The sequence below is a fragment of the Aphelocoma coerulescens genome, chromosome 13 (genome assembly GCF_041296385.1).
Source record: "Aphelocoma coerulescens isolate FSJ_1873_10779 chromosome 13, UR_Acoe_1.0, whole genome shotgun sequence".
NCBI lineage: Eukaryota > Metazoa > Chordata > Aves > Passeriformes > Corvidae > Aphelocoma > Aphelocoma coerulescens.
In genome coordinates this window covers 16,222,669-16,505,642 of record NC_091027.1, presented here as the reverse complement: position 1 = coordinate 16,505,642, position 282,974 = coordinate 16,222,669, and the positions used below count along the sequence as shown (strand labels likewise).

Here is a 282,974-nt window from a genome sequence, read left to right as displayed (position 1 = left end):
ATAGTGGTTTGGTAAAGCCCATTGCAAAAGCCTTGTGAAACACCCCACTGTCTTTGCAAGAGGGTTCTGTGAGAGTACAGGTTGCAGGCAGGGCCAGCTTTGTTGGTGATTGATTTTGGTGGAGGTGTCTACAGGGCAGAAGGGACCAGGGAGGAGATGTCCTTGTCCTTGTCTCTGTGACAGTGCCGGCTGAAGAGATCCTGCTCCATCCCCAGACTCCCACCAGCCTGTGCCTTCCTTCCTACTACATGCCAGTGCCTCCACAAAAATACCATTTAGGACCTTGTGAGCAGATCCAGGATCAATGTAACACCTCAAAAGGAAAATGCTGCCCAGGAGGATAAAGTGCCTCTCTGTGCTGAAATCCCAAGCCCTGCCTGGGACAAAGGTCTTTCTTACCCATCACCTTCAATATTGGGAAGTTCTCCTGACTTGCTTGGTCAAAATTCGTGGCTTGAAAGTTCAGATCTGCAGTTGCTGTCAGTGACACATGTGGTTTTGGAAGCAGGTGTTGGTCTGCCCTGCAAGGAGCTGTGCCTGGGGGTCTGATCCAACTTGAATGAGTGCTGCTGGATCTGGGAGCCGATGGGGCTGGTGCTCCTGCTGGCAAACCATGGTCTGTGAGCCGCGAAGCAGGAGCAAGCCCAGGCTGCAGAACCCATGTGTGAACGGGTCACTGCTGTCCTGGCTGGTCCAGCCCCAGTCACAGCCTCCAGGCATGGAGTTGTTGAACACATTCAGTGTCCCTTCACATCTGTCCAGCCTCATCTGGGTGAACCTATGTGGATACAAATATTGCCGCTAGCAAGAGTTTCTCTTGCTTCTTTCCAGTCCCGTGAGATATTTTTCTCTCTCACGGAAGACATTAGCAGAGTTCTATAAGCCATGAACACCTGCGACCTTGCAAAGCCTTGTTTATGGTACAGTAGAAAAATATTTTGACAATGGATGTTTTAGGATTTTAGCTAATCACCCCAAGGGGTGGCTGATCCTTTGACCAATTAGACTATGAAGAAAAAAGTCGATAAAAGAGTTGTAAAATAATTAAATAAATGAATCTTGCTACACAATTCCTGCCTGCTGGATCTCTCTTCTCCTCCGTACCACTGTGGGACACCGTGATAAACCTAAGCCCTGCATTCTGAAAACTGGCTCTGTCAGGGAGGTTGTTCTTCTGTCCTCACTCAGGATGGGTTCTGGTGTGCCTCCCACGGACTCACAAAACCCTCCAAGTGCTCCTGGTCTCAGCTGTCCTGTCTGTGGGTGAAATGGAGTGTTGCTGGCAGCATCTCCCTCTCTGCCCTCCCCTCTTCACATGGCCCGCTGTGCCCCAGCCCTGTGCAGGATGGTTCTGAAGCTGCTCTGCTCTTCTGCTCAAAGGTCCCAGAGCTTTGGTGCTGGGTCATGCTGAAGGCTTGGGTTTCTGCTCTCCATAACACTCGGTGTCCTTTGATCTCTGCCTGCTTCATCCTTATCGCTCACTCCCACTTAGTAAAGTAAGATTTATGCTGGTAGATAAGATAGGAAGGCAGTTACATTTGGGTATGGGAAAACAAAACATCATCAAGAGCCAGGCTGACCATGAATGGAAAGAGAACAGATCACCTGGCAAGGTCCAAGGCTCAAGGACCCCCTTAGGAAGGTGCCTCCTACAGGAGAAGCTGGAGCCATAGCTCTCCTCCTGCTATACCAGGCTAAGAGAGGCTTGGGATGTGTCTCAAATCCACGGATACTCCCTGCACTCCAGTGTGGCTGGCAGAACTGGGATGTGCTCTATTGAATTTATAGCTGTTGGTGCTGTTTAGCTGGTACTGAGCAGGCTCCTGTGCTTGCCATGGGGATCACTTTCCTGACTGTATATTACAGTCTAGCGCTCATTAGTGGCTGATTTTTGCTTTCTCTGCTGCTGTAGTGCTTATCACCTCCCTGGATCGTGCCTGGAAACACTTTGATAACAGCCATGGCGATGGGCCTGGGCTGGCATGTGGCCAGGGCAGTGCTGCTGTGTCTGTGCTGGACAGGCTGGAACTCCAGTCTGAGCCTGAGCTGAAGAGACTGAGATGTGTGAATGAGTCCACAGTGGAGCACAGATCCACCTGCAGGCCGTGGAGGAGCCCACACCAGAGCAGGGGGATGCCTGAAGGGGCCTGTGCTGGAGCAGGTTTGCTGCAGGTCCTGTGACCCCGTGGGAGATCCAAGCTGGAGCAGCTGGTGAAGAACTGCAGCCCGTGGGAAGGACCCACGAGGGGAATTGGAGGAATTCAGGGTGGGGCTGTCTGCTGTGGGTCAGACCCCAGGCTGGAGCAGGGGCAGCAAAGATTCCCTGCAGCCCGTGGGGCAGCCCATGGTGGGGCAGCTGTGTCCTGCAGCCCGGGGAGGACAAGGATGTGACCCCACACTAATGGGGAGTCTGGCAGGAGCCCCTTGGTGCAGCCAGGCTGCGGACAAAGGCAGGAGTTCAGTGCAATGTTAAATCAGGTAACCTGGCCCAAAAGGACCGGGGATGGAGATTGCGATGGATCTGTAAATTGTTGTAAGCCACAATTTGAGTTGTTTCAGGAATTTGTGTTTCAGGAATTACTATGACAGGCACCATTCGACCCAGTGCAGGAGGAGCCTCCCAAGAAGCAGTTGCAAGGCAGCAGTGACCTGACCTGAGCTGCCTTTGGTGCCCAATAACTCCCTCCACACAGCCCCTCTGCTGTCCTGAGTGACCACCAGAACAGATGGAGCTCAAGGTCATGGACTAGATGAATTCAACAGACATTTTGTTGCTGCTTTATAAACATTTTCTGGAGTGGTCCACAGACTAAGGGAATGATATCTGTGTGTTATATCAAAGAATGGGAAGGGGGGTGGTGGGTATTGAAGTTGTATTGAATAGTGTGGGACCTGGACTGGTGTAAATGGTATGGAATATGAGGTGGAATCTGCTGGGTTTGGCTGGGGTAGAGTTACTTTTCTTCCCAGTGGCTGCTCTGTGCTGCATTTTGGATTTGTGCTGAACACGGGGTTGATAATATAGAGATACTTTTGTTACTGCTGAGCAGAGCTGGCACAGAGCCAAGGCCTTTTCTGCTCCTCACACTGCCATGCTGCCAAGGAAGTTGGGTGTGTGGTGGTGGTGGGGAGGAGACACAGCCAGGATAGGTGATCCTAACTGACCAAAGGGATATTCCATAGCATCAGTGCTTGGGGTAGCTTGGGGTGGCCTGGGGGACCCCTGCAGAGGGGGATGTGCATGGAGGATGTGTCCATGTGGATGCAGTGCTCCTCAGGCAGCTCTGGGGAGGGGAGGTGGTGCAGGATGAGGCTGAGCACAGGAGGCTTCAGCAGGGGTTTCACCAGGGTCCTGCATGATGGCTGGAAAGGGGAACAGATGAGGTTGCACAGAGGGAATTATGTCTTAGTGTTTTCAGCTTCCTGCTGCCAGTAGGAAAACCACCACCCTGACAGGAACTTAGAGGAGAGATGGGGCAAGACTATTTACAAGAGCATGTAGTGACAAGACAAGGAGGAATGGGTTAAGATTCAAAGAGATTAGGTTTAGATTAGGTATTAGGACAATATTTTTCCCTGTGAGGGTGGGGAGGCCCTGGCACAGGGTGCCCAGAGCAGCTGTGGCTGCCCCTGGATCCCTGGAAGTGTCCAAGGCCAGGCTGGACGGGGCCTGGAGCAGCCTGGGACAGTGGAAGGTGTCCCTGCCCATGGCAGGGGGGGTTGGAACTGGCTGATCTTCAAGGACCCCCTCCAGCCCAAACCACTCTGATTCTGTGACCCTTCAGAGCAGACAGCTGCAGGTGTCCTGTGGTACCCAGGAGCCCCTGGCTCCTGCAAAGCAGATGGAAGAGCGCTAGAGAGAAGGCTGAAATCACTCTAGGATGTAGCTTAAGTAGCAGCTGAGCTTTGCATCTGCGGCTCCAGTCCTGTGGCTCCAGAGCCAGGTGGGCTCTGGAGTTTAGACTTCCCAAGAAGGAATTTGGATGTGCAGTCCTGACAGCATCCCACAGCTGCAGGACCCCTGTGCCCGTGTGGGGACAGGTGAGGGGACAGTTGTGTTCGGCAGCAATGCACTGGCACCCTCTAATGACACAGCCATGAATATTCGGGGGGGCCTGGGTCGCTCCTGCAGCCCGTCCTGCCGGGCTGCTGCTGCCTGCTGCTCTGCTCACAGCTATTCTGGAGCCTTCAGTGGGGCTGGGCTCCCGAGCTGGGCTCCCCCTTCTCCACCTGCTCTGCTCCAAATCCACACCTCTGCTGCCCCTTGGTGCTGCAGTTTCCCGGGGTGCAAACATCAGGGAGACAGCAGGGAGGGTTTGTGGCTGTGCATTGCTCTGCCAGGTGAGCTGCCAGCGAGCACTCTGTTCCCATCCCTCAGCCCCAGGAGCAGAGCCAGTTGTGGTTGCCCCTACATCACTGCAATGGGAGGGCTGGTGAGTCTATGGCTGGGTCTTGTAACCTCAGTTTTGGCCACACTGCCCAGGCTGGCTCAGAAGCCCCTTTCCTCCCATTTGTCCTGCATCAGAACACTGGCACAGTTTGCCAGCTTGGTTACATGGGCTCCAATCTTTCCCTTCCAGCCCACTCTGTGGCAAAGCCGGAGAATGTGTCACTGAATTGGGATCACAGAATTGTGGAATGGTTTGGATTGAAAGTAGCATTAAAGCTCATCTCGTTCCACCCTCCTGCCACGGCAGGAACACCTTCCACTAGACCAGGTTGCTCCAAGCCCTGTCCTATGTGATCTTGAACACTTCCAGGGAGGGGGCAGCCACAGCTTCTCTGGGCCTGACCACCCTTACAGGGGAGAATTTTTCCCAATATCTAACCTAAATCACTCCTCTCTTAGTTTTAAAACCATTCCCCCATGTCCTATCACTCTGTTCCTGTGAAAAAGGTCACTCTCCTTCTTCTTTATAATCCCCTTTAAGTACTGGAAGGTGACAACGAGGCCTCAGCTCGCTCAGCTTCATCCCAAATGATGCTGAACCTGATGAGAACTTGAGCTGCACAGTTGTCTTCTTGGTAACACTGTGCCATGGCCAACAGTCTGGGTGCCCAGAGTGGGCTTCAGATATGCACAGCAGGGCACTGTGTCCTGTATGGAAGCTCAAGGGAGGGGAGGCTCCTCTCCAGCTGCCCTAGCCCCACTGAGACCCCTCTGTCTGACTCTGGGAGCCCAATGGGGCTCAATTTGCTCAGCAAGGATGGTTTGGCCATGCTCAACCATCTGGCAGGACCTGATGGCAGAGCCTGCCACGATGGCAGGCAGCAGCTCTCTTGGTACGGAGTGGGCAAACACAGTCAGCTCTTCCCTGGATGTTGTGTTGGTTGACAAAAGGCTTTGGTGCCCTGGAACTGAGTTTGGCCACCGGGGGTAGCAGGGCAGTGCCAGTGCTGTCCTGCCAAACTCATGGCCAAAGTCAGCATTTCCTACCCCAAAGGGAAAAAAGCTGGGGAACAGCCCTAGAAGAACCAGGATTGTGGATCCTTGTGCAAACAGGCCAACATGACCTTGAGCAGTGAATCAACAGCCTGAGCAGGCCAGGGCCAAGAGCTCCCAGGGAAGCCTTTGTCTCCTCTGACAGACATGAGGCCTGAGCTCTGGTCCATGTCCCAGGGCATCCCTCCCCTCCTGTGGGAGCTGCCCAGCACTATCAGCCCCCCAGGAGATGTGTGCAGAAACCTCTCCCCTCGAGAGTGGGTGGCTGTGGGGGGGCTGGGCAGGGCTTTGGGGACTCTGTACAAACAGGAGCAGAGGGGTAGGATGGGATGGGAATGGGGATGAGATAGGAACAGAATGGGTGTGGGATGGGGTTAGGGATAGGGATAAGGAGGAGGATGTGAAGAGTGGAGTGGGATGGGAATGGGGATAAAAGGGATGGAATGGGGATTGAGGTGGGGTTAGATGGGGTAGGGAAAGGGACGAGATAAAGCTGGGGAGCGGGATCAGGATGGGGAGGAAAGGGGGAGGGGGAGGGATAGAGGTGGGGAGGGGAAGGAATAGGGCTGAGATAGAGCCTATAGGTAGGGCTGAGGAATGGGGCTGTGAAAGAGCTGGGGAGAAGAAGGGGATGGAAAAGGGGAAAGGAGAGAATCAGCTCTTGTTCAGAGAGCACACGTTCAGGCAGCAGCTCGCACTAGCTCAGCCACATTGGCTACAGCAGCTCTGGAGAGCACTGAATGCCTTTCTCTTCTGCTGCTGTCCCAAGGGGCTGTGCTGCTCTGCCAGCCAACTGTACCAGCAGGTTTTTATTTTACATTTATTTTCCTAATGGCTTGGGTGGCCTGAAAACTTGAGCAGTGAATTGTGACTGCTCAAGAGTGGGTAAAAATCCACACAATGGCTGTGCACTGCAGTGTGGCATCAGGGATGAGTCACTGAAATTGCAATTAGGAAAGAAAATAACAGTGGGTTTACAAGCTCCTTTCCAGGAGCATTGCGCTTCTCTGGAATTACAATGGCTCTTCAGAGTGGCTTGTGAGACATTGCTCCGTGTCAAAAAATACATGGAACTGGAAGAAGTGGTAGCTGATGTAAAACAATTTAGCAATGAAGGGAGGAAGGAGAACCAGCATTGATTTTTACAGTGACAGCATAGGTGCTTTGGGAGGGGCATGTGGGGTGAGCAGAGGAAACCACAGCAAACCCCAGGGATGTGGGACAGTGGAGCTGTGCCCTGACATGGAGCCCAAGGCAATGCAGGTACTCTGGGAAGAAAGGGTATGCAGGGAAGGAGGCCCTGGGAGGGACAGGGAGCCCACGAGTGTCCCCTCCTCAGCTTGCAGCACCTTGCTGGAGACAACCTCAGCAGAGCGCAGCAAACAAGGAAGATGCATCACCCTTGGATTGCTGGAGGCCTGGAAAGCAGAAGTCAATGTTTTTTTGTCTCCCAACAGCTTTATTTCATCTTTCCAGGAGGGTACAGACTGCTCTGCAGTGAGCAGGAGTGTAAAGCACCGAGCAGAGAAGCTCCATTGGGAACGGGCACAGGTATCATCTTTGTGGCCTTGTACCAGCATCAGGTGTCAGCGAGTCCTGTGGAGAGGCTGACCACAGCCCTCAGGCCATACGGTGCCAGCCACACTTCTGACTTCTGTCTCCTCTTTTTGCAGCCGCCCCAGCTCCAGGAGGAAAGGCCAGCAGCTCCCAGGGGCTCGGCAGGGCTTGGGCAAGGGGACTTGGTGTGCATCCATTGGGCTTGGCTTCACTCCGAGGTCAGCAACTGCACAAGAATCTCTGCAAAACCAGGGCCTTGGGGATCCCAATCATCACCTCCACCCCAGTGCAGAAACACAGCTGTGCCACCTACCCTGGGACCAGGGCAGAGGAGAGCTGCTCCTCACCCTCTCCAGGCTGGCAGCGGGCATCAGCCAGCTCTTGCCTGTGGGCTCTGAACAGCCCTCATCTGCTTGGATTGCGATGTTTTTAATTATTTTAATTAAACACAGAGATGTTCTGAGGTGGAGACCAGACAGACACTGCTGCTGCTGTTGGGAAGCAGAACCCTGCCTGCTCGCTGTGGCCACTCTCCTGCACTGTCACCATTCCCAAAGCGACAGGACACAACACTAAGAGGGAGCCAGCAGCCCACGTGCCATTTTCCTGTGCCCTGGTGCTCCTGAGCAGCCATCAGGCACAGCTTCAGTGTTGTCAGCCCAAGATATTATTGGTCTTTTCTCTCTCAGGACTCCCAGCAGTGCCAGACTTGATCCCTTGTTGCAGCCTGGCTTCTTTGGGAGCAAGGCAAAGATGCTTGGTCTCTTCAGCTTCATTGACACAAGGCAAGACTCAGTCCTGGTCAGCACGGGCTGAGATTCTGGAAACAGCTGCCATTTGGCTCCAGGAGGTGAAAACATGGAGGGTCTACAGCTGGTTAGACAGGTTTGGGCTAAAAATCACCCTGTCTGGCTGCTGAGTGCTGGTGGAGACTGGAGGGTCAGGTGCCTCATCCTGAAGGTCATGAGCGAGGCAGGGACTGTAGACTTCAGAATTCTGAAGGGAAGGAGGGTGAAAAGCGAGAGCACAACCCTGGACTTCGTGAGAGCAGACTTTGGCCTCTTCACAGGTCTGCTTGTAAGAGTCCTATTGGACAAGGTAGAGAAGTACCCAAAGCCTGCAGGAAAGCAAATGTCACTCCTGTCTTTAAGAAGGGCACGAGGGAGGATTTGGGGAACTACAGGCTGGCCTGCCTCACCTCCATCCCTGGAACGGGAACAGTTAATCCTGGATATCATTTCCAGGCACATGGAGAACAAGAAAATCATCACTGATTCCCCATATGGAAGGCCACACCTGGAGTATCGTGTCCAGTGCTGCTCTTCCCAGCACAAAGAGAGGCTGGAGAAACTGGAGACAGCCCAGTGGAGAGCCACAGAGTTGGCGAAGGGACTGCAGCATGTCTCATGAGAGAGCTGGGACTCCATCACCTGGCTGACTCCTGGCCAGTGAGCACCAGGACTGAGCCCAGCTAGGGAAGGGCAAGGTAAGCACAGCACAGTTTGCAGAACAAGCTGATTTATTGTATGGGTCAGAAGAAATGATAAATACTTAAATAACTGCTTTAGCCTATATTTAAGCAGCTACACAGCTCCTTTGAATTTTCAGAGCTGCTGTGAGCTGAGCTGCTCCTGTGGGACACAGAGTTTGTTGAGCTGGCTGAAAGACAAATTAGAGGTCAGCTCTGGGCAACTTTATTTCACAGTCCTGGGCTGGTACTTTACACACACGCACACATTTCATGTGAGCATCTCATCTGAGTGCCAGGAGCAGCGCACACAGAAATGAAGCATTGTCAGCCTTGCCCCTAATTTATGAGGCTTTCAGGCAGCCAATTCCTTCCTGCAGAATGAAAGCTCCTGGCAGAGCAAAGGCAGACAGCAAGGGTCACTCCTCCTTTTGCTGTCAAACCAGCCCACAGTAATGTGTGACCCACAGGTGACGACAGCTCTGCACCTTCCTGAGTGGAGGCTTGGGTGGCCACTGCCACCTAGGGGGCTGAGCTGGGGACGGTGAGAACATTTCCCGTAGGGATCGGTGTGAGAGACGAGGGATGTGCCCAGGGGCTTGGATTGTGCAGTTCAAACGTGTGCAGCCCACACGTGGGGGCGAGTGAAGAGGCTGGTGGCTCACCGTGCCTGGCTGCAGCCCCTCTGTGCCCCTCTGCCCTGGGGCAGGAGGCAGCCCCCGGGATGCTCCATCCCACCAGCACACCTCCAACCTCTGCCCAGGGTCTGCAGGACCCCGGACCGGGGAGGATATTCCCCCTTAGCCTCACTTTTGCTTTGCATTTCCTCCTTGTGGAGCAGAGCAGGAAGAGTCAGTGTAGATGTGCCAGGGGAGGTGGGTGGCACAACCTCGTAGTTGAAAATGCCTATTTCACGCTTAAGGAAATGTCCAGACTGGATTTTGATCCAGCTGTGGACATGGCACATATTTTCTGTCATATCCCCCTTCTCCCTGCCAGCATTTGAAGCTCCTGTGCAGCTTTTTTCTAAGGAAAACATAACGGCACTGTAAGGTATTTCACAGCAATTAAATAGAGCAGTGAGTTGCAGAAGGAGTTTCAGGAAAAGCAGTGTTATAAAACCGGTTTTCTGTGGCTCCTCTGGGGGCTCGTACCTCGGCTGAACTGCCACTGCAGCCTTTCCATGCTGGGGGAGCAGCTTTAGGGGTCGTTTTCCTCCTGGCCACCCCTGTTCGTGCAGCACAGGGGAACGGAATCACCCTGATATCTCACACATACAAATGTTTACTCAAACTGGCCGAAATCCCAGCGCTGGTGGGGAAGGACAGGGGCTGTGACGGTGCCCGAGCATCCTCAGCCGAGGCAGTTCTGCTGCCGGATGGGGCCGGGCAGGACGGATGAGCTGACACGTGGGCAGCAATCTAGGCCAAGTGCTCAGCTCCAGGGCTGTCCTGGCCTGCAGCAGGGATGGAATCAGGGACACGCTGAGGATGCTGCTGCGGAGCCTGGCAGTGAAGCGGGGTGGGAAACGCCAGCGAGTGAGCGGGGGCTGGCAGAGCAGGGACTGTCCTGCCACCGGCACAGATGCCCCAGGGAAGATCCCAGGGGGATCTTGGGCAGAAGGGAGAGGAGGAAACCCCAACAACGGCACAGGGAGTTACCACCAGAGGGCACTTAGATATTGCTCTTGCTGAACAAATGGTGTTTCCTAGCGAGACGCCAGCTCCGGATTGCCTGACAATGCACATCTAAGCCTGAGTCATTGCTGGCACAGAAAGCAAAGGAAAGCACTCAAAAGGCATTTGAGAAGTCATGCATGAATGGGAGTTTACTAGCAGGACACAGAGGACTGAACTTTTCTTTCAGACCCTTTCAGAGGGGTCTGCCAAGGGCTCTCCACCCCGCCTAGTCCAGCGAGGTGAGCAGTGCATCACCAGACCCTGACCCGTGTGGTACCCACAGGGCCTGGCACAGGGCAAAGAACACTGTTCACACGCCATCCTGCTCGCTGCAGATCTGTCCTGTCTGCTCCTCACTGCAAGTGCTGAGACAAGAGTTACAGCCCTGGCAGGGATCCTGGCTCAGCACCTGCTGTGGTGCTCACCTGGCGCATCTGTGCCCTGCTTTGTACTCCAGAGCTGGGCAGAGATAGAAATATTATGTATATTCTGGGAAAATTTGCAGGGAATGGGTAAGGAAGGAACTGTACAGGATTTGGGTGGGTGCCAAATAAAGCCTGCAGGAGTAAAGACAGCCATGGACTGCAGGTGTGGGGACAGCCAGGTAATGAGGATGGAGAACCACTTCACGAGGATGGAGGAGAACAACTTTCATCCTGGTGCTGAGAGCAAGCCACAGCACCCTGTGCACGACCCAGGATGTCTCAGAGAGGCACCCTGGGGCTCAGGGTAGGATGTGGGAGGTGGGGGCTTATCCAGGGTGATGGTGCAGCTGCAGGTCTTGGTGCCATGCTTGGAGATCTGCTCTGAGCACAAAGAGCACAAAGAGCTTCATGAGGATCCCGGGGCCAAAGCAGCGAGAGCTGGGAGTGCTGCAGGTGTAGGTGGTGGAGAACTGAAGGAGGGTGGCCTCTAGAGAGGAAAAGCAGGCAACAGAAAGCTGGTGCTGTGTTGGTAATGTTAGTGACTCCTGCAAATATCGAGAGAAAATTGGTTTAACCCTGCAGGGGGAAAAGGGCCCTCAAGGCCTCACAGGAGAATCCTCCCAGCATCCTGTGCCCTGAGAATCTCACCTGGGTGGGCCCAGGGTGCTGGGAGGACAGGAACAAGGCTTGCTTTATGATGTGGCATCTCTCAGCATGTCCTGGGACCATCTTCCCCGTGATTCTCCTGCCTTTGGAGTAGGCAGAGGCCCATCCTGGGCATTGCAGGAGGATTTCCCAAGATGAGTAATATGAACCCTCTATCCTTGGGAATTGCTTCCAGCGGACATAGGAGAGCAGTGTGAGGAGCCCTGTGTGCTGCAGCACGTGGGCACTTCTGACTGGGTGGGATATGGGGAGTGATGGTGTGGGGAGGCGATGGGGTCCCCATCTCTGGGGTTCTCCCATCACGACCTGCCTGGCACGTGCCCTCCTCACTCCAGCCAGGACTGTTGCCTGTGCCAGGACTGGGTTCCCTCACGCTCTTAGGTTTGGCTGATTATTTGCAATTAGCACTAATTAGTGTCTCTTTTGACAGTGCCTTTTCTCTGCTTCCCCATGCCTTGTCCTTGCCCCATCACGCTGCGTGCTGGGCCCATTTCCTCCTGAGGCAGCTCCACCCATCTGGGCAGCAAAGTCAGAGGGTGAATCTGGGGCTCCAACCCGTTGTCCTGGAGGACCTGCCCCTAGGGGCTTCAATTTAGGGGGCTTCAGGTGCATCTTAGCTTTCCTGGGGGCTCCTTGGTTTGCTCCAGGTGTGCTGCCCAAGCAGCTGTGGTTGTTCCCCAGAACCAGATATTGAGAGTGATATTATGGGGTCTCTGACCACTGCTGGCAGAATGGGACTATGGGGGCACTGCTGGACAGCCCTGCCCTTTCCCAGCCCTCCGGAGCCATCCCAAGCCCTGTCAGGGGGCTGAAGCCATAAGGCTGGTGGGCACAGGGTGGCTGGCACTGCCTGCCCCTGCTCCTGGCTCTGCAGGTCCTCAGGATGGTAAAACCCACTGGGAATTGGTGCAAGAGAGGTCTCAGCAGACAGACACACTTGTTAAAGCTGTCCTACCCTCTGGAAGAGTGAGCTGGGGTGGCAGTGAGAGGGACAGGATGCTCCTGGGAGAGATGCCCTGCTTCCCTGGAAGCAAGCCCAGGAGAGACAGAGAGGAACCCTCAGCCAGGAAGGATGTAAAAAACCATTGTGAAAATAATACATCATAGAATCATAGAATCACAGAACATGCTGAGTTGGAAAGGACCCACAAGAATCATCAAATCCAACTCCTGGCCTTGCATGGACACACCAAAAATGCCACCCTGTGCCTGAGAGCGCTGTCCCAGAGCTCCTCGAGCTCTGTCAAGTTTGGAGTCATTCCCTGGGGAGCCTGTTCAGTGTCCCACCACCCCCTGGGAGAAGAACCTGGTATTTGTGAATGCCACTGCAACCCCTAGAGAATTGTCCACTAAACCCACAGTATTTTATAGCTGATAAATCTAATAGGCTACACAGGAAGGTATTATCACCTCCCCAGGCTTGGAGCCTGATTGCATCAAACATAAATCTTGTAAATGGATTTGTACTTTTCTCTTGGCTTTATTTTAGAAAATGAGCATTTTATTTAATCTCACAACCATTCCATGTGTCAGGGAGAGGTGGAAGCTCTGGGTGGAATTAAAGTGCATCGCATTTGGGCTGGGGTCACTTTGATGGGCTGAAGCCTTTGCAGCACGCGTGGTCTTCATGCACCGATGAGAAACCTCTGTGCCAGCCAAAATCAGGTGGGAAACAAAAAGAAGGCCCCGTTCCTGTCAGGAGGTGTTGGGAAAGCAGGTGCAGGGAAGGCGTGGTGGTGGTTTCATTTGGATGTTGTTGGGTTTGGAGACAACTTTGGTGGATCTTTGAGCTCGTGGTTTTGTATGTCTGGCTGGAGGAAGAGCTCAGGACTGCCCAGGAACTGCTGAAATCCCCACATCCTTTGTGCTTGGCTGCATTAGAGACCTGAAAAGCTCTGATATGTATTTTTTCAATACTCACAACAGTGTGGTTTGGTGCTTAGTAAATAGCTGTTTGACAGCAGAACTCACAGCAGCTGGCTTCACTCATCCTTTAGAGATGCTGAAATTGGAGAAAAAGATTTAAAAGGCAGAAAAAATAAAAGGATTAAAGAAAAGCTGAGAGGAGGCAGAGTCAGAAAAGACATGGGCACCTTAGGAGAGCCAAATCCGGCTGCCAAAGGTCAGGAGGTGAGGGCAGGGAACCCTGCAGGTTGTCAGGGGTTGGAGGGCAGGACCTGCTGGTCATCTCTTCCCTTCTCCGATGTTTGGGAGAACCAAAGCCACGGCTTGCCTCCATCTCCTCTTATCCCAACCCAGACCTTTCCTTTCCTCTCCACATCTTCCTGGGGCACCCTGTGCTGAGGTGAGGAGTGCTGGGTTTGCACATGGCTTGCTCAGGATTGCCTACTAAAGCGAGGGGAAAACCAGCTTTTTGCCTCATCTCAAAGCTGTTTAAGCCAAATGCTCCTGTGGGGACATTAGGTGAGAATCACCACATTGTTTTGAGCAGGAAAGTTTGAGCTTTTGTAGAAGACACAGAGAAGCATTTTGTAGCCAGCTGCTTGGTGAGATGTTGGGACATGGCTCTACCCTGGGAAAATGGGCTTCCTGCAGCCTCGTGGAGGGATAGTCCCTGAGTCCCAGGACAGCCCTGGAGACCTCTTAGGTGAAGCAAATGTGCTGAGAAAAGGCTTGGCTGGTGAAATATAGGTGTGGAGGGACAGGGCAGAGGCAGAGCCTGCTGCCCTGGGCTGACACCAGTGGGTGTCCCCTCCTGGCACTGGCTGCTGTCAGAGGGGCTGTAAATAATTACTATTAATATTCTACTTCAGCTCAAAGCCCATGTGCTGGGCGTGCACAGGAAGCAATTATTATTATTGTTGTTATTATATGAGTTATTCCTTTCAAAATAGCAATGTCATTGAAAAAAAATGCAGCTAACTCTGCTTTTCCCCAAGGAGCAGGTCTGCTGAGGGCTCACATGTGGGACGTGGTCTCTGCCGTGATGTTGCTCCGCAGATGGTTTGTATTTTTCTGAATCACTGATTCCCATTTTGTGTCAAGGATCTGTCTGGGCAGAAAGACCTCAGGGGGAACAATTGGAAGGTGAAAAAGGCAAAAAGCCAGTTCTGCTCTGACTGAAGTGGGGCCCCAACCCAGCTCTACACCAAAGGGGCCCAGCATTGCACTGCCTTCCTCATCCTCCTCTTCCTCAGGCACCACTTTCTGAAGAGGCTGAGAGGTGCATCCAGCTTCACCCAGCAATGGTCCCCTCACTGAGGTCCAGCATTCCCAGTTCCCAGGCAGTGTCTGTGTGTGTCTGCCCATTGCCAGGGCTTGGGCTGCACCTTTTCCAACCACCTGCATGGGAGTTTGGGAGCCACCCACTCTGCTCATTTGGCAAGGACCTGACCTGCACGTGTTCCTGGCAGGACTGGGCTGAGGCTTAGAGGTGAGCTGGGGTGCTGGCCCAGGAGTCCACGAGAAGCCTCACTGGGCACATTTGTGGTATGAAGTGAAAAAGAGCACTAGAAATTTCTCCTTCATCTGGCTTCCTGACCCTGAGATTTCCCTTTCAGTAGGGGCTGAACAACTGGGAGATACATAGGTCACCAGTTCCCCAGTGCAAGGCTCATCTCCTCCTCCCCAGAGGGCCTCGGGTAGCAGGTGAGATCTCCTAAGAAACTCATCAGGCATCCCACTACCCACCATGGCCAAAACCAGGGCAGAAGCCCATGTTGTAGGGAGCGAGTCTGCGTGAAGGCCAGCAGAGCTCAGGACACCCTGCCCAGCACGTTCCCAGTTCCGTGGCACTGGGAGCTGGTGGTCTGGAAGCAGACCAAGAGACCATGGGAGTTGGGAAGGTCTTTTTCCTGCCTGTTCCTCGTGGCATCTCCTGCTGGGGCCAAGGGTAGTGCCAGCTTTGTGCCAACGCACAGGCAGTAAGGTTTGGCGGCCGTAAGACTGACAAATGGGGCAGTGGTGGTGGCCACCATTAGTTCCATACCTAATGGCCATGTGCCCACAGCTCTTTTGGGGGACGGACTGGGTAATCCCTCCCACTTCCCAAAAAGCCATGGACGGGTGGCTCTTGCAGCCAGGGGCTGCACAGGCTATGCCAGGGATCCTTGTGTCCTAGCACTTGGGTAGGGACACCAGGGCCCATGGAGGCACACGGGCAGTCCCCCGGCTGTGACACCAGCAGGGCTCCAGGGTGCGTGTCCTGGCTGCAAACAGGATCCTTCATGCCCTGAGACACTTCTTGGGGCTGCTCCCTCCTTGATCACCTTTCCCAGGTGTTTTGTTATTGTCCAAGTGTTGGTGCTTCAGGAGCTTCTTTAGATCATGAATGTTTAGCCCTTAGTAGAGCCACGGATTTTTAGAATCAAAAGGTCATTTCTAGGTCACTGAATAATTACTATTGCTGTCCCCACTGTCACTAATTCCATGACAGAGAAGCAGCAGCCTGCTGAGCAATCCTCGAGCTGCAGGCTGAAAATGAAGGGAAATTCAGCACAGAAAATGCAAGATTAGGGGCACTTAGTGCCATGGGCTATTGGGAGGAGAGGCAGGGCCAGGGGACACCAAAGCTGGGCACAGGGACTCCGTACATCCCTGCTGCTCCCCACGTGGGGCTCAGCTCATCCTGCACATGATGTTACTGTCAGAGTGCTTAGCACAGTGAGGAGGTGCCTGCAGCCCCTTCGTGCTGCCCCTCCACCACAGGTCTGGGCTGTGGGGTTTTGGGCACACACTCCTTTCTTGCAGCCTGTGGTCAAAGCGCCGTGTCGGTCATGAAGTCTGTGGGGACATCAGCGTTTGCTGTGAGCCAGGGCAAACCCTCACAGGGCAGGGGGGAGCCACCAGCTGGAGGGAAAGCTGTTGTTATTCATGTATTCATGGAATGGTTTGGGTTTGGAAGGGACCTTCAACTTATCTTGCTCCACCTCCCTGCCATGGGCAGGGACATCTTCCTCCAGACCAGATTGCTCCAAGCCCCTTGGACCTGGCCTGGAACACTCCCAGGGATGGAGCAGCCACAGCTCCTCTATTGCTGCTAGAGGGGATTTTTTTTGAGGAGCAACAGGATCTTTCAGCTGCCTGGGATTATCTTGGGATAGATTCACTGCCTGGCAAAGTGAGGGGGAGCATCACCAGCTAGTGGGGGCACATCTGACCTCCCTCACTCGTAAAAACTTTAGGGACCCTCTAAGAGCAGGAATTGCTTGCTCTGGGGTGAAGCAGCTCCTCCTGTGCTTATGGGAGCCCGGCAGCTACACTGGGCCACCGACTGCCCTTGTGCTGGCCAGGATGTCATTCCACCCCTCAGCCAGGGCAGCATGCAAAGCATGGCAAGGTGCTTTTCCATCACCATTCCTGGGAGATACACTGCAGGGTCATTCCATGACCAAGATGTACAGCCTCAACTGGGAGTCCTTGAGGGCAGTGAGCTGTGCTGGACATTACAGCCATTGTTACTGTCCATCTCACAGGCAGGGCAGGGAGAGGCACTTTGGGCATCTCCTGCTCCCAGTTTTAGTGCAGTTCAGTCCTTCTGGTCAGTTCTGGAAGTGTTTGCTCAGACTGTGATGGATGCAGGCTGGCTCAGGGAGACATCTCTGGGAGGAAGAGCGAAGGGACGCACAGGGAAGCAAGCATCTGTTGTAGGGTCAGTAGGGCTGAGCTGGGCTCTGCTGTTCAAAACCAGCCCCCTCATCTTTCCCACTGTGTTTACGGCTCTCCCAGGGCACTGTCAGGGTCAGGCTCTTCCAGGCATCCCTTGGCACTGAGCTTTGGCTGCCTCATGGAGACAGTTTCCCCGGCAGTCCCTGCCTGACGGCAGCCCGGGGACAGCAGCTGCCTCCGAAGGCTCTGGAGCAGCCGGACACGTCTGTGTCCCAGCTTGCCCAGGGGATGCAGAGCAATGGCTCCCCAAGAGTCATGCTGCCTTCCTCCTTGCCTGGCAGCAGGAATCACCCTCTGTCCTTGCCACGGCTTTTGATTCCCAGGCCAACTTGAGTGTTGGGTATGTTGTAAAATTCCCACTTTCAGCATCTCCATATTTTAGACTTGGAGAAACAAAGCCAGGACAAAATAATTCAAGTATTCCTTTTGCAGTTCCCATGCTCTGCTGGGTTGAAAGGGAAGCTCTTAGGAGATGGATCAAGGTCATGTCTATGTGTCTTCATTGCAAATATGCATTCCTGGAAATCCAGAGCAGCCTCTATTCCCATCACCCACATGGCAGGACTGGGAAGGATTGGGCAGCTACCAGTTGGCTTTTGAATCACTTCTCCATGTGAGCAGCAGTGGTGGAAGCAGCAAAAATACCTTCTCTGTTTCCCTAGGTCAGGAATGCCACCCTGGGGCATTTCTTTTTATCTTGAATAACCTACTTCAGCCAATTCCCAGAAAAGTCACAGGTTCTCTGCAATGCCAAGCAAACCAGCATGGAAGGAATTGCTTTGGTTTGGAGCCATCCTGTGAGGCAAGGCCAGCTCAGGATGCTCCATATCTGAGTTACTGGAGCATTGCCCCATCCATTACAAACAAATCTGAGCAATTACTAACCCCAAAACTTTGTGACCAGTGTTTTTGTCTGACGCTTCAGTTTGGTTTTTGCTTTAAGCATTAAAATGAGCAGTGGAGACATGGGAGGCAGCGGGATCAATGCTGAGGGTCGTTCCCATGTGCTATAAAGAGAGTGTTGGGCTTGGAGTGGGAAGTTAGGCTAAAGAAGAAGTAATTTCTTCCAAAATAAGGGCCTTTCATGGCTTGGCAAGGTGTAGAGCGGCTGTTTCCTGCTTCTTCTCAAGCACCAGCCATTGGCCAGGGGGTATTAGCTTGGAGAAGCATCTGGCCCACATAAGTTTCCTGATGTTACTCACACAAATGGAGCCATTTCATCAGTATGCTCAATTCCTTCCAAACCAGAAAGTGAATTTCTAGGAATATACTGCTCATAACCATGGGCTAGCTCACAAAGGACATAGAGATGTGTGTAAATATGCTATTCAGGGGAATAAGTGAGAGCAGAATAATTTCCAGTGGAAACAGAGTGGTCTAAAGGGTGAGCTGCTGGGGTGAAAGGCTCAGGGAGAGCTGGGGTGGTGCTGCAGGGCCCAGGGGTGGATATCTCAAACCTTTCCAGACCAGTGAGGGTGAGAGGGCAGCGGCAGGCTGGGGGAGACGCCGTCCATGTACCTGGAGCAGGGTGCGGGCTCAGCCCTCCCCAGCCAGCGGAGCCAGCGTGGGGTGGGACGGGAATCCTGCCCTGAACATGAAGCGTGAAATCCATGTCCAACAAAAATTTCAGCTAGCGCATAATGTAAGCCCTGGATGGGTTTGCAGCCAGGGCTCTGGCGCTGAGAGCATTGAATTAAACATGGGGTGACTCAGCGCTCGGCCGCGCCAGCCTGGGAGCGGGGAATGCGGGGACAGGTGCATTATTGATAGCTTCATTTTCCCCAGGTTTGAGCGCCCGGCAGAGAAGCAGCGTCTGCGGCGCTTAGAGGGGGACACGGTGTGGCCAGACTCGGCATTTGCAACGCCTGCCTGCTCTTCCTGCTGCTCCTTCCCGGTACAGGCATTCCTGCATCCAGCCTCTCTCCATCTGCAGCCCCTCCACCCTGGGCAGGAGCTCCAAGGCAGGGATCTGCCCCATCCTCCACCCCCGGCGCTCCAGGGAGCTGTGGGGGCTGCACAGCCGGGTCCCCCACGCCACAGAGCGGCCCTTGGGGCTTGGAAGGCGTGGGAGCCTCTGAATTTGCCTTTGGCCTTGCTGATGAGCCAAAGCCCTCCTCTGCTTCAGCCTCTGGCGACTGCCCGCGGACCCAGAGGCTCCGAGCAGGGGCACAGGGTGTTCCAGCAGCCTTGGAACAGCAGGAAGCAGGACCAAGCCTCGCTGGAACTGAGTTTGACAACTCATTACCTCACAGGATGATGTTTTACTTCCATCCCAATGCTTTCTGCTAAAACCCCATATCCTGTCTCTGCAGGCTCCAGGCCTCAGCCCGGTGAGAACCGCAGGGCTTTGGGCACAGAGCATCCTGCTCCGTCTCAGCTCTTTGGGATGCGAAGGGACGGCCTCATGGAAGGGCTTGGAAAACGTGAGCTAGCACTCCTGTCAGGCCTCGCAGGGAGAGGCATGCTCTGCCTCTTCCTCAGAACCTAATTCGAACCACAAGGATGCAGTGAAAAAAAAAACCTGCTTTGGAAGATTTTAAAGAACAGCACGAACTAAAAAAGCAGCTGCCAAAGCGAATTTCCATTATTAAAAATCAGCACTGATAAGAGCCATCTTAGATCAAATAATTTATTTAGTAATTCCATGTAAACACTTCAGATTTACTAGCAAATACAATGCTTGCTGTTCTTTTAAATAGATCATTCAAAAAATAAGAATCTATTATTAATGGCAGGTTGACTAGAGATCTCCATACTACTGTACAATAAGGAATTGGTTTTCTAATGGATTTAACATCTCGATTTTTCTTGTTCTGCATTTGCTTTACACAAAGCCCAAAGGACACAGGTTTGAACTGCTCCCTGACGATGCCACTGCGGCCCGGGGTGTTTTGGGGAAGGTACGCAGGCAACTCCTCCCATCCTGGCATTGGTGTGAGCTGATGTGAGGGTGGGATGGCAGAGCTCGCGTGAACACTGTTCACAAACACACGCCTTTTCGGTCAGAAAACAGACAGTGAACGGTGGAGAACTTCTCTTTGGGATGTATAAAAGCAACGAACTCCATCGTTGGCATTTACTTATCAACACAGCAGTACACATACACGTATCCACAGTCTGGAAAAGCATCCTATGAGCTGGAGAAAGCAGTGGTTCTGAGGCTTGGTACACCAGTGCACTAAAACCAAAAGAATGATACCTTCTTACATAGTCAAATGAAAAATAAATATCTTTATTTTCTGCCTACTTTATTTCAGTTTTCAAATAAATTTTAAATAAATCTGTACAAAGTATACTGTTACAGTATATATTTGTAAGTGAACTGAAATGCCTAAGTGTAACAACACTACAGGAAAGCAGTAAAGATTGGCACATCTCTAATCAAGATTAACTTTTACACTCAAAAAATACCAACGCCTGTGAAAACCCTCAAGATATTTTTGGTATTTTTATGCAAGTTGCGTTGCAAACACATGACAGACCAATTCTCCCCTGCCTTGAAAAGAAAAATCACTTCTCATGGTTTTCAGAGAACATGAACATCTTTATGATGCTAAAGGGACACCATCAGGTGAAAAGAGAGAGAGAGATTTCAGTTTTTAAAAAGCAAACACTTTGGTCAAAAATTGGTCAAGTTTTAGACTTTGTGCACTTTTGCCCATCTCCCCGAGCTCCGACTGCAGCCGGGGCCGGGGCCGGGGCCGGCAGGACTGCGGGAGCACCGCCACTGCGCAGCCCCTGGGAGCGCCGCCCCGCCTGGCTGCAGGGATGGAGCGGCTCTGCCGGGGACCCAAACCCTCGGGAGAGGAGCTGTTCCCCCTGCGATCCAAAAGGAATTAACACACATGCCGCAGGGCTGCGTTTTGCGGCTTTTTTTTTCCCCCCAAAAGCAAGAAACTAAAATTGATCTGACAGTGTCCCTTTGCTCAAAATAAAGACTTCTGTGCTGGAGAGGTCAGGTACTGAAACAAACTTGTTCACAGGGTCAAAGAGACAGGTACATCTCAAAATTCACATTTTCAAATCCAACTGCAGTTATTAGATTCATGAGCTCTCAAAACCTCCTAATATTTCGTTAAATACTTCCCAACTGGGAATTGGGGATAAATACTACAGATTAAGAGCGAGAGTTTTCTCTCTTAATCTTTCCAAAGATATATTCACTCAAAGTTTACATGCTGAAAGTTAATCTTACATTAGAATGTAATTGGCTGCAACATAAACCTATAAATAAATCAACTACCATAGATTAAACTCTGTTAAATATTTCTAAGTTAATAAAATATTGACAGTATTATAAAATTACAGTATTTACAATAAGAAAAATCTAGACTAATATATACCTTTAACAGATCTCTTCTCCAATTTGGGATTGCAACGGAATTATGAATATATGAACAATTTATTAGAAAGTTGCATTGCAATTATCATGTTTTCCATTAGAGCTAGAGAGGGTGAGCTATCACTGCCTTTGGAAAAGACAAAAAGTGACTTCTGATGGTGGGGTGTAGCTTTTGAGTACCAAACTGGTAACAGGAGTCCTCCGCAAGACGTCTGAAGATAAGGTAGGACCAGCCTCAACTGCTCAGATTAAGGTTGTATTACAGAACTGCCAGCAATCAGAACCACCCAGGCTGCAAAAGGGGAGGAAAGGTAGTTTTCAGCTCAAAGTGCACAGCTGGAAGGGCTCCCCTCATTCTGGACTCCAACTAAGGCTGCAGGAGCTTCGATCTGCTCTCAGGAACGGCAAAACCCTCGGCTCGGGATTCGTGAGGAGGAAACGAGCCCCGGTGCTCCTTAAAGGGACATAGTTGGGCTGCAGCTATGCCAAAAACACCCCTGTCAACCACGTACAACAAAACCAGACTGGGCATTTGAGATCCTCTTTGACCTGCTTTTTTAGGAGGTTATGTTTTTTGGGGGGTCAGGGATGGGTTTTGGTTTGGGGATTTTTTTTGCATTTTGTTTGCTTGGGAGGAGAAAATTGGCTGGGACCGTGCTGTCAACTCATTTTCTATCCCTCATCAGGTTCTCTGCTTCTGGGGTATTAACAAAACATGCAGTGTTTGGGTGGCACATACTTGTGGGGAAAAAGGAGGCTTCAACACTCCCAAGTCAATTTGTCTTGGGATAAACCAAAAGCAATTTGAGTCCTTAAAAATCGCCAGCTGCCTTTGGGGTCTCAGACACCCAGTGATGTCCTTTTAAGGATCAGATCTTTCACTTGCCCTTTTCCCCAGCTTCGGAGGAAGAGTTTACAGTGAGTTTAGGAAGGGCCATGTTCACATCCTCTCCCTCCTCCCCATGTCACATTTGCTTTCTAGAAAAAAATGGGAGGAAGAGTAAGTTTCAAACTCCTTTCCCGCCCTTCCCTCCCCCAGTCCTGCTCTCTGTAAACCAGAAATGGCAGTTTTTAGTGTACATTTTGGGATAAATTATTTTCTCAGCCCCAAGCCTGAAGATGCTAGTGAGAGACCTACCCGCAGGCTTCGGAGAGGAGGAGCAATTTAGGGGTTTCTACCGGTTCCCGTGGTGGGCAGGTGGGAACACCTCTGTCCTTAAAAGCAGGATTTAAAATGGTAAAAGAATAATTTGTAAACTCAGATCTACGTTACCAACAGAAGGCTCTAGGTCCTGCAGGCTCCAGTTCCCAGAGATGCAGAGCAGGAAAACTAGAAAGAGAACTCGGTACCTTTCAACCACCTGCTGGGTTGTACTGGGGGGGAGTGGGGAATGAGAGAGACAAAATGCCAACTGACCTTATAAACAAAGGTATGTTTAGGGCTTCTGGTTTCAGGAATAAACCGATATTTACTGGTAAAAGTCTGCCAAAAAACAAAAACAGAAACACAGGATTACTGGTAAATATTGGTTTATATGGAGAATTAAAAAAAAAATTAAAAAAAAAAAGAAAAAAAAAAAGATGTCATCGTGCTCCTGATCTCCACGTGCTCCCAGGCAGGACCCATGGCATCCCTGCACCCGGCCGTGTCTCTGGCACCCGGACACCTCAAACCAGAAGCCTTGTGTTGAGAGGAAAGTCGTGTTTCTTTCCTTTACTCCCCTTAAACTACGTGTTTCTGGATTCCCCCCTCCCTCCTCCGCAAGGCTGGTCCTACGGGGGTTTGGCTCAGGACATGGGAAGTCTGCTTCCAAAAGCACTTGGAAGTGAATTTGTACATAATATGGTATCTCAGCACAAGGCTGCTGGGGCCTGAGCCTCGGCTGCTCCCTGAGATACCATAAAATATACAAGACTGAGTGTATATTTTAAATAAAGCATTTTCTTGTAAGTGGCATAAACCCATTCATTTTATTTACATGCTTATTTATTTCCAAAAATAGAGTTGGTCCACATTGGACAAGAGAAATCAAGAAGCCATACAGTAGAAGAGTTAAAAGTCCAACATTTAACCAAAGTACAATGAAATTCCAGAAGTCTGTGGCTGACTTGAACCACAGAAACATACACATGAGCCACACAGACATTTGTACATAGAGCATTATATTACCAATAATATTTGCAAACATGAGGTCAAGATGGCTAAAAACCCAGCAGGACTGACCCGGGGGTCCTGGCTGAACAGAAGTGGGTGCTGAGGGGCTGTCACTGCTGTGGGGAAACACAACTCTCCAGAGATTTTGCTTCACTTTCGGTTTTTTCTTTAACTGAGAAAGTCCTAATTTTTCTGCCCTGGGGATCCAAATCGAGGACATGGTGAAAGCCAACCCCATGGAGCTCCCTAAATGCCGGGGTGCCGGGGGCTCAGACCTGCGGGACAGCGCGGATGCCACACAGCACCAGAACCCCGCTGGAGGGCAAAACCCTGCCCTCTGCTACTTGGCCTTAAAGATCACCTGGAAAAGAAAAAGTTGGGATTTATACCCTTGTGGTGTGCTGTGGGGTGTTTGAAAAAAAGTCTGGATGGGGTTTGTCTTGAAAACAAAGGTTTCCCTCCCTTGCCATGGGCAATTTTTTGGCATTAGTTATTCCAGTCCTGTCTACCTTTCCTGGAAGACCACAAATATCCTAGAGGATGTTGCACTGACAGATGAGGGAATAACTTTTTTACATTAAAAAAAAAAAAGAAAAAAAGCTTGGAGGATGGACAGCAGAATTAAAAAAAAAAAAAAAAAACAAATGGAAAAGATGCCTTATCTCTGTGTGAGGGCCCAGCTTGTCTGGGTATTTCCATGGACCTCACCATGATAACATCTCAGTGTCTCCAAAGGATGGAAAAACAGACTTAAATCTGTATGTTCTCCTGCAGAGAATTGCAGCAAGTAAAACGGGGAAGACCATTGTAGCACTTCTGGTACTTCTACAAACCCCCACGACACGGGGTAGAACCACACGAAAAGGGTATAAATTAATTTTCCTTTTTCAAGTCATCTTTGCCACTCACGCTATTAAGCCTAGTCCAATGTGAATGCTAGTACAGAGCTAATGTACAGAATACCAGTGATAATTATCGGTACCTAACAGGATTTAAAGGCAAGTATACTCAGTACATTTATTAAAAAACACTATTACCAGAACGCCAGAGCTCTGACAGCAGTTACACAAAGCAGCCGTGCAGGTCTCTACGAGGACGGAGCCTTGAGCACAAGTCGCTATGATCATCTGAGCCTGTGACAGACAACTCGATCTCCTAATTTGTTTCCTAGAACATTTCTAAACGCTGATGTGAAATACATTTTAAAACAGAGATGGGCCTGATCCTGTGCAGTTGGGTAAGCACAACACACCTCAGTGAAACTCAAAGCCCAAATTCCTAAAGAGAGAGCACAAGAAATTGTTTCTTACATCAAATAACTATCATGCAAGCATACCACGATGGTTTTATATTGAGTACTTCAAAGTCAGCTGGTATAATTCAACTAGAAGTGAGCAATCTAATGGATATCCAGGGGTAGGCACAAAGGTTGTGCCCGTGACAACCACCCGATTACCAGGGAGAGCAGCACAGGGACACCGTGGGGGTCTAATGAGCTGTGGTACAGAGGAGCTCCTGCTCAGCAGCCTCACAGACCTGCACCTACATCTGGAATGTGCAGGGTTCCTGTGGCAGGCTACACACCTTCACTTCATTTGCTCTGCTGCCAGAATCTGTGCTCTTCTTCCTGAATGAGCAATTCACTTACAGCCTGGCATACTGACGGAGCATTACAAATTGCTTTTTTCCCCCACTGCCTGTTGCCTCACATGTCCCCATGCTCACAGAACCAGACCTTATCGTGCTCTTCTCAATTTTCCAGCCATAGCCAGGCTGGGGTCACTTCTCCAGTATAATCCAAGCACTCTGCTCCTTGTCTTTAAACATAAACTCTGACTGAAAGCCTCGCAGTGCCTGCAGTTATCCTGCCTCTATTGCAAACTCCAACAACTTATCAGAGCACTCACTCTTCGGTACCATGATCTGCTGGACACAGGGAAGATGGGAGAAGTCAGGGTATTTGCCATGACTCCTAGACTTTTAAGAAGCCTAAAACTAAGCCAGAGCAGCCAAAGGTTGCTATGGCTGACACCAGTTACCTGTGGGTCCTCCTGAGTGTCTTGGGAAGAGAGATAACACAGGTCTGCACGTGCACACACACCAACAACCCTCCCTCAAGGACAGACCTAGACCAGAGCTGGAAGGTGCTGCCCAGACCTCTGTCCCTACTCCTTCCCTTTCTGGCCATTTTCAAAAGCAAGAGTTTTTTTCTCAGTAAAGATAAAAGAAAACAGAACGTACCCACGCTATCTGGCAGACCTGCAAGTCCAGCTCAAGGCAGGAACTGGGGGTGTTGCTTTACAGGAGAAATTTAGATACCATATTACCCAGTACTCTGGGCTTGTTTCTCCCCTCAGATCAGACTTTGCAACTTGGACCTAGTGGTGTCCACCAGAAAAGTTCCATGAAAATCAACCCTTCTCTACCCAGCAACTTTGGCTTTAATGAAACCATTGAATGGAACTCATTTGCTCAAAGGCTGAAGATGCAGACTTGGAAGCCTTTAATCACCTTCTCTAACTAGACTTTAGTCTGCCTTTTGCTCCCCAAGTGAACAATAGAACTGCAACCAAGAAAGGACTCCATGATATTTCTCTTCTCATTATAAGCCTATTTTTTATCCTGCTGTGTTCAGACATTCTGGCAGGTGCCCCAGCAAACCCAACTGATCATAGAATCAAAGAATGGATCGGGTTGGAAGGGATCACCTGGTCCAACCCCCTTTCTTTGCAGAAAGTGTGCTACTTTCCACCTCTCACACACTGAAGAGCTACAGCACTTCAGCTTCTCTTTCTCAAACTGGAGTTCAGGGTTGCTGCTCTTCAATACCCAGTGCCTCGATTACTACTTTAATTAAAAAAAAATAATAACCTGACATTAGGATGTTATCTAGTCATGGAGAATACTAAGCTGTTTTTTGACAGCCCTGGTTTTGCTAGTACCTTTAGTGTTTCAGAGCCAAGCTTTTTAGAACCCCCTTGATACACCTGTTGCTCCTCTACTTGAATTTCCTACTTTGCTCCAGCATCTCTGCCTCACTTGAGTTTCAGAGGGAGGCTCCTTACTTCACCCAAAAGGATGAGGTGATGGACAGCAGGCTCTCAAACATGCCCTGTGCTCCAGAATGACATGGAGGAGTCACTTCAGTGGCATGAAGTAGTGCAGGCAATGAAACCCAGATTTTCTCCCCAGCCCTGTCTCTGATGTCCCTCAGACACCATTGGCTCCCCAAGGCCCCCAGCTCTGCAAAGCCCTGCCTAAACTGCTTCATTTTCTGCCCTACCATGTGGCTCTTCCAGTCTGCTCCTCAAGAGTTGGACTTCTGTCTTTTGACGGAATCTTCCTGAACTCCAGAAGTCCCTTCCTTTATAACTATTTTTAACAACAGTTGTAGGGTTCTTTGCTCTTTCATGACAGACTTCTGCCTCATCTGGATGCCTGTAACCTTCCCACGTATCTATGGTAAATCTAAGGACTTCATTTTTCTGATCTTCTCCCCTGCAATATTTTGTAACACAAGACTCACTTTTAGTCCAGCACCCCTGAGAATACTGAACCTGCAATTCAGTGACCCCCAGCTGGTAACTGCCACTTACCAACTCAACAATAATTGTATCTTGAATCAGTTCTTACATTTTAGTCCTAAACAAAGGCTAACTCTAGACCAGGCTGTTACAAGAAATGATCCTTTAAGTAAATCAAGCTGTTGAGCACCGAAATGTTAGCCAGTTCATTCCCAAACAATCCAGCTAGATAGCATGGTCATAATGGAACTTACTTTTTCTAACAGATTTATGAAGATGCATGAGCCTGTTTTTTTCCCAAGGCTCAAGAAACCCACAACTTTCCTCTTGTCTGGAATAGAAAACTTCCTAATACCTCCATGTCATTAAAATACAGAATTTATATCCAACATAAATGCAGCTGTTTGGTCGTCAGGACTCCAATTTCCTCAGATTTTACAGCAACCTTTTAGATGCAGTGTTCCTCCTTTATGACCTAACATACCTGCTCAGTAGAGTGCAGTGGCAGGTAACGCAGTATCTTATTGATTTCATCACCCCCACCATGTTTCAATCAGACCAGCTGTGCCAAGGTCTTTTTTCACCACCGAGCAGTCTACAACAACTATTTTTGTCTCCTGTTTCCCCCCTGTTGTACAGGTGTGCCCATTCCTCACTCCAGCCCACAGCCCACAGCTGGCTGTCCCTCCTGTGCACACAGCTCTGCTCCCAACCTCTGCACACCCCGAGCCCCGACAGCCTCAGCCTTCCCCCAGCTGTGCTCAGTCCTCCCCAAACCCTGCCCACTTCCCGTGCCACCAGTCTGGGCTGAAGTGGAAATGCTGTGGAGTCACGGCTACTCACTTCACCTCCCTGTCACAGCCTTTCCCCAGGCACACACCAAGACTTTAGGAAGAGGTGCTGCCACATCCTAAATTCTATCTCCTTCCTGGACACCCGAATTTAGCTTCCCGGGTATCTCAGCTTCAAGAATGGCAGCTTCAGGCTTGCCCCAAGCACTCTGATACCCTTCAAGGTCTATGTGTCCAATCAACAGGCAAATAGTTCTGACCTGATGGATCTCCTAATCACTGGGAGCTTGTATTTCCCATCACCAAATCCTCTGCCATTCAAACCTCCCACAGCTGCTTCTCCAGCTCCTGGTGGCACCTCCAGAACACAAATCAACTCCTCAACCAAGGCTTTGGTTATAAATCACCCCTTTAATCCTGTCCAGTTTCAAGCCTCCACAAACACAAAGCAAGGCAGCCGGTGCTGTGGTGGGAATGAACCCTGACCATCTGCAGAGGATTTGATGCCATCTCTCCTCCACCAGCTCAGCAGTTCTGGCCTCAGGATGCTTTCTAGAGCCTGGAGTTCCCCCACTTGTTGCTCCATACAGTATTTTATCAGCAGATAATCACTTGTAAAGCGTGTCCTCTCTGCACTCTTGTGTGCAGTTCTTTGTGCAATTAAGCCAATGTACTTTGATTCCCATAATTAAGCTAGGAATTTTACTTTATGACCATATAAAGTCCATCTTTAAACTAAAAATAGACTGACTGTTAACAGATTCTTTTTTTAAAATGACTTTAAACTGCCAATTAGAGACTTGCATTGGACAAGATAAGTTACATATGGCCTTGCAGAAGCCTGCAAGGACTCATTTTCCAAGACTTTTATTGACAGGTGAAGCTCAGAAGCCAACTTTTTTTTTCCAAGATAGAATGAGACTCTGAACACAGCAGACCTATCCACAAACCAAACTGTTCGCATGCACGAAAGCAGAGATGGCTTTTACATGAATTTGCAGTGCTTAGTTCAGAGTTATTAATGACAGAAAATAATTCAAAGCCTTTAGTCCCTACTTTGCTCAGACCTGCCTGGTTGCCCTTCAGCAGCCCCTGGCAACGGTGAACCTACTGTCATTTATTATTTAAATAAAACAATCTTTTTAATAAAAAGAAATTCTGACCCCATTTAAACTCTGTACCTGACAAGACACCGGCTTCTTTCCTTCACCTCTGGTACTGCTCACACAACATTTTTTTTTAAGCTGACCTGCCCACACAGCTCCTGATAAGCCAATGCTACATTGCCAGCTCTCCTCAGCATCACTCGAGTGGGAGGTTTAAATACCAGATTTCACAAAATCCTTTCTCCATGATTCCTAGCCCTGGCATTTCGTGAAGTATTGACAGATCGGCAAGCCTTCCCAGCTTGCCCAAAAGTGAGCCAGCTGGACCTGCTTCTGCTGGACTGAGGCAGAGAGAAGAGCTGGTCCCTGAAATCCCAGCACTCACCTCTCGACCCCCAGGTGAGTTCTGAGGAGCCTGGACCGGCTGACACTGATGTGCCGATGCAGACTCACTCCCCAGGAGCTGCTGGTCTGAGCTCCCCTGCCCATATGAGATGCCTGGGCAAAAGGTGAGCCCAGGCAAGTTCCAAACCTCAGGAGACTGCGGCCTACATCATGCTCACTATTGTGCAACCAGGATGGAGCACGGAGAAATAAAATGCATTCCCTAGGGAGACAGTAGAGCAAGCCCAGGCTGGGGAACAGAGACACCCAAACCAAGGTGGCTGCCTTTCAAACGACACTGCTGCTCCCAGACATCCCAACAGACAGGTCCTGCCCGATGCACAACCACTGTCCTGCCCTCTGACAGCTGCCTTTCTACCCAGAGTGAGAACAAAACCCCCCAAACCTCTAATGTCCCAACCTCAATGCCAGTTTGAGTCCGAGTCACACATGAAGACATTCACCAGTAACACAAGAAACGACCACTGCTCATTTACTGACCCTCAGCTCTCAGCAACAGAAACTACCCAGGCATGTATGATACGGACACAGCCTCCTCCAGCCTCATCTCAGCACCAGCCACATCAGCACAGCTGGTGACACAGAGGAGCTCAAACCATGCTGGGGGGGTCATCCCCGCAGCAGAGCCCCCACAGCCCCCCCGAAACACCCCGTGCCAGTGCTGGCCCATGCATCAATCCAGAGCATGATGATGATGATGATGATGATGTCTGAGAGCCCAGGCTCAGTTCCCAGACCTTCCTGCAAGCATGACAGCAACACCTCGCAGCCCAAAGCGCTGACTCGTGTCAGTAGGACACGATCTCTTGCACCAAGGCATTCACCCACGGGGCTGCTGCACGGTCTCTGCACCATGCTCAGTAACACAGCCAAACCCACTGGGGTCAGCGTGGTCACTGGCCTTCAGATGCAGCTTGCAAGCCACTTTCACAAAGCAATTCTCCACTGAAATCAACATCGTGACTGGGATGACATTTCAACACAAGGAGGTTTTTCCCAAAAAGCTGTCTAAATCTCTCCAAGTCATGCACTTGCCGTCCCAGAGGCACGCACTGGATCAGCTCCCACAACAGCCACCTCCCTCCAAGGTCTTCCCAGCCAGGAGGGGCACATCCTTCCTTGCTGCAGATATAAATCCACACCTCTCACCTCTCCAATCTCAAACAGAAAGAATGAAGCTGGCTTTTTGCTTCCTGCCTATTTCAAGATAGTGTTTCAAGAAAAAAATGCTTCAATGCCACAGCCAGGGAGACTCAGCAGAAACTCCCACTGCCATTGTTGCAGCCAGTCCTCTTTGCACTTCAGTCTGCTATGAGGCCTAAGACTCAGAAAGGGTTAAGGTGTGTATTTTTGCAAAGCTGATGTCAGGACGGACAGCAAACCAACTGATCACCAGCAAAGCCAAGGAATTGTCTGAGTTAAGATTGAGTTCGTGCTGGGGAGATCCAGCAGATTCCCACTCAAACCAAGCACCCTCCCAGCTGATGGCAGATCCAGAAAGGAGCAGAGGTTCACCACATGTCATGAACTTAAGCCTCAAGACCAGGTGTGGAAATGGCCAGAGTCATCAGCACAGCCAGAGCCAAGTTCAACAGCAAAGTAGTCCCTGCTCAGGACCTGACAGCTACATTATCTGTGTTTTGAATATTTCACTCTCCTGTGAGCTCTAGCTTGGTCTGATAAACCTAATGCCCACTGGTTGGTAGAACTTGTCTTAGCTAAACCCAAACTGTATCAGGTCTTGCACTCTGAGACTGCTCCAAGATACATTATACAGGGACAGCAGAATTTCCCTACCGAACCGCATAGCCAATTCGAGCTGCAGAGATACTGCCACAGCTCAGGTGATGTCTGGTCACCCAAAATGAGACAACACCCACATGCAGGCAAAATCTACGGCCAGCCTGAGCAGGCTCCATCTTAGCTGGCCATGGTGCCTTCCAGAGCAAAAAGCTCAGGACCAGATCCCCTCTCTGGGTAAAGGAGCGCCAGCAGTATCGATCTGCAGAGGGACAGTGAAGCATTGTTTGGGGATATCCAGCCTTTCGCTCTGTCTTGTTTTAATCAGTCAACATTCAAAAGACAGATAGTGGGGCCAAAAGTCCTCTATCTTTATCTTTTTTCACTTAATCTCCAGCTGACATTTTTCCGTGAAAACACGCCTCGTTTCTTGCTGTATGACTTCAACTCTCCCTCTTCGGTGATATTTTGCCTCAAACAGGCTACACAACCGGTTACTGCTTTTATAGAGGTGGGAGTGACATGCTTTGACTCTTCTGAAACACAAAATGCTCATCGGGCTTCAGCCACCAAACTGCAACGATGGGACTAGCAGAGCTACCCCAGCCGGGGAGCTCAGCCCCTGCAGCTCCACAATCCCCCGGGACCAGCTGCCTGACACCCCTCAGCTGCTTGTGACAAAGAGCCACTGCCATCAGGCTCCCATGGGCTTCTCTAAGTGCCATCCCCCATAATACCTGTGCTGATGCTGAAGCACTTGCAAGGCAGCCCAGGTATACCCCGGCCATCCATCTCTGCCACATCCAATCTCCCACCTTGCTCTGAAAGCCTTTTCCCACCCTGCAGACAGACAACACCTTTGCTGTGACTGCGGGGAGCTCCTCCCCTGGGACAAACTCTTTTCACCCAGCCTGAGTCTGCCGCCTCAGGAAATGCCTTCGTTAATGACAGCACCACACCTGCCCAAACACCAACCCGCTCATCCTTTCCCTTCCAATGCGCTCCTCCAGCAGCAACTTCTATGCCATCCAAATTGCAGTAAAATATGCAGAATGCCATTGGAGAAGTAACATTGTGAACCCCTGCAAATGGATGATTTGGCCTTTACTTCTCTCTGGTATCTGCAGCTGTTCGGCACTAACAACAAGCAACACCAGCCCAGTAAAGCCTCGTGGCCCACTTGTAATTCACAAGAAGTGGGATTGTTGCACGCCCTTATGTGAGCTGCCTTTCTCCCAGACTGCAGCGCTGCTAACACACAGCCCCATCAGGAACTGAAATGCTTTGGAAAGATAACGAGAAGGATAGGCAGGCTACGAGAAACTCCCAGAGCGGACCCAGGACCATCTGGCACGAATGGGAGCGGGAAGGCAGCCTCTGCTGGGAGCAGAGCAGGCAGCCCCGCTCCAGCTGCGGAGCTTCCGGAGAGCTGCCACACGAGAGGCGCATCCTTCCTGCGCCATCACCCTCGGCCATCCCAACACAACACACACCACTTCGGAGAAAAAAAAAATAAAAGCCATGAACTTCAGGCCCAAAGATTAGGCTCTGGGTAATACAAGCTTTTAAAAAAGGTTATAATTTTGGGAGTCCATTTAAATTAACCTTAACTAGCTTTAAACTCTATATACGTATCTCCTTGCCACGCTCACAACCCACGCACATTTTGCCGTGCCAGCGAGCTAAATCATGTGCAAGTGAGCAGAGTAAAAGGAACCACAAAAAAAAGCTCTGGGCAGAAACTCTCTTTCATTGTTGCAAGCGGCACAGGAGATGGCAACAGCAGAAGGAATCAGGAATAAAAATGGAACTCGCTTGTTTACCTCATCGGTTTTGTCAAAACATTGTGACAACACTTTGCGTGCAGCCCGTTTCTCTGTTCTGCCACCAAAAATTCAGAGCCCTTCACCTATCTTCACACATTACAGGAGAAAGCCAAGAAGAGCAAAACTTTTAGGGAGAGAAATGAGTGTGCAAAAGATATAAAAAAGCCCAGCTTGAGAATTTCAAACTACTGGGCTTCTCTTCCAGATAGTCCAAACACCACCAGGAACAGTGACCCTCCAGCTGCACAAGCTGAGTTAACAAGGAGCAGGCAGCCAACAAAAGAGGAGAGTAAGACAATAAAGGGAAAGTTTGGGTAAGCCTGACAAAAAGCAAAAGAAAAAAAAGAAAAGAAGAAAAAAAAAAAGGCAAGGAAAAAAAAAAGCTGCAAACTGGGTTTCTAAAAATGAAAAATTCTTGACAGTGTCTTTTTAAAAGAGAAACTCCCAGCACTTCAGGCAGAGCCCTACCTCTCCAAAAGCCACCCAATACAGTAGGAAGCAGCAGGTTTTTGAAGGAGCAAATGGCACAGTTGTGGAGGAATTTGACTTCACTGCCTTCTTTCCAACTCACCTAAGAGAGACTCACTTTGTACCTGGAGAACTAGCAAAACTGAGGAAACTGGAAATTGGTTGGTTCTAGTTACACTTTTGAGTTTTCCTGCTTGACGAGAGTGCCTAAAATGTAAACCTGTTTTAGCATTCTTGTACATTAATGTCGTCATTCTCCCTGCTGACTCCCACAACTTCTGCCACAGACAAGTCAATCAGATTTGGTATATGCCCTGGGACAGGGAAGGGGAGGGCTGGGTTTAAAGCAAACAAGCAACCAAAAAATAATTATGTCAGTGCTCTGCAAGGTGTTGGATCCAAGCTCGGTGGATCTGCTGAAGTCTTCGATCCAAAAGACTTGGCAATTTTACTTAAAAAAAACGAAACAAAAAAAAAGTTGACCTCTTGAACTTAGAGAAAAGCAAGTGGCAGACCTTGGAGGAAGGGAGACAGCGTGTGAGGGTGCAAAAACATCATGTGCTGTAGTTCACCACTTTAGAAGAAATCAGAGTTTTGCTTTGGTTGGTTTTGCTTTTTCTGAAGTGCCAGGGAAAGGCGCTTCCCAAAGGGCGACTTTAGAGTTTACGGGCGCCAAGGTGGAAGCGTGAAGTGAAGACATGCCAAAAACATCAGGTTTGCATAAACCCTTCTGGAAAAAGTGCACTGTGTTTTAGGAAAAATGCATATCTACCAAATCTCCACTGACCAGGGGCCACTTGCACACGCAAAGTTGCATCAATTGGCAGCATCAATGCTGACATTTTTGCCTTCTCCTTCCACCCCCCTCCCCAATTTTTTTTTCCTTGGGAGACATACAGCGCCACTGCATTAGAACGTACAAGAAATGAAAACAGTGAGTACGACTGATATAGATCCATTGACTTTTTATTACAAATGTACTTGATCACTTGGCTTCAAAAAAGTTTAAATCAACCCCTATTTTCTGTACGCCAGTACAAAGTAAAATCTATTTTACAAATTAAATACCTAAAAATTTGACAAAAATATTAAAGTTTGATGGAAAAAACAGTTATAAAAATCTTAAATCCCCTTTTAAGAAGATAAGAGATAACATTCCCTCCCAACCCCCACAGTCCTGTTATACAATATTAATAGTCATTTTTTAGAATAGGTAGGTATGTTATATCTTGCTGTTAGCATACAAGTCACTCTAATAGCTTTATCTGTATATACTCCAGTTAGTGCATGAATGTCAACTGATTGAATATAATCAACTATCTTTAACTGATCCCTAATTTACATTTCATAGCTTGCATAGTTTGAAGGGACAAAGGTTACACTACAGCTAATCATAAAAAAAGGTGGTTACAGTGCTATTTTTAAAGGCAACAAAGTAATTGCTCCCAAAAAAAAAAAAAACCAAACCAAAACCTAAAACAAAAAAAAAAACCAAACCCGAAACAAAACAAAACAAAACAAAAAAGAAGTTACCGGTCGGCTCTGAGCAGGGGTTAAATCCCCGGCAGCAGCTCTGCCTGGCTCGCAGGGTGGGCTCTGCGCCCGCCCGCTGCCCCTGGGGCAGCCCCTCTGCGCTTCCCACAGTCCCGGGACAGGTTGGGAACCGCTCTCCCGGCAGCGCTACCCCCAGCACATTTCAACCCCTGCGAGGGATACGCACGAAGTGACACTGTCAAGTATTTCTTTCCTTTTTTTTTTTTTTTTTTTCTGTCCTTCCCAATTGAATTTTCAAAAAACGAAAAAGCTCTCCGCCTACGGGCGCGCCTGGCTGCGAGCTCGGCGCGCTCCCGGCACCCGCGGCCGGGCTCCTGCTCGCCCGTGGATCCCGCCCGGCCCGACCCGGGGGCTCCCGGCACCGGGGGAACCCCGCGGGGGTCCGGCCAAGCCCCCCCGGCTCCCGGGGAGCTGCGGGCTGCCCCCCCCGCAGCAGCGTAAGCGGGACCGCAAAAAAGAGGCAGGAATCAACAGCGGCTAGTGCTGTTTCTTTCTTTCTTTCTTTCTTTCTTTCTTTCTTTTTAAATTTAAATTCTCAAAGAGCAATTTCACTTTTTTTTTTTGTTTTTCCTTTTAACAAAAAAAAAATACAATTTGAATTTGGAGGACATTTCCCCGTTAGCATAAAACCACTTAAAAGGTGGTTGTATTTCAATGGTAAGTTACTTGACAGTGTCCCTTTAACTTAAAAATAAAATAATGTCAGTATTGCAATGAATTTCAAGTTTTCTTGCACGTAGTCATTATAAAGTAGCTTTTATCATGCTCTTGGACCTATTCTACAAGACATTTAAAAGCATATCATCAAGGAAAATATAAGGCATACTTCTCAGGAATTAGGTATCTTGGCACATTTGAGCATACTGTCTTTTTTTAAAACAACACATATGGTCAAATATACCTTTCTTCTTCTAACATTAAACAGGGTTTTCTGCTCTGATTTGTTTTAAATACTGAGATATTAGAGCCTTGGTAAAGTACCGAGCACCTCCGGGAAAACAAAAATTAAAACAAAAAAAGCAGAAAAAGAAATCAAAAGAAAACTAAAACAACCAGGAGCAAAATCCCACGAATCTTTACAGTCATTTTAGTCTTTCGTTATCATCATTCATCAAGTCCTTGAACATACAGAACGTGCGTTAAAAGGAGAAAAAAAACCAAACCAAAACAAAAAACCAAGGAAACACGCAGAAGAAACCCAAAACGAGACAAAAACTGACCACAAGTTCTCGGCCACTGTTCACAGAACTGCCCGCGGGCTGTTCCAGGCTGTACTGGTTTGACTGGAACCGCGCGGCCCGTGCGCTTCTCGAGTCAGCCGGATCCTGGGCAGGATCCGGGCGGCGCGGGCGAGGAAGACCACGGGAGCAGCCTGCCTCGTCAGCGATGCTCCCAGGAGCCGGGAGGGACGGAAGGACACTCTGCCGTGCTCTCCTCGCCTCCCGCTACTTATTGCTGGGAGCGCACCGCGGCGGCGTGGAACTACGGGCGCCGGAGCGCGTCCGTCGGCAGCGCGACAACTTTGGGGAGGGCAGTGAACAGCAGGACCGAGACAATCAATCAAGTAGCAAAACCAAAGCAATTAAATTCCTAACTACGTCTAGCAGCATGGAGAGTGCAGTCCCGACACATCACAGTTGAAGTACAATAATCGCTGGAACTGCCCATCCAGAGCCTCCGATTCAGAAGCAGGTTATCAGACACGTTTACATGCAATTGAGAACCATTTCAAATGTCACATTACGCACTCTGAAAAGCTTATTCCACTACTGGGAAATAGGAAAAGTGCACATTAAAGCAATTTTAAACATTTCCAGTGATTGTTTAAAAAGAAACAGAAACACCTCGCTACCAGCGTCTTGTGTTTAACTTTCTGTGAACACTAACAGCAAACTTCTTTCAAGGGCAATAATGCATGGTACAATGGAAACAGCTTGTTTTGACACTTACAGTACATCTCAAAAAAAGAAAAAAAAAAACCAACCAAAAACAAAACCCAAGAAGAAAAAGGGAATCATAATTTCAACTGGGAATAAAACGACAGCAGGAAATCAAATTCTTTAAAACAAGCTTTTTTTTTGTTTTCTCCCCACCCTTCCAAAACTCCATCCTTGCCCCTCGGTAAAGAAGTGCTGGCAGCTCCTGCTCACACAGGAGCAGCTCAGGTCTACCTGACCCCTAACTCAGCCAAGACCATTCAGCAAAATGATTGCATTCCCAAAAAACTTCCGAGTGGAACAAGATTCTAGTTTCTCTGAAACGCTCTCTACTGAATTCCAGCCAAGAAAAGAAAAGAAAAGAAAAAACAAAAAATAAAGTTTTGTTTTCACTGTTTAAGGCATCTTTTTTTTATAACATTTTCTCTTCACTCGCAATGATGATAGTCATGCAGCAGTTTAATGATAAAAATATATTAATATTTTACTATACAGCAGCAAGAAGTTAGTCAATTAAAAGCACACCAACTTTTTTAAAAGAAAAAAAAACAAAAACAAAAAACCAACATAACCGAAAACAACAAAGACAACCTGTAAAAGTCTATTATTATTCTTATTATTATTACAAACAATTTCAATTTGGAGAACACACCTGGACAGATTAGTGTTCTGACAAATCTGTGTTTCCCTAGCCTAGGCTTTGAGCAGAGCCCGCGCGCGGCGGGAGCTGGGACGGGGAGGGCAGGGCACGGCCAGGCTCGCCAGGTATGTAGCCAGTAATAATAACTAGCACCACAGCTACATGGAAAGAATCTATTACGGACACACACCGGCTTGGCTTTCACTGTCCAACCAAACTCCGACCCCCATGGCTCAGTGGGATCACGCTGCCCTCGTGCTGCACTGGTTCCTAACAGGCCTACGGAAGTTAACAGGGATCAAAGCATCGGTCCGGACCTCTCAGAGTTCAGGAGATAGTGCTAGTGCCAGTGGCGACACGGAAAGACTCGCTACCTGCTGTCCAAAAACAGGTGCACTGGAAACCGCTGCACGTCAGGTTAAGTACTTTAAGTACACAGAATAAAAAAAATATATTATGAACAATACAAGTACATCTCATATACACAATAATGACAATACGCCTACTCAGTTGTAAACCAAACAGGTGCAGAAAAAAAATATTATGGGAGGAAATTCTTTACTTTTCGTTTTTTTTTTCTCTCTCTCTCTCTTTTTTTTTTTTCTTTTCCTCTTTCCTTTTTTTTTTTTTTTTTTTTACTATTTGAAGAACTTTGGTTCAAACGTAAAAATCACAAGTTAGCAAATTTCATTTAAATGCCTTTTTTAATAATTTTTCTTCATGTTCACAGAAGTTTCACTGACCATTTTTATATGTTTAAGGTCCAGATGCAATGCATATTGTATAAAAGAGAGCACTTATTGTTTACCTTGCATGAATTAAACCTACGTACCTTTTAACTCTACAAACTTCTGCATAACATTTAGACAAAGCTCAGACACACAGCATGCCTAGCCCTCATATATATATACACATCTCTAATCACAGGTATATAGGGTGTCAAATATACTATAGTAACCTCCATGTAAGGTTCGAAATTTGGTAACAAAATGAGAAGAAAAAACTAAAAATATTATTTTACGTGTTCTAAAATATCTCTTTTTTTTTTTTTGTGCTAAAGTCAAATGTTAGCTCAACATGAAAAGGACTTTTTTTTTTATATAATTCAGCAATATTATAATCTTGACCATTTTTGCAAACACTTTTAATAATAATAGCTTAAACGTGTACAAAAGTTCTCGGTTAATTAGGGAAATAAACACTCAGTTCTTTATATTTTTAATCAAGTAGGAAACACAGTTCATATATAATGTTATTACTTTTTTTTTTTTTTTGACTCTTTTTTTTTTTTGTGTGTTTTGTTTTTTTTTGTTTTGTTTTGTTTTAGCAGCTGCTTACTGTTTGATACGGTGGGTAAAGTGGAGGAACATCCAGCGATGGGTGGCGGGTCTGAGGCGCTGCTGCTGCCGGGCGGCGGGGGGGGCGCCGGGCGGGCGGCGCGGCCGGGGGGGCTCCGGGCGGAGGGGGGGCTCCGGGCCGCCGCCCCCGCGCCCCGCCGCCCGCCCGCCCTCCCGCCGGCGGCGGGGCCAGTCCGCGTCCCGGGGGGCGGGCGGTCAGTCCTCCTCGGGCTCCTCGGCCTGCAGCAGCGCGCCGGGCGGCCCGGCAGCGGCCGCCTCGGCCTCGGGGGGCGGCTCGGCGCCCACGGCGGGGGCGGCGGCGGCGGCGGCGCGCTTGTCCCGCTGCTTCTCCTGGATCTTCTTCATCTCGTCCGAGTACTTGCAGAAGGTGTGGCCGAACTTGGCCCAGACCTTGTAGGGGACGGTGATGGAGTTGCGGTAGGTGGGCTTCACCTCGCTCACCCGCATGAACACGCCGTACTTGTTGGAACCCACGTCGAAGAAGAAACGCTTGTTGTCCACAGTCAAGGAGGTGCCCTCGGGCAGCTCGGCCGGCTCCTCCTCCACGCCGTAGTCGTCGATGAGCTTGGCCAGGGCGTCGCGGAACTCGATGAGGCCCTGTGCGGGCAGCGCGATGGTCTGGCCCTGCGTGGAGCCCAGCCCCGGGCCGCGGTTCACGGTCTGGCGGACGCGCAGGAAGCGCCCGCGCTGGTTCTCCTTCAGATCCATGTAGTACTTGCGGTTCTCCCGCACCAGGAACTCGCTCTTCAGCGCCCGCCGGGGCTCGTCGGCCGCCTGCGCCAGTTCGGGGGGCTGGCTGGGCCCCAGCTGCGCGTAGTGCTCGATGAAGTCGCCCAGGTAGTCGCGGAACTCGACGGCCACCGACATGGAGAGGGTCAGGCGGCTCTTGTTGCCGCCCGCGCCCACCTCGGCGATCTTGAGGAAGCGGCCCTTGGCGTTCTGCTTCACGTCCAGGTAGAAGCGCTTGTTCTGGATGTCCACCCGCTTGGAGGCCAGCTCCTGCGTCTCGTGCTGCAGCCCGCCGCCCGGGCCCCCGCCGCCGCCGCCGCCGCCGCCCGGGCCGCCGCCGCCCGCGCCCGGCCCCCCGGCGCCCGCCGCGCCCCCGCCGCCGCCGCCCTGCTCGCTGCCGCTGTCTCTGTCCGCCATGATGCCGCCGCCGCTCCGCCGCCGCCGCCGCTCGGGCCTCGCCCGCCGCTGCTCGCCCCGGCGCGGCCGCCCCCGCGCCGCCGCCGCCTCCTCCGCCGCCGCCGCCGCCTCCTCGGCCGCCCCCGGCCGCCGCCGCCGCCGCCGCCTCCTCCTCCCGCCGCCGCCGCCGCCGCCGCTGCTGCAACAGCCCCCGCGGCCACCAGCCGGCCGCGCTCTCGCGAGATCTGCCGGAGCGAGGAGAGGGCGCGGGAAGGCGGCAGAGAGCGGCCCCCGCCGCCGGCCGCCCCGGCGAGCACGGCGGCAGCGCCGCGCCGCCGAGCGGCCGCCGCGGGAACTGCAGCTCCGCGCTCCCCCCCGCGCACCGGCGCCGCGTCCGACCCCCGCTCCGGGCGGCACCGGCACCGGCACCGGCACCGGCACCGGCACCGGCACCGGCCGCTGTCCCCGCTGGAACCGCGCTCCCGCACCCCGGCGGCAGCTGGCGGGGCCGGGGAGAGCCGCCGGGTTCGTGCTCCCCGGAGGGAACCGCGCAGGGAGAACGCTCCGCAGCGGGCCCTCCGGCCGGGTGGGATGCCCGGGATCGCCGGGTGGGAGATGTGTTTATTCGGGGTTGATAATGAAGTTAATTAATAGGCCTGTGGCGTGGCGCGGGGCTTGGAGGCTCGGGAGCACAGCGGGGATGGGGACCGGGGGGACCGGGCGTCCCCCCGCAGCGGGGGCTTGGAGGTGGGGCTTGGAGGTGGGATTTTGGAGGCTTGGAGGTGGATTTTGGAGGTTTGGGGGTGGGTTTTGGAGATTTGGGGGTGGGTTTTGGAGGAGATGCTTTAGCTTCTAGTCCTTGTTGCCAAACCCTCAATTTTAAGCCAGCTCCGGCCCAAGTAAGGATGTTTTCTCCTGGTGCTGCAGGTCAGGATGCAAAGTGGCAGGGTTGCTCTGGGTAGAAGTTGCTTCCTTGCCTGCTGCTTCCGGGACTGCTGACTTCTGTGGAAGGCATGGATATACCTCTAGCATCCCAAAAAGCCTGCAAGTGTTGCACAAGGAGCGGTGCTATGAGGTGAATTTTGGGGTGGCTTGGCACACAAATGGCTTTCTTGAGGAGACAGGGAATGAACTGCTGAGACATCTTGTCAGGTTAGAGGACACTCAGATATCCCAGGAGGAACCCCCAGCCTGCCCCATGGCTGTGGTTAAAGCCGTGGTGATGGCGACTCCATGGGTAATAAAAACAATAATTAGAGAAGCAGTTTCCTTTTACCACAGAAACGATATTTCAGCACTGGCTGAGCTGCAGCTTGCCAGCTGTCGGCTGCAGGAAAGCCCTGTGTGCTTGGCGTGTGCAATGCTCTCCGTGGATGCTGTGTTTGATTTTCAGCCCACCTGAACTGTCCCAGGTGTTTCCTGATGTGGGAACTGCGTGTCCGGGTTGGCATCGCCATGCTGCACCCATGGCAGGCTGTGGGCTGGTGCTCTGGCAACCCTTCTCTCTTGATTTGCTCTTTTTATCCTCAAGTCAAATGACATTAGACAACCTGAGGCCTATCCATGTAGCCTGTTGCTATCAGCACCAGGTATCCTTATGGATGAACCACTGCTTTATCCATGTGCTAGAACCGGGAAATGCATAACTGCTAAGGAATTGTGTTGGTGCCCTGGAGGTGCGTGGCCAGTCTGTCTCTGACTGGTGAAAATTGCTGGTGCTGAGGATGCTGGCCAGCAGCAAAGGTTACTCTTCCTCCCCAGCACAGGCCAATGGTACTGTTTTGGGAGTGGATGTGCTCCAAGTGGATACCAGCAATCCTGGGAACAACCTGCTTTGGTGGGATGATGTTTTGTGGGATTCTGCTTGCCCAGCACCACTCTGTGTTGGAAGTCACAGCCACTACCTAATGCTCTGATTTTGTGCCTGAATTTGGCTTGAATAAGGCATTTACTTATTGAATTCAACAGAACAGAGGGAAAAAAAGTGGTTTTCTTCCCAACAGATAATCTTTTCAATGGGAGCTCCACCACAGAAGCCCATCCTGGGGACCCACTGAGACCTAAATTGGTCTGCCCAGTGCTAAAACATGATCATATGGCCAAGGCAAGCTTGGGATGGCTGCTGAGTGAAGCAGGGTGCAAAGCAGGATGGACCAGGGTGGTGGATAAGGGCAGGAGCCAGGGGAGTCTCTTCATACGTTGTCCATGTTTGGCCTTGTACAGGCCAAAGACAGGACTGGGATCTTGCAGGGGACTCCTGGGTCACATGCTGCCCGTCCTGGCTGTTGCAGTCCCATCAGTGTCTCCCACATGGTTATCAGGGTGCACACTGCGCTGCCTCTGTGGGTTCTGCTGAAACCCATCCCAGACCTCTTTGCTCTGAAAATCAGAAATCATTTCATCTCCAGCCCCACAACTCTCAGCTTGGAGATTTCACAAGATTTTCTGATGTTTTCTCCCCTTTCACATGTCTCTCAGTAGCAATTATATCCCCTTCAGCCCTGTTCTGATAGCCTAAATGAGACTAAATTTGAATCTCTCATAAGATAATCCTCCTTTGTTTGACTGTTGTAGTCATTTTTCACACCAGTTTCAGTTCCTCAGAAAGACAAGGGAAAAGGTTTTGGGAGTTGTGGCTGGGATCTCAGGCTTAAGATCAATGGGCCTTTTGTTTGGAAATCCAATTCAGTGGGAATTTTAAGAACATATCTGATCATTACTGCGAGCATCTCGAAGTTTGGAGCCCAAGCCTGTTATTCAGCTATGAAACAACTCTGCTGACTCCAAGAACTTGTACAAACATTTATAATCAACAGGAGGGAAGCTGAGAGCCATTCAAACAACAGATAAGATTAGTAACTGAAGTGGCTGGGCTGCAGTTTTTATTGTGCAAGTCAAAGAAAAGGCTGTCACACACGGAGGATGTTGCCAAGCAAGATCCATTCGAGTGGCCGAGTCATTCTTCTCTCATCCGCTGTCCGAATTCTCCTGCAGTCTTCCCAGATCTACTCAGGCTGAGTCGGGCGATCTGCTGGGTTAGGAGGTGACTGAGCTTAGACTTTTTTCTGGGTTGTGTCAGATATTTGCCTTGGTCCTGTTCTTGTCCAGCACCCCCACCACAGAAAAGGGAGCATATTCTTGTTCAGAGAACTTCCTGTGCCGTGATGGGACTTGGAGCACTGAAGCAATCAAAGCCAAGTGGCTTTTGCCATCGCTCAGATGCAGAGCACTCAGAAGGCAGTTACAGCCATGTGGGGGTGTCTGAGGCTGGGTGAAGGCTCAGACCAGCCCCTGACCTGGAGTGTGTAACAGGATGGTGGAAGGTCCCTGTGCTTTCCATCTGGGTCCTCCTCGGAGTGTGCCTTTGGGGAGAGGAGCTCAGCATGGCTCGTCCACTGTCGTGAGGCGTTGGTCACCCGGTGAACAAGCCCCATCATGTGCAGCAAACAAGAAACCAGCACACAACATATGAAAGTCATTTAGGAAGACGGGAACGATGAGCGGCACGCACAATAGCGTTGCTATTAGGATCTGTCGATCCTAATTAAAAAAATACTTCTCAATGAAAATTATTTATAAAAAGAAATCACAGTGACCCTAAATCAAATTATTTGTGAATGGCTTTTAGTCTCCCAGATCAGTTAAAACTCCTGTGTTAGTCACTGGACGTCATCCAAGCTACATGCTGAATGAATAACATCTCTGCCAAATTTCATTTTTTTTTCACCCTCACCCAGTTTGGCACAGGACAGTTAAAGTCATTTTTCTAAATATCTTTCAGAACATCAAGCAACTGTAAAATAACAATGGGAAAGCTTGGCCACGGACAACTGCAGCCCTCCAGTTGGAACCGCTTCTCTCCAAGAAAACAACTCCGTTTCCTTTGATGATCTGTTCTGGGGGAGCACTGAGGCAAGGATTCCTCCACGGGGGTACTGGAGGGTCACTGCCCGAGGGGTAACCCTGCCAGGGAGCCTGGCTTCCAGGTGTTCCAGAGTGGGGCACAGCTGGATCCAGACTGACCCTGGGTACAGGGTTTGTGTCCTTTTGGCCACCTGCTAGAGAGTGACATCCCGAGGACATATCAGCCATTCCTTGTCCACGGTGGCAGTTTCCATGGTGAGCTGTAATGACGCTGCTTTTGCTCACTCTTCAGAAATGAAAAACAAAAAACAAACAGAAAGAAAGAAAGGAAGGAATCAATGACTGCACAATGGCAGAACAAGTTCTTGCTTCTTGTGTCTGCAAAAATAAAGTGCTAATTCTTCTAAGCATTATGTGATGTCCTATCCAAGTGAATCAAGTTTGGGATTGTTTTCATGATGGCTTCTTCCAACTCCAGCGTGCTTTCTCTTCTCCTTTGACTGGCCTGCAAGTCCCCCTCTGCCCTTTTCTCAGCTGGCTTCCCCTTCATCAGTTCTTTCTGACCATGAAGGACTCTGCGGTGTGATCACCTGCAGAGAGTGAGGACCCTGCCCAGCTCTTGGTTCTCAGAGATGTTAAGAGGGAAGCATGATTCTCCAGCTCCCCACACAATCTGGGAAGTGCTGGTTGCTATTCTGTTGAAAACTAGCAGCAAATGGCCACCAAATTCCAATCTTGTTGGTTTTCAGTGAGAATAATTTATAAAGCCAGGGCTCTCTGTTCCTTGCCTCCTAAGGAGGAGTAAGGACTAGAGCCCAGCATCATGTGCAGCAGTTAGCAAAGACTGTGTTACCCGTGTGTGTGACTGCCTGTTTCCCAGTATCCAGATGGCTTCTTTGCCTCCAGTTGAACTGGTGTGATGACTGGGTGGACCTCCTGCTTCCCTTCCCTCTTGCCATGCCCATGGCACTGGCTGGGAAGGTGCTCTGTCCACAGGGATGTGGACCAGGAAGGTGGGCATAGCTAGCTCACAGGGACAGCTGCTCTGGCTCCTGGTGACCAGCTGGTTCATCCTTTTATTAAGATGACAGCACCTCCTGTGCTTTTGCTGTTTGATTCCTCTTGTTTTCATACTGCCTTGCACGAAAGCTGTGCCCACATGGTCCTGTTGTCCCTCCAGCCATGACTCCTGGTTCTGGACTTGCACAGCCGTGCAGCAAGACAGCTGACACCCTCTCTGGTCTTGCTTTTCCTTCTGGGCTTATGGACATGCTGGGGGTTGTGGCCTGTGAATTCATCCCCTCCAGGCACATTTTTGGGAAGTGTGCTTTACAAAGCACTGGCTGGCTTTGTCTGCAGCATTCTGGGTTTCTCAGCTTTGCCTCATAGAGGTGCCTCCCACTCCCTTGCCACAATGCCTGGTTTATCCTGCCAGCCTCTAAGGCTGTTGCATCACACCAAGCAGGGTCACTAAAGTGCCCAAGACCAGTCCAGCTGGTGCAGGCTCCCAGAGGAGAAAAGGGTGGGAGAAGGCAGAGAGGAACCTTGGCACTAGAGACTCCCAGGTATGAGTGTGCCTCCATTCCTTCTCCTCCAGCCAGGGGAGCTTTCTGGCCATTTGTAACTTCTGGTTTTTGAGGTTAATACTCCAGCCCCTCCCCATGCAGCTTTTTGCAGGCTGTGATTCTTTCTCAGATTACTTTAAAACCCCTTTCCTTAAAAAGTGTGTGAGGATATTGGCAATTCCCAACTCATGACTAGATCTCCTACAATCTGTTCACAGGGAGCAAGGTTGCTCATAGAGCTGGGGTGAAATGGGCTGACTACTTCTGTGTGGGGCCAAAGAAACCCCAAACACCTGCGAGGGTGAGAAGGAAGATACAGAATAAATCACAGTTTTGAAATAAGATTTAGAACAAATCACGGTTTAGCAGTTTTGCATCCAAGAAAAGGATGCTTTGACTTTTTCTTTTCCCCAAAAGTTTTTCTCTGAAGACGCTAACCTGAGCGTTGCTGCTCTGAGAGGACACAGCGAGTCCTCAGCTCTCAGGTGGGCTGGCTGCTGCCAGCATGACACAGTGCTGTGGTTTGACCCCAGATGGCAGCTCAGCACCATCATCCACTCACTCACTGATGGGCTGGGAGAGAGAATCAGAAGGATAAAAGAAAAACTGGCAGCTGAGATAATGACAGTTTAATAGGGAAAGCAAAACCTATGTGCACCAGCAAAGCAAAGCGAGGAACCTATTCCCCACCTGCCACTGCAGGCAGGTGTTCAGCCACCCCCAGGACAGCAGAGCTGTGTGGTCTGGGGTATCCCTTGGGTCACTGGGGGTCCTGGCTGTGTCCCCTCCCAGATCCTTGTGCACCCCCAACCTGCTCACGGTGGGGCGATATGAGAAGCAGAAAAGGCCTTGGCTCTGTGTAAGCCCTGCTCAGCAATAACGAAAACATCTCTATGTTATCACCCGTGTTTTCAGCAAAAATCCAAAGCACAGCCCCATAGCAGCTACAGGGGAGAAAATTAACTCTACCCCAGCCACAACCAGCACACAGAGTCCTGGCTCCCCCATTCTCTGTGGGGTTTGGTTCACATGGCTCTGAGAGGAAAACTCCCCCAAAACTCACACAATGAAGAGCAAACTCCGGCTGTGCAGATGGAGCTATGCAGTACAGACAAGTGCCCTGATCCATTACTGGATTGCAAATAGCTGATATTCCTGTTGTGGAACCTCTTTCTGCATCCAGATAGTTGTCCCCCTGGACCCTGCACCCACCGAGTGGTGTTAGTGCCCCTGGTTTTGAATCCTTTTTTCCCATGGTGGTAAATGGCAGCCACAAGGCTAATGGATGTACTCAAGGCTTGTTCTAGCAGTGTAGGCTCATTGCAGAAGCTCAGGACCTGCCTTTTGGGTCCTGGGGGCATATATGTGTGTGTGAGTGAATGCAGCCCTGCAGGCACAGCTGATATCTAAAGCAGTAATTTAAAGGATGCTACATAAACCCAGGAATAGAGTAATACCTACCTGGAGGAGAGCAGAGGCACTGGAGCTTAATTTACACTCTTCCAGCTCCCCTCCCTCCCAATTCTAAGATAAATGGACAAAAAAATGCCCTGGAAGCTCTTATGGAGCCCAGCCAGAGATGAGCAGGAAGGAGCCAAAGGCATGTCCACAGCTCGTCTTGCTGTGCAGGAGGCTTGGAGAGGTGTTTATAAACACCTTTTCTGCTCCCGGTGCTCTTGGCCCCTTTCTGACTCTTGGACTCAAGGCCAGCCGTGGCCCTGGTCCAAGCTTGTTTTGAAGTGTTTCATCCCCCGTGCTCTGCAGAGCTGCCTTGGTGCTGAGGCTGAGCAGGGATTTGCCCTGGGAGCAGGTCCATGCTCTGCAGGGAGGATGGGAGCTGCTGTGCAGATCCAGGAGACAGGAATTGCCCCCTTCCAAGTTACTCCTGGAGGTTAATCATTGTTCTTCCAGAGATGGGTGTCTGGTCCCAGCAAGAGATCAGTTGTGGGGTGTCACTGCCACTGGGGGCACAGGGAAAGAGCTTTTCAAGGTGAGATTGTGTGTTTAGTGTGGCCAGGATGAGCTGGCAGCTCCTGCAAGCCTGGTGCTGCCCCTGCCACTTGTGTCCTTTCCTCTTCCCCTTGGTCAGGGTCTGCATGCCTGGGAGGGAAGGCCAGGGACACATGAGGATAGGAGGAACCTTCTGCCTTCCTCATGTCCTACCCCAGGGTGGAAAGCCAAGTGGTTTTCCCAGGGGCAGGTGAGCTACTGAAAGGGCAGCGCTACCTGAGCAGCAAGGAAAGCAAGGAAAAGGTGACAGAGGAGTTGTTTATTTTCCCAGAGCTGCAGGGGATGGTGGCTGCAGACACCTGGCCACCTGGCGTGGCAATTTGGGCACTGGCAGAGGAGAGCTGGGCATCTGTGTGGCAGCTCTGGCTGGAGGAGCACAGCCAGGGGTGGCTGCTGGGTGCCTTTGGGCAAGAGCAGTGCTGGGGACCTGGTGCAGAGAGCAGCTGAGGAGCTTGGAGGAGGGTGCTGGCAGAGGGAGCCCAACTCCATTGCCTTGGGAGTAGGATTTCCTCCTGTCTCCCAGGACTGTTGCCTCAAAACACCAGAAGGAATGACCATCTCTCGTTCTCCTGGCATTTCCTTTCTGGAGAGGAGAGTCAGACTGTCAGAGGCAGACAGTCCTGGTTTGGGGTGGGGTCCAGTCTGAGCCCCAACAGTGAATTGCCCCCTTGCAGGGCACATGCCAGAGTTGGTGTCTCTTTGCCAGAGGCTTCCTCAGGATACATTTGCCCATGCACAGTGCCCTGTCAGGGGGGCCTGACCTGAAGGAAGGGGCCCGTTTCTGCCCCCAGAGCAATGCCAGGCTGGTGTCATGGCCTGCAGATCCTTCTAAGTTGTGGCAGCAGAAGAAAAAGAGAGAAATCACTGGGAAAGACCCAAAGCAGCCGCGTGTCTCTGGCATCTCTCAGCCCCGGGGCCCAATGGTTTCTGTGTTTCCTGTGTTCAGCTGCCTTCCAAGAAGACTTTCCCAACTCCTGGAGCTGGGTCTGAGTTTTCACACTAGCCCTGTGCTTGGTCTTGCTCTGTCTGAGAGGTGATGTGTCCCATGAGCTTGATCTTTCTGCAGCAGGCTGGGCCCTCAGGTGGGAGCCCGCAGCCCTGTGGGATGGGCACAGATCCAAGCAGGGCACCCACTGCTCTGCCCGGTGCTGGTGGAGCTGGTGCTGGTGCTGTTTGGCAGTCACGTCATCAGGACAGGAATCTGGTTGGATCCCTGGGATGAAAAAACTTGGCTGACTGTAAACAAACCTATTTACACAGATACCTCTCGGCCTGGCGTGGAGAATGTGGGAGCTTTGGTCCAGAAGAATTTATAGCTTGTAACTTCTAAACTCTTCATTATGCAAACATGAGAACAACCAAGGCATCTCATTAGGGGCTGTTCACAGCAGCTGGCTGTGGTGGCAAACAAAGCCTGTTTAGAGGAGATACAAGATGATGTCTGAGTATGATTTTGTGGAGTAAGGGGTAACAGGAAGAGTGTTTGAAGCCATTCTTCAAGTATTGCACCACTGCCTGTTGCCCTGTCCTTCTGTGGCCCAGCCAGGTGTCCTGCCCCACACCTTGGAGGAGGCATCCACCAGACCCCAGTCCTTGTCTTTTCCAGGAAAGTAAAGCTGTTCTTTAAACCATGCTCCAGTGTCTTCCCTGGTAGGAAGTCCCAGAAGTCCTTCAAGGACTGTGCTGATACATGGAGGTATGGCCAGCTCTGCAATCCTCCTGTGAGAGGTGAGAGGGCTGCCACTGATGGGAGGTAGGTGTGATACCTCCCTTTAAAGATCCTTCAGTTTCTGGACCTCGAGGGAGAGAAAAGCCAACTTGGCTTCTCATTTGAAACTTTACCAAGAGGAAAAGGGACTGTGCTGAGGGGGTTATTTAAGGCAGCAGAGTCACTTGTCATTCACAAGGTGATGGGGTCGATTCCTACCAGCCCTGAGGGGATGAGAAGCCCAGCTCACAACTGCAGAGTCCTGTGAGCCCGACACAGGTGCTGTGACAAGGAAGAGTCAGGCACTATTCCTATTTTGTGCACGACTTTCCATGGGCAGCATTAGGAAATGTTGTACTGTAGCAGGGGAATGTCTCAAAGTATCAAAGTTTATTTTAGTAATGATTTAACATTTGCCGACATCTCTTTCAGAGCTGCTCTGGAGGTATTTTCTGGAGCATCATTGTGGCCCTGGGTGGGATTGTTTTTTGTCCTGTTGAGATGTGTCTGGGTTTTGAAAACTTGGGATTCCTGTCCTCCTTGGCTTATCTTGAGATTATCAGCTCAAAAAAGTTGTCCCATAACCCGTCTCAGTGGTTTGGATTTTGCTGAAGAGGTGTTAACTGAGAACCTCTTAGTCCATAAGTCAGACCCTTACCATGGAGTCAGTATCTTTTTACTTTTCCCTGAAAGATGCCATGAGTAAAATTATGAAAGTACTGAATTTTTCCATGCTCTGATTTCTCACAGAGCAAATTGGCTGCAGAGTCCTCTCTGGCTTGGTGTCCGAGGGGAAACAGCTTTACTTTTATGAAGTAATTCCTTGGAGGAGGACAGAGTAGGATAGGGTGGCATTTGCTGGGCTGACTCTTTCTGTCAGAGAAGGGGACATTTTTGTGGCCCGGGCCTGGAGGGGTGATGCAGCTCTCTGCCCTGGCAGCTCCTGCAGCACCTGGCTGGGTTTGGATCAGCTGTGGGCCCCCAGATTGTCTGCTGGTTGTCTGCTTTTAGATGCACAAGTCCCAGCTGGGGCTGTGCAATAGCCCTGGAGTAGGCTGAAGGACTGAAGGAGCACAGCAGACTGAATCACACCAGGAAGAGGAGAAAACCATGGCTCCCCTAAATCCTGCTGCTCTGGAGACCAGGAATTGCCTGGCGCCAATACAGAATGCACCCAGCACAGCAAGAAGTCCTTCTCCCTCCCCAGGGACCATTAGGGTGGTTTCAGCCTCTCACAGTGTCTGGATAGAGGAGCTGGTTTGAGGATATTGCTTACGGGAATATTTTGGGAACTCATTAAAAAGAGAATTATAGACCAGCCCTGGTGTGATTGAGATAAGGTGGTGTGTAAGTGTGCAGGAAACATGAACATCCTCTCAATAATTAAATTCAATTAATTGTTTTACAGCTGCTCAGCCAATACCATGAGGTTCAGGTGGGGAGGTGCAGTGCTGGGACTCCACAAGGTCTGGATGGAGCAGGTAAGAGACTGTGGTGTGTGGAGCACCTGCTTTGTGTCAGAGAGGAAAACTATTTACAAAACAGGAGCATTAGCAAGCTGGCTTTGCTGGAGAGTTGTGGGGCAGTCTGCAGCCAGCACAGCAGCCACAGACCCTTGTTCTGGGGAAAGCAGTGCAGGGGCTGGAAAGGAAAGGGGCTCCGGTACCTGTGAGGGACTCCTTGTTCCACACCGGGGGGTGAGGAGGGAGAGTGGGTTAGTTCTGCATCTCAGCATGAAAGGCCTGACAGCAAATGGCATAATGGAACAGCTGCCTTAATAAGACAGAACAAAAAGAGGGATATAATAGCTTGAGGAACCAAAAAGGAAGAACTTCTCTCCAGGGGAAGGGATGTGCAGCACTGGGGAAAATCCATCCTGGGTGCATCCAACGCTGCACAAATGCAGGGTGCTCTGCATCTGAAGGGGCACAAGGCTTACTTGCCCTTGATATTTCTCTTTTTACTCTGCCTTGTTAAAACAGCTATTTTATCAAGCCTTTTGCTGTTGGGCATTTCTTACTGAGACTGGAGAGACCCCCCACACCACCTCCTGCCCCATCCAGCCCAGGGAGTGTCCCTGAGGAAGGGGGTATGCATGGGGCTTGGTGGGGCACTAGGGACAGACTGCTCCCCTCAGATCAGAGCCAAGGCTCCTGCTGGCTCCTTGGCCATCCCCAGCCCGGGGAAGCAGGAGGGTTGTTCCAGACCCCAGCTCTGAAGTGCCTCTGGGACCCTCATTCAGGTCCCCATCGCTTCCCTGCATGAAGAAGAGGTGACTCCTGGAAGGGGAACAGACAGTGCTCTGTGCTGTGTCATGGGCAGCCAGCATTTTCCTGCTAGCTGGGGGCTCACAAACAGCTGTGCCAGACTGCTTAGAGCTCATGTTATCCCAGAGTCTCAGGGTCCTAGTAGGGGCAGTGGGATGGGAGCCCTGGCATGCTCCAGCTGGTGCCTGCTTGCACCATGACTGTTGTCAGCACTAGGACAGGATGACCATGGCCTCACTGGGCTTATCTTCATCAACCCCGAACAATGAAGGACCCCTGCCCCCACGCTGTGTGCTCTCCTAGGGATATGCCACCTCCTGGGAAAGAAAGATCCCCTGGATATTCACCCTCAGCATCCCAAGCTGCACTATAGGGCCACTGCCCTGTGTGAAATGCCCCACCAAGGAGACTTCGGCTCTGTAGCCTTTGTACCTGCACTCCAGGTAGTTTTTGGCCATTAACTCAGCCCTAAATTTCCTCTCAGACAGATTAAATGAGACCACCTCCCATCATCCCTGCTTTCAGTCCCTGTGCCCCTGACCCAACGAGCCTTCAGGAGAGGAGAGAGAGGCAGGAGCAGTATCCCCTGGGCCAGGTATGCATCAGTGATGTCTGTGCCCCATCCCTCCTGTAGCAAGCAGAGCCTCCCACTGAAGCCTCTGTCTTGGCAGAGCTGGCCTGGCAGCCTTCCCAGGCGATGAATTTTGGATGAGGCAATACAAATTGCTGTCCCTGGCTCTGCAGGGTTAATCTCAGTGCAGCTGCATGTGGTGCTGCCTGTGTCCTCAGCTCCAGCCAGGATGTGCACAGCAAAGGGCTGAGGAGGGAGCTACAGACCGGGAAAGATGCGTGGCCTTGGCTATGCCGGGAAAGTCTTGAAGTGCCCGTGGAGGGAGGATCCAGCACATGCACGTGCGTGCCCACGGATCACACGAGTGAGATGCAGCAGATGAGCTGCCTTGCTCTATTTGTAACCTCCCACTGCTGTTGCACAGGCTTTGCAAGGAGGAGAAGGAGCTGAAAATGGAGCTGAAAAATGAAACTCGAGGCTCAGATGCTTGGAGAGGCTCAGGAGCCTGATTCAACCCACCACTCCTCAAGGAAGCAGGAGCTTCTGTTCCTCCTGGGCCCCGTGTCTTGCTCTCACACTCAGCACAGAGTGAGACATTCATACTCCACCTTGGAGCAAAAATAATTTTCGTTAACTCATTGAGGAAAGGAGACATAAAGACACAAATTAATTGCAAACCACACAATTACAGTGTGAGGAAAGAATGAGGGAGGAAAAGGAAAACCAACTTGGTCTTATTTTTTAATTTGCATCCCTTTAGCTGGCTGAAGGAGAGCTGGGTGAGGACATGGCAGTGCCATGGTGTACCCTGGTGGGTGGGACACAGCCTCCCTACCTGGGCATCACAGCTGGGAAGTTACACTCAGGCTCTTGCTCCCTCAAAGCTGGTTTGGACAGTCCTGGGGGCTGCAGCCTGGCCACTGGTGGGTGCAGGGTGAGAGGCTGGTGTGCAGGGAACCACGGACACCTGTCCTGCGCCCAGGCCCAGGCTGGGGATTTCCTGCCTGGATTCAGCACTTGCTGCCCTTAGTGTTGCCTTTGGAGAGTGCAGGATGTTCTTGGGATAGTGCAGGGAGAGCACAGGGAGAACCAACAGGGCTCCTCTTCAGCCCCTTACATGCAGCAGCCTGGGACAACCCACCCCCCCCGATCCCAGCTCTCCTTGCAAAGGACAAGATGGAAAGGTGAGTGATGAGGCTCCAGCACCCCTCCAACCCTCCTGGCTTCTTGCTGAAACTGCTAATTAAAGAGCCCATTTCATCAAGCGATTTTTTTCTGATGTGAAAACTTTTCCATAAGGAACTAGTCCCGAATCCACCAACTCATTTCACATTTATTTTAAATCTAAGCTTTATATTGTGTAGTTTCCTCCAGGGCTTGATTATCTTCTCAGTAAAAGCTCTGTTGTTCTGGTTTGTGAGGCCTATATTTAGCCTTGCCGTAAGGTCTGTGCACCTCTCAGTACAGGGCTCAGATGCTGCCACCCGAGCTCCTGGGCTTTCCTCTTTATTGGGATCTATTAAACAAGTTACCATTTCTGTAATATCAAGGGCATTTTCCAGCCACAGGCTGCCTACAAGCAGAAACTTATTGCTGCAGAAATGGTCTCCTGGATCTCAGAAGTCATTTGGAGAGGGTCTCTTGTCTAACAATGGCAAATTATATTTAAACAGGGAATCAAGGGCGAAGCCAAAGAGCCTTGTCCCTCTCTATTATTGTGGTGGTACCTCAAGTCCTTGTTCCCTGTGTTTTCTGCACATTTAATAAGGCATCCACCCACTCAGCATATTTTTACGTAAAAATACACCAAATAGGCAAAAGTGGGACTTTTAGGCAAAAATAGGCAAAATAGGGACTTTACCTATGAATGGAATTCAGAGGTGCACAGAAGTACCTGATGCCCTGGTATGACTGCAATTGTTATTTAATACACAGGGGGGTGTAAGGAGGTTGTGTGGAGAGAAGGGAGAGAGAGAAACATCAGAGTGGCTGGCAGCGAAATCCAGTCCAGGGAGAATCTCTGGGATGGAAGGGTCTCTCACTGCTGGGCTGGAGACTGGGATACACCATCCTGAGGGGAGCATTTTCTCCCACTGGTGCCGTTTTGCACCCGTGTGTCACCTTTCTGGTGACACATCTCAGTGCCTGGGCACCACTGTCCTTCTGGGGGACAAGAAGTGCTGCCTCGCTGATCGTCAGCTCCCTGCCAGTGTCCACCTCTGCCAGTCCCACTGCAGGAATCCTCTGGCTCTGGGCAGCGGTGCCCTGCAGAGGCTCCCATCTCCTCCACCCTGAGTGGTGTGAAGCCCTCCCAGAGCTGGAGCTGCTGACAAATGTGTTGGATGCAGCTGTCTGTATCCAGGGAACGGAGCGTGTGAGCGGCACAGCGAGCCAAGGCACGCGATTGGAATGATCAACGGGCAAAATCTGGGTGCTAAGGCATGGGCTGGAACATCTGATTGGAAGGCTGGGAGGAAAAAGGGAAGGCTGAATTGTTTATGGTTTGTTTTTCATTCATCATTCCTGTTCGTGTGGGTGGACAAGGAGTGAATGAGTTTCTCAGGGAGGGCAGCAAATAAAACAGGCACACATTTCCTTGAAGGATGAGTAGCTTTTTTCCCTTCCTAGTGCCTAGGTGAATGTGTCACAATGGGGTTGGAGGGAACCCTAACAGCTTTTCTCTCAGGTGAAGGAAACCACTTGCTCTTGATTTTTTTTCCCTTTGATCACCATGTGCTAAGGAGAGAAAAGTTTTTTTGGGGTGGGTTTCATCATAATAAAGTACTGCTATTTCTCCCTACAGCAAATGTTCTCAGCTTTTCTTTGGACTGTTGAACATCTCATGGAATGACAGTGGGTTGCTGCTCTCCCAGCTCGGGGAAGGATGGGTAGCTGGACCAGGCCTCTGTGCCAGGATGGTCCATTTCTGGGAGAGACAGCACTGGTGCCTACAGCTGCAGCCCTCAGTTCTGCCCTCCCCTGGTCTGGAGGTTGACATTGACAGGCAGGAGATGTGGGAGCACTGCTGGACAGGGGGAAGCTGACAGACAGCTGGGCTTGTGGCTGCTTTGCTGCTGCAGGACTTCTGCAAAGGGTCTTGGTTTCCTTTGCTGCAGCCATGCTACTCATTGGAGCCTGGGACAAGTGGCAAGGCAAGTGGAATAGGAGATTTTGGAGGTCACTCTCTATTCTGATTCTTCACTACCTGGAGGAACTGACAGATATGGCTTGTTTGACCATGGTTCTCTGAGCAGCCTGGTGTAGTGGAAGGTGTCCTTGCCTATGGCAGGGGTGGAGAATTAGATGATCTTTAAGGTCTCTTCTAACCCACGACATTCTGTGATTTTGTGGTTAGTCAATGTCTAGGCTGGAGTCTCAGACTGAGCGCTGGGCTTTGCTTTTCCATATAATTCCTGTGTTCATCATTTATCACCTGCTTTTCTCATTTCACTTGAGGCTGTGGTGGTGTCCCCCTGGTGCCAGGAGTCTGGTGTGTCCTGGTAAAGGGCTGGCTCCTGCCCCACGTGGCAGGCACTGATGCTCCCATGGCCATCCCCCAACTGAACAAGCCAAATCCTTGCAGAGAAGACACAGAGGTGGGAAAAAATGGCTGCAGTGGATTTGCTGGCATTTGTGGGGCTTTTGTGAAACACCTGATTCTTGCAGGGAAGGAGTGTCCCATAGGGAGAGAAAGCAAAATCCCCTTGGCTGGGGTATGGGATGGTATCTCTTGTATTTGCTGTCTTCACACCAGCAGGGCTTCAGGGTCCCTGCAGGGAACCAGGATAGAGCTGGTGCTGGGAAGGGCTGTGGGAGGTGGGGGGACACCCTTGCAGTGCATGCACCGTTCTGAGGCTTGCCTGAAAGGGGGAAGAGCTTAGCACAGCCCCATGCTGGATAACACTGGGGAACGGCTGGACCTGTGTTAGGCTGGATATTAGGAAAAGGTTCTTCCCCCAGAGGGTGCTGGACACTGCCCAGGCTCCCCAGGGAATGGTCACAGCCCCATGGCTGTCAGAGCTCCAGGAGCATTTGGACAACACTCCCAGGCACAGGGTGGGATTGTTGGGGTGGCTGTGCAGGGCCAGCCATTGAACTCGATGATCCTTGTGGGTCCCAGCATGTTCTGTGACTCTGTGCTGTGTTCCTCCTTATACCAAAAGCCCCACGCTGGATTTTCAGCAGCACATCTTCAACTGACATGGAGGAGGCTGTGGACCTGCAGCCTGTGGAGGATGCTGAAGAAGGGCAGTCAACATCTGTCCCTGCAGAAGAGCTGCAGGGCTCCCTGAAGAAGCAAGGGACACTGGGACACTGCCCTGTGTGGCATCTGCACCAGGCAGGGCTCCGTGCCAGGAGCTCCCTTGGCAGAGGGAAAGAGAGACCTGAGAGGTGCTTTGTTTTCAGGCATCTCTGAGAAACTGCAGGAACAAAATTAAAGGAGGTAAAAGAAAAACCAGCCCCCACAGCATTTGCCTGAGGAATGAAAACCTCTGATGGTGCTGCTGAACTCTGGGGTCCTGCAGACAGGGTGGAATCCAGGCTGAGCTCAGATTCTCCATCTCTCTGCCAGGATGGCGAATATGATGGGTTTTCACAGCAGGGAGTTAGGGGAGAGATGGGCTTTGGATAAATTGAAACAGACCACAGACCTCCTGGGTTCCCTGCTAATATTTATCCTCAGTTGAAGGAAAATGTTTTTAAAATATGTTATTCAGGCTTCATTCTCTCAAAGCCAGTGTTCAGTTTGGTCTGGTGACTGCACCAAGGGCCTTGCCTTTTTATTTCATATGTCAAAATGCCCAAGGACCTATAGAAAACAGTGATTTTACATTTATATAGGAAAAACAGCAAAAAAAGGGGGATAGGGATTTAGTCCTAAACCATTTTCGAAATGATAAGAGAAAAGCAATTGTCTCAAGTGATGAAAAACAGTTGATTTCACAAGAGTTAGGCGGAGCAGCAGGAAAAATACTGCTAAAAGGAGATGTGACCAGTGCCCTTTTTTGAGGCTAAGTGTTCTGGACTCCAAAATGCCCCAGAGACAAAGAAAACTCTCACTTCTCAAAATTGCCCCAGAGACCGTATCTTGCACTGAATTTCTCAGCGGGAGAACCACTGTGGTCCCAGTGGGATTTCAGCCTGCAAAAGCAGACAAGGATTAGCCACTCGGCTGCCTGGGCACGAAACTGCCCTTTCTGGTGAGGGGCAGGGTAGAGCAGGCGAGCTCCAGCTCAAGTTATGCTATCGGATATCTCCTTCCTTCTCAGGAAGAACCTCAGTTGCTGTCTGAGCAAAATGATAGGGAAAGGGGAAATTCCTCAGAGATTTATGTCAAAAGAAGAGAGAAGTCAGGTGGTTTCCCTGCTCCTCCGAGCAGCTTCCTGAATCTAAAATACTCTTCTCCCCTCTGCCGTGGGAAACACTTCTGGTCCCTTCTACCTCCACCTGCATTCCTCTGCAGTTCTGCATGGTCACCGATCAGGGGAAAAAGAGAAAACCTTCAGAAACATCTGAGACCAAAAAGCCACAGAAAATCACGGTTATCAAGAGGAAACGTGTACCAGAAGTAAATGGTCCCCGAGCCCCCGAGCTGTGTGCACGGCGCGGGGCTCCCGGTGCACCACGGCCCTGCAATGGCCACGCTGCTCGGAGAGCTGCCGGCCTTCCCAGAGAGGGGAAGAGCAGCGGTCCTGGCTGGCAGCACGGAGCCACGGCCGCCCATGGCTGCAGAGCCCTGGGTGCGTGTGCTGGGGCTGTGCCATGGGATAACGCTGGCTCCCGCCCCGAGCCGGGGAAACACGAGGAGAGGCTATGCCCCGTGCCTGGGCTGGGCTGGGCACAGCGGCTCTGCTCCCTTCCCATTTGTCCTGATGGTTCTGGCTGTGCTATGTTAAATGGAAAGCAAATCCCCATCCTGCCATCTGTGCTCCTTTGCTCTCACTGATGGGCTCAAAGACCCAGCTCTTGGCATCTCTTGAGGTTTGCTGAGGGGTTTCCTTGGGGCTCTAAAGGCCCTGGGGCCATTGCAGTCTGTGCCCAGAGCCATCGCCTGGGAGCAGGCTGAGCCCAGCCCTCCTGCCTCCAGGTCACCTCCGCGGGATGGGACTATGGCCGCTCCCCTTCAATGCAGAATCCAGTGCAACAACAACCACAAAATCCCCTGCTGCTGCTCATTGAGCATCTCAGCTCCCTTCCGCACTGTCTGGGCAGCGAGGGTTTGGGAGTGCAGATGCTTCAGGATCAGCTTTGAAAATAAACCCAAACAAGCACCTTTTGGAGCTTAAAGCGACTCCTCCTGGAAACCACTGCAGGGAAAAGCATTTGTTTATTAACGAGAGGCAGCAGGAACAGGGCATGAAAGGCGGCTTTGTCTCCCCGGCCACTGCGTGCTCCGTTTATCTCTATGTTAATGCCTTTCCTTCAGGTGTGCAGGGAATCTCGGGCACAAATCTCCCAGCTCCATAAAACCATCGGGCAAAGAGGAATCCCCGGCTCCCGGGCCCTGCGCATCGCGGAACCCCCGTGTCACCTGCAGCCGCCCCCAAATGAGCGCGTCTTTGGTTGCCTCTGCGGGGAAAAGGGGGGTTCTGCGAACGCCTGGGGGCCTGCCGAGGGGCTGGCTCCATGGCCAGATGGAGGCAACGCGGTCTGCCTCCATCCCCGAGGACCCCCAGGGACGCGGGGATCCCCGCCGCAGCGGGCATCCCCGGGGGAGGGGGGAGTCCCCGGGCAGGGAATCACCTTTCCGGGGGGGGGCGGGGGTCAGCATCCCGGGGGCAGGGGCAGCTGAGGGAGCATCCCGCCTCCTCCCCGCGCCGCGCCGCGCCAGTGCCTGTGCCGGTGCCGTGCCGCGCCAGGCCGTGCCGGTGGCGTGCCCTGCCGTGCCGCTCCGTGCCGGTGCCGTGCCGCCCCGCGCCGTGCCGTGCCGCCCCGCGTCGCGCCGCTCCGCTCCGCCCCGCCGCGCCCGCCGCGCCGCAGCCCCGCAGCCCGGCCCCGCAGCCCGGCCGCCGCCGCAGGGCCGGCGGGCAGCGAGCGGCAGCCGGCGGCATGAGGCGCGACCCGGCGCCCGGCTTCTCCATGCTGCTCTTCGGCGTCTCCCTCGCCTGCTACTCGCCCAGCCTCAAGTCGGTGCAGGACCAGGCGTACACGGCGGCGGTGGTGGTGGAGGGCAAGGTGCAGTCCGTGGGCCCCCCCGCCGGCGGCAATGACAGCCGCGGCGCCGGGCCCGCCGGGGGGGTCCTGGTCAAGGTGCTCGACCTGTGGCCCCTCAACAGCGGGGGGCTGCAGCGGGAGCAGCTCATCAGCGTGGGCTCCAAGGCGCCCTGCTTCAAAGTGAAGCGCAACCACCGCTACATCTTCTTCCTCGAGCCCACCGAGGAGCCGCTCGTCTTCCGCACCGCCTTCGCTCCGGTCGACACCAGCGGCAAGAACCTCAAGCGGGACGTTGGGCGGATCCTCTGCGCCGACTGCGGTACGGGCCGCGCCGCGGCGGCGGGGGGCGGCGGGGGGCGATGGCGGAGCGGCGGCGGGGGGCGATGGCGGAGAGGCGGCGGGGAGCCCTGGCCCGCGTCCCGGGCAGCCGCGGGGCGACAGGTCCGTACCCCTCGGACCTGGGGGGACAGGTGCCCGGCGATCGTCCCCCCACTTCACCCCCGGTGGGCCCCTGGAGCCGCGCCTGCACCGGGGGAGATGCGGTGTGATGAGATGAGATGAGATGAGATGAGATGAGATGAGATATGAGATGAGATGCGATGCGCTGCGGTGCGATGAGATACGATGCGCTCCGCGCGGCCCGGCCGCCGCAGCCGCGCTCCCCCCATCCCCCGGCCCCGGGGCTCCTCGCTCGCCCGGCTCAAGGTCCCGCAGCCCCGGCCCGGCGCCGCGCCAGCAGCGCAGCCCCGAGCCCGGTGCGGGGAGCGCCCGCAGCCCGCGGCCGCCCGGCTCTCGGCGGTGCCGCGCGGGAGCCCCCGGTGTCAGCGCGGTCCCAGCGCCCCGGTGCCGCTCCCCTCCGGGGCCTCGGCCGTGGCAGCCCTGGCCGGGAGAGCTGCCGGCCTGCGAGGGCCCCGGTGTCTCCGGCCGCGACCCCCGCCCCGGGCGCTTTGCCTGCTGCAGAGGGGGCCGGGCCCGGGATGCGGGGCTGGGACAGGGGCAGAGCTCCAGGTGTGCCCTAAGAGCCGGGAAGTTTTGCCTCTTCCAAAATAACGGCCTCGCGGGGGGAAGTTGGTTTTTCTTTTGTTCGTTCCGCGCATTTCGGTGTCTCCGATCACGGCTCTCGTGCGGTGGCTTGTGCTGTTCTTCCAGCACCTCTGGAAACGCGGTTATGAAATGACTTCAGCGGGAAGCGCCCGCCGGAGAGTCCCTGCTTTTGTTCCTGGATTTTCCTTGCTGTCCTCTGGCAGGTGAACACCTGCGAAGGGCTGGGCGGTGGGGACCGGGCGAGGACAATGCCTGCATTTTCCCAGGGTTTGGATCTGCGCTGACAAAAATGCACGGCTGGCCCTTCATCCAGCCTGAATGCTGGATACTGTGTCACAAAATCTGGGGAAGGCTGGTGTTAACCCGGAGAGCTCTGAGAGCCATGCCGTGCTCTCAGAAATGGTTCGAATCCCTCATGTTTGGTGTGTTACGAGGATATACAGGGTGTATCTCCAGGGAATCCAGGCTCCCCACTCAATGTCGGTACACCGCATCCTCATCAGGTTAATTGGCCTTTTGCCTCATTAAAAGCAAGGTACTTTGTCAAGTTATACTTAGCTCTGTAATGACCATATGTGTACTGCTCTGTGGTGGTTGTTGTTGTGTTATTAACTGGGCGTTTCTGGGGCAGATACTCTGCCATTGGGGACTGCTGACCCCGCATTGTGAAAGCTAGACCTGCCTCTTTTTTTAGTTGTCCAAAAGATAAATTTAGAAGCTTGCGTTTCCTGGGAGAAAGGTGGAACCTTGCATATCATAAAATGTTGTTGAGGAAAATGGGCTAGGACTGCGTGCGAGAAAACTAATTCGGGAGGCACTAATTTCATGTGCATCTGTATGTGGGCCATCGTGGACAGAGAGGAGTTAGTGAAAGAGCTGTGGTACAGACAAGAGGAAAGTAAATGGGGGAATTTCTCAGGACTGTGGTGTCGTTGTCAGGGGAAAACACAGCAAAAGCTACGTGGCTTTTATTATTACTTAAATTGGTTTTTTTTATCAAAAAGGGTTCTGAACTTGTGCATCTCTGAGCAGCAGGGTTTGACTTTAAGGGGAACGGAGGCTGCTCCGTGGCATCCTGGCTCAGGCCCAAAGCGTTAATGTGTGGGCTGATGTAACAACAAGTTAAGAGTTGTCATTCTGTCGTGACACCTTCTTGGAGCTGATGCTTTTGTTTCTGTGTGGCTCTGATGGGTTGATTCGGCTCCCTGGCTGAGGGACGCTGCAGGTTAGTGGGAGCCTTGTCTCAGCAGAGCTCGATGGCAGATTCCAAAGGAAAAATAAAATCTGGTGGCTGGGAACTGTCATAGCTGTGGTTTGGTTTGGTGATGAAGATGAAATGGGAGCCTCAGCTTGCTGAACTGGTGGTTCTCTGAGAACCTCATGCTCTTGGTTCAGCCAGGAGGTTACTTCTGAAGGTGACTTTCCTGGCAGGATTTTCTGATTTGTAGCACCTGAACTGCTGGAAAGGTGTGTGAACTGGGAAACCAGGCCACGGTTTGCCTTCAAGCTCTGTGGTTTGTGCTGGGAGGGAAGATCCGAAGGGGTGCAGGGGTATTTCCCATTCTTGCTGCTGACGGGGGCGGTGAGAACTCCAGAGCTGGCAGGGGGTGAATGTCCAGGCACAAGCTGCACTCTGAGGGACAGCTGGGCTGCAGCTGTGAGGGATGTTACAGAGCTGGGGGACAGATGCTGGGGTCGCTTCTGAGCAGGGAGGGAGGATCTTGTGGCTGTGCTCACTCCAATCCCCCCACTCCCAAAGATGGAGGCCTCACAGGACCATCTTCTCCCTGCTCTGGCTCTGTGCCTGGGTCTGTTTTCCAGTGATTCATCCCCTTCTCACCGGCTAAGATGCCGTGTGTCTCCTGCTCTTGCTGCTTGCCGAGGTCCGGGATGCGATGCAGGATGAGACCTGTGATGGGAGCATCCATGTCTCTCTCCAAGGAGCTGTCTCTGCTGTTTGCACAGCTCACTCAGAGGAGTGAAAGCGAGTGCTGAGACTCTGCATGGGACCCAGACCCTCTCTGAGCAGAGCCAGGAGGACTGAGGTGAGAGAAGGACGGCATGGGGTGTGGGCGACAGAACAGGAATGCTGGTCTGCACGGCTGGTGTGTGTAGGGTCTGAGCTGGGCTGCTTCATGTGTGCCCCCAGAGCAGAGATCCAGGGAGGGGGAGTCTCACTTTGGCCATCTCATTGCTGGGCAGGCCCTGAAGGCTGGAACTTCCCCACCTGCAAACCCCAGAGGGGCACAGCCTCTGCAGCTCTGCCCAGCCATGGGTTTTCATCCCCCTGGTGCACAGGGAGCAGCTGGAACCGGGGCCCAGCATCTTGCAGGTCTCACCACCCACTTGTCCATCTTAAAACCTCTTCTGCACTGGGAGTATTATTGTTTTTTTTCATACTGTTATATAACGATTCCTGTTATTGCTTCTCCTCCTGTCTCTTTTCTTTGTATCTTCTAGCTCCTTAATTTTGGATGGTCTCATGTCTCCTTTGTGCCTACACATACAGATCAAGGAGGAGGAAATAGGTGCAAGACACAGAGCTGGCTCTCACTGGTGAAGGAGCTGGTGGCATTATCCCCACTGGAACAACTCCTGATCTGAATCCAGAACGGGTGTTGTGGTCCTCATCCTCCTGGTCTTTAGGGGTAGCTCGTGTCAGCATCTGCTCCCCACTCTGTATGAGTCCCCTCTTTCTGTGTGAAAGATTTATGTGCAAATATTTTGTGCACAGAAGAGTGGGGATTTAACCTGTCCAGGCTCTGATTCCTGCTTTCACAGAGGAACAAATATCTTCCTGCCTCCATATGCAGCGAGTTGCAAAGTAGCTTTAATTAGAGCCTGTACGTCTCCTGAAGCACCTCACCGAAAACGCTGCTGAGCTCCAGGACGAGGTCTGCGACTCGCCTGTAGGATTAGCTAGCTTAACTGGGGCAGGTAATCTGGTGGTGGCAGATCCCTGGGAGGATTTGCAGGCAGAGGACCTGTTGTTGTAGATGGCACTTCTTGCAAGATGGGGTATTTATTTTTTTTCCAGTCCAAAGGTGTCTTGGTCCCAGTGGGAATCAGGAGTGTCCTGGGGCTGTGGTGTTCGCCTCTGTGGCCACATAATGCTGGGAGCTGTTTATCCTGGAGCAAGGTTGCTTAGAGCTGGCCTGTGAGAGGAGGAGGGAGGCCGGATTTTGAAGTGCCCGCTGGAAAATACAGCCCTCTGGATTACAGTGTAGGTGTTGCTGCCTGAAATAGCACTGGCAACTTTGGACCAGCAGCTCATGCAAAAATATCCCTCTTCACTATCCTGCAGATCATTGGACTCACTGCAAGCCAGGCAGGCACAGGGGAGGGGTGTGGGTGGGCTCCAGCTGCTGGTGATGGTACTCTGCCTTCATCCCAGGACAGCTGTGGAGCACGGAGCAGTAAAGCTGGATTTTCTCACACACCACCTTGCTAATTAGAGCTGTCTGAAACTATTTCTCACCACCTTCAGAAAATCACACTTCCTTGGGTTTGCAGAAGAGCAAAAACTTGCTTCCTCCTTGCCTTGAGTTCCTGCAGGTGGGGAATGGTCACTGTGCTGCAGACAGCTTTGACCCCTCGCAAGGGTGGCACATTTCTGGGTGCTCTCTCAAATACCCTCATACAGGATTCGGTCTGGAGTGGACCTGGGGTGGCTGGGTCCTTGTGGCCAGGTCAGCTCCTTGTCTCCTAAACCAGCCATCCAGGAACTGGCAACTGGAACTTTGCTCGGCCGAAGCTGCAGGTCCAAGTGACTCCAGTGGTGCCTGACACAACAGAGTTTTCCCCTCCCAGGCATGTGCCATGTGTGGAGCAAAGCCTGGCTAGTTTCTCAGTTCCCCTTTCAGAAACGTTTGACTAAATAAAGCATCTCCCCAAGGATCTCCATGAGTAAGACAAGACTAAAACAGCTCCTGAGTGATCCCAGCAGTGCTGATTTCTCTATCTAGGGCTGCTCCGTGCCCAGCCCCTGGCCCCAGCTGCTGCTTTGTGGTTCTTTGTGCTCTGCCAGCTGACAGCCCTTAGATATGGGCCCTGAGGCAGAATGCCCTTTCTAAATCACAGGCGACACCTTGACTTGGGTTTGGATCTGGATCAGAAGCTGGTGCATGCTTGGGAGCACAGAAGCAATAAACTGCATCACCAGGCGAAAAGGGAGCCATGCTCTGCTGCAGCTGAGCTCCCTGCTTCATCTGGGCTGTGTGAGGAGAGAGGCACCATGGGCACCAGGGCCTTGAGCCTTCAAGCACTTGGCTCACCCCAAAATCTGCTGCAAAGTGCTGCAAGGGATGGGTTTTGGTACCGTGCTGCTGGGCTGAGGGTGCCTCTCCCAGCAGACTGGAGGGGGTGGCCAGTTCCCATGCACATGTGACACGGCTCCTACGCAGAGCGGCTGCTGCTTTGCCAGGTTTGGGACACTGGATGCTGCTGCTGAAGTCGCCTCATCTTCATTCCCCTCCTGAGTCAATGCGTGACGCTGCTGAGTGTAAATGATAGCTCTGCCGGCCTTGGCATGACACCTGGGCTTCCCCAGGTCAGCTGTGCTAGCCCAGGGCAGGTGACGGTGCAGATGCAGGGAGAAAGACAGAGCTGAGTGACGCGCTGGGCCAGGAGGAGCTCCAGGAGACTGATCCGTGGTGGGCAGCAGGTTTGGGAGGCTGCGAGCCCGTGGGCGACTCTGGTCGTCTGAGGAATTCTCACTGCAGAGGAGCCTGAGTGACAAAGTGCTGGGAGGTGAGGAAGTGCCTCCGCTGAGCCGGGAGGCGCCGGGGCTGTCTGGCAGCTCCTGTCGGGGCTCCCGTGCCCGCTCCGTGCCCTGTGCGCAGCGTGGTCAGCGCTGCCGGTGCTGGGGGAGCCGGGCTGGGCGCAGCGGAGCTGTCAGAGCATCCTGCCGCTCTCTGCTGCTCAGGGGAGGCTGCCAGGATGCGAGTTCACCCCCTCCCCAAGTGCGGGACCGCCCTGTCGTGCCCAAACGGTGCCGCTTGAAGGCGGAGGCTCTGCCCCGCTCCCCGGTGAGGTGTTCTCTGCGCTGTGAGCTGCTCTGTCCGGTGCAGATGGCAGAGGACGCCTGTCCTCGGCGGGGGCTCGGCGGATGCGTGCGGCGAGGGGAGGCTCTGGAGGAAGCTCATCTCCCTGGAAACTTTGGCAGCCAGGCGTCTGCTTGCCTACTGAATTGGGTGTGCAGCAATCGAACCCCTGAAGGAGCCAGCACCTCTCAGCACTTACTGTCTCCGCCCTGGGGGGAGGTGGAGGGGTATGCCACCTGCCCAAAATTTTGGGGACGGAGTACTGAGTCTGCAAGGGTAGGCTAGAGATCAAAAGGAAGATGAATCGCCAAGCTGCTCTTTCTCTGCTGAATGACCGTGCTCCCGGAGTTCGGCTGCTGCGGTTTGGGGCTGGGCTGTGTGCTGCAAAGTGTGGGCTGAAGGGCCAGTAAAAGCTGCTCTTGTTGAATCCCTATGGTCCAGCTCCACCCCGGATAAGACCCTGGCCAGTCTGGAGGATGGAAAAAATGTATTTTCCCAGAAGATGGGTCCTAGAGGGGAGCAGATGATTTGCATCTTGAATGAAAATAATTTATGACTCCAAGCAGAGAAGGCTCAGATGTCATCAGGTAGGGGGAGGTCACCTCTGTGCTGGAGGATTTGGAGATAAGTTTTGCATGGAAGTCACAGCAAACAGCACTGAAGCTCTTTGGAGAGGGGAGAGTTCATATTAGGGAAATGAGAAAACAGGAGATGCAGTGGGTTGGAGGAGGACAGGAGATGCTGCCTTGGAGACCCAGGGCACTGCTCTTGCCAAGGTTGTAGCAATGGTTGTGTCAGGGAATCCCTTTTGGCCTTCTTGTTTTCCCTGTCTCAGGGTCTTACCCCAAGCAATCACTCCCTTAAGGTACCACTGCAGTGCCGACCACGGCCAAGGGTGATCTCCCAGAAATGTTCCCCAGTTGGAATCATGGGTTGGAACTGAGTTGGGGCTCATGGTGGTGGCATGGGCTAAGCATGATCCCAGCTGGTGTGGCACTTGAGGATGGAGCTGGGTGGGCTGATGGGATGATGTTGTGTGCAGAAAAGAGGTCAGAAGATGACAATGGTCCTGACAAGGCTGTGGGAAGTGCAAACCAGAGGTACCTGCCACCCTTTTGTCCCTGGTGACCTGGCCTGGAGCTGGGTGAGAGCTTCCAGCAGAGTGATTTGGCAGTAGGCTGGGCAGACACCCATGAGGAATGACCCTGGTGTAGGTGTCCCCTTGCAGGCAGGCAGGAGAGCCTGCTCAGAGGGTGTGAGACCAGGGACTAGACGGGTCCATTCCCACCCTGTTGTCTGATGCTGTAGCTCAGGGACAAGGTTCTTCTGCCCACAGCAACTCTCCCTGGCCTGGACAGTCCTTGAAGTTCTCTTTGTTGGGGGTTGGTGGCCACAGTGGTTCTCTCTGGTCCCCCTGCCTGCCCCACACCCACTGCCTGCAGCAGGATAGTGCCTTCCTTTCCTGTATTCCTGTCACTGTTTGCTGGCTCCTGGAGGGCACCTCAGTTCATCCTTGCAGGCTGTAGCATGTGTTCTGGTTTTGCAGGAATAATACTTCATCTTTGGTGACCTCCTGGAGCAGAGCTGGCTGCTGCTGTCTCTGGGCACAGCATCTCTCTGGGATGGGACACACATGCCTGATGAGTAGGGATGTGTCACACTTGTGACAGAGCACTCAGCTCCCACCCTGCTGCCCTTCTCTCTCTCCCTGTCCTGATGTGAGGGAACTGTCCTTTGCCTTCTTGATGAAGGTGAGAACTTCACAACGGGTTCAGGTGCTGGAAATGAGCCTGTAGGGTCTGCAGGTGAGAGCAGAGCCCCAGGGCCGATGGAAAGCAGATCTTGGATGTGATGGTTTTCTAGGGCAGGTCTAGATGGGCAGTGCTGTGCCTGATGGCTTGTGGAAAGGCTGAGGAGGATGGGAATGCTTTGCAGAGCCTGAGGAAGGACACACTGTACTACTTAGTGGGAGAGCTAGTCAGGGCCTGCCAATTTGGGGTCGGAAGGCAGGTATTTGCATTCATTATAATCAATCACTGCTCATCCACTCTCCGTAATGGCTCGGTAATGACGAAGCGCTGCTCAGGAGCCTCTCGGTGGTCTCAGGGCAGGCAGATGGCTTGGCAGGAGGGTGGGACTGGAATTAGGTCTGCTTTCTGGGCTGCCTCAAAGTTGGCAGTGATGCACGAGCCCTGGCTGCTGCCCTGGCCACAGCCTGTCCCCGCTGGACCCCGGCTCCCGCTGCCGCACCGGCCGCTCCCGCTGCTCGGGGTGGGCAGCCCTGGGACGAGCCAAGGGGAGGTCAGCATCGGGCACAGCCTCTACTGCCAGCCTGTGCCAGTGGGATGTGGCCTTTCCCGTCATGCAGAGGTGTGTGGGTGTGTGATTAGCAACACACTCATTAGCCCTGGGAGTGTGACAGGGAGCATGAGCCATAAGTCAGGATGCCTTGCTTGGGGGTCAGATCTTCCACGTGGGTCCGTGGGATGGTAGTAACAGCAAGGGTAGGAGTGAATGCTTCTGGCCCTCGTCTGGACCTGCTGCTCTAGGCGTTCCCCTCCCACCCTTCCAGTCTTCCTTAGCTGCCCTTCTGGGTGTCTTGGTGCAGAGGAGGAGTGTGGATGTGTTTGGCTGTGTCTCCCCATGGCTGCTCTCAGCCTTCAGCCAGGCTGGCATGTGCTGGGAGTCCAGCTGAAGTCACCACCACCCGTGGGACAACCCTCTGCCATGTGGGGTCTCAGTCACCTTCTTCTGGTATCTCTGCTAGGAGAAGGATCTTTCTTCCCCTCCTGGCTGCCAGGTTGCAGCTGTGGTGGAGGTCTGGGATACCCCAGGATTGCTCTTCCCTGGCCCTTTCTGCCTCAGTTGGTGATTTAAGCTGGTCCTGCTGGTGTAGGGGACACAAGAGGCTGGCTGGCTGTTAGTTTGTAGGGTGGCTGTTGTTCTTTCTTGGATGCTCAGGCACAACAGCAAGTTCTGGCAAGTGCTGCAGAACCCACAGGCCAGATGATGCCCAAATAGGATTACAGGGAAGGAGGAGAAAACCTAGTAGGGGTCAGGTGGATTTGGGGGGCTCAGATGCAGCTGAGATTCTGGGAAAGGCCTTGATGGTTTTGAACATTGGGTAGGACACAGTGGTAGATGTAGGATGGTTTGGATGGGAATTAGGATTTATTCTATACCTACAAGAACTGGGGTGATGGTGGGAGGCAGCAGGCACAGGGTCACCCAAAGGTCCTTCTTCACACGGAGCCTTGCACGCAGAGCTTCACTGCAGGGGGCTGTGGGGCACAGAGGGGAAGGACTGGGGGGTCCCCGAGGCCATGCTGGTGTGTGTGGCAGTGTTGGGGTGCAGCTGCTGATCCTGCAGCTCCCCAAATGCCTCAGTGCCAGAAGGGATGGGCTGTGATGGGAGGGGCACAGCACGGGCTGAGGCAGAGTTTAACCCCAGGAGAGGTGTGCTGTGATCAGTAATTCCTCTGGGCAGCCTGACCTCCATTGCCTGGATCATGCTCCAGAGAGGGAGCTTTGGGGCACATCCAGCCCATTCCAGCGTAGGGATGTTCCGTGTGGGAGCTGCTCTCAGCCCTGTGTCAGGGCAGGGGTGCTGCAGTCAGGGGGGGGTTGTGTGCTCTGGAGGGAACCAATGCAGGCAAGGGGGCTGTGCTTGGAGACTTGCTTCAGGTCCCATCTGTGCCACTGATCACAGGAAAGCTTTTCAGCATCCCCACACTGTGATTCCCTGCCTGGCAAGCAGGAAGGATGCTGCTTTGCACGCTCTTCTAGGGAGCAGGCAGAAACTGGTGGTGTGCTGGGTTCCCACCAGGAATCACCAGAAGTGGAAATAAAACCCTCCCCTCCCTCCGGTGCCTGTCACTGATGCACCTCAGCACAGTCCATTCCCCTGCGTACAGGGCTGTCCCTCTGCCAGCTGCTCCTCTGTGGGGCTGGCAGACCCTGCTATAAAGGAAGCAGACCCTGCGGGGGTTCTCTGTGCAGCTGGGGGCATCTGAGTTGGTGTTTGGTGTTGGAGGGTACCTGCCTTGTTCCTGAAAAGGGTCTGCAAGAGACCTGCAAAGTACCAGCCAGCGGTGTTTTCTCTCCTTGGGTGGCCACGTCGTTTGGAACGTTTCCCAGCCAAGCTCAGCTCCCAGCAGAAGTGTTAGATCCACAAGGGCAGAAACTTGTGGTCCCCAGCCCTGCCTCTGATCCGCAGCAGCACTCTCCATCTGTGTGGGGGAGCTGTGACGTGTGAGGAAACAATTTCTGTCAGTCCATTCCTGGTGACATGCAGGCTTCTGGCATCCAGGCTGTTTTCCTGGTGCTCGGCACTAGCTGGGAGTACTGGCGGCAAGCATGGATCCCTGAGGGCACTTGATGCTGTATGATGGTGTGGAGAGAGGATTTCCCGAGCTGTTGGAGGGCTGAGCAGCTCTGTGGTGCTCGCTGTGATGAAGGATGCTCGGGTGAGGCAGGCGGAGCGGCTGCTCTGCTGATGCCTGCGAACTTCTGTAGCTGCTGCAAGGAGCTGAGAGATTAGGGGTGTGTTTTGTGGCTTGAAATGACCCTTAGAGCTGCCACCAGGACCCATTCCCTAGTCCTTGGGGATGCCACGTGTCAGTAAGCATCACTGGCAGGTGATCCAAACCCATCCAGGCAGGGGTTTGTGGGCATGTTCTCTTCTGCAGGCTCTTCCCAGTGAGAGGGCCGACAACTGCCCTGCCTGCCCGTGCTGAGCCAGCAAATCCAGGAGCCCTCCTGCCTTGGGTTGCAGACGGCTCCAGGCCTCTCCTTCCTTCCCGAGCACTGCAGGCTGGATCACCTTCTGCTCCGTGTCATCAGGGCAGGGAGTCCAGAGCTGTCCCACTGGGACAGCACATGTGCGAGGAAGCGGAGGGAATCCTGCCTGCGGTGTGATACACCTGTAGAGAAAACAGCTGAGTCTGCCAAGAACACACATGACGTCACTGTAACCAGACAGGTAACCGGGAACAAAATCACTGCTCCTGCAGGAAGGAAGCAGAAATTCCTGTCCTTGGGGGACCTGGCATGTTTCTTTGAGCAAGGAGAGGAAATGCCTTCCTGTGGTGAAGTTTGACACTGGTGGATGGGCGATGAGACCAGCAAACCTCATATTTAGATGTTAAAGCATCCAGGAGAGGAGCTGGTAACTCCCAAACCATAAACACATGAAGCAGGTTCTGGCTTCGGAAGGGCAGATGGGCACGCTGGAAGGTGCACTGGGAAGCTGTGACCTTTTGAAACCTTCCTGCTGGGATAATGGCTGTGGTTTTCCCTCACTGGCTGATGCTGACAGTTGCCTGCCATCCGTGTTGGATGTTGGCCGGCTGCACGGGCTGCAAGTGCGCTGCTGCCAGCAGGAGCTCCTGGGGCTGGAGGTGGCTCCTCAAGCCATGGTGCCAGACAGCTCTGAGCTGTGGAGAGGGGGATTGTGCTCTCCTCTGCTCTGGATGCTGGGGAGGCGTGTGCTGTGTGTGTTCTGGTGTAGGGTGGCACCTCTGAGAGAGGTCGCTCAGTCCCTGCACAGATGCCTGCAGGCCTTCTGTCTGGGAAGAGGGATGCTGAACCTTGTGGGCAGAGCTGTTCTCCAGCTGGGGTGTTTCCTTATGTTGCACAAGATTTACTGAAAGCATCGTGTGAACCTGCTGGGAGAGGGTGCATTGATGAGTTTCTTTTCCCATCATCTCTTCTGTAATTCAGTGCCCTTTCCCATCATTTGGCCTTCAGGGAATTTCCCACCCCTCAGGCTGTGTTCCAGAGCCAGGAGAGAAGTCCTAGCTCATTCCTCCTCTGGACAGCCAATACAATCCTCGGTGCTTGACTTCCTGGGCTTGTGGGATGTCAAATTAGACCCGACCTGCAGCACAGCACAGCTGAGCTCTGCCAAGGCTCAAAGTTCTGGCCCAAAGAGGCTGCAGAGCCCAACGAGTCTCATTCCAGTATTAAGTGGGTCAGTCCAGGGGCCTTTCCAGAGATCCCAGCAGTGTGGTCAGAGCTGGTGGTGGAGCTGCTGCCTGTGTCTCCTGTGGGCTGAGGGTGTGAGGAGCAGGGTCAGCGATGTCCCACTGGGCAGTGGCTCTGCCAGCTCTGCTGCCTGCTGTCACCAGAGGCCAAACCTGGTGCCACAGCACAGCTCCAGGCACGGCACACCTGCAGCCAGGCTGGAGGAGGGACGAGTGGCCATGGGGGTGGGCAGTGCCTGCGTGGGAGGACCACGCACTGGGCATCTCCTGTTAAAAACTAAGTTGTAGCAGGCACATGGTGTTCCCAGGAGTTACCAGATCAGTGTGGAGCCTGTGGAAGACACATCCATGTCCCTGGGGCAGAAACCTGCCCAGCAGTGGGGCTTGGAGGTTTGGAGGTGTTTGCTGTAGCAGACATACACCTGCCAGCAAGTGAGGCTGGGAACAGGATTTTATCTGGAGCAGTTTTATGCTGGGCTAAACTCATCTCCTGTTGGAGAGTGGGGGAACAGCAGAAAGCGGGGTCATCTTCTGGCTGCTGCACCTGAGGGGAACCCCCCCTCCTTGAAGTCTTATTTTCATGGACGGTGTTCTTCAAAATAATGGGTTTTTTTTCTCCTTCTCTGTGTAACGGATGACACGGGAAACCCTTCTGCAAGGAAGTAAATTCTGCCTGTCACGGTGGCTTTCACTTGGCAGTGTTGAATTTCCTTCCATGCTGCTGTTGTCTTTCTCTTTTCCCCCTTCTCTCCCGCCCACACACACTCTTTTCCATCGTACATCCTCAGCTTTCAGAATGATAATTGCAGCTGAGTGAAGAAAACCCTAACATGTTTTGAAGGATGGCTTCGGTGCCTTTTTCTGCAGTGTTCTCTGAGTCTGCACCCTGTTTGAAAATGTGAAGGTGTTTCAATGACCCTTTTTTTCCCATTTAGACCTATTTTTTGGAGGAAATTTCTTGCGGGTTCCTTGAAAGCTCTTTCTTTCCTTTTCCAAAAGCAGCTGACTGAGCCGTGGGGGCTCAGCCAGGAGAAAAGAAGGCTCAGGGGGGACTTTCTTGCTCTCTGCAAATCCCTGACAGGAGGCTGGAGCTGGGCAGGGTTGGTCTCTTCTCCCAGGTAACAAGCAGCCTCAAGATGTGCCATGGGAGGTTTAAATTGGATATTGGGGAAAAATTCTTCACTTAAAGGATGGTGAGGCATTGAAACAGGCTGCTGAGGACAGTGGTGGAGTCATCATCCTTGGAAATGTTTAAAAAATGTGTAGGTGTGGCACCTGGGGGCATGGTTCAGTGGTGAACATGGTGGTGCTGGGTTAAGGGTCGAACTCGATGACCTTAGAGCTCTTTTCCAACCTTAGCAATTCTGTGATTCTGCTCGTGGTGGGACTGTGGGCACAGGATGCTTCTGCCCATGCACCATGTCCTGGGGCAAGCAGGACAGAGAAGTCCAGCAGCCCTGCCTGGGGCTCCTGGTCCAGCCTAAAGCTGCTGCTCAGACCTCTGTGAGCAGCTGCAGGACCAAGGAGGTTGGTGCAGAGGGGCTGTGCCCTGCTGACCACTACTGCCAGCCTGAGAACTGTTTCCCCAGATGCTTCTTTGGCCCAAGCCCTGGGCAGTGGGATGTCTGTGCCCCACGCTGTGTTGTGGCCAAAGCAGCCCTTCCCAGCTCAGCATACTGGATGCGCTTTGGAGAGCTGCCAGTCCAGCCACCCCACGCTGGCCACGGGCATCCCGCACTCAGCAGCTGAGTCTGGCTTGGCAAAAAGTGCAGGATGGCTCAGAGAGGAGCTGGAGAGGGAGCAGTGGGAGGGGAGAGGCCATGCCAAGCAGGTGGCTGGGGTGTCTCAGTACATGAGGGCTGCCCTCCGCTGCCGCTGACCCTTCTGTGCCTCGGCTGGTGCAGCGTGAGCTTCCTGGGGCTGTTGGCAGAAGTAGTGCTGTGGCTGCTGCTGTGGCTTCGCATCCCTCTCAGTGGAGATCCGAGTCCTTGGAGAAGCCTTCAGAGTCACATCAGTGTCACTCTCCTGGTAGCTGAGACAGCTCTGTGCTTCAGGCTGAGACGCACTCAAAGGAAAAATACCCTGGGGCAAGCTGGGGAACAGAAGCCACCATCAGCTGGAGCTGTACGGTGTCGGGTGACCTTTTTTCTCCCTTGAGCAGTCTTGCTCCGAGGGAAGTGGAGGACCCTTGATGCTGAGATGCTGCACTGAGACACCCAGCAGCGTGTTCTGTGTGTCAGAAGCCGCCTGCAGCGTGCGCGGGTGTTTATGGCAGGGAAATGAAGCAGCTTTGCCACAACCTGTTCCCAAACCATTTCTAGTTCCACCTGGCTGCTTACCCAGCCGGCAGAGGCAAGGGAACCGTGCCTCCTCCCCGTGGATGCGGGGATATTTCCCTCCCCTCCCCCTGCAATCAGATGCTTGCAGAGCAGAGCTTGCGGCAAGCCAAGCATCACTTGCACTCCATCAGACGTGGGTGTCTATAAAAAGCCTCCCTGGGGTTGCGATTGGGTGGGTTGGCTGTGCCACGTGGTCTCTCGTAAGGCCTGTGTTGCTGAGCAAGTGGCATTCCACTTATTTTTGGCATTAATAGTCTTTAGTTAATACATAAATTCTGCTTAAATTCTGGATGGAAAATAAATCCCAAGTGGAGGCTCTGCTAATAAGATGACAGACGCTTCGGGGAGCCTGGGACGCCTGTCAGCGGAGCGGTCGTGGCTGCTGAGATCCGAGAGCAGCAACACGCGCAGGCACGAGGTCCTGAAAAGTTACCACGAGTTGTCCGACTGAATTACAGCAGATTAGGCAGGTGGCTGAGGTGAGCTCTAGCTTTAACTGCTGGAGCTGAACTCATTACAGCAAATGCTCCGGTGAGATCCTCAGTCCCACCTGGCGTGTGGAGGAAAGGGAGTCAAAGCCTCAGTTGAGGTCTGACCGCTGCAGAACACCCTTGTCTCTGGCAGTCTCCTGACAGGCAGACCTGGCCCGAGGTCCTCTGCTCTGCTTCACTCTTGTTGACCCCCTTGTCAGTCCTCCCAGACTCCCCCACGTCCTGGTATGTCCCAGGGGACCTTCACCCCAGACCTGGGTGTGTTGAGGGCTGCATCCAAACGGCCGTGTCCTTCCAGAGTCATACATCCCTGTGAGAACCTGGCCAGGAAAACCATGGCCAAGCCATGCAGAGTGTGGGACCTCGTAGCTCTGACCTTGGGCTTTGCTCCATGGCTTGGTGCTGTCACCTGAAGCAGGGTCTGGCAGGGAGAGCAGATCCCAGCAGGCTGTCCCAGGATTTTGGGGCATTGTGCTCCCCAGGGCTGTGCCACGGGGCTCTGCAAGTGTGGCAGAATGGAGGGTCCCAAGCCTGAATTCACCATGCCCACGATGGTTTTGAGGGTCGAGGTTGGAGCTGACTCGTGTCCCTGCCTCAGCAGACCCCGCTCAGCTGCACCTGTACTTGGTGCCTTGCTCACCCTTGTGCTGCCCACCACACCTACAGAGGGGGCTGCCGATGGCTCTGCAGCCCAGCAGGGGAACAAACCGCACCTCATGTCCTTCACATGGCCATGCTGGAGCTGTTTTGTGCCTGTGTGCCAGACTGGCAGGCCGAGAGGGATGTGCTGCTTCCCGCCTCCGACTGCCTCCTGAGCTCCTCCCCACTTTTATCTGACTGCTGTGAGATGAAATCCAGAATACGCTGGATGCTTTCTGAGAAATGCCCTTGTGAAGGAGCAGCTTTCCAGGAACCTTTCCAGGGGGGTGCTGCACTGATGGTCTCCCAGCATGTCCCACTCCAACTCTTCCCTGCCCTGTCCCTTTCCTTGGAGTTGGGGTGCAGGGTGTGTGCCACTCTTAAGGGGAGGTGTCTGGGTGACTGGGACACAAGCCCCGTGGTTAAGGGGTGGCTTGCCAGCTCCTGACAGCATCCTCAAAGCATTTTGATGACTTTCAACTCTTACCAGAGTTGAAAAGGGCGGTTATCCAGGGTTTAGAAGAACACCAGTTCATACCAGTCTCTCCTGCCTCACCTTGTGCATGAAGTAGCCCCTAGGGGCTCAACGCTTTAACCCCTTGCAAGGAAACAGAGTTTAAAGTCATTTTCATGCCTCAGATCTGGGGAGCTTCAGGTTTCAGTTGCAGCCAGGACCGATGTTCCAGCACTGGCCTCGTAAAGTGGGGAGAGTCTGAGGGAATTCCTTTCTCCACGTTCCTTGCTGTGGATTTCCACCTGACCCTCCTTCTTTCATCTGCAGTTTCCATCTGAAGGGGTGACAAGGGAAACCTCAGTTGTTGCGTTTTTGTGGACACGGGTTTGCAGCCACATTGTTTTCCCATATTTTTGGTGCAGGGGAGGTGGGGCTCATTTCAAAGCCCACGTTTGCAGCTGGGAAAGCCCTGGCTGGTGGGACTGGTGGCTACCCCTGGTTCACAACACGAGGGGTGAAGCCCCAGCTACAGCCTCTAGGCAAGGTGTAACAACCGGGATGCTCTGTGCAGGAGCTGTAGGTGGATGCAGTTATTCCTCTCCTCTCTTCCCCCACATCTGTGTTCCCATCTGGGACCTGCCTTGGGGACGCATCACGCTGCAGTAGAAGCTGCAGCATGATGAGATGTGGGGGTGGCCCTGGGATGCTCCTCTCTTGGAGCAGGGGCCTCAGGGAAGTAAGTGTGCGTGTATGTGTCCCTGTGCTTGTGCCAGAGGCTTCCTTTGGAGCCAGAAATGATCAATGCTGGAGGCTGAGGGGGTGGGAGGGAGGAATCCCAGCATCTTCCTACCCAGTAGCCAGCAAATAGACTCTTGGGATTGGCCGTTGCTAGGCAGAGGGCTGGCCAATGAGTGCAGAGTGGTCCAGGCACGGCCCGGGACATCCTGGCTGGGACTGGCGCCTGTGTCCCGAGAGGACAAACGGTGGCGAGGGACAGCAGCGCGCAGGAGGGAGCACTTGGCATGCGGAGTGAGTCCGGGCTGCCTGAGCAGAGCTGCGGGGTTTTGTGCCTTGGTTTCTTGCCCCCTCCCCAGCTGCTTCCCTCCCTGCTGCCCTTCTGGCCCCTCTTAATCCGAATCCCTCCATCACTACCCCGTGTATCCTGAGCCCCTGGGAAGCTCAGTGTCCTTCCTGCCCCGCTGTTCTGCCCCAGAGAGACCTGACAGCGAGGTGGTTCTCACCTGGAAAAGCCCAACAACAACTCTCTCCATAAGCAAGCACTTTGAATAAGGCAGAATAAAGAGAGTATCTAGCGAGTAAATCGAACATCCCTCCAGATGCTGGGCACCCACATTTGTGCAGCATCAGACAGACCCTGGACAGATTTCTCCCATGTCTCAGAGCAGATCCAAGCCAGGGAGGGAAGCTCTCCCTTTTGGTCATTCATTATATAATTTCCTTCCAAGAAAACAGCTCTCAAGGATGTCTCACAAGGACTCCTGGCTGCACTGTTAGAAACAGGCAAGGCCACACAGGTGGTACAACTGCTGTGCTTGAGTGGGAGCTGCCATGGGCTGCAACATCCTGCTGAGCTTTTCCCATGGGCAAGGGATGTGTGTGGCACAGCCCAGCCTGGAATGTGCTCAGTATGTCCAGCACAGCCCAGCACAGCCCAGGCATGGGTGTACTCAGATTGTAGGTGCATCACTAACTCCTCAGGCACAGTGCTCTCCTGCTCAGATCAATACACTCCTGCGGCTGAAGCACTCCTGAATTGTGGGACGCCTTCTGACAAATGCTGGAGAGGAAATTTGGACAAGGGCATGGAGTGACAGGACAAAGGGGAATGGCAATTGGGATGGGGTAGAAGACAAGCAAAGGATGGAAAAATAGCTGATAACATTGGGAGAGAGCAGCCTCTGTCGCAGCCCCACTCCCAGCTTGTGATGGGTTTGGATCAGCCATGGAATCAGGGCAGGGGCACAGGGATGTGGGGAGACACCTATGCACAGGCAGGGCCAGCCAGCCCTGCTCTGCCTTCGCTCTGTCACTGTCCCTGCTCCGTGGGGCTGCACTAATCCCCACCAGGAAAAGCAGGGAGGGAGCTGTGCTTTGATGGAGACAAGGAACGATTTAGAGGGAATTAGAAGGGATTTATGTTGGTGGAAGAAAACACAGTAAGCGTGGCTGGCCCGGCCTGGGTCAGGGCAGTGGGCTGTGCAGGGGGCTGGCCCGCCTGGGCAGGCCCCTGAGGAGTTGCTGTGAGGGCAAGGGGGCTGCTCACAAGAGTTTTCCTTAAAGCCACTGTTCCCAGAGTCGTGCGACTGCACGTGAATCTTGATTTTATTGTAGAAGCTTTATGGTGACTGGAAGAAGCCTGAGAGAATGAGCAAGCAACGCTCATCCCATCAGGAGACGAGTGAAAATGTCCCAGCATTTATTTAGTATCTTTTCTGTGTGTTTGGAATTCACCTCTCTGCTTTAGGTTGTCCATCTCTCAGTTCTGCACTGTTTTGAGTCAGCTGCAAGAAGAACCCAATAATGTCTGTTTGCAGGTCTCACTCAAGGTTTCTCCCAGTTGAAGCTTGGTTCCAGTTAGACCATGGAATGGTTGCTTTGGGTACCAGCATCCACTGTCAGCAGCTCACAGTCTGTTGTCCCAAGGCTCTGTAGTGCAGCACTGTCCATCCTGGCTGGTGGTTGGCTCTGCTGCGTGTGACGAGGCAGGATGTGGGATGGACAGGCTGCAATCCACCGTTCTGGGATCCTCCAGGGGCTCACAGACACTGTCTGTTCCTCTTGACTTGCCTGGACAGGAGGCAGAGGTGGTGCTGATTCTGACCGCTCCAGTTGCTAATGGTTATGGAAAACATCCTGCTGGCCTGGCAGGTCCTGGCTGTCATCCCCAGCTGTGTCTCTGCACCAGCAGCTGGGGCGAGTTGTTGGAGCAGTTTCGCTTCACAGCTCCGAGAATGCCAGGACGCGGCAGTGTCTGGAAAAACACAGGCAGGCTTCTCCGAAGGATCCAGGGACCTGGCGGGTGGGCGGGAGGCTGACAGCATCTCAGCTGCCCTCAGCCTGCTGCAGAGACCACTGTCACCCTCCAGAGCAGCCAACTCCCAGCCTGTCAGGGAGACGTGTCTGAGCTCCCCATGGTGTCTGGCAGGACTCGCTCACTCAGAAAGCACAGGGCTTGTTGGTCTTGGCAGGCAGGGATTTGGGATGCGGCTGGACTGTCCTCTGGGCTTGCCCCCCAGTTATGTGATGCAGGGGTAGAGTCTGGGGGGCTGCTCCGTGTCCCAGCTGCTGGACAGTGCTGCACTGCATAGTTTTCCTCATGCACAGTGGGGGATAGAGAGGGGAAGGGCAGGAACCTGCCATCAGGGGCAAAATCTGCTGTCCCCAGGGGGGTCTGCAGTGACAGCTCTGACAAGGTGCTTGGAAGTGGCCCTGTGCTCTGCTCTGAGCACTGGGAATGTCTCTGCTCTGCTTTCTGCTGCTCTTCAGGCAGCATCTTTGGGAGGGGATGGCAGGACGGGAAGGGAGAGAATAAGGGACAGCACATGTGAGGAAGCAGCAGAGAGGGGGGTGCAGGAAAGGTGGTGGAGATGTGGTGGAGGAAGACATGGGAACCCAATGATTATTTTGCTCATGAAAATGATTTCCCCTGATCCTGCAGAAGGGTCAGCCAGGCAGTCGGAATCCCAGCGTGGCTCACCTCAAGGTCATGAAGCCAGGGCTCCTTTGGAGGAAGGGCTGGAGCCAGTGCAGTCCTGGGATGCTGCTGGGCTGAGCCCAATGCAGAGGGGCCTCTGCTTCACTGTGCAGCCTCCTCTGAACACTCGTGTCCAGCACAGACAGCCTCTGACAGAGCTCCAAGGTGACAGAGCGATTTGTCAGTGGCCCTGTCAGATGCTGAGGCCTCGTTCCACTGAGAAAGGATTTTAGGCTGCGACATGCACTCAGATACCCATTTAGCTGCCAGCTCCAGCTGGCTGTTGCTTTCCTGCTATTGGAGAATAGGGTGAGGGATGGACTGACCTGTGTTTTACTGGATCTACCTCATTTTTTAATGCTTTATTTGCTGGAGATAAAACGATCTGGAGCAGGAATTGGGCTGCTCAGATAAACACTCCTCGTTTTTATTGCAGAGTGGGTCTGCTGGGGTTCTCTGTGCTGCAGGATGAGGGGGAAAACTTGGCTCTCTTGTTCCACTGGGTGCTGGGCATGTCTTGCAGTGGCTTATCTCAAAATCCCTCAGCTGCATTGCCGTGGGATTGCTCTCTGGCACAGACATCAACACACAGCTGTGGAACAGAACCACTGACACAGGGCTACCTGGAGGGAAGGGTTCCTAGTCCTGTCAGCTCTTGAACTGTGACCGGGAGTTTTTTTCAGCCCAGATAAAACAGTGCCAAGGCATCTGCAACGCTGTGAGGGTGCAGATGCTCTTTACTGGTATTGCTGTGCCTTTCAAGAGATCACAGCTAAGAGCAGCTGCAAGACTGCCCTGGGAGACGATGGGCACAGGGAAGGAGCAACAGCCTCTCCCAGCACAGTCTTCTGGGCTTCCCTTCTGTGGGAAGGCTGTGGAAACCCCAGACTGAGTCTTCTCTCTGCCCTCATGGCACAGGGCTGCAGGAGGGTGGGGAGCTGTGGCAGATCAAGGTGCATGGAAGGGTTTTCATGGAATGGCTTTTCTATGGTGAGGACTTCAGAGTCCTTCCCTTCCACAGGGTCTGATGGAGGAAAAGCATCCCTGGGAGGGACCAAAGTCTGCCAACAGGCTCCACAGGAGTGGCTTGCTGTGGCCAAGAGAGAGCAGGAGCCTAAAGCTGACTTTGGGGGTGCTGTGAGCTGCCCCCAAGGAGGAGCTGGATCTCCATTGCATCCAACATGCTCTGAGGAGCTCACAGCTGGAACGCGCTGTCCTAGAAAATGGCGCACGTTAGTCCCAGAGTCTCCAAGGCTTCACTCCCGTGTAGTGACATCCAGTCACAGTAAAGTGGGACAGGAGAGACCTGGTGACAGCTTTGACGTGGTGCCAGCTCAGCTGGGAGGAAATGACGGGTCTGCCAGCTCCTGTTTGCTTGCTGGTCTGAGCCTGACGTGGGTTTTCCCCATGGACTTGGAAAAACTTGGAGGGGAAACCAAGGCAGAGAGAATGAGGGCCAGGCTCTCAAGCTCGGCCAAGTGGTTTATTTCTCTGTGCTTGAAAGTTTTTCAGATCCTAATTAAGGACCAATTAAGTTATTAGTGTCACTGTGTCTTAATTAAGGGTAAATAGGCTGTGGCTGTTGCTAATGGTGGGCCATGATGGTCTTCTAAAGTGACTTGTATCACCTCTAACCCGCTGGGGGTGGAGCCACAATGTTGTGGAGAAATAATCTGCCTGAGATGGGATGTTCTGCTGTCACACAACTGCCACTTGGTGCAGGAAGGGACTCTTGGATTAAAACCATACCTGGCAAAAATGACACGTTGCTTTGCACCGGGTTCGACCAGCCCAGGGGATGGGGTGAAGTGGGGAGCACTTGTCCTTGCTCTCACCCTGCTCCGTGGTGCTCCCTCAGGAGTCCCTCAGGAACAAGTCTCCCAGGCTGGCTCTCCTCCTATGTGTCCTGCTCTTGTTCTGCAAACCGAAACCACCAGGATGCATTTCAGTTGGGGTAAAACCATGCATCCCTACCACTTTCTATCATTAAAGGACTGTTGGAGTTTTATGAATGTGTGGGAAAGTGAAGCAGCCCTTCTGCTATTTCCATGGGAGTTTGTGCACAGTACTGTTCGTTCCATCACTTTTAGCCCAGCTCTGCTTTGGCAGTGCTGACTCCAAGAATCCAATGCTGGTTTTTTGGCTGGCCACAGGAAGTGGCTGGACATAGGACACACAGCTCCCTGCTGCGTGCTCATGCCTGTGCAGACCCCATAAATCTAGATATTTTAATTATCATAAGCAGTGCCTTCAGGGAATGCTGCTGACACTTTTCCTTCTAAAACTACGTTTTCTGCTCTTTGTGTGGTTCCAAGGAATTTCCCATGGGATTGTTTCCCAGGGGAGGGAGAGCCAATGATGGGTAACTAATGTGTTGTCAAGAGCTTGCTGCAATGTCCAGCTGATTTCCCATTCCCCTGCTGTGCAAAGTGGCTTTTGCTTGTCTTGGTCTTCAGTGATATCCCACGCAGGGATGCTGATGAGTGTCTTGGTTAAAGACAGTGCTCAAACAAGTCATAACAATAGAGGGTCTGGAGGCCTGAGAGGGCCCTGCCATAGCAGAGCAGTGCTGCAGCCCTCCTGATCCCCACTTTCACCCGGATACATGGAGGCTCCCGAGGCTTTAAGCTGCTACAAGATGAGGAACCCAGTTCAAAGCCAGCTGTATCCTCTTACACAAACACCAGTGCTGGGAATTGCAAGGGATCATGGAGGATTGAGAGTGGCCAACTGAGGGAAGCAATGAGCTGGGACAGGGACTTGCTGGGACAAGGGGCTGGAGGGACCTGGAAAGGCAGCGTCTGTTGCAAGGGACCTCCCTGGAAGCAGTCCTGTGAGAGGTGCTGGGAGATTTTGGATGGAATTCCAGAACAGCATGTGTGGCAGTGTTAAAAAGGCATGTGTGGATGAGGCACTTGGAGATATGGTTCAGTGGTGAACACAGTGGTGCTGGGTTAACAGTTGGACTTGATGAACTTTGAGATCTTTTCCAACCTTACTGATTCTATGATTCTATCTCCTAGCAGGCAAGAGACTTCTCCTAAACTCATGTTCAGCAGGGAAATAATCTGCAAAATAGGTGTCAAAAGGGATCTGAAGGGCTCCAATCCAGCCTCTCACCTATAGGTGCCTGGTGCAAAGTGCAGCATCACCTGGAAACATTCACACTGCCTGCCACAGTCGTAGTGTTTGTGCAAAGCTGTTTGTACAGCCTGAGGATTTGGCCTGATAAGTCAGGGGAGACTGGACATGGAATAACAGCAAGTTCTGACCTGGGTGAAGCATTTTTCTGGGCTCTGGGATCAGTATCTGGAAGTATCTTGAGGTGTGGGGTGGTGATGGTGCTGTTGCCTGGGACACCCTTCTCTTCCCTGTTGGAGTGGAAGAAGGTTTGGAGATAGTTGTGTCTGGGGTCCGCAGGCCTCATTTCTGCACATCAACAGCAGCTTTAACACCCAAGCTGGGGCAAGGCTGCAGGACCCCTTCATGGTCCTTATGGGAAGGCCAACTGCTCCAGCCCCCTGACAGAGGCAAATCCAGAGCCTCAGCAGACTTAGACCCTTTGGAGGTACAATCCCTCACCAGTGCCTCATGTAGGGTGTCTGCCAAGTCTTTCACAGAGGTCTTGAAGATGTTGGATCAAAAAGTCTCAGCTCTCTGGAACCGCTTGGACTGATCCCGGTGCCGTGTTCCAGCCCTGTCCTGGTGGATGGGCTCCATCCAGCCTCCTTTCCCCTCCCTGCTGGCCGTGCCTCCCGGCCAGCGTTCCCCTGCTCTGGCTGCTCAGGCAGCGCCTGGGTGGCAGGCGGCTGGACGTGGCAGCCAGCCCTGCCCTTTGCCTGCCTGGAGCTGCCAGACACGGAGCAGATGGTTCCATCCGCACCCAGACAAGGCTCCGTCTACGGGGCTGACATGGGAGACACGAGGGATGTGTGAACAGCTCCGCGTTGCCTCTGCTGCTGCCTGCTTGCCCACCACTGTGCTGCGGCCAGCTGGGACTTCTGAGGGATAAAGTGAGGGGGAAACCTGTGGGATGGCTGAGTAAACTGAGCCCCTTGGTCCCAGTCCAGGCCCGTGGAGGCCCGGCAGAGGCAGGGGAGAGGAGGATTCAGTGGTTGTGTTCAGCAGGGACTCTGTTTGCAGGGGTTGCCGGTCACACACTGACCGTGGTGTTTGCCAGCTCCCGAGGGAGGGAGCAATCTGTGTCATCTCGCAGCGGGCTCCCTTAAATCTCGGCCTGATTAAGCAATGGCAATATGGGCTGATATGAAAGAGCCTTCCCTGAAAAGGGCTGATTGTGTGTGCAGAAATAGCCTGTTTAATTGTTCGCAGGGGCCTGCAGTTGGAGGCACACGAAACCACCGGATCCTGCCTTCAGTTGAGCAGGAATCTGGAGATCAATAGTGTCCATCAGTGGCTGGTGCTGTTTTGGGCACAGACCGACCCCGCTGGCCGTTCACCTGAGAAAGCTGCGTTTGAACACTCAGGGTTTTGTTTTCAACCTGAAGACGTCTGAGGGATTTTGGGAATATCCACTCAGCTTTTGACCTTCTGCTTGTCCTTGAAAAAGCAGTGTGTGGCTTTCCACGGTGAGGCTATCGACTGAAACATCTGTGGGGCACAGGGGGATGCTGGGCCTTGCAGGGTGGCACTGCTGTAGGAAAGGGGAGGTGGTGTTGATAGGTCTTGGGAACAGCTCCTCCTGGATTCCTGTGCTAGATTTTAGACCCACTTGTGAATGTGGCCAGTGGTTTTCCATCGACACATTTGCTGAGAGCTGTGTCAGAGCAGGTCTAGAAAGAGTTTGATACTGAGACATCTGATGAAAAACTGCTGTGTGTAGTTACGTCAGAGTTATTTATTCATTGCATAGAGATAAAAGCTTTTTTGATGGAGTGCAGTCATCTTAGCTTGTGGCTGTTGTTTTTCTTAGTTTCTTGTGTATTTTAGGAATCTAATTAATTATAGGGAATGATTGATGCTCAGAAAAAAATACACTTCAAGCTGAGCTGCAGTTTTCTTCATGATTTCTTTGACTTCATACTCAGAGAGCAGTGAGCCAGGACCTACCTTGGCAGCAGGTCTTCAGTATTCAACAGGCAAGAATGAAACATTGTCAAGTTGAGCAAGAGAGGGAGCAAAGCTGTTGGGTAGTGCAGGCAAATCCCAAGGGAGCTCAGCAATGCCTCAGCACCTGCCAGAGGGGGTTGTTTGTGCTCCCCTTAGCTTTTACTCTTGCCTCCCTGAGGAGCATTGCCCTGGACTGCTTGGGCGTGTAGGTCTGAGGAGCCCTCAGTTTCCATGGAGGGGTCTAGTTTGAGATCCCAAATTTATTTTGATGCAGGAACAAGGATTTGCTGTCTGGCAGGGGGCAGCTCCTCCTTCTGTGTTATGCTAGGCTCACCTGCTTCATTTCTCAAGACCCTTGAAGCCTCTCTAGAGCCAGATGGACAACTTTGATACCTTGTTTTGGGATTTAGATGATGATGTGTCGTGCTGAGGGACCCTGCATTCCATGCAGGTGCCAGCTGTCACATTCAGGCATGGTGGCCCAGCCCTCTGGGCTTTTGCTGGGGGACAGGGGCCTTGATGAGCTTGCAGCACTGGTGGCCACCTGGCCTCCCTGGCCTGGAGGTGCTGCAAAGCCACTCTGGCCTCACATATTTCTCTTGGTTCCCCTTGCCCTGGAGACAGGCTGTGCACCAGCAGGGCTTGATTGCTGTGACCATTTGGGCTGCTCAGAATCTGGTGGGTGTCACTATCCCTGGGCGTTTCTAGGAACTGACAATTCCACCTTTCCAACACACCTTTCTAACAGTGTAAGCCCCGTTCTGGTCATGTTTTCCCAGTCTCCTCCATCCTTCCCCCCATGTCCTGACCATCCCTGGCTGCACTGAGCCTATCTACCCTCTCTGTCTGCCCAAATCTCTCTGCAGCTCATCACCGCCAGCATCTCCTGACAGATTGGCAAAATCTGCAAAATGAAAATGTCTTCTACCACATTTTTCAGTTTTATCACCAAATTTTGACAGAGCCAAGAGCCTGGAGCTGCTTCTGCTGCCCTGTGTGTGCTCAGTGACCTGGAGGGGACCAAGGAGACCAAGTGTCTCCTTGGCAGTTCCCGAGCTGTTCATTCTCTCATGTAAGTGCTTTTACAAAAATGACCTGGTCCTGAGCAGCTGGAGGAGTTCAGCCATGAGACTGATGTCTGCCCCCATCTCTTTACTTTCTTTCAGACTATGCTGCCCTGGGAGGAGAGGGCAGCTCTTGGAGGACACTAGTCCTGAGGAAGCCTGTTGGATAACCACATCTCATTGGACAACCCCAATCCCCAACCCTCCTGTTTTTAAAATAGGCAGTAGGCTGGCAGCTGGGATGTGTGAGAGGGAGGAGGTGAGTTCATGGGAGGAGGACAGCCAGCACCTCAAGGACCTAGGAAGCAGCTGGTGTTTCCTTGGGACAGACCCTATGGGGTTTTGCTGTAGGTGAGAAGGAGCTGCCCCAGGGAGCAGGGACTCAGGAGACTGTGACCCCATAAATCTGTGGGGTTGCCATTCGCCTCTCTGGACTATAAGCTGAGCTGCTCATCTGGTGTCTCAGCTTTGCACCGGGTTCATGTTTGGAGAGATGTGCCCAACCAGGGCAACTGTACCAATAGCCTTAATGACAGGAGTTTTTGGCAGCCCTTTCCTTCCTGTTTCTCTAAACTCGGTGCCTGTCTCTTTTTGCATTCATTTCCTCTCCCCATGTCTAACCTCGTCTCATATTTCACTGCCTAGCTGAGATCACCACCATGATGGGCCTTTGCCTTGATTTCAGGGTGGATAATAGAGCATCCAGCATCTGATTTAATTTTTGCAGGGATTTGAGTTCCCTGGGAAAACTCCCTGGAGAGATGCTCAGCTTAATCGTGATTAAGGCCAACAAAAATCTGGTGGCTGATCCTCTGAGAAAAGAGGGGCTGGGCTTGATCAATAGGTGAACCTGGGGCATCTGCTGGAAACTGATAGGTTTTGGGAGCCTTACTCGATCTGCTTTCACCACCTGGGCTGTCCTACACTGGGAGAGCTGCTGGGAACACTGGTGTTCGTGAGGGTGCTTCGATCTGGAGAAGGCTCCGTCTATTCCACAAGGTGTCATGGTTTTCTCTTTAATATCCTAGGGATTGTTTTGAGGCTGGGGATGTGTGTGGAAGGAAGAGCCTGAGGATGCAGATGGAATGGAAGAAAATCTAAGTGATTAAACGGCTGTAGATGAGTGGAGATATGGCTTAAGAGATTGATGGCCGCCTGCTGGGTGGAGAGATGGAAGGAAAGATTGGATTCACGTGCAGCAGGATTGCAAATCTGCCCTCCCTTCCCATGTTAAATTGCATTTGTTACTGGTTTTTAGCCTTCCCCTGTGTAAACTTCCACACAGCTCTGTCCCACACCTTTATGGCCACATCTGCTATTTCCACCTCCCAGACCCTCTGGTCTGTTTTGGGGGGAACGGGCTATAAAATAAACCTCGTGCAGCCACAGCAGCTGTTTGCTGTGTCGGTGTTTTCTTTGGCTGACACGAGTGCGTTCTGGTACTGTGCACCCCTGCTGTGTCAGAAAACGTGCACAGAGGAGGGAAAGCTGCAGGTACAGAGCGCACTGAGCATCGGTGTCCACCCCAGCAGATGCAACGCTTTTGTCTTTCTTACAAGAGTGGCTTCAGTGGTTTCTGGAGGCTGCAGCTCACGGCAGAGCTGTGGGTCTCTGACCAGCTCTCTGTGCTCACCCCGTGCTGGGTGAACACCCAGTCACTCGACAGGACCGGACTTGATGTGATTAACGAGCTGTACCTGGAGTAAATTCCTCTGTCCCTGCCTTGGTGGTGCTTTACACAATCTCCAGGGATGAGCGAGCGTGGGAGGGGAGCTGGCAGGACGTGCCGGGCTGCTGCGGGGATCTGTGGGGATGGGCGCTGCTGGAGGAAGGGGGCGGTGGGAGAGGCTGGCCAGGCTGGGAAGGTCTGCGCCCCGCCAGCACCGGGGGCTGAGGGAAGAGTGGCCCCCGAGCACTTGCTGTCACCCACTAGGTGGCACTGGGAGCCCTGCGATGCCGTCCCTGTCCCCCAGCACAGCCTGGCTTGCCCCTGCCCCTCTCCAGGAGCAGAGCGCAGAGGGACCCGTGCACTGCGCTCCATCCCGTTCCCACTGGGAGCTGAGTGTCATCTGGGAGCTGGGGTGACACAGTGCCAGCCATCCTAGGAACGGGTGATTGACACGTGTCCTGTGCTTCACATGCTCACCTGGCCACGCCAGGAGTCATGGCAGGGCGTATGGCTCCCGCAGAATTGGTGCCCTGACGAACCTGGTGGGAGTCAGAGCTTGGCATGTGTCTTGCCAAGAGCCAGGGCATCACTGGTAGCTGGTGAGTGCCACACGGGGAGGCACTGCACTGCTCATCTCCTGCTGGGAGCCACTGCATCCCCAGGATCCTGGTGGGATTGGGAGTGTTGTGTGTCCTGCACTGGGAGCCACTGCATCCCAGGGTCCTGTGTCCTGCACTGGGAGCCACTGCATCCCAGGGTCCTGCTGGGATTGGCAGTGTCGTGTGTATGGCACTGGGAGCCACTGCATCCCAGGGTCCTGTGTCCTGCACTGGGAGCCACTGCATCCCAGGGTCCTGCTGGGAGCTGGGGTGTCACTGCAGGTCTTGTTCTGCTGGGAGCTGGTGCATTACCTGTGTCCTGATGGGACACCACGCACCCTCTGCTCTGCCTTGCTGGGGTCAGTGTGTTTTGCAATATTCTGCTGGCAGTCTCACACTGGTTCTGCCCTGCTAGGAGTTGTTTTGTTGCCTGTGTCCTGCTGGGAGCTGGGGTGTCACCGAGAGCGTTGGCACTGTGTGTATCCTGCTGGGAATCAGTTGGTCCCTGTGTTTTACTGGGAGCAGGTGCATGTGATGGGGCTCAGCCCCACTGGGAGATGGTGACTTGGAGCTGGGGTCAGTTCATCACATCATCCTGTGGGCAGTCGGGGCTGGGAGCTGGTCCATGCCACATTAGCCCTGTGTGGCTGGGAGTCAGTATGTCACATGCTTGCCCTGTCACATTGTCCCCTCCTCTCTCTGCCAGGCTGTCACACAGAGCCCATTCCCCCAGTGTGGCCTCCTCCCTCCCAGCCCAGCAGATCTCCTGTTCCCAGGGTGAGGGTCAGGGACACCCAGCCACAGCTTGCTCTGCTGAAGGGCACCCTGCCTGCAGCAGGCACCAGGATGTCGTGGCACTGTGATTATTTTAATGAATTTATTTTAAATATCTGTAGTGCTGAGAACGAATTGCCATTAAATAAGCACATCCCACATCCCCACCGTCCTCTGCTGCTGTTCCCAGAGCAGCATCAGGATAACAGATCCCTCCATGCCTGTCCCAGTGCCGGTGTCTGCCTGTCTCTCCCACCCACCAGCATGTCCTGTCTCTGGATCCTGCCCTGACAGCTTTGCTGGCTCTGCCCTGTGGCTGCATCCTGCAGTGCCCTGTGGCTGCATCCTTCCCCAGCCTTAGGGGATCCTCTTGGTCTCACTGTGGGCCCAGCACTGCCCTGCAGTGTGAGTGGAAGGGAGGGTGAGTGTGTTACTGTTTCTCATGCAGGCAAGGTTGGCTGCTTCAGGCGGGTGTTTGCCAGGACGTGACCTCGGGCTGATGAGAGAGGCTGGCAGGATGTGCAGGCAGCCCGGTGAGGTACATGTGTGTGCTCCTGACAGCCCTGCAAGGGGCTGCCAGGCATTGCTCTGCCACACACGGCTGAGCTCCTGGGCCAGGGGAGTTTGGTACCTTGGCAGGTTATTTGTTTGCAATGGCAGAGACAGGTAAAGCAGGGATCTGGGTCCTCAGCACTGACAGCTGCTGGAGGACACCCCACAGTGGGATGGGGGGAGAATTGAAGGGTAAAAGTGTGATAACTTGAGGGCTGAGATAAAGGCTGTAGTAGTCAAAAAGCAAAACAAGGAATCCATTCACTGCTTCCCATGGCTGGCAGGTGTTCAGCCATCCCCAGGAGAGCAGGGCTCCATCACACCTAACGGTGGCTTAGGAAAACAAATGCTGTAACTGTGAACATCACCCTCTTCCTCCTTCTTCACCCTGCTTCATAAGCTGAGCGTGATGCTCTATGATCTGGGATATCCCTTGTGCCAGTTGGGATTGCCTGTCCCTGCTGTGACCACTCCCAAACTCCTGTGCACCCTCAGTCTGCTCATTGGATGAGAAATGCCTCGACACTGTGTCAGCACTGCTCAGCAGTATCTAAAACAGCCCAGCACAAAACTGTTTCCAGCACAAATGCAAAGCACTGCCCCATACCAGCTACTGTAAAGAAAATTAACTCTACCCCAGCCAAAACCAGCACACTGGGGAATATCAAGAAATAATTGACCTCCCTCCTCTGACCCCACCAGATGACAGATGCGAGGTGGTTGCAGTCTCTCAGTTCAGCTGGAGCCCTGGGTATTCACCTGTGCCACCTGATGGTCTAGACTGAATAGGAAGGTGATGGTTATGTTAACGTCAACCTCCCTTTTGCTGTTTTCTTTGCCCAGTTAATTTGCCTTTTTTCCATGAAGCTGCACTGTCCATTTTTGTTTCTAGCTTACGCCGGCTAGACCTGAGTTTAACAACCTTCTGCTGCCCCTGGAATGAGTGCAGGAGCTGGAATGCTGGTTTGAGCTCAGTTTTCTGTTGCGTAGCTGTTTTCAGTTCTCCAATGTGCTTTTATTTGCTCAACGAGCACCAGTTGCAGAGTGCGCACATGATGACCCCACTCAGGTGACTGCAGCTGCCCGGTGCTTTTACCTTGAGGTCACTCAGCTCAGACTAGATTTTCAGTGGTGACTGGTGAAGCTCTGCAGATCCTATTAGCAGCCTCTTGAGCTTGGTGAGACCTGTGTGTGCAGAGCAGCAGCCTCTGAGAGAGCAGCTCAGGTAGGTTCTGGTGTGCCCGAGGCATGAGAGGAAGACTAAGGTGACAGAGTCCTCTGTAAAAATGTTGCCTGCTGTGCCTAAACTCAGCTCTTGGAGGGATGTTGCAAGTCACGGCCAGGCTGCTCAAACGTGCTCAGGTTGTCACTAGAGGGAGCAGCATGTGATTTTTTATTTTTTTTTTCCTAAATCTTGAAAAAATGTCAGGATGCAGAGGCTGGTGGAGCAGTTTGGCAGGAGGGATGTAGGAGAGGTGCTGCAGTACCTTTGGCTTAATGAACATAGGTGTTTCTGTAATTCAAGGGGATCTCCTGGGCCACTCAGACAGCAGGGTCTGGGGGAGAGAGGCAGGAGCAGGCACTTCCAAAAGCTCCGTTTGCTAAGTGGGAATGACTTCTCGACTCTCCTTTTGGCTCTTGCAAGTGCCAAGTTTTGAAGGTGGACAGGGCCCTGCCAAGTGCAGGCACTGTGTGCTCTGCAGGGGAGAGGGCTGGAGTGGCAGGGATGTGGGATTTAGTTGGCTTTGCTGCTACTGCGAATTAACTGGGTTTGCTGTGTCTGTGAGGGGCCTGGTCTGACGCAAGCAGCTGCTGGAGATCTCCTTCATGAGCTCTCTGTGCCCAGATCCTGGTTCCACTGCACGGCTGAGCAGGGCTAAGCTGTGTCTCTGTGCTCATCAGAGGTACCCCCCAGGCCCAGGGTCTAAATAGAAGATGAGGAGCAAGGGATTAAGAGACAAAGCAAGGAAACAAAGAGCCCATAATGGTATCCTGCCTTGCCTTGAATTGGACAATTCCCCTATGACTAGTTGGTGGGCAGTGGATTACTCAGTGGGTGGAAAGGGGTCTGGAGTCAGTCTTGTGGACTTCATTCCCTTATTTGTAAAATGATGTTGTGAACATCTGGCTCACACATGGAGCATGACACTTGGCTCACAGAGGCATATAAATGTTTTCAGATCCTTGAATGGCTGTTGCTGAAATGCGAAGGATCATTGTTAATGAAGTCTGCAATAACACTGACGGAGCGTTTGTGTTTGCTGCAATTTGTAACCATGTTCTACCACTTGTTAACGAATGCTATTGTGGGTTGCAGTGCGACCGAGGAACACTTGAGGATAAACATGACCAAGTTTGTGCTACTGTTTATCACTGCAGGTGTTGAAACGTGTGATGTTGTGCAGCAGGGCTTTAAGTGGGTGACCACGGTGAGAGGGGAGACTCAGCTACTGTGACTTCCTTTGTGGCTTTTCCATCTGCTCCACTCACACAGCACACACAGGCAAATGCCCCCATCGCCTGGTGCAAGTAGAGTGGTGGGGAGCTGAATATCCACGTGACACCAGGAAAATTCAGCTGGTAGGCTGGAGGTTTGTTTTAGACAACATGGCTTGGAGAAGTGACACTCTCAGACGTGCTGTGATTGCTGGGGTTGTCCTGTGCAGGAGCAGGAGTCGAACTTGGTGGTCTTTGTGGGTCCCTTCCAATGTGGGATATTCCATGATTGTGTGAACGCAGGGACTCTCCATCAAGAGACCTAGGTGAGGACATGAAGAAGCAGCAAATGTGCAAAGTCAAAGGCATAGAACTGAGATTAATCAAAGGCCTGAATGGATGAGCAATTTGCAGCTGAACTAGACATAAAAAGGAAGCAGACAGGAGGTGGAAGCAGGGGCAGGTGATCTAGGAGGAGTATAGAGCTGCTGTCTGGTTTTGCAGGAGTAAGATGACCTGGAGTTGAATCTGGTGAGGAGTGTGAAGGGTGACAGAAATGATTCTGCAGGTACCTTAACAGCAAAGGGCAGAGTAGGCTCAATGTGGGCCTGCTGCTGCACAATGCCAGGGACCTGGTGACAACAGATGTGGAAAAGCTGAGGTACTTGGTGCCCTGTTTGCTTTTGTTAAGATCAGACTTCAGCAATCACAAACCTCTGAGTCCAGGGGAAAAGTCTGGAGCAAGGAGGACTAATCCTCTGGCTTGGACCACTTAATCAAGCTGGACTCCTAAGTGTGTATGCTGAAGCACCTCTCTTATGGGGAAAGGCTGGGAAGCTGGGACAATTCAGCTTGGAGGAGAGAAGGCTCAGGGGCACCTTATCCATGTTGTAATTATCCATGCCTGATGGGAGGCAACGAAGAGGAAGGAGTTGGACTCTTCTCAGCAGTGTCCAGTGAGAGGACCAGAGGCGATGGGCACACAGGAGGTTCCATTCTGAACAGAATGAAAGCCTTTTCTATTGTGAGAATGATCAAACACTGTCACAGCTTCCCCGGAGAGGATGTGGAGTCTCCATCTGTGGAGTTATTTAAAACCCATGGGGACTCCTGCCCCTCCTCCCCTGTGTCCATCAGTGGACATGGATCCTGTGCTGGCTGTGACCCACAATTCCTTCTAGACCTTTCTTTGTCCCTTCTCTGTGCATGGGGATGGCTGCCCTGACTCATTTCTTCTTACTTCTTTTTGTGACTGCATCTCCTGGGTCCTTGAGATTGGTCTGAGTCCAATGCCTGTCCTGTGATACACTGGCAGCTTCTTCTGTGCTGCCATGATCCGTGTGGTGAATCAACCTGCCTCCAGCTCTGTTACCTGGCTGTGAGGAGAAAGGCTTTGATAGGATAGGATTGACCCAAACCTCATTCTGTGACCCCTCACTTGATGCATCTTCCATCAGACAGCGAGCCATTTATGTCTACTCTTTGAACAGGTCTTTTCCAGATGCTTTCCCATCATATGGACATTGAAGCTCCCTTAACTACCCTAGGATGCTGTCACCAAACAAATGTCAAAAGTCTGACTAACATGAAGAAGTGATAACCATTGCATTTCTTCATGTACAAAGTTCTTTTGCCTGGCTATGCAGTGAGCTGGGTTGTCTGCAGGAGTTGTGTTTGTTCCTTCCTTGCTTGCATCTCATGCTTATGGTAATGAAAGCTAATCTAATGGGTTTGTATAGGCCCAGATTTTATTTTCTTCCATTTTCTCCCTATTTTCCACTTCATTTGCCCACTCTGTGACCTTCTAAGCCTACTTGGTTGTCTCTGGAGCCCAAAACCCAGAGACCTGCATCTGTGCCTTGAGACAGGCTTGTCAGGCACATTTCACTGGAAACCCTTCCCACAGAAGTGTACTCTTTACCCTGCTCTTGCTGTATCTGAGGGTTAAATCTCATCTTCTTGTGGACACTAATAAGTAGCTGTGCTGTACCAGCTGCTGCTGTTGTCTCACAGTGGTCTTTGTGACCTTCTCCACGTACCCAAGACAGCTGGTCTGAGCTTTCCAGCTCTGAGAGGTGGATATGTGATGTCTCTCTCACCTGAGGGACAGTTTTCCACCCTCACTGCTCCTTCAGAGCTCAGTGTCTTGCCGTTTTGGTTTTGTCCTTTTGTGCTGGTGACCTTGCTTGTAGCTGGTGCTGGTTGTAATCAACCTGGTGTTGATTCCTCCTTCTGCACCCTGCAAGGATCTCATGGTTCAGCTTATTGGTCCCTTCCTTTTCCTCCTGCCTTGCCTTGGCAGCCACAGAGTTTGTTCAAGGCCCTGTTCTTCACCAAACTTGCAGATCTGTCCCTGCTCTCTCTTTCTGTAGTTCAGCCTTCCAAGACATTCATAACAAAGCTCAGGGCTTATGGTTGTTTGCCTTTTGAAATCAGCATTTTAACTTTTCTGGTGCCCCTCTGAAGGCTCCCCAATCCTTTTGGCTCAGTCACCCTCACCCATGTTGCCTTTCATGTTTGTGTTCTCCCCAGTCCTCCACACTGAGTCACTGCTGAGCGTGGGTCTGCACTGTTCCTGTCCCAGCAGATCCTGCCCAGCGTGTTCCAGGTTGTCCTTTTGTCCTCAGAGCTGCTTCTCTGCACTGCTGGGACCCTCTGTAGGTCTGAGTTTTCTGTTCTCCCTGCAGCCCATGCCTGTGTCCTCACAGCACACAAACAGCATCCCTTGTTCTTCCAGAGCAGGCTGCTGCTTTTCTGGGTTCAGTTTGAGTTCTCCCAGACAATCTGTTGCCCCTAGTAAATCATAATTCTGATCACTTATAAAGCTTTCCTGTTTATTTTTAGCTGGCGTCTCCAGGGCATTTGGCAAAGTGATGCAAGGTTCCTTCTGCTCCTTCTGTGGCAAGTGGGACTCCTCCATCAGCCTTTTCCTGTTGTCTGGACCTGTTGTACTACTGCTACAGCCACCTGTGCAAAATTCCCAGGCTGTTTTTTAGCAAGAAAGCTCTTCAACTCTTTTTTTTTTCTTTTAATTTTAAATCCCGCTATCACTTTTATGAGGAATACTTGAAAGTTCTCCCCTTCCTGGTTTACCCTGTGGGATGTGGTGGCTGCTGTAGAGCTGACACACATCACCAAGCCATGGTCCTTCCTCTGTGCTGACCAGATGACCTGCAGGGTATTTGTCTCTCTGTGTGTATCTTCTCAGTGCCCAAGAGGATGCTGACACCTGGCTTGTGGCACTGAAAACTGCTCAAGGTCCCTCTAACCGAGCTCGGGGATTGCAGGACATTTGGCATGAAGATGTCTAGATCATATGACAAAAGCATGGACCCTGACTGGCATGGGAGGGCCGTGGTGAAGCCCTTTATCCAAGAAATCCATACAGAGACAACCAGAGGGGTTTTTCCTTGCATTGGTGCTCTTGTTTTTCATTCAGTGTAGTGGATATGAGGCTGGAATGAATTGATGTTCAGCTCTGTGGGATTAGCAAAGACATGAGCTACTGTGCTGGTGTTAGTGGATCAGAAAGGCTGATGTATTGTATGTGGAGGGAGTAGAGATAATAAAAATCCTTCTCTTTTTCCTGTCTCTATTTTTTCTTTGAAAACCTGCTAGGCCAGGCTGGGATACACTGTGAGAAGATATCCAGACTGGTATCCTAGAGAATGGTGATTACAGAGCATCTAGTAATTTGCATCCTGGATATAGTGGAGACCAGAACATTGGTGGGGACCCTTGTGCTACCAGGATGCTCCTATGTGCTGCTCTTGTGTGCCAGCAACTGGATTTAGAAGTCCAATCTGTGTCACCACAGCAAAAGACTCACAGGAGATGGAGCTGTCTGTCCCAGGGATGTCCATTTTTGTGCCACTGCCTTGTTTTTGCCAGAAGGATTTCCTTCCTTTGAAGTCACTCATCCCTTGAAGCAGAACTTGTCTACTTGCTTTGAGTTTCCTCTTATTTCATGAGCACTCAATACATTCTCCTTCCAGGATGCCAAGCAAGTTTTAAGCATGCTCATTTAGCTTGCAAGGATGACTCAATCCAACAGATTTTCTCTTACTCCATTAGACCATTTTGCCCCCTGCCCTTTTCCTTTTCCTTGATTGAAAGCTTCTGAACCCCTCTTGCAGCTTTCAGTCCATCACTTGCTTTGTCTCTGTGTGACATCCAGTTCTCTGTGAAGGTGCTAAGCACTAGGAATGCCATCCCTCAGATCCATAGACTACAGGCTGGTGAATCTGACCCTGACCTGACTCCATGTAAAGAGAATTTCTGCCCTTTTATTGGTTGCTCTTCCTCTAAGGAACCCAGTTACTTTCACTGCCACTTTTGCTGCATACATCACAAAGTTCCTGGGTATGAGATCATCTAATAATGACAATAAATGTGCAAAAGAGGACTGGATTTTAGTGTAGGTGTAAGTGATGAACATTTGTTTGGCTCTTAAGGTGATAGGAGATGTGGCTTGTGTTCCACCACAAGCCACAGAAGTGTACAAACACCACTAACTGGGGCCAGGGAGCAGGAAGAAGCTGCAGAGGAAATTCTATGATCAAAAGAGACCACTGGGCTGTAACACCCAGGCTGGGATAGTGATAGAACAGGCCCTTCCCAGTGTCTCCACAGCTCCTCACTGCGCTCTGCAGGGCTGCTGCTCTTTGCAGCGTGAGCTGGAGGGGTTAACACGATACCCTGAGCTACTCTAAAGCAGTGTGAGTGATAACACAGTTCTCCTGACATCCTTAACCATAGACCTGAGATCAGGGCACCTTCCCTTCAGTCAGACCTAGGGATTGCTGGTACCAGCCACAGGTTATAAACTAATTCTGGCAGTTGGCCATAAAACTGCTCCTTCTTGTGAGACACAGAGGCGTCTGGTGTCAGCCTGACACAAACCATTTGACCAGGGAAAGGCCTCTCTCCTGGTGGGATTGCAGAAGGGCTGATGCTCTTAGCGAAGCTAGAAGTGTAGAGAGAGGGGCTCATAACCCTGCACTAATAAATATTAAATGCCTGTTATCAGGCCTGGCATTTGCTTTGTGGCTCCAGCTTTTTTGCCTGCTTTGGAGGTTATCCACTGAAGGCAACAGGTTTATCAGCAAGTTCAAGCATGTTTGGACTGCAAGGTCTCTCCTGGTGGCTGGCACGTGAAATTATCCTAATCTGTCTTTAATATCCCAGCCTGTACTCTGGGTGCCATGACACACAATCTCTGCCCTGCACCTCTGGTTTGGGTTACTGCTGCTCACAAAGGGCTTTAATCCTCTCTCCATTGCTGTAAACATCACAGTGTGCTTGTTCCCCCCCACCCAGCAATGCGCCTGTGGGCTCACATGGCAGCAGAGACTGAGGGGCTGTTCTGGGGAGCAGTGGGGGCTGTGCTTTCAGGGTGAATGGCAGCCCAGAAATGAACCTGGTGATGTTTCATCCCTGGTCCCCAGGGATGTGGGGGATCTCCACCACTGGAGATTCCTGGGTAATGGGTGCAGGAGGTGCAACAAGGCTGCTGCAGCAAGAGGAATCTGGAATTCAATGAGCAGTTGTTGTAGAATCCACTCTGGAACACCTCTCCTGTCCTGTGAATCACCCTGTGCTTGTGGATAACAACAGGAGTTTTGCCAGAATAGAAAATGAATGTCCAACCTCCTCCTGGCCTCTTGGCTCTGAGATGATGAGCAGCACCTTGCTCAGGCAGTTCATTTACCTGTGTGCTCCCAGGGAGCAGAGCTTCACTTCCCATCCCCAGACCAGGGGCTGGGACCAGCGTGGTGGTTGCTGTTGGTCCCCCTCATTCCAGCAGCTTTAAAAAAGGAAGCTGGGGGGGAAAGATCATATTTTTGATAAGGTTTTGTTATTTGGGTTTGGGGTTCTTTTCCCTGGCTTACTGGCACAAGAAGGCAAAACAAACCAGTCTGGAGAGTTGCAAGGTGACTTATTAAAACCCAAACAAAATGACAGAACCCCACCGAAGCTAACAGGTCACTAGTGCAGCTTCCTGTGTGAACGTGACTGTGCTTGTCTGCGGCAGGGCACCTGGAAAGGATTTTCATTGTTTTCCTTTCTACCTGCTGTCAAGGAAGATGGTATTCTTGTTTCTCTCCATCTCAGGGTGTGAAGCTCTAGGAATGCTTGGGAGAGCTCTCCCCTCACTGCTAAGGCAGCAGTGGTGGTTCCCATCTCAGCCCAGAGCTGCTGAGTGTGCTCTGTTGAGAGGATCACTGACTCCTAGGACACCCCACCAGGAGAAAATGCTCCCAGGTAGGGCCAGTAGCCCACTGGGAACAGACAGAGCCAGTTCAGAAATGGCTCTGTGCTCTGCCAGAGGAGTTCAGTTGGGATAATTGCACCAGATCAGATCGTTGGAGAACAATGGGAGTGGAAAGTACAGATTAAACGACCGCTATTTTTACTGTGTATGCTATGCACAGAAGGGAGATAACAGAGTCAGAGGGACTCCAGTAGAAAATGCTTTTCAGACTGGCTGTGGGCCGCAGAATATTTGGACAGAACTGCTCAGAGATCCAGGCTGGTCTGAGCCCAGCAAAGGGCTCCTGGGAGCTGGTGAGGTGGGGAGGGGCTTCATCCTTTTCTTCCAGGACTGACACTTTGCTGTTGCTATTTATTCCAGGAGGTGAACAACTCAAACTTGAGTTGTTTGAAGCACTCAAGATCTGGTTTCTTGTTTGTTTGCTAGACATCCCCTCCCCACCTGGTAGGACAGAGTGAGATGTCTCCAGCTGGTTGTCACGGTGGTCTCAGTGTTTGCTTTAGTCCCTACCCACGAGCTCCTCCTCCCCAACACGGTCTGGGACCTACACTGTGGGTGTGAGGATGTGAGGAAGGATTTTGGGTCCTGTGTCTCTCACTAGGGAAGAACCTTAACTGTGTGGAACAAAGAAGGATCTGGTTGTCTTAACAGAAAATGGCAGGACAGCATTAAGCACTTTATGGTCCTCCTGCAAGGAAGCCTGGATTTATCTCAAGCTGGAGCATAGCTCAGCTATTAAATCATATACCAGAAACAGAGTCAAAGGCCTGAAGAACATATTTATATATGCTTTGGTTGGAGGGACGTGGCACTGGTGCTCAGGCATGCAGGCTGACACCTGTGTTTCACCCCTACCAGCTCATCCTTGTGCAAGACACATGCACCTGCAATGGTGTTACCTACTGTGATTGTCCTTACTCCCCATTTCCAGGCCTGTCTTCTGTTCCTGCCTTCTCCCCCTACCCCAGATGCAGCAGTTTAGAGGAGAACACATATCTGCTTGCCTGGTGTGCTGCCTCTAGGAGAGCTCAGGTTCCTGCCTGCTTGTTGGACCTCCTGCAGCATTGACGTGCCCAGCCTCCATTTCCTTGCGATGCCTCTTCAGCCTTGTCTGCTGCCCAGGACTTCCTGAGCCTGTGGTGGCATCTCTGGGGCCATTGCTGGCACACCACAGTGCTCAGGTTGCCTCTTCCCATCGGATTTCCTGGGCATTGTGCAGAGGATGAGTCTTGGCTCGTTCTCAGAGATGAAAAGAAAACCCTGTCCATGGCCTGCTGAGCTGGGAGATGTCTCAGGGCTCTCTCTGCTGCCTCAGATGCTGAGCTGTGTCTGCTCATTGGGGACCACACGAGTGCACAGTGAGAAGGGTGACAGTGACAAGTATTACTGCAAGATGTGTCCCTTCAGGCCACTCCAAAGGGCACAAGGAGTTCCAGAAGCTCCCAGGGCACTGCAGTGGGGGGAATCTGTACTCCTGAGGGCTGGATAAATGATTTCTGCTTTAGCTCAGCTTAGGAGTCTTTTGCTCAGACCAAAAGAAGATGTTGTGTCCCATACAGACCAATCTCTTATTTCAAGGCAAATCAGGAGTCAGCCGTGAAGAGGGAATATCTGGTGATCTGGAATTCAGTATGGCATGGACAACTGAGGCCTGGCTAGCCAGGAAGAAGCAGCACAGGGAAAACTAGCCCCAGCTGTCCAGGGCCAAATTCTATGGAGTGACAGTGTGACAGCAGAAACAACACAAACTCTTGCCCGTTGACTCCTCAATGTGGTTCTAAGATTTTTAGCTACTTTTGGTTGGCCTATGAGCACAAAAATTATATCATGGTAAAGGAATTGCTGGACCAGAACTGCTGCCTCATGCGAAGTTATCCAAGCGTATCTTATGATATATTTTTATGTGCCCGTAATTATCATCCATACCCAGATTGCTCTACTTACGCTTTCCTCTTGTGTTGTTACTTGTTCATACAGGAGTGTTTTCCCCAGGGGGTGTCATCAAATACATTATAAAAGTGGAAAACACTGAATTGTGTTACAGAGAACATTTTGCTTTTTTTTTTTTTTATAACTCTCTTGTATGCAATTAGCGTAAAGTACTTTATAATCAGAGGTTTCCTGGTGGAAGAGATCAAGTGGATTTGAACTGTCCCACTGTCCCAGGCAGAAGCTTCACCAGGGGAGATCACACCAAACAGCCCCATTCTGCACAAAGCTGGCATGATACAAGTGCCTGGCTCTGGAAGGTGCTCCCTGAACTGGGTAGAAGATGCAGATGTCAAAGAGATACTCCCACTGAGACTAGAACCAGAAAGAAGTAAAAGACCCCATGGGGGAGGAGATGGTCTGCTCTGGGGACTGCAGGTCCCCTAGGATTGAGGAGAGGCTGTTACCTGTCCAGCAGCCCCGTGAACGGTCTCAGCAGACAGATGTGGTTTGTGCAGAGATGCTGTTTTTCTGTAGGTCTCTGCTCTGTCAGGATGCAGGTCTGGAAACCCATTCCCAGTCACCAGCTTGGCTGGAGAGGGTAATGGAGCATGTGGGGACTCTGCAGAGGCCAGTCCTGAGGCAAACAACACAGCTGGGAGCTGTCCCAAGGAGTGGCAGAGTGGACAATCTCATTTTGTTGCACTTCTGGGCTGACAGGGTTGTACTCACCACATTAATCTCTCTGTCATCCAGCTGGGAATTCAATCCAACATCTCTGTCTGTGGCATTCTCTCTATTCCTGGCCTCAGCATCCCTCTCCCTGTGTCTGCAGGTCTGTCTCATGGGAGAGAGACTTTTCACAAGGGCATGGAGTGTCAGAACAAGGGGGAATGGCTTGACACTGACAGAGGGCCAGTTTGGATTAGAGATTGGGAAGAAATTCTTTCCTGTGAGGGTGGGGAGGCCCTGGCACAGGGTGCCCAGAGCAGCTGTGGCTGCCCCATCCCTGGAAGTGTCCAAGGCCAGGTTGGACACGGCTTGGAGCAACCTGGGATAATGGAAGGTGTCCCTGCCCATGGCAGGGGGTGGCACTGGGTAAGTTTTATGGTCCCTTCCAATCCAAACCATTCTGGAATTCTTTGACCCTTTGTGCACGGGGCTGCAATGGGTACACCAGCAGCTGAGAGACTGAAAAACTGTTCTGTAGGGCTGGGCACAAGTCCCTCTTTTGGTGGTTCTATTGACCTTGCTGTGTTGTGTGAGTGGTGGGTGTGAGAAGAAAGTCACCTAGAAATTTGTACTAGAAGAAGCTGTTAAAGTGGAGCCTGGCTTGCTTCAGGGAGGTCTGATCTGGGATGAGCATTGCAAGTGGTCCTGAAGAAAGTTTCCCCATCAGGTAGAGAGTTTTTATGGCTTTACTGGACAGTGGTGCCACCGTGAACAGCTGAAGCACTTTCTATCTCTCTGCTCTCCCTTGGTCCTCTTCAGACTGCTCCCTATAACCTCCTTCTGCATTAGTGAGTTCCATGCATTGGGTGCAGGTTGTTGGCTGAACTGGGGTCAGGAACTCGGAGATGAGAATGGATGAGGGTGGGTCACCTCTGGGGACAGCTCATCACTGACAGCTGGTTTGGCACACGCAGCCTTTGTCTTCACACCCTCCAGTAAATACCATGCCACTGGATGAGTTGGAAAACCTCCTTGGATTGCTTTTTCTTAGTCCAGTGCAGGTGTTAACTATGAGGCTATGCAAGCCCCCAGAAATGGGAGGAGGATGTTCACCACTGGCTCTCCTGTAAGTTTTTCACTCATAAAAGGTGTCTGATCCACGTTGGGAGCTCTCACCTGTGGGAGGTACAGAGGGAAGAGAGCAGCACTCCTTGGCTTCCTACAGCGGCTTAGGAGGAAAAAGATGGCAGGAAGGTGCTTGCCCGGGCTTCTGACTGGGTGGGATCACTCAAATTGTCCTAATCCATAATCACTGGTGACATGCCAGATCCCCACCCCACAGCACAGGGACTGTGTGGGGAGAGTGTGCAGAGCTGCACTGGGTGGTGGGACCATAGGCTGCTCCTCTGAATGGGATTGGCTTGTTAGACATCCCTGTGGGTGGCCTCTGAGGGCCCTTAGAAGAGGAAGGCACGAGTGGAAAAGATGTGAGAGGTGCCAGAAGAGATTCTGGAGTAAATTGGCTGGCACGGAGGGAAGATCATGATGTGTAGAAAGGGATGTGACTGCACTTTTCTCGGGTTTCTGGACAGTAAATGGAGTGAACTGAAGGGGGCAAGCTTAGAGCTTGACTGCACAGTGTGAAGAGAAATCAAAGTCCTGGGTGGAGAAGGGGCCTGGGAAAGAGCCTTCTAGGAGGAGGGGGAGAAACTTTCCATGGTGAGCTGTGCAGTGGATGAGAGCCAAGGTTTTGAGGAGATGCTTAACTCGTTTGCCATTTGATAATTCAAAGTACTTTTTTCCCACATTTAAAGTTTAGATTGTCCACATTTAAGTATCCAGGCCTTGGATAATCTCTTTCCTTAGTTTTTGCAAGCAACAAGGCCTGTGTTGTTTTCACCAAATCTCCCTTTCATACCACCACCTGGAAAGGCTGCTTCCCAAATCCCTTGCTGGAGATTCCCAGCCGAGTCTAGAACACCTTCATGCCCTGTTCCTAGTGACCTGAAGTCTGACTTGGGGCCTGCACAGAAGACCTCTATTCATATCTGGATAGTTCCACCTCCCCAAAGAGTCTAAATGTGTAACCATGGCTCCTGTCAGAGCAGACCCACAGCTTGGGGCTCTGGGACCTCAGCAAAGGTGCTGAGGGTGGGTTTTGGGCCCACATCAAAGGGTGCTGTTGTACCAAGCAGAGCTGAGATCTGATGCAGAACTGGCTCATTCTGTGTCTGGGGCATCACATGAACCTCAAGGTTACAGTGCCACGAGATGTGAGGGGCTGATCCTGCCATGCTCGCTGCAGGAACAGGACCTGGTCCCGACAGCTGCTGATCTGAAGGAAAAGGATTTGCTGGTGCTTCCAGTCAGCACTGACAAGGCTTTTCAAGGCGCCTGCTAAAGAGGGTCTCTAACGCCTTAAGAATTCCTTTAGTTCATAAATCTCTCCCCTAAGAACACATTAATAAAAGGGAAAAACTACAAACAAGTAGTTAGTGCTGAGGAGAGAGCTGTAAAACAGGGAAAGGTCTAAGTTAAAGGGTGTGTAACAAAATTTTGTGCCACCAACCTCTAAAAGTCTAGTACAAGAGTCCCAAAGTTCTGCAGGAGCATCTTAATGGATAAATACAGCTGCTCATCCTCTGCACATGAGTGCAATGAGATATTTTTATTGGATGATTGGGAAAACCCAGTCCTAAGCCATTGGAGGGCTAGGAAGGGATCTTGCTTCACTGGTCTGTGTGTGGGGAGCTGGGATGGAAGTAGTGGGACAAAATCCAGTGGGAACCTGGCAGAGGAAAGAGAGGTCTCAGCATGTCAATGACCAATGGATGCATCACAGTGCTAATGGTTGTGTCTAATGTCTCTGCACACCTGGACCATGTTCAGCAGCATATTTGGAGAGCAGAAAATGTATCCTGGCAACTTGCTTTATTTAGCTGCAGTGTGCAAACGTGAGGCTGTTCCTGCCTTTCACTCCTCATATGTCAGCGTGACTTTGAAGTGACAGATCTCTCCAAGATATGGATGTGTCAGCGTGCCATGAGCAGCAGCCCAGAGCTCAGATGAAGCTGTGGGTGGTGATTTTTCTCAGCATGGATTTATCTGACTGCAGAGAAACATTTCTTACCCTGTTCAACACATACTTTTGAAGCAAGAGGCTGAGCATGATGTTATGGGAAATCCCCTCACAGACCTCTCCTATGCAGGTAATATTCTCTTCTCCTTTGTTTTTAAATCTCCTGTATCAGAGGTTTTTTCTGCCTTCCAGTGTCTCCTAACAGTGCTGCCTGCAGTTATGAACACTCAGCTTTGCTACCCCAAGGTTACAAATTCTGTGCTTGGGTGCCCTTGCTAATGGAGACAAAGAGGTTTTTAGCCTCGCTGCTTCCGTCAGAGGGGGCGAAGAGCCAGACCTCCCCGAGGTGCAGATTTTGGGAGGCTTCTCCCCCCAGGGCAGGAGCTGATGTTCACCCATCACTTGGACTCCGCTCGTGTGCGTGGGAGCCCCGGGCGCGCTCCGCTCGCAAGGCAGGCTGGACGGGACATGCGCTTCCAGGCACAAGCTCCTGCTTGCTTCAAGGCACGGGAATGTTGCTCTGCGTGGAAATGGCCCTTCTTTGATTTCCTAGCCCTCCCCTGCCGCTGTCACGCTGGCTGCCAGCTCCTCCCGGCTGGGCTGCTCGGGCAGCCTGGCACCGCGGCACCGGGGCTGGCCCTCGCTGCGCCCAGGGCTTTTGTCTCCATGGCTCGGGGAGGTGCTGTGATTTGTGCTCTCGGTCACTGACAGGTCTCAGCTGACGGCTCCCTCCTCCTTTTGTAAAAATTACTCGCAGAGCAGCTAGTTGAGACATGACAATGTTTTGAAAGAGGGAATTTCGTTTCCCATACGGTTTCATGGGAAAGGTCACTGTTCCACCCCCGGTGCCACGCTGGGTGAGCTAAACACACACAGCTGTGCTCGCTGCACGGGGAGGGAGCCTGGCACAGGGCAGGGGACGCAGGGCTGGGGACACAGGGCAGGGGGCTCAGGACAGCGAGAAAAGGTCGGGGGATGCAGGGCAGGGATGGGGTTGGGCTGGCACCAGGGGCTGGGGAGGGCAACTGGGCTGGTGCTGCTCCATGACAGGGTGAGCCTTGTATGGCAGCCCTGGGCAGGCCTCCAGCAGCACATCAGCCCTGTAATGGCATCGTGCACCTCTGGAAAGGCTCTGGACTAATGGCACCATGTGATGCCCTGGCTGTATGCAGTGAAGGCTCCACCTGTACAGTATCTCGGTATCAACAAAGAGCCCTGAAGCTTCTCTCAGCTGACTCAGCGTCTCCATAAAAGCACAGCTGTTTTGAATGGTTGTAACCAAAGAGGGGAAATGGTCTCTGATGATGTTTGACCCCCATACCTGGCTTGTTTCCTGAGCCTGAGCAGAAGTCTGTCAGTGTAAATCACAAAGCGCCTTCAGCTTGCACTTGTAAACTATTCCACTTGTGGGCTACTTGTGGGGCAGCTGGTCCTGCTCTGTCCCACTGTGACTCACAGTGGGCAGATCCTTGCCTTTCATGGCTGAAATGGCTCCCAGAGATCGACTGGACATCAATAGTTGTTACTCACAACAACTCATGACACGGAGCGAGTGACAGCTGCAGCCCTGGGCTCAGTGGCCAGGTGGGAGGATTCCCCTTCTCCAGCAGAGGTGGTTCCAGCAGGTATCCATGACATGTCCCTGGATGCCACAAGGGCATCCACCCAAGGCAGCAGAGAGGCTTTGAGCCGAGGTGCTTTCTGGCCAGAAGGCCATTGCTTGAAACCCTGCTTGAGCAGGGAGGTTGGACCTGATCACCCACTGTGGTCCCTTGCAACCTTCCCCATTCTGTGATTCTATGATGGCAGAATCTGTGATTCTGTCACCTTTAGGTCTGGGGAAGTCCTGCTTGCTTTGCTACCCTGCCTTGGGGAGGAGGCCTTTTTTCATAGCTGCTGCCTCCATTGTAAACCTGCAGTGGCCACAGTGCCCCGTGCTGGTTTTGAACTTGCTGCTTTTTCTGGTGGTGGCACCAAGAAAACCACATTAACTCCAAAAAATGTCTGTCTGCCAAGCCCCATCCTCTAATACTCTGCTACAAGCCTGTGGTCTCTGGGATGGTGTGGGTTTGGGGCCTGTGATGCCTTCCCATTCATTGTAGTCAGAAGCCTTTAGATCCTGTTTGGCTGGAACATGGGGGATAACATCACAGACTCTGCTTGCAAATTTGGTCCAAATGTTTCTAGGATGCTCGTGTGCTCACCACTGCTGGCTCTCTCTTGCTTCCAGTTGCTTTAGTTGCCTCAAAAGACAGCAGAAAACCCTCAGTGCATTCCCAATGGCACATTTTCCAGGTAAGGTTTCCAGGTAGCCTTCTGTGAATGAAAGCAAAGGGACCTGCTCCAACAGGAAGCAGATGTCCTGGGAAGTCTCATCAATTCAAGGGAGGCTGATCTGAGACCCAGTCCCTGATGTGTGTGTGCCCATGTGTGTGCCCTTTGCATGGTTCACTCTGCTGCCAAGGAACAGGAGCTGAGATGAGCATCAAGGCTTCAAGACATTGAGGGTTAGTTGTGTTCCACAGCTGAACGTGAGGAGAAATCTCTTTGCCTTGTGTGCCCTGATGATCCACAGTCAAGTGAAAACAGCTGTGTCCCGTTGGCTGGTGCCAACCCAGGTTACCCAAGGTGATTTCTGCCTTTCCTGTGGAGCAGCTCAGCTTCCCTTCTGGGGGAATTCTTGTAAGGAGGTGAAATGTGAACGAAGTGTAGCTTGGCTCCTTCGGCAGGACTGGAGCGAAGGGATCGCAGCGCTTGGAGAGTCGGTGAGTGCAGAGGGGATGTGGGTGAATCAGAGAGCTCTGCCCCGGATGTCAGGATTAGAAGTGACTTTTATGCAGAGGAAAGGATGACTCAGATATATTTGAATGATCAGTTAAAAATTGTTTTTTTCTTCCTTATTGAGTACTGGTGTTAAAACATAGCAGGTCATTAATGCTGTCCCTCCTTTGTGAGCTGTACAAGTGTGCAACCCATACTACTGTTTTTTGTTCTTCTCACTGGAAAAACCTCTCAGTTTATGTGTTCTTAGGACCCAGGGTTGTTAGAACTCAAAAGAATGCAGGTCTGAGACTGGCATTGGCTTCTTCCAGGAGGAAAAGGCTTTGTTAGGACTTCTGAGCCAGAGTGGTGCAACTGTGGTGTCCCAGTTTGGAGAGACATCTCCCAGTGTGCCCAGTGACTCTGCTGGGCATCCTGGACTGGTGAAACTGCTCTTGTCATTGTTAGGCCTGGACAAATGAGATCAAAACCTGGGTATCTGACCCCATGCAGCCTCCTTTCTCACTGAAACTTAGCACTGTGGAGTAGAGCAAATGCCCTCAGAAAGGGTGTCTTGCTTTGGATAGGGGAGGAGAGATAGAACCATAGAATCATGGAGTCATGTAATCACAGACTGGTTTGGGTTGGGAGGGACCTTAAAGCTCATCTCATTCCAATCCCCCTGCCATGGACAAGGATGCCTTCCACTAGTCCAGGTTGGCCCTGAACATTTCCAGGGATGGGGCAGCCACAGCTTTTCTGGGCAACCTGTGCCAGAGCCTCTGCACCCTCACAGGGAAGAATTTCTTCCCAATATTTAATCCAGGTACCCTTGTTCATGCAGCTGAGCTCTGCAGTGCTGGGGGGAGCTGGAGGAGCCATGCCCACTGGACTGGAGCAGGGCTTGGTGCTCTGAGCTGCTTGTCCCTGGTCACCCCTGCCCACACAAACCCAGGAGCAGAGGCAATGGTCCATCGGCCACTGCCAGCCAAGTGGGAGCAGGATGGGAGGTGGCTGGGCAGAGCTGTGGGTATTTTCACTCAGGTGTAGCGTTACAAGAACTGTGTGGGCATCCTCACATCCCGCTGGGCATGTTTAGGCAGATGGAAAAGTCAACCAAAGACAAATGAAATTCCTTAAGAACATATAAATCGCAGCATGATCCTCATAAAATGAGCTCAGCAGCAGCGCTCGTCAGAAGTGCCCCGAACCCAGCTGTGCACGGCTGGTTACGTTTGGGTTTTGTGTTGGGAGCATTGCAGAAGACATTGTCTAGGAGGAGTCAGTGATCTTGAACGTGCCATGTATGCTCTACTGCGCCTCGTCCTTAGGGCTCGGGAAACCTGTATGTTATTAACATAATCTGTAACTTATCATTCCTCTGGACAGGAAAACTGCATGTGGATCAAGGGGTGAATGCAGTGATCCTGATCGGGAGCCAGTGTGCGTGGAGAGTCAGTGATCCACGACAGAGTGACCCGTGCTGGGCTGTGCGGGGTGCCCAGCATGGCCCTGGGCTGGGCTGGGCCACACAGACCCCGTGGCTGCAGCCAGCTCCTGGTAATGGAGGAGCCCGTGGGCAGCTCCCACAGGGAACCACTGGTCACACTGCCTGCATGGCCTGTGAACACCCCTCCTGTTTGGCAATACACGTGGTGAATAGTTTTCTTGTAAGAAAATGTAGCTCAGATGACCAAAAAGCAGATTCCCTCCAGGGACAGGATTGGTGCTGCCTTGTGGGAACATCTACCTGGGCTCTGTTGGATGCTGCAGAAATGCAGGGCTCCCAACATCTGATTATCCTCTATCAGTATTTGTCTTTAATTCTATCTTATTAAAGCAGCTGTTTAATTAAGGGATTTACTGTTGGACTTTTCTTATTGGGCTTAAGACAGGGCCCTGCATCTCTCACCTCACCTGGTGCACAGCAGGTTTTATAAGCCTGAAACACAGCTTTGCTAGCAAACCTAGAGGGTCAGCATGCACAGAGGGCTTGGGGGTGGCTCAGCTTTGGCTCTGTAAAGTATGTGTTTCAGAGGATTTGGCTGTGAAAATAGTCGAAAGGAAAATGAGAGAAGTTTGAGTGAATTTGGGCCTGGCTTTGTACTTTGCATAAAGTGAAGGTCATCTGGCTGGAGAAGACATAGGGACCAGGAGTGTTTGGCAGCCTGGGTGAGAGAGGACAGCCAGGTAATGCTTCCCTGCAGAAGGGAGAGGGAATGCTCTCCTGGTTGTCTGCTGAACTGAGTGGGAGTTTCCCAACCTGATGGGAGGACAGATGGGACCCTTGCTAGCTGTAGGAAGTCCTCACTGGCACAAGGAAGGCCCTCAGAAAGGGGCTGTTCCCAGGATCTGTTCGCTTCTTGTAACTCCTGCCTGGGCCACGCAGACTGCCCACCCTCCTGTCTGTGCAAATCCCTCGGGCTTCTTGTGGTATTCAGCAATTTCTCTGCCACTTTAGCTGTGCTTTGGTGGGCTGGGCTGGGGTTTCACTCTCAGTTACTGGAACAGCTGAGGGCTTGGAACCAGCAGAGAGATGGAGTGAGGGGTCTGGGAGAGGTCTGGTAACCCAACTGTCTGCAGCCTCCTCGCTCTGTGTCACTCACACGCTCCCTCCCCTCCGTGTGCCTGGGGAAATGACACAGGTGCAGAGAAGCAATTTAAAGCAACCCATGGACAACCAGCCAATCCCCACGTGCCCCAGACTTGTGACAGCCACACTTGCAGCTCACAACCTGAATAAGAGTGTTCTGAACAGGCACCCAGGTCCTTTCAGGCCCTAAAGAAATCAGCCTGCAGGACCACTTGAGTCAGTGTTGCCAACTCAGCCCATACCTAGCTGGGGAAATATGAACTTCTGCTAGAGAAAGGCTTTGGTCGTGCCCCAGTTGCCTGGGGGATGTGCTTTTGGCGTTGAGCTGAGGCTGAAAATGTCCTAGGGCTGCTGGTGTGAGCATCCATCCAGTGCTGCTGTTGCTCGTTAATTAGAGTTTGACCAGCTGGCTGTTCTCAGAGCAACTCTCCTGTTTGGTAGTAATTCCTTTTCTGTGGTGGTTAGGCTTCTTTTTTGGTGTCTGTGGGCTGCCCTACGTAGAGAAGCTGCTGGCAGCACCATAAGTCAAGCTTGAGATCATTTACAAAAAGTTCTGTGTTGGATCTGTAGCTGATGAGGATTGAAAATGGATTGTTCTTCTGTCCTGTGCTAAACATAGTCTCTTTCAGCCAGACTTTCTAATTCTTCCTTTGTCTGCCCTTGGACACCATCCACCTTCACCACTCAGTGCACTGTGTGCTTTCAGTGTGGGATGTGGACACTTGACCCCCAGCAGGCCCGCAGAGCCCTTGCACTGTCAGGCCAGCATGCCCTGCTTCCCTTCCTGCCCTCCAGAGCATGGGCTGAGCTCTTCATAGGATCCCAGAGTGGTTTGGATTGCAATGGACCTTAAAGCTCACCTCCTTCCATGGGCAGGGACACCTTCCACTATCCCAGGTTGCTCCAAGCCCTGTCCAACCTGGCCTTGGGCACTTCCAGGGATGGAGCAGCCATAGCTTCTCTGGGCACCCTGTGCCAGGGCCTGGCACCCTCCCAGGGAAGAATTTCCAACCTAAAAGTCCTTCTTTTACCTGCCTTATCTGTATATGCTGTAAACACACTGGATTTACACAGCCCCACTTGAAATCAGCTCCCTTGGAGCTCTTAGATATTCCCAGAATAAACCTGTACCCTGGTAACAGTACAGTTCTCCCCAGAAATTATTGCTGTTTCTCCAAGCTCTTTCCAGCAGGTGTATCTCCAACCCCAGTGATCGACTTATGTAAAGCTTTTTCTTAAGTCCAGGTTTCTGGGTCATCTTGTGCTGTAGTCAGAAGAAAGTCCAGGAGAGGGAACTCGTTCCTGTGATGCTTTGGGGTGTGTGCAGTTCTGGGACCTACTGATGAACTAGTGTGTGAATAGAGACCTAGGGCAGAGGGAAAGGTTTTTGACTGTCATGCTTTCGGTGGACACAGCTTCCAAAATCTGACCCCCTCTGCTATGTCCTCTTCCAGAACATATTATTAACATTACCCCTGGCAATTGGTTTACCCATTGTCATAACACAGGGTTTGATAAGGGGGAATTTTGCAATGACTTGTAGGATCTGAGATTCATTAGAAGGTCTCACTTTTTTGGGCAATGAAGCAACCTTGATAGTAAAGTGCTTCAGAGGAGACAAAATCCTTAAGACTTCTGAGCATCATCTATTCCTTCATTCCCATGGTTTTCAGAGTGATGCAAACCCTGCAGGACAAAGGAAGGAACTGACAAATTCCCAGGGTCATTCAAAAATCAGCTGTTCAAACATTCCTTCTGCCCTTTTCCTGCCAGTGCTGAGCAGTCCAGGGGCTCTGCAGCCCTTGGCTTCACAGAGGGTGGTGAGAGGGTGGCAGAAAGGCTCTCCCTTTTTAGTTGAGACTTATATAATAAATTGAAGTGGGTTTTCCACCCTTTGCCCAAGTAAGTTCATACTCAGAGAACAAGTGCATAACCTCTAGGAAAATGCTTTGGAAGACTTTGCTCTCCTATAGGGTTGGCCTGCATTGGGGAGCAATTAGATGTGCTCTTTATTGGTCTTTATTTCATAACCTCCCCTGGTGACTGGTTCTTCAGTCTTGTTCTTTTTGCATCCTCCAGCTGCTGTTGCAGCAAAGAATTGTGGTGTGACTGGCAAGTAGCACTTTTTCTCATGGTTTTCCCCTGCTCCTGGGGTTGATGAGTTTGTGGAAAGATTGAGCTTAGATCCTCATTCCCAGAGAATTCCCAGAGTGCTGGTTGAAAGGTGAAACCAAGTTGCATGAATTTTCCTGGCAGAAACCTGGGTAGAATTTGTTCTTAGCCTTGATCAGAGCTGATCTTTGGCTTTGTAGGCTCAAAGCAGGAACTCAGCTTTCCAAAAGTGTTTGCAAAGTACAAAATGAGTCCCACGGGGCTTTGCCCTGCACCAGGCTTCCAGAATTACCTATGCCTCCTCACAGGGATTAATGGAGATGATTCAGTGATACTGTCAGTAATGGTTCCAGCAGGACAATCTGCCTTAGCACCATCTGTGAAGAGGCAAAGATGTAAGTTTCTGAATGCTTTTGCTAAATACAAATAAATCAGCCTCTTGAAGCCAGCATATGCACTTGCTGTCTTGGTTTTGTAATGCTCTGTGCTTCTTTCTGTCCCCTGTTTGCTGTCACCAAGAGTGTAACTCAGCCTTTCAGCTTGGAAAACTGTCTTGTTCTCTTTCCCGGTGACTAAACACAGAATGTTTGTAGTCGATATTTTAAAATATTTATCTACACAAATTGAAGTGGCCGGGCTGCTGAAGGCTGGGAATGCTGGTTACAGCTACTGTAGCTCAACACCTTTGAAAACTGGGTTGTGTTGACATGTGTTAAAGTGACATTGGCTTTGGGTTCTTGGTCTGCTGGAGACCAACACCCAAGATGCTTGACCACTGCAAAGTTGTTTGGGAAGATGTGGCAGAACTGGGAGGTGACTGCAGGCCCTGTGGCCCTCCTCTCCCTGAGGCACTGCTGTGCACTGCAGCACTGGGGACAGGAGGCAATGTTTACCCATGTTTATATCTGCAGAACCTGTACAATTTTACGTAAGAATAAAATAAATATCGTTTGTTTGAACAACGCAGAATGTCTGTTATTCCGGGAATTCGGGGGGGTGGGCAGTGAAAAGTGCTGTGGTCAGTTTAAGTGGCTGGAGCTGTGTCTGGTCTATTTATTGTGGGATTGAATCACCCTGTGCATATCTGGACACGTTTTGGGATTATTTGTTTACCTGAGCGAATTCCTGTAATTTGATTGTACTTTCTGATAGGGGCAGATTTGTAGGTCTTCATCCTATCAGATCCTGTGGAGTGTTTTAGTGCTGGGCTGCTCATCTTAGCCTTATCTCAGCCTCTGGCCAGATGAAAGCCTTGAGAAAGCAGCTGATCAGTTCATCCTTTGAGATCCATTTGTCACTGCTTCCCTTTGTTTTGTGTGAGGGGGAATTTCCAATACATTTTCCTCATAAAAGAAGATGAGGGAGATATAAAGCGGCAATGATCAAAACCTTCCCCATAAACCGAAGCAACAAGGAAAGCCAAATTGGCTGGGAGAAAATACTAAGTAGCTGGGCTGTGCAAGAGTCAAGCCACAATGAGCAGTTTTCACCATACCACTCAATATGGCATTTTCTCACGTGCAGGTTTTCTGACTGGGACTCTTTGGGGATCCACGCAGTTCATTGGGAATGGGTTTGGGTTTGTGGCCATTGCTGATTTTGCAAAGGTTTCTAAGGTAATATACAATAACAAAGGTATTGAAGAACAGCTAGTGGGGTTTGGGCTGTCTCTCCCCTGCTTCAAGAGGAATCCAATTTCCTTGTGTCGGTGGGGCTGGAGCAGATCTCCTCCCAGAGCAGAGTGGTGGGATGGTGCATCTCTTTGGAAACCCCAGCTCCAAGACAGAATGTAGCCGAGGATGCCACTCGGACAAACGCCTCCGCTTCTCATCTTGGAACTGGCAGAAGTTGGGATGATGATAAAACATCCCTCACCCATCTGGTGGACGGTCTCTGCCAGCGCATCGTCTGCAGTGGGTCTCATCCCACGGAGGGAACAGCTGCTTAGCAAGGGGCTGAGGGATGAACTGCGTGGAAAGGACGGGTGAGAGGATGCCTCTGTACACCCAGGGCAGCAGCACTCTGGGCTCACCTGCAGCTACAAAGGCAGGGATAAAGTGTGGGCAGAGAGGTGGAGAAAGGTGATGGCCCTGGTTTTGTTCTGAGCTCACTGCAGGGGAAGGGAACCAGCAGTGCTTAGACAGGAAAGAGTGTCTGCTCTCCGTGGAACCACTGGGGAGCCCAGCAGGGCTGGGAGGCCAGAGACAAGTGCTTTACACAGCACGTAGATCTGTAGAGTTCCCGTTGTGTGGGTAGCTCTGAGGAGCAATCAGGAGACAGTATTTGGTCATCAACATTGTGTTTAGTCTCCATGGGCTCCTCCTTTGCTGATCACAGTTTAGCACCCCATGGGGTGAACGCATCATTTCATGCTGCTGAAAGACTTTCTGCTGCCACAAATGGCTCCCCAGCCCAAACTCTTCTCCTTGCCCTTCTGCTGCTGCAGCACCATGGAAATGACAGCTATTTTCAGGGTTACAGGGACGAAGCCAGTGCCCAGGGCTGCACGTGGAGTACCCGTGCATCCCAGTGCTCCTCACTTCCCAAGGCAGTGCTGTCCCACCCTGTCACAGCTGCAAGCAACTGCAGAGAAGGGCCAGCTGCATTCGTGGGGGAGTGGGGCAAGAATTAGGACTGCTTCAGTCAAGAGACCAGATCAGAAGGCAGAACTTTAATTGACAGACCTCCTGAAAAGAGATGTGAGCCCAGTCTTTCAATTCAGGCATGGCTGGATTGGGATTTCAGATATGTGGGGGAGCAAAAGAGCTCTAAACCCAAGAGATGAGAGCCATTTCAGAGATGCCAACAAAGATCCAAGCCTTGTCTTGGTGTAAACTTGAGTGAACACTAATTGGGTTAGGGAGTAAATTTGATTTAGAGGCTGGGATAGTGGGATGGAAAGGGGCCCACTCGTCTCAGGAAAGACAGATTTTATGCAGACACCAGCTTTTTACTTCAGTGCCCTCCCACGTGTTTAAGGACTGGGTGTCCTGCAGAACTTGGTGCAGCAGCAGGGTGGGAGGGTGCTGGCCAGGAGGGCACTCGAGCATAGGAAATGCCCATTTTGCCTTAGGCATGGGGCTATTTACAAGCTGCCGGTGCTGGTGGATTGTTTCTTTAGGTCATGGCGTGCCAAGTATTGTTTAGTTTAATAGCCCTGTTAATAGGATTATATTTGCCTGCACTATTACGTGAAGGAATATGATTCCTACTTTGAAAGGAAAAGACACTTCAGTAGCGATGTTGCAAGACACACATCTGTCGTCAGATGCTGCTACTGAGCTCGGATGTCTCTGGGCTACAGCCAAGGCTCCTTCTCATGCTGCAGTGCCTGGGCTGGGGTGGGACACACACGCACAGCACAGACCAGCCTGCCGGGAGCTCTGCACGCAGAGCTGGTGCGAGCAGTGCTGGAGGTCTGTGCTCCCTGGAGATGTCCCAGAGCAGGGATGTCAGCTGGCACAACGAGGCTGCAGTCAGCAGGTACCACAGCTGGGGTGGCACTGGTTGCCCAGGTAAAGCTAAGCCACTCCATACTGGTGACTCTGTGGTTCATGCAGTCTGTCAGAGTTCCTCCAGGGCACGAATTTACTGGTTGTTCTGGGAAGGTCCATGGAGCACAGCTGGGACCTTGGTGTAGTGCACAGCTCTCTAGCCTGAAGGCTGCCAGTCTTGTGTTCTCTGCCCATGTCTGCCAAGAACATCTCTGCTCATTTAAACGCTTGGCTCCATGTTTCTTCTACTTTACTCCTGCCACCACCCAAGCAGGGTCAGGCAGCTGCTGGCAAGTGAGAACTGTGACAACTTGACATATGGGGTAAAAAGTGCAGCGAGCAGAATAAGAGCCTGGGAGAAGTAGTTTTCACTTGTGGAGCTCTAGAAATGTTTTCCCAGTAGACTCCCGAGCAGCTCAGCTGCTCACTGATGAATTCTGGCTTTCTGGGCTATCTGCAACAGGAATCAAACATGGGCAATTCCCCAGCAAGAAGCTAGAGGAACAATGCATCCTGGGATTTGGTCATTGATTTATGTCTAACCTTTGGAGCCAGAGAATGTGCAGAAGTCATTACCAGGTCTTCAGCAGAGGTGAGCCACTGACAAATGTGTCTTCTCTGCATGAGGTTGACCTGTTACTGCCTTTTTCCAGGAGGCCAAGAATGCCAGTTAGGAGGTACAAAAAAATTCCCAACCAACAAATCCCACTGTATGTTGCACTATCCAGCCTTATTCCATAAAAAGCAACTAACAAGCAGCACCCTGAGGGCTGGCAAGCAGCTGGTGTTTCTAGATGGGTGAGGGTCTGCCAGTTCCCAGAGAAGGGTAGGGCATGCAATTAAAGAGTGAAAGAAATATCCATGCCCCTTTTTTCAAAGGGCTTTTCTTCCTGGGAGTTGGGGAAGGGTGACAGGCAGAGATGCTTTTAAACCCAAGCCCCTTTATCCTTCCCAGTTACCCTGAACAGTCTCAGATGGGATCTTCAGTGGGCCAAGTGGTCAAACACAGCAGTGATGGAAGGGCACCAGTTGCCTGGGTGTGGGCACTAAGAATTGGCTTCCCTTTTGAAAATACTGAAACTGGGCTGTGGGCGAATTCAGATCTGTGCAATGCCCAAATCTTCCATCTAGGCTAGTGTGGGATTTTAATCTCTTCCCCACTGTCTTCCACCCAGTACCCGAGTTTTTCCCGGCCCCAAAGTTCCTGATGTTCCTTCTGTCCCTTCCAGTTACTCTGCTTGAGCCAGGAATCATAAGTGCTAGGTGGCTTGTGTTCCTTGTGCCTTCCAAGGAGTTCTCCTGTCCTTCCTGTCCTTCACCTGCTGAACTTTGTGTGGGAGAACTTCATCTTTGTGATTTTTCTCCTGATGTTGCCTCATTTTCCTTTCCCTGGACGGTGAAATTGATTGCTTTAATTAAAAGCTGGGCAAGCACTGCTGGCAAAATGTAACGAGCAGGGACCCCTGCCTCTAACCCTCCTTGAGTCACAGAGACCATGGCTGGGCACTTCATTCCACCGTGCCATCCAAGCAGGCTGTGCCCTAGCCCCTTCCTGCAGTGTCTGGAGGATGATGTGAATCTGAAGTGGGGTCACCTCCCCATTGGTGTGGCCAGCATGGACTTTCCATCACCTTGGCTATCTGGGATGACTCTGAGCTCACGTGTCCTGAGGACACCCATCATCCTTTGACTTCCCTACTGGCTCCCAGCTGCCAGGCTGTGTCCTATGGCTTTATGTGGCATAGGCTGTTGTGACTCAAGGTGGAGAGTGACTGCTACACAGGACATCCCGTGAGAAGAATTCAGGTGGGAAGCTCAAGTCCTGGATGTGGCAGATGATGTGAGGGGACTCTGAGGTCTGTGCTCCGTGGCCTGGCCACTCTGTCCCAGATGCTGGGACAAGGACATGAGAGGCAGGAAGGGCTGGTGACCAGAGGGAGATGGATTGGAGGAACACCAAAGGGCTGGAGGGTGCAGGGAGCAGGGAATGGTCTGTCTGGCTCCATCTCTCTGCCCTGTTCCATCTGACTGAAAGAGCCAAGAGGGACAGAGACTGCTTGGAGCTGTGTCCTCCCCGTGCCTCTGAGCCATGGGAATCTCGCTCATGGATAGGGACTCTGAGGGGACACATGGGAGTCTGTGTTTCTCTGTGTGACATGTGATGTCTCAGAGCAGGATGGGGCCTTGGGTTATTTACATGGCCAACTTAGTCATCTGCACTGAATTTGCTGTTTAAACTGCCAGTGTACCTTTGGGGAGCTCAGAGGACAGGCCTGAGTGGTGGGGTCATTCCAAGTTGTATGCCTTAGCTGAGAAGAGAAGCAGAACATCTCAGCCGTGCTCTAAACAGAGGCAGAAGGGGCAGGCATCTCCACTGCTCGTGGGCCAAATGGTCCAGGGTTGAATGACAGCCAGAGAAGGTCGTTACTGTTTTGTTATGGCACAAGAGGCAGAAAAAACACTCTGTTGTGTTAGACCAAAGAATTGCAGAGTCCTAAAATAGAGACTCTGACTGGGAATGGTGGAAAGGGGAAGAATTTTCTCCCCACAAATAGGGAAAGGTATGGGATCAAATCTGTTGTTTTACCAGAAATTCTGCTTGTGTGCTTTATAGAGGAAGGTACTAATTTCTGTGTACACTCACCTGAGTTAATAGAAATCTCTGAGACGAAGAGAGGATAGTGTTCGTGAGGATAGTGGGTATTTAACACCACAGAAAGGTGCAAACACTGCCCTGTACCCTCTGAATCCCTAGTGTGCCAGTCTGTTTCATCACTAATCCTTTTGTAACATTTTTCCACTACGTGAGCACTTGGATCATGTATTTGGGGCATCAAAGCCTTTTACTTGAGACCCTGGTCCTCTCCCTAGGGTTCCCTCCTGCTTCCTCTGTGCTCAGGGTGGTGTCCTGCATAGGGCCCCATCATGAAACTTCCCTTGGGGCCAGATGTCCCACTGGAGGTGGGACAGACTTGTCAACCAGCTTATTTTTCCTCAGTGCTATCAAAGCCGGTTTGTCAGCAAGGGCTGAACAAGGTTGGCCAGGCTTTGAGGTGCCTCCTACAATTTCAAATTTTGCATTTGCCAGATTTGTAGGTCATCATTAACGGGGCTTTTCGGTGGTTAGGGAACTGCTGGGGCTTGCGACCTTGCCTTGCCCAGCGCATGGGCTTCTGCAGCAGGAGGGGTGCCAAAGTGCTCCGTTATATAATGCAAGTTTATATCTATGTAAAAATGGCAGCTGCAGGGAGCCAGTGCGAGTCTCCTGGTGGCAGTGCACAAGCAGACACCTTCTGTGTGCTCAGGTTTCTCTCTTCACCAGTGCCCTCACCTGTGCTGGTCAGACCCAAGCCCACAGCCACATGTGCGTGACCGTGGCCATCGCATCTGGGACTGCGGTGTGGACAGAATGCAGATCATAACGCATGACCTGCGTCAGAGCCTGACCTTTCCTCCTGTAAACTGTTCAGCAGATGTTTATAAATGTATTTGTAATCTTTAGCTGGTAAGATCAGCTAGGAAACATTTTACAAACAGGAAGGGATATCTAGTTCTTCAGTGGATTTATTTAAACTGCATAATTTGTCCAGGTGTAGCTGTGAATGGTCTCCTGGCCTGAGAACCCAAGATACGTCTGCCTTCGGACGAGTCCTAAGAAGTCAATTGACACAGCATTCCAGAAGAAAACTCCTTTCATTTTGTGGTTTGCTATGAGAAGGATTTTTCTCAGCTTTAATATCTGCAGGGGGTAGTTACAAAAGCAGCTGTTCGGTCATTAAAGGAGGATGGAGGAGTCCTGTCTGACTGAGCAGCATATTCATTCTCCTCCATTAACTCTCTGCTGAGATCTACAGCTGAGCTGACCAAATGGTGTCAAAGTGGGGTGGTTTTTGGTGTATTCTCCTCTTGTCTTTTTGTGAAGTCTTATCAACTCTTGGCTTCCAATGAAGAAGACAGAATACTAAAAGAAGAGACTGCTTCATGAAATGTCTAGACTTAATGAAACCAAAGAGCACCAGGCCTCTCATGGGAGAACCCCCTTCAGAAATATCTAGAGAAAGAGAGAAAGATGGTTAGAATTAAATTTTATGGGGACATTTAAATTCTCTTGAGGAATACCATGCTGGAGATAAACCCACGTGAAGCTTAATAACACATTTGGTCTATTACCACCATCAACAGTTGTAACAGCTCTCATTGCACTGTGTCTGTGGCCCAAGTCAAACCAGCCAAAAGCTGTACTGGAAATTCAAAATGGAAATCAAGCCTGGCATAAGTTTTCTCTGGATATCACCATTAGTCAGGCTGCCCATGGCTCACAGCTTTGCAGTAAACTCCAATGTACTCTTGAAAGATCCCTTCAGTGTTTTCTGAGCCTTTCCCTGGGCTGCTGCTGATAAGGGCTGATGGCCAGCTTGGGATTATGGCCACGAGCTCTGTTTGGCTGCAGCACTCTGGGGGTGAGGGAGCAATCCAGGTCACACAGGTACTGTGGTGGCACAGGGGAAGAGGCCCAAGATGTGTTATGTGCCAGCTGACCACCAAGGCTTGCTACAGCTGCTCTGGGACATCACCATCCCTGTTTTGTTGTGCTCTGCTAACCTTTTGGGGACGTGTGACGTACAGGGCACAGCCACAGCAGCTGTAGGGCTGCTCCCAGAGACCCCCAAGGAAGGGAGATTGTGGTGGAGGCAGCTGGAACATGATGGGGGGGGGGAACATGAGATGAGGCAGCTGCAGGGTTTTGGGTGTAATTTCATCCCAGTGTGTCTGGTGCACTTGGCTTCTCCTGGATTTGGCTTGCCAAGGAGCTGTGGTGGGATCTCAAGTGCCTAGAGATAACTTAGGTATTGCTGAGCCAGCCGTGAGTCCTCCTGGGAGACAAGGTGCCTGGTGTGGATGCTCTGCTGGCAGCTGTGTGTTCCTGCCTGGAAGAGTCAGCCCCCCAAGCTGGGCTCTGGCCTCAGGCTTGGTGTGTGCCAGGGTGTGGGTGTCAAAGGACCAGGCTGACTGCTTGGAGTGAGCTAGGAAGGAAAACATGGGGAGAAGCATCAGCAAGGTGAAGAGAAACTGAGAATCCCATGCTGGGAAATGCCAGAGAGGATAGTCAGGGACAGGGAGAGATCAGGAAGGGAAGCTGAGCCAATGGACAAAAACTAAAGTCCAACCCAACCATTACTACCAAGGCTGAACATCCCCTGGCCCACCCTAAATTCTCCCTCAGCTCTGAGGGAGGGACCCTGCTCACCCTGAGGGTTTGCATTTGCTGCAGTGAGACAGAGGTAGGTCCTTCAGGCAGTGTTTGCTCTTGGGAAGCCCTTCTGCTGGTGTCCCTGCCCGCAGGGATGCCAGGTGCTGCTGTGTGAGCACAGCCTCCCTCTGCCCTGCACTCGGGGGCCTTTGGGGACCTCGCGGTTTCCTTTGAGGAATGGGGTGTTTTAGGGGTATGCTGGCACTGAGTGCTGCTGCTCAGCAGTGCCGTTTCCAGTCCCACCCAGAACACAGCTGCTGGCTCTGGGGCCCTCCCCCCTTCCCGTGGTGGCACTGACACAAGGCAAGGCTCTGAATTTTTAAGAAGTCATATGGTGGCTGCCCTGGTGTCCCTCTAATTGCTCTTGTCTGCAGAGAGGGAAATTCCCTGAAATACTTCTTCTCAGTCCAGGGAGATCTCCTGACATGTGCCTTGGGCAGAGCTCCCTCCAGCCCTGCTGCTGACTCACACCAGGCTGGCCTGGCCTTCCGCAGCCATCTCCCACCTCCAGCACAGCCCTAGAGGAGCCACCAACCCAGGGACCTTCGTGCTGGGTCCGGAACCTCCCCAGCCTGCCCCAAATGCTGTGTCCCCACTCGTCAGTGGCTCATGTCAGCTGTGACACCTTGAATCATCTGGCCAGCAGGATGTGCAGCCAAGCTTGTGGCCCATTAGCCTTTCTCTCGCTCAGAAGGTCCGGGCTGGGGGGGGTCTGGTGCTGACCTGGGTCACTGCGATGTAAGGAGGATATGAAGCTCTTAGAGAGTGTCCAAAGGAGGGTGGTGAAGGTTCTGGAGGGGAAGCTGTGTGAGAGGCGGCTGAGGAGGGCACTTGATCTGTTCAGCCTGGAAAGGAGGAGACTGAGGGGAGACCTCATTGCAGTCTACAACTTCCTTGTGAGGGGAAGAGGAGAAACAGACACTGATCTCTTGTCTCTGGTGACCAGTGACAGGACCCGAGGCTGGAGCTGTGTCAGGAGAGTTTTATGTTGGATATCAGGAAAAGGTTCTTCCTCCAGGGGATGGTTGGGCACAGAACAGGCTCCCCAAGGCCATGGTCACAGCCCCCAGGCTGCCAGACAATGCTCTCAGGCACAGGGTGGGATTGTTGGAGAGTCCTGTGCAGGGCCAGGAGTTGGGTTTGTTGATCCTTGTGGGTCCCTTCCAGCCCAGGATATTCCATGACTCTGTGGTTCTGTGAATGTCGCTACCCATACCAGGCAGGGGATGGTGGTGGCACCCACGGCGTAGGCTCCTTCTCTCTGGAGGGGGTTGCTCTGAGTCCAGACCTGTGGCATGCCTGTGGCAGGAAGCTGAGTCTAAAGCACAGGCTTTAGCTGGTGTGTAATTGCTCAGACAGCTGAGCCTGGCACCCGGAAGAGATCCGGGATGAGCACAGAGCCTGCCTGTCTCCTTGTGGGATGGGCTGAGCAGCACAGAGCCAGCAGCATGTCCCCATGGCACAGGGTGAGGTGTGTGACCCTGCGGCCACCCAGCCTGGGACAGCTCACTGCCCTCTGCTCTGCTCCTGGGATGCCAACAGCCCAGCCCCCGAGCCTGGGGATGGGCACAGGGCTGGGAGAGGCTCCAGAGCAAAGGCACCTACCCTGACCTGAGCCAGCCTGGAGACAGAGCTCGATCTGCTGCTGGCCAGAAAGGAGGGAGCAGTTGAGAAAATGAATACAGTATTTGCAAGGACTTCAGGAATTGTTCCCTTGTTAATAGAACTGCAATTTGTGGAAATATGATGGAGGGTGAAGGTCTGCAAATACTTAGAGGAATAATGAGCATTGTAAGCAACAAGCACCACAGGGGAGTATGAGAAATAGATTGTACCAGACAGGCCATTTCTGCATAATTACACAATTAGTGGACTGGGGAAGACAGCGGATAACCCTTCGCAGTGTGCTGTGGTGCGGCGCAGGCCGTGCTGGAGACTGGAGCACCAATTAGCTGGAATAGCTCGCAATATGTGGAAAGGCTTGATGGAGGGAGGAGCAGGCGTGCTGAGCGCTCGTCTGGCACGGGAGAAAGGGGAGACGCTGCCCAGGCGAGTGGTCACTCCCTGCCTGTGTAACGTGGTGGTGATAACGGGGGACAGGCGTGGAAAACCCCCACGCTGGGCTCTCCAAAGGCACAACGCAAACGAGGGGAGAGAGCAGGGAATCAACGTCGGGAGGGAGGGTTTTGACAGCGAGCAGAAAAGGATGATTTTGGTAATAGTCTGCAAGCTCATACCTTTGGGCAACAACAATTATAGGCAGAATTATGTAATGAGGAGGCGCTGTTTGGGAAGCTGTAATTTGGAGAGAGCCCTGGCTGCGTGAGCAGATCACAAGAGCTCAGTGGTGCTGAGCTCTCCGCTCCAGGCACCCACGGGCAGAGGTGGCAGTCGGTGGCACCTCCCTGGGCCAGCTGTGGCCTCGGCTGTGCCATAGTGAACAAGGCAGAGGTGAATTGGCAGCGACCCCAAAAGACAATGGTGAAGGGTGGGAGGCCTTCCTTCGGCCCGGAGGAGCCAAATACGTGGAGCAACTGTGAGAAGAGGGAGGGACTCAAAGTCTGGAGACGGCTCCTCTTGTGCTCTGTGCCCTCACACCTGCACAAGAGGCAACATGTTGGGGAGGACAAAAATAATAACGCAGATTTGCTGCTCCTTCTTCCCTGCTGCAAAGTGAAAATCATTCTCCCGGGCTCTTCTGTCTCTGGATTAGAGTAGTTATGCAAAGAAAGTGCTCTCTGCATTGCCCTGATCCTAAGGCAGCCTGGAGCAAGGCACAGAATTGCCCCCCCACTCTTGGTGGGACAGAGAGCTGCCTGGAGTCCGTGAGGGCTGATCTCACCTGCCTGACTAGCTGGTGCAGTCAATTCAGGCTTTTTCATACTGAATTATCTCTGGGAATCACCAGGGAGTCCCCTCTCCACCTCCTTCCCCACACATCCTGAAGGAATCCCCTCTGCAGCTTGTTTTCTGTGCTGACATCACCTGGCTTCCCTGATTCCTACCCAGGGAGAGAATGTCACTGTTCTCTCGGCTGCCTGAGCTCCCCCTTTCCCTTCTTCCGTGGGCAGAGACAACAGCAGATGCTCTCCCTGGAGCACGAGGAGCAGGGCTGACAGCTGTGGCCCTGCTCCGTTGCTGTCCCCTGGCCACCCAAAGCACAGAGTGTCACAGACAGCCGAGGTGGCAGTGCCAGCAGAGCCTGCCCGGGGGGAACACAGTCCTCAGTGTTGTGTGGGGAGGTGATGGGAATACCAGCACCTTCCCTGAACGGGGCCTTGGATGTCCCCTGGTCTGGGCCTGGAAAGGATAAAATTAATTTTCTTCACAGTGGCTGATAATTGCCGTGTTTCAGCTTTTGATCCAAACAACACCAATAACACACTAAGATTCTAACTTTTGTTAGAGTAGATTTGGGGCCATGCAAAAAGGTTGGGAGGGGCACAGCCAGGCAGATGACCTGACCGCAGAGATATTCCCTGAACACAGAGATACTCCACACCCTTCAGCAGCGTGCTTGGCAATAAATGGGTTAACCATCTGCTTGGGAGCTGTCTGGGCATCGTGTACTCATGGACAGGGATGAGTGATTGCCTTTGCATCACTTTTTTGTTTTGTTTTCTTCTCTTCTACTCATCCTTCACTTATAAAACCGTTATTATTATTTTTCTTTTTATCCTGACCCCAAATTTTCTTGCTTTTGTTCTTCCTTTTCTCCTCCCGCATCCCACTGGGGGTGGGAAGGAGTGAGCCAGCAGTTGTGTGATGCTTAGCTGCCCACCGGGGTTAACCCACAGCATCTCCTCCATGGATTCAAATGCAGCACGTCCAATTACTCTGCTGCTTCAGGCACATTTTCACCAGGCAAATACAACACAGAACAACACATGCCCTGCGTAATGTACTCATCCATCTGATTGTGCTCTCCACCCGCAACATTGCAGTGAGTGATGTTGTGTATCTGCTTTTCTTGGTCTTTTAAGGTCCTGGAAGAGGCTTCTGGGAAAGAACCTTCTTTTGGGTAGAGATGCAATCTCTAATTGCTTTTTTTAAACATTTCTGTAAGGCAGAGCTCAGGTGTTCTGGTCGATACCCTTGCAGAGGCTTTCCAAGATGCAGGTGTGTCACTGGTGGGACCTTGCAGCTTCACTCTCTGGTGCTTGCACAGAATCTGAAGCAGGCTGGACCCAGGGTGAGGTGAGCCCTTCCTTTATGGATCCTCATGAGCTCTTACACATCTGGGATCTCCTACATGCAGCCTCTCGCCCAAGTTCAGATCCCTGGAAACTACAAGAGCAGCTTCTGATTATTTTTGCTCTGTGTGGTCTCAGTTCCTCCTGTCCAACCTTTATCCTGTCCAAGTTCTCTTCTGAATGAGGGAACTAACACAAAAGATGTGCCTTTTCTGTCCTTGGCTGTGTGGCTGTGGTTTGGGATGCATTTTATCTTGCAGACATCCCCTAGGTCTGGGCAGCAGCCTGTGGCTCTAAGTGTGAGGAGCTGATGGATGCTTGGGACAAGGAGGGGAGATGCTGGCTCAGAGTGGCTGCAGTACCTCCTACAGACCTCTCCAGGCTGTGCATGGGTCTGGCACAGTGCTCAGCCAAGGATCACTCTTTGATCCCCTCAGTTAAGCAGCTGAGGTGTCAGAGTGCCCTTCACACGGGCTCTGCCTCCACTTCCACTCCTCCAGCTCCAGACTGACCCTGTGAGCAGGCAAAGGGCTGAGCAGGAGAGGCTTCATGCTATCACTTAAATATAAACATTCCTAAAAGCAACTTTCCCATTTCTTTGTGGGAGGCTATAACCTGCTGGGGCCTTCAGCACTTTAGCAGAGTTGCCTCTAGAGAAAAAGAGACCATAAGAATTCATGGAATTTTCCACAAAACTTCCTAGCCTTTTCTGGCCAGACCTAGTTGAGAGGCTTAGGATGGAGGTGTGAATGGAGAATGCCCTGTTCATTGATTTCACGTGGAAATTGCTGTTGTTTGCAGGGGCAGGAGGAGGAAATAAAGAGGAATTGTTAAAGGAAATGGCAGATGTCTCTTGCTGGGATGATAAACATCCAGGAGGATTTCAGAGGTGTTGAGGGCTGGGGTGGGGGGCTCAGCAAGGAGCTTTTAAGGTGTCTGGGCTGGCTCACAGACACAGAAACTTAACTGGAGCTGTCCCAGACTGATGAGTGGGTTTGTGCCAGTGCAGAGCAGGGCTGTTCTGAGCAGCCTCAGAAGCTCAGTTTGGGAGATGGAAAGGGCAGATCTGTGATTTAAAGCCCAGTGCTGAAGCCCATCAGCTGAGCCTGCTCACACACAAGCCCTCAGTGCTGCCCTTCCAAAGCAAGGATGGATCCTGAGTCCAAGCTCAGCACGGACTGTGTGTCACGGCTGTGATGGGCCAGCAGCGCCCACGGTCACGAGGAGTGACTGACCTGCCAGCTGGGGGGCACCCAGGCGTCAAAGGGTGCCCGTGTGACCAAAGGGCACCCCCAGAGACACCCCACAGTGCCCATCTTCTCCAGTGGAGCCTGGTGTAGCCCCATTTCTCACCCACGTGGAGCAGTGGCAAACAAGGGCTGGGATTTCTCTAAGCTGGCAGTGACTCCATTGACATCGGAGTCCAAGGGTCATGGGCTTGCTGAATGTGTCAGCAGTGGGTTGAGGACACCTTCAGGAGGTGCTTCCCTGTCTTTCTGCCTGCTTTCAGACATAAATTCAGCAGGACTTGAAGCATGCTCCCTTTTGTGAGCAAAACCCTGTATGGTAGTAAGACATGACTGCTACGTGATAAATCCTATCAGGATGAGGATTTCATTCCTTAAGGATGAAAAGGAAAAGAAGATGCCATGTGAAATATCCTACTTGGGCTGGCTGTGTCAGGTCTCTATCAAGCATCCACAAGGCCTGTCCCCTTTCAGAGCTGTGTGTGCATGTGCAGGGAGCGTGAGGCTGCATTTGGGGAAAATGCAGATGGGAAACTGAGAATGGCAAAAACGGCATTTGTGCAACACAGGGACATCAGATGATGCTCGAATGGAGCTTAGTTGTCCTTATTGGACAGATAAGGACAGATTGGACACTCAGCTGTACTTGCTGAGTGGTTTTTCTCTTTTCCTTCATGGTAACAAAAGACGTGTCAGCAAGAGCTGCAAAAAGAAGGATGGTATTTTTAGCTTAAAAATGCCTTTACCACCTTGTCAGTGCCAGCAGACAAACCTACCTCAGAGCCTGTGTTGAGCTGGTGGTCCAGCAAGTGCCACTATCTTGTATTCTGGCAGGAGATACTTGTGAGAGGATAACCCCCAGGGTCTGATTCTTACCCTGGTCCTGCAGGAGCTGTCCCAGCAGCAGTGGCACGAGGGCTTTGCAGTGGGTTTGCTTCAGAAAACCTGCAGGTGGGACTCTGCTTGCCAGGAGCCTCAGCTGTGCTGCTTTCCCAATGCCGTAGCCCTTTTGCCAAGTCTGCTGTACCTTGTAGGGACAGGGTCACAGAGCAATGGTGTCCAGCAGATTGCATTGATCAGCCAAAGAGATGCTGACAGGTACAGTCCTACTGCGCCTTCCTTTACTCCACATCTCCAGAAATAATGCACAAGTATTTCTGGCTGCCTCCAATTCTGGGTCGGCTCCACCGTTAAGCAGGAGCTGGCTGTTCCAGGACAGTCCCTGGAATGTGACACAGAGCTTCCCCAGAAGCTGATGGCCACCTCCTGGTGATGCCAGTGAAGGCAGAGTTAAGCCAACAGTGGAAGATTGTGAGAATGCCACGATTTAAAATGGGTCATTGTGCTCCCAAGACTGCTGCTGTAAGTACAGCCACAGACGTGTGCGGAGCGTGCGCGCCTGACTTCGCTCCTGAAATTTGGAGTCTGCAGGAGCTGGAACGGGCTTGCTGTCTGGGTTTCAGCTAATATCCAGGAGCAGTGATGGCTCAGAGCTTTTTTATTAATCCCCATCAGGCTGGGAGGTGTTGTATTAATTTCTTTCCAGATGCAAAGCTCTCTGTCTTTCCCTGGAGAGCACACTGCTGTTCCACATGGGAGCAGTGCCTTCTATCCTCCCAGAAAAGAAGCCAGAGTGCAGAGCAGCAGCGTCGCTCTTCTCCATGGACTCCATTCTCCACCGAGCTGATCTGGGATTTTTGCTTGGAAAAGTAATTCTACAGCACCTGATGGCAATGGATACTACGTAGGGGAAGAGGTAGGGAGGTTCTCTTTTGCCTGATCTCTGTTCTGATTTCCAGGGGATTATAAAGGATGCCAACTTGTTGGGTTTGCATATAGGCAAATCCTAATGAGGGTAAGGATTCTCTGCCTGGTAAACTCACCCTACTGCTCCGAATGCTGGATTTCGTGCAAGAATTATCTGTGCTTAAGGTATGGCTCAGTCTCTTATATAATTACATCCCTCCTCCCCTTTGAGCGTAAAGTTGAACAGGAATTGCAAAGACTGAAAAACCCATGTGTTGATGGTGGTTTAGGTTATAACTCTCCACGAGGCTGTTTAAAGTAATAAACATTAAAAGAATGAAATATTAGAAAGAATGTTTTAGAATGAAATATTAAGTGACTTGTGAGAGCGCAGCCATTAAAATACGCGCCGACCACCAGGTGAGGCACCTGGGACACCAAGCTGGAATCCACTTGCCATGGGCAGGTTTTCTTGTATCAGTGCTGATTGTGGCCCCTGGGTGTGGGTGTTGGGATTGCTCAGGAGAGCGTATTCCATAGGATCCATGATAAAGCTGGATCTGGAGGGGCGGATCCCTACCCTGGGACAGGGGCCAGCCTGTTGGATCGAGATGTACACCTGCCAAGGTAAAATTAATCTGCGTGTAATATTCCTCACCTGCCACAGGTGAGACTGGGACTGCGCCAGGATACAAAACCAGCCACGCTGGGTGTTGCTGGTGCTGTTTCTTCCCATCACACATCCCAGGCTGCTCAGGACAGTGGGGCCAAGCCACACACTGCCACTTCTTCTTCTTAGACTTAGATTTTCATTTTCTGATGCTGAAGCTGAGCTGTGCACAGCTTCACCCTCTGTTCATCAGCAGGGAATCTTTGATTATTCATTGATTTTGAAAAAGGGGGGAAGAAAAGGTAGGGCATCATCTTAGCTGCCCTTGTTACCTCTAAAACCTCTGCTAAACACAAGGACTTTGGAAAGATGATCCCAAGAACACGCAGACTTTGTGTCTTTAAAAGGAATAGAGGCACTGATTTCCTGGGGTGGAGGAAGAGCTATAGTTTATCTCCAGAAATGGTGGGGAGGAGCTTAAAAATACGGTCTTCGTGTGAAGGAACTTGTGGGAAAAGATATTTCAGGATGAAAATATAATTCCAAAAGGAAAGAAAGGAGGGAGGGAAATGTGTTTTTTATGAGACACATCCATTCGGGACACGTGCTGGCAAGGCAGCCATCCCTAGGAGCAAAACATCCAAGTACCTCAGAACTCAGCAGATTTAACACCAAAAGCAAGAGAGCTGGGTTTGGGCCTCATTATGCCTGGTAAATGCTGTCTTATGGGTTTGGGTGGCTGTGTTAATCCCTCGTGGGGACAGTGCCCATGAGGGGTTTCCATTCTTACAAGATAAGAGATGGGAGCTCTTATCATACAGGTGTAAAACACTCCTGAGGACTCAAAGGAACTGATTTCCCAAGGCTGAGGAAAACTGGGTGAAGTTGGTTGGGTGTTAAAACATTCTCAATAAAATCAGTAGAACTGGGAGCTCTTTGAGCAGAGGCCAAGAAAGCTGAGATTTCAGAGTCACAAATGTGGACAAGGTTTAGCCCATAGACATCGTATCTTGGTAGCCCTGAAAGCCACAACTGGAAGCAATAAGGAGATCAACAAATTTAGTAAAGAGAAAAATAGTAGCAGTCCATGTACATCTGGAATTATGATGTGTAGACAACAAGCTTAAAGACATCTGGAGGGAAATTGCCTATCAAGTAGAGCTCAAGTACAGACTTACAGCACTTTACAAACGTATTAGCTAAGAGAAATATGGTAATGAGCCAAACAGTGGAGTAACCATGTGGGAATCATCATTCATAATGACCCAGATGACACTAACGGGTCGGTAACCACTATTACCTTGCTTTTGGAAAAGAAACACTATAATGGACTACTGCTGTCCTGTCACAAGGAAACATGGAGGGGTCTGGAGAAGAGAAGGCTTTGGGGAGACCTTATAGCAGCCTGCCAGTACCTAAAGGGGCTCCAGGAGAGCTGAAGAGGGACTTTTCACAAGGGTGTATAGTGAGAGGATAGAGGGAATGGCCTTAAGCTGGAGCAGGCTAGGTTTAGATTAACTATTAGGAAGAAATTCTTCCCTGTGAGGGTGGTGAGGCCCTGGCACAGGGTGCCCAGAGAAGCTGTGGCTGCCCCATCCCTGGCAGTGTCCAAGGCCAGGTTGGACAAGACTTGGAGCAACCTGGGCTAGTAGAAGGTGTCCTGGCTGTCCCAGGCTGTCCGTGGCAGGGGTGGAATGACATGAGCTTTAAGGTGCTTTCCAACCATAACCATTCTGTGGGTCTGGGTTAAAACAATGTATGTTAGGCTCCAACTCCAAATCAGCCAACTTGGGAGCTTTTGTGCCATAGTTCAGAGCAGGTTTGCTCAGGCGCTGTCCGGCGTTCACATCTCAGCTTCTCATTAGGCTGTGCCCCAGTGCTCAGAGTGGGGATGTCCTCTGCTCTAACTGCAAGGGGAGTGTTGGAAGGTCTCCTTTGCCCCTCATGCACAGGTGAAGGAGTGATCAATTAGCACGTACCAGAAAGCCAGTGCTGGCAGGAGGCTATTGCTCCATGAGGTGATTCTGTGACATCATTGTCACCAGCAACCTGGAGGTGAAAACGCTCCTAAAATCAGCAAGAGAAACAGAGACTGGTGGGATTTCAAGGGTCAGCGGGGGGAAAGAAGCTAGGGATGTTAAACAGTGTGGCTTGGCACGCTGACCCTTTGGAAACAAATTGAAGCTTCAACACAGAGACTGGGGCTGTGAAAGAGCAAAAGAATTCCTCTTGGTGACTCTGTCTGGCAGAGCAGGGACTTGATAGGACCTGCAGTAGAAACACAGAGGGACAGATTTTCCTTGTGAAGCTCAGTGCCTGAATGTAGCACTTGGGAGTTAAAAGGCTGGGAATGGGTGGCAGTAGGGATTTTGCCTCTGTATTTTCCTCTGTCCACAAGAGACAATGAAATAGCGCCTGGTTTTTGTGTTCTTAGCTTAAGTAGGATATTGCAAAATGGGATAGCCACAGATCTGATCCTGAGCTGGAGAAAATGCCATACAGCAAGCAATGGAAAAAAAGCTTGATCTGTTTAGCTTATCGAAAAAGAAAATTGAGGGATAACTTGATTACAGAGTGTAAGTACTTCCATGGGAGAAAATACCAGTTGCTGAAGGGCTTTTTAATCTAGAGGAGAAAACAAGAGTAAGAAACAATGGCTGGACAGTGAAGCCAGATATTTCACTTCAGAGCAGGCAGGCATTGTTAACAATGAGGGTGATTAACCACTGGGAGAGGATCCCAAGGGGGCTGATACCTCGTTCATTTCTTGATGTCCACACACCAGGCGGGAGCGCGTCTCTGGAGGACACGCTTTGCTCACCAGTGTGGAACTGGATTTGATTCATGGATAACTGGATCAAATGTGCTAACCAGTGCCCTACAACTTCTGGCCCTTTTGGGCCTTTGAAGCCCTTAGCTGCTTTGGGGAATGATTTGGCAGTTCTCTGGGGCTTTCCAGCCGGGGATCCTGATGGACTTTTGAGGTGGTGCCAGCACGGGCAGCCCTGCAGAAGGGGACCGAGCTGAGTCACTCATCACGTGTTGGACCTGTGGAAAAGGCCTGATTAACCCCCAAGCAGGTGAGATGTGGGCTTAACCAACCACCTAGAGCTCCTGGAGATGGAGGACAGAGATGAGAAGTGCAGGTAAGGGCTCTCCAGCTATTCCTAACTTTTGGAAAGACCTCCTGGGACAGCAAAGATCTGGGTGTGAGGGCAGGTGAAGTCACTCTGATTTATGGTGGAAACAACAGTAGGACGAGAAAGGCTAACTTAGCCCCTCTTCAGGGTCAAAGCAAAATGAAGATGGTTGGCAAACCTCTGCCCTTCTCTTTAGACTCCATTGCCTCTCTCGTATCACTGTCTGAACCTCAGCAACTCCCCCAAACTCCTTATTTCTGTGATGCTCCAGAAGCTGTTCAGAACTGATTTCAGTCAGAGCCAGAATCAGCAAGTGGAAAACCACCTCTGGACTTCATGTGTCCAAGACACTGCCGGGTGAGCTTCTCCTGTCCCATAGCACTGCTTCCCTCACCCTCCCACCGCAACCCAGGGCATCTCTTCAGCCAACTGGGAGCAGTGAGCAAACGGTTAAAGTTTTGCTTCTCCACCCAGTGGTGGGTGTTGTCTGTGTCAGAAACAATATAAGAACAGTCGGAAGTTGCAGCTGGCAAGTAACATTTGGAGTAGCAGTCGTGGGGCATATAGATCTGGTGTGGACTGTCTTTTCCTGAGACTGTAAACACTTGTGCAGAATGTCCGAGAACAAGAAAAAAGGGAAAGGAAAGAGCAAAAAGAACAAAGAAGGGAAAAAAGGGGAAAGAGAACCTGACCCAGGAAAAGGTACTTCCCATTTTTAACAAATTTTACTTAAAGGAAGAAGAGACAAGCCAGCAGGAAAGTACTTGTGGGTTGCATGAGGGTGCAAATGCCAGGGACTGTTTGCCAGGCGAGTGTGCAAATCTCTGCATCTCATTCATATTTCATGCTGTTGTAGGTCTGCTTTTGTTACAGGTCTGCTTTCTTCTTCATCTTCTCTCTTTTTTTCTTCTTATTTTTTTTTTTCTTTTTTTTTGGTTTTGTTTAAATACCCAAAGCCCCAGGACTTCAGGGCAATATGCTCTTTCACGAACAGCAGTACTCAGCTCTTGTCATGGTGATATGGGAATTGAGGGGGCTCGTGCTGATTCTCTGGGGGTTCTGCTGTGTTGTGATTTGCTGTTTAGTTGGTTGTTTTCTTGCTTCTTCCTGTGGTAAATATCAAAAGCCATAATTTTGGAGGATCACAGGTACTGTTCCTTGAGACAGACCAACTCTGAGATCAGATTTTAGTTACAGCCTCGGTTTTTGAGGTAACTGCAATGACCTGTAGTGAAAGACACGTGGGCTCTTTGCTGATATGCTGATATTCCTGAAACCAGGCTGTTCTTCAGAGATCTGACTGTTCTTGCTGACCGAGTAAGGCAGTATTTATGATATTGCCAGGATTAAATGTTTTAATGGATACAGTTCAATTCCTGAGTACATGGGTAGTGCAAGAACTGTCTTGGAAAGATACAGAAGATTTGGTGGTAATGCAGCCCAGTGTAATTCCTTTCTCTCTCATGGTATCAGGGAGGGATTATCCTGGGCTGTTTCTTATCTGTGGTTTATCTGGCAATGCACTCGGAGAGAGAAGCAACTGTGTCAGGCTTTGTGTTTTATCAGTGTTAAAAGAGCTACAAGCTGGACCGGGTCCTGTCCTGAGCCGGTCAGTTCAGCTCCTCACTTGCCTGGCTGCAGTTCTGCTCTTGGTCCCACTATCGTGACATGAGTGACCACTCTTGACCTGAGCAGGTTTGTTCTGGCTTCACACTGGCATCGCTGCTGGCAGGATTTGCCCCTTCCCTTTTTCATCCCTTTTCTCTGAGCACAGAGACCCTGCTGTGCCCAGAGCAGGGGCTCCTCCACTGGCTCTGCCCCGAGCTGCTGGGGTGGCAGTGGGTGCTGATGCCGTGGCAGGCTGGTGATATCAGAACAGAGCTGATGTTGCTGTGGGATCTGGGAGGAGGCTTTTGGGAAAGCTTCAAGACAGGGAGCTTGGAATCACCAGGCAGCAGCAATAGCTGCTTGAAGATGATGGGCTCTGCCCAAGGGGCTCAGGAGGGTGCAGGGGTTGGGGGCTGTCTCAAGCCATCACTGGCATCACCCTGCCCCTGCCTCTGAAATGCACAGAGGGGACAGGGCAGTGCCTGTGTCGTGGGCATCTCCTCTGCTGGGAGCAGAGTGGAGGGGCTGGTGCACTGGGAGGCACTGGTTAGGGCACAGGGGGGACATGAGGCACACTGGGACTGCCCAGGGAGCAGCCACCTGCTTTGAGAAGGGCTGGGTGTGAGCTGAGGCTCAGCTTTGCAGTGCCACGTCAAAGCTCTGCAGTAATTCACTGCCCTGGAGAGAAAAAGGAAAGACCCTTTACCTGTCATTACTCCCACTGACAACCAAGTCCTCTGCTGAGATGCATGGTCAGGCTGTTTTATCACATATCAATCCCACAGCTGGCACCTTGGCCAGAGTGCAAAGCCCCTTTCTCCCTGCTGATGGATCCAGAGCAGAGCTGGGGATACTTGCATTGATCATTGGGGATGATTGCATTGATCAGGTGGTGGAGACACCATCCCTGGAGGTGTTCAAGAAATGACTGGATGTGGCACTCAGTGCTCTGGGCTGAGTCACCAGGTGCTGATTGGTCAGAGGTTGGACTCGTTGATCCTGGAGGTCTTTTCCAACCTGAATGATTCTATGAATCTATGATTCTATCATCCTCTCTGTACCTCAACCAAAGAACTGAAAGGTTCTGTATTTGGCTCGCACAGCATCCTTTTATTGCATTCCTTGTTACCCAGGTTGTTTAGATCCAGGTCGCTCGTTTGCCCTGCACTGTTACAGAGGTTGCCCACTGTTTGCTCTGTGGGTCCATTAGAAGAAGACACTTGGTTGTCTGTGGTGTCCATGAATCAAACCCCGCTTTGGGTTGGGCTGGTTTGGTCCAATGGAACCTGAGAACACCTTTTCACATCGTGGGTCACCTTTGCCATGTGGTCTAAGGAACACCACAGCGATGGTTCTCTTAAAGGACCTTTAGAAGTAGGGAGTTCCTCCTCCAGCCACTTCTGAGCAGCGTCCCAGCCCAGGCACACAGGCCCTCTGGGCAGCAGATCATCCTGTGGACTTACTTCCTCAGCTTGAGGCTGGACCTCAGACTGCTCTCCAGGCAAAAACCCGGCCCTGGCACACACCAGGCCACTGGCTGAGCACTGTCAGGGCCGTTTGTGTTCTCTGTTTTCCCAGGCTGTAGAATTCCCCTGCAAACAGGGTGCTCTGGCCCCCCTGAAGCCAGGAGGCAGAAGAGGAATCTACAAAATTCCCATGCAGGCTCTACAGAGATCCGGACAGGAGCACTCATTTGATTGTCTGTGCAGGGGAAAGTAAGGGAGTGATGGCAGTGTGCAAAGCCTTCATCCTTCACACTGCATCCCAGAGCAGCCTCTGGCTGCTGAGGGCCAAACTTTGATCCCTGTGACATTCTGACAGTCCTGATCTACTCTTGTGCTCTTAGGGGTCTGCATGGAAAATTACCCTCAGACATCTCTTTGGGGTGGGCTCTGCAGAGCCCCAGGACAGCTCTGGCACAACCAAGACCCTCCTGGACTTCCAGAGGGGATGTCCCAGCCCTGCCAGCTGCTCTGGGGGAATTGCCCCAGGTAAAGCTCTTCACTGCCAGTGAACCAGAGCAGCAGAATAACCTCTGGAAGGAAGAGAGGGCTGAAACAGTAGTTTCAGGAAAGAGCATCCATGTGCCACGGGGTGTGCTAGATTTCCCCTGAGGTCTCTAAAACTCAGGGGAGGAGAGGATTTGCCTTCCACTGCGGCTTTTAACACAATTGTTTTGGCTTCTGTGAGTGTGTAAGAGAGGATTGCTGATCTCATGTGAAGTGCTAGCTTTGTTCTGAGGGCACGGGCTGTCTTTAACTTAAACGCACATTTTTGTGCCTCTAGTGATGCAGCTGTCCTAAAGTGAGTGCCTTGGCTACAGCTTTAGCCAGTGGAAGAGCCTGTGAAGGCCTCCAGAGGGAGATGGTGTCCACCTATGAAAACAAACCATCAGGATCCCTCTTTCAGACGTTTGTGACATGCACTGAAAAATAGTCGGCCTGTGTCCCACCCAGCACACGTGGACGGCACACCCTGCAGGGACTACGTGAGCTGAGGGGGGTAGGAGCAGACCCACAAATTAATGTGTAATGCTCCCACAAAGTTCAGGTCTGGGGGAGAACTTCCTCGCTGCCAGAGATGTACTTTATCATGTGCTGTGAATGGCATGGGGCAATCAAAGTCATGGCACCAAGGCAAGACTGTGAGTGTAAAAGAAGCTGCCCTGGCACAGTCTGAAAGATTTGGGGTAAACTTTGGGGAAGTGGGACAAACGGACCAAGACCAATGCCAAAGTTCAGAGCAGAGCTGAGCAGAGCCAGAGCTGTGGCAGGGGATTGGGATGAGAAGAAAAAAGGGCTGGAGGGAACCCTTGCTAGTGGGATAGGCAAGGAGCAAGTTGAAAAGGGTCTGTGTTTCATCTGTACTTTCATGAGGTCACTTGGGGAGAAAAGACCAGAGAAATGTAAAGCATTTGGTTGGTTAAATTCCCCAGCAATTCCAGGCATTCTCTCTTATTTTTATTTGGTGTTGAGGAAAACATTGCGTGTGCTTCAGGTTTTTGTTTGTCAGTGCTAATAAGCTGGCAGCACAGGCACTGTGCTTTCTCTTCAACTGCCCATGGCAATTGCTAATGCTGGAAAACTACTCAGAGAGCAGGTGAAGAGTCTCTGCAGAGAGTATCTCCTGTTTCAGTAGGAACTGGCTTGACCTCAGTTCCCAGATGAGTCAGGAATTGGTAGAAGGGTTGTGCAGAAGGGTATTGCAATTGAAACTCCCAAAGCCTGAAGGGAAGGTGCCCCTGAGCACGAGCCAGCAGTGGGATTGTAGCAGAAGCAAGTGCACATTGTCAGGGTCTCCGAGCCTGGGGTGCTTTAGAACGCTGCCATGCTACCACAGAGCTTGGGGAGGGATGTGGAAGCCCCTTGCAGATGCTGAGTGCAAGTTGTGTGGTGGAAGCTCGTGGTCTCAGGGATCCTCAACAGCAGCACAACCACAACAGCTCCTTCCCTGCCGGCCAAGGCACCTCTGTGTGAGCTGTGTCCATGCTGCAGGGTGAACATGCTCCTGATTTAGTCTTCTGTTCATAGAAGGACTCCAGTTCTAAGGAGCTCATAGAAATATCAGTCAAAAGGTTTGTTTACAAATAGAATAACCCACAGCGGATATCCTACAGTAGCAGTTCTGTTTTCTATGAACACCCAGGCACACAAGGTAGCAGATGTCAGCTGTGCTCCAGGATCTGTCCACATGCATGTTTCCACTGGCTGAATCCACGGGTTGGTGTTCCCTGTGGCTCGGAGCCACATGTGGACAGCTACCACGCATCGGGGAACGTGCAGTGACTTGCTCAGCTTTGGGAATGGAGGGGGTCTGACTCACAAGCTCCAGTGATTCATGCTGGGGAAAGGAAGAGGTAAATCCCAGCTCCTTTCTGGCCTTCCCTGGAGCTCTGCTGAAGGAGGGATTGAACAGAGCATGCAGCTCTGTTTCTCTGCTGCCCATGGCTCATAGCCTCAGGTGTCAATACAAAGAGAGGAGTTACGGGAGAGGGACCCAGCAGGGTTGAGGAATAACCCATCTCTCCACTCAGGCAGAGTACAGGGCTAGGAATGCCTGGCAGAGGGGCAGGATGCAGCAGAACAGTACATTAGTAAGTAATCCCACCATGGATCCAAAAGCTGGTGAGTCAGAGCCCTGGGCATTCCATTTTCAATCCCTTTTTGAAGGTGTAAGTAACCTGGGAAAGGCAGTCTCTGGAAAGAGGAAGAACATCTGGAGAGGGGCTGAGCACAGCCTGGCTGCTGACCTTGCAGGTCATGTGCTCGGCTCATTCTCCTGCCTCATTAATGTGATGGGCTCCAGCTGCAACCTGGCTGAAGGAAAGCTGTGCTGCCATGAGCAGCCTGGCTCTGACATCCTTCCTCCTGCCTCTGGACTGCCAGAGTCCTGCTCTGAGTGCTGCCCTGAGCCCTAGGCTCGGCTTAGTGCTGAGGTCTAATGGAGCTGCAGGCAAAAGCTGGTTGGAGAAGGTGGGATGGGGCTAGGGCAGGTTGTCCCATGGCGTAACTCCTGAGGCACTGAAATGGGGGGAGATGAGCCTCCTGTTCCTCTGGCCCCTTCTCATTTTCCCTCAGGTTCCAATGAGTGCTTTCAGGTGCATGAGGGGGGATGTTCAGCATGGGGGTTGTATGATCCTGTGCCTTTCCCAGTGCCTGACAGCTCTGCTACAGTGGGGCCATGCCCTTGGAATAGGCAAAGAGTGGAGCTTTGGGTAACACATATCTCCTGCTTGGGTGTGCCTGTTTCCTTCTGGGAGCAAATGTCTATAAGAAACACAGTGTCTCTTGAAGAGCACTTGAAGAAATTAAGTTCAAGAGGAGCTTGAGAGATGCAGCTCATGCCTAGGATCCAAAATCCAGGCTGCTTCCTTTGGCTGAGGAGTCACAAGACTGTGAAATCCCAATAAAAGCTGGATGTCTGTGCTAGAAACAGTGTTCAGAGCAGAGGCTGAGATAACCTGGAGCTCTCCTTTGGGAAAGCTGCACCTGTGTCACTGAGGATGAGGCTGGAGGCACTAGGAAAGCTGGGTAGGAGCCTCCCAGCACTCCTGGCTCACCCAGACTCCCTCGGTGCTGTGTCAAGCTCCTTGCCCTGGCTGCTGTCAGCGTGTGCTGTCCTGGAGCTGGTCAGGGACGTGCTGGCAGGGAAGGCACTTTGGGAGGGCAAAGGCCTCTCCAGCAGGGCTGGAGCTCGGACATGCATCACCTGCTGTGCTGACCTCCTGTCTAGGGCAGGACAACGAAATCACATGGCTGGGGAAGGGGACTCTGCCCAAGGGGGAAGCTCTCACCAGACCCACAAAGGACTGACTGGGGCAAAGCTGACGGTTCCCTCCACATCCCATGGGAGTGTGCAGAGCAGAGAGAGACGTGTGTGGCCTCCAGGCTGAGTCCTGGTCCTGGCTCTGGTGCTGTGGCCAGGCAACAAACAGTGTTTGAACCAGTGTGACCTGGGATGGTCTCCTCTCCAACAAGGGCAGCGCTGTGTTGTTGCATTTTTGAGATGTTTCAAATTGTAACAAATCAAATACAAGAGATAATGGTAAAAATTAAACATTTTAGGTAATTAATAACTCTGGTAATTAGGCTTGGCAGACTCAGTCATCAGTTCTTATAATGGATTTTAGTTCAGGCGTGTCTGGAAGGCAGGAGCTCCTCAATAGCAGGGAGAGGTGCTTTGCAGGGGAGATCAATAAACCCCACAAGGCTGTCTTCGTGCAAAAATGGTGTGATCAAACTTCTGAGGAGGCTGGTGGTCCCAGAGCTCTTCCACAATGTGTTTCATCTCTACTATCCCCTTAAATTTTTGACTACAAATAGAAGTCAGAGCCCAGTTTTTCTCTCTAAATTTTCCTCCATGGTGAGGATGAGGAGGGGAAGGGATCCACATTTATTCTCCAAGTCTGATATTTGGTGGCTGGAAACTCAGAAGAAGAAAGTCGCAAATGTATGAGATGGACAGACAAAATGTTCTTTAAGGAAGCAGTGAAACTTTAATTTACCTTAAGACTACACTTAAGTCAGGTGCTTTAGTGTTTAGTTGGTTTATTTTCAAAAAAAAGACACCCCAAAATTTGAACCAGATTTCCTACATCATTGACTGATTTTTGGAAGTCCTTCAGAGAAACTTCTTTTTGGTGTCAGAATTTGCACATTTGCTTAATTTGAGGGTAAAATCAGGTTGAAATCCATCCAGCAGGTTCTCAGCAGATGTTTCTCTGACCTATCTCCTCTGGCTTTGTTGGTGGATGTGTGATATGTACCAGCTGAGCATCCAAACCTCTGGCTTTCAACAGTTTTTGATTTGAAGGCTGGGACTTTATTCCCCTCCAAAACTGTGTGTGCATGTGAACATATGTTTGTGCTCACGAGTTTTTTATTCCACTTTGAAGTCCATAGTGCTTTGCAAGAATTCCCTGGTTCCTGACGTACTCCAGCCCTCTGGGGGTGTGGAGAAGCAATTTTGGCTAGCACACTACTCTGGCAGAGCCTCTACTGACCCTGATGCTCTTTCTATGTCTCTTGTACATCTCTTCCTCCAGTCAGACCACTGACAAAACTCCCATGCTCAGCATCTCCATCTCTGCTTCAAAGCACACCAGCAGGAACTCTTTGTGTCCCAGCTCTTTCCCACCCCTTGGCTTGACCCAAGTGCTCCTGGAAAGAAATCTCCTTGTTCTGGGGGCAGTCTGGTCTTACTCCAGCAGTAGTGCAGGTGTGGGTTTGTGGAGTCTCCTCGGAGCCCCTGGTGTTGCCCACATCGCTGATGTGAGGAGGCAGATCAGCCAAGGAGCTCAGGTGCCAGCAGGGAACTGGGTGTGGATGCTCCTGGGAGACAACGGGCCAGGGAACTGAGCAAAGGTGCTGCCCTGAACCTGGCCATGTCCCCCCTGCCTGCACTGCATGGCTGTTCAGGTGCCTGTCTCCTGTGCCCATTTCCCAGCTCAGGGGAGTGGGGCAGGGTTGGCAGAGAGGAATGTGGAGTTTGGGCCAGGTGGAGGGAGGGAGAAAGGATCTTTCAGCTGCTAGCACAGTCCTTGTGCACACAGGGTGACCAGCTTCAGCTGTGCCCATGCAAACCTGCTGCTCTCTGCAGGAGAGAAACCTCAGCTGCACTGCAAAGCAAAAAAACCCCACCTGCCTGACTTCCATTGCAGAGCTTGGAGGCAAGAGGAATGCAAACTGGGGGGGAAAGAGGCTTGGGAGACACCCCAGTGCCTACAGCTGGGGGTACATTGCTCCCTTTTGGGCAGGGCTCCCTCAGCCTGCCCTGCTCTGTGCCTGCTCCGTGGTGCCATCACGGATGGACACAGCAGCCTGAGCTCCACATCACAGCCGATCCCAGTGCTGGGCTCTGGCTTCTGCCACGAGCACAACGAGCTGCGGTCTTGTGCCGTGAATCTGATGCCTGAAAATGGCTGAGTGTTGAAGAGATTCAGATCCAGAGAGCCTTGCCAACAGGTCCCTTGCTCCCAGGATCCAGGGGTAGAGGTGCTGGAACAGGGCAGGATGTCTTTCCAAGGCCAGGAGTCTCCCCCTTCACAGCTGCCCCGGCCCAGTTCATTTCCCTCGAGGAGCTCGTGCATGTTTCATCTGCTCATTCAGGCTTTTGCCTGAAGGGCAAGGACAAAGAATGCAATGAACTTCTCCTTGGCATAGAAGTGTATTTTGCTTCACGTTTGTCAATAAGTGAGATTAGGTTTCTGTATTTGTGCTGAGAGGCTGCGTGAGAGGCACGTTTAATGAATGCTAAAATAAACTCTCTGCATAGCTGTGGGGTAACAAACACAGCTAAAACTCGCATCTCAGGAGAGATCCTGACATTGCAGAGATGCCAGTTATATGATCAAGCAAAAATGAGTCAGCCCAAACCTAAAATTACCCTGGATCTTTCATGAAATGATGACTTGGTACCAAAATCAGTGTGTGTATAATGACCATGCTGCTTCTCTCCTTGAAAGAACATTTCCAGCTCCGTCCTGGGTTACATCTCCCAGTCCTTTCAGGTACGAATACTCTTTGTCCAGAATCTGAACCTTTTATCCTAAAAAGATCATTTCAGAAATTAATTGCCTATTCCTGGGTGTCCTTCCCACTGCCCATCCTGATGAGTCCTGACACCCCCCTTTCTGTCCAGCAGGGCCAGTGAGACCATTTAGGAATAAGGAAACCCCTCTGCTGTTGGGAGCAGACACATGAGGATCAAGGGAGAGTCCTGGGTATCAAGGTTTAAGATCCATGAAGAAACGTGGATGGATTTCAGAATGGTCACCTTGAATCACAGAAACTTAGAATCACAGAATCTTAGAATCACAGAATCTTAGAATCACAGACTGGTTTGGGTTGGAAGGGACCTTAAAACTCATCTTGTTCCACCCCTGCCATGGGCAGGGACATTTTCCACTATCCCAGGTTGCTCAAAGCCCTGTCTAACCTGAGCTTGCACACTTCCAGGGATGGAGCAGACACAGCTTCTCTGGGCACCCTGTGCCAGGGCCTCACCACCCTCACAGGGATGATTTTCTTCCTAACATCCAATCTCAACCTACTTTCTTTCAGTTTAAATCCATTGTCCCTTGTCCTATCAAATATCCTGGCAAACATGGTGGTAGCTGGGGGAGAAAGCAGTAAAAATCTGGAGGAATGGTTGCAGATGATGGTTAAATGAGCACTGGGGTTTCTTGAGGGAGGTTGGAGGTGAAGGGCAGTGCCCACGCACCCCGTGCTGTGGTGACACTCAAGCAGCACTGCAGCAGCCAGTTCCCGACCACCGAGGCTCGGGGTCTGACTCAGCTTTCCTGATTCGTGGTTGTGCCCTTTCAGGCACGAGGGTGAAAAGGTTTGTGGATGACCAAAGCAAAGCTGTCAAGTGAAAAAGGTTGTTCTGTGCAGACAGTCCTGGCTCTCTGTCATGAGGACAAGGGAGGGGGCACTGCTACAGGAACGTGTCCTGAGGGGGTTTTGCTGTTGGGTACCAGCACTGGCAGAGCAGCAGTGAAGGCACAGCACAGCCTGGGGCTGTGTAGCCCCAGCACAGAGCCCTTTGGTGCCGGTGGCAGTGCAAGTTTCTGCCTCTCCAGTGCTCCTCTCTCAGCTCATTTGTTGAGGAGGGTCCAGCGGTGCTGATCTGCCCTGCTGGTGATGGTGGAGATGCTGCAGACCCTGCCCATGCCAAGTGACCTTGGCTTCCACAGACCTCCCAAGCTTTAATTTTTTTCAGCAATACTTCTAGCTCTTCTCCTAGCACGCTCCCAGGTGTAAGACTGCCCTCCTGAATCTGCAGACAAGAAGTTGCAATGCTGCTCTTGCTGCTTGGGACTTTCCTAAGCTGCAATTCTGGGAATTACTCCTTGGTATGGTCAAGCTTCTCCATCCTACCTGCTGCTGCTGGGCAGAAGAGAAAGCAGGAGTGCAATGGAAATACATTGATAACAGCTTTCAAAGCCCCCTCTGTCCACGTAGCATGTATTTGGTTGGTTGGTTGGATTATTAGGACTTCTGGAGAGGTTTCCTTGTCCATCCTATATTTAGAAAATGTGGGCAGGCCATGCAATTTTAAGAAGCAGCCTTGTGTTGGCAGGGCCAGTGCTCGCTTCATGTGTTGTAACATTTTGTGTTGGTAATGTTTTGAGTCGGTGTTTGAGGGAGATTCTGTGAGTCACAGCTCGGGTTTTCTTGTGGGGTTAGGTAGGTGTCTTGTTCATTTTGGGGGCTCAGAAGGGAAGAAAGAAGCAGTTGTAATCTGAAGCACTGCCAGCAGTTTCGGTTTTATTGCCAGAACTGTGATAATTTGGTATTTCCCGTAAAGCCCCAGGTGTTGTACTTGCTTTATGTTCTGGGACTCTCCGATTTCTCTTACCCTTTGTCATCGCAGGGCAGAGCCGGGCAGAGCCAGACAGAGTGTCCTATCTGGGCCCTAAACATTCACAGTATCAAAGATAATAGCAAGCCCCAACCACATCTCTAGGTGGAAATCTCCTTCTGTTTAGTTCATTATCACCATTTTTGAGACGGAGAAGAGGCCCAGTTCGTGATCTCCAAGTGAGCAGAGCTGCGTGTGTGGTGTCTGTCTGTGCCCTGTTCTCCTCCTTTCCCCTTCTTCTCTTCCTGGTCCTTTTTGCAGGTCAGAAGAGACACTGAGTGTCTTCTCTGGTGATGGAGAGCCCGTTTCTCTGGGCTGACCCATCTCCTCTGCCACATGCAGGCGCAGCAGCCGCCTTGCTGCAATGGGGGGGCCCTGCCTCAGAAGGGTTTGGGTGCTTCCCCCAGCAGCAGCCTTTTTCTGCACTGGAGCCTCAGGGCTTGTCTGCACAGGGAGCCTCTTGCAAAACATGCTTGGCCTAGGGTGTGAATTTAAAGGGAAAGAACTCTTCTGCACCAGAGTCCTGGTGCAGCCTCTTATTCTGCAGAAAAACTCTGGTATTTTTAACTGTCTGGGCTTGGTGGAACAGCTGCACTCGACCTGGGCAGCCAAGGGCTCTTGTGGCAGCTCTGTTCTGAGCTGGCCTTGGATTGGCACTGCGTAGGAGGTGAGGGTCTGGGGGTGGAGGCTGGTTCTCTGTGTACCCAGAAAAGGGGCAGCGCTTCGGAGCGGAGCTGGCCTTAGGGCTCCTGGTACCCTCTGGAGAAGCCACGCTGGGCAGAGGCTGTGCAGAGCTGCCAGTCCCCCTTCCCCAGAGCTGGGCTTGGATTAGCTGCTCGAGGCCCAGCCTGTCAGAGCAGCCTGGGACTCACCTCGGGGAGCTGCCCTGAGCCAGCAGCCCTTCGGAGCCGGCCGAGTGCTGGGGCTGCGAGAGGAGCCTCTGGGAGGGTGTTTTGCTCTGGTCCTCACTGAGCCATCAGATTGGTCACCCAGCTGTCATCGGTGTCCCTCCCATGCCAGAGCATGAAGCTTCCTGAAGCTCTCCTCAAATCCACCCCTCCAGCACTGTCTCGGTCCCACCATGCCAAACCTGAGGTGCTGGGAAATGGTGCTGTGGGGAGCTGAAGGGGGTCGTGGGGGGACTGTGCCTGCTGAGCTAGGGTCTCACACGTGGGGTGGTCCCCATCCCAACTCCTGGGTGTGAATTAAAGTCCTTTGCCTTTGGGAGAGCAGGAAGGGACCCTGAAACGCTTTGCACTCACAGGATTGAAACCTGAGGTCTCTGAAAGGAGAAAGGACACCGTGACAGTACAAAAGTCATGTGAATGTAGCATTCCCCATGCCCCTCTGAGGCCAAAGGTGGGAGCCCAGACGTCCCTGGCTGCTCCTGGCCGGTTTCATTCGGTCCATCAGCATCCCCTGGAAGCTGTTATCACTGCAGTCCCTGAAGCAAGAGCACAGCAGGGCTGGCAGAAAGGCAGACCTTTACATGAGGCGTAGGCATGCTGTCAGCTGGGTAAACTCGGGAAAAATGCACGCGGGGGTTATGTGCCTCTGGGCATCAGGGCAGGAAACCAGCCCTGTCCATGAGAGAATGCAGAAGACTTCCCTGCTGGGAAGTATCCAGAAGCAGTAAGTGATACTTGCTGCATCAAGTGGGGTTCTTGTCTATCAAGAGCGTGGCCAGACCCAGCATCCCAGCCTCCCTCAGCCTGGTGGTCCTCCCTGGCTTCTTTCTGTGCCTGTCACGGGTCCCCATGTGTCACTGAAGCCTTCCCCTGTTCCTCCCTGCTGGAGTTGCCCTGCTAACAGAGTTGGCTGCTTGAGGACTCATCTGGGCTGAAATTATTTATTCCTCAGCCATTTATTGCAAATGAACTATTGGAAGGCTTTCAAAAGCCATCTTCTCTTGACCTAAGTTCAGCTGAATGTTTTAGCAGCATCAGCTTTACATAACATGCCAGTAGAGGGGAATTCTGGGGAAATAAAGTTTATGTTGATAAACAATCCTTGCTGACCAGGATCTCCCTCTCAAAGTTGTCTGGTTATTCAGAGGATCACTGAGGGAGCTGGGAATTGCAAGCCAGCTGCCTCAGAAAAATGTGATGACTTGCATGTTTACTCTGAGTGTCTGATAAAATCCCAAAATATCTTACGACAGCAGGTAATTCTTTGCCAACGTTTAGGTTTCAGTGAAATGCCTTGATAGAGCCCTAGCACCCCAAATTACTTCCAGTTGGTGAGGACAGGAGAGCATCACATGGGCTGAGGACTGGGTGGGGAGGCCCATGAACAATGGATTAGGATAAACAGCAGTGTGTCGAATTGTCAGGGGAGTGAAGGAGAGCGCAGCCTTGGGAGCTGAAGCCGTGCCAGTTGCTGCCCTCCGTGGTGACTGCACAGAGTTAACCTCTGAAAGGTCTCCTCGGGACCCTGCAGCAATTCCAGGGACTCCCTGAGGGCTCTTATGAAGTGGGATCTGTTCATTGTCAGTCACCTGGGAATGTTTTTCTCAGAATATTCTTTGTGGGGCAGGGCTGCCATGTGATCCTGTCTGAGGTGTCCATTCAGCTTTTGTTCGTGCTCACAAAGACGCTCCCAGTTAATTAGCTGATATTTTGTCCAGGCATTTATTTACCACCAAATTATAAAGGGAGGGGCACAAGTTGAAAAATGAGGTGAAAAGCATAAGGTAGGCTGTGCTTGACTGTGATGTTCCATCTTCGTGATCCCCTGGCTTAGGGTGAGAGCCGGGTAATTGCTGGTGTGGGTCCTTGCTGAAAAGCAGATCTGGGATGGATCCCTCCTCTACGTGTGCAGAGATCCTGTAACTACAAAATCTGGGATGAATTCCTCTTCTGTACACGTACAGGGGTCCTGCAACTACAAACAGCATCATCTAGGTGAGCGGAAAGACTTTCTTCTCATGGTGTTTCAGGCTTGGCCATTGCACGGAGGGGCTGCCACTGCAGGGACAGGCAGGGCAGGAGGGTGATGAGAGTCGCCTTTCATGGGGTGTGAGTGGAAGCTCAGCTTCTACATCCTGCAGCCAGGGGGAAAGTGTGACCCCACGGCCTCAAAGCAGCACTGAAGTGTCTCTGAGCTGTGTGGGACAGTGGAGCTCCCGATGATCCACCCCAAATTGGCAGAAAATCAGAAGAGCAGCACCAGTATTCAGGTGTGTGCCTGAGAGGGTGATTCAGGCCCTCTGGATTTCATGGAGACAAGGCTGCTGGGAGATCTTCAGTGAGATGTGGGAGGTAGCCAGCATCTCCAGAAATGACAGGAGGATGAGACTGGGGCTTAAGAGTGGTATTTGAGGTTTTCAAGATCATTGATTTTGCAAAGGAAAAAAAAAAAAAAATCATCAGCCTCACAGCCAAGATTGAGACAGGAAGGACAAAGAGGAGCGATTTTGGTTACCTGTGGTTGGTGGCAGCTGGCATGGGCAAGGAGAAGAGAACAGAAAGAAGGGACAGTGTAAAGGACAGGACAAAAGGAGGGATGGATTACATCTTTGGAATGATAGAACATAATTTTTGCCCTTGAGGACCAGGAGACCCTCACAGGTCTCAGTAGCTGCCAGTGTGACTGGGTTCCCCACCCCCTGCTAAGCAGAGCCCTGCGGTGACAGGGGGAATCAACTGCTACCCACTGGTGAGATTGTGAGGTTGGGATCAGCTATATCCTGGAAGCCATCCAGGGCCTGGGGTGCCCTGTGGGAGGCAGTGTGGATGTGTAGCACAGCTTGGTTGTGTGCCTGGATCCTGGTGAGTTGGATGGATGTCTCAGATCTCCCCTTGGGGCAGGGATGTGATCTGCTCCATTTCTGAGCGGTTCTTCCAAGCTTATTCTTGTAATCCTGTGATTTGTTGTCCCCCTGAACCTCGTCTTTGGACCTTTCCACGTTAGTTCTGTAGACCCAAAGGTCTATCCAGGCTTTTCCAAGGCAGATCCTCAGCACCACTGTACCTTCTACAGATTCATCAGAAACATGCGTGGACAGAGCATTTCCTACGAAAATGTTCTCCAGAAGAGGAGACTCCACTCTTTCCATCAGGTTTCCATAGTGTTCCTCAGGCCCCTGTACCTCCCTTTTTGGGTTCCAGGTGGTTGCATTCCTCTGCATGGAGCTGCTCAAGGGTGGCTCAGGGAGTTGGGAAAGAGGGGCAGTGGGAGTGCAGAAGTGAAGGAGCAGCTCTGGAGGAATTTTGCTTTAGCACAGGGTCTGAGTGGAGACCCTTCTTACCTGTCCAGCTCCACGGCCTCCTTACTTTTCCTTGTCACTCCTGCCTGGAGATGAGCACCATCCACGCTTACAACACAGGATGAAACCTGCATTGTGCCCTATCTTTTCCCAGGTCTTCCTTAGATCCCAAACTCCTTCCGCTTGTTGTCACTGCTTTTTAAAATTGGCATTTGTGGTGGCATCCAGAGGTCCCGGCTGCAGCATTGTTCCCCCCGTGCTATTCACAGCACAGAGTCATAACAAGAGCCAGTCCCTGCCCCAAATATATTGAGTGGGATCTTTGAGAGAGGAAATGGAAGCACAGAGAAGGGATGTGAATTGTCCCACTTTACGCAACATTTCTGGGATAAAACCCAGCACTATTAATAGCTTTTTGCTCAACAACTATCTTTTGTTCAGAACTCTGGTTTTCACCTTAAGTTGTTTGTGTTGTGCAGGATCTGCTGCCCAGTTTGGCAAAATTTCCCATTTTGTGACCTAAAGCTAGACATGAAGCAGGTCAAATAAACCCGTGTCCAGTTTGAACTCGGAATAGTTTCCCTGCTTGGGCCACCACCATGTTGCCTATTGTCTCCTCTTTGCCCACGTTTTGCTGCTACTTCGTTGGTCTTTGTTTTTCAGTCACTTGTGTTCTGCAATAACTCCTAGAAAATTACACCTTCCTGTGCTGCTCTTCCCTAAATCCTTCCGTGATGTAGCTGGACAGCCAGCAAGGGTTGGCTCTCATCACAAAGTCAAATTTGCTTTGCCTTCTTTCTCATTTGTTGCCTATGAATATTCTATAAAGTGATCTTTCTGCCAGAGAAATGTTTGTGGAAACAGAAACTGTTGATTAAATTTTAACGAAGAGTCACAGGAAGCAAATTTTAAAATTGCAACTGTATGTTTGTGATAATAAGAGCTCCGTCATTGCTGTCAGGGACTAGAATTGATGCAGGCCACAAAATCTCTTCATCCAACCAAAATGAGCCAGAGTTTCTTGATTCCATTTTTTTTTTTTAAACACAAGCCACAAACTGCTCATGAGCAATTTACAAGCCAAAAATTAGCCAGGATGGCTTTCCAGAGAATAGTTCTGAAGAATATCGCAATAAGCAATATTCAAATATAAAACGAGGGAAAATAAGGATAAAAAAATTAATCAGGAAGAGCTGACATCCTGGAGACTCCTGGCAGCTGTAAATCAGCTTGGTTGGGGGGACATTTCAGTGGAAGCCACCCATCGCTGTGCTCCAGTGGGGGTCCGGAGCTACTCAGAACAATGCTGGGAAGCCGCACTCTGGACAAGGCAGGAGACACGCTGTGTTAGTGTCTCCACTGGGCAGTGCCCAGAGTCCCAGTCGGAATTTACGGCTCGCTGCTTCCCTGCAGCCCACGGACGAGGGTGGCCCTTCTCCGCAGGGCCCGGGCGCTCCCTGGGCCGGGCCGGGGGTCTCTGCACGCTCCGGTCTCCCCCGCACAGGGTCTCAGCCGGTGGGGAGGGATCCGACGCCGCGCCCATCGCTCCAGCAGCGGCACAGCCCCGGGGTGGGCACTGGGACAGTGTTACAGTGCAGGGTGGTAATTCCATCCACACTTGGTGGGATTTGGGCTCCTGTGAATCTGGCTGCCGTGGAAAAGCTGTCTCAGGGATGATGTTTAGTTTCTTTCCTGTGTTTGGATGAAAACCAGACCTGCGGTCACTTCTGGTACCAGCGCTGTAAGGCCTTTCTTCAACCAACAGCAAAACTTTTAATCTTTCTAATATAACATTACAGAGAACAAACAAGTCTCTAATGCAAGCCCTGGGGTCTCTTGTGGGGAGATCCTGATAAAAACAGGGCTTTCTGTTTTGGAAATACCCTCTGGTGGATTTGTCTCTCACCAGAGACAATGGTGAACTTTCAAAGTAGGCAGAGACATGGGAAAAAAATATTGTAATTAAGACTGCAAGTGGTTGGCTCTTGTCACGGAATGCTAGGGAATATTATTTTATAGGTTAAAAATTAAACATCTCCATCTCAGTATTAGAGGCTTCTCACTGAATTTATTTATCCAGATATTAAAGTGCTTTCTTCTGTGAATCCCTGCTTTGTGTGGTGTTTCACCTGGTTGTGTGTGAAACATCAGGATGTTCTCTGGCCCAGGACTTCCTGGCAAGTTGAAATACCAAAAAAATTTTGCCAGCTGGGCTGTCACATCTGACCTTCACTTGACCTCTGCCTGCCCTGGATTAACATCTTGTAACTGATCCCAAGTTCCTCTTATTCTTCCCTACTTGCTGAAGTTAAGCATGTTTGAAAACACTCGTTAAAGCTGCCTCTCACAGCTAGGTCTGCTGGGGCAGGGAAGGAGGCAGATTCTCTGCTGGGACGCTGCTGGTGTGGGCTCGGGCGACCAATCCCTCTGCAGCGAGGTGTTCTGTGGTGACTGCTCCTCCTGACCTCATTAGCTGGCCCCCTCTGGGGTCCTCATTCTATTTAAACACAGTACATCGAGAGAGGAAGAAAGAGATCTCCCGAAGTGCTGTGCTGGCTGAGCGCAGCCCTGGTGCTTCGCTCGTACGCCGGGCTGTGCTGGGCACGGGGCTGGGCAGGGAGGGACAGGTTTGTGTGGCAAACCCGGCACCTCGCTCAGAGATTTGGTCCTGTCCACCTGCTTGCAGTGGCCCACGTGCTGATTTACCTGAAGGGCTTGGTGAGTGTGTCTGGGGCTGTGCTGTACCCACACGTTGCAGTGGATCCTGTTTTTGTAGGTTCACCTGAGTCATAGAATCATCACAGAATCCCAGAAGAGTTTGGGTTGGGAGGGACCTTAAAGACCATCTCGTTCAACCACCCCCTACCAAGGGCAGGGACATCTTGCACTATCCCAGGGTGCTCCAAGCCCCGTCCAACCTGGCCTTGGACACTTCCAGGGATGGGGCAGCCACAGCTTCTCTGGGCATCCTGTGCCAGGGCCTCCCAGGGAAGGATTTCTCCCTGCAATGCTCCCACCAGTCTGTGATGGTCTGTGTGCTGTCCTCCCCTCCTTGGGAGAGCCCAGGTGGTGCAGGCAGTCCCTGTGAGAGGAATTTCAGCTCCCCTTCGACTGAGCTCTTCTCCCCTGTGTTTTAAACCAACAGTCCTGTGATTGATAAAGCTGTAAAACATCCAGTAGGGTTTTTTTCATCCTTTTCTAGAACCAATAATATTCCACTAATGATCATCTGCATCTGCCTATTCTTCCCTGTAATCTGAAAGCTTTTAGCCTTTAGCTTTGCCATGACGTAAGGGGTCTCTATATGTGGTTTCATGTACAGATTTCATCATAAACATTTAACAAAACGAGGGTTTTTTCTGCTAAGATAGATTGTTTTGTCTCCTGGGGTGAATTTTTCAATCACTTTCCTTTGGTGATTGAAAGATGATGGATGCCAGCCGGGTCTTTACCAGGGTTCTAGGGCAAGTAATTTGTGCTTAGTGCTCAGTGACTGGAACAAAGGATTAATGTATTTTAAAGTTTTGGATGCTTGGGGTAATTTCTTTGTTGGCTGGGTCTGGACTGGCAGTCCACAGAGTATGGGTGGGCAATTTTTCTAGCTGATTGTGAAGATAGAGATAAAGCTATATTTTATGAATTGCTGTTCCCAAGGTCATCTGGAAATTGAGCAGTTCATAAAACATATCTTTGTTCAAAGATATATTTGATTATATAAAATATGATCCCAGAATCAATTGGGTACAAACAAGATGTTGCCTTTAGGGTTGAAAACACATTGTTAGAGGCATGAAGAGCAGAAATTGTCGCTGCTGTCTTTGTGTGGCTATTGTTTTTGGTCTTAATAGGAACAGAATGAATGACATTTTTCCACCAGGCCACTTATGCTCAACTATACCTCCAGGACAACTTCCTGGCCAAAAATATTCAAAACAAACAAACACAATAGCAATTCTACTCCAATTACATTGTTTGCAAACCAGCTAGTGTTCATAGAGTACTAGGTTTGGCAAATCCAAGCACTTCAGCCCCTGGATTTTAATCTTTGATATTTGCATGGGAATTTCTTGGAGCTGTTGTGCTCTTCAGGTGAGTGTTTGTGCAGCCACGTGCGTGGGTGCCTCCAGCATTGTGACAAAAGCACAGCCCAGTTGTCTTAACAATTGGGCTATTGGGAAGACATCCTTGCCCAGTGGCCAGATGCTCATTGATTTCAATGGAGCTGAGATTTCAGCCTCGGGCTCTGGACCAGATCATACACCAATTTCAAAACTTTCACTGGAAAGAAGAATAACGGGATTTTTAACTGTGGGAAAGGCAGAGGAGGAGGAATTTATCAGTTGCTCTTAAATATAAGTGGAGCCAGGATTTGTAAGAGGAGGGTGAAATTTCTGGCATTGTGGCACCATTTCATAGAATCATAGAACCATGAAGGTTGGAAAAGACCTCTAAGATCCCATGGTTTGAGCTGCCAGAGGGATCCTATAGAGAGAAAACCTAGATCAACAAACCTGCTTATAACTTTCCAGTCAATTTCCTTTGGTGATGGGAATGGCCATGAAAATAGAAATTGTTGTAACTCACAATTTAAATATATATTTTTTTCTAATTTTTTTTTTAATAGTGCTGTAGATTGGTGGTGTAGTCAGTTCTCCTCCCTGAGAGGGAAGGCCACAGGAACTGAGTTAAAGGAAAAGAAACTTGAATGTTAGGGAAAGTATGGGACATGTAGGGAGGAGCAATGCATTTGTTCTGGCTCCAGAAAAGTGGTTTCCACACTTCATCCCAACCCCAAATCCACAGATCTCAGACTCTTCAGCATCTTCACACTTCCACTCATCTGTGTCCTTTCCACCAGGGTCTGTTCTGCGTGAGTCAGCTGGGTGGGTGTCCTCAGCAGACCCTCTGGGACCTGGAGCAGTGGCTCCTGCACTGTCACACCTGTGTCTCCAGCTCCCAAGGTGGCACCTCTCCCAGGCACACAGAGATGAGCCTCTGACTCCTGCTGCCATAACTCCCTGGGAGAGGCACGGGCAGCAAGGACATCTCCCAGGTCCTCGGAGAGCTTTGGGTTATTAACCCTTGCTGTTCCCTGCAGTTACTGCACAGGTGGACTCTCAGACAGTGGACGTGAGGTGCAAATGTCCCAAGTGAGCCACATGGTCGAGTGCTGGCTCCTACAGTGGAGTCCCTGCCCTCTGAGGGTGGGGAGGCCCTGGCACAGGGTGCCTAGAGAAGCTGTGGCTGCCCCATCACTGGAAGTGTCCAAGGTCAGGTTGAATGGGGCTTGGAGCAACCTGGGCTAGTGGAAGGTGTCTGTGCCCTTGGTAGGGGGTAGAATGAGATGAGCTTTAAGGTCCTTTCCAACCCAAACCATTCTATGTTTCCATGACTCTAGGATCACTGCTCATGGAGAAACATGCCAATTTGTTAATTAAAGGTCGAATAGTGGTTACAGCAAAATGCTGCCCCTTGGAAATTTAAATTTGTCATTGTTGTTTACCTGTCATGTACCCCTGCCTGATGATGATTTTTTGCTTTTTCTTTTATACCCCTGTTAAACCTTTTTTACAACTTCTGTATTTTTAGTACTTTTGCCTACATTCTTGGACTTGTTTGTCAAGCTAAGAGACTCAACATTTTAGAAGATTCGTAGCCGGGGATCAGTGTGCCCCAGAGCCCAAGGTCCTCTCCAGAACACATTCTGTAAACCAAGATAGAACCATCCAGGGGAAGGCTCCTTGGGGAGGGGGGCTCATTCAAGCCTCTCTTTGGGGAATTTTTGATAGATATGCTAATTAGTAACACCTATAATTTTATACCAGATCTTTTGGGGGTGTGCATTGCAGTGTGCATTTTGGTGCATTTGACCTGGATGTGTGCACTTAAAGATCTTTAAAATAAATACCAAGGTAAAATCCCTTTTCCCCTTCTAACCGTGTTTGGCTCTTGATTTTAAGACCAGGAAAAGGCATCACTGACACACCAAGATCTGAGACAGTGGCTGCAAAGACTGCCATGAGAATGTCTGGCCTTGAAACACAAGCTGCCTGAAGCATAAAGCATATTACAGATACTATATTATGTTTAATATTCTGGGTTTGGAGCCTGTAGTTACGCACTGGGGGTAGAGGCTGGTGTGGGGCGATGTGTCAGTGTGACACCAAGGTTCCGTCCCGCAGGCCCTGCGCTGTGTGTGGTCTGTGGACGTTGTGTCCATCCAGGCAATAAAGCCAGGGTTGTTCTACAGCTTCCCTCTAACCCAGCCTTGTTACCTCCAGGGGTGTTGGAGGGTCACAGACTCTGAGGAGTCCTTCTGACACGGCCACCAAGGAGATGACTCCCCTCAGAGTCCCGGCTGCAGACGCCACAGCCTGCCTGGGTGCACAGCAGGGACTGCCTTTTGCCCTCCCCATAAAAACCTAGAAAAAAGGAAGACAAACACTGAGTGTGTTGTGAGGCTTTTTCCAAGCAGATCCCGTGTTTCCATTCCTTCTGGCAGGAGGGAGCTTTCCTCAGAGTAGGTTCCTCCTTTGACAGGTTGGCATTTGCAGCCGGTATTGAAACAGAGTCCAAGGGGTCAGGAGCTGCTGCTGCTGCTGCTGCTGCTGAGCTGCAGGTTTGTCTCCTGGTCAAATAAAGGCCAAACTAAACCCAAGGCAAAGGAGCATCACCTCTGATTAAAACAGTGGAGCCAGCAAACACACCAGAGGCTGTGGGGCTGCATCAACCAAGAAGTGAGGTGTATCACAGTGGGGAGCACACTGACCCCCAAGACGTGTCTGGTGTCCCAACCTGCATGGTGATGTGCCAGGAACACATCCTCACTTTGCAGTAGAGATGACAGAAATGGGAAAAATTCCTTTCAGTTAGGGGTTGCCATCTTGGCAAATGTTTGTGATTGGATTTGGAGCAAGTTGAGGCTGCAAAACATTTCCTATGAAAAGATGAATTCTGGAATTTTCCATCTTAGAGAATGTTGAAATACTCCCACTGAGGCATCCAATGTAAAAAGGGTGCAGGTGCAGGCAGTGGGATTTTGAACAGCAAAGTGGTGGGGACTCTCCAGAAGGGAGAACAGCAGCCTTTGAGACCTGGCTCGGGTGGGTATCATGCCTCCAGATCTTGTCCTTCAGTGAGGCCTGGAAGCCTCAAGGACTGTGCCTGGAGCATCCTTTGGGTGTCTGGGTTCCTCTGTTGAGAGCTGGGAGCTCAGACCCACAGAGACACTGCTCGATCTGCATCTTCTCCACCCCAGCACACCAGCCTGGTGGAAGCCCTGGCAACGATGTGGAAGGGCTGTCCTGAGAACAACGGCTTGGGCAGGCTGAGGAACACAGCCCCTTTCCAAGAGATCACCCGTGCACCTTCCTTCCCTCCCCGTTCTGGCAGAGGAGGGGTGTCCTGACCTGAGGACAGTCGGGTGGGTGCCATGTGTGGAAAGCCATGGCTCTGATGCAGGCACGTCAAGGATCACCTGTGAGTTTGTAGGTCTTAACTCTCCTTGAACCTCCCCCATCCCTAAGTTGCCTTCTTCCTCAGCTGCTCAGAGAGACACAGAAGGCTCCTGTCCTCCCAGGCCTCCAGATCCACCTACCTAAACACTTTGCCAGCCTCTGTGTGCCAGGCAGCGTGGGGGAGCCTCCCATGGCTCACACTGCGGCCCTTGGAGGAGGCCAGGAAGAGAAGTCCCATCTCCTCATGACATCAGTTGTCCAGAGATCCCAGATGTATCTGTGATCCCCACGGCTTGGGAAGCAGCATCTGGTATTGCTGGCTGTTCCAGAGCTCATGGAGCACCTTTCCCAGGATGGCTGCTCCTGCTTTTTGCTGCTGAGGGGTTGTTTCTGTAGGATGCTCTGTGGGTGGGATGTGGTTTTGTCACCGCTCCATTGTTGGACTCTGTTTGGGCACTCTGCCCGTGGATGATTGATGATGTTTTGAGTTGAGGCTCTGAGGTGCTTGCAGGCATACTGCAGGTACCAGAAGGAAAAGAGGTGTTGTTATCATCAAGGTACTTCAGTGTTACATCAAGTGTAATCAGAAGGGAATTAATTAAAGCAGCGTGTACACGTAAGGCCTTTTATGGCGGATGTTCAAGCAGCTCGGATGGTGTAGTTTAGAGCTCAGTGTTTCAGACTTTTGTAACCCTCTCCTCTCCATGAGTAGGCAGCAGATGCCAGGACTGCTGTCAGAGGACAAACCTCTCGTGCAGAGGTCTTTTTGTCAAACATGGCTCTTAAAACAAGTTAGGAAATCCTGTGCATTCGTCGATCCTGGCTCCAGCATTTTTCAGGGTTAATTTTTACAGCTCACACAACTAGTGTAGGATGGGATCTAACGGTTGCTTAGGTTTCATCTGACCTTGGAGTGAGCAAAAATCTGTAGAAAATTTGTATTTATTGTTGGTCTCAGCTCTACTAGGATTAAATATCTTTTTTGCAGCATGACATACCCTTGACATGGTTGTCTCTTAGAAAAATTGCCTGGAATCTGGCTCTTCTGTCCAACACCTCAGGCATTGTGAGGCTGGTGGTACTTCACCCCACAGAGAGGAGACAGTAACTTGGATGGAGGAGGGGTTGACAGAATTGCAAGGTGACCAGAGATACAGATCCTAAGCCGTAGCTTCAGTCTGACAAGCAGAGCCAGAACTCTTCTCCCTGTTTTGGTGAACTTGGGGGCTGAGCTGGGGGTGTTGCCAGTCCAGCTGTGGAGGAGACCACAGCTGGCAGGGCTGTTCCATGGGAACTAGACATTGAGGAGCTGAAACTGCAGCTTCAGCTCAGCCTGCTCCAGGGCGATGGGTGGCTTGGGTGGCCCTGGGCCCGTATTTTGGCTCTGACAGGAGCTGGACTGGCCCCATCTGAGCAGCAGAAACCTGTGTGGAGGGGGCTGGGAAGCTGGGAATTGATGGAAACATAAGGAATTAGACCTGGACCCTGCTTGGTATACATCTAAAGCTGTTAGCCCAGGACAGTGTGCGATTTTGATACGTCTGAAGGGAGTGACTTTGTTTTCCCGGTGTGCTGGAAAAAGTATCAAACAAGGAGGAGATTAAAATGACCCCAAATGCTCAGAGCACTAAGAAAGGGGGCACTTAAAATCCTCTGATCTTTTTCAACTAAACTCATGCTTTTCTGAGCTGCAACACTGTGATTTGGACAGGGCAGAGATGGGAAATGGGTCAAAAGCTGAAAATGGACCAAAATGTAAAACTTTGACATACTCCAGTATTAGCACTTCGTGTGCTGCTCCGGTCTCTCAAGCTGCTTTAGTTTACTGCTGGAGAAGGTTGAAAGGTGATTCAGTCATAGTTTACAAGTACCTAAAAAGGGAAGGGGTTTCTGGTTGCTAGATGGGATTCATATTTACCAGAGAAAGGCAGAGATCTCTTGGCTGGAAGCCAAAGTTAGAGAAGTTCAGACTATGAATAAGAGCTGCAGTTTAAACAATACGAGTAAAAACCAGAGGAAAGTCTTTGGCCGGAATCAAGCAGAGTCAGCAGCAGCTAATGGCTCTAAATGAAGATTTCTGTGTTTTTCTGAAAGATGCAGGAATTATGAGGTGAGGCTTTCCAGCCCAGAGCAGCCCTTCCCAGAGACCAAGGCCAGGCTCCCCTTTTGCCCAGAGCAAGGCTCTGGATGCTGTTTCCCAGGCTTGGGGCTCTTCCCACGCTGCTGTCCGAGCACAAGCCCTGCTGCAGTGCAGCAGAAAGGGCACAGATGTGCTGGGTGTCGGGGAGCACAGCTCTGCCTCTTTGGGCACAGCCCTTTTCCCAGACACACTCCAGAATACCTCAGGATTGGATTCCCCTTTCACTGCTCTGTCTGACTCAGCTGGGGAATTGCAGTGCATGGAGTCCGTGCAGTGTGGCCTGGAGCTGAATACGCTGTCTCTTTCCCTCCTGTAGTGAGACACCAAAAACATGTAGACTGGGGTGGAAAGATGTTCTCCTCCCTTTTTCTGGGCAGGGCTCTCTGCTGGAGGGGTGGGATGCAGTGTGTGAGTGTCAGCTCTTTGGGTTTTTTGGATCTGCCTGCCTAGCAATGTCCTGGAATCATCACTGGTGGCATGTGCAGAGTTTTAGGTGAGATGTGATTCGTGTTGGTGGGGAGATCGTGGAAATTTTCTTGCTTGTTCTTGGCCCTCTGCTCCCACAGGCTCCAGGTTTCTGGGGTTTGCCCGGCTCTCACCAGCATGTCAGTGGAGAGGGGCAGGGCTGACACCCCTTTCTCCCAGGACGTGCTGCCTGCTTCATAATTCTGCTGACCACCAGGCTGGAAATGCAATGAAGCAGGTGCAGCCATGCCAAGGTCAGGACCTTCCCTGTATTTAAGGTGTATGGATGATGTTGGTGTGGGACAGGGTGACCTCGGGGTACGACAGGAGCCAACTGACACACACATTCAGACAGAATAAATATTTGAGAGTCTATTTCTCTATTCCCCAAAATGACCCCTATAAAAGCAAGGTCCTGTTTACCTTCCTGGCTCTCCATGCAGTGTTCTGAGAAGAGAGCAGCTCTCTTCTCCCTTCGTTGCCTTCCAGCTCTTCTGGGCAACCCATTTCCAGGCAAGGATCAGGGATATGGGCGTCACAAAACCCATGACACCTTGGATTTTCACGGAAGTCCTAAAATTTGGTGAAAGCCGAGGTAATTTCTGGTCAGAAGTCACTGTCTCTGCCAAAGCACAGTGACCTGGGAAGCAGGGAGAGATGTCAGTGCACAGCCTGCAACAACTGCCTGCAGGTGACCCCGTGCTTTCGTGCTGTCCCTGTCCCATTAGAATCATGGAATGGTTTGGGTTGGATTGACCTTAAAAAACCTTAAAACTCATCTCATTCCAACCCCCTGCCATGGTCAGGGACACCTTCCACTAGCCCAGGTTGCTCCAAGCCCCGTCCAACCTGGCCTGGAACATTCCAGGGATGGGGCAGCCACAGCTCCTCTGGGCAGCAGCTGGAAGGTCTGATGTGCCTGGGACCAGCCCTGCCACGTTACCCACCCAGAGCCCTTTCAGTCACTGTGAGCTTCGCTTGGCTAATTCCTGTCACCCTGAGCTGTTCCATTTCTATCCATGGTGGGATCCTTTTGATTAAAGACAATTTAGCTTCTCATTCCCATGAGGAATTTGAGAATCCTGAGAGCTTCCTATCACGGGAGCATATTCCTGATAATCACTGTGCTTTTTATTATTTCATGTAAGATCCCTTTTGGTGAGAACAATCTTTAAATAGTACCAACCTACAATAGGTTAGCTTGGCATGAAGAACCAGAGGAGATGTACAAAGGTCTGTAAAACAGTGATTGCTCTGATGAAACACATCCAGTCCCTCCGCCTTTGAGTGCGCTGCCATATCGCAAGATCAGAATGCACAAGGCAATTAGAAGGTGGTTTGTGCATATTAGAAAGAGGAAATTCTCTATCTGTAACACATCTCAGACAAGGGCAAACCATTGCTACCAATATTCTTAAGGCAAAACCAGCAAGTTTGCTGTTTCCTTTTTTTAAGGTTAACACTGAGAAAGAAAAAAGGAGCTAGAAGAGTGCAGAGCTGTCAGTTGAAAGAAAAATTGCAAGCCTGCTAATCCTTTCTTGTCAGGTTTAATATAAAGCCTGGCAGAGATTGATAAGAAGTGTCTCCCTCTCTGTCTGATCTTCTAGGTGCATGGTAAAAATCACCTCTCCGAAGCACCCACATGTAGAGCCAGGCTCCAGATGGGAAAGGCGGCTGGCCAGCCTGACACTGCTGGCATAAAACCACTTAAAATACCTATATTCTCCCACTTTTCTTCTTGCAGCCTGAAGTATGGCTGTCCCTCCCCTTCTCACCCCTTACACATGCAGGTTTTTCTTGCAGCCCCTCTCGGTGCTCTGCTGATGTTGTGCTGAACAAGGTCTTTGCCTCAGGCGTGGAGCATCTGGGGCACAGGGACCTGTGCTCCCTGTGACCCACCTCTGCTCCACCTGCAGTGAAACATTCTGGTTGGGGCTGGTGGGGCTGTGGGATTGGCAACATGCCCGTGGAAGCCACAGAGGTCGTGTAGGTGTTGGTAATCTGAAGCAGCAATGGTAAAGAGCAGGGGAAAATAGTCTCTGAAGAGCTTGAGCTCCTGCATGGTGGGAGAGCCTGGAGAGCTCTGCAAAGCTCTGCAGGGACAGGAGACACAGGGGTCCTGCCTGCGTGGGGAGGGCTGCCATGGAACCATCAAATCTGGTCATGTGGAGCCTCCAGAGCTCCCTCTGTTCCCCCCGTTTCTGACTCCATGCTCCTTCCCTGTGTGCTGCTTTCCCTGGGCAGCCCCTCTCCATCATCACATGGCAGCAGGGGCAGCAGGAGCTTTGCCCAGGGGATGGGGCTCGGGGGGCTCCTGCTGCGTGTGCCCAGCTCTGAAAGGGGCAGGTTTCACAGCGTCTCCTTTCTCTTTTCGTAGCTGTTCCTCCCAAACTGAAGAAACTGAAAAGCCCAAATGTTCATGTGGGTGAGAAGATCTCCCTGAAATGTGAGGCGACTGCTGGAAACCCTCAGCCATCCTACAAATGGTTTAAAGATGGCAAAGAGCTGAAGAAGAGCAAAGACATCCGGATCAAGTATGGGAATGGGAAGTAAGTATGACACGGGGCTGCTCTGCCTCTGCTCACTCAGCATCTGGGGCCATCTGGCTGCAGGTGCTGCTGTGCTCCCCAAATCACTGCTGAGCAGCACTGAGGGGCTCCCTCAGAGCCACAGGCCCATGCTCAGCCCTGTTACCATGCTCGGGAGAGCGAGCAAGGTCCCCAGTGTCCTCAGAGAGTAGTGGGGAGAGGAGCAGGGCTTGCACAGGGCAGATGTTGGGTTTGTAGATGAGGCTCTCCTGGAGTCAGGGAAGCATTGGATACCTGAGACAGGTGTCCTGTGGTGGGGGGAGACAAGGCTTTCCCTGGTAGCTGTGGGCTAGGTGTGGGCAGCTCAGGTTGCCTGGAGTGACTCCTGCTCTGTGATTAGAGGGTTGAATGCAGAAGGTTCCCAAATCCAGCTGTCGCCCCATCACTCACCAGCAGGGCTGTAGAAGGAATTGGTTTGCTCTCTCCTGAATTTAGGTGGACACAGAAGCATCTAAGGCCACTGCAAGGCTCACAGAATGACAGATTAGTTAGGCCTGGAAGGGACCTCTGGAGATCATCCAGTCCAACCCCCCTGCCAAGGCAGGGGCACCTGGGGCAGGTTACATGGGAAGTGTCCAGGTGGGTTTGGAATGTCTCCAGAGAGGAGGACTCCACAACCTCCAGGAGCAGCTGTTCCAGTGCTCTGCCACCTTAACGTCATGAAATTCTTCCTCATGTTGAGATGGAAGTTTTCATGGTTTAGCTTATGGCCATTACTCCTTGTCCTGTCACTGGGCACCACTGAAAAGAGTCTGGCACCATCCTGTGACACCCCTTGGAGATATTTATATGCATTAATGAGATCCCCTCTGAGTCTTCTCTCCTCCATGCTGAGCAGGGCTGAGATGCAAGAGTACATCACAACACTGATCAGGGGCCACAGTCACCTGCAGAGACCTTGTCCTGTGCAAATGCTTTCATCTCTCCACCCAGGGCAAGCTCCATCACATCTGCTCCAAAGTCCCCACCCAGCAAAGCTCTCGGGTGAGTGTCACCCTCAGGCACCTCCTTCAGGCACCCAGGGGCCAAGCTAAGGGGTTCTCACTCGGAAGTGGTTTAAATGGATCCATGTTGATATTTCTCAAGGCTCAATATTTACTTGTGATGTATCTTAAAATTATTCCATAATCATGACTGTGTTTACATTTATACATCCTGACCTAACTTGCAACTGCCTGACCCCTTGGAAAATTTGATGGTAATTCTTTGCTAACATATGTTCTGGGTGTGTGAGTAAATGCTCATTATGGACTTGATAGAGTAGCAATTTTTTAAATTAAAAGCCACTACCAATCAGTTAGAAAAATCAGTCAGTGCTTGAATGGGGTGTTGCCAATTGTTCTAATTTAATTTCAGTTTGGTTCCAGAGTCACACCCAAGATGGATGACCTCCTTTGTCATAATTTGAGGACTTGTGGCTATTTTGGGAGGAGGCCGAGAGGTGGACAGTGGAAACACCAGCAGATCCAGGATAGCTGGGTGCCGTCTGCTCTGGAAGGGCTGTCTGGGCTCGCAGGCAGCAGAGGTAGGGCAGAGCTGTGCCTGCCTCACTCCTCTGCTGCCCTCAGTGGTTTTTGTGGCCCTTGTCAGTCTCCTGGCCCTGGTTCTTTAGCAATGGGTGCTGGGGCTGGGATGCCCTGGAGAAATGTCTGCACCACGCTGTGTAGCCAGGCGTGGGAATCCTGCCTGTCCATCCCTGCGGGCTGATGGGTGTTGGAAAGAAATTCCCCTCAGAGCCAGAGAGCAACTGGCCCCAGACTGGACACTCAGCTGGGGAGGGATCCCCTCACAGCACTCCCCTGCCGTGCTCTCAGACATCCCAGTCCTTCCTTGCCTCCTGGCACTCGTGTCCAGCATGAAGCTGTGACAGGCTGGCATCCCAGCCCCGGCGGTGCAGGGGGGACACGCAGTCCCTGGGGGGGACACGCAGTCCCTGGGCCAGGGACAGAAATGTGTGGAAGGAGCTTGGCCCCCTTTTCCTCAGGACGCTGCTGTCAGGTCATAATTTGGCATTTACCAGTTTCCATGGCAACATGTTGCCTCTCCAGTGAGAGGCCAAAGATGTGTGGTGCTGGAAGGGCTTCCCGCTGGCAAAAGAAGCCCAAGAATAAACATTTTAAAGAAAGCTGAGGACTTGCCTCCTCCAGCATCTGAGACTCCCTCGGCAGCAAAGGTGTGAGCCCAAAGCACCCCCAGAATCACTTCCCATCTCAGCTTCTCCTCCCAGCTGCCATTAAAACGTGCCTGTCTTGTGCTGGGACCAGGCTACGGAGACTGGACTCAAGCAGCTGTTGAGCAGGGACAAAAGGAAATGGCCTCAAGCTGTGCCAAGGAGGGCTTGGATGTTAGGAAAAACTTCTTCACTGAAATGGTGGTCAGGCATTGGAACAGGCAGGGAAGTGGTGGAAGGGTTCAAAAACTGTGTAGACGTGGCACTTGGGGACATGGTTTATTGGTGGCCTTGGCAGTGCTGGGGGAATGGTTGGACTCGATGATCTCAGAGGGCTTTTCCAGCCTAAACAATTCTGCTGCTCTGTGGGACAGTTCTGAGACAAGCACCCCTCAGTGAGCATTTGCTCCTTGTTAAGCAGTGCAGGAACACTTCTCCGAGAGGATCTGGATGGGTCTGTGCACACCCACTCTGGCATTCCCACCTTTGTCCCCTCCACCGGGATTGCTGGGCCCCAGTGCTGAAAACACCTCAAGGCAGAGTGGTCACTGGCATTGGACCTGCCTCCCTCTGGTCTTGACTGCATGGAACAAACATTAAAAACTGCTCAGAGCAGGCTGAGGGTTGAGGGAGCCCTCATGACTTTGATGTCTTCATTGTGCAGCTGGTGGGGCCAAGTTTAGTGGAGCGACATGTGATATGGGTGTAGATCATTACTTCCAGCATGTTGGGAGAGGTCTCCAGGGAAGGATAACCATCCTGAACTGTAAATCTCTGAAAGGACATCTTATTCTATAATGATTATTTTAAGAATAATGGGATTCATACATCTGTCTCCACTTAGAGATAACACTGGTCTCCAGATAATCCTCTGCGCTTCCTTGCAGTTCAGAGCGGGGATTTCAGAGGGCCAGAAATGGAGCACTGGGGAGGGACCTTCACAGGGAAAGTACACAAGGCAAAAAGCTTCTCAGGCTGTGCAGGAGCTGGCCAGGTGCACAGGATCATTTCTTTAGAAAGACCCAAAGACCCAACAGAGTTTCCTGCTGCAGCCAGGCGAAGGGAGCCCTCCAGCAAAGTGATGTCCATAGTGTTTCCCTTGGCCCTGTGAGGTCCTGGCAGAGCTGGGCACTGCTGAAATCTGTCTCCAGCTCTGAGATCTTTAGCATGCAGAGGGTTAGGATGGGAGACAAGAACATGGTTGCTCTCTGTGACTCATTCCTGGCTTTCCTCCCCACGCGTTTAAAGAGCCTTGAGGTCTCTAACTAGAAAGTGTGACTGAAGCACTTTTTTTTGTGATCAAGTTTTCCTCTGATCTCTAGAATATGGGATTCCTTTCAAAATAAGGGATGTATATGTTGTAAGGAAGAGAGGAGAACTCAAGTGCATGTCAGCTCTTCAGCTTTTCCATCAATCATTTTCCCTCTTCTTTTTAAACTTAACAGCAAAACTTCTGGTGCCATCAGGCAAAGGAATCAGGTTTTTTTCAATGAATATTTGCTGGAGGGAAGGGAATAATTCTGATTACTCCTTTCTGAACTTCATGTTCCATCTGTAATTAGTGACAGGCTGGGGCAAGCCTGGCTTGCACGAAGGGGAAACCTCTCTTTCAGGTGGAAAAAATTATTGGCTGGAATTTTATCTCCGTCTCAATTTAAATAAAACACGATTGATGGGGAACCCAGAGAAATTACCCAGAAAGGATTGCCTTTGGTAGTGGAAGTACAGCCTAGTGAGTGGCTCTCCCTCTGAGCTGCCAAAGAGATGCCATTTTCAGCCGAGTGTGTCTGAGGTCTGGTTGAGGCTGCTGGCTCCCAAGAAGTTCAGGTTGGGCTTTGACTTTCTCACTATCCTGGCAAATGGGTGATGCCAGCTGTGGAGGAAGCCAAGGGAGCTTTTACTTGTGGAGGTGTAGAGAACCTTCCCCTCTTGAAGCCATGCTGGGGGCTCAGCTTAGGACATGCAGATCTTTAGCTGGAGCCCAGGAGCCTGGTAGTCCCCGAGCTGTGCCTGTCCTTACAGCCCCTTCTCTTTGTGTGCTCTTCTACCAAGGGACATTGCTGGGGTGATGAAGTAGGCGTATCATTAGATTGGAGAGCGTTGGCAGTTCAGTTTGGGACAGGCTGACCATATGACATCCCTTGGGAGTAGTGTCCTACTTTCAGTATCACCAGGAATCCCTATTGTTAGCCTGTAAGTGGAGCCAAGGGATACCCTCCTCTCCTGTTTCTGTACAGTAGTCCCTCAGGCGATGCCACTTGAGCAGATTCATTGCTGGGGTCTTCCTTGTAGGGCTCCCAGTTGTAGATTATTCCCCACCCACAATGAATGGGGCTGTGGTCTTCCCTGTACAGCTCACTGCACTGGAATGAAGGCAAAAAAAAAAAAAATAATGCCAAAGCAGCAGGGGAAAGAGAGTGCCAATAAAGATAAATGATTTCCTAATTAAGCCCGGAGACAAGGAGGGGCAAAGAGGACTGTGGAAGCCTTGTGGGAGCCAGAGTGAACCCAAGCAGGCTATACCACCACTCTGGCAGGGGTCTTTGGGCTGACATTTTTAAACAAAGGGAAAAGCTCATTTGACAATGGATCTTGCAAGAGCAATTCCAGATGCCTTGAAGCGAAGACTCTTCTCAAGCACCGGTGTTGTTATAATCACCAGGGGAGCTGCTGCCTTGCTAACTCTCACGATGTCATTATAAGTCTCCGATATTTGGGATTCGGTTTTAGCTGCTGAAGGCACTTTATTGGAGGGGGGTGTGAAGGAGAGCATCTCCTTTGTCTGCTTGTTGTTTTAGAGGAGATGATGGACATCAACTTGGCCAATGCACCTGGGACTGAACCAGGGAATTTGAGAACTGAAAGGAGAAGCAGTTGGGTCCTGAGCTGAAACAATCCACAAACTTTGCAAGTTGGGGCTCCTGAGAGAGTCAGGGAATGGACATTTAATCAAACTTGACTGCATTATAGCTGCTAACAAGTCATGGTCAGTTGCTGGGCTGCTTCAGCTGATGGGCTCTGCAAACTTAGAGGTGGAAGGAGCTTTATGTGCCTGGAATTTTGTGTGGCTTTTCCAGCCATGTTGGCTGCTTACAAAAAAAAAAAAAAATCTCTCTCTACAGACCTTTGCCCACTGCAGTTGCAAAATGTCACAGTTTAGGTCAAGGCCCTCACTGAGACATGAGCTGAAATCCCATTCGTCCTGTTCAAGTTAAAATGTTTTACCTTCAGGGAGCAGGGCTGGGGTGAGGGCTGAGGCTGCTGACAGTTCATCCAGCACAGCACATCACAGAGCTGCAGGCATGGATTGGCCATGGAGCAGACACTGGTGAGGGTCTATGAGATGTACCAGCTGCAGGAAAGTGGCTTGGGGAGAGAAGAATGGCATGCATCCCAAAGGCTCCAAACTCAGAAAGGAGACCCAAAACTTTATCTAGATCTCTTGCACACCCTGTGTACGACCACAGTGGTGTTTCACAGAGGTTCTGAGCAGTAGTTCCCTGCCCATGTGAAGGTGCCACCCCTTTCTCATGATCTCTGTTCCCCAAAATGCTTTTTCTTGGTATCAGTATTTGCAGCCTGGCTCTGCTCATCTCTGTTGCTGGGCTCTATCCAGAGCTATCCCCATGACTGCTGCTCTTGGTACGGCACCTCCCTCTCCTCCTTGGTTCTTTATAACCAATGGGCTTTGCTTTAAAGGTCCTCTCAGGCCTTTATCCTCATTTCTGGCAATCCCTGAAGCTTTGCTCCTGCCTCTGATTTGCCCAGCATATCAACCTCCATCTAATATGTGATACGCTTCCAAACTAGGACCTCTGTGCCTTCTCCTCAGCAGCACTGGCCCTCTTTTCCCTGCCTGCCACAGAACCAGCACATGGTTTGGTTCCTGAGACAGTGAGACCTGGGCACCCCGAGGGGGCCTTGTCTCTGTATTGAGGTCACACACTTTGGGATAGTGAGGTATCTGTTCCACATTTGGTGCTGGGAAGTCCCTGGCTCTTGGGAAGCTGTTCCAGCATGAGATCACAGGAAGCAGGGAAAGAACCTGCTGGGAGCTGGCCTCAGAGTACTGCTCCAGGACCTACATTTTCTCCAAGAAATTAAAATCCTGGCCTTGGGGTTGGAGGAAACATTCGTAGGATGGATCAATTGCCTTGAATTCCAGGAGAAGTAATACAAAGGATCCTGCAATCACATCGGGTCTGTGCTTCAGCTGGAGCCCAAAACTCAGCTTTTACTCATCTATTGATGTCATACCCTGTCAGGTGCCACAGCCTGGCCTGGCACTGCGAGCAGCAGCACATAGGGGTTTGCCTCTCAACACAGCAGCCACAAAGTCCACTTCAGGCACTGGTGTGGGGTTGTGTGTCACTGTCTCTGCTGCCCCACACCTCTTCCCACTGCCAGAACACCCCTGGCTGCATTTGAGCCTGGAGAGGGTTGCACAAGTGACCCTGCTCTTTGGAGTGTACTTATCGATCTTCCCCCCTCTTGTTGACACTGCCCGACCCAGAAGTGAGTGCAGCCCTCACTCTGAGACTAGTGTCAGTGTCAGCTCTGCAGAGTGAGGACTGGTCGAGTATTCCTCTTAAAATCAGCCTGGCCCAAGCCTGGGCACAGAGAGACCACAGCACTGCTGAGCAGAGAAGGGGCAAATCTGCTTTTCAGGTTAGAACAGCACTTTAATGTTGGGGAGCAGGGGTAGGAGAGAGCAGGCAGAGTGGGTCAGGGGATGGTTGGTCCGGTCCTGGGCACTGCAGGGACATTACCTGTCTCCCACCATCCCAGCAGGTCAAGCACAGAGCGGGCCAGATGATGGTGTGAGGGGAGGAAGGGAGCTACAGAAGGGATGATGGCCAAGCTGAAAACTCCAAACCTCCCTGTCCTTACCCCTCTTATCTGATTGCTTTACTTGAGGGCATTTCTGTCCCCTTTCCCATTTGTTCTTTCTGAAGCTGATACTGAGCTGCCCAGATGATGCTCTGGAGCACAGAGCAGCCAGCATAGGACACTTGTTTTCCTCAAGCACTGCAAGCACAGCTGGAAGGCAGGGAAGAGATCGGGGCGGCTGTGCAAGGGAGAGGATGCTCCTGGCTGCTCCTGCCCTGCCAGACAAAGGGGCTTTGCCATGGCCATCCCCACACTGCCCTTGCATTGCAGAGATTCCCTCTGCCTGAATTTATCCCACTGAGTGCTGGGGAGGATGAATGTGTCCCCCCAGAGCCCCTGCCCCAGCCCCTGGGACTGCCCAGTGTTTGATGGCTGCTGGACACCACTTGTGGTTTGTAAGCTGGGTATCCTGAATCTTCTTGCCAATCATTAACCTGCTCTCTCAGGGCAAATGCAGCTCGGTGAGAGTGCCAGGGCAGCATGTAGGCACCAATTAAATCTCTGGCAGGATGCAGGCAGTGCACATTACAGCAACTGCTGGCACTCCTGCTCTCGGCAATGCCGCTGTGCTTCCTGCCGCTGGCTCTCCGTGCACACAGAGGGGAATGGAGTTAATGGGTGACCACAGCAGGGCATTCAGTGTGTGTCCTTTTGCAAGGGTCATGTTTGGGAATTTCCTTTTCCTAGGGTTTCAGGTGTGTTTACTATGTGCAGTGCTCTTTGTTGACAATTTCGGGGCCACATATGGGGTAGTCTCCAAATTCTCTTCATCAGCTTATTCCTTGACTCCTTTGTTACTTATGTGTTAGTTACCCTATTTTTAGAAGACTAATAAAATACTACAACAGTAGTGATCCTAGAGCTATTCTTGTCCAGAACGATGCAGAAGTGGCTGAACTCACACAGGAACGTGGAGTGCTCAGTGTAGGTGTCTCGGGGGCAGCTCATGGCAGCTGCTCTCCTGATCCCATGCTCTGACATGAATGGCTTGGTGAGGAGATGACCTGGGAAGATGGCCCCATTTCCACTTGGCAATAGGTAAGAGGGAAAAAATGATTCAAGCTTGACCAAAGTGCTGGTGGCAACATGACTGCTGTCATGAGAAGTTCCTCCTTGACTCAGAGGCAGGGCCTGTTTCTTCTCCTCTCACTGCACTGGAGGCCTCAGGGCCTGAGCTCACATTTAGATGTCTAAATTACAGCTGATGAGGACACCCTTCCCAGCCAGAATTTGCCAGGATCTTTGTGTAGGTCCTGGCCAAGGGCTGATCTCCCTGTTTCCCATTGTAGTCTGGAGATTGGCACTGAAGAGGGTGATTTACTCATCCCTCCAAACTGCCCTCTGGGGGACTCTTTTCTCTTGGCCAGAAAGGTATTTTGGGGGATCTTCTTTTGGCCAGGCTGAAGGTCTCCTTGTGAATCCTATCCCTCAGAGCTTGCAGACAGCATATTCCCCATGGCTCATCCCTCCACTGGCGCTACAGGAGATAATTAGTGCGTGGCTAAGTCATATGTACTGAGGGTCAGGGAAGACAATGAGGCAGATTTTCCCCCGGAGTAAAGAGATGTCAACAGAGTTGCACTGCAGCGAAATGATGGGATCTGTCAGTGACCCTGGCCCTTTCACTGAGCAAACAGCCCGGGGCAGCGCCTTCCTCCAGAAGAATGGCATCGTCTGGCAGCCAGGCACCCTTGTGAACGCACACGTAGGGCTCTCCCAGGGCCTGCTGTCCCCAGGAGACACTGCCCAGGAGCCTTCATCCCAAACTCCTGTGCCCAGTGTAACTCCTTGGACGCCACTCCTTGGTGTGTCTGTAAAATCAACCCTCAGGAGAACAAAGTACCTGCCCTGGGGACAGTAGGGGGAAGAACATGACTTTGAAAAGCTGATTTCCAAAGGAGATTTGTGATATTTCAGGATCACTTGGAGATGGTAAAGTAGAACAAAACCAGACTGGTCACCTTTGGCACACATGGATCAGGCGAGGACTTGTCCCTTTGGCATCTTTCAGCTCAGCTCTTCCAGCACACAGGCATTATCCATGTTAATTAAAAGGCCCATGGTTAATGATGTGAAGCAAGGTATCTCTCTGGCTGTTTCAGTGCTTCCTGGAAAAGGGAAATTCTCTTTTCAGTTATGCTCCACATGAAAGCTGATCCACATCTCCAACCTTCATCTCTTTTCCCCCAAGTCTGTCACCTGACTTTGTACAGCACAGTGTGGAGACCAAGAGGGGCCACACCACTGGCCTGGGCTATAAAAAGCAAGATAAATCTCTTGATTTTTCAAGTGGATCTCACAGTCCAGACTAATTTCAACTAATTGTGATGGCAAATAAAAAGAAGCTCTTTTGACAGTACACGTCTTGTGCATTAAAACAAAGCAATCCCCTTTGGTTTTGCCTTGATGTTGCTATGCTCCAAATGCCAACATCACTCTTTACTCTGCTCACATTCTTTTCCAGCTCCTGGTAAAAGACCAAATGTCTCTCACCCTGTTCTTGGAGCTGAATCTGTCAAGTGTGGCCCCTTTTGTGCCACTAGTAACTCCCTAATTCATATCTTTGGGACTTAAACCCCCTTATCTGTAAAAGATCACATACCTAGGTGATATTCTAATAGAGTAGTGGATTTTTCCAGTTGCTCCACCTGGTGAAATGTGCTGTGGATTGAGATTGCCATGCAGCCAATTATCATTAGAACATCTGTGCTCTGGCAGCCGAAGGCAGCGTGTCCATTGATGCTCTCAGCTCTGGCCTGGCAGAGAGCCCCAGTGTGCTGATGTGCCAGGGTGGTGTTTTCTGCGGACTCTGAGTTAGAGCCTCGCTCTTCCAAGCTGCTTTCAGCATGTGCTGCCTGCAATGCAGCCTGTCCCAGGGCTGGCTTGTAAAACAAATGGTGTATTCTGGCAGAGAGGGTTCAGACAGCTGGGAGAAAGTAATGGCTGGGCTGGGAGCAGTCTTGGAGTTGCATCCTGGAGCCATCTCGCCCTTTTGATGAGCATTTCCACAGCTTCCTCTATGGAGGGAGTGGGGAACATGCTCCTGAACAAGGTACTGCAGCCCAGCAGGGCCCACCCCTCAGGCACCCATTGTCCCTCCCAGCAAGGTGCAGGAGCCAACAGCTGCAGGGCAGCAACAGGCACTGGATGCCCTCAAATGCTTTACTCTCTCTTGTGTGTTACCTGACTCCTGAGGCAGCACAGCAGTGAGGGCCACGATGCCCAGGGCTGTCCCAGGCTGTGCTGAGGGACTTGGGAGCATTCAGAGAAGGGTCTTGAGCTGGGAGTCCAGGCAGCTTTGTGCCACTCAGAATCAGCTCTCTTGTTTAGGCTCCCATGTTGGAATGTGTTGGCCCAAGTCACTGCACAAATGGGTCAGGGGAGACCTACAGTTAGAGGGATTCAAGAGGTCTTTGCATACTGTCAACATTCATTTAAAAATTGCTTCACATGTGGCCCCAGCTCATGCAATTGAACACTTGACCGCATCCTGTAAAACAGGGCAGCGCCTGTTTCCTGGGAGCTCTACCAAGTTGTCTCCAAGTGCTTTTAATTTACTAATATAACTAGTGAGATGTTCCTGCTGTGTCCTTGCGCCGTGCCTCCCAGGAGAACAGCTTGTCAGGGTGTTAAAAAGATGCCAGTGTGCTTCTGTGAAGGGCTTCCTATGGACAATGATTTGCACAGCCCAAAGAAAAGTCCTTCTCGGATGACACGTGTAACATTGCAACTATGTCCAAGGCTAATGATTATTTTCCACATAAATGGAATTATATTTGCCTTCAGCAACATTGGCCACTGGGACCTCTTTCTAAAACTGGCAATGCTTCCAAGTCTTTAAATAAAGTGACTGTATGACACAGACCTGAGGTAAAAGCTTGGGGTAGAAAGCAGATGGAGATGTTCTCACGAGAAGAGCAGACAGGGTGGGTTTTGATAAGACAGCTAAAATGGAAGGAAATGTAGTAAAACAAGGGGTCTCATGTGGGAGTCCCACTGCGGTCTCATGAGTGGCACCCAGCGTGTGCTGAAGGCTCCTATAGATCCCTGTTAAACTGGGCAACAAAAGGTTTTGCCTGTTAGTCAGAGCCATGGCAGGGAATGAGTCATAGCCAGTGGGAAAGGCGATGCTCCTTCCCGCAGCGCCGCAGAGCTCTGCCGCAGAGCTGCTCCCTCTCCCATGGAGGAGCGGCACAGGCTGGGAGGTGGCACGGGCAGCCCTCACACCCACCCTCTCCTGCTCTTTCAAGGCACTTCTGGCTGGTCAGATGAGTGTGTGCAGCTCAGCCCCACATGTCTGAAGTCCATTGGAGTGTGTATCTGGGGGAGATGAGGTGCTTGCCCTATTTTTAGGCCCAGATGAAGCTGCCAGTGATATGTCCAGGGCAAACCCCAGGGACTGGATGTGCAGGCTGGAGAGGGATGAGTCCCCCTGGGTCCCGTGGGTGTTTGTGCTGAGTGTGTGGCACTGCTGGACACAGCCAGTGGAGCACTGACTGCTCAGCATTCCTGCTGAGGAAGGTGCAGAACAGGCATCTCCTCTCCACATCTCCATCTGGCAGGCAGATCCCAGTGTCCATCAGTAAAGTGGCTGTTTTCCAGTGTGGAAAGCCTGTGCTGGGGTGCTGGGACTCTTGGCCTCAAGCCCTCACAAGCCTTTCTGTGAATGAGAGCAGGTGTCAGACCAAACCATGCACCGTGCTCAGAGCAGTGGGTTCAGAGGCAGATGTTCCCCTAGAAAATCCTGGGAAGGAACTTGTCCAAATCCTGTCCAGGCTTGTGTGCCTATTCAGCCTGCAAGGTCAGGCAGCCCATCCTGTCAAGCAGGGGTGACCCTCCAGGCAGCATCCCAGGGCCAGGAATGGTTATCACTTCATGAGGTTGGTCAGCAATCGAGTAAGAAATGTCTGCTGTACTTTTCAACAGAAAGATTTCCAGACTGCAGTTCAACAAGGTGAAGCTTGAAGATGCTGGGGAGTACAGCTGCGAAGCGGAGAACGTTTTAGGGAAAGACACCGCAAAAGGCAGCCTGAATGTGAAAAGTGGTAAGTGAAGAAGCCAGCAAATGTCTCGAGCTGTCTGCCATTCCACAGAAAGGTTCTGCACATGGTCTGTCTTGTATTTTGTTTCATGCTTTCAGGAGATCGAGTAAAACAATCTTGGAAGATAAGAAAAATGCAGCTTAGCATAAATGTTTATCTTTGTTATCTGTCACTGGCAATGTGGTTAATTTACATTTTAAATAAACTTACAGTCTATGTATTTTTTTAAAAAGGGGTAAGGAGGAAAGAAAGCTGGTGGGCTTGATGTTTTCATTTTTTAAAGAATTTCTGAGAAGCAAAACTCACCAGAAGACAAGTAATTAGACCATAGCTTTGTGATGAGTGAAGTTGCTTCTGGTTTTCATCCTAGAATGTGTGCTCCATCTCTTAGAGCTCAGCGGATGGAGTCTGAGGTTAGGTGGTTTTATTATTATCTTGGTCATAATAATTATATTGCTTAACACGATGGTTTGGATGCACCCTCCGGCTCAGAAAGTCCCTGCAGTGACTGCCAGAAGCTGGGAGGGCACAGCTAGGGAGGGGGTGACTATTTCCTAAGCTCTTCCTCCTGCCATTCACAACAGGCTCTGTGGCAGCCTGGGCTTTGAGCGCTGGGCTCTGGCTCTGGGCTCTGCAGCCCTTTGCTGGGATCCAGATTTTGTTCTCTCACCAGCCTTACCCCAGTGTGAGGGAAGGTAGCTTTCTCCTGCTGCTTTCTGGCAGTATTTTCTCTGTTAACCTCAGCCTGTTTGCCATCCTGAATCTTTTGTTCCGTGAAGCTGCAGCGTCACACAGCCTCCCCCTCAGTTATCCTGCCTGTTCAATCCCAGTGCTTGCAGAGTCTGGAGGAAAGCCGTCCGTGCTCCCACCTCCCTGCCTTTATCCTCCATGTCTGTGAGCTCAGCCCTGCTGCTCTGCTGGGTCTATTTCCGATTGTGATAGGAAGGGTGTCCCGAGTAAGAAACTGAGGCAGTGCTCTCCTTTTTTTCCCTGCCTCACGCTCGGGCTGTCCCACGCCACATAAACTTCTCCTGTTTGATGGGAGCTGCATGTGCAACCTCCCTTCCCCGTGAGCAGCCACCAGAGCCCTGTCTGCCTCCTCTGCTGCCCCTTCCCCATCACCAGCACCCCTCTCGCCAGAGGAGGAGTGTGGCTGAGCAGTGCCTGCTGCAGGGCTCTGACCTGCACACCAGGTGAATGCACATCTGCACACCAGGTGAATGCACATCTGCACACCAGGTGAATGCACATCTGGCCACTGCAACCTCCAGCTGCCCCTTCCTGCAGGCAGGGGAGGCAGCACATGTCAGGGTTCAGCTCTCCCTCCTCAGGAAGCCACGCTGTGTGGCCAGGACCACTCACAGCAGGGATGGACTCACACCTGAGGTGCCCAGAAATGTGTTAAGACCTGAAAAACCATGAAAGACTCACAGAGATCCCGCTGCAGGGTGCTGTGAATCAAGTGGATGCCCTGCCTGGATGAATCCATGTTCTCAGCTGCCTTGCCAGCCTGCCCCTGGCTTGCTGCTGAGCTGCACATGCACCTTGCTGCTGTTTGCAGACCACCTGCCAGGACAGCAGTGCCAGCTGTAGCCCCCTGCAAAGGTAGCCCAGGTGATGGTGCTCCCTGGAGGCTTTGGCAGCCCTGTCACCCCTCTGCACTCTTTTTTCCTCTTTCCCCTGGAGCTACCCAGAGTTAAGCAGCCTTCCCCAGTATGCAGGCACGTGCTGTCCTGGAGTATTCCTCTTCCCTTACTGCTGGGCTTTCTTGGGGTCTCGACAGCTTTCCTCACTTCTGCAAACTCCCTTCCTCTGTGATAACTTTCAGTAGAAAACTCATCAGGGCATTGGAATCCACACGTGTGTTGTCTCCTGTTTTTTCTTCCCCAGGCTCCCTAGCACTGATCCTGTTGTGGCTTCCATGGCAAAGTGCTCTTTGCTCTATTCCAAAACCACTTGCCAGTTTCAGAAAAGCAGCTTTTCAGCCATACAGGTCTGTTGCAAGTCACCAAAACCACCACATCTTTAGAGAGAGAGGGAGTGGCTGCAGAGCAGAGACCCCTTGGCACTTAGAAAATGCCCATCAGCCAAAGCCTCACCTCATCCTTCCTCTACAATTCCAGTATTTCCACAAAACTCCCAGCTCAGAAATAAATGTTTTTGCACTGAGAAACTTCGTGAGGGTGTTAATTTCTGTGGAAATGCTTCTGGGCTTAGTCAAAATATGCTGTGCATTGGTTGTATTGCAGATTTTTATGACTTTGAAGTAAATTAGATGCTTTCTTAGAAAAATGTCCCATTTCCCAGTTCTCTTCATTGAGTAGTCTAATGTGGGTATCACATGGCCATGAGGGCACAGGTGAGATGTGACTGTTCCAGACTCTTTTTTTCCTCAGATAATTTCTACACATCTCCTCAACTGTCCTGCCCCTTATTAAACACTGCAGAAAAAATCAAGTTGTGGAACAAATTCTTTCTGCCTCTAGCTTTTTGTGGTGGTCTCACCCCTGTCTCTGACTGGCACTGCACTCCCAGCCCAGGCTCCTGGGGCTTTCTCCTTTGTGCATCCAGAGGGCCTGAGGGACTTCTCCAAAGGTGCTGGTGCTGCCAGCGGGTTTGAATGGAGCTGGTGTCTGTGGGCATTGGGGTTCCCAGTATCCTGGTTAAGAAAGAGGAAATCAGCACCTGTGCTTGTCTCCCCTACTGCCTGGGGCCATGGCCTTCGTCTGTTCCATGTCCCTCCACCTCTTGTAGGAGCGTCAGTTTGTGCTGCAGATCTTCACGTACCCGTGGGATGGAGGCTCTTCAGAAAATCCCACCTTTTCTTAAACTCCACGTTTTTCCCACTGTCATGTCCTGCCATCCCATCTTTGCACTCTTGTGGCCATCAGGACTAAGAAAACCTCCCGCAGTTTTGCTCATCTCCTGCCAGGTGGACCCTGAGCCATTTCTGCCTCTTTATCGTGACAGGAGGCCCTTCACAGCGAGGGGGACGTCGTGCCCTGTGCCATGCCCTGCAGGGACACTCCTTGTCCTGGCTCTGTCCCCCCAATCCCCTGCCCTAAACCAGGACTAACACCTTGACAGCGCCCAGCCTGTGCCCCCCAGCAGCACCTGCCCCTCTGCTCCTCCCCACAGTACCTAAGCCCACCCTGCTCTGCTCAAAAGAGATATTTTGTTCACTACTTTCTTACCTTAATTTTCCCAGGAACAACGAAAGCACCACAAGTCTTACCAGCCTCAGAAACTAAAATAGTTGTTATGGAAGAAGAGTGTAAGTACCTCTCCCCCTCTCCCCCCATACAGCTGCTTTCCCCTAATTTGTTTGTTATTATGAGACATTTTGTATAAATGCTTTATTGCCTCCTGGAATCTTCTTTAATCACTCCTTCTGTCTGATTTTTCCCAAAGCCGCTGATCTTTCTTTGCCTAGATCTTAAAAAAAAAAATCTGATTTATATTGCTGGTGTCTATCTTGGAGAGGGAGAATTTGATAACTATTGCAATGGCAGCTCAAAGAACATGCTACTTGAAATTGCAACTGAAGTTTAGGCATTCCCAGCTCTTTCAGTACATGGAGTTATTGATACTTGCAAGATGTGCTTGTTATGGCCTTTGATTTAACAGGGGTTTCTTAAATTGCTGTGGGTTTGGGTTTGTTTTTTTTTTTTTTTTGAGGATAGTTGATAAAACCAAAACAGGCTGTAGCAAGGACAAGAAAAAAGACACGACTCTTCTAAGCATAGGTAATAAGAAAATTGCAGAAAATCCATCCATGCCCTGCCATCCCATTTTTTCTGAGTCTCCAGAAAGCAAAACCAGATTTCCCCAAATGTTTAATTTGATTTAGTGGGGCTGAAATGCTTTTTAGCATTCCCTCCTATTCAGTTGTCCCAAAAGCAGTAGAAAATGGGCACAGAGCAATAAAAACCAAGGAATGGATACAAACATAGATTAGAATCCCGGGGCCTGGAGGTTGGCTCATCAATTTCTGGTGGAGGGTGTTATGCCTGTGTCAGGGGGGTCTCTCCCCAGTGGGAGCCCACCAGAGTCCTGGCCAAACCCCTGGGGAGCCAGGACCAGGCAGGGATTTTGAGATCCGTGCTGCCTTTCCATCCCAGCTGCAGATGCCCGGAGCTGAGAGCGCAGCTGGCTGTGCCTCGCTGTTGGCGATTCTGCTCTGCAGATTTTATGGGGATGTTTCCTCCTTTGAAAGCTCAGTCTTTTATGATTTTAAAGGAAATCTGATTGCAGCCACAGCAGGCACTGGTAAGGTGTTCTTTAAAAGCTTTTCTGATTAGAAAACTGCACTTAAAATGTGCTCTTGTGTAGTGCTTAGCCTTGGACTGCACTAGAGACACCAACCTGAGATACAGCATCATTAATGACATGGCCACACCATCCTTCCCCAGGATTTTTCCTTTGTTTTCACCAGAAGAGATCCATGCTACTTCTTTGCATCATATTAGAGAAATGCTGTTTTCTTAAAAGCCAAATCTCAGAAAGGAAACACAGAAATTTCCCCTTTTGGGAAACTTCTTTCCTCTGTAGATGCATCATCACTGTCTGGGTTTTTTTTCTAACGATGGGAAGAGATGGCAAAGTCTCCAGAGTTAAAGCTGTAACTCACTTTTTCCTTCACATGCCTTTTTTTGCAATATCTCCCAAGTGTCACCTGAATAACTCAGAGTCTCTCTGATTTTTATGGTGATTGATGTTATATCATAGAATTGCACGTGTGTACAGCATATGGGGAGGTGATGAAGATGAGAGGTGGGATGATCTGGAGAGCACACAAGTATCTCATTCCCGTCAAAGTCTTGCATTTCTTTTCAATATCCGTGTTCAGACTCACCTGTGGGTTGTCCCACCTTTGTTGTTTCACTGAAATCTTGTAAATCCCTTGCTGGATTTTAGACACTGGTTCCCCCAGTAGCTGGTGTGTGAATGGCATGAGGCACCACTCAGCTTCATTCAGTGGTGCAGTAGCCTCATTCATGGTGAAAACGTGTTAAATAAGACACTTTGTCTTGTCTTGGTTGTGCAGCTGGGTGGTCACAGAGGCTCAGCTCACAGGCAAGAACTTGCAGGGATGTGGTAACTTGATCATGCGCCCCAATGCACAGAGAAAGGTCCTTTATGCTCATTTCAACATCCAGAGAACTCGAAATGGTAACGTGATCCTGTCATGGTGCAGCATGAGGCAGCTAAACACGGTTCAGGAGTCTGTGGCTATGACAAGTTGGGTAAACAGGATAGGAACCAGTGTCAACACTTAGAAGAATTCTGATGGAGGCAGAACTGGAAGAAGGGTCAAAGCAATCTGGAGAGCATTCTGAGATGGAAGGCTTATGCAGGACAAAGATAATAAAACACTCTCAAAGTTTCATTTTAAAAAGGTGAGATAATGTTTGAAATCCCTGAGAAGGTCAGGCAATCCCTTGTGCTTGCTTTCTGCTGTTGAGTTCTCCTCTAGTTCCTTCCCTTGGCTTCAACAAGCAGGTGAAGTCCTGAGGGTAGGGAGAGAACACAGGCCAGGTGGAAGAAGTGTGGTTTGGATGTCAGGATACAGGAGGATGTGCCAGTGGTGGGCAGGTGCTCTAAACCAACATGTGGATCATTGCAGCTGCTCTGCTGGACCCTGCTCGTGCTCTTTGCTTGCTCTGTAGCTGGGTGAGCGCCTGGTGAGTGCTTTATCAGCCTGTGTGGGCTGCCACTGCCCCTGGCCGAGGGTGCTCTGCAGCAGAGAGAGGCTTGGGATCGCGGGAGAAGGTGAAACGGGGAGAAAGAGCAGAAGAGGCAGTGCTGAGTTGTGCTGGGAACAAGAGGGTTGGGGGTAATATGAAGCACCTGAAAGAAAGCTGGGCTCTCTGGATTTAGTTTTGAGGCCTTTATTTCATCTGCTGGGGATCACAAGCCCTCCCTAGAGTCCCTCTAGAGACCCCTGTGGGAAGGGTAGATGAAAGAGTCCTTTTTTCTCCAGTTAAGTCCAACTCTCCACACACTGGTTTGGGTCCACAGATTTCATAGCTGTCATCTGGGTGATGCCATTGGACAAAGTTTGTAGACTAATTGAGGCAATCCCTCTCCAGTTTAATACCTTCCCTGATGCCTAGCATGGCTGGCTGTTGGAAATGTTCTCCTCACTTTGTCTCTGCCAGGTGAGCTAGGCCTGAAGGACTTGCATGGTTGCAATAGCTGCGCTGTGGTTTGTGAGTCACACACCCCACAGAAACCTGTGCCACGTAGTTGTAGTTCAACCAATCCCCCCAAACCTGCTCTCAAATCCAGTCTGGCATGGCCTTTACTGAGTGACCATGGCAGACCTGTCTGTGAGTTGTCTGGTCAGTCCCCAGCCCCTCCAGCCTGAGGCCACTGAGCTCTCCTGGAGCTCCCAGTGCTGCAAACGTGAGCAGGGTGCTCTGGGTTTGGAGTTGAAGGGTGTCCAGCCAGCCCAGAGCATGGACTAGAACAGACACAAGTCTGGCCATGTGAACAGAGCAGTTTTCAATATTAGGCTAAAAATAAGTCCTGGCGTGGTCTTTGCTCAGATAATTTAAACCCCATTGCTGGAGGTGTGGTTGTAATTGAGCGGAACCTGCACGCACGCAGGCACGGAACGTTGAGGTGAAGGTGGGGATCTCACTGCCAGTCTGCAGGGAGCTGTGTGGTGCCTGGCAGCTGCCAGATCCTGCTCACTGCTCATTCTGCACACTGTGTATTTTTTAAATAGTCACACAGCTACTACTCGAGGTGTGGTGTAAGGACAGGCAGTGACTCTAAAGGCAAAGAGGGGCAGGATGAAGTGTGGGGTGGGAGCTGATGTCCCCTGGGAGTACTGAGGCTGAGCCCAGCCTTCAGAGCTGGGCTGTGGACCAGGGGATCTGCTCTTCTGGCTCCATCCTGGGATCCTGGTGTGTTGCTTCACTTCTTCGGCTTCAGCTGCCCTGCTTGTGAAGCTTTCACGCTGGCATTGGCTCTGCAAAAGGATTTTTAGGTTGCTGAACAAATCCCCTCATTGAAGTATCATGTTGCTGCTATTACAGTTGATGATGGGGATTTGGGAAAATGAAATGCTGCACTGCTGTAGTGTGCATTTCAGACCCCTGTGGTAGAGAAGAGCATAGGAAGGGCTCCCTCATAAAGCTGGAGAGATCATTCTAGAGGAGTAACTAGAAGCTTGACAGTAACACAGGACTTTGGCCCTGCAGTTACTGCCTGTCCCATGGAAACAGGCAGCCCCTGAGTGCTCAGAAACCTTTAAACTTGTTTCTTAGTGAAACCCCTGGACAGTGCAGATGGGAGAGGTGAGGAATGCAACCTGTGCTGTTTTGATCAGTGGCATCTGATGCTCTGTGATGAGAGTCTTGCAGTCTGGTATTTGTATCTTGGGATGAACTCCTACTTTGCAGCTATTGATTCTAATGATCCCCTCAGGAACTGGAAACATGATTCCAGCAGGATCTATTTCAATAAAAAGCGGGGTAAATATTTGGTCATTTCCAAATGAATAAACACACAGGAGCAGAATTTTTATGACCTCCAGAGTCCCCAGTCTGCTGTCAGGCAAGCCCCAGTGTGCACAGGCCCTTCTGATTTCATGTACAGAGAGCAGCAGGGAGCATCCAGAGTCTGCTCAGGTTCATTGCGAGAGGAGGTGTTGTATCAGACACACAGAAATCTGCCACAGAGGGAATGGTGAGGATCACCAGCCCCTCCACGTGTTAATCAGTGTAAATCATGGATTTAGTGTGGCTCGCGCCAGGATTACAGTTCTACAACAAGGAATATCTTGGCCAGACACCTTCTCATCCATGTTCTTCTAACAAGTAGTTGGATGAACTCTGTTGAGAGGAACCTCAGCAATTCTGTGTTTTATCAGTAAGTACACGAGGCATATACAGAGCAGGCAATCTGTATACACTCCCCAACCAGCTGAGTTCATCTGTCTAACTGAATGTCTAAATATTGAGAGAATAAAGTGTCTGTACTCTATGAACCCACCAGCCACAGCTATTTATAAAGAAGAAAAGGAGTGGTGAAGCTATTGCTGTCTCCCTGCTCTCCTCGACAGTAGCTGTAGTCCGTGAAAAATTAACAATAATTTATAGTCCAAGCTGCATTAATTAACTCTTTGCAGGGGGAGTATTTCACCAGACTTCTGAGAACAGGCTGGTGAGCTACCTGCAAAGGTTAAATGACGTGCACGGCAGGAATTGTGTAAGAATCCCTGCACAATCATTAATGGCCTTTCTGCGTAGATGGGTTGTGGGAGGGGAAGTCCACCCAGCAGAGTCACTGCCCCTGGCTCTCTTCTCTGTTGCCCTGTCATTGATGATAGTCCAGAGTAACTGAGGCGTGTGGTGGAAAACAGACTCTCTGAATGACTCCAGTGCTCTGAATCTCTCGTGTGTTTATGCTGCTCTGTCCTCACTGGCTGGGGCAGCAACAATAAAACGTGGCTGCAGATCATTCACAAACACATCATCAAGAGGCAGCCTTCTTTTCCCTGTCCTCACGTCTTTCCTCCTCTTTTTTCCCTGTCCTCACGTCCTTACTCCCCTCTTTTCTTCACCTCCTTATTCCCCTCTCTCCTTTGTCCTCACCTCCTCCCTTCAGCTTTGTTCTCAGTCCTGGGACTGAAGACCAGCTGGGGATCTGACCTGCTGATGGATGAGCTGCTCCAGCCCTTCTCTCACCCTGCAGGGGCTTTCTGAGCAGTTTGCCACTGTGTGTCTCAGGGGTGCCTTGCTCATTCCCTCTGGTCGAAAGGAAATGCCACCTCTTGCTTTCCATAGCTTGCCTCGTGCACACTCCTTGTTTTCTGCTTTTAATTTGTTGAAGTACCTGGGGAGGCTGTTGGTGCATGACTGGTGTTACTGCACAACCCCCTCATCACATCCCACTGCCTCCATGAGTCCTGTTCCACCCTGCTACCACCCAAAAACTGCCCCCTTGCTTATTCAGTTCTCCACTTATCTCAGCAGCTTTACAACTTTCCAAGCCATTTGGGAGAGATGGAGTTGTGTTGGAGGCTGAAAGAAGGACTTACTCTGCCAACCAACCAGCCAAGGGGGGGTAAAATGTGCTGTGTACTGTGCAGCAGTTAATGTGAAATAGCTGTGGGAAGTAATTTCTGGATCACCAGGCACAGCTGTGTAGTGTTTGGCACAGAGGTGAAAGTACCTGCATGGCTGTAAATGAGCTGTGTGTGAGGTTCACTATACCAATGTCAGACATCCCAGTGCAGATGACTCTGGACCAGGCATGCAGTTGTTAAAGTACTTGCAGTGGCCCAGGCTGATGGGGAATAGAGCTAAACACCAAGTAACTTGTGAATCTGGGATAATTCTCCCACTAATGGGGTGGAAACCCACTGAAATCTCCTTTGGCATCATGCTTTGAGGTGCTCATGTGTGATCTGCAACCACATGGTGTCAGAGGGCCACGTTTCAGCCCAGGCACAATTAACATTTTCTAAATGAGACATTTTGCTTCCCTTTGTCCTCCCACTAGAGCGTGGCAGGTCTCTCCATCCTTGCTCCCTAAATAGTTGCTATCATGAATGTGAAGTCCCAGTTGCAGCAACGTCCCAGGGTGATCAGGCACCTTGGAAGGCTCTAGACTATGTGTTACCACACAGCAGTGAGATTTCAGGGTTATAAGAGATAAAGATCTGTACTCAGTGTATCAAACCTCAATAAGAACATCAGGAATTCCTGTGACTGGAATAGATATCCCATAAATACCATGTGTGATGTATGGTCTCGCTATTTCCAAAGAGGAAACCAGAACCAGGGATGACCCAAAAAAAGGAATACAAAGAGATTCCCAGCTAGGAAAGCAGATGCTTGCTCTGCCTGTAATGCCACAGGTGGCACAGGGGAAACAAGTGGGGATAATGACCCGTTTTTTGTAACTCAGGAGCCAGAAAAGGGCAGGTTAAAAGAATTGAATGGAGATGTGCCCTTGCACGCTGTGTGCATAGCACTGGAGCTCTTGTCACAAATATTGTGGATGCTACAAGATTAGATTTGTTCAAACAGCAACTAAACGTGTTGCTGGAAGAATCCAGCAAAGGCCACTAAATGTAAGGACACTGTGGCTGTCTTGGGGTGTCTCTGAGCCCCCCATCCTGGGTGGCCTTAGGAAGATTATCATTGTGTGCTCATGCTGATCTTCTTTCTTCAGCTTTGCCACTGTTGGGGGCAAGGCAGGGCTTTGGCTTGCCCAGTAGTGCTCAGCTTTTAGTCTAAAATGGCCTCATTTCCTAATGCTCTCTTCTCTCTTCAGGGAACTGCCTCTCTCTGTGGCCTTTGCCACATCTCTGTGCTGACAAATGGACCGTAGTAATATGATTCCATGAGTCAGTTTTAAAACACTTTGTGCTTCTTTGGGATAAAAGGCAAGGCACTTGCAGGAAACAGGGTTTAAAGGATAATGACATTTGCAAGGTGCTTCTAGCAGAGGTGATCAGCCATGCATTCTCCTGACAGGCACAGCTCTACTGACAGCTGTCCCCTAGAAGTGGCCAACATGCCCCAGCCTCAATCATGTCTTTTTTATCTGTTTAAAAAGGGCAAAACTGTTTCTATGGGATGAAGATCCCATGCAATCTCTGGCTGATGAGCACTGTAATCCACCCTGGTATCACACCACACAGCACTGCATCTTCCCATCCACCCTTCTCAGTGGGTTGGGTGTCTTCTAATCTAGGGGGAGTTTCCTTTGGGGAGGTTTCTGGGCTCTGTTTTCAGTTCTCCCTCTCTGCCCCTCTCTTGCTGTGGCAAGGCTTGCTCCAGAATCATTTCCTGTAGGGTTTATGATGCGAGACTTTGCCAGATGGATCGTTTTGCTTGCTACCAAGTGGTGTATTTGATGGTTGCAGGGGTGACAGCTCCCTGCAGCCTGTGCTTGCTCTTCATCCATGTGCCTTCCAATTTGCACCAGTGCTTTGGTTGATGAAGTTTCAGTGCTCCCTGATCTGATGGTACACTTGCAGAGATCCACACTTACCAGAGACCCAAAGCTCTCCTCTTCTGAATAGAAATGTGCTACTATCTTGTAAAGGTATAAATTATAAAGCCTTGTCTGTATAATGAGTCTGCATTCCCCAGATAAATTACACAGACTCATAATGGCTTTGGCTTTTAGTTACCATTAATCTTAACTGGAAGGGAGTGCTGAATTTCCTGTAGAAGTTTGGGAGTTTTCAGATTTTTGCAAGAGTTTCACTGGAGGCTTGGTTGAACCATCCTCTGCTCCACCACTCCAGTGTGTGCACTCTGCTTGCTGTCCACATTTGGCTCCCAGCTGGCTGGCAGGACGTGCCCTCAGGGAGCAGCTGCTGTCCCAGGACTGTGAGCATTTCGGGTCTTTGCTGGAGTGTTTTCCAAGTCTCGTTTGCAGAGCACTTTGGGACAACTTGCTGTGCCCTGGATAGCTGCGAAAGACAGAGCCAGAGGCAATGGTTATTCAAGGCAAAGCATGGAAATAGCTCTGCTCCGTGCACAACCCCGGCCTGTCAGGCAGTGGGAGTCGTCCACTTCCTTATAGGAATGGAAGACAATGGATGGGACAATGCAGGGTTCAAACAAACTGAGCAGGGAGCTTGGCCCTGCCCTGAGCCATGCACAGGTAACAGCGTGGGCTGCTCCACCTGGGCACAGCCCAGTGGGAAACTCCTCCTTCGGAGAGGCATGGACTCCATGCAGGCAGAGAGACCCAAAAGCATGAGAGCCAGAACAAACTTGTCTGCTTGCTCGTGTGCCAAGCATCACCCACATGTGAGAGGTGCTGGGAGCCCTCCTTTGCCTGGGAGAGCCTGGATGTTCCCAGCAGGTGCTGGGCTGGAGCTGGATCATGGGAATACAGCCCTTGGCTCTGGCGTGCGGGCTGCAGCCAGAGGCAGCCTCGGAGCCCCTGCAGAGGTGGGATGAGCACAGGGGGTGCCGAGGAGTGGGGAGCAGCCCTGGCTCCCTCTGGGATAGGCCACAGCTTGCCCTGCTGCTCCTCCTGTGTCTCTGACTGGCTCCTGCCTGGCTCTGGTTCAAACTTTCTTCCTCGAATCCTGTGTCAGTGAGGAGTTCAGTCTCAGGGATGGTGTCACTAACCTCTCCACGAGGCTCGTTCATGCTTTGGAAAACAGGATGGAAGAGAGTATCTCCTCAGAAGCCTTGACTACAGCATACAAGGTGCTGCCAAGGAGGTACTAGCCACACTGCTGGAGGTGTAATTGTGAGAGGGTCTGAGCAAGGTGGGTAGTCCAGGAAAGGCAACTATTTTTAATGAGATTAAGAGTTCAGTTGTAAAAAATTCATGCTTTTGAGTGCCCAGCCCTTCTTTGAGTTATGTGAAGATGGGTCTGTATTCCCCAAAGCTGCTCACCTTCTGTAACCTGTATCAGTGCTCTAACAACAGGTATTTTCCTTGCTAGAAGCCTTTGTTTTACCTTTGGAGACTCTGCTTTGGGCTGTAAGTTTATCCGAGTCTCTCAGAGACAGGAATTACAGTGAAATTCTGCAGACTACCTTCAGGTTTTCTTGTAGCTCACAGGACTGTAAAGCTTTTCTCTAGAAAGAAGTTTAGATTTGGAGAAGCACCTGTATCCCAGGAACTTGAGTCATGCTGGCTGCCTCCCTCATAGCACGAGCTGGGGCTGGCTGACTTCTGCTGGGTCTGCTGGGGCAGCCCCGTTGTGGCAGCACACAGCAAGGCTCAGGAGCAGGGAGGGACAGATGGAGCTGCTCTTGCTTGTGCCAGGCCTGCTCCTGGCTCTGGAAACTCATTCCCTGACAGAGGTGAGGAGCAATGCCAAGTCCCCTGCAGTACCTCTGGGTCTGGGTCCAGTGTCCTGGTGTACTCAGGCCTCAGCAGCACGTCACTGTGGCTCTGTGACTCTGCAGCTCCTCTTCTTCCTGACCTCCTGCTTGCCTGCTGGCACAGCGTGCCGAGCATGACGGGGGGCAAGGACAGCGGGAAAGGGGCACTTCCCTACAGCTTGCCAAAAAAATGATCTTGTTCTACATGCTGGCTGTGTAGAGGAAGATGAGTCTTCAACTCCTCACTCACTTGGCCCCTTTTGCTGGGAAAGGAAGGGTCAAGTTGCAGCCCCGGGACCTGAAGGTGGGTCTAAAGGCACAGGCTGAGGTTTGTAGTTCTGGGGATTTTACTTTGGCAAATGAACTTGTAGAAAATCATCTAAGGAAGCAGAATTGCCCAACAAAGGAAATAACAATATATCCTTTTTGTGTGTGTTTTTGTTTTCCCCTGCAGTAACCACAACTCTCTCCTCCTGGTCCGGGCATGCCAGAAAATGCAACGAAACAGCCAAGTCCTATTGTGTCAATGGAGGGGTGTGCTACTACATCGAGGGGATTAATCAGCTGTCGTGCAAGTAAGTGAGTGGAGTTCTTGTGTCAATATGGAAATTCCTTGGCGGAGGGAGAGGAGACCTTTGTGCAACTGCCAGAGTGGGGGGGAGCTCTGAAGTTCTCCTGGCAATTGCAGTTTGAGCTGTGCAGGTTCAGAGAGGGGCACTAGAGGGGCAAGGGTGGGGGGCAAGGATTCGTATTTTCCTTTTTTGTGTGCGTGTCACTGCTCACTTTTCCTGGCTTTTCTCCCTCTAAGAATATGTTTGTCCTGGCTGTTTCTTTTCCCTTTTCCCCCTTTCTCCTCTGCAGCTTCAGAGAAATTTGGGTCCCTTTTGCTCTCCCTGAGCTGACACGTCCTATCCTCCAGTCAGGGGGACCTTCCCAGGGCACAGCCTCCTCCCTCCCCGTTTACTGGAGGGGTCCCTTCCTGAGACCTGCCCCGACCTCTCCTGTACCTCATGGGCCCAGGGTTAACACCCAGCTGTTCCCCTCTCTGTGCAGCTTTGTAGCCACTGTGGGATGTTTGTTTCCTCCTTCAAACCCACAATAAAAAACAGAGACATGTGCTAAGTTATCCTTAAAATGAACTGCTTTGAAGGGTTTGGAGTGGGGCTGCACAGCCTGAGGGATGTGGAAGGGGATGTGAGACTTTTTCACCCCTGGCTCACAGCCAGAAAGCCCAATAGCATCTCACACCTCACCCCCCAAGCCTGATAGTGCCTGTGGATAAGCTGTGCAGTCTGACTGCCAGTGCTGGAGGTGCAGGCACCCAGAGCACACCTGTACGTGCCCCTGGGCTCCTGCACAGTCAGCAGGAGGGAGTGCCCTGAGTGTGCATCCACTGAGCAGATGGAATCCTCTTCTGAGCTCACCTGGTGACCCAGGCATCACTGCCCAGCTTGGAGAAGCCCAGAGCTGACAATTTTCTCCCTTTGGAGCCCAGAGACCTCTCAGTGGAGACACAGCCAAAGCTTTACATCCATGGATGTCAGCCCAGCAGCACTGCAGGATGTGATGCTCATCAGGCACCTCAGCTCCTCAGGCCTTGGAGGATGCACCTGAACTGAACCCTCACCCCTATGGAAAGCCTGTGGGCTGGATCACACTGGGCACAACTCCTCCCTTCTCCCAGTACTCCATTGTTTTGGCAGGGAGCAGCAGAAAAGGCTATCTGGAAACGTATCCTGCTGAGCTGTTGTGCTCCTGCTTTGCAGTGCAGGGTCAGCTGTGGTGGAAGGAGCATCTCCCAGTTCTCCCAGACTTGCCCCTTAGACACAGAAAGAGCTGGGTAGGACAGACCCCAGAAGCTGTGGCTTCCACGTTTGCCATGTGAGAGGAGCAGGAGCAGCCCCTGTCCCCACAGCCCTGTGCTTCAGTGTAGTTGTCCCTGCCATTGGCTTCCTGGTGGCACCGTGGGCTCATCTTGTCAGTGTTCCCCACAGGAAACATGGGGGAAGCCCCATATTGTTGATAAAGTCACAGCCACTATTCTGGTGTAGCTGTAGCCCAGGAAGCCCCAGCAGTTCCAGTCTTTCCATTCTGGGAAGGGCTGAACCCTTGAAGTCTGGAGGAGGGTTATGAATCAACATCTCTATCTGTGAGCAAAGTGGTCATGCCAGAAACATAGACTTCAAGGCTGTTTCTTTTGGGAAGAACTTAAATCCAGATCAAGATTCAAATCGGGTCAATTTTCAATTACAACAAGAGTTACCTCAAATCCTGCCGTACAGAAGAATCACCTTTGCCTAGGGAAGACACTGTGGTAGGTGTCAAACATCTTTCAGCAGACAGACTGTTTTAGCCAAAGTAATTCCAGCCTCATGAAGAAACAGCCTACCTTCCAACCAGGCTGCTCTGACAGCTGATGAACAGAGGCCACGCTCAGTGATGGATTCCATTAAGATTTTACGTGCCACACGAAACAGCCCTAATTATTTCATCTCATTTGAAAGCCTGAATTCCTCACTTGCAGATGGTAAAATGATATCCTTTTCCCATGAGTTCCAAGATACCAATTGCTAAAACCAGATGGGAATTGAGCAGGCACGTGTGGAAGGGCAGGAAAGTGTTACCCAGGAGGAGGTGCTGGGAAGGTCTGCACTGTCACTGTTCATCTGCCAGAAAATGTGGCTCCATGTTCAGGGAAACCCGGGGGACCCAGTGCCTTCCACACAGCACAGCCACTTCTGATCTTACTGCTTGAGGAGATCTCTGGATGTTCATTCTCCTTGGGTGCTTTTATCATTAAATCACAGACTGAAGATAAGAAAACCTGGCTCTTGAAGTGGTGTAATTTTAGAGTTTCTGGATTCCGGAGGATAATAGTTATTGAGGGATGCAGAAGCATTTGAACTGAAACGTGTTTCCCATAAAATGGCTCTCCCAGTGACATGGGTGATTCTTGGGGGAGATGCTGATGAATAAACAGACTTCCCCTTTGCCTGCAAAGAAAGAATTGACATTCCACAGCTTCCTCATTGCACCAGGACAGGAGATCTGCTGCTGTGTTTGTGAAAGATGCAGCAATATAGACTCGGAGGAGAAAGGAAAGGAGGCAAACATACAGCATCGACCTTCATTTCTGACCTTTGCAACAGCAGCCTTGGCCCTCCAGCCTCACTGTGCCTCTGAGCCAGGAGCATGGAGGAGATCAGTAGGTTCTGCTCACAACCTCTTCAAATGCTTTGGAGATCAACAAGAGCCATGTGAGCAGCTCCAGTGAGGAACACCAAGCGTCCATGTGCTGTTTCCATGTTGCTCTTCTAATAAGTCATCAGGGCCTGGGGGGATCTTCTGGCCCCCTGTGCCAGCTTGCAGCCCTCCCTCACTGAATGCTCAGGGGATTCTACCCCTCCAGCACCCATGTGATGTTGCCAGCCTCTCCAATGCCAGTTACTAGAATTTTAGAGTGTTCTTGTTCACTGCCTGCCACCATCCTGTGATCAGCTTCCTGGAGTGGGTTCCGTTCTTGCAGCTGTCCAGAAGCACAGAAATCCTTCCTGTAGATGTTCCCCCTGGCAGTCTGGACCAAAAACAGCAGATGAGTTTTCAAATCATTTCTTCTCCTGATGTGGTTCATGCTCGATTTGCTACAAATATTGCCTAAATTGGCAGCTGGCCTTTTACTATTATTTTATAACAGGCTTCCCAGAAATGTGGTCTTTTAAATCCTGAGGACCAGGTCCTCCTGGTCTTTTAAATCCTGAGGAACAAAGTATTTGCCTTTAATCCCACTTCCTCCCTCCCTTTTCAACACACTTCAGCTACACCTTGGACAAAGCATTTTCTTCACTGAGGAAGAGCCCAGAATGGGCTTGGAGCTGTTCCAGAAACGGTGTCTTTCTGGATTATGTTCTTCCATAATTTTGTCCTTAATTTGAAGTAAATTCTACACATGCTGGTGTCAAAGGAAACCTGAACACAAAGCAATCTGTGCTGTTATCCTGACTGCAAACAGACCACCTGGAAGTTAGATGAGAGAAGTGGGATCTGCCTCAAATATTCTGCAAATTTTCAGCATAAACCTGGGAAATGACTGAGCCACACACAGACAGGACTGATGCAGCAGCCCTTGTAAATTAAAAACCTCCAAGCACTTGAGAGGAAGAATTTCTGAACCATTTTGCTCAGAGAGGCCTTAGGAGCTGGACTCCAGGGCAGTGACAGATTTGAGTAGAGCACATTGAGGTGCCACAGAAGGGATGCACACAAGCAAGGCCTTGCACTGGGCTGGGACACACAACAGTGGTGCCTGCTTTGTTGTGTCCAGTCAGACACAGCATTGGGATGACTGGCAGCCTCTGCTCTTGGATCTGCCTCCATCCTAGAGCCCACAGAGTCCTTGGCACAACTCAGAGCAGTTGGAAGCTCCTCCAATCTTTTATTGTGGATACCCCACAGGGTATCTGTGCCATCCAAAGAGCAGAAATGCTCTTTTTCCCAGTTAGGTCTTGGCACACGTTAGGTACAGTTGGGGTCTTCCCAGCCAAAGAAAGCAGCAAGTCAGGTCTCATCCCTGCAGAGCCTTCTCTGCCCGCTAAAACGCTCTTCAGGTCTCTTTCATGTGGCCAGTGGAGTCAAAGTGATCTGCCCTGGGCCAGGATCTTGTGTGGGGTCAGAAGACTTAAAGAGTAGTACAGAGCAACACCCCCACGTCATGTTGGACCAGTTGTGCTCGCAAGAATCAGACTGGAGGATTTACAAATGCTGACAGATAAACAGACTCTCTGTGCTTGGGGTGACAGCTCTGCCTCACGTGAGCGAGTGAGGTCAGAGGCCTGGTGCACCTCAGGCAAAAAGTGAAAGTCAAGGAGAGAATAGAAACAAAACAAAGCAAAAGGAGAACAGATCAGTTCATTTCTAAACCAGCTGATGAATCCAAGTCACCAACTTTCCAAATCACATGTTCACCTCCTCCAAATGTATTGTTTCCTGCAGATTGTCCCAGGAGAAGGAAAGATCGTTCTGAAAGGTTGGCCACACTGCCAGCTCCCCTGTGCTTTCCCAGTGCACCATTCAAAGGTGTGAACATCACAGGGATCCTGTACAGCTGTGGTCCTGCTGGCAGCACTGTTTGCTCAGCTGCCCTGTGGCATCCGGAGCTGTTCCACCCCTCCCCTGTGGCATTTGGTCAGCACGAGCTGCTCATTGCACAGCCACAGGGACGTCACTGTGCCATGGATGTACGAGCAGTTCTGTGGGGAGGTGTTGCAACGCCCTTGGAAATGAAGAGCTAGGGGTGAAAATCTCCACATCCTGTTCCAAATCCCCTGAACCAGCCAGGACTCGTTCCTTGGGTTTTGCATGCTGTTTATCTTGGGTGATGAGATCAGGTACCGTTTCAGGTTCAAGTGGCCCGTCTGTGCATCCTGCTCAATGCACTGTAACCGTAGCAGACCCTTGAGGCCCATCAGAGTGTGGAAGCCGATCCTGCAGCAGCAAAGGCTCGGTGAAGGCAACGACGCAGATCCTGCGGCGCTGCCACAGCTCAGCCGGAGCCGCGCCGCTGTCGTCACTGAGCCCAGCAGTGGATGTCCCTGAGGTCTGGACTCCACTCTGCAGCAAACATGCCTTGATTAGCTGCTCTGGAGAAGGCCTTTGCATTTATTCTGGTTGCTTTCTTTTCTTCCCGTCAGTGATTTTATGGAGTGCAGCCTTTTGCGGCTCTCCAGAGCCTGATCATCTGGGACTGGTCAGGGGACAATGACAGAACTGTCTTCTTTTTCAGCCCTTCCCACAAAAAAGCAACATGCTTGAAACATTTTTTTTCCATTTGCTTACATCAGTGCATTGTGTCCTTCTGCTACAGCTTGTCTTTATCGCGTTATTTTGAAGCACCTGCTCATTCACGTTCTTCTGTAGCACGGGTTGCTTTATGAGAGCTACCAAATTTGGCATATTTTAATTAAGATCTGGGGGTGCAAAGGAAATGTGCTGACCCTTGCAAGATTTAGAGCAACAGCTGGACAGAAAAAGCTTTGCTTCCAGCAGGAACACTATGATAATGAATTAATAGTAGCAAATAATAATTAACAATAATTATTGCCCTGCCGTGATACAGGGCAAAATGTCGAAGTTCCTCAATTTTCAGAAATAAGTGCCCAGCAAACACCATAGAAATGAGTCATTCAAACTATTTTGGTTTGTACTTTCTGAGATGCTTTATTTGAGTGATCATCTTACTGCATTTTTGTTACCATGTAAATATCTCACTGCAATTCATCCTGAACCCAAGAGCAGAATCTTGCGGATGTTTTCAAAATGGGGTTTTTTAAAAAAAAATAAAACGTCTCAAGGTCAAAACTAAAAGAATTGGACATTTTCCAGCAATAATAGAAAACAGAATCTGGACAGAAAAACCCCTGACCAGTTTTATCAATGGCATTTGCAAGTAGTTTTCAGAGGTAGCAATTAGATGCAGAGGGATGGAGTTAAGCAAGGACAGTTTGGGGAGTCTCCACTCAGGCTAGAGAGGGGACAAGGTGCTGTCTGCAAAAGGTTGGTGCAGCCTTGTACTTCCCCAGGACCTTTCCTACAGACACACCCTTGTCCCCTTCCCTTGGCCTTTGGGGAGAGACCCATTGGGCCTCCGTGAAAGCACCATAAAGTCCAGAGGTGATACCTGCAGGAAAGTCCACCATCTGTGTAGTCCCTGCAAGAGTTTTCCAAAGAAGGGGGGACTTGGTTTTGCTGGGACAGCCAGCCAGAACCTCCTGAGTCAAACATGCAGGCAGAAGGATGCCATGATCACAGCTTACAGCTCTCAACTTCAGTGAGCCTTAACTTCCAGGTATATCCCTCTCTGCAGAAGCGCTGCCCTTAGCACAGGCAGCAGATTTTAATGCAGAAGGGATGATCTCCACTGCTCTTCCTGTCCAGACTGGGAGACCCATGTGCCAAGCACGCTGGAAATGTCTTTCCTTGAAGTCACATCTGGGTCCACAGTGATAAATAATAAATCATCTTCAGCAGCCTAGAAGTTAGAGACAGATTAAAAAAAGGAACCAAAAGCACTGCATGCTCTCAAAGGTCTCCTGGTCACTGCTTCTGCCTGCAGCCTTGCTTACGAGGAGCCAGAACCCAGGTGTGCCGGGGTGGCACATTGTGTCTTGACAGCTTGTACACGAGCTTGGGAGGTGACAGAAGGTGCTCTTGTTCAGGGGGGCTTTTTATCTGTCACTTCTCCCAGTGCTGATTCACTGAGTAACTAAAGATGAAAAGGCTGAGCTGTCCTAGACTGTTGTCTACTGCCTTCTGTCTAGAGAGCTCCTCTCCCCACCCACGTTCGGCTGACTGCAGAGATCTGAAGATGGGCTACGTGGTAGCTGTCATGGCATTAAGGCTTCTTTGGCACCTTTTTGTTTTGCTTTTTCACTTCTTATCAATTCCTTTCTCTGGGCTTTTATTTCCTTCCGCCAGTTTTCCCATAATTTTCGGTCTTTCCTTAATGGCATGCAGCCTGAGTCACACTGGAGTTCCAGCCTTGGCTGACCTCTTGCAGATGTGCCCCTGAGATAGTTTTAGCTCCTTTCTGCTAAAACACCCCTTTTTGGGGTGGGTGGGACAATTGCTTCATTCAGCAGCACCCTTGAAGCCCTTCAGTGTGCTCACAATATCCAGGAAATCTCAGATCCCAGACAGATGGGAAGCACGTTGCAAGCTAAACTGGATGCCCTTGAAGACTCTGTGAATAAGTTCCTGACTCTATCAGAGGTGGTGAATAAGCTTCAAAAAGGATTGGGAAGACACCTTCTCTTTTGGACTGCTTGCTCAAGCTGCAGTGCAGTTTCTGAAGGGTTTCTCCAGTCCTGCTTCCCCAGGGCTGTTTTTGTAAGTCTGTGCCACCCAGTGCCTCATGGTTTGTGCTTTTTGATTGACAATGGGGCATCTTCTTCACTCCCCAGCACCAGCTTCCTCTGCTTCATTGCAGGGAAGGTCAACACGCCCCATGTCTGATGGTCACTCCTTGGGCTGAGCTTTCCTTGGGAGCTGGCTTGGTGTGGCTGGTACATCTCCTGTTCTTCTGCCCCAAGATGAATGTCCAAGAATGAGAAAAAAGAGCCAATTTTTCAAAGATATTTTCCTGACCAGTGAGTCCAATTTTCAGTTTCAGAAGTGACTTGGACACTGAGAAACTGAAGTGTATGACTGGAGAGCTCAGTGCAGCCTCATGCAGAGCCATGTCCTAAAGTTCTCCATGAGCAGTTCGGGGTGCACAAATAGCCCAACACACTCCCACTTGGAGGTGTGAGCACAGGTCCCAAAAACCCAGATGCTGACCCACATTTGGTCATGGGCAGTGAGGATGCCACAAGCTTTTTTGCATAGCTTGGGCTTACCCAAACTGCAGTGAAATCCAGCAAGAAATCAAGTGCCAAAGCCAAGTCAGTGTATGTCCATGATGAAGTACAACTATTAAAAATCAAGGTTTTCTGCATGGAGCCTGGACCTGGACCTGGACCTGGACCTGGACCTGCCCCACCCCACCAGATGCACAGGCTGGGAGCTGCCTGATGCTGTGCTGTGGCTACTCCAGCCTCTTGCTGTCCTTTGCAGGAGACTGGCTGGGAGCTGAGCCACTGACATCAGACTTGACCTCTGATTTATCTGCATTTTACTGAGATGTCTTTCAGTCCCTTCCCATTGACCACTTGCAGGTCACTGTGGGACAGTGAGATCTCGTGGGTGGCATCTGAGAGCGAGGAAGGTCTGACATGTACCAGGTGCAGAGCCTGCAGCTCCACTCACAGAAAGCTGAAAAACAAATGTTAAAATGCTATAAAGATAAAGCCCTCTTAAGTTTGGAGGAAAGAGAGGTCTGTTGAGAAGGGAGGGAGTGAGTTGTGGGACAGGGAGGGGAGAGCTGGGACTTCAAGAAAACTTGGGATACTGTGCAGGACTGTCCAAGGAATATCCAGAAGAAAAGATGTGAAGTGAGGGGGGGAGACAAGTCCCTGGGGGAGAAGGGTTTGACCATGCCAGGCTGGGCTCCCATCACTTCCCAGGCTCACCTGCAGCTGCAGAGGGTCACAATGCAGAGGGAGCAAGTTCTGCTCACCCTGGGTGGTTCTGCAGCTCCTGTAGCACCCCTGCCCATGTCCTTGTGCTCCCCAAACCTGGCTCAGCTGGGGAGTGCTCTGGGGAGCTACTCATGGGCTGGTGCCAACGCCTGGTGGCCCTCAACTGCAGGGCACCTTCCCTGCCACCTGAGCATCATGTGAAGGTGTAACTGGTGCCCAGGAGCTGGCACATCCCAGCCCATCAAGTGACCCAGGCCAGGACAGCCGGAGAGAGCCTCACATTTGGACAGCGTGTGAGACCCCTTCAGCCCAGCTTTCTTCTCTGTCCCTTCCTCTCTGTTAACACAGAGACTCTGCACGTGCTTTCTCTCTAACCACCCCGTGAACACCCCGTGGGTACTTCTGGGGTCAGAACGGGGAGATGCTTTCCACACCCACCGCTCGCTGTCGCCTGAGCAGCTGCTCACTGCTTTGTGGTGCCTCTTGCCAGTCTACAGAGCAGCTCCACGGAGTCTCTGAAAGCAGCATCCAGCCCATCTCAGTCTTCCTGCCAGCTGGTGCTTCTAGCAGGTGAGAAGGAAGGAGGCAGGCAGAGCAGGACAGAGCAGGAGGGGTTTGGCTGCCTGCTTGAAGACCCAGGCCTAAAACCAGAGCTGGAACACTGATGTTGCAGGTGCCTTGTTAAAGCAAAGCAAAGCAAAGAGTAAATACGCATGTAAAGCCTTTATTTTTTCCATTCATCACAATGCACTTTTTATTTCTGACCTTAGCCTCAAGAACTGTGCCAGACATGTTCTGTGATTTCTCCCCTTTTCCCCTCCAGATGTCCAAATGGATTCTTCGGACAGAGATGTTTGGAGAAACTGCCTTTGCGATTGTACATGCCAGATCCTAAGCAAAGTATGTTTGAAGACAAAAAATGCACCACACTACTTAAAAGCTCCCGGGCACAGCGGTGGATGTAGAGTGGTCTAGTCAGGGCTGGCTCTTGGTGTCAGCTTTGGGTAGGGCTTAGGGCTGCAGGTAAGGGTGAAGGCTGAAAGCAGACAGATAGGAGCCGTGGAAGGGATCAGAAGGGGCCTCAGTTCAGCCTGTTTGGGTGTCATTTTGCTATCTTGTTTCTCTCTTTCTGGTTTTCTCTCTTCCGGTAGGTGTCCGATCGAATTCACAGGAGACCGGTGTCAGCATTTCGCAATGGTCAGCTTCTCCAGTATGTCTCTTTCTACTTCTCTCTCTCCTTGTTGTTGTAGCTCTGTGTCATGTCCTTAAAGCAGGTTCTTCTGTTCTCCAAGAGCCCTCTTCCTGTCTTGTGCGCTCCCAGCTCTGCTTGGTCCTAAGAGGAGCTGTGATCGTGTCCAAGAGGAGAACCGGGGCTCTTGTTATCTCCCCATCTGTTAGAATGGGATCTGCTTTCACTTCTGATCGAACTGAATGCTGCTTGCTCCTTTCAGGCAAAGTGCAAACGAGGCCCGAGGTTCTGTGGTGGGTGTGCTGTGTGAGATGAGCCTGTGCTGTGTGTGGAGCTGGGCCTGCCAGCATTGCTGTCCTGAAATGGATTGTGCTGTGCAGGGCAGGATTTGGGCATTTTCCCTGTGCTGTGCAGGGCAGAATTTGGGCATTTTCCCTGTGCTGTGCAGGGCAGGAGATGGGCATCTTCCCACCACTCCTGCGAGGGGGGTGGGAGTCTCCGTGAACCACGGAGGAAATCACAGCGAGGGTGTGACTGTAATGAAATCACTTTACAGTCTGTGGCACAGAGGTCACGCTGGTGGCTGCCACTGCCTCGGGGCTTCCCAGCCTCACTGCCCTGCAGGATACAGGATGAACCTGCCAAATGGGCATCAGACTCTGCCCCTCCTGGACTCCTGTTCCTGCCTCTCCTAGGGGGCTGGAGAGCCTTGCATAGGGGATTGAGTCCAGCTACAGTGACCGGTCCTCTAATGCCTTCAGTGAGTGTAAACACCCCAAAGCCTTTGCACTTGGTGCTTCCCAGTTTCGGGTTTCTACTTCCTACAGGTCTCACTTATAGACATAACTAGCTCATTTTGGTCAAGGTGGATAATTTTTCTGGGTCTCTATTCAGTCAGTGTCCCAGCATCAGTGGGATCCTGGTCTGGGTAAGGACTGACCTGAAAGGAGATGCAGGTACAGTGCAGGAAACCTGGGACCCTCTCTGTGACCCTTCCTGTGACTGTCCCTCAAACCCATCCTGCCTCCCCTCTGGCTGCTTGGACCACCACAAATGGTGGGTTTAAATAGAGGCTTTTTAAAAAGAGCCAAAAAAGAGGCTTTAATTAGTGGTAACCAGAGGAGAAATGCCTCTTCACGATGGCTCCTTGATTGCCAGAACTCCTCTCCCACTGCTCTGTGAGGAATCCTGCCGTCCTCATCCTGAACTGGCAATTTCGGGAGTCTCATTAGCACGTGCTAATAGCTGGCAAGTGCTGGAATTAGACTCCCTTGCATGGAGCATACAGACAAGATGCAAATGGGCTTTGTGGGGCCCTTGGGGCAGCTCAATGTTTTTACATTGCCTTTTGTTCCAAATTGGCTCCCGAAGTAGAAACCTCCATTGATTTATCCTCCCAGACTCCAACATCCAAGCAGGCTCTTTTTAAAACGACAACCCAAAATGTTCTATTTTGGTCTTTCACCTGATGCTAAAGGGTTTCCTTCCCTCTTGGAAGCCCTGGGTGCCAGGGCCCCAGCTGCAGCCAGCAGTGGGATGCTCCCCCCACGAAGCTGATTTGTAGCACGTTTCATGAGGTGGTGTCCCACAGGCTGAAAGGTTATTGCTGCCATGCTGCAAAACCAAAACAGAGGTGAAAATGAGTTTTATGTCAGGAAAATGCCTTTTGAGAGCATTAATGGCAGGAGTAAACAGCATGTGGGTTTTTTTCCCCAGCTTGCAGAATCCAGCTTTTTATGGGACTGAGGAACAATGTTAGAGGAACAATGCCAGCTTTAAAACTGACACATGTACATTTCCTTACCTCAAGTCTGCTTTAACCACAGCATAGTAAGGTAAAAACAACTTAACAATCCAGGCTACCTGTCTGAACTTGGATAAAATTCATATAAGAAGATGATTCATACATGTTTATAGCTGTTTTCACTTTCAGGTCACAGTTGGGTAATATAGATAGCAGCAGCACTGAAGAAAAGCTTGCACTGAACTTGCTGTTTTTCTGAGTAGAAAAAGCATTTCACTCAAGTGTGGACCCTGCAAATGCTTACCTTCTACTTTGATCAATTAGGGCACAGTAGAAGCTGCTGATGTTCTATAATTCACTCAGTGCTTCATCCCATATGGGTTCTGACAGGTCAAAAGCCGAAACAGATTAAATGAGGTTCAGGCATTTCCACTGGAAATAAAATAGCTCTGTCCTGATTCATGTTTTGAGAACACTGCCAGCATTTGACAGATACTTAAATAAGGACACCTATATTGGTGTTGTTTTAAATGTATTTGGGGTATTTCAGGTTTTCAGGCCTAGATTGGATCCTCCTGATTCTTTAATATGAATATTAAGTATTACAATGACTTTTAGTAGGTATATCCCGGGGCTGAGCCAGAGTCTCTGCAGAGTGAGCTAAATTGAAGATGCTGTTCTGAAGAGATCTGGCAGATACTTTGCTGAATTTGGGCCACAGATGGAGATGGTGCAGCATCCCAGCATCGTGCCAGATGTTGTGTGCTCTCCTTTTGGGAGCAGCTTCCTACCTCTCTGGTTTAAACCCTTATTCAGGTTTTGCTCAGGTAAAAGTCCCCATGTTCTCCAGGAGTGCAGGCTGTCTTTGTCTCTTTGACAGGTAGCTCTGGAGTTCTGTTTTTCTCTGATTGCTCAAAACACCTGCTAGACCACTGCAGTCATTAAGATGAAAATTAGGTGTATTTAGTTAGGTTTTCTCACATGTGATGTTTCTTTATGTTGCTGTTCCAACCATATGAGCAGGTGCCTACTGCCAGCCCTCCTGGATATATACACCCCTGCTTGAAAATGAAGAGAAAATGTTAAAGATGGAGGTTTTTTTCCATGTCATGCTCACACTGTCACTATTTTCTAACAGATGGGTGCAGAGGAACTCACTGGGAATTGTATTAGTGGGGTAGCTCAGAGAACCCCCAGTCTGTCCTGACTCCATCCACACATAAGGCTGATGGATCAAGGTTAGGAGATCATATTGTTTAGGCTTTAACTGTGAGAAGAAACCCTTATAGAGGGACATTAAATGTTTAAATCAGTTGAAATTTAAACTGCAGAGAATTAATAATGGCAGTGAGCAGAGGGGACAGTGATTGTTTGCAATCACTGTGTGAAACAGAGGAATGCCCTGGCAGAGGAGAACAGAGAGAATTATTTCCATGGGTGATGAGTCATTAAATCCTCTCACTAAAATGTTTTTCACATCAAGGTCTTCATGACTCCATGTCTCCATAGACAAACTCGTGGCAGTAGCTGTCAGGTGGCTCCTGTGGTACAGGTACCTGCAGAGCCACAGACCACAGGAGTCTCTGTCCCTGCCTTAGTGAGAACAGAACACATCAAACTCTTGTTCCACAGCCAGAATGAATCCCTGTCAATAGAATCCATGGACCATTTAGCCTCTGCAGCCAGATTTTCCTCTCTGCTGGCACACCTGGGTGAAGAGTGCAGCAATATCCAAGAGAGTAAGGAAGTCTGAGAGCTTCTGCTGGGTGCTGGAGGCTCACCCAGTGTAGAGCTGCCTCCTGGGCCCAGCTCCACAGGCACAGCTATGGCTTGTAGCTCTTCCCAGAAGACAGAACCATGTCCAAAATCATCTTTGCTTCTAAGAAACTCTTTGTTCAAAGCTGGGCTGGCACCTGTATTTCATAGCTGCCTGTTCTACATCAGATCAAGATCTACCTCTGTCTCCTCTCTTCTCTCTTCTGAATCAACTTTGCAGGTCTTTGTAAAATCCTCCTGGAGGTTTACTCATAACTTGCCAGGCTTTGGGCTGGCTGGTTGTAAAGGTTTTGTAAAACACATTGGCAGCTATTTCAGTCCTGGTGCAGCTGAGATCCTGAAAGTTAAACGTGGTCAGCAGGAACATTTACATGTTTCCTAAGTCTGCACATTTGGATTCTTTCCACTTGTGATTTGTGGAACAATTTAGAAATCTGGGATAAAGTTTTATATTTATGCTTCCCTCTTGCCTGTGGAAACTGAAACTTCATCTTAACTTTGCTGTTTATTCATCTCCACAAATGATCATCACCAATCTGGAGGACAAATATCATACCATTCATCTTGGTTAGTGAAATATCTTCATTTTCTACTTTGTGATCCAATTAAAGTTGCAGTCCATGGCCTGGCTGTAAACACCCTGGAACACAGCTGACATTCATATGCAATGTCATCTAGCATATCCTCCATTTTTACACCATATTTAATTCTTGGTTTCTTTACAAATTGAATTTTAATTCATACTTGGAGCCTTCCTACTGCTCTGCTTGGAAACAGAGAGCAGGATTTTCAGGTATCCATTGGGAGAGCAGCTTTGTCTTCAGCCTGTTCCCACAGCAGCACACGAAGTGGCTCTGCTGCTGCTGGCTAAGCCATCGTGGAGCAGTGTAGGTTTACTGGGTGAAAGGCTTCTTGTTTTTCTGGAGGATGGTCCCTTTCCCCCAGCACGCATCAGGCTGTGGCCAGGGGTGTGTTGGTCACCACCCTGTGAGGTAGAAGTGACCCTTCTGAGGGGTGGCCTCTGGAACCTGGCTCCTCACGCTGAGCTGAAGTGTCCTCGTGAGCAGAGGGATAAATGTACCGCTTCAGCCTCTTCTGGGAGGAGTCTAGATCTGAATTTTAGCTTCTCTGTTCACCTCACTTATTCAGCAGTGGTTTCCTTCCTGCTGTGACAGCAATATAAAAATGATAAGTGAAAGATTACTTATTTTACCCAACTCTCTGCTTCCTCCTCCACCTCTCACTCACCCGACCCCCAAACCAGTATTTAGCAGCATTTTAAATTCCACAGACATTCTGCAGCTTCCCTTCAGTGACCCAGTAACTGCTGACCACTGAATTACAGGGGGATGGCTACGCCTTGGTGTGGCTGGGTAATTACAGGGTGTTGGTGGTTTAGCAGGGCAGGGTTATTCCTCTCCCCTGGACACAGCACAGGTTACCCTTGGCATCTCCTAAAGCTAATTGCATGCTCATCCACAGCCCATTTGGAATACTCTGTTGTTACGTGTTTGGACTCTTGATGCCGACAAAATCAGTTTTATTGATGCAGTACTGGAGAAGGTGAATGGCTGTGGAGTTTGTGGAACATTTACAGACTTTCTGTTCCTGGAGATCCCACGTGCCACCCAGCTCCTAACACACACACAAGTGTCCTCTGTCCCCATCGTGACCCCCTGTCTTGCACTGCTCCCTGTATGCCCTGGGAAAAACCTGAATCAGAGCCCTGCAAGTGCTGCTCTTGTCAGTACAATTGATTAGCAACAAAATTATCATCAGTTTATTATCTTGCTAGTCCTCAGATGTCAATTCTCCACTTTGTTTCTTGCCTTGGAGCATGCTCTGTGTCCCAGAGAGCGTATTTTGAGGGAATAATGTGCAGCAACTAAGCATCTTATCGACGTTCTTGGGCAATCTGAAGTCCAAGAGAGCACAGGCACAGTTTTCACAGCCGTTTTCTAAGGCTTTTATCCTTTTTAACCATCCTATAAATCTACAGTTCAGTGAGAGTCATCTTGCTTGAGGTGTTACTCCTACAGGAATACTTTACATTAAATGTTTTTGTCTGTTCATTTTTTAAAATAACTACAATACATCACAGTCAGAAAGTCACTGCAGATAAAGAAAATGCAGGACTTTGCTGGATGCTGAGAAACAGCATTTTCAGAAAGGTTCAAGAGGCACATTTGGAATGAGATTTTCCAAAGAAACTTGTGTCCCCAGTTCAGCTATCCTGGGGAGTCTCACAGCAGTTCAGGGTGCTCAGCTGTAGCCCCTTGCCCTGACCAGGGAGGATGTGTGGAGAGCAGACAGAAGGATGATGATGAAGGTTATGAGAAAAATGCTGTGCCAGTTTGCTCAGCCTACAGCTGCCATCTCAGGGCTGTCTCACTCTGGTTTATTTGCGTGGTAGCCTCTGGATAAATTGCTTGCAATGGAGCTTGTCCTGTGCGAGCTGGAGAGCTCTGCTGCACTCCACAGCACTGCATGGGATTGATCCATTTCAGCCATCACAAAGCTTCCCTCTGCCACGAGCCTGGGGTGCAAAACACCTCCTCATTGCAGCCCCCTCCATCAGCCTGGCATGAATCCCTGTCTGGAGGAGCCAGAGGACCTGCCTAGACCTCCTGCCTGCCAGCAGGCAAGCGTGCCAGGCTGGTGGTCTGACTGGGAAGGTGAGTGGGACACAGGTGGAGTGAACTGTTCCAGGACACTGGACGTGCCTACCAGGAAAGGCTGAGGGAGCTGGGATTGTTCAGCCTGGAGAAGAGAAGCTTTGGGCTGACCTAATTGCAGCCTTCCAGTACCTGAAGGGAGATGACAAGAAAGATGGAGAGATTTAGAAGGGCCTGGAGGGACAGAACAAGAGGGAATGGCTTCAAACTGTCAGAGAGCAGGTTTAGATTGGATATTAGCAAGGAATTCTTCCCTGTGACAGCAATGAGACACTGGCACAGGTTTCCCAGCCAGCTGGCTCTATCTGCTCCCTGAGGCTGGGGAGCCAAAAGAAGCAGCAGTTCTGACATGAGAGGGGAAGGCTCAAGCTCCCCAGGTCCTGCCCACCCCCTCTGTTCGCACAGGCATTTCTGAGTTTGCAAAAAAGTGAAAATGTGAGCAAAACCATGAAAATGTTTTGAATTGCACCCGTTTCTGGCTGCAGCTGTTGCAGCAAATCCTGGAACAGGGAGAAATGTGTGCATGCAGATGGACCAACAGCTGAGATTTATAGATGAAGTCTGAGGTATCTCTACATGCATTTGTCAGTGTCAGGGGAAACAGGTGTGTGCAATGGTAGGAAGACTTAGGAGTAGGTCAGGGCTGGATGTGGTAACCAAGTGGTTTAGGATGGATATATTCTGTCCAGTTCTCTGCTGCCCACCACATTATGTCCATGTCACTGCCACATGTACAAAATGACTGTGAAATGCACTGTAGAGTTTGCTGTTCCTTTTACACAAATGTGAGATGTGAAGCAGAGAGCAGCCAGGTTTTGTGGCCTTTAAATTATACAAGATCTTAAAGAACCCCAACTCCTCCCCTCCCCAACACCCCCCAAACATCAGCATTGTTTTGAAGAGAAGAACCTGCTTTAGAACACGTGTTTACATGTTCCATAACAATTAGTGCTAATCCCCCCCCCGCCTAAATTTTGAACAGCACTGCAAAAGAAAGCCAATATTTCTGTGCAGCAAAAAGCAGTTCCTATGGAAAATAGAGTAAATAAATCTGGACATCTCCAAGCTGCAAAAAATCTTGTGTGTATGGTGATTGGGAGCAGCAGAGCTCACTTTTGTGTATGGTGGTAAGTATGGAGAACTTTCATGTTTGTGTAAGAAAAGCTGTCTTTAGATGAGGTCTGTACCAGGAGAATTACTAAAAATTCGGGATACCTGTTTTGCACTGTTGATTCATTGGATAAACTCCTGTGCTCAGCACTGTCTCTGCAAGATGAACTGATGTGCTGAGTGTGAATCTGAAAGCACGTGCTCCACTTTGGGCTCTCTGCAGCACACTGAAACAATGCAGAACCACGGCAGAAGTGCAGTTGGGAAGGCCACAGGCTTGAGGGAAGCTTTCAGTGCAATCTGCACTTTTAGATCCATTGCCTTGCCCGGGCACCTCATCCCTCGCAGCATCCGTGGTTCGCGGCAGCTCCAGGCTGCCCTGGGCAGGGCTGGCAGGGCCAGGGGATGGAGGGGCTGAGCTGCCAGGGCTGCTGTGCCCCTGGGCCAGGTGTGAGGGTGTGGGCAGCAGGACGGTGCTGGCGAGCCCCAGGCCCCAGCAGGAGCCCTCACACCCCTGTGCCCAGCGCTCCTCCCAGGAGCACAGCCCCCGGGCACACCGGGGCGTGGGAGACCAGCCAGGGCAGATTTGCCCTGTGGAAAGGGAATGAATGGTTTCTACCAGGCTCACGCAGTCTCTATGTGTTTTGACCTGTCAGGAGTTGTTTCAGAACAAGTGTACCTTTCCTAGTTTGGTTTTTTTTTTTTTTTTTTTTTTTTTTTTTTTTCCCTGCCTAAACAGTGAATTCCATATCAGGTACTAACAAACATGGCTCATCTCAAAAGAATTCATAATTAACTGAAAGAATTCATAATTAACTTCCACTGCAATTTGTATCGGTTTTTCTTTGCATAACATGTGAGTTGTGGTGGGGGTTTGAAATGCTCTGAAGCGTACAGTGTCTCTGTGTGAGTGCTGCTGAGCCTACCAAAAGCTAACCTGCTGTAACTGCACAGTGTGTGTGTTTGTATTTTAGAGTTCTCTGACAGACCTGTTTTTCTTTTTCTCTTTCTCTTCCTTGTCTTCTTTCTGCATTGGCAGAGCATCTTGGATTTGAATTAAAGGGTATGGAACAACCATTCATTTATTAATCAGAAGCCATTAAGAGCTTCCCACATTATATTTATGGCTTTAATGGGATGATTAAAAAATCAGCTATTCTGTTCTCTTCCCTGGCACCAAGATAGATGTTTGGATTGAAAAAAACCACCAAAACATCAACCAAAACCAAAGCAAAGCAAATCACAAATTCTAAATGCAAACCTATAAAAATGCACGTGTATTTTTAGCAGCACTTTTTTCTTTGTTCCAAGCAGCAGCGTGGTGTGAGTGGCATGACTGGGATGTTACGATTGCCATACGTCTCCATTCAACATGCTTTTGTGTATTTAACTGAAAAGCTGGAGTCTGTGTCCATCCAAAAGGTTGCCTTGGGGAACGGGCAGGCATTCCAGGAATGGGAAGACAAGTTCTAGAACTATCAGGGCTTTTATAGGAACTGCCATCCCGGACACACTAACCTCCACCGGATCCTGCAAAGAGTCAAGATGGGCTTTGCCTTTCCTCCTCCTGAAACCTAGCAGCTCATTTTGGTCCTTGAGCAGGATGAAATTGTTCCAAGAAAGATGGCATGAGACAAGTTAGTCTAGAAAATTATCCCAAGGAAGTCAGTAGCCAGTAGCTGCCCATGGGAGTGGAGGGTGTAATGCTGAGCACCCCAGTGGCAAGCTTGGGAAAACACTGCAGTAAGTCAAATGCTTTTAAAAATATCCCCTTTGGGCATTTACCTGCTCCTGCCCAGTTGCTCATAACCATATTATTTTCCTTCCATTCTCCTCAGTCTGGTTTTAGATATAGATCAAGTTATCCTTTGAATAAGTAGTGGGGAAATCAAATCCTTGAGGCAAGGTTTCCCTGGAGTGTGCAAACCAAGAGCAGGGAGGGCTGCTCAGGTGGGAGCAGAGAGATTGGGCAACCTGGGATGGTGGAAGGTGTCCCTGCCCATGGCAGGGGGGTTGGAACAAGATGAGCTTTGAGGTGCCTTCCAACCCAAACCATTTGAGGATTCTGTGATGATTCCAGGACTGATCACTTAAAAGCATTGACCTGGCAGCGTCAGCTAGAGCAGATGTTCACATGAGGATACTTCAGTTCCCTTTGCTAGAGGTATGGGGACACTAGTATTTCAGCTGAGGATCCTAAATTGCCTTCTGAGGTCCCTGAGATGGAGGGACATTCCCTAACTGAAGCTGGAGAAATCTATCTCCTCTAGGTTTTGCATGCCTGATCCCCCAGGACTGGAGTGCAACCCGCAGCAGTCCTTCCCTGATGCAGAAAATGTGTGAATTTCGTAGTCAGGGCACTTCAGAGAAAGCGGTGCTGCTAATGCTAATACACTTAAAGCAACTTTAAAACGGAGGATTTTTGACATCCCTTTTTTGTTGACTTCTTGTCCTTTTCCTCATCCATTCTCAATGTCATCACAGAACCGCACACATCCTGTTCCCAGTCTGCAGTCGTCTCTCCTCTGTCATTCGTCTGTCACTGTCATGCCTTGCTGGGACACCGTGGCTGGACTGTGACTCTGTTGGCATTGTGTGGCACCCCATGGTTTGTTCATAGCTGTAAAGTGCTGCTGCTGCTGCTGCTGAAGACGTGGTGATTGTAGAGCACAGAGACACAAACGGACGAGCCCTGCTCTGGGATCTCACCTGCCCAAATACCAAGTTGCAGCGTGCACTCTCTCATTTCCTTTCTGTTGTTGTTGAGATGGTTTTGTGCAGCATGAAGATACTGTTATTGAGCATCAACTTTAATGAGATGGTGGGAGCCAAGCTAAATTACTATCAGCAGATCATTCAGTTTTTAGTTTGCAGCAGTGATGCACAGCCTCACACTTCACTGCTTCACGTAGCAGAGCTGTCAGCTCGAGACAGAGAGGCCAAATCTGCATTGCTGACCGACTGAAACATTCCCCGTGTAATTCAGGTGAAGGTTCAGGACAGTCAGACACACCAGAGTCAGGGTCCCATACTGACATGATCACCAGAACAAAGGCTGGGATTTGAGCCTTGGCCAAAGAATTTTGTCCTGTTATAGGTAAAAAAAACCCCACCAACCAACCCAAACAACCAACAACAACAACAAAAAACCCAAAACAAAATAACCCCCCATAGTTTTAATGTCTTTGCTCTTTCTTCCTCCTCCACGGTTCAAAGGGAATGATTTATGCTTAGGGAAAAAGTCTTTGTAGCAAAAAACACTGCTGGTGAAGAATCTTTGGAAAAATTGGCCTGATGGATGAGTCCATGCTGAAAACTGACCTCCCTCCCAGCCTTTTTGGGTTTTTTCGTTAAAGTAGTTTTTGCCCAGTGCCATCCATAACCAGGATGTGATCCCAGCTGGTTTTCCTAATTTATGGAAAATCTCTGAAACTCCTGTCTGAAGGAGAGAGCTGTACAACTGTAATCCGGGTCCCAAAGATGTGCAAGAGTGAGAAAATGTGTCTGCCATGGTTGCTGATGCCTGGAATAGGGCACCCATACAAAAGAAACATGTCATTGAAGTTTCACCCCAGAGTGGGCTCTTCCCCCATTCCAGCTCCACCTGGTGCCTTGTAGGGAAAAGACCCACAGGAAAGCTTTGTTTATTGTATTTTGCATCTTCATGCCAGGGTTGTCTTCCTTCCCAGCCCTTGTTCACCAAACCTTTCTCCATTCCCATTTTGAGAGTTAGAAAGAGGTAGCACATTTTTCCTAGCACCTTTTTTCTCCAAAAATGCTTTTTCCAACCTAGAAAGGCAAGCTGAAATTGTTCTAAATATCCAGTTGTCTGGAATGTTTCCTTGCTTCCCACTCACTTTTTTTCCCTGAAGTCCAGTCCCAGGGGTTTCTGGGACCAGACCTGTTTCTCTTCTGGTTTTTTATTTGAGTGTTTGGTAGCACAGGGGTATCACGTGGTCTGTTCAAGGCATTTTGAGTGGTGTGATAAAGCACACTGAGCACATCAACCATGGCATGACCTTTACTGCCTAACCTAAATGAAAAAAAAAATTCAATGACTATTAAAGAAGGCACAAACCCCAATAACTTTAACACTAACACATAGTGTGGGGGCATGAGGACATCGTTCATAGCTGCTGAACTGAAACACTCATGGCAGCTCGGCACTGAATCCTTCTCTCAGTCATCCAGCTGGAGAATTGCCTCTGCTGCTCTCGGTGGAGCTTGCTGGATGTCACATCTGCTCTGCTGTAGCCATGGAGGAAGAGGTGTCCTTGCCATGGTGTTGCTGCCTAGGTGCAGTACAGTTACACTCCAGGCGAGATCCAAGCATTTCCTGGGAGCTCTGGTTGATGGGAATCAATCACCTCACTTCCAGCACAGTCTGGGTTTTGATGCAAGTGACTGGCTCTTCTGCTTTGAAAGGTAGCCCATGACACATGCTGGTATTTGAGAGAGGCAGCAGCAAGCTGCTTACGTTTTGTGTGTGCCTCTGAGTTACCTGGTGCAATGGAATGAATCGCCTCCTAGGCTTTCATTAAAAATCCACAACTGGTTCCTATAGTTTGATTACTCCACTCCCTTTTTTTCTTTGCCTGACACGCTATCACTTTTCCATCCTCATGCTGCTTTTTGACTGTTCCAGGATGTCCCTTTCAGCACCTACATGCTTTGGGGCCTGTTGCTCGGTGGTCCTCCCACACCACCCAGCTCCAGGGCATGCAGCTGCTGCAAGGCAGGGGCATCCTGAGCCGGGCAGAGCAGAGCCTGTGATAAGGGATCACAGGGTGTGTGCTCGTGGTGAGTGGGGCATGCTCCAGGGCTTCTGTGCTAGGTGACCAAGGCACCGGAAAGGGGTGGATCTGCTGGAAGGGAGAGGAGATTTTTGGGGCTTTTTGAGATCAGTCACTGTGGGAAAAGAAGGGAAGGTGAGAAGTGTGAGTGCAGAAGGGGTGAGCTACCGAGTGAGAGAGGACAAAGGCACAGGGAGACACAAAGAGTCTTTTGAGGGGTGAGTAAGGTTGGGCCAGCTGGGCTCAGGCCTGGGGCAGCCATTAGATGGGCAGTGGATTGGTAGGAGGTCTGCCCAAGCCCTGTCCTCTGTCTCACCCCACGCAGTGCTGGTTCCTGTGCAGCCAGACGCAGCCCTGGTGCTGGAGCCCATCGGTAACCGGTTCCTTTCTCTCCATTTGCAGAAGCAGAAGAGCTCTACCAGAAGAGGGTTTTAACCATCACGGGAATCTGTGTTGCCTTGCTTGTGGTGGGCATCGTCTGTGTGGTAGCTTACTGTAAAACCAAGTGAGTATGGGGGGCTGACAGGCAAGAACTGGCCAGAGGTTAGTGAGTGGCAGTGTTCATGTTCCACACTTTCATGCTTTTCACCCAAATGCAACTTTTAGGAGATGATGTGCTGTGGTACCCCCAGGAAGGTCTCATGTCTACCAGGCTGTGTCTCAATAGGATGTTTTCCTGGCACCATTTGCTTATCCCCTGGAACAGCATCAGTTGGCCCAGCCAGGTGATGCTGTGTTACAGGGAAAAGCTGGCAACCAAGCCAGCAGCTCAGCTTCTGCCAGTAGAAGCCCACTGGGCTGTCATGCAGGAGCTGTGGGCTCAGCTATGTACATTGCAGGGACTTTTGGAGCAATTCTAATGGAACAGGAGACTTGGGAACCTCTTTTATGGTCAGCCTTCCCTGCCTGGACAGCAGCTTTCTCTCTACTCTGCCTGCACCTCATCTCAGTTCAGGGTGCCCCTGGGACTCTGTGGGTCTCATGGAGCAATGTCCCACCATGGGCATGGGTAGGCTTTGCCACTTTGTCCTTAATGCAGGACAGGTCAAGTGCTTTGTCACCAAGGCCAAGTCAGCACTCCCCCTTTTCCTCCTCTCCACTCTTCTCCTCTGCTGCTAGCTGGCTCTGCTGCATTGTACTGGGCCTTGTCTTGAAAAGGGGACCCTGGACCCAGCTTCCCAAATTGTCCATGATAAGAGAAGTTCACCTTTTGTTCAGAAAGGCAGTAGGAGGTGTTAAGTGTTGAACGCTTTGTTTCTTGTTGTTTGCAACTTTCCGCAAACACCATTGGAACGTTCACATGTCCAAGATTTGCCTTTTCTTTCATCTCTGGGGGCAGAGAGCCCCATGAGAGTAAAGTTCCTAATAGATTTTTTCTGTTCTAAAGGAAACAACGAAAACAAATGCATAACCACTTGCGGCAGAACATGTGTCCTGCTCATCAAAACCGGAGCCTTGCGAACGGGCCAAGCCATCCACGTTTGGATCCTGAGGAAATCCAAATGGCTGATGTAAGACCCTTTGTCTCCATCTCCCTGCATGCTGCTGAGGGGCTGTTTTCCACCAGGGGTTTGACGTGGATGTGTGTCCTTACACACCTGCGTGCGTATGTGTGAGGAGAAAAACGCAAACAAACTTGGGCAAAAAGATAAGATAGACATGCATAGAAACATTTCCAAAACCAACCTCCTGAAGGGAAATGTGATTTTGCTTTGAAGTACAGGATGAGATTCGAACATTTGGGATAGGCTTGTTTTGATTAATCAAGTGTGACCCTGATTTCCACTAGGAGAGATGTTCCCAGCGTTTCCTGTTTATTCTGCTATCCCGTCAAGTCCCACTTTGCGGGATGACAAATGGGATCAGCGCGGCAGTGCCCAGAGCCACCGTGGTGAAGCACATCATGGTGATGTGGTCAGCTGTCCATCAGCCCACCTGCCCACGCCAAGGGTTCTGTCCTGGGCAAGGTGGCAAGTCCTGGTGGGATGCCACTGTCACACCAATGAAAACAATTTAAGTCTCTTTAGGACAGGATCCAGAGGGCAGTTCAGCCACTCTTGTGACTTCAGTCGCATGAGATTCCCATCAAACCCCATGAACTCAATAGGGCCATCAGTGGGCCTAAGTGCCTTGCTGAACCAAGGCCTTGAAAGGGGTCAGAAAAAGGGATGGGGGAGGCAGAGCCAAACAAGAAGAAGTACTGTTAGAAATGAGTCCAAAGAATCAGCTGCAGGCTCTGTTGGGTCACCCTTTGGATGTTAAAATTCAGCTAAGTTGGATCCCAGCCATGAAGGATGGGGGAAAGGGAGTTCTAAGAACCACAGCCCTCTGGTCCCATAGTACTGACTCTCCCAGAGAGCTTAGTGTCCCTGTGAAAAGCAGGACTGGTTGTTCGATGAAGGAGTATCTCAGATAAATATTTGGATCACATCTGGTGTTTCTGTAGGACTCACCTCTGACAGATTTCACGTTGTTCTCTTTTTGCTGGTACTTGGTCAGGTGTAGCCTGCTGTGGGCAGAGGTGTCTCTGCTCAGTAGCTACACGTGGTACCACTGTCCTCTGGGGAACCCCCTGGCTCTCCAGACCCTTCTGCAGTCCCTGGGCCACAGCCCTTTTCCAGTGTTCAAAGTGAAGGGGCACAGAAGAGCCTCCACTCTCCTTGTCCCTCCCCGTGGGGTGCAGACCTTCTGAGTTCACTCAGTCCTCACCTGATTTCATCAGAAATAATCAGGCCACTTAATTTTTCTTCAGCAGCAGGTGGCTTCACAGACGGGTGGCTGATCTGTGTTGTTCTTTGTATTTTGCAGTATATTTCTAAGAATGTTTCTGCCACCGAGCATGTGATCCGAAGGGAAACAGAGACAACCTTTTCGGGAAGTCACTCCTGCTCCCCATCTCATCACTGCTCCACAGCCACTCCAACGTCCAGCCAGAGGTGATGTATACCATTTTCTCTGGATCTTTCTCCTGCTATTTGCCATGGGATGGTGTGAGATTCTAAGGTTTTCCTTTCACCTCCCTTTCTGTTTTCACTTGGTGTTTGGCTCTGTAGTGGCATACAGGCCATGTCCACCCTGCAGGACTATGCAGGCACAGCTGGTTACTGAGAGGTATGGAAAAGTGTGTTCCTTGACCTGCAGGGAGGTGCCAGCAGGATCCTGCAGCACTGACAGAGCTGGAAAACAGGAGGAAATGAACCTGTGCTTCCATGCTTTGCACAGACCCAAAGGGAGGATGCATGTAGGAAAGGTTTTGCAGGTTTGTGTTTGCAGCCACACTGGACATCTGAAATACTTCATTAAGCACACACAGGTTATCTGTTTCATATTTAAAATGTATTTGCCTTGTGGGAGACAAAGTACACAAAATACCACAAAATGTTTTGATTGGTTCCTCAGAATCAGGGTCTGACTTGGAAGTCACAGGTTTCGACCAGAAAGAAAATGCTCCTGTGCAATTTATCAGCCTCAGGTGGTGGCACCTCTTTCACTTGGAAGTCATTCTGAAGCTTTTGGGAAAAGTGGGTCTAGCAGGAAAGTACCCATAATGCTTGTGACACAGGATGAGACATATTTTTTGTTTTCATTTCAAAATAACCATTGGGGAAAGAACCGCACAGCTTGGAACCTGGCTCTTCTCAAGGTTTTTGAGAACATTCAAATTGCAGATGGATTTCCCTCTTTTTATGATGTCCAGAAGAATCCTTCAAATGGCTTAAAGAAAGTCCTGTGTTGTTTTGAGTTTGGAGGTTCCAGTTCCTCCTCTTAGACAGCTCTTGTGCTTCTTCCAGCGACTGGTTTTCCTTGGAGATCACTTGCCTTTGATACAAGTGGCTCACATCCTTCATTAGCCTGATGGGGTTGTCTCCATTCATGCAGGAACGCAGAATTCTTCCAGCTAAAGCTCATAGATGGCTCCAGGCAGGTTTCCTTAGGGTCCAGGCATTCCTCAGGGTTGAGCAAGTACTCTCAGTTACAATGGGCAAGATCAACTTCAGATGTTGAACTTGGGTTTTCAGGTGAATTCCTCCCCAGATTCCTCTGGCTATACCCACAGCAAGTAGAGAGGGAGCCAGGGATGACTTGATGTGCTGGGAATGACTCCTTTTCCCAGGGAAATCCCACTCCTCGTGAGCTAGATGATACGTTTTCCAGGTTTTTGTGCATTCATACTCTTCAGCCCAGCCCTGTGAGGTGTGTGCAAGGTGTGTGCGAGGTGTGTGCGAGCTTAAGCCAGGTGCACAGAGGCTCCTGTGCCTGCAGAGCTGCACCTTGCTGGCCTTCCATACTCACTTCAAAGGCCTGGGCCATCCCTGGGCACCTTCTGAAGATGCAAAGGCGTGTCTGGAGGGCAGCATTAGCTCATGACAGCTGTAGGGAGGAACCTACCTTGTGTAGCTTCTGGTCCTGGCTACCTGCCACCTCATTTTCCTGAGTCAAGTGCAGCAAGCAGGTGCTTCTTGAAGTCACGCCAGAGGCAAACTACTGGCATAATCAGGCTCCATTTTACTCCATCAGTGCCTCTAATGAGGACGCTGTTTGAAGTTATAAATGAGCATGTGCCTGGAGCCATCAATAATTAACAAGTTCTTGGGAAGTCTTAATGAGGGCTGCTCTCCTCTATAAACCCCCACCCAAAAGTCCTCCACCCACACAGCTCCATCTGGCGCAGTTTGGGTGTTCAGAGGGGTTGCTCTAATGGATCAGGTATTTCTGCAATGGTGGGGGTCAGCGTGGTGGCCGTGGCAGCGGTGGGACCCCAGCGTGCGGGTGGCCCCGCGTGGCCCCAGTGAGTCCTTGTGGGATGTCCTCCTTGCACCAAGACTGGGGCAGGTGGGGCTCCAACTGCTCAGCATATCATAGTCTTTGTCTAGCACCTTGAAAGTGTTTTGCTGCCAGCATCTTTGGTAGACTTTGCTCTGCTAATTTTGAGTGGCTTCTCCTGGCTCCTCTCTGGTAGTGATTCCAAAGGGGCTGTCACTTGGCAGTGCAGGTGGCACATTTGAAGGAACTTGGCTGACTTGCCTTGGCATAGCCAATGTGTTGTTCCACACCCAGAGCACTTTGCAAGCACAAAGCAGAATTGCTCTGGCCTCCCTCCAGAGGCTGTCCCATCCTGCTCCCAGCCTTTTATGCAGTGGTGGGATAAATACCTGCTATTACACTGGTTTACTTTCTTTGTCCTCTAATGGCATCTCCCAGAAGGAGCAAAGAAAGGCAAATCAAAGGTAGGGTTGGGAATCTGGGCATCCCTGGCCAAATGTATCCTAATGAGAGAGAGAGAGAGAGAGAGAGAGAAGGGGGACCCCAGTGCAGAGGTGCAGAGCTGAGCGTGAGCAGTGCCTGTGTGCAGGTTTTTGGAGAAGAGCTGGGTGGGGATTCCTTGCTCACTGTCCATACGGGCTTTGCTCCACAGACACGAGAGCCACACCTGGAGCTTGGAGCGAACAGAGAGTCTGACTTCAGATTCCCAGTCTGGGATAGTGCTGTCCTCAGTGGGAACCAGTAAATGCAACAGCCCTGCGTGCGTGGAGGCACGGGCTCGCCGTGGGGCCACCTTCTGCATCGAGGACCAGCGGAGGCCCACGACGCAGTACCGCGACTCGGTGGATTCCCTGCGGGACTCACCCCACAGCGAGAGGTCAGACCCCACTGCTTGGTGCCACCACAGCACAGCAGAGGCAAGCCATGCCTCTGTGCCAAACCCAAAAACGTTTGCCTTTGCCAGCCCTAGAGCAGCAGTGCCATGGTAGAATTGGGGAAACTTCAGCTCTGGTCCTACCAGAGGAAGCCACTACGCCAGGAGGCCGCTCTGGTCGGGGCAGCAGCCAGCTCTGCACCCTGCTGGCAATGTAAGTTTGGAGCGCAGGGATGACAGGAGTGGAATATGCCTGGCTGCAGTCAGCAACTGAGAGAGCACCCTGGGCAGCTTGGTGGCTGGCAGCTCCAGCAGGGTCTGGCCCTCAGGTACAGGGAAAAGGTGTCTGTCCTCAGCACAGTCCTGGATGGCCAGGTGAGAGGGTGCTGCATGTGGGCACAGCCTTGGGACAGGACTCGGTATGACCCAGCTCTCCAAGGAACACAGCTGCAGAGCTGAGACACCAGCAGGGGCAGTAACAGTTGTCCTCTCCCCAGTCTGGTTCCTCATGGAGCAGAAGCACATCTCCACCCTTGCTCCAGCCCTTTGCAGGTAGCCATGAGTGACTCTTGGTGGCCACATGGCCGCTTTTGGGCAGTTACCCTTCAAGGCAGTGGAACTTGTCCATGGGGCAGAGGAGAAAGGCAGCATCTCCTGCTCTCATTCCTGTTGCTGGTCCATTCAGGCAGGCTGACCCAGCTCCTATGGAGATCTCATACATCACAAAACACAAGGGTAAAAAGGCCTGGGACGAGTGAGGGAGCCTGGGCAGGTGGAACTGGGCAGAGACACCATTGGGAATGTCAAGAAGAAATAGGATCTGCTCCTTAGAAAGAAGTGATGCTGAAGGAAGGGCTGTTTGGAGAGGGGCTAGACCAGACCAGTGAGTGACCACACTGATGTTTTCACTAGAGTAGATGAAAGTGGTAGGTGGCTTCTTGAGACACAAGATTTTTGCTAAGTCAGAGAAAGCAATGCCCAGGGTTTCCCCATCTGCGGCCTGAGCAGGGGGAGGGAATTCCAGGGACCTTCCTCAGAGACATGCCTGGCAGCTCCAGAGGGAACAGAAAGCAGCTGTCAGGCAGATGAGAGGCAGTGAAGCCGTGACTCAGCCCGCTGGGAGATGCTGCGGGGTTTGCAGCGATGCAGAGTGGGAATTGTGCACCGAGTCCCAAGGGAGAAGCAGTTTGGGGGATGCTCAGCACATGCTGCCCAAGTGCCCATTGAAGCCAGCAGCTCACCCTCCCTCGGCACAGCAGTGCGAGGTCCCTCCACGAGCAGGTTCACTGGAGGCCTCGTGGGTCCCTGGGCCAGGTGCTCAGCCCGGGGCGGGCTCAGCTGGGGCTTTTTGGGGTTGTTCGGTGTCTGAACAGAGGCGTTGCTTTTCCAGGTACGTGTCGGCCCTGACCACACCAGCACGCCTGTCGCCTGTTGACTTCCACTACTCGATGACCACGCAGGTGCCCACCTTCGAGATCACCTCCCCGAACTCGGCGCACGCCGTGTCCCTGCCGCCGGCGGCCCCCATCAGCTTCCGCGTGGAGGAGCAGCAGCCCCTCCTGCGGCGGTACCAGCTCCCCTTCCAGGACACGCAGAGGTACGACAGCTACTACCAAAGGAAGACCTACCTAAACGACAGCATGGGGAGCCTGCCCTCCAGCCCCTTCCGCATCACAGAGGACGACGAGTACGAGACGACGCAGGAGTATGTCACAGCGCTAGAGCAGCCAAAGAAAACAGCCAGCAGCAACAGGCGGTGGAAAAAATCCAAACTGAACGGGCACATCCCTCACAGAGCCAGAGCCGTCCGGGACTCCTTCTCCTTGAGCAGCGCCTCTTACAGCGAGTCTGACGAGGAGCTGGTGGCCGAGAGCACGCCGTTCCTAAGCACTCAGAACAATGAGGCGGCGCACACGGAGTCGCCGCCGCTGCACCGGCCGGGCGACAGCCGGACTCACTACTCGTGCCGCGGGCACAGCGCGCACGGCGACGGCGGCCGCGGCAGCCTCAAAGCGGACCCCGACCCTCTCTAGGCTCCTCCCGCTGCTCCCGCAGCCGTAACCCGCACGGAGGAGGCCGAGAGGAGGGAGGCGAGACGAGACAAAACAAAAACACAAAACAAAACAAATAAATATTTTTATTTTATATAAAAGAGGGGAAAAAAAACCCCAAAAAATATAACAAATAAAAATGTTTTATTTTCATTTTAGCAAAGTTGTCTTATAATAGCTAACGACAATGACTTTTTTATAGGGAATCTCTATTTATATGTAATGTCTTGATTTACAGCTTCCGAGAAAAAAAAAGTAAAAAAAAAAAAAAAAAAGAAGAAGAAGAAGAAGAAGAAAAGAAAACAAACAATAAAGTTAAAATAAAAGTGGGCCAATTTTTGACTACTTAAAAATAGAAAACAAAACTATCGTGGTGCCTTTTGCTGTATGCTAGTGCTGGGATTCATGCCGAGGATTCTGTTTCAGTAGCATTTTTAAGATCATAGATTTTTGTTTGGGAGACAACCTGTCAAAAGGGCGCTCTTCTGTTGGAAGAAAACAGCCTTGCCACTTTGCCCCGTACCCTGCTATTAATGATCTTATTCTTTAAAGTATTGTTTAAACACACATTAAGGACATGAGTGGGAGCATTTCCATTATCATGTCTAACGAGGATGTGTCTTGCCCTGTAAACTACTTGTATTTTCACTTAAATCAGGAGAAAAAGAAACCCAACAGCACCGTGCTGAAATGCAGAAATAACGTTTCTTTTGCCACACAGGTAGGAAGAGAAAACGAAATGGCGCAGCAGCAGCAGCCCTTACAATATAGCTCTCAACCTTTGGCCATCTCACCGGTGGGTCTGGAGTGGGGTTGGCACAGGTTCGTGGTGAAGCGAGGCAGACACCCCTGTGACCCGGGTGGGTCACACCCGTCACGTACCCTTGAATCCGGGTCGCTGAGCCTGCCCTGGCAGCCGGCCCCGCGCGGTGGTCCCGGCGGGCGAGGGGCTCGTTCGGCCTCGGTGCCCGTGGCCACATGGCCGCCCCACCGCCGTGCTGGCCGCGGCCTCCCCTCGGCTGAGCGGCGCAGCGTTGGCCGTGGGGCTGCCGGAGCTGCGGTGTCCTGCGTGACGCCCTTGGCCGGGGTGCCAGGGACACCCACACGGCGCTCCCATGGCGCGGAAGGCCGCGTGCCACCCTGGACACAGAGCCGGGCGGTCGCCGGCCACGCTGCCGCAGGGGTCAGTAGGACCCCGAGCGCTTTGGGCTCCTCCGGTGGCCCCTGCCTTGGCCGGGCAGGGCCGTGCGTGGGCAGCCCAGCGAGCGGATTCTCCCGTACGGCCGTGCCACGTGTTGTAAAGACAGTTGTTACCGTCACGTCCTGCCAGCGATGACGGACGTCGTGTTCCCAAACTCGGAGCAGCTCTGGCCATCGGCTCTGTGGCGCAAAGAGACAGTCCTGCGTGTCCAGGAGGCAGAGCATCCCCCGTGGAAGTGCCCCCCTCTCCTCAGTTCTCTGCAGCAAACCTGTTTACATTGTAGCCTGACTTTTTTCTTTTTATATTTTTACTTCTGCATGTCCTTTGCATTTCAGATACTGTAGATTGGATGCATGGTGAAGCTGTGACTGAGAAGATAATACAACAATTGACAGTGTATTATTTCATTTAACTTTTAGCAATAAAGTAACTAAACCCTCTATTCCTCACCCATGATGGGGTCAGATAGAAAACTCTGCTAATTTGTCATAAGATGATTGTCAAAGTTTGCTCTGGATTGTCTGAATGTCAGAACTCTTGACTGTTTAACACTTGAACATTTTTTATATTATAAATAAAATAAGAAATAACAAGCTGTGGGCTGCATTAATCTCAGGCCCTTTGGGGGGGCAAATGGGGAGCTGTGACAGGCACCATACGCAGAATCACAGACTGGTTGAGGCTGGAAGAGACTTCTTCCACATTTCTTGCTCCACCAGGAGCTTCACCAGCTCACTCAGAGTCAGCTGCCCAGGCCTGTGCCCAGTCAGGGTTTGAGTATCTCCAGGGATGGCAGTACCACAACTGCTTTGGGTAACCTCTGCCAGTGTTTGGTCCCTCTCAAAGCAAAAAGGTGTCTTCTTGTACTCGACTGGATTTGCTATTTTTTAATTTGGGCCCTTTGCCTCATGTCCTGGACACTGCTGAGAAGAGTCCAGTTCCCTCTTTTTCACTGCCATCCATTTATACACATGGAAAAGGCACCCCTGAGCCTTCTCCTCTCCAGGCTGCACAGCCCCAGCTCCCTCATCCTTTCCTCATATGAGAGATGCTCTGGTTCAGTAAAGACCTTTATGCCCATAGAGACATAGGTGGGTGTTTTTCTACCTAGCATGGATATTTGACCTTCACTGCAGGGCTCAGGAGTGGAGGCTCACTGAGGTGAGTGAATGCTACCCACACATCTCCCAGGGGGAGGCCATTCCTCCTCCAACTGCAGACCAGGAGATCCCCTTCACTTGAACCATGGAAGTTTTCAGTTGTGCCAAGAGAGGTCAGGATGCTTGGCATGTTCTGTGTCCTGGCACCTATTTCAGTGACTTCACTGGAGTGGAGATGTGTTGGGTCCAGCCCTGCCAGCGCTGTGCTGCCATGCAGCACTGACCCACCCACAAAACAGGTCCCTTCTTCAGCCCCTCCGTGGGAAATCTGTGTCTCTGGCTGTAGGGGACTCACTGACAATGTGGTGCTGTCACAGCAGCACAGTCCCTGAGGTGGCACCCATGGCTCCATCCAGCTCAGCTCTCAGTCCCCTCTTCCTGCTCAGTGACAGGAAAAGGTATCCAAAAGTCCCAGCTGAACTCACTTAACAGGAGAGGGATCTGCTATGCTGAGTCAACCCTGTTGGAATAGGTAAGTTGGAACTAGATGATCTGGTTGGAACTAGATTATTTGTAATGTCCCTTCCAACCCAAACCATTCTATGATTCTATGAATGCCCAGAGCCATGAGAGAAGTCCCTGGCCCTCACAGTGCTGCCCATGCTGGAGGCCAGGCAAAGCACACCCATAGCCTGGGCTTCTTCTGCTCCAACCCCCCCAGGGTGCCCATTGCCCTGGAGCTGACCTGGCTGGGTCACAGGCCATCCCAAACATTCATTGCACATCCTGTGGGGCCTTCAAATTGACCAGAGAGCTCAGCACTCCCCCCTGACCAAAGATGCCTCAACACTGATTTCCCAGAAGGTTAAAGGCTGAAGGGTCCTGCCCTCCTGCCACAGGGCCCATGTCACCCAACAGCAATGTGCAAAGGAGGTGTTGAGTGACCAGACCCGGGGATAAAGGTGGTAGGGCCAAGTCCTGATTTGGGTGACATTTGCCTGTGCACACATCATGCCCCCTTTGCTGCAGCCCCAAGCCTCGCTGGATGAAGGCAGCAGCGCAGCTCTGCACTCTCCCATTGTTCTTGGGACATGCTCCAGCTCCCCATTGCCTTTGATCCCCCATCTTAGCTCCTCGGGTGGCTCCTGGAGCACGGTGAGATGGACAGGAATGGGCAGAGAAATCCTGACCCCTTGGAAGGGACATGTGTGGAAGATCACCAAGGCTGATCCCTGGGGAAACCAGACACATGGAAGAGAGAGATTGGGTGCCTTTGGCTTCCCAAAGCAGCCCCATCTCCCTGTCTGTCTCTCCTTAGGATCTGTGAGCTCCATTCATGGAGAAGTCCCCCCAGGGCTGGCACAGAAGCATCTGCATTACAGGAAGGTGCAGCTCTTGGATCTCCCTGACATGCAGAACAACCAGATCTCAGGGTGTGCTGTGTGTGGCCAGATCTCAGGGTGTGCTTAATGCAGCTGATCCCCACCAGGAATCTCTCTGGGTCCCTTGGAGAGGAGCTGTGGGTTTGCCCTGCACAGGGGAATATTTCCCTGCTCCATGGTTTGCAGGGATCTGTGATGTTCTGCATCTGCTGAGACACCACAGAGCCATGGCAGCCTCAGGATTCTGTGTGGTGATTTTTTTTGTTAAATGTGCTCCTTGATTCCCATAATTGTGTTCTATATTTAGAGGCAGTTACGCTACTTCAATTTTCTCTCCAATTGCCTCTGAAGGAAGCCTGTATCTCTCTCTTTTTTCCCTGGCTGGTTTATTTTTAGACTCCTCGTTTCCAGCCGTGTGTATTCCTAGGGTTTTGCCGTAAATATTTTACAGCAATTTTCACAGGTGGGGGGGGAGCCACCAAAGCCTCCTGACAGCTCTACTCCACATGGATAGTGCCTGTAATGCCCTCCCTGAGGAGAAGGAGTTGCTCTGCTGACACTGATCGGTGACACAAGCAGGAGAGGAGTGTTGGATCCTGGCTTTGGGGTCACAAAGCCTCCCCCACAAAGAAGTCCCTCTAAAATGAATTTGGCGTCGAGTTGTGCCCAGGAGAAGTGGCCTGGCAGGGAGGTCAGGCTCAACCACCACTGCCAGGTGAGGTTGTGTGAGACCCAAAGCAGTCATGGTGCCTGCTGGAGGGGCTGGCACAGGCTGGGGATGTGCCAGAAAGTGCATCTGAATAACTCCAGGAGGAGAAAAGGATGTGGCTGCCTAATTCCTCTGAGATGCTGCTCTTCTCTCCTAGTGGTGGGTGGCTGAGTGCTTGACCTCCAGGGAGGGAAAAAAGGGAGGAAAAAACCCATTTTCTTCCAGATCACAAACTGAGGCTGTGGATTGGTCAAACAAGGTATTTTTGGCTGTGCCCTTGTGTAGGAAAGATGCTCTCAATGCATTTTCACATGCATGTGCACCTGGAGCAGGACTTGTGCACCAGGCAAACTGCGGGTTTAACGCTCTGAGCTGTCTTGCCAAGCGTTGTCTGACATCAGCTGCTGCCCCTTCCCACATCCATTGGGTGGTGAGTCTTGTGGCTCTGAGTCTCTTCCCTGCTGCCCAGAGGAGACTTTGCAAGATCTTGCTTCTCTCTGCCAGTTACTCCCAGCTGAGGTGGCAGACTGCCACCTTCAACCAGGGGGCTGAGCTGCTCTTGGTGGCAGCTCAAACACACTGCAGACGTCACTGCCCGCTGGAAGGGATGCTCAGAATGGGAAGACTGAGGTACAAAATACTACCTGGGATTTTGGAGAGAAGGAGTTGGATCCAGTTTTCCTCTGGACTTCCACTCTGGGAGTCTGGGCACCAGACACTTCATGTGAGTAGGAGTTGGAGGTCTTCGGGGCAAGGAGGGTCTGTACAACACCTGACACAAAAGCAATGATGCCTTGGAGAAAGAGCCACAGACTCCTCTGGGAACCATTGTGAGAACATCTCCAGGGCTCTTGGGCTGATGCAGGGATCTGTAGGCTGCACGTGGACAGACACACCTGGGATGCACTGGACGGAGGGAAGAGTTACTTGAATGTGTTCCCAAAGCAATCCATCTATCCACACCTGCTCCAGAACCATCCAAGAGGATGGGTGGGCTGGTACCCACTTGTGGAAAGGGATTGATGTTTTCTGGTGCTGTCTGTCCATAGGATCCCAGCTTTTCTGCATCACGTGCTGGTGGAGATCTGTATCAGCCTGGCCTTCTGGTGCTGTGTAATCTGGGATCAATCCAGCACATGGCGGAACGATGCTTCAGACCAATTCTCTTTACCAACAGATTCAGCTTTATTGTTATTCTTTTTTTACATGATTCTTAGTGCATCATTTCAAATAAACTATCAAACTGTACAAAGAAACAGAGATAAAAGAAGAGGTGATAAAGTTGGGAAGAGGTTTTTAGTGTCATGAACCATCATGGAAAACAGTAGTCCATAGCTCTCAAACATTGAAGGTCCAAATAAATCTTATTTTGTTTGTTTAAAAAATGCTGCAAAATATAAACAATAAATGACTGTAATTAGCAGCTACAAGATCCTTCAAAACTGGAACTTGATTACTGTGAACGCACCTAGGGGAACGAAAAGCGATCTGAGATAAAGGATCAAACAAAACAGTGAAATAAATAAAGTGTGGGAGGACAGTCATGGCATGGAAATGCAGAGGAATCACTTCAGCACAACAGTAAATCATTGGACCACAGACAGCAGAAAGGAACAGAAACACAATTCCCACTTAAAAGAGTACAGCATGTGCATCGCAGGATGGAGGAGTACAGCAGGGACGGGCAGGTGGCATCACTCCTGCACACAAAGGTTCCACTGGAGCTTGCGCACGGCTCCAGTTGTGCCTCGAACCCAGAGTGGTGGATCCCGTGGTTGCCAAATTAGCAGCTGCTTGGGCAGTTTGTCTGAATAAGCAGGAACAGGAGAGCGATGTTTCACAGCAAAGCCAGGTGGGATTTCCATTCGAGTAAAAAAAAGGAGAAAAAGAAAAAAAAGGTACGTAGCTACTCCATTTTTTCAGAACATCCTGGTGGGCTGGTCAGACCCTCCACATCCCTAGTGTCTTCCCCAGGCAGCTTGCCTTCACTTGCACACTGAGGTTAAAAACCCACGTTAAAGTTTCCTTATATATATATATTTATTTATATTTATTTATATGTATATATATATATATATAAAAAGGATAAGGTGACAGAGGGCACTTCAGGCTTCTCCTGCCGCGGGCAGGTGACGTTCCCACGTGCCGTGCTGAAGACGCCTCTTGCCCGGGCGGTGACCAGCTCATGACACCCGTCCTGTCGTGCCGTGCTCCCCTCGGGGCAGGGACGTGCCCCTGCCACCCTGTGCCCTTCTCTGGGAGCGCTGGTGGTGCCACAGACCGGCGTCTCGGCTGAGTTTCCTGCGCTGCCGGGGACTGTGACCATGAACCGCTGGGGACTCCAGGGAGGGAAGGAGGAGAGACAGGGCTGGTGGAGGAAAGAGTGACCCAGCCCTTGAAGAACCAGCATATCCCTTTGTTGTGCAGGCTGCAGCAGGAGGGAAAGAAAAGCCACTGGTGCAGTTGGGAATGAAGAAGAGATGATGCTGAAATGCCAGAGCATTGTCAGAGAGTGTCAACTAAAGCTTCTTTGATTTCTTTCACTAGAGCAATCCCCATGTCATACATGTCTATAGTTTTGCTCGTATAATTTCCTAAGTAAAATTGTGCTCATCAATCTAAGTCCAGGAGCGCAGAGCATCGCCGGTTCATCCCCCCGTGCACATGTTCCTTGTTAAGTGTTCTGCTCTAAAATGTCCTTTTCTGCCTTACAGCTGAGGGACATGTGCCCTTGGCTCAAGGAAGGGCTGGAATGCGTCTTCCGCAAAGCAATGTCGTCGGCTTCCACCTTGAAGAAACTGGTCTCAATCCTCTCCAGGTCATCTGTCCCCACTTTTATCTTCATGCACAGCAGGTTGATGTACGTTTCATAGCGGCTCTTCTGCAGGGAAAGAGGGAACAGAGAGCCTGGGAACAGGGACAGGCCATGGTGTGTGTGGCAAGCAGAAACAATTCCATCTGCTGCTGCAGGAAAACCCATCCTATACCATCAGCATCCCACTAATCAGACCCCACAGATTTAACTGCAGCACAGTGCCTGGTCAAAAGTGCAAAAGACTGATTGTTCGAAGGTCTGAGGAGAAAGGTGTGTGTGGGTGTGTGTGGGACTCTCCAGTTGCTTTTGCAGGTCTTGGCTGCCATGGTGATTGTATAAAGAGGATACTGGGGGCAAAATGAGATCAACAGATCTGCTGCTTCCTGATTTAGGAGCTCCCCTTGATTGGTTCAAATACTTTTGCTTGTCATTGTTTCCATCCAGTGGTTCAGTTATTGCTGCTGAGTTGTGCCCCCATTGCTCCTCACAGAGCACAGCATAAAGGGAGGCATCCTCTCTGCCTGGATCCTTTATTCCAGGGCTAGATGGGATCTTTTTGAGGACTTGTGTAATACCTATCCTTTCTCTTAACATCTCAGAGGCAGCCTGTGCTGGCTTCTTTGTCAGCACAAAGAAACAAGCATTTCTGGAGCACATCTCATAAGACAGATGAGATGAATTATGCCCTGGAAGTGCCAACTTCTCCTTGAAGACTGAAAAGGCAGTCCAGAGAAAAGTTCAGATAGAGACTTCTCTGCAGGCATCCGAAACCAGATGCTGGAAAAGGGGAGGCAGCAGCAACTGTTTGAAAGGTTGGTACAAAGACAAGGGAAGCAGCAGCTGGGAGCTGTGGCTTTGGAGAGTAAGGCTGGGTGTTACACAAAAGGATGGTGCAGCCCTGGCATGAGGAAGGTGGGACATTTCCATCCTTAGAGATTTTGAGGCTCGGCCACTAACTGGCACACTCAGTCTGGGAATAAGACTAGGAATAATCCAAGTTCCTGCTGGAAGCCAGTCTAGAGGCCTCCAGCAGTCCCTTCCCACTGACACCTATGTGACAGGAACCACACCATCTGCTCAACTCTCACTGGAACAAAATATCCCATTTCTCCCACAATTGAACACTTCTTATACTTTACAGAGAGTTAAAACTTATTTACATGCATCCTCAAAGGGTCTGTAATCAGCTGTAACGCTGGGTTTGGCTTTGTTTACAAAAATGGTTGCAGCAAAACAAGATTAATTGTCCCAGGGATTCCCTTTGCTTTTTGTTGATGTTGCTGAAAAAGACTGCGGCACCCTGAGAACTGAACCACTCTCTTACTTGGGACCTGAGGAAATGTCAAAATTTGGCACAGCAAAGGAAGACTTTCTTTCTCTTGTCAGTTTTCCCCTCCTCTGGTTAGAAATCACAGAGGGAAGGAAATGTTTCTTATTTCTGTTTTTAGCTTCAGTGCAAAACAGTGAGGCTTGTTGCTGCCCCAAGACACCCATCCAGCTTGGGAGCCCTTGTCCTTCTCTCTCCTTTCACGCTCTCCCAGACTCACAGCACCCCCTCTAGAGTTCTGTTCTCCTTAATCAGCCAAAATACCATTTATCACAGAAAAGATGAAAGTTCCTTTACCTCAAATATTAGGTAATGTTCTTTGAGCCTGTATTCCTCAGCCTCTTTTGACTTGAGGCTCTTCTCTACAGGATGTAATTTATGCTCTGCTAATTCGTCTGCAATCTGCTTCATTTTATTTTCATGAGACCTCAGCTGTTCCTCCTGCCGAGAGAAGCGTGTCAGGTATTAAAACGTGGGAGTGCAGCACCCAAGTGCTCCGCCTGCCTGTGGCTAGGGGAGCTCTCTCTGCAAGGGTGCAAACTCAGCTACTGTGCTGGAGCCAAAGGTACGCTGTGCACTCGCAAATTCATCTGATAAGGAGCAGCTCAAACACAGGTATTGGAGTGAGAGCAAAACTCGGGTATCTCCAGTGCCAAGAGTGGATTTCTTTGGCACCAAGGCATCTTTGGCATCATAAGCACAAAATGCTCCTGTAACGTGCATCCTGTAACAGCCAGGCAGAAGCAGCACTGTCCCAAGAGCTGCTCATCCTGCTCTTTTTGGAGATAGAAGTACCCTCCCCATCTGGGCTCTGACAAAGGTGACATCTGGCCACAGTCTGTCTCAGCAGACAGGAGCTGTATCTCCACCCTGGCATTTCAGGCTGTCCTCCCCTTTGCTGGGGGACAGTGGCAGTGTGTCCCTACTTTTGGAAGTGCTAAGGCATGTTGGGCCTTCCCTGGACAGGGAAGCAAAAGCTACTCTTTGGATGGCAGCTGCTCTTGATTAGCTGAGCCTGGTGCCCTCTTGTTTCCAGAAAACCTTCCCTACTGACTGGAGCTCAGACATCCCTTTTGTCTGTGGCTTTTGAGCTCCAGAAACATGAGGGTGCCATGGTATAAACCAAACCTGGGCTGTTGGGCTCTGCAGCATCAACTCTGGAGCTGTTCAGCTCTTTCAACTCTGGCAACAGGAAGGTGCTGGGATGTGATGGGCAAAGAGCAATAGACAAGCCAGAACCAACAGCCACACAGGCAGGTGTGTGCATAGGGCTGCTTATAGCCATTGCAAAAGAAGCACTAGCCAGACACCAGGATTTTCCACCTCTGTCCAAGCTGCCCACTCCACTCCCCTGTTCCTGCTCTGAGCACCTGAGGGTGTCCATCAGGCAGGAACAGCAGGACCTGCAGATGAACTCAGCCTGAGCTGAAGGGCTTGCTGAGCACTGGGCACCCCTCCACCACTCCTTCTCTCACACGTTACCTGGCACAGCTTGGTCATGGATGAAGGCAGGAGCGGGCGGCAGAACTTCTTCATGGAGCAGATTGCAGCTGGGAAGGCTGGAGCAGAGAAAATGGCAGCAACAAGGTTGATTCGCAGGATCCAGGAGAGCATTTCTTCCTTACTTCTGTTATGGAGGAGGGGCGAAGAGAGAGAGAGTCTGCAAATGCTCTTGAACCAGGCCCAGCCAGCTGACAACGGCCCTAGAGACACACATGCTCAGGAGGGCCTCACTTCGATGCACTTTCTGTGCTGGGTTCTGTCTAACTGGCTCCTCTACGGTGCCCTAATGAGGCTGCTGTCTGCCTCTCAAAGCCTGGGCAGCCCTGCCTTCTTCATCAGCTCTGGTTGTATTCCCAAGGAGCTGTGGAGAAGCCAGGGCCAAGGATGTCCCACCCTTTGGAGAGTGAGAGCCACACAACAGAGGTCCCCAGAGCAGGATGGACCCCTCATTTATGTCATTTGTGAGACATTGCCCAGGGTCCCTGACCAAATCTGTTCAAACACTGCTCCCCCAAGCCTTCAAGCAGGTTTTTGTTGCACAAATTCAGATGTGAAGTTTTAACTTGACGTTAGTACCCCAGCCCCGCCTACAGACAATGCCACCTCTCTCAGCAGAAGACATGGAAAACGTGAGACAGAAGATGACTCCATCACACTTGACACTTATTAACACCATAACATTCCTCACCAATGGACTAAGATAAAACATCTACCCTGGCTGGGGAGACTCCTTTAAGGAGCTTTAGACAGTTTCCCCATCCAAAGCTGACAAGCAGAATCATCATCTGCACCACACAGATGTTCTCCCTTCCACAATACGCCAACAGAAGTCAGCAAGAGGAGCCCTTTCACTCAACCCTGTACATCCCAGCCCATCCTGCTCAGCCTGTCTTGGTGACAGCTGGGAAGGACCGCAAGGACTGGCACAAAGCTTCCAAGAAACTGTGACCTATGACCCAATCCTTTGCACAGCCCTGCAGAAATCACCCTCAGCCCCTTCCTCCCCCCCCCAGTGTGCCCCCCAATGCATGAGCTGATGTGGCAAGGTCAGAGGGAGTCCGGCAGGGGCTGGAGGTCAGGCTGCCCATCCAGGCCCTGCGGGAAGGGCTGGGACTCACGGGGCCTGGAAGAGGAAGACTCTCCAGTCAGCTGTCTTCAGCTTGAGCACGTTGGACTTCTTGCTGTAGTCAGAGGCTTTTGTGGCTAAGGCGTGGTGCACACGGATGGCGTTTTTCAGATCCACTTCAGAGAGGTCTTTGTCAGGTTTATATTCATCCTGTGAAGAGGAACGTTAATTGGATAATGACAACACTAACATTTGCGGGCTGCTTTAATGAACCTGCCTTTCTCCCCGCGCTATAATCACAGAGTGCCGAGACCAGGAAAAGCACTGCTTTGTACAGTAAATGCTAGGAGCTGATAATGATAATAATTAACATCTGGCAACTGCTTCCATCATTAAGTTCACTGGGAAGATGTAAAGAAGGAGATGAAAGTTTTAAACATAATTATCAATAGTTATTTCTAACACAGCACACGCCTGAGGCTTTGTGGGGAGGCACAAGGCAGGGCCAGGTTTCTGCAGAGCTTCCCCCACAGTGCAGAGCTCAAACTGGGATGCAACTCCCGATGGACAGTGGATATCAACGAGCACCTGCCCTGGTGCTGCAGCTTCCCAGACTCATAGAACAGTTTGGGTTGGAAGGGACCCCAAAGCTCATCTCATTCCAACCCCCTGCCATGGGCACAGACACCTTCCACTACCCCAGGTTGCTCCAAGCCCTGTCCAGCCTGGCCTTGGACACTTCCAGGGGCAGCCACAGCTTCTTTGGGCAACCTGTGCCAGGGCCTCACCACCCTCACAGGGAAGAATTTTTTCTGTATATCTACCTAAATTTCTCCTCTTTCAGTTTAAACCCATTGCTCCTTGCCCTATCACTACAGCTTTGTGTGGAGGAAGGTAGTAGCCCTGGAACAGCAGCATCCCTGCAAGCAGTGCACCTATGAACAGGTGTGGGGCCTGGTGGGCAGTTGCTGGTCTGAGTGTGGTCCCCCTGAACCAGGTTTGGTCTCCCTTTAGTCCATGTGCTCCCTTGGTATGGTCTCCCCTGTAATTCATTAGACTGGCACTTGCAAACTGCAGCAGCATTCCCTGTATTCCTGCTTTACTTTCTCTGCTGAAGGACAACTTCACACAAGTAAGGAATGTAGCAGTAACTATGTATGTTTATATTCTATAAAAAGGTAGAAAATACCCAACATGGGATTCTGAAATGATGATCTTGACACAGCACTTTTAAGGAAAAACAGTTCAGTCAATCCTGTGTTTACCCTTTCACCTTCCCAGTGACCTAACGCAATATCCTGCCTCCCACTCCGCACCCTTGCCAGCTCAACCAGTCAGACAGTGGGATGGGAAGGATGGACAGATGGATGAATGGATAGGTGATGTAAAAGAACCTGGCCCTGGCTAAAGCAAACCACCAGCCCAGCCGTGTTAGAGGCCATGCCAGGACAGGGTGTCCCTGGAAGGCCCTGCCTTGCCCTGATGATTACAGTACTACAGGATTAATGCACTCTATATTTTGCTTTCCTTGACTGCCCTTGGCTGTCAGCACCAGGGCAGCTCTGCCTGGTGATGATGGTCTGTATGTCCCAAGCCTTCCTTAGCTCCCAAGCTAGAACTTGGTCTGTTGTGCAGATTTGCAAAAAGATTATTTTCTGTTTCCCGTGTGCCAGTGGTACTAATGCAGCCATTCAGGGAAAAGCTGTGCTGCAGCCTCTGGGATGGTCACCGTGGTCAGGGAGGCTGCTCTCTGCTGTAGGGTCAGAAAGATTTCCCCTCTGCTGCTCTTCAGAGCACTGAGGACCAGCACTCCCCAGCCCAAGGAGGTGGCTCACCCAGACTCTTGCTCCTGGTGGGAAATAAGCTTCTGAAGCCTTTCTTCTCTCATTTTTCAAAGCAATCATCCCACCCAGGACAGTGGTTATCCTACTGTGCTCATCATCATATGAAACTTGGCCTGGTACAAAAAGAAATGCCATGGGCCCACACACAAATGTCTGGCACAGGTTCCTGGGATGGTGAATCCCAAAGAAAAGCCCTGGCTTTTCAGCAGAGGAAGGCTGGCTGCTACAGGCATCCTGTGTTCAGGGAGACACTCAGGTGGGCAGTACAGATGACCTCACCATCATGGTGATTTCAGTAGCCAGCGGGGTGGGCCATCAGCCCTTTTGCAAAGAAAAACAAATGCTTTGCCTTGTGAAGACCTAATGTGTTACCCCACTGTAAGAGAAATATTTGCTTGAGGAAGACATTGCTGCTCAGGCCTCATGTATTGTAGAGAGACTTCAATTTGGGATATTTTTTCGAGGCTGAAGCTCTCTGGATTTGAATAAATCCGACTGTGCTGCCCATGAGCTCTTATTCCAAAATAAGCTTTCTGAAAATACAGTGCAAAATAGCCCTGCTTAATGGTGTGTGACAAGAGGAAACTGCCACAGCTGCTGCATGCTTTGACTAATGCAGATCCTCATCTTGAATGGAATCATCAAGTATTGCCTCCATGGATTTCAGGCTCTCAGGCATCCATGTTGGTGTAAGAAAAAAAATCAAATCTTCTTTTTCTAATGCTGGGCCCAGTAAATCAACGTGAGGTTGAAGGAAGCAGGTTCTCTCTCCCTTCTGCCTTGCTGTTTGCAGGAGTGAACAGTGCTGGAGGCTCCCTGCTTGGGATGGCTCTTCCAGCAGGCTCATCCCTATGCCTGGTAGTCACAATGGCATGTATGGCTGATAATGCTGGGAGATCCTGGTGCCTTTGGGTCACTGTCCCGTGCTGCCCACCCCTGTCAAGGCTTGTTTTGCCAAGAAAATACTACCTCTTGTGCCTGCCTTTGTAGGGCACCTGGATGGAGTGGAAGAGCCCAGTGTATCAGTTCTGCTGCCCTCTCCTCTGGCCTCAGAACCAGCCCTGGGCAGTGCTGGGAATTTGGACATGGAGCGACAGATATTCCTCCTGCTCTGGCTTGTGAGTGGCTTTTCCTCTTCTTTCTTTTCTTTGTCTTACATCTACCAGGCTAAACAAACCATTTAATTAGGAAAATGAACCCCTGTGCCCTCTTCAGTCTAGTCAGGAGTTCTTGGCAAAGGCCTGCCTGCATGGGATAGCACCTGTGGCTCAGGGCTTCACTGGGAGCCCCTTCCTGGCTGGGGGCAGAACCTGTGGGAAGACCTGCACCCTTTCCAGCACTTCTGTATAAAAGCACCTCATGCTTTATAGCTCCCCATCATTTCTCTTAACCCCCCTCTAAGTGTGGTGATTAAGGGTTATTATCCCCATTTCACAGAGGTGAAGTAAGTTGCCAAAGGCCATGGAGTGAGTCAGTGCCCAGAGCAGATTAGTGCACATGAGAGGTGTGCCCTGCTCCCAAGCCTGCATTTCTTCCTCAAGACTCTGCTGCATCCCTTTAGGGGATCAAGCAATTGCTTCAGCAGACTGTGCTGGAACATGCTGATCCAGCAATTAACACCAGCAAGTCAATGACATGTGACATCTCCTCATTAGCAGGTTTATGGCTGCTGCCTGAACTGCTTCAGACCAACTTCTGCCTGCCCACCCACCCTTCTGCCTGTGCTATGTCCACCTCTCTCTGTGTCTGGCCATTCCTCCTTTCTATACATCTACCATCTACCTACCATGGCCTTCTTTCCTCCTCCTTCCCTCTACCTCTCAGTCTTATTTATACCCAACTTGCTCCTCAAAACCAAACGGAGTTCTCTGTTCAACTTCTGTGAATTTACTATTAAAGCCTAGATCCTTAATTTGGTCTGAGCAGAAAAGTGGCACAGGCTGAACCTGTGCTCCACGACATCAGGTGGTTCTGGAAGCAGGTACTTTCTCCTCTATCTTCACATCAGAAAACCTTTTCCCAGTGATTTATGCTCAAGCCAGGTTCTACCTTATGTTTATCTGCAGTTGTCTTCCACTGAGAGCTTGTGAGGCTGGCACAGCACTTCCTTCCTGTATTGTGCAACTCCTTTGTTCTGCAAACCACCCCACAGGCAAGAAAAGGATCCACGGGGCAGGTGGATGTTTATCCACTCTCTGTTGTGGTGCTGGGAATGTTTGCAAGTGACAGGGCAAGGACTTTGTCTTCATGTTCTCATCCTTCTGTCCTGTCTCTGCAAGCCTGATAAGACACTGTCTACAGCCAAGCCAAGCCCAAGGAATTCCCTGGAGAGGACTATAATACAGTCTGGCAGCAGCTCACGAGTAAGAAACCCCTCTTTGCCCAAATCCTTTGCCCAAACATTCCTTTGGTTTATTTTTGTTGTTGTTCCAAATGCTACTTCCTTGGGGCATCCTTGGCAGTTCTGATCCCTCCTGCTAATTACACATCAGTCATGGCTCTTATTTATCTGACACTTTCATAACCCAGCCAAATCTTGGCTGTTTTGCTTCTTCAGACCTTGTCCTTAAAGAAAGCCCTCGGTCTCTGAACCATTCAATCCTGAAGGTCTTTGAGATAAGAACATTGATCTCCTCACTGCCACGTCATCCTCATCCTTGCTCTTTTTAAATCCTAAACACCTCGGACAAACATAATGACCTCTGTTAATGAATGGTTACTGCTGCAAGCCTTGTTCAGCAAAGAGCCCCCAAGCCCTCTGCCCCAGCAGCAGCGATGACACTCAGTGTTGGCTTCATGGCTCCTTCTGCTGCCAGGGAAGAAAATTCCATCCTGAAAGTATATTTCATTCCCAATTTATATGCCCCTCAGCAGACTCCTCCCAAGAGAAGTCCTTGGTGGAAAATTCATTTTGGTTCTGTGATAGTTGAAATGTCTTTTTTTTTTTTTTTTTCCCCCAGAAAAAGTGTCATGCAATTAAATGTTGATGGTAACTGTACAAGTTAAATCCTCATGTATAACCCCTGGGTCAGCATGAGGACTCTGGTGGGCTCCCTGTGAAGATGTGTAATGAGACAAGGATTGAGGCGTGAGAAGAGTGCTGCTGGCTTGAAGAACACCACACTTAGAGGGCTGGAGGAGATCTGGGCTCTCCTGGGTGCTGCAGCTTCCCTCTGCTGCAGGAGAGAGTGGCACAGCTGTGAAAACACCACTGGGCTAAGACCAACCCACGCTGGGAGTTAGGATCCACTGCTGCCAGACTTCTGCTGCCTTTTGACATGTGCCATAGGACCTGGCGAAACACGAGAGCCACTGTGGTATGCTACGAGCTCTGAGTCATAATTCCATGCTGCCCTGAGGATCTTTCTACCTCTCTTATATAATCCAGTGTTTGTTTACTCTCATTGCTGTGGAGATAATGCTGCAATATGCAGGAGCATCTACCCACGGAGAGTGCTGCTCCAGCAAGGTGAGTTCAATGGGTTACTGCACAGCGTGTGCTGCTCAGGTAGTTCAGACCTGGTTCAGTGGGTTATGCTGTTGATGATGAACAGACATTTGGCCTCCTGGGCTGGCTCACAATGACATTCAAGTGAGCCCCTATCCACTTGGATTTTTCCTTCAGAAAAGGGTTTCCAGCAAATCTTCCAAGCATCCAAGTGCCAGAGAGCTGAATGCTAGAGCATTCAGGCAAGCTATTCCATGGTGACTTTGTGTCCCAAGAGGACCTGGGAATTACACTTGTGTTGACTGGAGGTGGCTACATGATGAACAGAGATGAAGAGAGGCAGAAAGTGTCACTTGACAGCCCATGGAAGGACCCAAGTCATCGAGGTCCCGAAGAACATGAACTTTAAGCATAGAACCATGGAATCACAGAACCTTCTGAGCTGGAAGGGACCCACAGAGATCATCAACTCCAACTCCTGTCCCTACACAGGACACCCTGACAATCCCACCCTGTGCCTGAGAGCTTTATCCAAATGCTGGGCTTGATGTTCCCAGGGCACAGATGTCCCTCCTGGCTGCCAGGGCACTGCTGACTCATATTCAACTGGTCATCAACCAGGACTCCCAGGTCCCCTTCCACAGCTGCTCTCCAGCCTCTCATTCCCCAGTCTGTACATCCAGGATTGCAGAACCCAGCACTGTCTTTGTTAAACTTCATACAGTCGATGATTGCCCAGGCCTCTCATCTGTCGGGGTCTCTCTGCAGGGCCTCTGCCTTTGAGGGAGTCAACAGCTCCTCTCAGTTTAGTATTGTCTGCAGACTTACTCCATGTTCCCTTGAGTCCTGTGTCCAAGGCATTTGTGAAGATGTTGAAGAGCACAGGGCCGAGGATGGAGCCCTGTGGAATCCCACTAGTGACAGATCACCAGTCTGATGTCACCCCAGTCACTGTCACCCTTTGTGCCCAACCCGTGAGCCACTGCTCACCCACCACATGATGTTTCTGTCCAGCTGTGTGCTTGGACATTCTGTCCAGAAGGATCCTGTGAGAGACAGTATCAAAAGCTTAAGTGAAACCCAAAAAGATTACATCAGCTGGCTTCCTATGCCAGACTCAATAAAGCTGTGCATAATCAGATCTATGCCAGCAAATAAAACAATAGGCAGGATAAGACTGGTCAGATGCTCCACCTCTTCACCTTCCTATTTCATTTCTTACCAACATCCTACTTCACCTATTCCACATCATCTGTTCATTCATCCTCCCCAATAGCTCCTACTTGCTGGGATACTTCTGCAGAAATTTGTGTTTCCTCTTTCATACTTCTTCCTCCAGGGTTCCCTTTAAGGTGGGAATAGTGCCCTTAGCATGAACACCACCACCAAAGATGAGATCATCCTCCAGCTCTGGGTCTCTGGAGGAGCTCTGTCGATGTCCACACATGGGTTAGGACATGGATTCACCTCTACTTGGATATGTGACTGCATGACTGCTTTGGAGACAGCAGGAGACAGCAAAGGGGAGAGTTCCCCGTGGTTACCTTTTGTAAATAAAGGACGGTCCCTTTGAGCACAGCATAAAATTTCTTCCAACCTCTTCTTCCTCTGGGAGCTAAAAAAGGAAGGATTTTTAATTGTACATGTCTGCCAGCACTGCTTGACCTTCCAGGCAAACCCAACTCTTCTCCTGACCTACCACAGGCACTGACTGAGGCCCACAGCTCCCACACCTCCAGGATATTGCTCATGAGTGGTTTGTCTACTGGGACAGGTGTTTGAGGGCTCTGCAGCCTCCCAGCATGAACACAAGCAGGTCAGAGCAGATGTGAACTGGTACAGTGGACACCTGCAGGAAGTCTCTGCTCCTCCAAACCCAGGTTCATGCTCCGTGGACTAAATGCTTGGAGAGCAGAGACATTCCATGAGCTCCTCTGCTTGGAATTGAGCAGCTGTACCCCGGATAAGGCAGCTTCTGTTCCCCTGAGGAGGGAGCATTACCATCTCGATGCACCTGGGACAGAGAGCTTGGCAGAAGCTGGAAAGGGGTGGGAGGTGAGGGGAGCCATCAGGGGAGCCATCACCACAAGACAGCTGATCCTCCAAGCATGGCTATTAAGAAGGTGCTGGAAGCAAGGGAGGCTTTTGGTGGTAATCTCTACTCAAGACTTTCTAATCAGCTGCAATGACTGGGACAATCATATCAATTAGCAAAAGGAATTACCCAATGTTTAATTAATCTCTGCTCGTTAACAGTTCCCGAATACCTTTACCTTTCCTGTAATGCCAGATGCTGGTAGCAGAGCTATGGGGTGTTCTGTTGCCCAGCCAGCACATGGCAGGACATGGACAGGAGCAAAGCTTGGCAGGCCAAACTGTCCCCAAGGTCAGGGCTGGAGTGGACAACTGCTGAGGAACCAGCCTTCCCCCATTGTTCAGAGACTGGGATTTGAGATTATGCCCATGAACAGGACAGAAGACCAGGTCTGTCTGTGTTAGATTCCTTGGCAGTGAGAAGGGAAGACTGAAGCTTCCTGAAAACACCCCTATCTACAAATGCCTCAAAACACCCTCCTTTCCCTGTGTCCTGGCACTTATGGGTCTCTCCTGTGTTGCCTGGGATGCAGTGAGGAAATGCCTTCATCAGGAGAGCCAGGGCAAGGCTCTGGGACTGCCTGGGGCACCTCTCCCCCCCGTCCCTGAACACATACTTCTCTTCCCATCCATGTCTGCGTGGGTTTTCCGGGTGAGGACACCGTGCTTGTAGGTGACTGCGTTCAGCGCTTGGGGGATGTCCAGGAAGGGGTTGCTGCTGTCAACAATCCTTGTCACTTTCTTTGCACTGGCTCCGAATTTGTCATCGACCAGCTCCGAGAGTGATTTCCTCAACTCATCCTCGTCACTTGGAAACAAAATCAGAGAAGAGACTCAGTGGAGGAGATGTGGGTTTGGTCACAGTGCAAAGCAGCTCTACTTGCTTTGGGTTCAGAGTTGTTATTACAAGACTGGTCAGAGAAAGAAGAAAGCGGGAGATGTTGGGACCATAACAGAGAGAGTGCCAATAGCGGGGGTCTGAGCTGGGACGAGTGTGGGTGACAGGTATTTGCCCCCGTGTTCCCACTGTGAGGTCACTCAAAACAGGTAAGGGGCTGGGTGCTTGTCTGAACCCCAGGAAACTGCAGACATCCCATGCTGAGGACTACAAATATTCCACAGGAAAAGTCTCCAATTCTGTGCTCTAAAGCCAGAGCTTAAGGAGGATTTTTGCTGAAGATCAAAGTATCGCTGGCATTTCTCAACTGCTGAGAGGCAATGCCTGGGGCCTCCTAGACAGTGAAATACCTTTGGGAATGTCCTCTGCATCTCTGAGGAACAGAAGATCTGCAGACATTTGGGAGATGAACCTACTCTGGCACAAAGAAAGTAGAACTTGTATGGGAAGAGATAGTTCCCAGTGTCCCTGGGACATGAAGGAGAAAGAGCAAACAAGGCTTTCGTGCCCTGTCTGATACATGCCAATGTCTAAATGGGATGAGTGGTCACCTCAGGTTGCAGATCAGATTGGGACCAAACCCCAGCTGAAGACTGACCCTCAATGAATCCACTGGCTGAGATGTGAGCAGTAAAACACAATTCCTCACCTGCTGCAAGCAGATGGCCAAAGCATCAGATACCTCTTGGAAGAGAAGGATGATTTCTCAGCCCTCAGCACCCACAGGAGCCCTGGGGCTCAGGCAGAGCCCAAATACTATTCCTGGGTGGGGAGTTAGTGGGGCTCAGGTGTTTGGGCTGCACCCCTCTGAGCTCCTTGCTGTTGGTCGCATACCTGCCTGTCTGGGAGGATCTGTGGGCAAGGGGCTGGACAAGGACACAAGGCAGAGGCAGCAGAGAGAAGCGCGTCCTGGCTGTGCAAGGTTATGACTCAATGCCAGGTCTCTGAAAGAAAACCAGGTACCCCGTGCCAGGGAGTCCCTGACCCAGGTCCCCCATGTCAGGGGGCATCTGTCCCCTTGCAGAGGAGCCGAGGGCTCTGAGCCTGCAGCCCAGTGGGACACCCTGCAGCAAGGCAGGCCCCAGGCCGGTCGGGATGAGTGAGGGGATGCGGGGATACAGCGAGGTGGATGAAGAAAGGCGGGAGGGATCTGGACGCCGCTCCTGGAGCCGTCCCGCGGCAGCGGGACCCCGGCAGGAAGACATCCCCGGGGTGGGCCCGAGCAGGGAGCTGCGCCGGCGGCGTTGTGTAACCACAGCCCGCATCCAGAGGCAGATGCGCTCCTGCTGAACTGCCCTTACATAAACCAGCCCGTGCCTGCTGCTGCGGAGCCCGCAGCTCCCTCTCGCGACAGAGCCCACGGGCGACCGGCCCCGCTGCGGCGCTGGCACCGCCGCTTCCTCCAGGGAGCCAGGGAGGGGGGATCAAACCGTCTCCAGATGCTTTTATCGGTCAGGGTAATTAATATATATGGAAGAGAGCGGGTGATGGGGCTAATGGCACAGAAGGTCCTGCTCTGTCCCGTGACCCACTGGAGACAAGGAAGGTCTAACACTGAGGAGAAGAGAGGAGGAATGTCCACCGAGTCAGCTGAAGACCTCAGGTCTGTCACGGGCTTCCCCTCGGGAGACATTGGGGTTGGGAGACCTCGCTGATGATCCTGGCCCGTGCTCTGGGCAGGGGTGGGTGGCGGAGCAGGGGAAGAAGGACTGAGGAAGGTGCTGTGTGAACCTGTGATGGAGTCTGCCCTGCCAGCTGTTACCAGGCTTGTTTCAGGGTTACAAAAGATGCTCTCATCGAACTTGTGGATGACATAAAAAAGAGGGATACAAGGCCCCTGCTAAGAGGGCCGGGAGCACCCGAGTGCTGCACTGGGGCTCCGGGTGGTCAGCAGGATGAGCAGGAGCAGCCAGTGTGTCCTGGCAGAAGCAGAGGCCAGGAGCATCCTGGGCTGTGTAACAGCGGCACAGTGAGGAGGCGAAGAGAAGTGATCCTCTGCTCTGCGCTCCCTGCATCACGTCGTGATACAGCAAGCAGTGCCGGGCCCCCAGCACAGGAAAGGGCATCAGCAAGGTGGAGAGACTTCAGCTGAGGCCACCAGCAAGCCTGGGGGCTGGAGCACTTGCAAAGTAAGAAACAACTGAGGGAATTGGACTTGCTCAATCAACAGAAGAGATGGCAACAGCCTCGTGTGAGGGGGTTATTGAGAGGACAAATCTGGGCTCTTCACTGTGGTGCATGGCACAAGGACAAGAGACAGTGGGCAGAAGCCAAAACAACAGAAACAAGAGAAAATGCCACTCCCAGAATAATAAAGTATTGGTTTGTGGATCCAGAGGGGCTGTGGGTTCCCTGTCCTTGGAGGGTTTCAGGATCAGATTGAACAAAGCCCTGAGCATCCTGGTCTGAATTCAGTGTTGACCATACTTTGAGGAAGAAGCTGAACTAGAGATATCACAAGGTCTCTTCCCTCTTAAGTGATTCTCTGATACTATTTCCAGAAAAAAAACATGTGGGAGAGATGGAAAGGCTCAGTGACCAAAATATCCCCAGATCTTTGCTTGTGCAAAGACTTCTGAAGCACCTGGAGAGGAACCAGCATTTTACAAGTGTAATAGTAAACCAAGAGGGCATTCCCTTCCTTTAGGTCATGGATCCACAGACTGTCACCAACCTTCCCAACTGCCTTTGTGTCTAAGCCATAAATAAACTCCATTTGTCTACAGAGGGACTTCAGCACTTAAGGGCTTGGCAGGAAATATTCTGGGATTGAAAGCATGCCTTAGGACCTGCCAGCTACTTGGAAAGACATACTATCCCTTTAATGCTTAGCATATACTTACATGGCCCACTCCAGCTTCTCATTCTTGATGGAGTTATACAGTGTCTGAAAAAAGAACAAGGAATTAGCTGTGTCTCTCATGGAAGTCGTGTCTGCTTGTGGAGACATCTCCTTCTCCACACCCTGTCTGTATTCTCGGAGAGATACTTTCCCTGCTGAACTGTCCTGGAGCAGCATTCCCCAGTGAGCAGGGTGACTGCTGTCCTGCTGGACCCCTTCTTGTCGGTGTGCCACGCTGTGTATTGGACCGGATGCACCAGCAGCAGAGGGCTCTGGCAGCCAGCCCTGCTCAGGAGCCTGTGCATGACATTTTTGACTCATTCTGGGTGCTGCGCCTAGTTCTGAGTGAATCCTGGCCTACACACAGTGGTAGAAGACTCTGGGATATGCCATGACACCTTCAATGCCTTAACTAGGGGAAACAACAGAGGAGGCTTGAACTGAGTAGCAGGGGAGGAATGAATGACTTTGGAATCAGTTTTTCCAGTTCCTCTGTGCAAAATTCCAGTGGCTTCCCGGGGCACTGGAAAAGGAGCAGGAATGGCCTAGCAAAGCAGAATGTGGAGGTGGTCCTGATGATACAGAGGGGTAGGATAGGGTGAGGTCTGCTGGGAGATGGGAATGTCACCCCAAACATGATGTGACACCCCTGATGTGGCACCTCTCATTCCAACCTCCTTCCATACAGTGAAATTCAGGTCAGGGTGCTGGACCTGCAGCAGGTGCAGAGAGCAGTGGTGCTGCTAAACCACGTGGCAGGAGAAAATCCTCCCTTTGGGGCGTTTAACCATATCCCATGGTACTGCACTGGTTGTGTTGGAATGTTGCATCACGTGGTGGTGAAGGCAGAGAAAGGTTTCAGTGCTGGATGGTCGTGTTTTGGGGTGGGGGGTACCTTGCTCTGGGCATTATCTGAGCTGCTGGGGGAAAAGGGCCCCTGGTATGCTCTGAGGGCAGATATGCCACAAATCTGGATAAAACACCGCCAAGGAACAGATCGACTTTGGCTCACTGCAAGTTAGCAGAGACATTCATGAGGATTACAATTCTTCTCCTGAAACAACTGGAAAATGCTGATTGAAGGGCTCAGAGAGAGTCCCAACAGGACTACCTGGCACTGCAATAATAATGACAGTATCCCACTGTCTATTTATATCACATTACCTTCAGCAAATCCTTTGCAAAGTCCTTCCCATCGTTCAGCCCATCCAGGTTCGCTATGAACTGTTGGCACGACATCTTTTTGCCAATGTTCTGTAAGGCAAAGGAGCAGCTCATTAAACTTGTGGAGAGTTTTGACTTTATTCAGTTCCTTTCAAAGAACAATTTTATATGTAGTGCTGGAGCCCGGGCTTGTCCCAAGAGCTCAAAGGGCTTCTGATCTGATTTTCTGTTGGGCTCTCTGCTTTATTTGCTCATGCCAGCATCCAAATGTTTCAAATTACCTCTTTTCTAATGGTGGAAACAAGACACCTGAAAACAGCCTCTCCAGCTCTTGCTGGAGTGGTCCTGGGTACAGGCTCTGTGTCTCAAAACCCAAGACAAGCACTCAGCCTGGTAAAATGACAATGTTTGGATGGGGCTCCAAGCCTGCTGTGAGTGAAATTGTGTGAGTTTGCAATGCCAGCACCTGGAACAGCCAGCACTGAGCAGGGGAATGCTGGTCCTTGATGGAAGCTGTTATTTTTGATTGCCATTACAAAAAGAAATGGTCCAGCTACTGGTACTGCAGGAACTTGAGTGCAGCAGCGTGAGAGGGCAACGCACGTACAGTGGGAGAATCTCACAGCCTGGAACACACTCACCACCAGCTAATGCCAAAATATTTGGTACTGATGCTTCCAGGCCACCTGGCATCCCTGATATCATGGCTTCATCATCTGTGGCATCTGCCTTCCCAAACCCTTTACCCTTCACTTCCTCAGCCTGCAAGGGTCGAGGCAGGCAGCCTTTTCCCAAGCCTTCCCTGCAATCCTGCCTCTCCAAAGGGATGGGACAGAAGTGTGGAGCAGTCAGTGGCCATTATAGGGTTCAGAAAAATGAGTTTGGTGTCACAAAGGAAGGTGGGTGTCTCTAGGGCCCTATTATATCGTATCCTGCACACCCTCAGTGTGTGGGGCAGACCCCGGTGACATCACGTGGAGCGGGCAGTGGAGTCAGTGAGGAGAGCATGAGCTGCCACCGGTGGTCCTGAGGATCCCAGCAGCATCCTGACATTGCTGGGCTTCACATCAAGGTATGGACAGAGTGGCCATCCAGGAGGATGTGGGAGGATGGCCCAGAACAGCAGAGTCAGAGCCCTGCTCGGGGCTCAGTGAGGAAGAGGAAGGGCCTCAGTGACTCTGGCAGGGGATGAAGCAGCAGCAGATGATACAGGAGATGCCCTGCAGGGTGAGATGTGTCCTCTGTGCATGGAAATAACCTCCTGAAAGAGACGACACCTGAAACCTCTGCCCACAGATGTGCACTGCAGATCACCTGGGGGCTTCTCTGCAGATTAAAGCACCAGGAAAGAGTGAGGCCTTGGGGTGAGCACACCATGCCCCCCCACACCCCCTGCCTTCTGTGTGTGCAAACACTCTTGGGCTGCACAGGGAGCCAAGCACTGCCTTTGAGCAGCTCTGTCTGATACTCTTAATTATGCCTCCTGCTGGTGCCAGCTCCAGATGAGCTGGCTCCCTTGAGAGATCAAGAAAAAGAGGAGTAAAGCATTGTTATAAATCTGCAGTGCCTGGGGACGTGGTGTGGCACAACACAGTTCAGCCCTCGTGGCTTTCTCCCAGCGAGCCCCATTAGCCAGAGGTGCCAGCCAGTGCTCAGTGGGTACACGGGCTGCAGAAGAGCTCAGGAAACGAGCAGACATGCTGGGATCTCAGCAGAGAGGAGAGATTTGTGTGCTCGCTGGCCAGCGAATTTCAGCCACAAAAGATAAAGGAAAAATCCAGCAGCACAACAGAGTGTGGGTGGAGAAAGGAAGGCGGGCAAGGAGCCTCCAGAAGGAAGGGAGTTTGGAGGTGAGGCAGGTGTTGCCTGAGACCTTGAGGCACGGAATTGCTCAGCACAGAGAAAGCGCTTACTCCCAGCCCTGCCCTGAGGCAGGGGAGCAGAGTGCACAGCACTGGCCTTCGTGCCCAAAGAGATCTTGCTGTAGTGATTCAGCACTGAATGCAGAGGCCAAGGCATTTTTGGAAGTGAGGGGATACAGTGAGATAACACAAGTTAACAGTCTCACAGGCCCTTTTTGGGGTTTCTCATGTATGTGTCTGGACTCGTATTCATCCCAAGGGATGCCTTCCTTGTTGTTGTGTCATCTGTCTCCTCCTCTGAGCTCACCTGTGGCAGCAGCCACACTGTAGAAAAGCAGCTAATTGCTGAGTAATTGATCTGGTCGTGGATGTGTTCTAGGCTGCAGGAACAAAATCACGCCCCTGCAGGGAACCAACCTGCAGATTCTGGGTACCAGTGAGCCCTGGGCCACACGAAGCTGCTGCGGGCAGACCGGTGTCACTCTGCAGGGGCTGCTCACGCCTCGGAGCTCTCCAGCCCTCCTAGTGCTGCTAACACAGCGCTGCTGCTGACACTGAACCCTGAGCTCGGCTTAAGGACACCACCACAGGGTTTGTAAGATTAACAGCAATGGGCACCTGGAGTTAGGACCTGCCCAGGATCCCATTTCAAGCTTTGTTCGGTGCTCTGCTTTTTGAACAAATCCCACTATAACTCCAGAAGATGGCCTTTGCTAAAGGACCAAAGTGCACCCATGAGTGCTGGTGATGCAAAGGTGTTGATCTGTCACCGTCCTCCCATGGCCAGGAGAGAAAAGTGACAGTGGGAAAGGAGACATCCCTAAGCTTTGTCTCCCCGGGGCAGAGATGGAGCAGGGCAGTGGCCATAAGATCTCCTGGAGCTCAAACAGTACCAGCAGAGCAAGGCAGAAAGTTGCAACAACTTGGATTATCCTGCAAATATAGTCTGGGAATGCTTGTCATACTTGGAATGTTTGCTGATAACCGCTGGCTTTTAAAACCAACTCCAGGTGCTTCCATGAATAGGGAATGTCTCACTTTAAACTTTTCGGGGTGGTTTGGAAGCAGGGTTTGAGCACACCTGAGCAGAAAATCAGCAGTGCTAAGGCCAGGTGCAAATCTCCTGTTTTAAAGCCAGTCATTACCTCTGTGTCATGGTCTTTGCTGGAATGGTGAACCAGACCATGCCAGAGGCACTGCTGTGAGGAACTGCCCCTCTACAGACACACACCCACCCCCCCTTCCTCACCAAAGGCATTTCCCACTCTGGCAATGCACAGTAAAACACTGCAACACACACACAACATTAAAAGGGGAAATCAAATCAAAAGTGACATGGAATATCATGGTAGCATCTTTAACAAGGAGGGGTGGGAGGTCAAGTCACACATTCCCAGGTACACCACAGTTCATGGAGGTTTCTTTACACCAGGAGCATTTCATGTGATGATATCAGCTGCTAATGGCTTGCTAAGTAGGGAAGAACACTGCACAATCACTTCGGATTCCAGACAAACAGAATTCCTTACTGTTTTTAACACAATCAAAACAAGTCAAATGCCAGTGCTTTAAAGCAAAACACTAGAATGACTGCACTTACCACCTGGTAAAGGGTTAAAGAGCAGAAAGAGAGGTTCCAGGAGCAGAAGGAAATTTAAAAAAAAAAAAAAAAAGGAGGAAAAGAAGAAGAAGAAATTAATGTTACACATGCAGAAAAATAAAGAGAAGATTTTTCAAAGAAAAGCTCAGGCATTTGCACACCTGGTCAAAAGAAAGCTATTTTTCCTGTGCCTAGATATCATGGGAACATTTCTTCTTACCAAGCCTCTGAGCCAGCTTGGCAATGAAGAATAGGGATGGCAAGCTTTTTGAGGTTTAGGTTGGTTTTTTGTCTCTTCAATTATGTCTAACTTCCCAGAGGCCTGTTTTGGATGTTTTTTTTACTTAAAAAAACTAGACAAAATAAGACTATTTTGGATTGAAGTCACATAGTTTGCCTTTTGCCACAATGCTGTTTTTGCTGCTGCAGGAAATGATTTGATGGAAATAATTTCTTGGCTCCAACCATTTTGGATGGAGGATGAATGCACTACGAGACTGATCCCACCACTATCCCACTGTGTGCAGAGACAGGTTACTGGGAGCCTCTAAAAGGTGGTGAGAGATCTTCTCACAGCTTCTGCTGTTTTCCAGCCACTCTTCTGGGCACTGAGCTCTGCTTGCTCTGCTCTTTGTCCAGAGACCTCTCTGCTAAGAAACTCTCCAGTGGCTGCCTGTTACGTCTTGGGGTAAAGGAACAGCTGGAACTCACTTTGTGTTTTGGGAAGGAAAGATCAAATCTAGACTTGTGTGAACCCACTGGCCCCTTCGCAGCAGTTTCTGGGAAGAGGTGTCTGCACCACAAGAAGGAGCAACCCCACAGGGACTGACAGGGAAGACCTCACTGAGAGCTCCTGGGACAGGGCTGAGCTGGGCAACAGGAGGGAGAAAGTATCCCTGGGCAGGATAACCGATGTCAGCAGGACACGTGCCTTTGGCTGGAGCAGGCAGTGACACTCGTGTGTGGACTGTCCCCAGGTCTGGGCCTGGCACCCAAAATTCCACCTGGAGCAGGTCAGAGAACTCTCTGCCGACCTGTCTCAATTGTCCAGCAACACACTCAGCATATGGGAACAGACCTCTGCACTGGGAAGGAATAAAGGATGGATGCAGCTCCAAGGGCTACTTACATGGCCATGGAGGTCTGTGTTCAGCAGCATCAGGGCACAGGTGAGCGTATGAATCCCATCTGAAACACACAACAGTCACACAGCCATGGCTGATTGCTCCCCTTCTCGTGCAGTTCTGGTGTTTGTCTATGGCTGATTGCTCCCCTTCTCGTGCAGTTCTGGTGTTTGTTGCCTTGGCAGCCCAGCTGTTGCAAAACCAAGGCCAGTTTCTGTGTCTGGGGACCTTAAAGAATACCTGCTTCCTTCAGCTGTGTAGGATTTAAAAAAAAACCCCAAACAACACAAAAAACCCAAAGACATCCTCTTTTCCCTCAGACTACACCTTTTCCTAAAACAACCACAAGGAAATTGGCTTCAAAGAAGTTCTGCTTTAAAAGACCAAACTTCCCACTGAATCTTACTCTGTATTTCCATGGGCTAGATGATCTTTAAGGTTGCTTCCAACCCACACCTCTCCATGATTTCATGATTTCCATTTTTTGCTGATGCCACTGCAGAATGGGGCAGAGACCCAAAGAGGGCTGGTTTGCCCCCAGCTGATCCTGGTCACCTCAGGAGTCCTGAGGTCTTTAGCCATTGTTCCCCGGCAGTCTGTAAGCTCTTGAGTGGTTCAACAAACATTGTCCCCAAAAATCAGTGTGGCATTTTTGGCTCTCTGACTTTAAAAAAACTCACAGGAAGCTTTTCTTCTCTGTGAGACAGCACAGCTGCCTGTCCTACACCAGTAGCTGGTAGTTTGCTGTTATTTCAAAGCCATGAGGTGTCCTGAAGCTTTTCAAGGTCAGGACATGAGTCTCCATGGGCCAGCTCACAGCACTGAGATGCAAACACATTCTGGGACATGGACTGGTCCCTGAAGGACCTCACAAAAGGGCTAGTGAGCACCAGGGAGGAGGCAGGGCCTGGAATATTACTGTCACAAGCAGCTGCTTTGGGTTTAGAACAACGGTGCCTTCCCATTGTGCATTTTTAAGTCACCGTGGGATGTTGTGGGTATCACTTTGGTCAGGTAAATCATGTCCCACGTGGCCCTATGGGGGAGCTGGTGTCCCAAAACCTGTCATTTTCTCACCCACTTTTTCTCCCAGCTCACAGAGAGTCAAAACATAATCATAGAGTTCTTCCATGTCTGGGCTTCACCAGTGCAGGAAAGGAATAACAGGACAACACTCCCTGGGAGAAAAACCAGAGTCAGCCTCTTCTCCCAGGCAACAAGTGACAGGAACAGAGGAAATGGCCTCGAGCTGTGCCAGGGGAAGTCCAGGTTGGACATCAGGAAAAATTTCTTCACTGGAAGGGTTGTCCAGCACTGGAATGGGTTACCCAGGGAAGTGGTGGAGTCACCATCCCTGGAGGTGTTCAAGAAACAACTGGATGTGGCACTTAGGTCCCAGGGCCCTTGTCTGTAGGGTTGGGAGGTGGATGCAACAGAACTGCAGGATCACTTTCATGGGGGTGTTGGAGAGGGGCCAGAACTTAGCCTGTGGGATATTTCAACCTGCAGTTTAATGTCTGCAGGGTGGGGGACCCTTCCCAGTGAAGATCATCTTTGGATCAGTGGAGGAGGACATCACACAAACTCAGGGAAATGAAATCTAAACTGATATTTTATTGGGATAGTGCTGATAAAGGCAAAAAGGTCATTCTCTTTTGAGCATAGTGAGCGTCCTGTTAGCTTAGCAGAGGAACTGGTGGGTTCATGCAGCACTAGGCACTGCTGCCCTTTGGGGAGCCTGTGAGAGGGAGACAAGCAGGAGGTCTGCAGCATGCAGGGGGTGGAGGAGGAATCCCTGGCACTGCCGTGGTGCCAGCTGAGAGCAGCTCAGCAGCCTGATCCCACCCAGGGGGCATTTCCAGGTGCCTGTGAGCAGGGTTGTAGTGCCATTCATGTAAGTGCAAACCTTACAGGACATGCTCCTGTCTCTGTGTGTGGGCCACGTGCACCAGGAATGACCTCTCCCATTTAAAAATCAGTCCAACGGTGGCCCAACACCGCTGTGTTCATCACTAAACCACATCTCCAAGGGCCACATCCTCATGTCTTCTAAACACTTCCAGGAATGGTGAAAGTGTAGAATTGTGAAGGTTGGAAAAGACATCTAAGGTCATGGAGTCCAACTCTTAACCTAAAAATGTCAGAAGAAACTATATCCACTTTTAAAAGATAATGTGGACAGGCTGAAAGCAGCTAAGAAAATCTGCAGCTACAGTGAGCCCAGAATTTTATCCAGCTGTGCTTTCTTCTGCTGCAGCTGAAAATGTGTGGAACACAATTCCTGTGTGGGGCAAGCCAACAGTATTCCTCAATTTGCATGGAAAGGTTTTCCATTCAATGGACAAGGTCCTGGGCTGAGCTAGCACCAGCCACTTATTTGCCCATTGTCAGTTGCCGCTTTGCAAGCCACAACTGGGGTAATTTGCAGCCCCTGAGAACCACCCACCACCTCCCTGGTGCTGAGCAAAGCACAGCCACTGATCCAGGCTCCAGATCTAGTGCTCCTTCAGCACAGCTCACATGGATTTAGGAGGACAAGGCTCCCTGGCACCCCACACTCAGACCTTGGCTGAGTCTGGCTCTTTTTTTGGGGGAGGGGGGGTCTGTCAGCACCCGGCATCCCTAGTCCCTCTCAGGGCAGAGATAAATGATCAGGTCAGGATCCCCGGGAAAGGGAGAAGCTGCAGCTGAGGGTGGTGGGTTTTGCACTCCAGCTCTGTGCACAGGTTCCCTGTGAGTGTGCCAAGAGCCAGTGGGAAGGAAGCAGTACCTTCGGAGGTGCTCTCTTCGGGGTTGCACTGGCAGTAGCGCCGGGAGAAATGGATCAGCACCCGCTCCCGCTCCTGCGTCTCTCCCATCAGCGGGAACGCTTTCAAGAACGTCCTGCAAAGAGAAAGGGATGCACTGCTGAGCAGTGTCCTTGCTAAGGAGGGAGATGGAAAGGGGTCATTTATCCTCCCCCCAGCCCCACACCCCTGTGTCCCTGCAGAGGGGATGCAAAGGCATCTGTGGAGCTGTGCAGGGAAATGTGCTGCCAGCTGGGATCTGACCCACCTCTGGTGTGAGGGCACCAGCATGGGTTGCCCATCCCAAGGGAAGAAGTTGCTCCCACTTGCTCTGATTCTGCATGGGATGGGATTCCTGGGAAAGCTGCTCTCCACCCTGAGGAAGCAGGCTGTGGGCCCTACTGTTGAAGCCCACTTTTGGTGGCAGCACCTTGTGCCAAATGTGACACCAAAGACTGAATGACAGCCTGGATCTCCCCCCAGTCCCTGCTCCCATCACATGGATGGCTCCCACAGTGCTGGGAAGCCTGGAGGAAACCCCAAAACCCCACCACTCTGTCCATCCCAGTGCTCACCTGAGTGCTTTGTCAAGGGTCAGGCCAGTGAAGTCAAAGAAGCTGAGATACTCCTCTGCTACCAACTTGCTAAATTCGTTACTGTAATTAAAGAGGGAGTGGTCAGCCCCTTCATCAGGGAAGAAGACACTGTCCACAAGAGGAACAGCAGAATGCTGCCTCTTGGCCAGCCCAGTCCCAGCAAGACACTGCAGACATGATCCCAGACCCAGGGAGACTTGCTCCTGGCCTGAAATGCTGCTGGAAGACCTTCCTGATGTGCCCACAGCCAGCCCCAGACACCTGAGAATGAGAGACACCTGCCCTGCTGCACTCCTGTGTTGTGCTGCTGGCCAGGTCATGAGGATATCCTGTGCTCCTCCAGCACCTGGTTCTCTCCCACTGCTGGATGTGACCCCTCCTCCCACTGCAATATTCCCACTCTCACCCCCAGAGGCTCCCATCCCACGCTCTCAGCAGAGCACCTTGCTCCTGTGGCAGATGGATGCTGCTGGAGACTGGAGCAGAGGAGCTCAGACGAGTTCCAGGCCAGGGCTGCAGGCTCTGCCAAGGGAGCTGGACAGTGTCACAAGACACCAGAAGGCAGCCAAACCCCTGGAAACAGCAAACTCCTGTGTCTCCAGGGGCTCAGTGACATAGATGGGACTCCTCTCCCTGAGCTCCAGAGCCTGTTAACATGCTCCAGGCCATGGGATAACAACAGTGGCCAGGGCAAGACCTTGTCCCACCCTAAGATGGGCTTATGTGTCTTCTCTGGTTTCCTCACTCAGGAATGATCCTCCTCTGTCTCTGTGCCAGTGCCAGCCCTTCCTGCAGGAATGGGTGACACTTCCACCATGACGACAGAGACATTCCTACAAGAAGAGCAAGGCATTTCCCAGGGGGACATTCATGCCATGCTCTGGCTGGTGGCCCTGCAAGGCATTTCCTGTGGGGACATGCCTGTCATCCTCTGGCTGGTGCCCTTTCCACACAGACAGCCTCTACAGACCTCCTCTCACCTCACACCCTGGTTTGATGCTCCCTCCCTCTGCCTGCTTTGGGAGGGTCCAGGCACCAAGAGCTCTAACTGGCCTGCTGGGCCACAAGCCACCCCAGGGGAACACAGGAGCCCTTTTCTCCCAGTCCATTCCTGTGTGGCTGGACACGGACAGATGTGTGTTGTTTTACAGCCTGAATCCCACTGCCCTGCAGACCAAACCTGTTTTGTCCAGGCTCTTTTTTGCATCACAGTCACCTGGGTCACTTCAGATCCATAAGAAGGTTGTGTGAGTAAAATCTCATCTCTGGGGGCTCAAGTAGGCCATGTGCCCACATCATGCTGCCCACTGCTGGGACTCTGACAAACCCCACATCCCAGGGCACTGCGATGCTGGAACTGTGCTGGGCAGTTCTGGGAAACCCTACAAGGAAGTGCCTGGCACTGCCACCTCCACGGCCTGGGACAGTTCAACCCCCACCCAGCACAAGATGTGACCATGGGCACTGATGGAGCTGAGACAGGGCCACAGACCAGTGCAGGAACAAGAGTCTCCCATGGAGAGTTCAGTTGCCCAAACACTTGCCCTTCAGAGGACAACAGTAATTTCTGGATTTTAGGTTAATTTCACAGAATTGAGGCAGATGGAAAGAAACTGTGGGGAGATATCCAACCTGCATTTCCTTGTTTATCAAGCCTTCTCTGCCTGTTTGACAATGATGAATGCTTTTGGCTTCGGTTTACCTTTTTTTTTTTAGAAAATTGCCAATTATCACAAAGAAAAAAGAAGTGGTAAAATGAGGTAAATAGCTTTAAAATTTCACTTTTTGTACAGCCCTCCTACATGGAGCTGGCCTGAAAGCATCACTTCAACTTAGTCTGCTCCCAGCACTATAGGTTGGTCTTACATTGTCTTGAGTGAGCAAGACTGACTTAATACCTGTATTAATACCTATAAATACCTATCTTCACCCTATTTCCTTTCCTGCTCCACAAATCCACCTGCGTGATCCAAGAGTCTGCAGCTCTATTTAGGTCCTATGTCAGGAAATGGTTCAGATGTCAAAACCCAGCTGATAAAAACAAAACTCTTATTTCAAGGGCTGTGTGAATTCCCAGATGTGGGTCACCAAACAGCCTCCCAAGGTGTGAAGGTTGCAGGTGTGAGTGAGGACTGCAGGAAACAGCAAGGGGGCAGACTCAGAAACCCAGTGCTTGAAACTTCCCCCCCTCAGTGAGCTGTCATGGCAAATTTGAAAGAAAGGAGAAGGGTATTTCACTTGAGGCAACAGCAACCAGCAGTGTACCCGCTACAAGAACCTCAGCAAAGGAGGAGAATGAGGATGTTGCCAGATGATGCAAAGAGCCTCTCCAGGAGACAATTCCTGGGCTCCTTCTGCCCCAGGACTAAGGTGGGAAGCACAGACAAGCCTTGGTACTGGAAGTGTGGGTATTTGCTGAGGGACAGGTGTGTTCTGCTGATCTGGGCGGGGGGAGACATTTCAAGGACAAAAAAAAGAATAAATCCCAGCAATGCAGGTTATATCTGATCCAGGCGAAGGATGATGGGGATTGGTGCCTTCACACCCACTGGCATCCTAAAATAATCTGTTACTGCTACACTTGTTACTGTTACTCTGTCTCTTAGAAATCTCTGTAACTCTCCCACTTTTGAATATTTTTTGATTTCCCTTCTGCCTTACCCAGGCAAATTTACCAGCTGAAGAGCCTGGACCTGCTGTGTGTCCCTGGCTCTCCAGCAAACCCTTCCTGCCCTCGTACAGACTGGGTTGGGAGGCTCTGCAGCAAGAACATTTTGGGGTGCAGACGGGAAAAACCCGGGGAGTGGCAGGGAGCCCAGTGCAGAGGCAGGTCTGGCTCCCAAACCCTTCAGTCTGGGGATTTCTTGTGTCTTGCTGGGCTCTTCCCAAAGGCAGGAAGCTCTTGGTTCTAGTGGGCAGCAGCCTGTGGCACTGCCCAATACTGCAGGCAGCTTGCAGGATTTGTATTTTAAGGTCATTGGGCTTCCAGTTTCAACTGGGAGGATCTCCAGCAGCCCTGACTCCAACCAGCACACAGGCTTGTCCCTTCCTGCCTTTTCCTTCCCTCCCAGCATGACCAGTGCTCCCCAGGCCCATGTTTCTGTTACCCCCTCACAGGGCTGGCTCTCACGTACTTCTTCCCAAGCTGTCGGGCCACGTCGCAGCGCTTGAAGCCCTCGAGGTTGTAGAGGCGCTTGGCCAACCTCTTGGCAGCCTCGCTGTCCGCCCTGCAGCCGTTGGCCAGGGTGTCCGTGCTGCCCTGGTCCAGCTGCTCCGTGCTGCCCATGTCCGAGTCAGAGTCTGACAGGGTGTCCTTCAGGCTGGCGTCGCTGTGCAGAGACAAGAAACATTCAAGGAGCCGCAGCAAGGCTGGATGAAACCCACAGAAAACGCCACGTTTTGATTTCTTCTTGCCCTCACAAAAAATGTATGAAAAAACAGCAATATGGTTGTGAGCTGGACATTGGACAAACCCTCCTTCCTTTCAGCTCAAATGAAACAGTGCAGTGTAATTCCAAACTGGTAGAAAAGGTCGGAGAGAGGGTGACTTCCCCCTGAGAAATGAGAATGTATCAAAGTAAGCAGCCTCAACACCTTCTAAACTTCCTCTCTCCCCACTGGGGATACCAAGCTCTTTCCAAGCCATGGACATCCAGGAAATCTTAGGGATAGGAGCTATGCTTTTCAGTTCGGGTTACTTGCTGAAGATAAGAAACTGCACTTGTACAAATCATGTTGATGGCAGCCCAGCCCTGCTGCCACTGGTGGGCTGCTCCTCTGCCAGTTGCCTGCTGGCCTCATGGCCAGCTGTGCCCACAGACAAAACTGAGCAGCCCTGCTGGCACCATGTAGGTGTGGATACAGCCCTTTATTTTCCTGCCCAAGGCCACTCACAGCACCAATTCAAGCGTTTTTGAGCAGTGTGACTCACTGCTGGCCTGACAGCTGGACATACGACCTCACTCCAGCTTTCCCCTGACCCAGTTGCTCATCACCTGGCTTCCTCATGCAGGGAAGTGCCCTACAGATGAACTGCTGCCTCCCAGGGCTGATGGTTTGGGTATGAGTTGGTCCAGAGGATGAAGTCTCTGCTGATCTTCTCACTGCCTGCAGAAGAACTTTTGGGGAGGCTTCTGTAGGGGTACCCAGTCCTAAGTGAAACCTTGAGGTTTCCCTGCACTTCAGAGACATTTGGGAGGGCACCTGACCATCCCCAGCCTCTCAAAGGCTTTGCAGGTGAAAATTTTCCTGCTGGTATTTGGCCTTTCTGCCACGAGAGCACACAAGAGGAAGCACAAGGGGTGAAAGAACAGCTCCAACTCAATCATGGCCACTGAGCCTTGCACCTGGACTGCGATCCCATAAGAAAAGGAGCCACTGCCCAAGAAACTGCCTGCCTTACCTGATGGAGTTAATGATCTTGGTGGCATCTTCCTCTGACCCTTCCACGTGGAACCCGTTTGGGATACTCTTCAAGGACAGCCGGCTCAGCACATTCTCTGACCTGCTGCTGGTAATTGAGTGTCTGAGAGGGCTCCCAAAGTCCCCCTCCGCTGCCTTGGCTGCCGCCTGCTCTTGCTTATCAGCAGCCATGTGGTGAAGGGCTTCTCTCTGCTGGGCTGCCAGTTTCTGCTCCAAGAGCTCGGGGCTTTCCTTGGCCCTTTGCTGGATCAGTGGGGTGAGTGGGGCCTCAAAACTGACACAGCTGTCTGTCTCGTCTGTGAGGGAGAGCACGTCCAAAGAGTCCAGGCTGCTGTAGTAGGTCCCCTTCATAAGGTCAGACTCAACGATCTTCTCGAAGGTCGAGCTGAAGCCATCCCTGATGTCTTTGAATTGGAAATGCTCCCTGTCATCGTCACTGCAGCTCAGCTTGGCGTCTCCAGAGGCAAACCTGTACCAAAAGGAGAAATGTAGAAAATACTGTCAAGGCAGTTCTTGCCCTGCTCCACTTAGAGCTGGGAGGCAAGAGAAGAGGCAGAAACGGCTGCTGGGATTATGGCCCTTGGAATCTTTCTGTGGTATAACCTGCTTGGTTCCCAATGTTGTTACAAGATGCTAGAGCTGAAAAAAACAGTTTTGTGATGAGCAATCCCAGAGGCCCAGCCAGCCCTTTATTTGGTCATGTCCCAGTAAAAAGCCAGACCTCTGAACTGGAGACTTTTGCATATGACACCTGCTACTGGATCCAATGCCAGAATAACCTCCTGGTTATTGCTTAATAGGTCCCCCATTCCCATAATCCCAAGACAGACAGTCCTGCTCTTTGGATACCCTGTACAGAATCATTTCTATTAACTGCTCACACCACAGACCTTCCATATTCAGCCCTTTACTTGTCCCTGAGGCCAAAGACAGCAGACAGCAAAGGGAGAAAGTCAGTGTCCCTACAAATGCCCCATCAAAGACAGTGTGGGACAGACTGCAGAGAGCAGGAGGAGCACTGCTCCTGGATGGGTCATAGAAGCATAGAATGGTTTGGATTAAAAGGGACTGTAAAGCTCATCTCTGCTGTGAGCACTATCCCAGGCTGCTCCAAGCCCTGTCCAACCTGGCCTTGGGCACTTCAGCCACAGCTTATCTGGGCACCCTGTGCCAGTGTCTTATCACCCTCACAGGGAAGAATTTCTTTATAATATCTATCCCTGCCCTCCTTCAGTTTAAGGCCAGTCCCCCTTGCTCTGTCACTACCTGCCCTTGTGAAAAGTCCCTCTCAGTGGGCACCAACACGTCAGGCACATCACATCTCTCCTTGCACAGCCCCAGAGCAGACAGAGGACAGAGAGGCTTTGTACAGCTCACCCCAGCCCAGGAGCACCGTCTGCATCCCACAAAGCAAAGCCTGGCTAAGGTAGGAGACAGGGAAAGACCTTGCTCATTTGAATGAACCTGACACTGCCTCTCCTGGGAGAAGTGTCACCTACTTATTACACAGCAGGGAAGGCAATTGCTTTGCTGAAACAAGGAGCCATATATTTATTTGTATTGTAATCACAGAGTTGTGTAAGTCTATTGCAGGAACAGGGGATCTGATTGCCTGTGCTGCTCCCCCAGCCATCTCTGGAATGCTGGATTATTGTTTACAGCGAGGCACACGGAGCTGTGCTCCTGCTGCAGCTGAGCCACTACGGAGCTGCAATGCACTGGGTTGTTTGCATTTCACTTCTCACTGGTTAATGAATTGTAATGAAGCACAGCTCACCACTGAACCACAGAATCACAGAATATCCTGATCTGGAAGGGACCCACAAGGATCACTGAGTACAGCTCCTGTCCCTGCACAGACACCCCAACAATCCCACCCTGTGCCTGGGAGTGGTGTCCAAATGCTCCTGGAGCTCTGGCAGCCTTGGGGCCGGGACCATTCCCTGGGGAGCCTGGTCAGTGCCTCAGCACCCTCTGGGGAAGAACCTTTTCCTGATATCCAACTTAAATCACCATGACACAGCTCCAGCCCTTGCCTGGGCCCTGTCCCTGGTCCCAGGGAGCAGAGATTGGAGCTGCCCCTTGGGAGGAGCTGCAGCCCCTGGGTGGGTCTGACCTCAGTCTCCTCTACTCCAGCTGGACAGGCCGAGTGCCCTCAGTTTCTCCTCATGTGGCCCCTCTGGGCCCTTCACCATCCCCATGTCTGTCCTTTGGACACCCTGTAACAGCTTGTCTCAAACTGAGAGCTGTAGATCTTTCTCATATTGTGGTGCCCAGCACTGCCCCAGGGCTCAAGATGAGGCTGCCCCAGCCCAGAGCAGAGTGGGACAATCCCTTCCTGGCCCAGCTGGTGATGCTCTGCCTGATGCCCCCCAAGACACCATTGTCCCTTCCAGCTTCCAGGGCACTGCTGCCTCGTGTTGAACTTGCCATCACAAGTTTGCTGTGTTGGTGGAGTGCGGATCCTGCCAGAGAAGGACATGATGGGAACCAGGACTTCCTTGCCTCTGCACTGCAGTCTTTCTGCAAAGTTTTTCTGAAACTTTATTTGATGGAATGTGTCATACATGAAATCCCTATTTGTGCTTGGTCTTTGCATATTAAGTGCTTTAATTAATTTGAGCTTAATATTTTTAAATTGAATGTTAAAATCAATCCATCAGTCCAGGTACACTAATCAAGTTTTTATGGTCTTCCTGTGTTTACTGTATACCTTTACAAGTGTTTTAAGATGTGTTGGATGTATTTTTATGTTTTACTTGTATCTTGGTTTCAAGGCAGATTTTAAAAAAAACCCCAGTTGCAACAAACAGCCCAGCCCCCCATAAGCACATGACCCTTATCTCAACTAATATCACCCCTCTGACCAGGAGGAGCCATTGGTGGACAGAGATGGTCTGTCAAGGGGAAAACACCAACCGCCTTGAACCAGGGGGGTGGACTGTGGGTGGGCTGTGGGCGGACTGTGGGCGGAGCAAAAGCTATAAAAGGAATCCAAAAGACACGCCCACTCTCTTTCCCTTCCTCTCCAGCTTGCTAAGGCAGTGCTGGAGAAGCCTACCCCTTTCTAGGGGCTTTTAGAAATAGATTTCTTTTTGACCAGCCTAAACTGCAAGTTTATTTTTTTTCTCTACCTGAGGTTCAGAGCTGTCTTAAGCCTAAAGCTCCTGAATCCCTGCGCTCCTGGGGCATATCTCTCGAGCCATCAGGATCCAAAATTTTTATATTTTGTTAGTTTTTTTTTTTGCAATTTTTCAATTTTTCTGTTTTAATAAATTGTTTTAATTTCTAAAAAGAGTTGTCTCATTCCTCACAACTCTTTTGGGGGCTCTCCGGGATCCTATTTTTGCCCTAAAATCCAGGTATTTTGGTTAATTTTACTATTTTTGAATTTTTGCGATTTTTTTGTTTTTTTTCTCCTTGGATTTTCTGGGCTCCCACAAGGATTACTGCAGCAGAGAAAGGACACCTCCGGTGGAGAAAGACTTGTGGTAAGGCTTGAACCCTTCTTAAAGGGAACTTAGTTAGGGACTTACCCTTTTTGAGGGCTATTAGTTTTTGGGGAACTTCCGAGTGGAATTCCTTTTGTGAGAGAGTGTGTGGGGGGGTTGGCCGCCCCCAGTGTGTGTGTGAGTGTGCTTGAAAGGGTTCATTTTTAAGGGCACCACGAGGGATCACCCCTTTAGAGACACAGAGGGGAAGATCGAGTGTGGTGATCAGCCTTTCTGGGGGGAGGTTTCCACGTTTTAGGGGTGTGCGCAGCCCCAAATTCATTTTTATTAGTGTCTCAGTCTTCTCGGGTCTAGAACTGAGGAGAAACCTAATTTTAAACCCCTCTCTTTTCCTTTTCGCCGCGTGGTCGGCGGCCATTTTGAAATTTCGGGCCGCCGCGTGGTCGGCCGCCATTTTGAAATTTCGCGCCGCCGCGTGGTCGGCGGCCATTTTGAAATTTCGGGTTTCCACGTGGTCGGCCGCCATTTTGAAATTTCGCGCCGCCGCGTGGTCGGCGGCCATTTTGAAATTTCGGGTTTCCACGTGGTCGGCCGCCATTTTGAAATTTCGGGCCGCCACGTGGTCGGCCGCCATTTTGTGTCCTTTTAATTTGAACTGCACCCCTTTGCTGTTCTAAGTGCATGTGGGAACTTGTTTTAGCTGCACTCTTGTGGTCAGTGCTATCTAGCACCTTTATACTTCCTGTTAGTTTGGAGTGTTTGGGTTATTGGATTGTAGTTGTAATTTGCTTTATCTGCTTTAATCATAAGACACTACTTTGATATTTTGAATTACTGTTTGTGTTATTCATTATAATCTTTTTCCTTTAATTTGGTTATAAATATTTTAAATTTATCTCTCCTTTGCTAATAAAGACAACTCCTGTTTCTTAAGTATTATATGTATAAAGCTATCTAAATTTCAGTTATACTTTAAACAATTTAAATATTCACTAATTATTCTTTTTATAATTAAAACTAATATTTTCTTGCAACATATTTGTTTCTCACCAGCCTACCATATTTAATTTTTCCACAGATTCGCCATCATTCATTCCCTTATATATCTACTAACCTTGCTTGCTTTTCTCTACATTAGTTGTATTGTATTTTATGCTTATAACTTTATTATCATTTTTTTTATTGTGATAGTGTATTGAATTTAGGTTATTTTGTAACATTATTTCCTTATGCAATATTTTAAATGTTTTATATAATACAATACTTTGGTTTATTTAATTAGAAAAAAAAAAAAAAAAAAAAAAAAAAAAAATTTTTCTTCTGCACTAGCTACTTGTTTGCTTCCCAGTAACAAAATGGGACAAGCGAATAGCAAAAAGAAAGACCTAATGAAGAAATACAAAATTTTCCCAGAAAGCCCGTTAGGACAAATGCTCCTAAAGTGGGAAGAAAATCTTTTAACTAAAGAAAAAGACCAGTGTCAAATGATCAGGTACTGTGTTTTTAAGTGGCCAAAACATAAAATTAACAAAGATGGTCTCAAATGGCCCAAGTATGGGTCTTCTGAAAAATGGCTTTGTGAGGCTTTGCATTCTTATGTACATTACAAAGCTCCAAAACATTCTGATGAATTAGACTATGCTAAAATTTGGTTAAATTATTGGCAAAAACAAAATGAAGACCAAAGCAAAAAATTAGAATTGGAAGAGGAAACTAAATCTAATTCAATTGGACTTAATAAAAATTCAAACCAAATTTTTTCCATTGCAGAAGAACACAAACAGAAAGAAAAACAAAAACCTAAATTAAATAAACCAAAGTGGGACCCCCTAGACTACCTTCCTCCAGTAACTCCTCCAGAAAGGAGGGTCCAAATTGAACAAGAAAGGGTCCTTCCTTCATCAAGCCACCCAATCGAAAGGGACTCAGAAAATGAGAATGAAAGTGAAAAAGAAAATTCTGTTCCTTCCTGCTCTCACAAAAAGACAACCGGACAAAGGATTTCTTCTAGCCAGGATGGCCCAGCATCTTGCACTAGAAAGAAATCATTTAAAACACCTGACTGTCCCACCTGCCTTAGCACTCCCCATGAGTCTAAAATTTTACCTCTTAGGGAGGTACCCATGGGAAATGCTCAAGGAGGAATTGGTTACGTAGTTGTACCTCTAGCTTCATCTGAGGTACGGGAATTTAAAAAGGAAATGAAAAGCCTGATGGCTGACCCCATTGGTCTAGCTGACCAATTTGATCAATTCCTCGGCCCTAATATTTATAATTGGGGAGAGATACAATCCATCCTTCACTCCTTATTCACCATTGAGGAAAGAAAATTGATTAGAGCTGCAGGAGTGACAGTCTGGGACAGAGAAAATAATTCTAATCAAGGCCCAATTGGAGAACAAAAATTACCACTGACAGACCCTGAATGGAACCCAAATTCAGAAGAGGGCAGGAGGAACATGAAGGACTACAGAAATTTAATTATAAAAGGGATTAGAGAAGCTGTTCCTCGAGTTAATAATATGAAAAAAGCATTTTGTGGGGAACAGGAAAAGGATGAGTCCCCAACAGCTTGGATGGCTCGGTTAAGGAATAACATTCAACTTTATTCTGTCATTGACTTAGACACTGAGGGAGGCAAAACTATGCTAAAGGTACATTTTGTGCTTCACTCCTGGCCTGACATCAGGAAAAAATTGGAAAAATTGGAAAAATGGCCAGAGAAGGAACTAGATGAATTACTGGAGGAAGCCCAAAAAGTCTTTGTTAGGAGGGATGAAGAGAGGATGAAGGCTAAAAGCCGAATAATGAATAACAGTACTAATGCTCCAATCCACAACCCTCCTACACAAAGAACTTCCCAAAGGGGCATCCCACAACAGCAAACCCAAATCTGCTCTCAGCAACAGCCACAGGTTTGTGTTTGCAATAAACAATCTACCCCAATTGTTCAAAGACCTGAGAGGTTAATTTGCACATACTGTAATAAACCAGGCCACGGGCAGTGGTACTGTTTTAAAAAGCAGAGAGATCAAGGAGTCCTTCAAATGGAGGGACAAATTTTGAACAACTGAAGGGGTCAGGGGCTTTATTCTCTGGGGCAAAAACATCTTAAAGAGCCCTTGATAAAATTAGAAGCTGGACCCCAGAGACAACAAGTGGAGTTTTTAGTGGACACAGGTGCTGAAAGAACCTGTGTCACTGAAACACCTCCAGGATGTTTTATTTCTCAAGATACATTAGATATATATGGTGCTAATGGTGAAAGCTTTGCTGTTCCTGTAATTAAAAATGTAACCCTTTCCATACAAGGACGTACCCATACAGGGGATGTGCTATACCTACCTCAAGCTGGGATCAATCTTTTAGGACGTGACTTCCAAATACCTCTGAGGGTTGGGGTGGTACCGCAGGGTGGAAAAATGACCACTAAATTGTTTGTTTTATCTTTAGTAGATGAGCAACACATTGACCCGGTAGTGTGGGCCAAACCTGGCAACCGGGGAAAAATGAACATCACACCTCTAACAATTGAGTTGCTCCCAAATAGCCAGCCAGTACGTGTACCACAATATCCCCTCTCCAAGGACAAAAGAAAGGGCCTGAAGCCTGTTATCATGGACTTATTACAAGATGGAATTCTTGAGACCTGCAAATCCAGTTACAACACTCCAATTTTGGCTGTCCAGAAACCAGATAAGTCATTCCGGCTTGTACAAGATCTGCGTGAGGTCAATAAGAGAGTCCAAACCAGGTACCCACTGGTGCAGGACCCCTATACACTCCTGAGTCGGGTACCCCCAGCACATGCCTGGTTCTCTGTTATTGACCTTAAAGATGCTTTCTGGTCATGTCCTCTAGATTCTCATTGCAGAGACATCTTTGCATTTACCTGGGAGGATCCAGACACTGGACGGAGGCAGCAGCTGCGCTGGACTCGCCTGCCTCAAGGGTACACCGAGGCACCCACACTCTTTGGCCAAGCGCTAGAAGATTTGCTAAGTTCCTTTTCTCCACCCGAAGGGATTCAGGTAACTCAGTACGTAGACGACCTACTCCTCTCTGGGGAACAGGAGTCTACGGTAAGAACTGCTACAATTCAGTTACTGAATTTTCTAGGGAGGAACGGGCTGAGGGTGTCAAAACCTAAATTACAATTTGTGCTACAGGAGGTGAAGTATTTGGGACATCTAATTGGCCATGGCACAAAAAAACTCAGTGCTGAAAGAGTAGAAGGAATCCTAAATCTACCACCTCCAACTTCAAAACGAGAAATCCGGCAATTATTAGGCCTATTTGGATACTGCAGACTGTGGATTGATCAGTATTCACAATCTGCCAAATTTTTATATGAAAAACTAATAGAAGAAGAACCTTTTAATTGGACTAATTCAGATACACAAAAATTACAAAATCTGAAAGAGAAATTAACAAAAGCACCTGTTTTAAGCCTTCCTTCACTAGAAAAACCCTTCGATCTATTTGTTAATGTGGAGAAGGGAGTTGCCTATGGCGTCTTGACCCAGGAGTGGGGAGGAGTCAGGAAGCCAGTGGCTTTTCTTTCCAAATTACTAGATCCAGTGTCCAGAGGATGGCCCGTCTGCATCCAGTCCATCGCCGCAGCAGCTGTTCTGGTCTCGGAGAGTCAAAAACTCATTTTTGGTGGAGACTTGACAGTGCATACACCACACTCAATCAAAACCATTTTAGCTCACAGGGCTGCAGAGTGGTTAACTGACCCAAGAATAGTCAAATATGAAGCCATTCTCATGCACTCAGACCACCTGAGGTTAGTTGTGTGTACACACCAAAATCCAGCTCAATTTCTTTATGGGACCCCATCAGAAAAAGAAATTGAACACAATTGCATTGAGATAATTGACATCCAAACAAAAGTCAGAGAGGACCTGGTGGACTGTCCCCTCAATGAAGGGGAAATCCTCTTCATTGACGGGTCATCTCGAGTGGTGGATGGAAAGCGATGCTCTGGCTATTCAGTGGTCGATGGACACCAAATGTGTGTGCTAGAAAAGGGCAGATTGCCACCAACCTGGTCAGCTCAGGTCTGTGAGCTCTATGCCCTAGAAAAAGCACTCCACCGACTAGCAGGAAGCATCGGGACCATTTACACTGACTCCAGATACGCTTATGGCGTAGTCCACACCTTTGGAAAAATCTGGTCCGAAAGGGGGTTCCTAAACACCAAAGGGAAAGATATCCTACATAAGGAATTGATCCTAAAAATTCTAAAAGCACTGCAACTGCCTCAGGTGATCTCAGTGGTGCATATTCCAGGTCATCAATCGGGAACCACAAAAGAAGCTCGGGGGAACAACCTAGCAGACTTGGCAGCAAAAGAAGCAGCAGTGGAAGAAGAGGTAAAAGTGATGGAAGTAAACCAACTTCCAACTAACACCACCACATCTGACACTATTCCACAAACTAACATTTTACCCACGCCCATTTTTACTGATCAGGAAAAACAGAAATTAGTTTTAATTGGTGCCAATGAGGATTCTCAAGGCCGCTGGTATTTACCAGATAAACGCCAAATTTTAAACAAAAATTTAACCCGAGAAATTCTACAAAATATCCACCAAAGCAATCATTGGGGTTCAAAGGCTCTGGCGGATCACTATCTCAGAACCTTTGGATGCACTGGTGTTTATGAAATAGCCAACCAAATAACCCGGGACTGTGTAATCTGTCAAAAAGTTAACAAAAAGGTAATGAAAAAGAACACTGGCGGAGGAATTGAATTAGCAATCAGGCCTTTCCAAAACATTCAAATTGACTTTACAGAAATGCCTCCTGTCCAGAGGTGGAAATACCTATTGGTAATCGTTGATCACCTTACCCACTGGGTGGAAGCTATTCCAACTGTCAATGCAACAGCCCAGACAGTGAGTAAGGTGATCCTCGAGCAAATTATCCCCCGTTATGGGATAGTCCACCGCATAGATTCAGATCGAGGTACTCATTTTACCTCCCAAATTGTACAACAATTGGCTCAGCAATTAGGAACAAATTGGAGATTACACACCCCGTGGCATCCACAGAGCTCTGGGAGAGTGGAACGGATGAACCAGACAATCAAGAACACCCTCACAAAATTAATGCTGGAAACAAAATGGACCTGGGTAAAATGCCTTCCACTTGCTCTTCTTAGAATCAGGACACAGCCAAGATCTGATTTGGGTTGTTCACCATATGAGATGTTGTATGGATTACCCTACCTTGCTACACCACAAGAGTTGAATGTGAAAGAGTGTGGAAACACCAATGTACAAAAATATGTACAGATAATTGCCAAAAATCTAGAGTTGCTAAGGGAAAGAGGTTTTCTACCACAAACTCCCCCACTTGATTTTAATTTACATCACATCAATCCAGGTGACTGGGTGTTGATAAAATCCTGGAAAGAAAAGTCATTAACCCCATCCTGGGAAGGTCCATTTCAGGTCCAGCTAACCACTGAAACAGCTGTCCGGACATTTGAGAAGGGCTGGACGCATGTCAAGAGGGTGAAGGGTCCGGTGGCACCACCAATTGAAGAGAAGAAACCTCCAGACAAACCATCAAACTAAACACCCTGTTTGAAAGCTCCACTCAGCATCCCTCACTCCAAGTTAATAAAATCCTGTACTCCCAGTTCTTCCCCAGTTATACCTCAGTAATAAGTGCTAGCTACAAGTTGTTAAACTAAGTTGAAAATATTTTGCTGTTAATTCTGTTCTTTGTTATTCCCTTTTACAGATTCTGCCTTCACACAACCATATTGTCACATCAACTGTATAGTAAGGCTCCATTTGAAGCCAGCATTCTCTTCCAATAACAGTCCAATCAGACTCCAAAATTATGGGCACGATAACTCTAATCTTTGACAAGGCCAACCCTAAAATAACCATGAGTTTCCAGAAGCCTGAGGTCACTGAAGAACCATCTGAAGGTGAGATGCCTAAAGAAAGGACAAAAGAAGCAAAGATGACAACCCCCACCAGCAGAGGCAACCCAAATGCTGACAGCTCCTCTCGGGTATGCCTAAAGGGGAAAGTGAGCAACATCCTGCTACTGAGTGTCATCTGTCTCTGGGTCCTCTGGCCTCCCTTTACACAAGCAGCCGACAGCCGCTGTAACAGATGTTACAAGACTGTGTACCAGGCAGAAGGAGGCTCATTTCAAATTCGACACTTTTTCCGAGCACATACTTATGTTAATCCATCTTGTTACAACATAACAAGGTTGAGTATCTGCTCAGAAAAAGGTCACAAGTACTGGATTGGCAAAAACATTGGCACCCAAATACATAAGCAGAAGGGAGAGTGTCCCTCCCAAGACGATTGGCTCTGTTTCAATTTTAGATACATAACCAAGACAGAAGATTTGTTAAAAAGAAAGACCTATGACACTGACCTGATCCAAGAGGTGGTCATAGAAGAAAAGGAAAAACAAAAAGAAAACAATCCTTTGATGTCAAGGAAAAACTTGTTTATTGACCTGGCAGAAAGGATTGGACAACAGCTAAATTTAACAAATTGCTGGGTGTGCGGAGGAACTTTAGAATCGGAGAGTTGGCCTTGGCGGGGAGTCAGTCTTGGACCCCCCGATTTACTCCGACTGAGTAATCTCTCCCCCACAACCAGACATGACAATGAAACCTGGCTGCTAAGCAATACTGTTATTGGAGAAGAATGCATCTGGAGGAAAGGAAGAAAATTTTTAAAAGAAGTTGGTGAGACAATATGCAAAAGGTACCTGGTAACTGATGGGCAAAAACATTGGTGGATACCTCAAGAACCAGATGTATTCTGGTCTGCAGAAAAGGTTAAAAACAAAAATTGCATTTTGAATCCTGTTAAAAAACTCTGGCAGTGCTGGGATCAAGGAAATCCATATTCTGTCCTGCCACAAATTTCCAAGTACTGGATTACAGCAGCAAGTATACAACCCCACTTCTGGGAAGCACCACAAGACCTCTACTGGATCTGTGGTAACCGAGCTTATTCCAACTTACCACCTCGCTGGAAAGGGAGCTGCACTCTTGGAGCCATTCAACCAAACTTCTTCCTACTTGCTGAAAACGCTGGAGCCCACCTTGGAATCTCCCTTTATGATGAACTTTTCCGTACTAAGAGACATGTAATAGGAGGGACCCAGAGATGGGGAGAAGAAGAGTGGCCACCTGAGAGGATCCTAGAGACTTATGGACCTGCAACATGGGCACAGGATGGGAGCTGGGGGTACCGAACTCCCATCTACATGCTAAACCGGATCATCAGACTGCAAGCACTAATTGAGGTAATCACTAATGAGACCTCTCTTGCTCTTGAACTACTTAACACACAGCAAGGGCAAACTCGAGCAGCCGTGTACCAAAATAGGCTGGCATTGGACTATTTACTAGCTGAAGAAGGTGGAGTATGCGGCAAGTTTAACACCTCAGACTGCTGCATCCATATTGATGATCACGGCGAAGCCATCACCAAGATTACCCAAAACATCAGGAAACTAGCCCATGTTCCAGTGCAGAAATGGCAGCCCTCGATCACTTCTGAATGGTGGGAAAATATTTTCCAAGGACAATGGTGGAAGAAAGCTTTAATTATTGTTGGACTTTCCCTTACAGGACTTATTTTTCTCCCTTGTTTAATCCCTTGCTTCATCCGTCTAATCACCACTGTCGTCCAAGGCATGCCACTGATCCAGGATCTTCAAGGACAACAGCAGCGTCCACCATTCGCTCAAAAGATTATGCATGTCAATAATAGTAACAATAAGAAAACTAGAAAGGAGAGAAAAATTGCCCAGCAAGTGTGGGACAGTTTTAAAGAGCTTGAATCTATCCCTGAAGAGTTATCCACCTCCACTTAAATGCAAAGACCAAAGATGTGAACATAAGAGAAAAAGGGGGGACTTGTCATACATGAAATCCCTATTTGTGCTTGGTCTTTGCATATTAAGTGCTTTAATTAATTTGAGCTTAATATTTTTAAATTGAATGTTAAAATCAATCCATCAGTCCAGGTACACTAATCAAGTTTTTATGGTCTTCCTGTGTTTACTGTATACCTTTACAAGTGTTTTAAGATGTGTTGGATGTATTTTTATGTTTTACTTGTATCTTGGTTTCAAGGCAGATTTTAAAAAAAACCCCAGTTGCAACAAACAGCCCAGCCCCCCATAAGCACATGACCCTTATCTCAACTAATATCACCCCTCTGACCAGGAGGAGCCATTGGTGGACAGAGATGGTCTGTCAAGGGGAAAACACCAACCGCCTTGAACCAGGGGGGTGGACTGTGGGTGGGCTGTGGGCGGACTGTGGGCGGAGCAAAAGCTATAAAAGGAATCCAAAAGACACGCCCACTCTCTTTCCCTTCCTCTCCAGCTTGCTAAGGCAGTGCTGGAGAAGCCTACCCCTTTCTAGGGGCTTTTAGAAATAGATTTCTTTTTGACCAGCCTAAACTGCAAGTTTATTTTTTTTCTCTACCTGAGGTTCAGAGCTGTCTTAAGCCTAAAGCTCCTGAATCCCTGCGCTCCTGGGGCATATCTCTCGAGCCATCAGGATCCAAAATTTTTATATTTTGTTAGTTTTTTTTTTTGCAATTTTTCAATTTTTCTGTTTTAATAAATTGTTTTAATTTCTAAAAAGAGTTGTCTCATTCCTCACAGAATGTGAATTTTTTGACAGATACATGTTGCCATGGGAGGAAATGTGTGGGCAAAAGCCGCAGTCCCAAAACTGCAGGTGCTGAGTGTGTCTACAAGCAAAAGGTGGTGATTTCTCTGTTAAAAATTTTGCTCTTTTCCCATGAGTTCATGGGGCTGAAAGTAGAGAGTATCATTCACTGGTGGATCTCGCAGTTGGACTGCAGAGCTGTGACCTCCCTGAGAGCAGCAGGGCCAATGTTGGGGGCTTCTGAGAAGGTGAAAGACCTCCAGGCAACACAGCCACAATGAAAGGTAAATAGACAAACAATAGATGCCATGGGATAAACCAGAAAGGGGGAAAAGGGATTCAGTTAATGCAAACTGCAGCACAAACACTAAATCTTTGGCTCTATTTCCCTGATTTCTCTTTATCAACTATTTCCTGCATAGATGCACTAACCTACCTTTGGGAGGACAATCATGGGTTCTTTCTCCAGCTCTACCATGGAGGGATGGCCTTGAATGACTTCCCCCTTTACTTCTCTGTTCCAGTGGGAAGAGCAAGACTCAACACCTTCTTGTAAAGTACTTTAAAATTCAGGGAGAAAATGCATTATACAAGCAGCAATGTGCAGATGATGACAAATGATTTGTCATCAGGAACAAACAGTTGACTGCTCATTAGTAAAACACTGGACTGGGTTCTCCTATACCCAGAATGGGCTGTTACAGAGACAGCAATTCCCCAAAGGGGAGTAAAGAAAAAAACTGGGGAAACTCAGAGGTGATGCAGGATGACAGCGACTCCCCAGTGCCTCGGTCCATCGGTCAGGTCTTGCTGACCCACACTGACCCAGGAGAGCCACACAGTACAAGCAGGCAGGGCAGAGCAGCTCCATGCTGTGTTTGGCCCACAGCAGCCACACGTTCCTGCCATTTACCCTAAAGATAGGTGGTCAAAGCACTGATGAGCTCGAACACAGTGAGCTAACCCAATCTGCTGGCACTAAGTGGTTTCCCAGACTTCAGCTGTGTCCCAGAAGTTTTCCAGCTGCCCTTCTGCTTTGAATATAGCATGTGACTTGTCCCTTGTGCATTCAGCTTCCCAAAAGACTCATTTGCTATCCAAGTGAATATGTTTAGAGCACGAGATCAGAGACTCTGCATGAAGACCCAAGTCAGGTTGCATCATCTCCAAATCCTCCGCCTGCCACTTCTACCAATTCATGCCCTAGTACCTTAAAATAATTGCACGTCCAGTGATTGCAGCAGCATTCTCTGACCACCCTTAGCTTCCTCTTGAACTCGCAGCCTTTGCCAGGGAGCCAGCTACCAAGCAAATATGATTCCCCTGAAACCTGAGAGACTTGCAGCTATCCAAGACCTGACTGCATAGCTCATGGGGCTTGTGGGACCTGCCTGGGGAGGGACAGGCTCCCTGAGCTCTCCAGACAGCAGCAGCCTGCCCTGGACACCCTTCCTCTGAAACACCTTCAGTTGTGCTTTTTGAAGCAGTGCTGCTGCTTCTCTCGAGTGAAACAAACCACCAGCTTTTTACAGAGAAGCCTGTTCAACACTACAGAAACAAAGCAGGAGGGATGCCTGCTGTCAGCCCACACCCTGCGTGGCTCCCCAGCTCTGCTGCCCACGCTCCAGACAGTGCTCGGAACACACAGCTCAGCATGGAGCCTGCACGGGGCTAGAGCTAGGAGGTGATCCCCAGTCCACCTTGGCCACCCTGTCCCTTCACAGCTGCTCTTCGAAGGCCATACTCCTCTGGGGCAACCCCTGCTGCTCTTCTCCAGCCCCTCCTGCTTGCAGCATCTCTCCTGGCCTGGGGTAGGTGCAAAGGCAGGGCTGTAAAATTCACAGCAGACATCAGCCCCGCCTGGCTACAACACAGAGCCCTGGCTGATTTCTGGTGGCAAAGGGAAGCATCACTCCTGCAGGAATGGCATGGGAAGCACCTCTCCTCATCTCTCTGTCATTCCCTCTAAGCCCCCAACCTGCAGAGTCCCACGCAGGTCTAGAAATCTGCAGAGGCATAAAATCAGCTGTGGACACCACACCAATGTGAGTGTCCCCCAGCCTGGAGAGTTCTCCTGAGAGCCAGGCTGCCAGCAGAGAGGACTCAGGGAGTGAGGGGCATTGCACACGTGCAGGTTTGTCTCAGGCACTTGAGAATTGGATGGCACTTGTACCTTTTGTCTCACACTGCTGTCCCTGTCACCCAGGCACTGGTAACACCTGCCACAGATGCCGTGGAGAGCAAAGCTCAGTGTCCTGCCCGCTCTCAGAAACACAGCTTCCACCTGCTAGCCCAGGGACTGACAGAGCTAGCCATGCTGCCAGGGACTTCCAGGGCACACCAGCCTCCCAGACAAGCCCGGCTCTCCAGCATCCCCAGGCTGCTGTACTTGTCCTAAGTTACCTCAGGTAACTCTGCCATAAGTGCTGTAGTTGAATCTCTAACTTGTGAGTGGGACACCCCCAAAGTGAGCACAACCAGCACCTCTCCAGATCCCAAAAGCTTCCCCTTAACTGTAGTGACTCTGTGGGCAGACACTGGCTCAAATCACAGCTTTCTGCATTCGTAACAGGAAAAAACTGTGTGAGAAGCCCAGAGAGAAAAAAAAAGAGTAAAAAGTTATAAACAGGGGAAAAATGTGCGAGAAGCCCAAAGAGGAGTGGAAAGCCACAGTCAGCCATGAGAGCAGCTGCAGCTCCTCACACTGATGGGGCAGAGTAACCCGAACCAAGGAGCCTTGAAAATAACCCACACAAACCAGGGCTGAGCCTACCTTACGGCGGCTTCGCACTCACCCGAACTGCTCCTCCGCCTCGTCAGCACTCAGAGCTTCTGAGGATCCCAGGACGCTGTGCCACCGCTCCTTGCTGAGGGCCGCGCTCGGTATCTCCAGGCCGGGGGAGCCGCTGTCCCCCGGCTCGGGGCTGCTCCGGCCGGGCGTGTCCCCGTCCTGCGGCTGCAGCGGCGGCCGCTCCCGCCCCGCGGCCAGCGCAGCGTCCACCCCGTTGGCCAGCACTGCCCCGTCCGCACGGCCGCTCTCGCTGGCAGCGCCTGTCCCTTGTCCCTGCTCACTGAGCCTCTCGCCTGGCTCTGTCACCGCTTCCAGATGTTCGTCCCGCTGGTCCCCGCGCTCCCCCTCCGCCCGGGAGGGCTGAGCATCGTGCCGGGGGCTGGCTCTCCCGCTGGCAGGCTCCGCAGGCTGGCTCGGCTGCTCGTCCCCATCGCTGCAGGCCAGCGGGGACGGCTGCGAGCCCGGGGAATGCGGCTCGCACTCATCTGCGGCAGACCATGGCAAGGGGCTGGTCTCGCTCATGTTCTGCTCCTTGTCCCAGCGCTTACGGGATCCCTCCCCGCGCTCAGCTCAGGCTCGATACTACCTACAAAGGAAAAGAAACCACAGCGTGGGCATCGGGAAGGGCTGTCAGAAAGGCAGGTTGAAGCCCCCACCCCCTCTCACATGCTCAGTGTAAGAGCAAGGAAGGACCATTCCGGTGTTTGGTGCTTCTGAAGGCCCAGTGCTCCTTACTCAGCACAGTGAGATCTCAGAGACCAAGCTGCTGTTGTGGTGCTGAGCCACTGGGGCCCAGGCACCCACCTTTCCTGCTGCTCCCATAGCCCCAGACAGCCTCAGAGCAGGGGATGTGTCCCATGGAGGCTGTTAGTGCCCAGGGCTGGGGTCAGGAACGTGGCATGGCTGCATTTCCCAGACTCGCTGCTGGGATGCTACTCCCTGGTATTCCCTGCCCTCCAGAAATAGGAGAAATAGGTGAAACAGGTAATAAGTGTGATTTATTCTTTTCTAACTGTTCTAAGCAGCTGTGCTGTGCCAACCTGTGTGATTCTCCCTGCTGACTTAGCACTTCTGCAGAGCATCTTGCCTGCCAGAGCACCACTTCTCTTTTCCCAACACACAAGTACTGCTGAAGGGTGTCACAAGCTGCCAGCTAAAACTCTGGCAAAAGTGTCCTGATTGAATATACCCTGGGATGCTCTCTCTGTAGGGCAAGGGAAGGACATAGTTTTGCACCTAGACAAGTCGTTTTTTGATAAAAAGGCTCTTTATTGGCAAATAGGCCCATTGATGCAAAGCCTGCAAGGTCTCACAAGCACCATCCTCAGCCCCACAGTGCTGTGCAAGCTTTACTCTGTCATAATCCTCCACAGCTGCAGTCAAGTGCCACCAGAAATGATCACTTCTGGAAGCAGGAGTATTCTGCGTGGCACCCAGGCTGAGCTGTTGTAACAGCTGATTTTGGTTTTAAGCAATATGTGTCTTCACAGGTACCTTTAAAACATTATCTGTCTTCACAGGCTGTTCAGCCTGGAGGAGAGAAAGCTCCAGGGAGACCTTAGAGCCCATTCCAGTACCTAAAGGGACTCCAAGAGAGCTGGAGAAGGACTTTGATAAGGGCATAAAGTGACAGGACAAGGGCAAATGGCTTCACACTGACAGAGGGCAGGGTTGCATTAGAGATTAGGAAGAAATTCTTCCCTGTGAGGGTGGGGAGGCCCTGGTGCAGGGTGTCCAGAGAAGCTGTGGCTGCCCCATCCCAGGAGGTGTCCAAGGCCAGGCTGGACGGGACTTGGAGCAACCTGGGATAGTGGAAGGTGTCCCTGCCCATGGCAGGGGGTTGGAAGATAATCTCTGAAGTCCCTTCCAACCCAAACCATTTGGTGATGTGACTGTTGTTCACCTGCACAGGAAGCCTGGCTAATCAGTGCCAGCAGGCAGATGGGGCTCTGGGGTTCTCCCCCTACCTTGGTTCCTAACTCACATCTCAAGCAGATAATTCAAATTTCCTGCCTCAGTTTCCCTCTCAGCAATCCATCACCTTTGAGCAGCCAGGAGGGTGCCCAGGTTCAGCAACAGACTCTGGGTGGTCTCACTTGCTGAGCTGAAGCTCTCATTAGCAGTAGAATCACTAATTGCTTGGCCAGGTCAGGGCTCTACCAGTTCTTGTTAACAAGGGACACGGAACTGCTGCCTCTGCTCCTCTCACCCTATGGAGAGGTCAGCAGCCCCTCTCTGCTGCTGCTTCCTCGGCACCTGAGCAAGGGAGAGGAGGGATTCCAACCCAAACACCCTCTGTGGCTTGGGTATGGGCAGATCCACATAAGTACATGCTGAGCTGCTGCTGAGTGGGACAGATTCCAATGGGAACCCCAATTCCTGCCTGACTTTGCTCCAGTCCTCTAGCCCAGGCAATCCTGGACCTCGGCTCTAACCCACTCTCCATGTCCTACTCCCTGCAGCTGGGAGGTGTGATGGGTGGGGAGTTCAGAGCCCTGCATGGCATGGCTTTGGGGTGAAGCACTCCTTGAGGGCTGCACAAGCCACAGTCACGAGCTGAGGCTGGTCCCTCCTGGGGGCAGTGCTGGCAGTTTTACCTCTTCTCCACGGGCATCCGTGTGCATCCCTCGCTGTCACAGTGCGCGCGGCATCGCCGCACCTACCGCACCAGGTGCAGCCGGGCGCTCCCGATCCCTGCACGGCCCCTGCCTGCAACAAGGGAGCAGAGAAAGTGAGACCCAGGCCAGAGAGGAGAATTCTGCTGGTCTCCTGCCACCCTGCTGCTGCTCCTCATCAGGTTGCTCCCCAGATCCATCCCATGATTCCTTGGCAGAGCACTGCAGGTGCTTTTTCCTCAGCATGCCCTGGTTCTCTGGGGTTTTCAGACATGGAAGTGCAAGAGTATTCCTAACACAGAGGTTCTGACATCTTTCCTTATGAAGCACCCCCAACCAGTTAAAGTGGAGCAAAGGGACTCTGTGGTTGCAGGTTTCAGGAGAAACTTGACGATGAGCCCACAGAATGTCCAATTTCACCCACCAGATCCATAGTGAGGCACCCAAGTTATGGACTGATCCCCCACCAACCCTCCTCAGCCCCACCAACAAACAAGAGCCACGTTAAAGGTCTTTGAGCTAACTTCAAGCAAATTTGTGCTATCAAAGTGATTGATGGAGCAACATTTCACTTGCAGAGTGTTTTGCACACAGCAGGATGGACAGTGATGGGTCTCCCTGAGGTGACCCCAGGCTGGGGAAGCATGTCAGGTCACCACAGATGGCGTGTCCCCTACAGACAGCTGCCTGAGCTCATGGGCCAGACTTGCATAGAGCTGATGGAGACAGAAAGACAGGACACCACTGCCTGTGTGCTGTTAGAGGTGATGGGTGGATCAGGGTCCAGATGTGCCACCCGCTTTCCAGTGGCTGGAAAGAGCCCATGGAGCAGCTTGGCAGCAGATGTCTGTGTCAAGTTCCTGCAGAGGGATCTGCTTTTACCCTCTCTTGGGCTTGCCCTTGCAGGCCTTAAGCTTCATTCTCCACTAGCCTGACAAGAGAAAGGCTGGCCTAGACTTCCTAGATCACCAGCACATCAGCCTCCTGTAGCCCAGAATCCCACCTGCAGGAGCTGAGCCCTCCCAAGGGAGGGCAAAACAAGCCCCTGGGACAGTCCTCACGTTCACACATGTGGGCCAAGTCTCCTCAAGCCATCCCAAATTAAGAGGGAAAACCCATAAATCTCTTTCCCACCAAATCCAGGAGAGAAAATCAGTCCCAGGCACTCGGTGTTCCCATGGACTGGCAGTGGGGCCAAGCCAATGCAGCATCTTCCAGGAATTTATTTGGAAAACTACCAACACTCTCCTGAGCATAATCACACTGTGACCTCAAAAAATACTGAAAGCCTAAAATGGGCCATATTTTAACTTTCTCAAAGTGAAGGTATAATACAGACATGTAAGACATGAAACACTGAGCCACTGATCAATCTTTGGAGGAATCTTTCCAGCAAAGATTTGATGGCCTGTCTCTTAATGTGTGATGAAAAACGCAGGGGTTTTGAGTCAATTTTTAAAAAAACAGCCGAAAGGGTTCAAGCTGAAATTCCCCACCTCCCTGCCATCCATCCAAAAACTCCAGTAGGAACGACCCAAGCTGAATTCCAGTCCAGTAGTTCAAGCTTGGCACAGCTGTATGCAACCAGAAAACAGGAAGCTAAAAGCAGTTAGAAGATGGGCCTGAGTAAGAAATGTTGGCAAACCTTAGTAAGTGTGGTGTTCCAGCCATCCCTCCTAACTTTAAGTAACTTACATTATTTATATTAAAAGAAAAAAAAACCCAACATTTTTTATTACATATAAACTACTACAGTTGTTAAGCATTATAGTACTGTTTCACCCTCTGTGAAGTCTCACTGGAATGTTTGTGGTCTGGGAGGAGTGCTGAGGAATCAATAGTTAAGGCCTTAGTCATGCTCCTCCTTGGCCTGTGTTCCTGCTGGAGAACAGGCACCAGGGAAGCCCTGGCAGGATGTGTGCACAGACTACTGCTGACCTGGGAAGACCATCAGCTTCCAGTGTGACAAAACTGGGAGCTGAGCACAGCCAGGAGAAGAAATCCGGGCCTCTTGCAGCCTCCTGACCCTTGAGGTTTGTATGTCTCCCGTTGGATCCCCACTCCATTGCATCCCCACACCTGCTTGGGGGCTGCTGCATATACCTGAAGTCTGCAGACGAGATGAGGCCTGAAGTCTAGAGACAAGATGAGGGTGTAGCAACCCATGACAAACTCCCAACAAGTCACCAACTACTTGATTTTTTGCTTGCAGTGACAGTCACTTGAAGCACACACAGGTTATGAGTGGCTGAGGCTTCCCAGAATCTCCAGAGGAACTGGGAGGTTGGATTGTAACAGTCTGTGGCTCTGACCCCAGCTCTTCCTGGTGATGCCTTGTACTGAAGCCATGCAGCTAACTCCTGCCACACTCCCAGCTCACCCCACATCAGCTGCGGAGGGTCTCTCCCACCCTACAGCTCATCAGTGACCTGCTGCCTCCCCATCTGTGTGGGGAAGGAATATGAGCAAAGAGAGGAGCAGACAGGCTGTGATGCCACAGCTTGGAGAAACTGGAAGACAAATGATGGTGGAACAGCTGGTTGCAACTGTCCACATCTGCCTCCAGCACACAGCTGAAAGGTCACCAGTTCTGGACAAAGCCCAAACCCGGATTCTTAACGCCGTTCTCTTTGCTTTGGGAAGCACCAAAGTGCAGCTCAGCCTCTGAAGCTGCCATAGCTTCAGCCAGGCTGTGGGGAGAGGACACACTGCAGCACTGGGGCAAGGGACAGGTGTTCAGAGGTCCCCCTGGGGCTCCTCTGACTATCCCAAAGCTGTGCAGCCTGGCTGCCTTGGACCGCAGGCTGACATTCCCCAAGTCTTCCTCATTTCCTTTTGTTTCTGCTTTGCAAAGTGCTCTCTGAAGCAGGTAACTCTCTGAAAAGTGGTATGTGGGTTCCCATCAGTGGATTTTCACAAGTCTTGCCCTTTCTGCAGGCTCAGGCACCCTCTCAAGTGATTGCTCTTCTCTAGGTCCTCGGAATAGGGTGGGCACCCCTTGCATGTCCAGTGTTCCCAGCCTCCTGCAAACGTAACCGGGGTTAACATTCAAAAAAGGGTCTGGCAAGAAAAGGGCATGACCTGGCACATACCCCAGCCAGGACTGGTCACAACGACACATAATGTGGCCTTGCTGAGTTGTAGACAGCTGTTAAGCAGGAGCTCCATGATTTGGAGCAGACCAGCTCTGTGAGGCCCATGTAAGCAGAAGAACATGGGTTCATGCTAGAAAGAGCACGTTATTGCTCTAGGAGAGGCTAAGAAAGCCAAGGCGTCCATGATCTGTGGCTAACCATGGCCTTTCCATCTCCTTCCCAGAGCTGGGGCTTCATGGGAGAGATGGGACAGAGGCTGAAGACCCCATCCCTGTGGCCATCTCATGCTGCCCTGTTTTGCAGGCCAGACCCAGCAAGCCAACTGCTATTACCTTCATTTATCAGAACTCCAGCAGCACCAGCTGATCACTGTGATGCTCCCAGAGCCACAGGATAGCAATGCAGGACAGCCCCACTCTGCCCTGGCTCCTGCACAGCCCCTGGACCAGGAGGAGACAGGACAGGGCTGGTTGGGAGGAAAGGAGAGCAGAAATACCTCATCACCTACTTTGGGATGATGCTGGATTTGCAGCGGGGCCAGTGAAGCTGGGCTGGCATCCACTGCAGGGAAGCACTGGTCCCGAAGAGGCTGGGCAGAGATGCAGCAACGTTTGCCCTGATTTTGTGAGGGGTTGGAAACCACACAGCAGCTCTTTCAGGGTCTGGCTCTGGAAGTGTCCCAGCTTTTGTTGAAGCTGAATGGCTGGTGGGAAATGATTTATTTTTAATTTTCTTCCCTGCGTTAGGAACTGGAAAGGCTCCCACTTCAGTTTTGTGTAACCACTTGGCTGCTGGGACACAGGAAGTCTTGGAGAAGAATCCTGCTGCTTAGTCAAGCATGAGCTTTTCCTCAAGTTCATGCTGAGCTGGGCTGCTTCCTGCAGCAGCCTTGCTTTTCCTAGCTGCTCTGCATCCCGTTCCCTCCGGCTTAGTGAAGACAATCATGGAATGGTTTGGGTTGGAAGAGATCTTGAACTTCTTGGGCTAAAATGCCTATAGTGACATCCTTTGCTGTGATGGACCATGTGCTCCGAGTCCCCTGTGAGCAGGAATGGAATGTGCCCAGCAGTCATTTGATGTACAGGCTGTAGACCCCATCCACAGCGTGGCTGCAGGACAGGAATGATGTGCTTTTATGACCTGACTTACCAGTGAATTTATAAAAGGCAGGTGTCACGCATTACCCTGCACATGGGCACAGTCAGGGCTCTTTGAGGAGACAATGCTGTAGAGACATGGAGAGATCACAGCCACGGTTCTTCTTTTTGAAGCACATTTCTTCCTTCTTATGTCTCTGCTTTGACCTCTGCCCTTCCAACATGGCTGAAAATAAAAACCTTCTGCCATCCTCATTGTGAAAATCCTCATTTATTTCTCCTATGGGCTTGTTTTTTATAGGATTTTGAAGACCTCAATCATATCATTCTCAGCCTCTCCTCTCCAGGTTGTAGACCCTGCCTTCTTAACCTGTTCTCAGAAGACAGCTTCTCCACCCCCTTGAGTACTCTGGCTACTTTTTTCTGGATTTTCTCAAATTCTATTACTTCTATCACTCTGTCACAGTCTGGAGACAGGGAAAGCAGCACTGCCTAGTGAACTCAAGACCTGGGCACACCAAAGATTAATCCAGCACCAGACTGCTCTGTACATCAACCCCTGCTCTGTACAGAGCAGTCGCCCCCTGATGACACCAAGTTCTAAGTCACCTGCAGCATTTCTGCTGCAGAGCAGGCTCTGAGGGGCAGGGCTGGGCTGAGCCCTCAGCCACACTCTGATGCAGAGTTCCACTTTGCAGAGCCCCTGGAGTACTGATGGTTGTTGCTCATGGGCAATATGCTGTCCCAGTGGTTTCCATCCATCTCTGACAGTGCAAACTGCAGGTCCTACATCCTTCACTTCCAATGTGCAAAAGAGGCCGTGGATAAAACATATCCCACAGACTAAAATAAACCAGCTACATGCTAAAAAAAGAGCCTTTGGGTAATCAGAAATCACTGTACATGGAATATACTTTTTCTTGAAACCAAATCCTACAGCTCCTTATTTTGAATTTTTATTAGAGTCCCCAGAGCAATCAGGACACATTCAGATCCAAATGACTCCTGCTAAACTTCATCTTGGGGAAACAACAGCAGATTTTTGCTTATAGAAAACAATAAAGCTGAGTCTTAAAATCCTTAACAGCTTTCCTGTTTGCACTCTTTTGCAGTAACTAAAACAGGGAAAAATGAAAGAATATATTTAGTATTTTTTTTGCATGTTCCTTCCCTCATACTGACGTCTTGGCTGTGCAGCACTTTGTGCACTGAGTCTTCCTCCAGCCCTGGGTGTGCACCATGCAAATCCGACTGCTTCCTTCGCAGGGGAAACAGAGTCATGCTCTCAAGCCTGTGAAAAGGGGTGAAAGCCTGGACTGTGTCCAGCTCTGGGCTCCTCAGGACAGGACGGACCTGGGGCTCCTAGAGCAGGTCCAGCAGAGGCTGTGGACATGAGGAAGGGCCTGGAGCAGCTCCGTGCCCAGCACAGGCTGAGGGAGCCGGGGCTGCTCAGCCTCGAGAGGAGCCCCAGCTGAGAGGGGCCCTCAGCCCTGGGTGTCCCTGGCTGCAGGGAGGGCTCAGGGCAGGGCCCGGGCTCTGCTCCGGGGCCCGGCAGCGGCCCCAGAGCAGCGGGCAGGGCCTGAGCGCAGCAATTCCCCCGCACAGGAGGCAGAAGTGCTGCCCTGGGCAGGGCCCGGCCCTGAGCAGAGCCCAGAGAGGCTGTGCAGTGTCCCTCGCTGGGATATCGCAGAGCTGTGTGGGCACACTGCTGTGCCCTGTGCTCTGGGATGGCCCTGCTGGGGCAGGGAGGTGGCACCAGGTGAGCCACTGTGGACCCTTCCAACCTTCCCTAGCCTGTGGTTCTGTGGTTCTGTGACTGCACCCTCACTTTGCATCTTGGTGACATGGTAGGAGTCACAAGCCTCCACAAAAAATGGGCCAAGGCAGAGGGAGAAAGAGCTTATGTCTCCCAGGAGAAGTGTGAGCTTGAGGCAGAATGTCCAGGATGTGGATGAACATGGACCTGAATGCCCCTTGTGCCCTAGACAGCATGGCAGGTCTGTAATCTTCCTGGAATAGGCTCCTTTCAAACCCCATCCAGGGCCGCTCAGCTTGACTGTGGGAGGACAAAGATCCTGCTGCAGTCAGTGGGATCTGTCTGATCCTCAGATCCTCCCTGCTGCAGAAGCAAACCCTGACCCCCTTGGAGACCTTGCAGGGCTCCCTGTGGATTACACCTGCAGAAACCCACTGCAATTCACAGGAATCCTCCTGTGGCTGGAGAAAACCAGGAGCCTCCAGAGAGGGATGAGCAAAGGAGGGCAAATTTTTACTGCATCCTGGGGGGAGGAGGAGAACGGCAGCTCCCACAGGGCAGTTGTTCCTGCCTCTCTGAGACAATGCTCCACACTAAGTGTGTCTGGCCAAGGTGGTTGTTTGCTGCAGGAGCCCAAGGCCATAAGCCCACGGCACAGGTCTCAAGCCTGCATCTGTAAAGGGACGACAGGGACACCAAAGGATCCCGGCCAGCTCCTTCCTGGCATGGCAGAAAAGGTGGAGAAAAGGGGCAGAGGCTTTCTGTGCCCTGGCACCCCATCCTCAGGCAGCTCCCAGAGCTCAGAGAAGAGCTTGAGAGAAGGATGTCTGTTCTGGGTAACAGGTGAGTCCCTGTGGCTCCAGCCTTGCCTGAGTGCAGAACAAACAGCTTGTAATCAGTCCATGCTGGGTTGAGTCCAACTCAAGACAGGAGTTTTCAGGGGTTTTAGGCTCAGCTCAGAGCTGGCTCCATCCTCACCTGTGCCTGCTCTGGTGCTTACCTTCTCTGGAGAGGCAGTTTATAGTCTGATTGTCTGTAGGGGTTGTTTTTTTTTTATAAAACCAGGCTGTTTATGGGGCCTTTCCACTCAGTTCTGTGCAGCATCGTAACTGAATTCAGTAAAACCCAGCTTTCCCCACAGCCAGGGTTACCTTCCATAAAAATCCACAAGAGTTGCAACTGCTTCTCATAATCCATAAATGGAATCAACTTCTTCCCCTCTCTTTCCCTCCCTTTGCTTGATCCTCCTTCCCCACATTCTCCCAGTACCCAAAATAATGAAACAGGGCTGGCAGCTGACTCAGACCCCAGAAAAGGAAATTCCTGCCATGCTGTCTGTCTACACTAATCCTATGCAACGCCTCGCTGCAAGATTTCAGGAGGCCGCAGGCGAGCCCATCCTTCTTGTCCCCTGGGAGAAACATCCAGAGGGATGGAGACCAGTACTGCAGAATGAAATGGAGTTTTGGAAGGGAGGCAAACTTCCCTCCACACTCCAACACATCCCTAAAGCTCAGGGATGAGGACTGGTAAGACATCAGGCTTTTATGGCCATGCTCTGACCACAGAAGCTGGTAGATAAGCTGTGTGCAGACAGATGGCCTCCAGCCCAAGGGATGTGGGGACCATGAGTCCAGATGCCCAGAACGTGCAGAGATGGCTGGGCACTGGCTTTGGGCTCCTTGGGAGCTCAGTGTGACCTGGAGAGCAGGGAGCAAGGTCTTCCTGAACATTCCCCAAAGCTGTCAGGAGAGGTGGAAGACAGCAAACAGACTTTTGTGGGTGCTGACATCAGAGACAGCTGGTTTGGAGCCAGCTGATGGTGTCCAAAGCTGACATGCAGCAACCTGCAACACCAGATAACTCCTCACTTGTCAGGGAGAGTGTGAAATCTCCCATTCTCTCCACACAGTACTCCTTCATCCACAGGGAACCACCAGCAACAACCTGATGGCATCAGTGTGAATGAGATAGTCGTGCTGGAAGCTGGAGGATGAAGGAGGGGATCCTCCTTTGACAAAGAGAACAGCAAGCATTGTGGATGTCATTATACACATCTACAGACACCTCAAAAGGTCTGCCTTCCCACCCTGGACCATCTCCAGGTAAAAAGGAGTAACTTCAGTCTCTGTGAGGAGGCTCCCTTGGCAGAGAGGAAAGGTCCTTGTTTTGCCCAGCAGAGACTCAGCCCTGCTCACCAAAGGGCTCTCCCTGCCCATCAGTTAAGCATGATTTCTGCTTGCCAGCACAGCTCTGTGCACATCTTGATGGTCCCCACATCCTCGAGACTCGAGACAAACACCTGCTTCAAGACTCTTGGATGCTCCTGAGTGTCACCATGTCAGCCTTGCAATTCCAGCTGGCCTCCAAACCAGGAGCATTGGTACAAGGCACCCATGGATAGGTAGTGACTGCTGAAGATGTTCAGGCCCAGAAGGCATTGAGTCCAGAAAAGACTGCTGGAGAGTCCATTGCTCCAACTGATTTCAGCAAGCAAAGCATAACATGGGATCAACCAGTGTCCACTTCGGACCTGAGGCGAGTCATCCATCTGTGAGGGGAACAGCTGGATAACTGTCACACCAGTGGGGACTTTCTATTTTCATCTTGGTGAAGGAAAGGAAGAACAGCCTCCCTCACCCAAATCAGACTGAGATGCACTTATTTGGCTTGAAAACACAGACTAAGCCAAGATTTGCTGACAGCCAACAGGGCTGAAACTTCCCTGCCTGAAATTAGAGGGTGTCAGGGCACGAAACATGGCAATTCCGCTAAAGTCAGCAGCTCCACTTGGGCATAAAGCTGTCTGCCCAGAGGAGCTGCAAGGAACAGCCTGGGAACATGAGATCTAATATGAAGGGACTTCAATACGTCACCAAGACCAAACCAAGACGTGAGAGGCAAAGTGGAGAGAGAAAGCCACTACAGGGGAACAGACAGGACAACACTGTAGGAAACTCACCACCTCTCAGACTAGGATGTGAACATCAGCCCTTTTCCTAGGGAATACTCTTTAATGTGCCATTTTTAATGTGGTTTAGCCCAAAATTTCCACTTTGCCTTTCAAAACTGCAGAAAACATTCCTATAAATAAGCGTGGGCTAAGTAAATCTTCCTCTTCCAAAGGCAAACAGATGATCACTGACCTTCTGAAAGGTCCTGTCGACTGTACAAAACCAAGGAGGCACCACCAGTTCATCATTCTTCCATGTTGGAGGAGTCACACTCATTTTGTTCTCTGGAAAGGGTGTCTGTTTTGCAGGTAGCATGACCATTCTCTCATTTCCTCAGCATCTTTCACTCAAGGAAAAATGGCCTGGAGCACACCTACATTTTTGGTGGGTCCCTCACACCTTTGTAGTGATGTGCTGTCTGCTCAGTCTCCCAAGCTGCAGTCAGCAGGGTTTAGAAATGGCAGAAAATATAACTGCATATTTATTTTCAGAACTTACAGACCAGGATGGAACCACTAGAGGAAAAGCAGGATTTTGCTGCTCCTTTAGGATGTGTTGAGTTATCATTATCTTTAACACAGCACAGGAGATACTGCTCAGAACTTGGATATACCAGAACTTGCTTGAATAAATGGAAAAGCACTTTGAGTGAGACTCAGCTCACCCAAGTGTAGACATCTCCAGCTGAGCTCAGCCTCCAGGGTTCAGAGTCAGCAGAAAGGCTGTGTCTGATCTGCATCAGAAGTTTGTGTCACAAGCAGAATTCACTCTGCTGCTCTCTACCCCCAGCCTGGGACAGCAGCCCCAGCTCTGAGGCTTCTGCTGCGAACACCCACATTAAAAACATAAAGCTCCTGCCCAGCCCCCCCCAACATGTTTGGGCTGCAAACACTTCCACAGGAATATTTTACTGTGACATGGCCAGATCTGGCCTCCCTAAGCATGAATGGCTCTGAGCAACCTGAAATGTTGAAGCTGACTTGTTTTGAAAACAGAGCAAGTTGTCCAGAAAGTGCAAGTGAAACCCTGGTGGAGCCATTTTGCAGTTCCTGTGCAGAGGCTGGATCTGCCCTTAATGGATGTGCTGGATAAGCACGGTGAGAGGAGTGGGGTTTCCCTGATGAAGGACTCTAACAGGCACTCTCCTAAACTGATGTAAAGGCACTTTATAGAGCAAAGGATGCTGCCTCTCCTCAGGGGAATTACAAAAAGAGCGAAAAGCACATCAGGATGATGTAATTGCACCAGGACAGTGTTTTAACTACACCTGCTCTGGGACCAAAAGGCTCTCCCAACTTCCAAGATGCCCTGCACTACAGAGCAGAGCTGCTACACCAGCCTGCAATAGGGTCATTATGCCTCTTAGCAGACTGTTTTAGATGTTCTCAGGGCTTTTCTCCTGCTCCTTAGACATCACTACATTTGGGCATCAGACGATGACGTGGGGAACTGATGAATTATGTGCTGGACTGAGACTTCACTGAAGCACAGCGAGGCCAGAGGGGCTGCCAGAAATAAGTGTGCTGTAAAGATGAAATAGGTTCAGGAGGTGAGAGCTGCTCAGCCTGGTTCAGCAGTGACCCAATGACATAGTGGCACATGAGGAGTGGCAGCCGGGTTTGCTGCGGGGGATGCAGCCTGAGACAAGTGTGCAAACTGCAGTCGTGTGTCTGACACTGGGAATCTCTGATTGGTTTGGTGTACAGAATTAAAGGACAGTGTCCCCAAGGTCCCAAGGACCCAAGGTGCACTCCTAGCAGTTTGCTGTTATCTGGAGAGCAGTGGATTCCCTGCCCTTCTGCGTTCAGGAAGCATCCAGGTCATAAGGCACAGGCTTCTCCTACAGGATCTTTCCCTACATCTACCAGGAGCTGCTGGAATTTTGTGGCCACTTTTCTGCTCCCTTGCTCTGATGGCAGTAATAGTAACACATCTGCATTTTAGGTGTTGCTATCAAGCTGTGATCTTGCTGCACATCCAAACCTCCTGCCTTTCACCTGGGCTTGTTACTCTGCTCCTGATCCCCAGGCAGCTCTGGGCCAACATTCCTGCCAGGCATTTTGGAGTCACCTCCTCTTGGACTTCTCCCAGCTCTCACAATGAGGGCACACAGGAAATCCTGAAGCCACCTCTGCACACAGAACTCTCCCGATCCTTGCGTGCAAAAATGAAAAGACTGTGGAGGAAGAGTGTAGGGGTGAAAGGAGGTAGGTCCAAAAGCCTGAGATAAAAATCTCTTGTTCTTTCCAGACAGTCTTATGGTTTGGGCTGAGGGATAATGCCCTCCTGGTGTCCTACGGCTCCTGCAGAGGCAGGTCCCAGCTGTGCATGCACCAAACACCTTTTCATCGTGCTCAGGTGCTGTGCTTTAAGGATCACCTGCAGGAGAGGCACCTTCCCAGGCAGGGGTGACACAGGATGGGCTTCCTGTGCCCCATGCCTGTCCCACCAGTGCCTAGGAAGGAGCCACCAAAGGAAACTGCCTCAGCTGCTGCAGCAAATTAATTCTCTCTACTTCTGGGAGGAAAAACGACCCTGTGATTATCTGCTGCCTCAGTTTCCACACCCATGCATGGAGAAAGCTGCCTCCTGGGTTCTGGGGAAGAGGGAGGGATTTCATGTTGAGAGAATACCAAGAGACCTGGATAAACTGCCACATGATGTCCTTTCCTGGAAGGGCAGGTTAAGACTCCCAACTGCAGGCAGGCAGCTCCTATTTCCAAGCTCAAGACTCTGGTGAGGAGTGGCTTGAATAGCTGCCCTTGCCTGGTGCTGCTAACTTAGGAGGCAAAACCTAAATACTCATTAAGGCAGCACTTGGCAGAAACCCCATCCTCAATTACAAAAATCAATTCATTTTTTTTATGAGTCTGAAGCCTTTGGGGCCTTATAATCTAATTAAATAAAGCTTTCTCGCTTTCTTCTTGCCTGCTCCCCTAGCTTCTGTTGTACCAGCAAAGACAAATATATATTTTTAATTTAGCAGAATCTCCCTGCAACGTGTATCCCCTTCTGGCCAGAAACCCCTTCTGTTCCCCCTGTGCCTGTGTCCTGCTTGGGCAGGCTGCATCCACAGCCTGCTTGCTTTTGTTCCTAGGAAGTGTCCAAAGCTCCAGGGTCCCAGTTCACTGCCCCCACTCCCAGAGTCTGGGCACCAGTGCCTGTTTGAGAAGCAAATATGCAGCATCTGGGAAGGAGCAGAGCCCCACACAAGGTGAGCTCAGTGCTGGGAGTGGTGCCTCGTGTCACACTGAGGGCAGCACTCATCCAAGTCTGAAAGGTCTGTCCTCCATGGAATACCCTGAGTTAGAAGGGACTCACAAGAATCATCGAGTCCAACGCCTGGCCTTGCACAGGACAGCCCAATGGTCCCACCCTGTGCCCTCAGAGTGTTGTCCAAACACTCCTTGAACTGCCAGGACGTGGTGAGGAGACGCTGCTTTAGGACATGCAACGGGAGAGGCTGTGGGTGGACTGGAGAAGGTGCCACAGAACCCCAAAATGGCTTGGTTGGAAGGGACCTTAAAGATCATCTCATTCCAAACCCCTGCCATTAGACCAGGACCATCCTTTCCTTCTGTGTCCAGCACCAGCCAACAGCAATCAGTGCACAGAGTGGGCAGAGATCTCTGTGAGCGTGCCCAGGCCCTGCTGTGGAGGAGGATGCAGTCCTGCTCTGTAAATGGCAGCACCTGGATGTTTCCCTGAGCCGGCCTCAGACCAGCCAGTTCTGCATCAGGTGCTGGAGGAAGGCTGGAAGGTACCACAGGGAACTCCCTCTCCACCTCTCTGAGGCTTTTGCCCAGAGCTGTGTGAAATTTTTTGGAAAAATTGTTCACTTGCTGAAAATTGGGATTATAGGTCAGCTAAACCTTACCTAGAGTTGTGATGCACTTGTGCTGAAACCACTGAAGAGCTGGATTTAAATTAAAAAAAAAAAAAAAAGTTGCAAGAACTGAGCTTTATGCCTTGACTTTGGAGCATGTAAGCAAATACAGAAAACAAAAAATGCAACCCTTCAATTTAGTTTGGTATCACAGCATTTCCCTACTACCTTACAAATTTTTAAAGATTTAAAAGAAAAAGATATTTGGGTCAAATTTGTTTTTCCATATCAAGAAAATAATAGAGAGACAACTGCACACGGGGGAGGAGAAGCCAGAGAGGAGACTGAGCTCACATCATTTTCCCCGGGCTTTTCAGTACGGTTGGTGAACCGTAAGCGTACCAGTCACTGGGGTCTGATGTCAGTTTTCCCACTTGATGTGGATCAGGAGAGCTCAGAGGCACATACTCTAACCCCCAGAAAGGGGACATCACTGGGATTTGGTCTCCTAGGTTTTGTCTTTTGAGGGGGAATTCAGTTCTCCATCTCAGAGCCACAGAAAGGCTGCAGAGACACGAGGGGCTCAGCTGTATCGCCTGCAGGGGAGACAAGGATGGGCAGTGACCGCACAAGACACCAAACCCAGCTGCAAGCCCCCCAGCCCAGAAAACACTTCATCCAGAAGATCTCGGAGTGGCCCTGTCCTCAGCATGGTCTCTGCCATGATCACAACGCAGGAAAAGCTCCCTGAGACACTGGGGGCCTCTGCAGAGTGGAGGTGTCAGAGCTGGAGAGAGGAAGACACAAAACCAGTGCACAAGGTTTTGCCAGACTGGGGCTTCGCGAGATTATCCTCAGAACCAGTTCATGTCCCATGCTGTAGAGGAAAGCAGAAAGTCCTGGGATGGCTCCTGGGCTCATCCTGCTTGAAAGGAAGCCTTTCCTGTGCCTGATGAGGTGTCTTACAGCAGCCAGTAATGTCAGGGCAACCCACCAACACCACCTTTGCTGGGAGCCATCCAGGAGGTCTCAGAGAAGAAGAGGACATAGCAGGAGATGAGGCAAGGCTGGTGGCACCACAGAGGTGACACCCTGACCAGCTCCCGTGGCGCCCCTCAGAGTGGTGCTGGGAAGATCCCTTCAGGTGTGGTCTCCTCTTTTGGGACCCAGTGTGAGCACAGCTCCTGGCCAGGACATGTGGACATGGGGACACACTGTTCCTTCAAAAAACCCAACAGCAGACAGCCTGAGCCACCTGCCAGCCCTGCCTCTTCCACAGCCACCAGCCAGACCCTTCAAAACCACTGAGCTGAGAAACCATGAGGGGAGTATGTGAGGTGATGAGAAGGAGGAAGAGAAAGGAGTGGAGAAAATGTAAGCAGCGGTGGTGAAGAGGTAGGTGACAAACCATGTGCCCAGTGCCAGGCTGAGGCCCAGAGCCCAGAAAAAGCATGGAGAGCACAAGAAGGGGCTTGGGCTCAGCTGCAGCATCTCTGCTGGGGCTGCCTGCACCTCCTCATTCTCTCTGGCCCTGCCTGGTGTAAGTGAGGGAGCACTGGGGCTGATTCAGTGATGGGAAGTGTTTGCTCTAAAGGAATCACCCGTGTCCCTACCTGGGACCCAATCAGAGCTGGGTGCTGCCCAGGGTCAGAAAGGTTGGGCTATGGACTGCAGGGAAGGACCTCCCTCAGCATCTCAGCTGCCTCTGGAGCTCCTGCGGGAACACAAAGGACAGCTGTGAGGACAAAGGGAGAGGTGGTTATGTCCAGGTCGGACAGGTGCCTCTCCCCCGTGAGCCCAGCCTGACAGTCACCTCCCCAGGGTCACAGGAAACAGGGAGGGAGCCAGAGCTGACCTTGTCCCTCTCACACTGTAACCCCCACAGGGAAGTACCCCGAGCCTCCTGAGCACAATATACCCCTGAGCCACTCTTGTGGCTCCATCCTGCCACTGAGAGCCTGGATGCACTGAGCCTCCCATGAACCCTGTCCCAGCACGTCCCTGGGAAAGGCATTTCCCTGACAAAAGGACAAGGAGGATGTTTTCACCCCCAGCAAATCTGGCAAAGAGGCGTGTCCACAGCAGAGACTGTCAGGCAGCAGAGCAAGCAGCACCCACAAGGGATGTGGCCACTTCCACCAGGAGATCACCCACTCCAGGGACTGCTCACACACAACCTCCAAGGAAGCTTTTCCCTCAGCAGGAATCGCTCCGCCCATAGCCAGCACTTTGCTGGCAGTAGCCACAGCTCCTTCCCAGCCCAGGGAATATCCTTCTGGCAACTCCACCAACCTGTGCGAGTCAGCAGGGCCATGCACAGATGCCTGAGCTGAACAGGGAATTCCATTTCCTTCTGGCAACAAGCACCAGCTCCAGCTTTGTGCAAAACCACAGACACCACATGCGGCAACTTCAGATTTCAAAGGAGAATTTTCACTTCAGTCCCTTTGACATGGTGGCCTGACATACCCAGCGCTGTGTGCCTCAGGACAGGCACAGAACATACAAACCATGGCATGGAAGCTTGTGGCACTGCTGGATGGAGGGAGCTTCCCTGGTGGGAAAACCCATGGAGAAAGAGGACAAAAAGGTGTTGGATGATGGGATGGAGTGCAGAGGAGTGATGGTACTGTAGGCTGAAGTCCGGAAGAGCAATACAGAGTATTTCAGCAAAGAGA

At 50.8% G+C, this 282,974-nt stretch overlaps 3 protein-coding genes and 2 long non-coding RNA genes across 13 annotated transcripts; 2 read left to right on the top strand and 3 right to left on the bottom strand.

Moving 5' to 3' along the window:
• Positions 1-19,481: 19,481 nt before the first annotated feature.
• On the bottom strand, positions 19,482-38,791 carry LOC138118404 (uncharacterized). Of its 2 annotated transcripts, XR_011155114.1 has the most exons (4): positions 38,693-38,791; positions 22,626-22,691; positions 21,210-22,538; positions 19,482-20,044 (listed from the first exon to the last, which is right to left on the bottom strand). It is a non-coding gene; the product is annotated as an uncharacterized lncRNA (long non-coding RNA). The 2 variants fall into 2 exon arrangements; XR_011155113.1 differs by having other exon boundaries at positions 21,210-22,691.
• Positions 38,792-38,874: 83 nt separating this feature from the next.
• On the bottom strand, positions 38,875-39,895 carry PURA (purine rich element binding protein A). Its single transcript, XM_069028828.1, has one exon. It carries the CDS (start codon positions 39,856-39,858, stop codon positions 38,908-38,910), a length of 951 nt encoding a protein of 316 aa, XP_068884929.1. The 5' UTR covers positions 39,859-39,895; the 3' UTR covers positions 38,875-38,907.
• Positions 39,896-40,237: 342 nt separating this feature from the next.
• LOC138118052 (uncharacterized) lies at positions 40,238-44,048 on the top strand. 2 transcript variants are annotated; one of them, XR_011154976.1, is made up of 3 exons: positions 40,238-40,362; positions 40,765-40,912; positions 43,619-44,048. It is a non-coding gene; the product is annotated as an uncharacterized lncRNA (long non-coding RNA). The 2 variants fall into 2 exon arrangements; XR_011154975.1 differs by having other exon boundaries at positions 40,238-40,445.
• A 14,809-nt stretch (positions 44,049-58,857) lies between these two features.
• NRG2 (neuregulin 2) lies at positions 58,858-213,478 on the top strand. 7 transcript variants are annotated; one of them, XM_069028791.1, is made up of 12 exons: positions 58,864-59,296; positions 158,068-158,239; positions 159,212-159,262; positions 170,265-170,383; positions 173,589-173,654; positions 183,656-183,776; positions 193,096-193,172; positions 205,962-206,064; positions 206,947-207,070; positions 208,368-208,495; positions 210,976-211,200; positions 212,588-213,478. In XM_069028791.1, exons 1-12 carry the CDS (start codon positions 58,873-58,875, stop codon positions 213,228-213,230), a joined length of 2,253 nt encoding a protein of 750 aa, XP_068884892.1. In that variant the 5' UTR covers positions 58,864-58,872; the 3' UTR covers positions 213,231-213,478. The 7 variants fall into 7 exon arrangements, with proteins under 7 accessions (XP_068884898.1, XP_068884896.1, XP_068884894.1 ...); XM_069028797.1 differs by lacking the exons at positions 159,212-159,262; positions 173,589-173,654; positions 193,096-193,172 and adding exons at positions 193,424-193,482; positions 201,806-201,829 and having other exon boundaries at positions 58,858-59,296; XM_069028795.1 differs by lacking the exons at positions 159,212-159,262; positions 173,589-173,654 and adding an exon at positions 201,806-201,829 and having other exon boundaries at positions 58,858-59,296.
• Positions 213,479-219,754: 6,276 nt separating this feature from the next.
• PSD2 (pleckstrin and Sec7 domain containing 2) lies at positions 219,755-265,497 on the bottom strand. The gene is made up of 14 exons (XM_069028789.1): positions 264,958-265,497; positions 249,012-249,500; positions 247,744-247,938; positions 244,589-244,669; positions 243,998-244,110; positions 241,233-241,291; positions 236,642-236,731; positions 235,479-235,522; positions 232,355-232,545; positions 231,188-231,258; positions 224,404-224,561; positions 223,265-223,409; positions 222,080-222,223; positions 219,755-220,521 (listed from the first exon to the last, which is right to left on the bottom strand). The coding sequence occupies exons 1-14, from the start codon at positions 265,473-265,475 to the stop codon at positions 220,315-220,317; spliced, it is 2,505 nt and encodes an 834-aa protein (XP_068884890.1). The 5' UTR covers positions 265,476-265,497; the 3' UTR covers positions 219,755-220,314.
• Between the last annotated feature and the right edge of the window lie 17,477 nt (positions 265,498-282,974).

Excerpts from the sequence above, each read along its gene's own strand:
- PURA (XM_069028828.1), bottom strand. The coding sequence starts at position 39,858 with ATGGCGGACAGAGACAGCGGCAGCGAGCAGGGCGGCGGCGGCGGGGGC.
- NRG2 (XM_069028791.1), top strand. The coding sequence starts at position 58,873 with ATGAGGCGCGACCCGGCGCCCGGCTTCTCCATGCTGCTCTTCGGCGTC. Across the intron at positions 159,263-170,264 it reads CCACCCAGCAAAGCTCTCGG|AAAGATTTCCAGACTGCAGT; the intron begins GTGAGTGTCACC and ends ACTTTTCAACAG. Across the intron at positions 206,065-206,946 it reads GTAGCTTACTGTAAAACCAA|GAAACAACGAAAACAAATGC; the intron begins GTGAGTATGGGG and ends TCTGTTCTAAAG.
- PSD2 (XM_069028789.1), bottom strand. The coding sequence starts at position 265,475 with ATGAGCGAGACCAGCCCCTTGCCATGGTCTGCCGCAGATGAGTGCGAG. Across the intron at positions 249,501-264,957 it reads GAGGCGGAGGAGCAGTTCGG|GTTTGCCTCTGGAGACGCCA; the intron begins GTGAGTGCGAAG and ends CTTTTGGTACAG. Across the intron at positions 224,562-231,187 it reads CCGTCCTTTATTTACAAAAG|GATGAATATAAACCTGACAA; the intron begins GTAACCACGGGG and ends TCCTCTTCACAG.